A 217,001-nucleotide genomic window follows, 5' to 3' on the forward strand; every position below is an offset into this window, starting at 1 on the left:
CAGCTTTTCTAACCTTTCCCTGCATGCCAAGATTTAAGTCCCTTTATCTTCCAGCTTGTTTTTCTCTGATGCTCTTCAAGTTATTCTATTAGTTTTAGACATTTGATGCATTAAGACAATGTACTCATTTTTACAAACAAAGATCACATTAGCTTACAGGTGGCCATATCATACATGGTCCATTGATTAAGATCTCCCGATCATTTTTTTTTAGCAGAACTTGTTGTCAAGCTAGTTCCCTGCCTCTTTCCCTAATTATGTATCATTGTAGTTTGTTGACTTTTTCTTTGGACCCACATGCATGACCTTACAGTTAACTCCAATAAAAACTTGTCTTCTTAGATTCTGCTTATCCCTTCAGCTTGTCGGTATCTTCATCCATACTAGTAATTTTGTCCTCCAAATCAAAGTGGCTGCAGAATTTTTACACACGACAGTAGTGTAACTGTGGCCAGGAATCTACTTGGAGGTGAGTTCTTAAAGAAGCACTTGCTGAACATGTTTCACAGGACTAAGAACATTTCTGATGGAGGCCAATGACACGTGGAGGATCAGTCTTCCAATTCATCTGTTGGAGTCTCCATCTATCAAGTATTTGATAGTCATCTTATTGGCAAATTTGAAAATTACACCTTACTATTTTTAAGCAAACTACTAATAGAATGTTATACAGAATGTTTGAAGACAGAAATATTATAAACTTGTTATCAGATTAATATTGGTTCATTTATCAGAAATATTTGTATATAATCACTCAACTCATTATGACACTAATTTCATGTCCATGTAATCCTTCTGTCTCCTCAATTTAAATTTATTGGGACACAGCTGGGAAAAGTCAAAATAAAATAATACATTTCTACATCTTCCAGTAAAATAATTTTTAAAAAGACAAAATTAGATGAACATGTTTTCCTTTTTAGTAAATCCATCCAACCAATGTCTGTTCTAGAATTTTGCCTGTAATTGATATTAATTTCTAGCATTTACCTTTATGTGTAATATATTGAAATCTGCGTGAAAACAAGGACCCATAACTGCCTTGTGTCCTTTGAGCCATGTACAGTGCCTAGCAATCCAGTAGGTCCTCAATAAAAGTTGGTTGGTTGGCTGAATGAATGAGTCTGTGTTTTAAGTGAATTTACTTTTTCCTTTTTTGAAAGATCAAAATGGCAATTTTCTATTTCAACTAGTTGTCCAATTTGTCCAAGAAGTTCTCCATTCCAAATGTTCCAGAAATAGCCTGCAGTTACAGACAGGATCAGCCTTGAATAAACTCTGAGATGATAACAAAGTCCTATCCCTCCCAACCAGTGAATTGTGTCTGTAGCTCTCACACTCTGTGATCCTATAATAAATTTTGTGCCCTGAATATCTAAAGGAGTTCTGACCTCTGGCCCTTGGATTATGTGCTAGTATATGCCTGACTACTCTTATATCCAATTTTTAACTGGAACTGAGGCTTGTCATTAATCCCTATACTTGGGGTACTGGATTTTTCTCTTTATTGCCATCCAGAGACTAGATTCTGCTTCTGATATTCCTTTTACTGACTTTATTTTTTTTCTGACTTTATATAGCAATATGACTTACCAATTACACATTGTTGCCACACTCTATCTACCACCTCAAGAGGCCTCTCAGCATCATCAGAGTCCTGGCTAGAATTAGAATTTGCTAACCTTTCTTATATTTAGGATGACTGTTTGGCTTTATCATGGATAGGACTAACTCTTCTGAAACAACAAGTGTTAGCAAGGATGTGGAGAAAAAGAAATCCTTGTATCCTGTTGGTGGGAATGCAAACTGGTTCAGGTACTGTGGAAGACAGTATAGAGGTTCTTCAAAAAGTTAAAAATAGAACTGCCCTATGATTCAGTAATTGCACTACTGCATATTTACCAAAACAAAACAAAAACAAAAACACTAATTCAAGGGGAAACACGCAGCCCCATGTTCATTGCAGCATTCTTTAGAGTGCCAAATTATGGAAGCAGCCCAAGTGTCCGTCTACAGATGAATGGAAAAAAGATGTGGGGTGTGTGTGTGTGTACACATATATACAATGGGGTATTATTCAGCCACAAAAAAATAATGAAATCTTGCCATTTGCAACAACTTGGATGGAGATAGAGGCTATAGGGCTAAGTGAAATGTGCCAGTCAAAGAAAGACAAATGCCATATAATTTCACTCATATGTGGAATTAAATAAATGACCAAAGTAAAAAAAAAAAAAAATCCAGAGAGAGAGAAACCAGGAAACACAGGAAACAAACTCTTAATTATGAGAACAAGGCTGGGGGTAATGGAGGAGTAACAGGTAGAATTGTTTAATCACTATATTGTACACCTGAAACTAATACAACACTGTATGTTACCTACACTGGAATTAACATAAAAAACTTAATATAAAAGAGTAGCTCTTCTGGAAGTTCTTATGTATTCTGCTTAGTTTCCTTAACTCCCATTCATCAAATCTCTAGGTTCCTAACATGTTCCATTGTCATGGGAACGATGACATTTAGACTATGACCTCTGTGCTGGGAGACACAACATCATGTAGAATATCTTGGTTTTCTTAAAATTTCTTTGTCTTCTTGGCTCTGTTTTCAGTATAATTTTAGTTCTTCACATTTAGTTTCAAGATTAGTTTCCTTCACAAATAATAAGCAAATACAATCAAGGAGGTGGTTCTGGAGTATTTTTTTTAAAGATTTTATTTATTTATTTGAGAGAGAGAGCACAAGCAGGAAGGAGGGACAGAGGAGAGAGGGAAGCAGACTCCCCACGGAGCAGGGAGCTGGACACAGAACTGGATCTCAGGACCCTGAGATCATGACCTGAGCTGAAGGCAGAGGCTGAGCTGACTGAGACATCCATGCACCCTCTTTTTTTTTTCAATATTATGCCACCAGGCCTTAACAAACAAATTTTGTGTTTTAATCTGGTTAGTATTATTAGTATAGGTTGAGTCCACTTTCTTCTAATTGTGATTAAATATCCTTCTTTCAATAATTTATCCATATCCCTTTGATCCACTTATTCTAAAAAAATATTTCTGGGAGCTTTCAATTAGCCAGATCCTCTTCTAAGCTGATGATACATTTATGAACAAAACAAGAACAAAGTTCTGTTCTCTGGAGCCTACATTCCTGTCTGAGGAGAGAGAAATCAGCAAACAAGTATAAATATAACATCAGGTGGTGAAAGTGCTATAATGAAAAATAAGGCCATGTGAGAGAGAAAACAAATAAAAGTGATGAGGGAAGGCCTCTCAAGGTCACATTTGAGCAGAATGGAAGTGAGGGAATGAGTTGTAAGGATTTCTGGTGGTCGAACTTAAGAGGCAGATAAAATAAAAGTAAAGCCTTGAGGTGGTACTGTTGAATTTGCTCACTGCAGTACATAAACTAGAGTGAGCAAAGTGGGGGTGGTAAGTAAAATAAAACGGAATACTGAAAAATAGAAAAGGAATACAGGGAAAAATTAAAATAAAAGTAAACAGATGGAACAAATAGAAAACAAATAGCAAGATGGAAGATGTAATCCAACCATATCAATAATTACATTAAATACATATGGTCTAAACCAATTAAAAATCAGAATTGTCAGACTGGTTTAAAAGCAAGACTCAACTATATGCTATCTGTAAGAAACAGCTGTGTATAAAAATCTTTAAATAGAATGATTCAATAAGATTGAAAGTAACAGCATGACAAAAAATATATAATCACTAACCATAAGATACCTATTATGGCTGTATTAATGTCAGAAAAGAGACTTTAAGGCAAGAAGCAGTATCAGTGTAAAGAAGGACATTTTATAATATTAAAAGGGTAGATTAATCAGAAAGACATTTTTCATTGTGATAAAATGTACATAACATAAAATTTACTATTTAACCACTTTAAGGAATACAGTTCAGTGGCATTAAGCACATTCACATTATTATACAACCAGGACCATCATTCATCTCCAGAAATTTTTCATTTTCCCAAACTAAAAACTTTACACATTAAACAATAACTTCTAATTTCTCCCCTACCACCACCTTACCCCCCAAGTAACCACCATTCTATTCTCTGTCCCCATGATGATTACTCTACATACCCCATATAAGTGGAATCATACAATATTTTTTTTGTCTGTCTCACTTACTTTACTTAAGGAAATGTCTTCAAATTTCATTCATTTTGTAGCATGTGTCAAGATTTCATTCCTTTTTAAAGCTGAATCCTACTCCATTGTATGTATACACATTATGTTTATTAATCTTTCAATAGGCATTTGGGTTGCTTCCACTTTTTGGCTATTATAAATAACATTGCTATGAACATAGGTGTACACGTATCTTCAATTACCTCCTGACAATTCTTCTGGGTATATATCCAGAAGTGGAAATACTAGACCATGTAGTAATTCTAGGTTTAATTTTTTGAGAAATAGCCATACTGTTTTCCACAGTGGCTACACCACTTTACATTTCTATCAGCTAAGCACAAGGGTTTCAATTTCTCCTCCTCTTCATCAACACTTATTTTCTCTGTCTTCTTTCTTTTTCTTTCTTTCTTCTTTCTTTCTTTCTTTCTTTCTTTCTTTCTTTCTTTCTTTCTTCTTTCTTTCTTTCTTTCTTTCTTTCTTTCTTTCTTTCTTTCTTTCTTTCCCTTTCTTCTTTCATAACAACTGTCCTTAATGATATGTAGTAGTATCTCATTGTTTTGATTTACATTTCTCTAAAGGTTAGGGGTGTTGAGCATCTTTTCATGTGCTTATTGACTATATGTGTCTTCTTTGAAGAAATGTTTTTATTCAATTCCTTTGCCCATTTTTCAGTTAGGTTACTCATCTTTTGTTATTGAGCTGTAGGTGCTCTTATATATTCTGGATGTTAATCCCTTATCAGATATATGGATTGCAAATACTTTCTCCCATTCCATTGGTGGCTTCTTCACTCTATTGATCTTGTCCTTCGACATACATAAAACAATCTTGATAAACTTAAATATGTGAAACAAAAATGAACCAGACTGAAAGGATAAATAGACAAATCCATGATCACAATAGTTTTTTTTTATCATCTCTCTCTTAGAAATTAATGGAACAACTAAACAAAAATACCTGTCAGGATAATGAGTATTTGAATAACAAAGCTGACCTAATTGACATTTACCAAAAAAAAAAAAAAATCTAATAACTGCAGACTAAAATTTTATAGAGTATGTCATCTGAGCATAATAGAAGTAAATCAGCCATCAATAACAGAAACAGAAAGAGAGCTACAAAATGCCAAAATATCCTTAAATAACTCATGAACCAAAAATAAATAAATCACTGTTTTAGTTTGATTAAAATAGATTCTAGTTAAATATTTCGTTGAATGGCAACAAAAACACAACATATCAAAATTTGTATGTATGCAACTAAAGCAGTGCCTATAGGGAAATTTATAGATTCAAATACTATATTAGGAAAAAACAGGTGTTAAAATAGTAATCTAAGCTTATACCTTAAAAGGCTAGAAAAGAAAGTGCAAATGAAAACCAAGGCAAGTAAAGGGAAGGAAATAATAAATATTAGAGCACTAATCAATAAAATTGAAAACAAACAACAAAGAAAGTTAACAAAATCAAAAGATGGATTGTTTGATAAACTAAAATAATTGATAACGTTTTAGTGGACTGAACAAGAAATCAAGACAGAAAAACAAATGAGTAAGAGGAGCTATCACTCCAGATCCTATAGACCTGAAAACTATATTAGGGCCATTCTACTCCTAGGTTACATTAGAATGTTGCAAGAGACCATCACTCACTCTACCAACCAAAACAAGGTGAATCAGATGAACTATAAAATCATAGTATTATAAAACCAATTAAAATACTGAAAATAGAACTACAAATGAGTTTAATACCAGAAATTGAGGAGCCATATTATGTAGGAAAGGAAACACTCTCAAGAGCTCTCATTCCAGGCAGAAATGTGAAGGATGAAGAGTCTACCCTATGAAATTAGGATACAAGATAATAAATGCAATTATATATCTATATTATGGTAATAAAACAATGGAAAGTAAGAGTTTTAGCAAAAATATTGGAAAGTAAATTTTCCATTTTAAAAGCACCAAAACTTATAATGCTTAGCAGTACATTTAACAAAAAACAAGTGAGACATGTTTATTGAAAATTAAAATTATTCTGAGAAATATTTAAGAAACCCTCAATAAATAGATGAATACACCAAGTTTATACAGTAGAAGACTCAATACTGTTAGGATGTTGACTTTACCCAAATTAATGTATAGATTCAATGTAATCCCAATTAAAACCCCAGAAGAATTTTATTAAAATTGACACACATATTCTTAAATTTATATTTTAATATAAAAGACTTAAAATAGCCAAACAACATCAAAAAAGAAAAAAAAGCAAAATAAAGCTGGATTTTAAGACTTCACTATAAAGTTACAGTGATTAAGTGATATGCATGTGATATTAGTGTAAAGATAGACCAAAAAATCTATGAAAAAGATATGTGAAGATATATGTGATCAAAAGACTTTTGACCAAAGTACAAAGATGATTTAATGGGGGGGAGAAAAAAATCTTTTCAACAAATGGCACTAAAACAATAGGACATCCTTACAGAAAAATCAATAAACTTCAGCTTCTATTTCACTCAGTACACAAATTTCTGATAGATAATAGACCTAATTGAAAAACTAAATCTATAAAACGTGGAGAAGAAAACATAAAAGAACATTGTCATTACCTTGCAGTATGCAAAGGCTTCTTAAATTGGACACAAAAAGAAATGCTGGCAATAAAGAAAATGTTGATAAAGTAGGCAGCATCAATATTAAAGACTTGTTCTTAAAAACATATATCATTTAAGCAAATACAAAGGCAGGCAATGGACTGCAAGAAATTACCACAATACATACACCTAACAAAAGATTTGTAAACAGAATATAAAAGGAACTAGTGCAATCAATAATTTTAAAAAAAGCCCCATTTTTTAAAATGGGCAAAAGATTTGAACAATTTACAAAAAGAGATATGCAAATGGACAATAAGCATATGAAAGGTGCTCATCAGGGAAGTGCAAAATTAAACCAAAATGTCCTACCACTTCACACACATTAGACTGGCTAAAGTTAAAATACTGACAACATCAATATGTTCATGAGAATGTGCAGCAACTGGACATCTCATACACTTCTGGCAGGAGTATAAAAATATGACAACCACTCTCAAAATTAGTAGTTTCTTCTACAGTTAAACATCTACCCAATTATCTAGCAGTTCCTCTCCTATATATTTACCCAAGGGAAATAAAAACACATGCCAACAAAAATATTTGTACAAGAATGTTCATAGTTGCCTTATTCATAATAGCCCAAAATGGAAAAAACGCAAATATCCATCAACAAAAGGATAGAGTACAAACAAACAAATTAATACAACCATGGCGTAGCCATACAATGGGGGACTGTTGAGCATGACAAAAAGAATGGGTTATTGATACAAGCAACAATTGGATGACTCTCAAAAACATTATGTTGGGCAAAAAACCTAAATACATTCTTTATTATTCCATTTATACAAAATCCCAAAACAGGCAGAACAAATCTAGGCATGAAAAATCAGAACACTGACTGACTGCCTGTGGGGTTGGGGAACGCTCAGATCCATCTCAATGAGAGAGACCTAGGAAGGGAGAGAGCAGCAGAGAGAGCAAACGAGAGAGAGAGAAAATAGGAAAGAAGACAGTGCCAATGACAAGTAGGGAGAACTCTTTAGGGAAGCTCTGCTCTAAACGGATTCAGAAAAATGATGCATGAAAGAAATTCATGCATGAAGAAATTCAGGATAAGGTTATTCTTTTGGGGCGCTTGGGTGGTTCAGTAGGTGAAGTGTCTGACTTCGGTGCCGGTCATGATCTGGGTCCTGGGATTGAACCTTGCTTGCATTGGGCTCCCCTCTCAGCCTGGAGGCCGCTTGTCCCTCTCCCTTTGCCCCTCCCCCCACTTGTGAGTGCGCATGTGCCCCCACCATCCCCCTTCAAATAAATAAATAATTTTTTTTAAGATAAAGTTGTTTTATAAAGTTGGGTGATATTCTAGAATTTTTGTGCCATGATTTGGAAAAGAGGGAGTATATGAAGATGCAGGGGAAGAGGACACAAATGTAGAAGTGATGTTTCTGAGAAGGCGAAACGGGGAGGATCCAGTATGTGAGCGGAGGGGCTTTTCAGAAAGGGCTTTGAACATCCATCCTGGTTTCTTTAAACATCCCAAATGAAAAGAGATAGCACACTTGAAATGTTTATTGCAGTCATAGCCAGTTGTCGTCAAACAAACCACTATTGCCGTTCCTTTTTCTCTTCTGTGATTACACCGATGACACACCATGGGTGAGATTTCACAACAGCGTATCTTGCTTCTAGCACGCAAAGAAAGCAAACTCTGTTCACTAATGAAGGATGATGAATTTGGGTTAACGCACTGTGACAAAGGTTTCTAGAAACTGATAACTTTAATAGCTATTCTCAAAAGACAAGCGCAACAAAAAAAGGGGAAATGTAGAAAACTTCTTGGTCCAATTCAGGTTCAAGAGCTGAATTAAGGTTACAGGAGAACAACTGCTAATCATCCTTTTCTCATTTTGAACAGATTAAAAGCTCCCACTCTTGCATAAATGCTGCACATATCCTTAACTGCCTGTGGTTTCTGCAAGCCTCGCTGGTTCAGAATTAATATCAACACTGCATTCTCACCACATACAGGTCTCTCTCTCTCTCTCTCTTTCTCTCTGTCTCTGTCTCTCTCTGTCTCTCTGTCTCTCTCTGTCTCTCTCTGCCCCTCTCTCTGTCTCACACACACATACACACACACACACACACACACACACACACACACACAAAGCCTGTGCTCAACATCGACAAATACCCACAGCTTGAGATTAATAGTCAGGAATTAGGAGGGCAGGAACCTTCGATAAAAGCCACATGCAAAGGCCAAAGTGGATTTTTAATATTGGGGCCAACAAGCATTAACTAATTTTTCCTACTGGAGTGCACTGTCCTTTAGTCTCTATTTTTGCTCCTAATTGTTCCTGTAGGTAGTAGGTTAACACGTAACGGTACTTAGAGAAGGAAGCAATTGAATATGGCATAGATACTGAAAGAAAGGGCTCAATAAAAGAGCAGCATGTGCTCTAATCTGGCCTTTTACAACATCCACTATCAAAGAGCTTTGGGGGTTTAAGGGGATTAGATACCATAACCCATCTGTCAGGTCATTATGTAAGGAAACACTCCTGCTGTTTTCAAGGGAAGATGCCCTACTGTATATTATTATCATTAAGCATTTACAGAGTACTGTAGACTCGCAAAGCTCTTTCAAGGCATTTTTATTTGTTGTTCCTTACAAGATGCTGTCGACTCTAAGTCTTATTTACAAATGAAGAAACTGAGGTACAGGAAGATGATGGCAAACACTTCAGTCCCCCAGGGAGTAGCAGGAGCTATGAAGGGAACTTGGAGCCCTGAGAAAAGAGCTTCCTATATCCTTCTACCGAAAAATATGCCAAAGGTTTTTGGAATTTCGTTTGTTTGCTTACTCTTTTGAAAGGCAAGATCACTTCTCTTGTGTTTTCCTGCAATCTTATACATTATTCCATAACAAATACTTAGGGGTTATTTTCCGTAGACACAAGATGTATCTTAACAACAGTTGTACATCATGATTGACACTGTTCCATATGGGAGGAGAAGCAGGACGCGTTCAAGCATGAGCACGTGTAAGGATGGAGTGATATATCGTAGCTATCATTTACAAAACTGGAGATCCCAAATCTAAAGCATAATGAGGCAAAAATGAAATACTACATGTCCATTCAGCCATGCTGCTTATAATTTGCTGGAGATAATTTAGCATTCTAGTAAACCCTAAGCAAGCACCTTGGTGTACAGGGGGAAAAACACAGAGACCTGCTGGAAAACAGCAAAGCTATCTACTGTGGGCTCCCTGGAGAGCTCTAACACGTCACAATGACATGGATGCGGTTACCTGATAACATTTATTTTTCTGGGGTTTTCCCCTACCATTTAGAACAGAATTATGGGACTCAATTTTGTGAATTGTAACACGGAAGGATTATAGTTTTTCTCTGAAAGAGAATAAATCCCCACTTCAAATAAAGGAATTAATAGCACAATATATTTAGACCTTAATGTCAGAAAATATATCCCTCAATCGTGCAAAATTGTACAAACATACTGATCAAACCTGAAGACTTAATTAAAAGACCATGTCTTGTATCTTTTAAAGTTGCTGCCTCTTCCCCCAGTAAGAAGGAAAAAAACTCATACCATTCTTTAATCGTGAGTTGATGGAGATTACTGACATTCGCTTATTTATTATCTACTGAGGACCTACTATATTCCAGAGATAATTCCTTTCCTGAGGAGTCCACAGCCTGATAGAAGAGATCCATACATCTTTATACGTTACTTTAAACAAGTTCTTTATCCAAGAAGGAGATGGCGCTATAAGTACATAATATAGGTAAGTTATTCTGGAATTTGGGGAAAGTCCAGTGCTGGGTAGGATTACCATTTCTTTCACTGGAGAAGGCAGGGCAGGGTCACATGAGTAAGGAGGAACAATGTGGGAAAACTTTACATGACAGATTTCAACGGAGGTGGTCCCCCAAGGATGTGTAGGAATTGAGCCAGCAGGAAAGGAAGAAATAGATCATTCCAGGAGAAGGTAGTGGCACATGGAAAGAGGCCAAGAAGGTACCTGTAGGGGAGCACTAATGGTGGTGGGAGTAGTTCATAGTTAGCCCTTCAGCCTAAATGGTTAGGCGGGATCCCAGCTACCTGTGAAGGAAAACAGAAGAGAAGGCAAAGCCAGACCAGTTAGTGCTATGGTTCACGAGACTGGTTAACCACCAAGGCGAGTCCCACTGAGGTGGTCTGGGGTACGGTGTTTGAATCTATGCAGCTCTAATTATCCACAGGCAATTGGAAACTCAGCCAGTGGCTAGCGGAGCCTTGGCTACTTCAGTTGTCTCTCCAACTGTCTCCTCAGTGCATAGCCACTCCCCCCGCCCTACTTCAGGCCTTGGTTATGGGTCACCTGGAGGAGGGCGAGTGCCTGCCGCCTCTCTTCTCATTATTGCTAGAATCATGCTTCTAAACTGTATGTATGGTCCTCATCAACCCACTTCAAAACCACGTATGGCTCCACATTGCCTATTACAAAGGACACGGCATCCTAGGTTAGTCGAAAGCTGGCCCAACCTACCTTTTTTGCTGTATCTCCTTCCAGCACAAATGTGCACACAGGCACACACACTCCCAATGTTCCAGGAGGCCTATTCAGCCTCTGTTGGAATGCTCGGTGCTCCCCTCCCTTCCCAGTAAAACTCCTAATGACATTTAGCCTTTTACTCCTGGAGTTTATTCCAAAGAAATCATCTAAAATGTCTATGTTAAAATCAGGTTACACTGTCTCTCTTTAGCCCCATCTCCTATCATTTCGCACCCTACTCCCTATTTCCATGTATAAGGAACTACTCGCAGTTTTCATTGTCTTCCTGCCTTTGCACATGGTCTCCCCTCTGCTTGGTGGCTTCTTGCTGTCTGTTATTTCCCCCCTTGCTTTTCACTTCTCCATATTTTATCCTTAAAGGACAAGTTCAAGGTCCCTCTTGACAACCTGTGTCTGTTCTGCTAAGCAGTTAGCTATTCCCTTCACCAAACTTCATAGCACCTTGACCATATCTCCACTAGCACACTCATCACACTGCATTAGAATGGTGTCCAGCCCATTGCTCTCTAAACCAGCCCATTGCCCAGAAAACAAGACACATGACTCGTCCAGCTGTGAGCGTCATCACTTCCACCAAGCCCTCCAACATTTGTGAATAAATTAACTTTTCAATGAGAATCGTTTTGCAGAGGGATATTTTGGGGGCTGTTGCTGAGATAGATTTATAGTAGTCCTCCCTCATCCACGGGGGATACATTCCAAGACCCCCAGTGAATGCCTGAAACTATAGATAGTACCAATATATATATATATACTGTGTTCTCTCCACATGTGCATATCTATGATAAGGTTAAATTTATAAATTATGCACAGTAAGAGATTAGCAGCAATAACAAATAATAAAATAGAATAATGAAAAAATAGAATAATGGTAACAATATACTATAACAAAAGTTATGTGAATGTGGTCCTTCTCAGAATGTTGTATTGTATGGTTCTCATCCTTCTTGTGATGATGTGAGATAATAAAATGCCCACGTTGTGAAACGAGAAGCGAGGTTTATGACCTAGGTGTTGTGATGTAGCTTCAGGCTACTATTGACCTTCAGAGGATTCTTCAGGAAGAGGATCATCTGCTTCAGGACCACGGGTAACTGAAACCAGGAAAAGCAAAACCATAGATAAGGGAGGGCTACTAGGTAGGTTCATTGCCTGTTAAATGTGAGCGGTAAAGCCAAGTTGATGTGTCAAAGGCAAAGTCAAACTTAAGTGATGATGATGATGATGATGCTCTCATCAAAGGAAATCAGAAAACATAGGTTGAGAAAGAGGCTACAAGGAGAATGTTGACAAATTCAGCCTCCGCTTGAGAAGGCACAGAGGGAGAGTTCTGGGCTCCAGGCACAGAATCAGCTCATTCATCCCTCTCCCTAGGCTGGCAGATCCGGAACCTTCCCGTGCTCTGCTTACAATTCTCCAATCCTCTGTCTTCTAGCTCTCGTGCTATTGAGATGCGGTGTGGGTTGTTATTAGTCACTGCAGGAATGACTACATAAGAATCGATAGATGTGAAGCCAGTTTATTGAAAAGGGCTGAACGTAATGAGTACAAACAGGAAGCAGCTGTATTTTCCTCGTACCTCTGCCTTTCAACATGTCAGGTTCCCCTTCCCCATATCTTAATGACATTTCGGGCAGCTCCACAGCTTTCCGGAACTTTTCAGCAACAGAAAAAAAAAAAAAAATCAGTCTCATGTCAGTAATTATGACTCACTTCGAGGTAGGAGAAGGCTGTTAAATTTAAGACTTCAATCTCACATCTCATTCGAAGCTTCTCCCCTCTCCCAGCACAAGCTCAGGCCCAATCTGCCACTAGGATCCTGCTACGGAGAGAAGCTGGGCACCGTCTCTTTCCTCCCTTTGGTCTCCTCCACCACTGACTTCTGGCTTTGCTAGAGTCTGAGCAAAGCAAGGAGTGTGTAGAGAAAAGAACAAAACATTTTCACTTAGGTGGTGCTGATTATTGTTCTGTGTTGACTCTTCTTACTTATAGGCCCTCTGTATGTCCGTGTTATCTTTTTTGCAGGGTCTCTGTGGGTATTACAAGCCCCTAATGTGCTGATGTGGGCCCTCTCCACCTAACTTCTTATCACACACACATACACACGCACACACACACACACACACGCCCCTCAAAGCAGCTGGAGCCTGGTTACTCTGAGCATTTGCTTTACAGAAAATACATATTTGCATGACACCAGATGACGGGAACAGAGGCTTGTCGTAATGCTGTCCCCTCTCCCTGCACAGGTGGCTCCATAAGCCCCACAAAATCCTGATGAACCCATCACTCAATAATGAATAGCCTTCTTTGTCTCTGGGAGATCAGCCTTGTTATAACAGGAGCGAAAAGAGAAAGAAACAGTCAATGCTTGGTTTTTAAATTTTAAAATAGATTTGTGAAACCGATAACAGAGACAAAAGTGTGAAGGTTCTTGCAAGCTTTTCCTTGCAAGAACCGGGCTATTTTGAAAAAAAAAAAAAAAAAGATAGCTGTTTTGTTTTTGTTTTTTATTTTTAACTCAAAAGCATGGTTTGGGGAATTGGGCAAAGAATAAGAAGGAAAAGCACTGAAGAAGCTCAGGACATAAAGTTGATGTCATAAATACTCATTAGAAAGACCAAAAAAGAGCTCAGTGACGGCACTCCGGAGGAGATGCGGATTCAGAGGCTGGAAGAGGAGAGTGTGGCTGGCGGGAGGGGGCCGGTGAAGTCCAGGATAAGAGCCTGAGCCTGGGGGGGGAAACGCAGTGCACCCAGAAGCTGCCCAGCCTTTACCAGATCAAAAGCCATCTTTTACCAGCACCAAAAAGACATAGAGAAGCTTCTCATTGGCCTACGTCTATTCTAAGAGCATCCAACGGACCAGCACATGTCACGTAGGCTGAGAAATTCCATCAGCTGCTCCTTCATCACCATCTGGGAACTTACCATGCACAGCAGTGTATTTACCACCTGGTGATCGAGCCCGTGTGCACAGTCCCATACCGAATCACCCTTTGTAGATAATCCACACCCTCCCACTGGCCTTTCAGTAACTCGGGACTCTTGAAAGTTCCAACGTGGTGCCCCAGAGTCGTCAAGTGATAGTATCCCCATAGAAGGAAGCCCCAGCTTCTACACATGGGTTGTACTGTGATTATTTTCCCCGAACACCCCTAGCAGCAACCCCCGCCCCCAGGCCCAAACACCACAGTTATATGTTGTTGCTCTTAGGATAAGGTATAGACACACCTTAAACCAATAAACCATGGCTCACCTAGCAGAAGAGCATAGCAACAACAAAAATAACAACTGCCAATTTTGGGATCCCTGGGTAGCTCAGTGGTTTAGCACCTGCCTTTGGCCCAGGGCGTGATCCTGGAATCCCAGGATCAAGTCCCACATCAGGCTTCCTGCATGGAGCCTGTTTCTCCCTCTGCCTGTGTCTCTGCCTCTCTCTCTTTCTGTGTGTGTCTCTCATGAATAAATAAATAAAATCTTAAAAAAGAAAATCTTAATTTTTTTTTTTAAAAAACCTGCCAATTTGGAAAAAGTAGAATGAGGCAAGATAAGTCTCCATCCTACATACTACAAGTTCTTCACAACAGCTATCATAACCCACTTCCCCACCTGAACATGCAGGAAAATGGGCTTTCCTGGGGAGCTGGGCTTCAAACCGATTTCTCTCTTGTCGCATATATTAAGAACAGGATAAGAAGAATGCTTCATTCCTTTCTAGAAGCTCTAAGTTATGTCAAGTAGGTGTCTTGCTTTATCAAAAGAAAACCAAGAAGGAGGAGAACATGTAGAAGTGGTATGGCTAAGGTGATTTCCAAACTCAAATCAACACAGGTATACTGAATTTGGTAATATTCCATTTTCCAAAGTAAATACCTAAAATTTACCAGGTCCTAGAAAATACTGATATATGCATCACTCAGCATTTCTCTAGATATTCGTGAGTACATATGCCATTCAGCCTTAAAGACATTTTCCAGAAAGTTGTTTTTTTTTTTTTTTTTTTTTTTTTTTTAATTCATAGACACACAGAGAGAAGGCAGAGACACCGGCAGAGGGAGAAGCAGGCTCCATGCAGGGAGCCCAGAAGCGGGACTCGATCTCCGAACTCTGGGATCACACCCTGAGCTGAAGGCAGATGCTCAACTGCTGAGCCACCCAGGCGTCCCCAGAAGGTCTTTTACAAATCACTTTGTATCGATGACCTCAGAACCTAACAGTGCTGACCCCAACAATTCCAAGTCACAACTCCTACCTCCCAATCGCTTTCCACATCAATAGGGTGAAGTGCAGGTGGAAAATTTTCAACATTCAGTTAATTTCCAGGCCTTGGAGTCATGACTACACTTTTCATAGTCTACTCATGCCTACAGTTGTGAGGTACTTTGTAAGCTCTAAGATGAGATGGTCCTCATAAAATTGTTTTCTGTTTTTTCCACATTTTAACAAGCACTTACCAAGAACCTACTTTGGTGTGCTAAAAGCTAAGGACACAAAGATAAATGAGAAATAAGCCTTGCCTTTAGGAAGCTCATAATCTCTCTTATTTGGTGTATTTATATGGCATTCTCTTCTTTTTTCTATTCAATTTATCTAGATAAATGAAGTGTGCATGTGAAACTTTGCATTTGTACTTGCATCGCTGTGTTTAAGGAGAAATCTGATTCTCCCTCCCTCTCTTCGTGACTCTCCATATAAATGTCTGAGGTCTATTTCTTTTTCTGGTTCTCTGCCTCCGTCCACCTCAAACGTCCTCGTACTGATTCTGTCTTCATGGATGAGTTTAGTGAAAGTGCATTTTATTTGTTAGATTTCTTAGATTTTTGTGTTCCCTGATCTTAAATTTTAATTTTTACACTTTTTTTTCTTTTACTTATGTAGCCCTTGCATGATTTTCTCCCTCTACTGAGCTGACAGGTTGGAGGTTTTTATATGTATATGTGTGTGTGTATCTCTATGTTTACATTTTATCCCAAAATAGGTCCCCATAAAATACAGTGATAATAATAAAAACCCATAAATAGTAGAGGAATGATTACATTCTTTTCTCATTTCTACTTATTGCCTGATAGCAAAAGTCCTAGTCTATGAGTTTCATTAGGCTTGACCCGATTTCTTTTATCTTCAGAGTAGGTGAGCCAGGATAAAGCGATTTAATTTGAGAGCAATAAGAGATACCCTTAAAAAGAAATCAGGAAATGGATGGATTAAGAACAAAAGGAAAAATTCTGTAATACCTAGAAAATAGCATACGAACAAACCGGGCTCAATCACCGTTTTACTTTACTTCATGTCCCTATATAATTAACTCCCTGGTACAAAATGAAATCAAGTTTCACAAGTATATTAATTGCACCCTAGTTTCTGAAACTCTAACATTCTAAAATCAAATTAATTCACTTCATTCATTCTTGTCTTGGGACTCTTTATTTTTAAGCCTTAGCCTTAGCTCACAATACTGAGTGAATATATCATAATTGGTTTCTTCCAGGGTCAGCTGGGTGGCTCAGTGGTTGAGCATCCGCCTTCGGCTCATGTTGTGATCCTGGGGTCCTGGGTTCGAGTCCTGTACCAGGCTTCCCGCAGGGAGCCTGCTTCTCCCTCTGCCTATGTCTCTGCCTGTGTCTCTCATGAATAAATAAAGTAAAATTTAATTTAATTTAATTTTATTTTATTTTATTTTTATTATTTAAAAATATATAACTGGTTTCTCCCAGAAACTTCACCTCTAATCTGTTCGTGAACAGCTACCTGCCGATTGCTGCGGCTCCCCGGCTCTCTGAGGCTGCACACAGGTGAGTTCTCTCTGTGGGGGCCTTGCATCTTTTGTTCTGACAGCTGCCTTCTCCCCGGGTCGTGTCACCTGTCTGCATTTGGAGTTTAAAACAGAAGTGGATGCACCGCTTGCCCGGCTACCCCGAGCCTCCTTGAGCCCCAGCATTCCCAGAGCTTTGCTTCTCCCCACCCTGGTCGGTGCTGGCTTACAAAAGGCAGGAACCTTGCTGCAATCAATTAGCACGCAATTTAATAGGAGGAAAAGGATGTGAATCATCACGCAAAAGCTTTAATGCAACTTTAGAAAGACCTACCAGCCTTGACATAAGGGACTGGGGCAGTTACCAGTGAGGATGTTAGGGGCAGGGAGAGATTTCACCAGATTTCAGGTAAAGGGAATGGCATTTTATGTAAGGAAAAGTAAGGAGAAGGAGATAAACACCAGCTTCTTCCAAGAGTTGCAGGAAACAGATGTTACAGATAAAAAACAGGTTCAGAGGTTACATAAAAGGCTTAAGACTGTGGAATACTTGCCTTAGGATGAGAATTACTGCTCAGGTCTGACTCGAGTCCGTGCTCGCCCTACCATTGCCTCAGAACAGAACGTGAGTCACTGTCCATGTCACGCGTAGACAGCAACACGAGCCGTCTTCCCAATGCTGTGGCCTGGCTTGTGTCACCCATCGTATGCTCCATCTATTTTCAACAGCTCCCTTCCCCATTGCTGCATGAAACTGTTCTTGTGATGGTCACAAACAGCCCCAGGTTATCCCACCCACCTCTTTCCTCAACTCACCCCACATCTGTGGAGCTTTCATTTCGTTGAACTAATCTCTTCTCTTGGCTCGTATGACCCATTACACCCCCGGCTTTCCTTGGACCCCAGTGGCTCCTCATTTTCAGTCTCCTTTCTCTCCTTCGCCAGATCTAATGGAAGAGTACACAGGCATGGCTGTGTGTCTTGCTACCCTCCATCTAACTTCTCTTCCAAACTGAGCTCATTCCAGTACCACTGTTTTAAGTATCTCCAACCCTATGTACCCAAATGACAGAGGAGTGGCCAAAAGTGTAGACCCTGGAGCCAGATTTCCTGGATTCAGATCCCAGCTCCACTGACTAAACTAAGATGGTGGCCTTGGGCTAGCTGCTTAACTGCCCTATGCCTCACTTCTTTCATCTGAAAATGGAGATAATAGTAGCTGTTTTTATATATAACCATCTTCTCGACACTTCCACTTGACCATCACACTGAACATGTCCTGAATAAATTCCATATTCCCTAGCCCTCACAGACATGTTCCTCCCCATGTCAATAAATGGCACCATCATACACTCAGATTTTCAAGTCAAAAATATATAGAATCATCCTGATTCTTTTCCTTCACAGACTCCCAACACGAGCAGGTTTCATCTGTTCATGTCCCAAATATATTCCAAATTGATCATTTTCTTCACCTTCTCTCTCCCGCCCTAATTAAAATTACCATCACCTCTTACCTCAACGATGTTAGTAACCTTCCAACTGACCTTCTTATACTTACTTTTGCCATCCTACAACCTGTTTTCCACATAGAAGTGAGAATTACCTTTCTTAAAAGGCATAACAGCACTTCACTCCCCTGCTTTAAATTTCCAATAGCTCTCCACTGAACTTAAAATCTGAGTCCACACCATGGCCTAGAAACCCCTGTGTGTAGTCCCTTCTTATCTGTCTCACCCATCCTGACACATAGTATGTGCTCAGTATGTAACTGTCTTTTGTTTTTTGGGTTTTTTTTTTAAGATTTTATTTATTCATAAGAGACTCACAGAGAGAAGCAGAGATATAGGCAAAGGGAGAAGCAGGCTCCCATGGGGAGCCCGATGCGGGACTCGATCCCAGGACGCCCTGGGCTGAAGGTAGACACTCAACTGCTGAGCCACCCAGGCGTCCCTAGGTTTGGTTTTTTTTTTTTAAGATTTTATTTATTTACTTATTCATGAAAGATACAGATAGAGAGGCAGAGACATAGGCAGAAGGAAAAGGAGGCTCCCATGGGGAGCCCGATGCAGGATTCAATCCCTGGGCCCCAGGATCATGACCTGAGTCAAAGGCAGATGTTCAACTGTTGAGGCACCCAGGCGCCCCAGTATATAATTGTTTGATTGATTGCTTGATTGATTGAGGGTTTTTTAAAGTCTATAAATCAAGATTTCATTCCTCTAATTTATAGTTTAAATTCTTTAGGGGAGCTTTCTGTGTAAAGGAACTCTGAAGTAAAATATTTTTAAATGTGGAAAATAATTTCTAAATTATAATTACAAAACGGTGACTTTTTAAGTTAAATAGTCATTTTGCAGTTATCATAGGGTATCTATCTATCTAGGGATGCTTTAGAAAAAAGTAGGCAGCTAGCTCATTGAATACATAAAATTCATTATATTCTAAGGTAACCATGTCAAGTATGGAATTAGACCCAAGGTCTTAGATATAATTACTGTTTTTTCAAAACGAAGTATGAAAGGACAAGAGCAGTACCAGACCTCAAGGGTACAAAGACACAGGGCAACGCCTCCTTGTGGCATTAAAATTCCTAACTTATGCCTGTCAATATTTCTGAAGCAAGCTACAGAAACCATGCAAATATTTACACAGAATTTTTTAAATCCACAAGCTTCTTCCTATAAAGCCTTCTAAAAATAAACCTTTTAAAAATAAATGCCTTAGATGTATTTTAATTTTTAAAATTTTTCCTGAATTTAAAATAACATGAAAACAATTTTCCTGAAAGCACAGAATTAATACATTTATTTATAGCCATGACCTTGTTTTTTTTTCCCTTTTCTGCCCCCACCTGGTAAATGACCCCCTAGGGGTTGACAAATATCTAAAGATCCATAAAACATGAATTTAATAAGTATAACAAATCATTTGTCACTGGCATTTTTAAGATTTGGCCTTATCGAGTTTTAACTGATATGTTTTGCAGGTACTCCTGCTGTTATATGGAAGCAATATAAGTTTAATATTTAGTTACTACAACCTAAAGACACCATGTTTTACTGAAATATGAAAACCTTGAGAGGAAGTAGTGTCCCTAAAATACTTAAGGTAAGACTAAGCCACAAATCCAGCAAAAATTTTAAAGTTAATTATAATTAATCCTTTGAATGTACAGATTTTATTGGTGAAATCTTCATACTTCTGTTTTATGGTCAAATATCAGTTGTTTATATTCAGAGTTGTGAGTACATTTAATAGTACTAAAATCTTCCGAAAGAAAATTTCCAGACATGCCAGTTTTCTTAGTTAGATATTATGCATCTTGGTTATGTTAAAACAATATAAAGATTAAAAATCCACCACTTATACACTTAAAACTTGCAGTTTTACTTAACTTCATTATACTGGTTGGAGAAAATAGCTCCTGTTGAAAACCACTCCTGAGACAGGAAAAACGCCAATATTCAGAATTCACATGGATGATAAGTGAAATCATAAAGAAGAAACACATTGCGCATTAAAAAAACCTGAAAATAAAAATATGATCCTTACAGAATGCATCGTCAACTGCCATTTTCCAAACTAATCACTGTGCCTTGTCCATCAAGTTCAGAGGCAGGTAAAGTAATAGGTTCCTAAAGAAGGCATGGACACGATGCCACCACTCACGCTGTAAAATGACCATGGAAATGTATTTTTGTAAAGTGTGCTTATGTTGCTCTCTCTTGGTGAAAAAGTAGTACTGTTCAAATTGATTGCCACTGATTTTTTTAAACTTTTTTTTTAAGGTTTCCTTGTTGAGAGAAACAGTCTATTTTGATACAGCATTTTCAGTGCCATTTGCACAAATTAAAGTGCTAATTGCTAACCTTAGAACAGCTAGAACTACTTTAAATAATTCCAAGTTTCTAAATTGACATGAATTAAAAGCCAGTTAGAGCACACACTCAAACGTTTTCATTTATGGACTCACAGGAAATTCTGCTTTGAAATAAACAAAGTAGCAAAGAGAATGAATAGGAGGGTACTAACTACGTGAGAAATGTTTTGTGAGCATTGAAACCTAATTCACTGGAAGAAGGTAAAAATAATTGCAGTCTTGTAAGTGCTCTACTGATTTAACATGTTTGCAGCAACAAACCACAATCCATTTGAAAAGAACGTTTAGCGGATAGACACAAGTAGTGGCAGAAGATTCAAATGTTTAAAAAAACAACACTTGGGTGATGACCAGTTTTAGAATCAGAACCAGTGGCTTACTGGAACCAAGTGGTACCACCTTGCGAGAGCTGACTGTACTCATACCTTCCCAAATGCGTTTAGTGACATAGTTTTGACAGTTGAAATCTGTCATGGGGAGGAAGTGTTTACACTACAGAAATCAGCAAATACTATAAATTAGTTTTGTTTGTGTGTGTGTGTGCGAGTGTGTGTGTGTGTGTGTGTGTGTTTGGGGATTTAAACATTTACCAGCACACCACTAGAAATACCAAAATGTGAAAGACCATGCCAAAAAAACCTTTGCCTTTGTGTAATAACTGATATCAAATTAGCAAATTTTCCTAATTGCAATGAGTGTGAATACTGAATAAAAGACCTCTCAGAAGTCATTACATGTTCACATTGTATAAGTGAAGATACTACCAAATTTAGCATAGTCTCTTGAAATGAAAGGGCATCTTCTCCCCCTCTTTAATCCATCTATAAGTCCAATGATATGTAGCATGTGTTGTCAGAATGGAAACTATTTAAAATGACTATTTCTTCATGTCCTTTCCTCCAAATCAGGAGTCTTTCAGAGAAGCACTCCAATTGTAGTTTTAAACAGATCTCTGCAACAAACAGAGCTGGGTAACCTTTGGGAAATTTTTAATTTATCAAAATGCCACGCTCAACCAAAGTGAGGTGTTTTGTATGCTTTTGTATTTTTAATATGAGACCAAATAAAGTAGATGTTCAATGGCATAAATGAAGGCATAAAAGATGCAAGCCAAAGTCTATTTGACAGAGACTTGAAAATGATGTTTCATAAGCCAAGGCCTTTGTGTGCTCCCTGGGTTACACTAGTCTTTGGGAAGCAGGAGTCAAACCCTTCAGTCTTCCTTTCCTTTGGAAGGCTTACTCGTACATTTAGAGAAATAAACTCAGGAAGCCACTGTTAGGCTATTTAAACCTCAGAGCAGGGTTCCTCTATACAAGACATGAAAATGGAACTTCTAAAGCATCAGAGTCTTTTGCAGCTCACATATGTCAAGGCACTGAAATGAGCTCATCACACATGGCCTAGCGGCCTACGTCTGTATGACGTCCAGCCCACTGTGTGGGGAGGGTGATCAAGGAAAGGTTTGATTCATTATGATGCCAGTTCTGCTGACCCCCTGGACCCACTTGAAGATGTTATACCTCAAGGTCACTATTTTATTGAAAATAGTCTAATATTAATTAATTAATGATTACATATATATAATGAAAAGAGACTAATTGATACTTCGGCTAAATGGCTCCAACAATGTCACTAACAGTGACAGCACAGCTGAACAATTGATAAACAGCAGACATCGAGGGCAAAAATAGTGCCTTTTAAATTAATCTTTCCGTGCACTTCTTCATGAAGAAAACCAACAGCAAAAGCGTATTTTAGATGAAAAGATGTTAAAGAAGATATAATCAAAGCAGCAAGAGTTGTCTCTTTATCCAAACCTTGGAATGGAAATATATCTAGTGATGTAAGATTGTTTCTAATATTATTGACAGAAGGACAGGAAGATCATCGTCTCAGTAACATAGAAAGACAGAGCTATCGTGCTGCAAAGAACAATCAATGGGAGAGCAATTTTCAATGTTACAAGTCTTTAAAAGTTGAAGATGTATGAGAATCAGTTTTAAATACAACATATCATCAGGATCTATTGTGGAACCATTTAATATAAAGATAACTTTTTAAAAACTGCACCAAATCAGTAAGGTATTTATTTCATAAAATAAAATCCTGACTTCTGGTACTGTTATTTTGAAGGTGGTTTATCATAAAAAATGAAAAGAAGACTTCATCTCATAATGTCTTCAGAAGGGCACAAATCAATCTTCATAACCACCCTATGGCTACTATCACTATTATCCCCATTTTTCAGATAAGGAAAATGAGAAACCGGGTATTGTGGAACTTACTCAAAAGTAGGCCAGTAGGAAGCAATGGGACTAAGATTCAAATCCTGCAGTTCAGCTCCTGAATCCTGCCTCTTAGCTACTATAGTACATACCTCTCGCCATTTGGATTAAAGATCAAACTATAGGAAGTCCAGGAGTCCATTCTGAAGAGAAAGTGTACCTTGAGCTGGTTTGTACCTCTCAACAGTCTACAATATTGAATGTCAATCATGCTTTCTGTATTACTCATAATACCTGATGCCTATAAGGGCCACTCCATCTGGGAACCAGAGCTAGGGTGTCACACTACATAGAGGTGTTCTGTGTAACAGCAATGGCATGTTTGATACAAGTCCTTACATATACCTCTGTTATTTATCCTTATTAACATTTCATTATAACGATTTGTTTGGATGACTTTTTCCGGTACTAGAATTTGAGCTCATGGAAAGTGAGGATGTTCTCTTATTACTAATTTGTTTCTCTGGTATTTAGCATAGTCCCTGACACAGAGCTGATATTCAATACATGTTTGTCAAAATGAAATTACATGCCATAGCCAAGGTAAGCAGCCTTGAAAGGAACAACTTTAGCCTGCATATTAAATACACATCATTTTTTTACACTAAATTTTTTTTCACAACAATGAAAACACATTTAGATAATTCCTTGATTGCTCTTCTTCATTCCTCATACGAAGTAGATAAAAAAATCTAAAGGATTATTCCTCAGAAATGTCCCTTAAATCTGGATTATGGCCATCCCACCAAAGTTCTGGTCCTTGTCCTAACCTGAATGTACTGGAGTACATTCAGGAAGTAGTGTCCTCCTTCCCTGCCCCCAAGGTCCATTCTCTTCCCTCTCCACAAGGCCAATACAGGCAACATTGTAACATTCAGATCCCATCTCTTCTTACTGGATATAAAAAATGCCCCTTGATTCCACTGTATAAAGGGTAAAATCCAGAATCATAAAAGTGGTATCTAAGGATTTTGTAACTTGGCCCCAACTTCTCTTCTTCCATCAATACTCCAACCCATGTTTATGTGTGCTTAGTTTCTCTGTTCCTTGAGTAAGTCAGGCAGGCCCTCTCACCTCTGACATGCCCTGTGTTTGAATGCAACCCTCACCCTCTTTTTATCCCATATGTTGAAACCCTACTCACATACCAAGACCCAACTCAAATGCTCTCTTGCAACACTGGCCCCAGGACTCCCATACAGCGTATTCATAATTTCTGCTATACTCCTACAGATCTCCATTGCATTAGTATTACCTAGCCGTGAGTGATTATGTATCTTCCCACCCAAAATGTTAGCTCTTTATATCGTAGAGGTCAGTTCAGCAGTGCTTGAAAGATTAAAAATCTTTCATTTATTTTGATTGTTCTGTACACTTCTCGTTTCAGAAGAGGCATGTCTGTGGTAATTCTATAACGTTTATACCTACCATTTTCTAAGAACAAATATGACAGTTCTTCACAGATTGTTCGATTCACCCTTCAATTCGCCCTTCAGAGATCTCAATGGTTAGAGGAATTTTTTGGGAATTGAACAACTACATTGTCCCCTTGTCCAAAACTGACTTGTCATAAGAGGCAGAACAAGGTGGAGAGCAAGGCTAGAAAATGTGTGATGGAAGAACCGAGAGCATGGTCCAGAATACCAGAGTAGCTTTAAGAGTCCTTAATCCTGAAATATATCAACAGAATTGTGTTTCTCTGGAGACAGTAGAGAAAGTCATGGGAAAATAAAAACAACAACAAATATTTATTGAGAAGCCTGTGCCAGCCTCAGAACTCTACATGGAACATTCCAATTATTTCCCTTCAACACTATGGAGAAACTCCTACTTTACCATGAACAAACTGAGGCCCAGAGTCATTGAAATCCAGGTCATCTGGCATCTGAGGTCACTCTTCATTAGCATCTTACTTTATTGGGAATAACAAAATCTAGGGGTTTGGGTTTTGTTTTGTCTAAAATTCTTGGCTGTGTAAATAACTTACTTTGTGACTTCAAGAGTGAATTTAGTGGGTTCACAAAAAGTTTTTATTGAATGAATGAAGATGATTACCACCTGGTAACAAGTTTCCTAGTCCCATTCTTGAAGAACCTGAAGCCCAATGATATCCCACCAGATTTAGAACTATAAAGTAGTCTTCGGATCATCGGTGAGACATTTTTTATATACAATGAGGAAATTACAAGATTTTGCTACAGAGACTAATGCTTCCTATTTTCCTTATGACAAATGACAAAACTCTCATATGTAGACAAAGTTGCTATTATTTTTTGGAAATGAAGACTTTCCCACCCAGCTAGTTCACAGCAGAATCAGGGTTGGAACTCAAATCATCTGCTTCCTATTCCAGGGTATTTTCTATTACATAAGAGAAGTAAATAATAAAGTAGATAAAAAATAATAAACTAAGAAAAATAGTAGAGACTCCAGTCTTTGTGAGGAGCTTCATTTCATTTCCCCAAAGCCTTCGGATTACTTGGCAAGGTGTTATGGAGTCTTAGAAATCTGTAATCTCCATTTAATAATTAGTTACCTAAGTCAGATCTGGAAACTGCTGTGGAAATTTCTAGCATGTGCAGGGAGAAGAGAGATCAGTATTAGAATATTTCAGGTCTAAAGGTGGGCTTCTCGTGGTTTTCCAGGACATACGTTCTCAGAGATTCTGAGCAGCCAAAGAACTTCAGAGAAGTTCTAACCATTTACCTGTTGCCCAGAGAAATGGGGCACTAGGACTGTGAACCAAATTGGTAAAAAAAAAATATTAATCCAAAAGTGCAAATAATAATCCAGAAGTGGATCTACCTTCATTCTTTCCATACACTTATGATAATAAATCAATGTTTTAGTTAAAATAATCAAAATGGGCAGCAATTATTATTCTTAAAGTGAGAGCACTGTGGCAATGCTTCACATGGGAAAAGTGGAACTGAATGATTTGAAATGGAGAAACTTAAAAATGGTCAGAAGAAATTAATTCAAAAGCAAATTATAAGTAATCTTTGGCTGAGAAACCTGAGGCTAAAAATATAAAATTAAGCTAGTTTCTGAGGAGTCTACTTATTTGTTATTTGTACTGTTTTATGACAAGTCTATTGCTTCAGTTTGGGAAGAATCAAAAACATAATGGAATTAGCTAACATTGCTTATTTTAAAAATCTGTTCAATTTCTTCCCCAAATTTGAGTTTTCTTTTGTACTTTTCACATTATGATGTAGAACATTTACTGGATAAATACCAATTTGAGCTAAAATGATATTAGGTTTTGATGATCTACCTATTTTTAGCCTAAGGACTAAGTGATTTTCTGAACTCACATTTTCATCATTTTAATGAAAATGAAGTAATATGCTGAAATGGTATTTTCTTAGATTGTCTTAAGGTTTACATACTTTAGATTTTTCACATACACTGTGTCATATATTTTCCCCAAAGTCAGATATATTACAAACATGCAGATACATTCTTACTGCTAACAGAATAATACAGGCTTAAAAATGAATTCTATTATGTTCCTTGACCTTTTTAAAGTTATTCATTCTAACTCTAGCAACAGCCTATGTATAATAGGATAGAGCTTGGCTAAATTTATATAGTTTTGAATTATCCTTGCAAGTTTTTGTCACAACAGTGTCAGTTTAGTACTTAATGGGTTTATGTCTGCTTGCACCTGTTTTTGGACAAAATTTGTAATTTGCTCTTTCTTATTGTATGTTTTTATTACTATATCAAATATTGAAGGCTGGCCTGCTATAAAGATATAAAAATGTGTCATTTCTGTACAACAGTCAAGGCATTACTTAGTAAGTCAAAATTTCAACTACTTTGATAACTATGTAAAATGGTTCAGCTTAGGCCATTATAGTACCATTCAGTATATAACTGTAGATACACTGAATAGTCATATAGATACTACATTTTCAAAAGGGAGATTATTTGGGCACTATTTCACATGGGACAAAACAGGACTAAGTGTGATGAAACTTCTTAAGGCTTCCAAAGTGTCTAACATACTGTAGACATGGGAAAAAATTTTGTCTCAATAAGTTTTGTCTCTCATAAGTAATACAACAAACTTTTAATAAATTCCAGCTTTGAAGGAAATTTATTATAAACTAACAGACCTTTTTGTTTGTATAAGAAGATACTTTCAAATAGCAAGTGCTTCTAGATATACACAAAACTTTTATCTGCTGATGGACAACAGATTCTCATTAAAGACAAACTTTTATCTTGTTAGATCCAATAAGTCATTAACATATTTTCATAAGCACTTGGGCCTCATTCTGGCCACATCCTAAAGCATTTTACATCACTTTGCATATCACAATTATGTTGCAAATGTCTAATATAGCTCATTTTTACTAGTAAGGCAATTTATCTAGGACTATCATTCCTGGGTCAAACCAGCCCTCTTGAACCCTGGTCCAAATATTCCTCTGGAAATGACCAAATTCTCAAATGACATGTGTAAGTAAATTCCTACCCTATATTTGTCAGTATTCATAATTATATCACCAGTGCATATTTGATGAATGATTAAATACCTTATTTTATTAATAAATGAATTGGTTTAGTTTATTGTTTTTCAGAGTTTGGTCAATAGAAGACTAGTCCTGGGAGATGCATTTCAATTAAAGCTATCATAGAGAAATTGGTTTAGAAACTGATATACTTTGTAGTCTCCTGCTAAAGGCTCTCACCAGATCTTAAGATACTAAAGACTCAAGAGTGAATGGGTGACGGGCACTGGGGGTTATTCTGTATGTTGGTAAATTGAACACCAATAAAAAATAAATTAAAAAAAAAAGACTCAAGAGATCCTGAAAGAAGAAAAACACAACCAATTTTTCCACCTAATGTTTTATAAATCTACTTGATCTTTGGGATAGGCTTTGTTGTCACCATATGCTGTACATACATGAATAATCATTGAGATAACTCTCTGCAAATTAATTTAAAGATTTGTTATTTTCCTCTGCAAAAGAGCTAAGTGTTAATTTTGTTTTAAGGCACTGTATGAAGTTTTCTATACTTGAAATTATTTCATGATGATTTATTTTATAATGTAAAGATTTCCAGTCATTTAATTGAATGAAATATATATGTATATATATCTTACAAATTATGTAATAAAATAGGGAGATATCAAACTACTCACATTGGCTTCATTCTTATCTGTCACTGGAAAAAAAAGTCAAAAATTAACTTTTAAAGCATTCATAGACTATTTTAACCTTATAGAAATAATGACATATTTAAAGATATATATATTTAAAAGTCAATATTAATACCATGTGGTTATCAATTCTAAAAACTAAGGCATGCATGGCATTAATGTTACTATCACATGATAGGATTTTTAACCAATGTAATTGCTTTCCTTAAAGGAAAAACAATCTAACTTCTTTCTATATAATCATCCTAAAGAAAAATGATATGAATGGCAATGAGTAGGATATGCTTCTTACTGAGGCTTAGTATGGTGTTTTAACGGTGATAAAATTATAAATTCCTATAAAAAATGAACAACTAAGATGCTGACATAATTCTATTCAGATTAGTAGTGCTATTGTTATAATCAATGATACTAGAGAGATATAAAAGTGTCATTTCTAAATTTTAGGAGGGTCTGCCTTTCAGCTAACTAGGAGAAAAATTGACACCAATTTTGTTTACTCGACCTGACTTTAATAGCAGTAAAAGTTATCCCCATAGTGCTATTACTGTCTGTACAGCAGAAGAAAATTACTGTGAAAACATATTTCATCACCTGAAAGCTTAATTAGAACCAGTCTCCTCTATTACTGAAAAGTTTGTGTGTGTGTGTGTGTGTGTGCGCGTGTGTGTAAAACAGAAATAACCATTTGATGACATGTTGTGGCTTTCTTATGTTAAACATTTTTTATTATAGTAATTGAAATAACTTCACCATACAGATATCACATGCTGAAGCATGACAATGCAATATTAATTGCACATTGTGTTGACATTTCAAGCATATTTTTTGTAACAACATTTGCATTCATACACAGGTAGTAAACACATGGGGATAATTTGAGTCATGATTCATGGTAGCAAATGTATTGCCTTCAAGCTAATCTTGAAACCCAGAATCTTCAACAAACCTATTAATAGTTTATATTGTAACATGTACAGTAGTAATTTTATGAACCAACCAGCTCAGGACCAAGAAGTGCCATTGTTAACCTTTGAAAGAGAAATATCAGTATTATCTGATTACTTTTACAAGGTAAGTCTTCTTACTAATTTAAAAAATATTAGTCTATTGTGTAATGACTTTACCAATAGTTTTCAAGTTAGTAGTGGGGATAAAATAAAAGTTTTATGTAGCCCTTCTTAGATAATACAGCCCTGTTAATACAAAATGTATTACCTGAATGGTTTTCTTTCAATATACCTAGGCCCACTTATGACAAAGCAAAAAAAATCACCAAAAAAGGGCAGCAATCTCAGAGTGCAATAAGTTTTAATACACCATTTTGGGGTTGCAAGATTGTTACTCGTGGCCATGTATCTTGGTTCAATTGGTCTAGACAATTAATGCTTTTGGTTCTTAAAAATCTCAGCAGACAAACTGAACTTGGTCTAATAACATACTTTATCTAAATTTTATTGTTGCTGAGGTAAAAATACACCACCATAAAATACAAGGAAAACCAATATTTAAAAGGCAGGATTTATCTTTTTTGGACTTTGTCCATCAAAGGTCAAAACTTCAAGGGACCTTAAAGTGAAGCAGAAGAGGAAGAGGTGAAGGAAGGAAAAAAGGAAGAAAGAAAAAGCAGTGTAAGGAATAAAATTTTGATCATAAATGTATTTCCAAATTTTTTATTTATTTGTAAATAATATTAACCCCAAATATTTAGATAACTAATCCAGAACTTGAAAACATAAACTTCTCAATCTAAAAAGAAAAGCCAAATTTTATTTTATTTTATTTTATTTATTTTTTTTTTTGGCATTTTTTTTTTAATTTTTTATTGGTGTTCAATTTACTAACATACAGAATCATTAGGTCATAGCAACACAACTAACTGAAGTTACACTTTTTATTGCTTAACCCCTAGACCAGGCAAAGTAAGACTCTGAATGTAAATTACCACTACAGAACAGAAAAGGAAGGTATTTTCTGTCACTCTTCTCGAGGTATTTGCAATTTTTTTTAAAGGAAACACATTTAAGAATGAATCAGTGCTTTGCAGAAACCTAGAATAGAGTCTATGCAACTATTAATTTTTTGGTACATTTGAAAAGGTCAGACATATGTATGTTTAGATTTAAAAACAATGTTTACATAGAATGGCTTTGACATGCTAAAGATGAAAGCATTTAGATTAATCTATATTAAAATGTGAAATTTCAAGTTAGATAACAAAATTCTATAATCATATGCTTTCCAAATTAAAAAGAGAATTAGAATGGAGTCCTGAGTCTAGATACCACTATCATCTAGTTGCTTGCAAATATTACACGAAAAGAAAGTTGGGTTATTATGTTTATCTGAGTTTGGTTCAATTTGGTTTTAGGGAGGAGAAATTAGTAGGCAGTTTTTGTGTATTTAGACCTAATTCAGATACATGAAAAAAATCTGTACAAATCTTTGCATCTGACAGAGGTTATTTGCATATTTGATCCTATTACAACTTCATTTTTATACATAAAAGCTAAATGAAATGCTAGTAAAATAAAATTTGTTGCTAGTAAAAAACATAATATGAATCATAATAGTTCCTTCAACAAATTACATAAAGCAAATGGTAACTAATTACAATGCTGGATAATCAAAGTGAAAACAAATCTGCCATCTCATACCATGTTCATAGATGACAATTTAAAATAAAGGTTGCTTTTTATATAATTCTGGAAATCACTGCAATCATATACAGTTCTGGAGAGCATTCCGATCTTAGATTTACAGAATGAGTAGGGATATGTTTTTTTTACAACAGAAAGAAAATACACTTTCATCTTAAGTAAACCAAATCCCCTATTAAAAACTCCTGGTAATATTAAATAACTTCTGGAGTTTTTCAAATAAAGTTACTTTCTCTCCTGGAAGAGAGAGAGAATCAGACCCGTACTATCATTTATATTGATATGTTTTCACCCTATGAATAAAAAATTTATAATAAAAACTAAGGAATATTTTATACCTCTAAAACATTTCTATGGCCTCTAGAGACTTTCATGGTTTACTACTGTATCTTCTCTTCTTAGTTTCTCATTAGGGAATAAGCACTATAGCAACCATAGTCCACAGCATACCAGGTAGTATATATAAATAATGAGCACATGGCTTTTATTCACAACTTTATCACATCAAACTAGATCGATATAAATATGCAAATGTGAGCAAGAAAATTCTAGTGCTCAAAAAAGCCAGGTCTAAATAGCTAGAGGAATGAAATTTGTTCATTAGTTGAGTAGTTTCACACATTTTAACTTTTTTTTAAAAGGTTCTTAAGTGTGTGTGTGTGTGTGTGTGTGTGTGTGTGTGTGTGTGTTTTCTAGAGGGAGAGGGTTCATCCCCATGTTCTTTTTTGTCTTAAATAAAAACTTCACTCTTTTATTACTAAAGACAGAAGTCCCAAAGCACCCACTCTGGCATACTAACCATTTTGATTTAAATTAATGCAAGTTAGTGACCAAAAAACTGGGTTGATATCATATACCAGACACTTGAAATTATATCTCATTCATGGACAAATCATGAATTTAAAAGAAAAATTATTAAAAATACTTCATGAAAAGACCTACTTGCTGATCACTCTTACAATGATTTTGAATATCCCAATTTTTGCATTATTTATTCTAAGAAATCTATAAGATATTTAAGAATTCACAAAATGTAGTCACACTCAGAGTTATACTGTAATTTCCTTTATCCTGACATCCTTATCCTCTTTTTCCCCAAAGACAGTAACAAATTCTTCTTCGGGATGCATTTAGCAAGGAAAAGTATCTATTGGAACATGGATGTAGGTAGTCATAAAGAATCAACTAGGGATAATTTAAGGAAAAACCCATGTTAGCCTATCACAGCCTTAGAATATGGCTTTAAAAGCAAAATATATCTAACTTACAACTTTAGACTGCCAGTTATCCATTTGCGAATTAAACTAGGATAGTTTGCTTCTCAGTTTTCCCACTTTGGGGCCATTTCTTGACTTACTGGAAATAGTTTCTAGGATAATAAAAGGTAAGACATTCCTAAATTTTGCCAATAATTAGCATCTGTGAGAAAATAAGACTGTTGGGAGAAGTGTAAACAAACTTCTAAAAGATGAATATTGCAACTTATAAGGATTTCCATGTCAATGACAGTGCTGTTTATATTTTTATGGGAAACTGAAAGCTCACTCATTGCTTTTGAAACTGTTAAGGAAGTAAACTGCTATGAAATGTATGCATAACTTTAGATACAAAGAAAACTTCATACTCTATTTTGATTTTAGAAAATTCTCAAGGGTACACCCACGACTAATAATATCTAGTAATCAGAATCTTCTGTTTGCAATTATTTATTTTCTATGCTGCAATGTGACACTTTATATTAGACTTTGCAATATGTTTGTCTCAACATTAAGAGACTTATAAGTGTGAGACATTATCCCCTAACACCAAAATTAGTTTGAAATGTCAACTCTTCTACTTCTGAAGAACAGAAGAAATTGTATCTGACCATATGTACCCACTGGAGATATGTTTTCCAAATAAAAGTGAGTAGTATGAGATACAAAAATCAGATGGAAAGATTTTGTTATTACCATCATTTTCTGTTCCTCTATGTGACTCCCAATGAAAAGTAGGAAAAAAAAGCTAGTTTATGCTTTGTTTACTTTTAACCCACTGGATTGTCTTCCATTTTAGATCATTACATGATCTTACCAAAGCCTTACTGAAAATGTACATTATCACAAGCAGCTACATTTCCACATAGAGGAATAAAAATATCGGGAAAATCAGGTTGAGATTTTTATAGTACTCTGCAGTGTGCTACAGTAATGACAAACCCGTTTTATATTTAATCCTATCATCAAGCAACACCAGGTTTCTAGCTTTGTTTTTCATTTTAAATGGCTACTATATATATAAGAGAATTAATAAGGTATTATACTAATAATGTTTTTTCAAGTCAAAAGATGTATTATCTAGAAAATAATTTAACACTGAAATGGGATCTTCAAGATCAATTCTGTTTTATATACTCTGCAGCAAAAATAACATTTCTAGTAGGAAGGTTTTAATTATAAACCTAGCAAATTCTCGACATTCACATATTTGTGTAAACAGTTTAACATGGTTTATTACATTTCCAGAAATGTTAAGTCTTATATCCAGTTTTCTGTAACTCTTCTTTCATATATTATAATAAATATATATGTGTTATTTGAGTGCACGTGTATATATTTTCAAACATATATGTCATATATACATAAAACAGCACTTAATGGTCACGTTCTTTGCATGTTTAAATTGGAGGGGAAAAATGAATTGGTATTATGCATAATCCATGGCAATCTTCCTTTCTGTTTCACAAATGGCCATATCGGGATGTAAACAAAACATTGGAGCGAGTCATTCCAGGTGAACTGTATTTCAAGGTGTAAGTTGGTGTTCTCATGAAGAATTGTGTACTTCCTGGTAATAACCTACAAATGACAGTTAAAAAATTATACTTTACAGACAAGTTAGTATTAACATCTCTCACTAAAGCACTGTGATTAATAATTTACATATGCTATGTGAAAAACAATACTATGACAACAATGCATTCTACATTTAAAAAAAGTTCTCTCCCAGACTGAGGTGGGGAGGTGGGAGATGGTCATAAAAGCCTCACCTAAAATGCTTAAAAAACAGATGCAACATATGATCTTAGTATCCTAAGACATTCCATAAAGAGCCATTATACTTATGTGCTAGGAAATTATTTCCACAGTTCATGTTAATTTGAAATTCATCATTAATCTCTATAAATAATATGTAAAATCAGTCAAATATTTCTGAAAAACATGTGATATGAGAAGTTGGTTAGCCACATTACCAATAACTGCTTGTTTCAAGGATGTTGGAACCATTAATTATATTAATATTTCGTCAATGTATTATGACTATAGGTAATCTAAGAGAAAAAGTTAAAGACTAAAATTCATAATTGCAAAATTCATATTCCAAGACTACATGGTTCTTATGATAACAGTACATCAGAAATAATTGTGATTATAGGTAACCTGCAATACTTGCAGCCAAATGTATTTTAGAATACATGAATTTTCCTGATTTTAGAACGATATAGTGTATATACTATATATAGTATAATATTTCCATTGGGGCCTTGGGGCAGCATTCATACCACTAAGATAGCTATAGAGAAATGTATGAATACTCACAATAAGCAGATGAAAACAATAAATAACTTCATGTCAATTCAGGTCAAGTCAGATTTATCAATAAAAAGGTTACTCTTTCTTCCTTTTTAGTTTTCAGAGATTGAGAGCAAGGAATTCTAAATAAGAATGTGCACCTGTATAATTGTCTCTCTCTGGAAAAACTTTGATTAGCATTAGGCTACTCCAATCTATATATCTAGAGAAAAATGAAAATCCACAAAGGAAATTCATATGAGCAAATAAACATTACTATTAAAAGTATAAATCTTGGTAAAGACTAGAAGGACATGCTATAGAGTCAGGACAAAGACATGTATAAGGAATTTCCAAAATCAGAAGTAGCAATTGAAGGAGATTTGAAATTTTTGAAAAAATAAACAATGGTAGAGCACTAACTCATTTATTTTTTTCACTTGACATTAGAATTTTCCAGTAGCAGTATCATATTCCATAGAAACTGAGAGCCAAGAGTACTATTAGCTACCTATTTTACATTAAGTAATGTTAACTGCTATGCTTCCATGCCAATGGAAAGTTACATTTATAGTTGTGTTATATGAATTTTGTAGAAAAATAGGAATTCATTATGATCGAGCTGCATACAGTATTCAGATTAAAATGGAAGAATTCTGTATAATATCCATAAACATCATTTTATCATGAATTATCTAATAATATCTTCTAAATCTACTACCTAGTATCACAAACTATAAATAATTGCTCAAATCATTAAGTTAATAGAGCAGTAAAATAATACACAACAAACCAAATTAGATCAAAATTGCACAATGGGTGATGAATAATGAAACAATTGATTTCTCACATCACGGATTATATAAATTATTTTCTTAATATCACTTGGGTAATTTATATGGATTAATTATTATGTCAAGAGCTAGTGGAGTCATGATGAGTAATATGATATCTTCTGTCATGAAAAGGCTCCCTTCCTATCTAAAGCAAAGGTGCAAAGGAAAATAAAGTGTTTGATCAAAATTCACTACTTTGTATTAGTTGAGAGTTACTCTATCTTCTATTGAAAATGCATTCTGATTATATCAATAACTCTTAAAATAGACAATAACATCACCAACTTTTTTTTAAGATTTTATTTATTCATTCATGGGAGACACACAGAGAGAGGCAGAGACACAGGCAGAGGGAGAAGCAGGCTCCATGCAGGGAGCCTGATGTGGGACTCGATCCCGAGACTCCAGGATCACGCCCTGGGTGGAAGGCAGATGCTCAACCGCTGAGCCACCCAGGCGTTCCTATCAACTTCTTTTTGAAGAATATCCAAGCAATAGTTACTACTGACATTACAATAACATTCACATATCCTTTTGAGTTAAAGAGCTCCAGTTCACAGAGGAAAAATAAAAGCACAAAGTCCAGGCTTACAGCTAAGCTATACTATTTTATTTAACACTATGTAATACTTGAATAGTGTTTTCAATGTACTCAGCACTATTCTAATAGCTTTACAAATATTAACTCATTTACTTCTCATAACAATTCTATACAGTAGATATTATTGTTTGCTTCATTTTATAGATGAACACGCTGAAGCATACAGGGGTCAAACGTGTTGCCCACAGTTACATAGCAAGTAAATGGCAGAACTCGGACTCAAACCCATGTGCGCCAACTCCAGAATCAGTGCTCCTAGCAACTATACTATCCTGTTATTCTCTGTATGAATCTCAATTTTAAAACTAATGGATACAATGATTATACTCATTTTATCAAAACTACAAAGTATAAAATAACCTAGAAAGTAGAAAAGGATTATATATCCACAATAGAAGCAGAAAAAGCTCAAATGAAACTTTTATAAGAAAAAAAGTTCAGTATGAACTAAAAAAAGCAGATGAAATCACATTGGAAGAAACACTTTCTTTCCCTAAAGCAAGTGCTGTGGGATGTTTTAAAGCCTTACAGGGAAACACAATGGATTATTTGCCTTAATATATCCATTAATATCTCTTGGGAGATCCCACACTAGCTGAACATCAAAGATTATTTTTGAAATGTTCTTTGCAATGAAATTAAATAATACAATTTGATTGTTTTTAGCAAGAAGAATATCTCTGGGAAGTACATTTATAGACTGTACATATATCTAAAGGGTTTGTGTTAAAGCACCAAAAAATGTGAAAGTTTACAGCTTTCACTTTATTCTAGCTTACTCTTGATGTACAAAACTAGCTAACTTGTAGATGCCAAGGAGAAATACCTCAGACTACCCTATGTGCTTCATAAATGTATCCTCACTCCCTCATCATTGAGGCTTAGGTGTGCACAACTTCACATATCCATCACATAAACATAAAACTTGCATTTGTCTAATTCCTACTTAATGTAGAATTGGTCTGTCATGTAGCAACTTATTGGTGACCACGGAGGATCTCTAGAACATGAGCACTTCAAGACTGGTAGGAAATTAACCTTGAAAACTTAAGCTACGCCCACCTTCTGAGATTTTCCTGGAGTAAGATCAGGACCCCTGTTCCCCCCAAAATAAACTCAGCTTCCTGGTTTGGAGAACAAAGGTAAATAAAATTCATCACAATATTTATCCTGTGTTTTACATTTTTTTCTACCGTGGTATAATATATATAACATGAAACTTACTAGTTTTATCATTTTAAAGTGTATAATTCAGTGCATTAAGCACATTTACAATGCTGTGTAGCCATCACCACAATCTCATTCAGAACTTTTTCACCCCAAACAGAACTCCTTGCCCACTGAACACTAAATCCCAATTTCCTCCCCATCATTCCCTGGTAATCTCTATTCTACTTTCTGTCTCTATGAATTTGTCTACTCTAGGTCCCTCGTATATAGTAGAATCACCATAGTTGTCCTTTTGTGTCTGGCTTATTTAATTAACATGCTTTCAAGGTTCATCCATGTTGTAGCATGTGTCAGAATTTTATTCTTTTATATAGACTGAATAATATTCCATTGTATGTCTATATCACGTTGCATTTATCCATTCATCTGTTGGTAGACACCTGAGTTGTTTCCACCTTTTTGCTATTGTGAATAATGTTGCTATAAACATCGTTGTACAAGCATCTGTTCGAATCCTGTTTTCAATTCTTTTGGGAATGCACCCAGGAGTGAAACTGCTGGGTCATATGGCAATTCTATATTTAACCTTTTGAAGAGCTACCCAACCTGATTTCCATAGAAGCCACATCATTACACATTCTGAGACAGCAATGCATGAGATTCCAACTTCCCAATATCTTCCCTGACACTTATTTTGTATTTTGGGGATAATGGCCATCCTACTGAGTGTGGATTGTCCCATTGTTTTAACTTTGATTTGGGCCACAGATTAGAGGGAAGCTCTAATTTCAAGTTCCACCTCTGCCATAGCTAGTAATGTGGATTTGGAGAAGCCATTTAATTAATCTCTTCAGGCTTCAGTTTCCAGTTTTCTCGTCTGTGAGGAGAGTCCAGTAGTTCCTGCCATGCCTGGCTTACAGAGCATAGAGCTGATGAAACAGTGCACATGGGTGAGTATTATTTATGTGTTAGGAACATCAGCCTCATGAAGCAAGACCATCTCTGTTCTGAGACAGATGTTTCAAGCTAACTTAGCCTAGGGCCATAATAGTACCATGCATTTAACTCAATTGTAAAGTATAGTACACATTTAAAGTGCATAAAGCACAAAATATCCAGCTTAATGAATATTATAAAGTGATTACCTATATAACTGCTACCCAGGTTAAGTAACTGAATATTCCTAGCGTCTGTATTCCTGCATTACAGCATCCTCCCTTCTTCCCAGTATCTTCTCCATTTCTTTATAAAGTGTTTGGTTTTTTTCTTAGAAGTTTTTGGAGTTTTAATGATCCAAGAATCTTATATAGGTTATATGGATTGCAAATATCTTCTTTCCTTTACTGGCTTGCTTTTTCACCCTCCTAGCAGGGTCTTCTAACGAATATATATTCTTAATTTTAATGTAGTAAAAAAATCACCTTTCACTTAATGATCTGTACTTTTTGGTCCTACTTTTTGTAATCTTTGCATACCTCAAAGTCATGAAAATATTCCTCTGTATTATCTTCAGTAATCTTTGGTTTTGCCTTTCACATCTGTGTAGTCAATTCATTGGAGATGATTTTTGCATATGGTGTGGGCAAAGTCAAGTTTCTTGTTTTTATTATTATTTAGAAACCCAATTGTCTCAGCATCTTTTAAAACAAATTTCTTTTTCCCATTTGTCATAAATCAAATGTACTTCCTTTTCTAATAAATCAGATCTTTATGTATGCCTGGGTCTACTTATGACTTTTCTGGTTTCATTAGTCTATTTGTCCTTTTGCATGGTCTTAAATTGCTTTAACTTATTAGTCTTAGTACACTATAGTTAATAAATCCTACCATTTTATTTTTCTATTTCGAGAGTATCTTATCTATTCTTGGCCCTTTGCTTTTCTGTATAAATGTTAGAACAGGGGCAGCCTGGGTGGCTCAGCGGTTAGCCCAGGGCAGTGATCCTGGAGTCCTGGGATCAAGTCCCACATCGGGCTCCCTGCATGAAGCCTGCTTCTCCCTCTGCCTGTCTGTCTCTCTCTCTCTTTCTCTTTCTCTCTGTCTCTCATGAATAAATAAATAAAATTAAATTTTAAAAAATGTTAGAACATTTTGGTCAAATACTGTGCCGCCCCCCCCAAAAATTTTGTTGGGATTTATGTTATGATTATACTGACTTTAGAGATGTTCAGAACTATTTAAGAACTGACCTTTGATGATATTGATCCAATGGCAAATATGGTATATCTTCCCATTTTTTACATTTTCCTACATAAAAGTCTTGCACATTTCTATTACATTTATTATTAGGTATTAACTATTCTTTGGTGCTACTAAAAATATCATACCTAGAATTTCATATTCTAGCTGTTTGCTGTTGATATAGGAAAAATATAAGTTAGGTTCTTATCTTGACCTTGATTTCATTAAACTTGTTAAATTTAATAATTTATCAATAAATTTATTTAAATTTCTATGAACACAATCATATCCATTAGTAAAGAGTTTCAGTTTAGTGCCTTTTATTTCTTTTGCTTGCCTCATTGAACCAGCTAGGACCTCTAGTATAATGTTAAATAGAAATGGTAATGAATCAATCTTGTCTTGTTCCTCATCTCAGAAGGAAAGCCTTCAGCATTTCATCATTGGGTATGTTTGTTATAGGTTTTGTGTAGTTATTCTTTATTAGATTAAGGCATTTCTCTCTTGTTTGTAGCTTGCTAAACATTTTTAAAAACATAAATATATGTTGAATTCTATCAAGTGATTTATCTGTATCTTATAAAATGATCTTTTATCCTATTAAAATCACATTGATCACTGTTTAATGTTATTGCACCCTTAGATTGATGCAATAAACAGAAATGGATACATTATCCAATTTAAAGTTGCTGGGTTCATTTTGCTGATATTTTATATTATTTTATTTTTTAAAGATTTTATTTTTTTTATATTTTAAAGATTTTATTTATTTATTCACAAGAGACAGAGAGAGGCAGAGACATAAGCAGAGGGAGGCTCATAAAGGGAGCCCAATGTGGGACTCTATGCCAGGACACCAGGATCACACCCTGAGCCAAAGGTAGATGCTCAACCAATGAGCCACCCAGGTGCCCCAATTTTGCTGATATTTTATTTAAGACTTTTGCATATATGTTCAGGAGTAACACTGAACTCTCTCTAACCTTTGACATAATGTCCTGGTTAGGTTTTAGTATCAAAGGTATGGTAGCTTCATAAAACAAATTAGAGAATGTCCCCTCCTTTTCTGTTCTCTGGATGAGTTTAATTGAATTGGATAGTGAAGACCTATGAATCTAAAATTATCTTTGTGAGAGGGTTTTTAATTACTGATTCAATTTTTTCAATAGTTAAGACTATTTAGTATTTCCTATATAGGACTTTCTAACAGAAAGTTGTGCCATTTTTGGTAATATGTGTTTTTCCAAGAATCTGTTAATCTAAATTATCAAATTTATCAGCATGAAATTGTTCATATTTTCTTATAAAATTTTCATTGTTCATAGGATCTGTAGTAATGTCCCTATTTTTGTTCTTGATGTTAACTATTTCCTTCTTTCATATTCTTGATCAGTCCCACCCATGGTTTATCAATTTTATTTGTTTTTTCAAAAAAAATATTATTTCACTATATCATTAATTTCTGCTTTCATTTTTATTTCCTTTCTCTGTATTCTATTTTAATGTCATTTTATCACTTTTTGAAATGATTGTTGATATCATTTAATTTTTGCCTTTCCTCTTGCCTAATATGTTCATGTAAGTCTATAAATATGCCTATAATAATGATTTGTCTATATACTACAGTTTTTTGTTTGTAAAATTTGTGTTATCCAGTTCAAAATATTTTCTTAAGTCCATTATGATTTCTTTGATTCATGGGTTAAAAGTATTTTTTTATCTTTCCAAAGTATGAATATTCTGATTCTAGCCTTTGCTTTTGTTGCTAGCTAAATGGAATGGGATTGAAAAACAACAACAACAACAACAACAACAACAAAAACCTTGTATGATTTAAGTCTTCTGAAATTTGTGGAAATGTGTTTTATTATTCTACTATATGACTGGCTTATAAAAGTTCCTGGTGTGCTTGGTGTTTTATATTCTGAGATTATTGGATTCATTTCTTTATTTGACAGGTCTATTATGTTGTTAAAATGTTCTGTATCTTTAATTTTTTAAAAAATGCATATATATCAAAATCTGCATCTATGGTTATAGATTTATCTGTTTTTCCTTGTTTTTTTTTTTTTTGTTTTTTGTTTTTTGTTTTTTGTTTTTCCTTGTAATTCTGTTAACTTTTGCCTTACAAAACATTGGGAACACAGTTACTCCTTGGAATCTAAGGTGTTCACCAACATCCCCATCTTTGTCAGGCCTTGAACTTCTACTTTTTCCCTCAGGCCCATGAGTCTATCAAAAGTACAACAAGCACTCAGTAAATACTTGATTAACTCATCAATGTCTTCAAGCAAAGGTTTCAGTATTTCGTCCAGCTTTTCTAGTTGTCACTAAAGGGAGGATTTGTCCAAAAACCTAGTGCTGGGATCCCTGGGTGGCGCAGCGGTTTGGCGCCTGCCTTTGGCCCAGGGCGCGATCCTGGAGACCCGGGATCGAATCCCACATTGGGCTCCCGGTGCATGGAGCCTGCTTCTCCCTCTGCCTGTGTCTCTGCGCCTCTCTCTCTCTATGACTATCATAAATAAATAAAAATTAAAAAACAAAACAAAACAAAAAAACCTAGTGCTCTATTACCAAAGGCAGAAGTTTGAATTCAGTGGTTTTTAAAAATGTTTTTAGCCATGAAGCCCCTTGAGAAATGAGCTTTTGTGGAAGTTCAGTACATGAAATACAGAAACACAGAGATGTTGAAGATGAAGAATGTTTGGAGGGACACCTGGGTGGCTCAGTGGTTGAGCATCTGCCTTCGGCTCAGGGTGTGATCCCGGGGTCCTGGGATCAAGTCCTGCATCAGGCTCCCCATAGGGAGCCTGCTTCTCCCTCTCCTTATGTCTCTGCCTCTCTCTCTGTGTCTCTCATGAATAAATAAATAAAATCTTTAAAAAAAAAAGTGTGTTTTTTTTTTTTTTTTTTTTTTAAAAAAGTGTTTTGAGTTCCCAAAGCTTTCCAAGTACCCAAAGCTTTCCAAGTAAAGTATCAAGCTGGTCCCAAGAACTCTAGTATCCTGGAGATAGATATAGATAGATATAGATATAGATATAGATATAGATATAGATATAGATATAGATATATATCCATCAGGGTTTATATATCAGTTCTATTTGCTTAGTTATGAGTCTGCCTCTGAAGAATGGCTTTCCACTTGGTGTGCCTATTAAGTTATTATTATTTTTCTAAGACTGTAAGATTCAAGGCTACTCTCTTTCATGGAATGGGTGGCATGTACACTTTAAAGCCTCTGAAGAAAGATCATGCAGATCTTTGGTCAAGATAAACGTGGTCCATAAACTTGATTGGTGTTATCTCTATTTTCTTCTCTTAATTTTATAGATAAATTACCTAAATATATATCTCCTCATAAAATACTTAGGTATACCTCATACATCATTTATATTAGGCATACATATTAATTTTATAAATAGTAATTTATACTTTACTAGGTATACTTCATAAGTGAAATTTATCTATTAATAAATATCAAATTAAGTGACTTCTACATTTAAGTAAAAAGCTATAGGTTCCTAATTGATGAGGTTAAAGAAGATATGGCCAGTTTTCACATGTTTTTAAATTAATGTGACATTGACTCAGATTTTAATTGCTAAGTATTAGGAGGACATATTTATTTCTCTCTCTTCCTTGTGTTCCCAAGTAGAAGAATTTCCACCAAATTTCTGGCCTTTTATCAGAAGTGAGTTATCTGATTTTCAGCTTTAAAATAAGGAACCAGGTATGCTTGGCTAAGTCCCTTTCTCCATGGATCATCCTATCTGCAGAAAGGATGCATTCTTACTTGTTCACTAGCCAACACTAACAGAATTTAGACTTTATGGGGTAGTGTTAGTGGAAAGTTTGGGTTGATCTAGCTCTGCGCATGACTGGATCAGTACATTTAATTCTAGAATTCAATTTTAGAGAACTCACTTGGCTCAAATCTACACCATGTCCCTCAATATAGCTTTATGCAGAAATGAAGCTACACTCTCATGATCATCTGATTCTTACATTTCTCTCTCAAATGGATCTGAACTTGGGCAGGAATAAAGGGTGTGTTTTACTAAACTCTCTTCCCTCAAAATGCTTATAATCACCATACTGGGGTTATACTGAGCATTTATCAGAAGTCCAGAACTCAAGATTCCAGAGAAGGAATATCTCTTCTGACCACTAGAAGGGAAAGAAAATAAAAAAGCCTAACATAATTGTAAGGTGTGACTTCCTTCTCCAGAGTAACTTCATTCTATTTTGCCTGCCTACCAAAATTATAAGAGCCCTCGATAGAAAATGTGTTATAAAATCTATAATTATAAGAGTGATATTAAAGAGTTTGAAACCAGGATGCCTGGGTGGCTCGGTGGTTAAGCACCTGCCTTTGGCTCAGGATGTGATCCTGGAGTCCTGGGATCGAGTCCCACATCAGGCGTCCTGTGTGGAGCCTGCTTCTCCCTCTCCTTATGTCTCTGCCTCTCTCTGTGTCTCATGAGTAGATAAATAAGATTAAAAAAAAAAAATTTAAAGAGTTTGAAACCACCCTTCCTAGACTGAAACTTAAGATTTTCCTGATCATGTTCCCAGAGTATCACTCCTTAAAATGAAGCCTCTTCATTTATATTTGTAATGTCTTAATGATGACCATCATTCTTTTAAATATGAAAATATTAATGAAAGTAATATAGTAGTTTGATTTCAATAATTTGCCTCAGCCAAATCATTAAACTGTAGAATATTGCTTTGATATTTACATATTTCAAATATTAATGGCTAGCTTTACCACTACCATTGTTGTAATCACTCAGCTTCTATTTGCAGGGGAAGAGTTAAAATAGGTTAAAGGTACGACAACAGTATAATGTCAGAATCAAGATTAAAAATTAAAAGATTTAAATTAAGATTTAAATTAAAGATTAAAAAGACAAAGATTAAAAATGCATCTTTCAAATAATTTTTGTGAAATATATTCCAAGCCATTCTGCTGTTGCTGGTCAGTTTTGCAGAAAGTTAGCTTTATTAATATACTCCCTGGGAAAAAAAAATATATACTCCCTGGGATCTTTTAATAAATACATAAATTTCTAGGTGTTTCAAAACCCAATCCCAGTTATGGTGGTTCTTTTTCCTCATTTCCTATTCAACTGTTAGTTGAATGCTATCGTTATTTGACTATCACTTAGTTTTTCATGGTTTATTCTCTTCTAAATAGTACTGCAGCTTATACACACTAAAAATAAAGTCACATGTTCATCTTTAATTCTAATGGGCACTATGTACAGAGAAATGCTAAAATGTACTACTTTTTCACTCTGTGTATTTTTGCAGCTTAAAAACAATACTAGGGATCCCTGGGTGGCGCAGCGGTTTAGCGCCTGCCTTTGGCCCAGGGCGCGATCCTGGAGACCCGGGATCGAATCCCACGTCGGGCTCCCGGTGCATGGAGCCTGCTTCTCCCTCTGCCTGTGTCTCTGCCTCTCTCTCTCTCTCTCTGTGACTATCATAAATAAATAAAAATTAAAAAAAAAATTGAAAACAATACTATTGGGCAGCCCGGGTGGCTCAGCAGTTTAGCTCCACCTTCAGCCCAGGGCATGATCCTGGAGACATGGGACCAAGTCCCACGGCAGGCTCCCTGCTTGGAGCCTGCTTTTCCCTCTGTCTGTGTCTCTGCCTCTCTATCTCTCTGTGTCTCTCATGAATAAATAAGTAAATAAAAACAATACTATTTTTCATGATTTGGAAAACTATCTACTTTAACTGGACAGTATTTATTAAAATTCAATTTTTAAATGAAGCTTAACAAAATTCACCTCCCATAGATGTGGGTCATGATGAAAGGAGTAAAAATTAAACTAAAGGCATCCTCTCAACTTATCAGGCTGAAGGATAAATTTGAAATCTCTATATTAGGGGAAAAAAAGTCAAGTTTATGACCATTTTTGGATGCTTTTACTTGGCTTTTGAATGCAAAAGTATATAAACCAAATAATCCCATTTCCAAATAGGTTATTTCTGTCACCTTCATGTTTGTGGTTCTTGTCCTTGTTTGTTGCTTTAAAGGTAAAGATTGTGCAAATTAAGTCTTTTGTAGAGAACAGCACATATGAATTTTCAGTCTTTAGCTTTTTCTCTAGCTATATAAAAAAACAGAGAGAGACTTTCGATTTCAATCCTCACTGTGGCATTACTTTATATAAAATTCACAGGGTGTAGAAATGTAAACAAGTACCTGGAATTACCCCAATCAGTACCAATGCCTGAGAGTGATCCTCTTGAGTCAGTTGCATATTTGTAAACCACTAGCAGGCACTGTTTACAAAGTTCAACCAGGCGCTGGCAACATTGGAGCTGCAAAGGAGTCACCACCTCCGGGCTTTTACTGAAAATACTCTCCCAAGAGGATCTGTTGGCATGGAAACAGACATGACCTCATGTGGCTGTTAAAATGACAACCAGTTTTATCACTTACCTAGCAACAAACCAATAAGGAAAAGTAGAAATGGCCTCAGACATTTGAAGTGACTGCAGATGGTTGAAAGGTATAAAACAAATATATATTTGAAAATTAATCTTTATATTAAAAACCACAACACAGAACTCATATGCTGTTTGTCTTTAAAGACTTTACTGATGCCAACTGGCGTTGCTATCAGGATGGCTTCCCAACACCTCCTAAAAAAATTGAATTACTCTATATTAAAGTATATGTAAAATACTGAGCTTATTTCTCAAAAGTTAGGCATCTTAAATCTTCAGGTTTTCTAGAAAGCTATCTTTACCTTTACATTGATAATGATCCCACAAAAGAATTTAAAATTTGCTGCAATTTCATTTGCGGCCTCTCTGTACTAGGAGAATTTAAGTTCATCCTTTGATTATGATCACTCCTCTCAAAACACTTTGAGATGTAATGACATCCACGATATAGAGCATAGGTTCTGTATTCTAGAAGTAATGTTGTCTCAGTGAGTACCACCTGACTATAATCGCAAAGAGAGCGTCCCTCCTTAAATGCATTCAGCTTATACCAAAGCAGGTAGTGGTACACACTTTCTTGGTAAACTTCAAGTGTATGTGTGTGTGTGCTTGTGTGTGCATGCATGTGTACAGGTACACAAATACATATAAATGTTCTTACAATTCCTAAATTTACCATAATGATCCAAATCAGGAAACACCTCACCATCCCCCACCACTAGAAAGAGAGAGAGAGAGACAGAGACAGAGAGAGAGAAAGAGAGAGAGAGAAACTTACTTATTTCCTTAGTGTAAATGAAACTTTTCAAGTCTCAAGGGGAAAGTTTCATTTGAGATTTGGTAATGATTCAAGTCTCATTTTACATAAACCAGTTCACTTAACCCTCAGAGAAAGAAAAGAGTAGATTTTCAGAAAGAAAAAAATATTAAGCAAAATATTTTTCTGAAGAAATGTACTTCCCAATGGGAAATTCAAAGACTCCATTTTCAATCTTCTGTGGATATTTGATATCTTTGGAATTTTTTTAAATGCTTTAGAAACTCAGAAAGGTATTTTTTAGTAGAAAGGCTACTGTTTATTTTTTCAGGAGAAACGTGGTCCTAAAAAGATAGCATGTCATCTGTGAATGACAGGTTTTCTTAAAAGTTATAAGACTCAAATGAGTAGACTGAAAGAAATAAATTTTCTTTCATATTCTGAGATGTTCAGGACTAAATACAATACTATTTTAATTTTTTAAAAAATTTATTTTCATTAAAGAAAATGGTAGTTAAATTAACTCTAAAAATAAATTTTAATTTATTACTAAATATAAGAAAAACTGGATATAATACATATATGTTTGCATATGTCCATATATACCTATACATGTGTAGGTAACCTAATTTCATCATGAAAGATGTTGGAGAATACCAATTAATTAGAGAATGTGTTTATAATTAATATGTCCTAATTTCAAAGCCCTACATGTTTAGGCCCAGAGAAATGAAATTTCATATAAATACAAATACATACAGAAAAACATCCTATGTTCTGACTGTCTGCTTAGCACTTTCCTCTCCACTGAAATTTTGAGCATTGCTACATCCTCTCCTCTCAATTTGGATATATTTTTATTTTGATCCTTTGGAGCCACTTGATTAGATCCACTATCAAGTTACACACATCATGGTAATTTTTCTTTTCCTGATTTGGAGTATAGGGTTAGGAAAAGAACAAATAAAATGGAAGAAAGATAAAAGAGCTTCTTCAATTACACTCTAATTTGATGTAACATTTTGAATTCTATGTAAGTTATAATACGACCAGCTTGGCTTCTCATTCTCTCATTCTTCCTTAAATATTTAAAATAAACATAGGGGGGCACGTGGGTGGCTCAGTCAGTTAAGCGTCTGCCTTTGGTTAAGGTCATAACCTTGGGGTCCTGGGATCAAGCCCCACATCAGAGTCTCTGCTCAGCAGAGAATCCTTTTCTCCCTCTCCTCTCCCCACTTATGCTGTCTCTCGCTCGCTCTCATATAAAATTTTTTTAAAAATTAAAAAAAATTAAAATAAACATACGGACCAAAGTCTTTTACTAGTTTTTGGTGTTTATGTTCACCACCACTGGCTAAAGACCACATTCTACTCTATTAAGTCATATTTAAGTATCAACATACCAGAACTACTCATAAAGAAAAGAAAATGAATGGACTTTCTTCATTTGGTACTAGGTTAACTTTTTCTGCACAAAGAAAACCTATCTCTCAAACTGAGTATATTAGAACTATGTCCCCCACCTCCTATCCACCACCTCTGCCATAGCTGAGTAAATGTGCAATGCCTCTATAACACCATAGTATCTCAATTTCCAATACTAACACAACCATTTTTAAGGTGAAAGGATGTAGAAATAATTTATAATACCAATGCCTTTATCAAAGAACTTAACATCTTATCTGCCTTCTTTCAGAAGGCCTAAAACCATGAATTCAAAAGGAAAAACTAAGTGGTTAAAAAGTTCCACTTTGTATTCCCTAATCCTCAGAGATTTATAACAGGACACAACTTTAAATGGTACTTTTTAGTAATATAACAATATGATAGAGAATACTAAATACTTCTGGTAACAAAGGGGAGTTATTAATGAAATCTAGAGACTTGAAAGGCCCCCTATTATCCAGCAATCCAATATTTTCACCAACTTTCTCATCAAAACATTTAATAAGCAATTATCTAAAAAGTAAAACTGATTCATTTCTTTCTCCTTCTCTGGTAGAAGTCCGAATGGCTGACTGAGTGGACCAAAGTTAAATAGCAGAAAGGAGAAAGGAAAGTAAACACAAAGCAAAGCAAAACAAAAGAGAGAAAAACTGGACTGCATCAACTGGATAAACAACAACAATGAGCCGAAAAGTACTAACAATAACATATCCATTGAAAGTGATATGAGAACAGTTAGATTCAGGTCATATTCACTCTGTATGTCATGCATACATTTTTAAGTGGGATAGTAAGTCTAGAAGCAGACTACTTAGAATAATTCCTTATCATTTCTTCCTGCCCACAGATTCTAAAAGAAAAGCTTTTCCATGACAAACTTCCACTGGAAAATGCCTTTGGATAAAGGATCCAAACAGATTCTCTTTTTTGGAGCTTACATATCATAGTTTTGAGTGGACAGAGGACCTTTCCAAACAATACATTTCTTCTCCTGTACTATCCCTTGCCTCCTCCTTTTTGTTTTACCTGAAAAACTTCTTCCTCTTCCTACAAGTCTCAGCTGAAATGTTACAACCTTTGGACAGACACATTTCCTGGGCTCTCATCCTGAGTTTGGCTCCCATAGCATCTAGACTTCCTGTATCCCAGTAAAACATGCTGGATAATTTTATTCATGAAAATTCCAAGAGCTAGTCTCCTGCAAAGAACATATTCAGAATGTGGAGCCTCATGTGATAACAAGAAAAGGTTCCATATGATAACAAGGGTCACTGAGCATGAGCTTCAGCAGCCTGGAAGAATAAGAAAGAAGAATAAGAGTTTGTTCTTTGTGATATATCAGTAAAACTCCTGGGCCAACTCTAGGGAAACTCAGCACAAAAATCTTATATTCTTTGATGTTTCTGGATGTAGATAGGGAGTGTTTTTTTTTAATGATTTTATTTATTTATTCATGAGAGACACAGAAGGAGAGGCAGAGACACAGGCAGAGGGAGAAGCAGATCGAGTCTGATGTGGGACTCGATCCCAGAACTCCAGGATCATGACCTGAGCCAAAGTCAGATGCTCAATCACAGAGCCTCCCAGACTCCCCAGGGAGTGGTTTATTTATTTTGTTTTGTTATTGGGGTGTTGACAGGCAGAGGCAAGAATCAAGGTAGCCCAGAGTTATTTGGGTTATATTTTTCAAAGATTTTACACCTAACCGTGAAAGACAATTGTTCTTTTTATTAAAATCATTCCTTTAGAACCGTGTTAAGAGTAGATTTTTACCTTGACTACTAGGCTGTTGGGCCAAAAGTTAAAGTTAAAGAAGGATGTATTAACTGGACACGATTCAAAGGATTAATAGAACTACTTTCAGTCCAAACTGGATTCAAACCACACAACACTACGTGTTTTCATTAAATTGAGGAAACCTAAGAAACCCATTTGGAAGGCCACAAAATACAAATGTGTTAAACTCATCTCTATAAACCACCAACGTTTTAAAGAAGTGGATGTAGAATGGAGGTCAAATTGGACTGTAAGCTACTCCTGCTCTACTTACTCAGGTGCAATGGAGCTGGGGATTTGGCTAAGACTACGGGAATTGCAATCAAGCAAGCTTGTCTACCACTGGGAATGCTGCTTTGAGGGGAGTCAATAAAAACACAGTTAAGAACTTGGGCAAATTGTATGCTCTCTTTATTCTTTAATTTCCTCATCTGCATAATAATAATAATTTACTTAAAATATCAAAGTGGCAGTTATAAGAATATTTAATATATAAAATAGTATCAGGCATTTGGTAAGTCAAATGCTATTAACTTTCATTATCAATACTAGTGGTAATAGATACCACCAGAGAAATTTAAGGGGAGTATTATCCAAGGAACAAGAGGAAAATATTCTGAATCAATTAGAATATATTACCAAAAAAGTTCAGGGAAGAGGAGTCCCAGAGGCATAGAAGAACCACTTTATGGGCATCCTTAGGGTCTGGAGTTGGAGATTATCTCATGGACTTAAAACTACCAGCACCAATTTCAGTAGCAGACTATCTGACTGCTTTTCCTGCTGAAGAATAGCTAGGATTCATATACAGCATTCCTACTGGTATGTGGGGAACAAATGAAATATAGGTAAAATTAAATTTCCTTAAAACCTCCAAGACACTGACAAATACTTGAGGCAAGCAGAGTTTGACATTCCTCCAGGAACTCCCAACTGCCTTAATGTTAATGTTTTGCTAGAGGGAAAAACAACCTTAGCTTGACAATAGCTGAGCCTCCAGGAGTCTGTGAGTCTTCTTTAGCATATGCAAATCTTTCTGGAAACTTTCCTGATCTGTACCTCCCCCAACTCCACAGTATAAAATTAACTACTTCTCACCATACCAAACATGGCAGCCCTTTCTGCCCATGGATCCTGTCCCCTCCACCCCAGTTTAATAAAACCATCTTTTTGCACCAAAGACATCTCAAGTAGTTTTCTTGGCTGTCGGCTCTGAACCCCAACATTTCCACATCACAATCAATGGATCAACAAACAGAAACAAAATTCCAATTATGAGTCTAGATTGACAGAACTTCTACAGAGAATCATCAGCTAATGGGCCATAGAATATAGTTCAAATGTTCCACTTAAGTCTCTATAGAAAATAATTTATAGCCAAGATTACTCTCAGATTTTACCACAATACAGAGTAGCTTATAAATTCTTCCTGTTAGTGAATGGCTACCAAGGAAAATGGTAGTGGTGAGAACAAGTCTACAAATGGTATGAATGAATCAGTATTAGATAACTAGAGTATATAAATGGAGGACATTTGGAGATCATTTCAGACTGTGATAGTCTAAGATATTACCAAAAGGGGGCTATAGTCTGTGTCTTTACATTGGATTTAAATAATGCAGAAAGGATTGGAAGGATGGGGTTGTAGAAGGCAACCCAGTCAGATACTCAATGACATCAAAAGCTGGGAGGAAAAAAAGAATACACTGCAAAGATATTTGAAAAATAATGAGTTGGGATCCCTGGGTGGCGCAGCGGTTTAGCGCCTGCCTTTGGCCCAGGGCGCGATCCTGGAGACCCTGGATCGAATCCCACATCGGGCTCCCGGTGCATGGAGCCTGCTTCTCCCTCTGCCTATGTCTCTGCCTCTCTCTGTGTGTGATTATCATAAATAAATAAAAATGAAAAGAAAAAAGAAAAGATTTGTGATCAATAACATTTAAAAAAAAATAAAAGAAAAATAATGAGTTTGTTTTTCTGGAACAAACTTTAAGTAAAAGTGTAATGAGATAGAAGATTAGAGAAATAAGAAAGAACCAGCATGTTAAAAAGTGTTGTGTCTCTAGATAAGAAGTGTAGACTTTAATAATAAATGAGAGAAATTACTACAGATCTTAGGAAATGATTCTGACAGAAGCATGGATATGGGAAACAAATAACTGGAGACAAAAATGTTTAGAAATCTATTAATTTTACCTAGCCCTTCTACCAAAAGGTTCCTCCTATCAGAAATCCTATAATACTTTATCTAAGTCTCTTTTATTTTTTTTAATTTTTTTAAATTTTATTTATTTATTTATGAGAGACACACTGAGAGAAAGAGAGGCAGAGACATAGGCAGAGGGAGAAGCAGGCTCCCTACAAGGAGCCCGACGAGGGACTCGATCTTGGACCCTAAGATCATGCCCTGAGCCAAAGACAGACACTCAACTGCTGAGCCACCCAGGCATCCCTCTAAGTCTCTTTTATAGTCATTACTTCTATATATACCTTATTTTATCTACTAGTGGCATGTTCAGACCATAAACTCTGGAGCCAGTCTCCCTGAGTCCAAATCCCAGTTGCACTAGGTCCTTAGTGCCTACCTGTGCCTCAGTTTCCTTGTTTGTAAAATGGAGATAAATCACAGAACCTGCTTCAAAATGTTGTTAGGAGGATAAATCACGCAATATACATAAAGCATGTAGAACAATGCCTAGCACATAGTAAGTAGTATAGCTTTAGCTATGATCATTTTTAAAAGTCTTGAGGGCAGGATCTGTGTCAAAATCAACTTTGTATCTCCAAAAGTATTTAACACAGTAGTAACTACTGGATAATTGTTAAGAACAATGAAAAAGAATCTAAAGGAGCCACAGTGGGAATGTGACAGAAAAACTACAGGATTTAGCAAACTGAATAAAGACTGGAAAGGAGAAGGAAAATGCAGATACCCCTGAGATCAAACCTGCATGACTAACAATGAGATTAAGGGAAGTTCAGAAAGGAAGCTTTTTCTGAATGAAAGGGAGGTGCAGAATGTTTGGATTAGACATCCTAAGGCTAAAGTGACAATGAGTCACAACAGCTTTGGGAGGTCTGAAATATTGGAGAGGAACAGAAGTATAGCCATATTTTGGAAGCCTGTTACATGAAAGCAAGAGCAGAAGAACTTTAAAGATAGATTTGTAATTGAGATTTTTCATTAACTAAGACTACCCTGGCAGCGAAGGGGGGGAAGAGTTCCAAGATGGTGGAGTAGTAGGGGAATCCTGAACTTGCCTTGTCTTTTGAATACAACTAGATCAACCTTCAACTACTTTGAACAATTAGGACGAGGACTGGAGGAATATGGAAACAATCTGCAGAGTTGCAGGGAGAGAATTTGGCAGAGGCAAGTTTCAGAGCCCTATATTGGGAGATTGGGAATCCATGTGGCCGAGAAGAGGAGGAAGCCTCTAATCCACTAATCATAGTGGAGCAAAGTCAGGAAGATGGAGAAGGTAGGAAAGATTGCAGTGGTTTGTAACTGATGAGGGACTAGTTGAGGGCAAAGAACAAACTCACGTTCTGCAACTATATAATCAGCCACCTTTCACAATCCCAGTATAGTAGCTCTTTCTGCCCATGAGTCCTGTCCCCAGGCTTTAATAAAACCACCATTTTTCACCAAAGACACCTCAAGAATTCTTCCTGGGTCGTTAGCTCTGGACTGCATCCCACAAAACCTCACCTACATTCCTAAACTACATTATAACCACACAATAAGCCATGGTGAGTGGATCCCTGGGTTGCTCAGGGAGAGACTGCTCCCCATCCTGGAAGGCATTTGGAGGAGCATATTTGTCCTCTCTAGAGACAAAGAAAGCCATTGAGTAGAGCTCAGCACAGGGTCAAGGGGAGAGCAGAGGGAGAAAACCTCTTAACTTTTCAGTGTGAGCCACAATAGGCTTAAACCTCTGTGCATGAACCAACTGGCCACTTTTCTGGGACTGACGGAGCAGAGTGCAGAGACCGGAGCAGATTGTGGATAACCTGGCTGTTGCTTTTTGCTATATGCCACAATCAATTCAAGCCTCTGTGATGGCTTTTCTGGAACAGAGGGGAGTAGAGGACTGAGTCGAATGCAGATGGCTGATAACCTGGCTCCAGCTTTTCGCTGAGTATTACAATAAACTCTAGCCTCTGTATGTGCACTGTGTGATGGCTTTTTGGGGACAGGATGATGCTGGGCATGCCCTGGGCCTCCCGGTCAGGGACAGGAGTGGGCGTGTACATTCTAGTCCCTTTAAAACTTGGAGTTTTGAATCCCAGCCACTGGCCAGAGATAAAATACAAGAAATCTATGGTTCTGAGTGTGCCAACAAGCTGGGTACAGACAGGTTAGGACAGGGAACTGACAAGGGCCCAAGTCACAGGAGATGGCTCACTTTTGTGAGAGGGCTTCCTGAGTAGCAGCTGCTGGGAGATCCACTACCCAGAGACAAGAGGGAGAGGGAAGGCCATATTTAGCCTCCTCTACCACCCCTCTGCACTTCCATCCACCAGCACAGTCTGACTCCAGAGAGAAACATAGTGCCTCTAGTGGAGGCTGGAGCTCCCTACACTAAACCCCCTGACCTGGCAGGAGCATCTTTAGGAGGGCAAGTCAGCTTGTGAGCCAATATGGAAGGCCTCTCCCTGGGACGCCTGGGTGACTCAGCAGTTGAGCATCTGCCTTCTGCTCAGGGTGTGATTCCAGGATCGAGTCCCACATCAGGCTCCCTGTGGAGATGCTGCTTCTCCCTCTGCCTGTGTCTCTGCCTCTCTCTCTGTGTCTCTCATGAATAAATCAATAAAATCTTAAAAAAAAAAGAAGGATTCTCCCTCAGAAGACCAACACAAACCCCCGCATCTACCAAGTCTACTGATTAAAGAAAGCTCCAAAACATCAGCTTCCAGCTTAACTTCACAAACAAATCAAAGCATACCTACTTAGAGGAACAAACATTTGCCACTACAAGTAAGGAGGAATTATGTAGAGAAAGGACCAGTGGGAAAAGAGCAGTCAAAACACAACAGCAGAGTGTACACAATATAAACCAGAATCAGTCCCTGAAGATATTATTGTTATTGATATTATTATAGTTGATTTTGCTGGGTTCTTTTCTTTTCTTTTCTTTTCTTTTCTTTTCTTTTCTTTCTCTTTCTCTTTCTCTTTCTCTTTCCTCCTTTCTTTTCTGGACAAATTGACTAGATGGAGAAATTCACAGTGAAAGAAATTTCACAGAAAAGAAATATTGTTAAAATGTCAATTCTACCCAGTGGTAGTAGTCTACCATAGATTTGATCAATATGGATACAAGTAAGATGTCAGAACTAGAATTCAAAGCAATGATTATAAAGATATTGGCTGACCTTGGAATAAAGCATAAAAGCCACTACAGAATCCCTTACTGCAGAAATAAAAGAACCAAAAACCAATAAGGCTGAAAAAAAAATGCTATTACTGAGATTGCAGTAAAAAACAGAGGCTCTAACTGCTAGGGTAAAATGAGGTAGAAGAGAGGGTCAGTGATTTAAAAGACAAAATGATGGAAAGTAACAAAGCTGAGAAAAAGAGAAAAACAACTACTTGATCATGAGGAGAGACTTTCAGAGATCAATGATGCCATAAAACATAATAATATTTGAATTATAGGGATGCCAGAAGATGAAGAAAGGGGGAGCAGGTTTATTTGAGCAGATTTGAACAAATTCTAACTGAGAACTTCCCTAATTTGAGGAAGGAAATAAGCAAGCATTCAAGTCCAGGAGGCACGGAGAATCCCCATCAAAATCAATAAAAATAGGTCAACACCCCAACATCTAATAGTGAAGCTTGCAAATTTTAGAAATAAAGAGAAAATCCTGAAAGCAACTCCAGACAAGAAGTCCTTAATCTAGAAGGCTAGAAACATAAGGCCAGCAGCAGACCTGTCCACAGAGACTAGGCAGGCCAGAAAGGACTAATATGATATATTCAAGGTGCTATATAAGAAAAATATGCAGACAAGAATACTTTATCTGTCAAGGCTGTCATTCAGAATGTTAGGAGAGATAAAGAGCTTCCAGGACAAACAGAAACTAAAAGAATTTGTGATCATTAAACCAGCCCTGCAAGAAATACTAAAGGGAATCCTTTGAGCAAAAAGAGAGCCCAAGAGTAACAAAGACCAGAAACGAACAGAGACAACATACAGAAACAGTGACTTCATAGGTAATACAATGGCACTAAATTCATGTCTTTCAGTAATTACTCTGAATGGAAATGAACTAAATGCTCCAATCAAAAGATACAGAATATCAGACTGGATTTTAAAAAAGAAGAAAAACAAGACCCATCGATATGCTGTCTATAAGAGACTAATTTTAGACACAAAGACACCTCAGATTGAAAGTGAGGGGGTGGAGAACCATTTATCATGTTAATGGACATTGAAAGAAAGCTGGGGTGGCAATTTTTATATTAGAAAAATTAAATTTTAAACCAAAGACTGTAATAAGAGATGAAGAAGGACACTATAACATAATTTAAAATTATATCATAATCTTATTGTATATCCAACAAGAAAATCTAACAATTGTAAATATTCATGCCCCTAGCTTGGAAGCAGTCAATTATATAAACCAACTAATAACAAGTTAAAGAAACACATTGATGATAATAATACAATAATAGTAGGGGACTTTAACACCCATTCACAACAGTGGACAGGTCATCTAAGCAGAAAGTCAATAAAGAAAAAGTGCTTTGAATGACACACTGGATCAAACGGACTTCACAGATACATCAAAGCATTTCATCCTAAAGCAATAGGATACATTCTTCTCAAGTGCACATGGAACATACATTCTCCAGAATAGGTCACATACTGGGTCACAAATCAGGTTTCAATCAGTGCCAAAAGACTGGGATTATTCCCTGCATATTCTCAGACCACATGCTTTAAAACTTGAACTCAATCACAAGAGAAAATTTGAAAGGAACACAAATACATGGAGGTTAAAAAGCATCCTACTAAAGAATGAATGGGTCAACCAGGAAATTAAAGAAGAATTTAAAAAATTCATGGAAGCAAATGAAAATGAAAACAAAACAGTTCAGAAACTTTGGGATGTAGCAAAGGCTGTCCTAAGAGGGAAGTACATAGCAATACAGGCCTGTCTCAAATATACAAACTAACCTTACACCTAAAGGAACTGGAAAAAGAACAGCAAATAAAGCCTAAACCCAATAGGAGAAGAGAAATAATAAAGATTAGAGCAGAAATCAATGAAATAGAACAGATGAACAAAACCAGGAACCAGTTCTTTGAAAGAATTAATAAGACCAATAAATCCCTAGCCAGACTTATCAAAAAGAGAAGAGAAAGGACCCAAATTAATAAAATCACAAATGAAAGAGGAGAGATAACAACCATCACTGAAGAAATACAATTTTAAGAACATATTATGAGCAACTATACGCCAACAAATTAGGCAATCTGGAAGAAAGGATGCATTGCTAGAACCATATAAACTACCAAAATTGAATCAGGAAGAAATAGAAAACCTGAACAGACTCATAATCACCAAGGAAATTGAAGCAGCAATCAAAAATCTCTCAACAAACAAGAGTCCAGGGCCAGATGGCTTTCCAGGAGAATTATACCAAACATTTAAAGAAGAATTAATACCTATTCTTCTGAAGCTGTTTCAAAAAAACAGAAGTGGGAGGAAAACTTCCAAACTCATTCTATAAGGCCAGCAATACCTTGATCCCCAAACCAGACAAAGACTCCACCAAAAAGGAGAATTATAGACCAACATCCCTGATGAACATGGATGCCAAAATTCTCAATACTAGTCAATAGGATCCAACAGTATTTTAAAAGGATTATTCACCACAACCAAGTGGGATTTACTCCTGGGCTGCAAGGATGGTTTAACATCCACATATCAATAAATGTGATACACCACATTAATAAAAGAAAGGATAAGAACCATATGACCCTCTCAATAGATATAGGAAAAGCGTGTGACACAATACAGCATCCTACTTGATTAAAATCCTCCGCAGGGTAGGAGTAGAGGGAACATACCTCAATATCATAAAAGCCATCTGTGAATGGCTTTTTCCCCATTGCAAATAGGGGAAACATAGTGAGCTTTTTCCCTAAGGTCAGGAACATGACAGGGATGTCCATTCTCACTACTGTTGTTAAACATAGTACTAGGATTCCTAGACTCAGCAATCAGACAACAAAAAAGAAATAAAGGCAACCAAATCGGCAAGGAAGAAGTCAAAGTCTCACTTTTTGCAGATGACACAATACTCTATGGGGAAAATCCGAAAGACTCCAACCCCCAAATTTCTAGAACTCATACAGGAATTCGGCAAAGTGGCAGGATATAAAATCAAAGTACAGAAATAAGTTGCATTTCTATATACTAACAATGAGACAGAAGAGAAATTAAGGAATCGATCCCATTTACAACTGCATCAAAATCCATAAGATACCTAGGAATAAACCTAACCAAAGAGATAAAGGATCTGTACTCTGAAAATTTAAAATACTCATGAAAGAAATTGAGGAGGACCCAAAGAAATGGAAAAATGTTCCATGATCATGAAATGGAAGAACAAATATTGTTAAAATATCTATGCTACCCAGAGCAATCTATACATTCAATGCAATCCCTATCAAAATACCATCAATATTTTTCACAGAGCTGAAACAAATAATCCTAAAATTTGTATGGAACAGAAAAGACCCCCACAGCTAAAGGAATGTTGAAAAAGAAACCCAAAACTGGTGTCATCACAATTCCAGATTTCTTTTTTTTTTTTTTTTTTATTTATGATAGTCACAGAGAGAGAGAGAGAGTCAGAGACATAGGCAGAGGGAGAAGCAGGCTCCATGCACTGGGAGCCCGACGTGGGATTCGATCCCGGGTCTCCAGGATCGCGCCCTGGGCCAAAGGCAGGCGCCAAACCGCTGCGCCACCCAGGGATCCCACAATTCCAGATTTCAAGCTATATTACAAAGCTGTGATCATCAAGACAGTATGGTATTGGCACAAAAAAAACAGACAAAATAGATCAATGGAACAGAACAGAGAACCCAGAAATGGACCCTCAACTCTATGGTCAACTATAGACTATAGAGTTTGTTCTTCAACAAAGCAGGGAAGAATATCCATTGGAAAAAAGGCAGATTCTTTAACAAATGATGCTGGGAAAATTGGACAGCCACATGCAAAAGAGTGAAGCTGGGTGATGTTATTACACCACACACAAAAATAAACTAAAAATGGATGAAAAACCTAATCGTGAGACAAGACTAAAGGAGAACACAGCAGCAATCTCTTTGAGTGGCAGCAACTTCTTTGCGAGACACATCTCCAAAGGCAAGGGGAACAAAGGCAAAAATGAACTATTGGGACTTCATCAAGATAAAAAAGCTTTTGCAGAGCAAAGGAAACAGTTGACAAAACCAAAAGACAACCCAAAGAATGGGAGAGGATATTTGCAAATGTCTTACCAGATAAAGGGCTAGTATCTAAAATCTATAACAAACTTATCAAACTCAACACCCACAGAATAATCCATTCAAGAAAGTGGCAGAAGACCCGAACAGACATTTCTCCAAAGAAGACATATAGATTGGTCAACAGACAGCTGAAAAAATGTTCCATATCACTCAGCATCAGTAGATAACAAATCAAAATCACAATGAGATACCACCTCACACAAGTCAGAATGGCTACAATTAACAGGTCAGGAAACAAAAGATGTTGGTGAAGATACGGAGAAACAGGAACCCTTTTATACTGCTGGTGAGAAGCTGGTACAGCCACTCTGAAAAACAGTATGGAGGTTCCTCAGAAAGTTAAAATTAGAGCTATCCCATGACCCAAATACTACTAGGTATTTACCCAAAAGATAGAATAGAAATGCAGTGATCCGAAGGGGCACTTGCACCATATTATATAAATATAACAGCAATGTCCACAATAGCCAAACTATGGAAAGAGCCCAGGTGTTCATCAACAGATGAATGAATAAAGATGTGGTATATGTGTGTGTATATACACATAATATATATATAATGAAATACTATTCAGCCATCAGAGAAAATGAAATCTTGCCATTTGCAAGACATGGATGGAACTATAGAGTATTATGCTAAATGAAGTAAGTCAATCAGAGAGAGAAAAATATCATATGATTTCACTCATATGTGGAATTTAACACACAAAACAGAGTATCATAGGGGAAGGGAGGGAAAAATAAAATAAGACACTGAAGGTTGCTGGAGGAGAGGGGATAGTGGGATGGAGTATCTGGGTAATGGGCATCAAGGAGAGCACTTGATGCAAAGAGCACTGTGTATTACAGGCAACTGATAAATCACTGAACTCCACCTCTGAAACTAATAATACAGTATAGGTTAATTAACTGAATTTTTAAAAATTAAATTCAATCAAAGACTACCTTCTCTCCACTGAATACAAATTAGTCAGATATTGTGTTCATATTCATTATAGTCAGATATTATGTTCATATTCATTATCTCATCTAAATCAGTTTAACTGCTATAAATTATAGCCAAATTAAAAAAAAAACTATATGCAGTAAAGAAATCCTTATTTTAACAGATCATTACAGAAACTGAACCATTTTATTGGGCTTCTATATAACCAGACAATAAAATGTTAAAAGTAACAATGATAAGAAGTAACGTAGAACTTACCCTGAATCACAGAAACAGTTCCACAGTCCTTGGCCATGACTCCAGAGTAAGCGATTAAAAACCCGGTTGAAAATTCGATATAAACTTACTTCCTCAGCATCAGGTACCTTCCAGATGCGTGGAAGAATTGTTCGAATACTTGTTTTTACTATGTCCAAAACCTAGTGGAAAAACCAAAGTTATTTCAAGATCTAGGTGTGTGTGTCTCTGAAATTCAAAGATGAATATATGTAAATCAAAGATACATACACACACTCATTCACTGAATAATAGCACAGAGTAAAAATCCCCAGATATAGGTCCAAGCATTTATGAAACTCTGATTACGACATAGGTAGCAAGTTAGACCATTGGAGTAAGAAGAGATTAAGTTTAAAATTTAAATTTAAGTTAAATTAGTAAATGGAGACCAAAAAAATAGTGAGTTTTATTAAGAAAATAAAGTTGAATTCTCCTTCACTCAATTAACAAAAATCAACTGCAGAGGGATTAGGGCCTTAAGTTTAAAAAATAAAACATTAAATATCTTAGTGAAAAGTACTAGTGAGTATCTTTTAGTCCTTAGGTTAGAAAAAGATTATTTTAAGTCACAAAAAGGTATGAACCATAAAATATTATTAATAGATTGATTATACTTAAATTAAGAACTTCTAGACACCAAAAGATACCTTAATAAGGAAAATAAAAGATCAAATTAAAAAATGGGAAAAAACTCAGTGGTTAAGCATCTGCCTTCGGCTCAGGGTCTGATCCTGGAATCTCCAGATCAAGTCCCACATCAGGCTCTCTGCATGGAGCCTGCTTCTCCCTCTGCCTATGTGTCTGCCTCTCTCTCTCTCTCTCTGTGTCTCTCATGAATAAATAAATTTAGAAAAAAATAAAAATAAAAAAACCATGTATCTCCAACAAAAGATTAATATCAGAAATACATAATGAACATCTGACAAATTGTTGACACAAACACCAACAACTTAGAAAAAAAACAGACAAAAATATACAAAACTGGAATTTCACAAAAGTGAAAATGTTTGCCCAATACACATAAGAAATAAGTATTAAAACTATAATAAGATATCATTTTATGCCATTTAACTGACAAAAATTCAAAGTCTGACAATACCAAGTGCTAGAGAGCTAGGGATATGCAAGGTCTCTTAGACATTATTAGTGGGAGTCCCAAATGGTAAAGTCACTCAAAAATAGCTTGGCATTACCTCCTAAAGTTAAAAATTCATATACCTTATAACCTAGCAATATTATTGCTAAGAGAAACTCTCTCAGGGGTTAAAAACAAGAGGCATGTATAAGAATGTTCCAACAGCTGTTCACAATTACACCTGAAAACAACCTAGTTGTCCTTCAGTGGGAAAGTGAAAAAATCAACTGGTACACTCATTCCCTTGAACTATTACATAGTAACCAAAATGAATGAAATACAGCAACACACAAAACACAGAGCACCTTAGTAATATAATAGTACATTTCTAAAAATGCAAACTTGAAATTATATACAGTATGAAACTCTTTTAAGAGAAGTAAAAACAACTAAATATTAAAAATACATGTGGGGAATAAACACAGACATTATAATTTATAAAGAAAGAAAGGAACTGGTGAACCCTGAATTCAAGAAAATGGCTACTTGAGACATGGAAAGGATGACCAGGGGGATGGAGGAGAGTCATTTGATTAGATAATAATAGATCATTGCCAAGAATATAGCTTCTGTTTTGGGTGTTGGGGGTCACATATGGTAAAATTAACCTTAAAAACGCTAAATAAGAGCAGGCCAAAGACATACCAATAATGAGAGAGTACCATGAAATAAGGACTATGATTAATTCAAAACAACTGAAATCCTAAAGGTTTTTTAAAAAAATTATAAACCCAAAAAGTGATTTTGTTCAATTCACATGTATTTAACACTTATGTAGGTATTTCCAATGAAATCTTTTTTAAAGTTTATATCTATCTATCTGTCTATCTATCTATCTATCTATCTATTTATTTATTTGAGAGACACACAGAGAGAGAGGCAGAGACGCTGGCAGAAAGAGAAGCAGGGAGCCCGATGTGGGACTTGATCCCGAACTCCAGGATCACGCCCTGGGCCGAAGGCAGACGCTCAACCACTGAGCCACCCAGGTGTCCCCAGTGAAAACTCTTTAAAAAAAAAGTAAGCACCAACAAATATAGTTATTCAAATTTCAATACACCAAAGTAGATTTTTACTTTTTAAAAATTTTTTTTCAGTTTTTGTTTTTTTTTAAAGCAATCTTTACATCCAACGTGGGGCCCAACTCACAACCCTAAGAGTTGCATGCTCTACCAACTGAGCCAGTGAGGTGCCCCAGGTTTTTACTTTTTATTTTATGTATCTCACTGAAGGAACTGCCTGTAAATATGTGAGTGAGTGGTGAGAAGGGAAAGAAGCTTGCAAATATAAAGGCTGAAGGAAGATAGAATTTCTCTCAATTGGCACATATATAGAGAGACTTGGAAGCAGATAAAAGGAAGAATTTAATTTGTCTGTCTTTAAAACAGCCATCTTTTAAAAAGTGATACTAGTTATCTCTGATGAGGTAAATGTAGAATAAACATCTGTTTAAAACCAATTCAGTAAAAAATTTTCAGAATAACATTTTATTTAGAGAAGAATGTCAGCTCCAGCTTCTCATGATGAATGGTGTGAGTAGCCTCAGGCCTTCCCCTCCTGTTCCTGCTTCCTTCACCCTGAAGTGGGAACAGTACAGCAACTCCCACTGCAGGTCAGGGGCCTGTCAGATGAGGAGGCAGAGAATAAGGAGAGAAACTGCAATCTGTAATAAAGCCACTTGGGAAAAAAAATTATCCTGGAAAGGCTTGTTACTACAGATAACAAATGCTTAAGCATTAACAGGACATTTTTTTTAACTCTAATATGAATTATTCATAATAATGCTGTTAGGTCTATTAGGCATGAATTCGTACCTTTTATTTTTTACGATTTTCATTTAATCTATTAGTTTAACTCTATATTTTTTCAAGTAGAAAGCAGTACTCATGACTAATGTGATAGAGGAATCCACACTAGCAGTAAATGATAAATTTAAGTCATTTCTCAATTTTCATTTCTACCTTCTATGTATAATGAATAATAATAGGCCAAAAGTTATAATGTAGAGAAAAGGTAAAAAGTAGCCATGGTAACATTATTTTCATATTCTACTTTTTTTTTTTTTTTTAAGATTTCTTAATTTGGAGAAGGGAGTAGGACAGGGGAGGTGAAAAGCACTCCCCACTGGGTACAAAGCCCCACACATGACCCTGCGATCGTGACCTGAGCCAAAATCATAGGCAGATGTGTTATCCATTGTGCCACTGGCCCCCTTCCTGAGCCAAAATCAAAGAGTCTTCCACTCAGTCGACTGAGCCACCCAGGTGCCTCTTTCATATTCTATTATTAAATAATTATTCAACTTTACAGCGTTCAAGATAATAGGTTATTTATTTTTTTGAATACAGTTTATGGAAAAATGCTTATGATGTGCAAGAACAAAAGAGAAGGGCAACTAACGGGCATCGCCTGCCTGCTCTATACCAAGCACCGTACTAGGTACATTCCTTAGTAGGGACTCTCTTGGCCACTATTGTGCACATGTTTTATTCTTAGTTTAGAGGGAATTTTCAAAACATGACGGTCTAATATTCTAGCCCACACATGACTAAAAGCAACTTCTGAAAGTGGCCAGGGTGTTAGAGGTGGAGAATGCTTCTGCTCTACTCCTAAGGTTTCCTCCAACATGAAGAGATGAACAAAATATCCTAGGCCTCTTGTAACGCAACAGCATCTCTGCCTTAGTGATTTCCCAGAATCGTGAGACTAGCATGGTCTAGGCCACCCAGAAACTTGCCCCTTCTTTCCTGAGCAGCTCACAGGGAGCACACATTGTCCTTTGCTGCTCTTTGCCTTCAATTTTAAAGGAGGCAAGCCCCCTGACCTTGAGGAAAGGAATGAGTTAGAGAGAACTATAATTTGGAAGGCATGAGGGCATGCAAACCAAGGGCCACAAGAACCTGAATCCCTCATCTCCACTCTGAGCATTCACATACACTCTTTCCTCTGCTTGGGACAGTCTTCTCCTACCTATTCACCTGGTGAACCTACTCAGGGTGACCTTTACCTGCCACTGACCTATGATCCCTTCATCCTTTGTTTTTCCCCTATTAATAATTAGCTTCCTTTATTTTAATTTCCTGTTTAATATAGACTGTTATCTACATAAAGGAAGGGATTACGTGCATCTTGGTAAAAAACTTATGTACCCAAGGCTCAAGACAGGTCTAGCACTCAGCAGGTGTTTTATCTTAGTGAAACTGTTCCTTACAGCAAGGTGAAACCTATGCAAACGAGGTAAAAATCAGAGCTAACACTTACTGAGGGCGTCCTATAGACCTCCCTGTGGACCAGGGACTATTCTAAACACTTTTATATATAGCAATCCATTTAACCCTCAGAACAAAAATGTAAGGTAGATACAAATTGGTCTACAGTTCCTTTTCAAAGAATCTTGAGGCTATATTCCACAATCACACACATTACTATTTCTGCAGGAAAATATGTGACTATTCAAACCAAGAGACAAGACAGAAATAACACATAAATTCCTGTCAGGTCACTGTCACCAAATGAATTCAGGTAGGTTAGGTTTTGCTGCCTAGTGGTTATGAAAATTTTTAGGTTTTGAGGACATTTCTGGATATCATTTTATGGATGGGAAAACTCAAGCATGGAGCAGATAAGTATCTTTGCCAAGATTACACAGCTAGTAGATTACACAGCTATGTAGACAGATCTATGCTCCTAAGCACTACCCAACACTGCCTCCAAATTAATTTGACCTGTCCAAGTGTCAATAGCAAACCCTAGAAAAGAATCAAATTGTCACTTCTTAGATTCAGATTTGCCTCTACTCAAGTAATACTTGGGAAAATGGATGGGATCTCTGTGTATAAGCAAGACTGCCGGGCAGTCCGGGTGGCTCAGTGGTTTAGCGCCACCTTCGGCCCAGGGCCTGATCCTGGAGACCCGGGATGGAGTCCCACATGGGGCTCCCTGCATGGAGCCTGCTTCTTCCTCTGCCTGTGTCTCTGTCTCTCTCTGTGTGTCTCTCATGAATAAATAAATAAAATCATAAAAAAAAAAAGACTGCCCAGGCACCTCCTCCATCAGGGCAATGGCAAAGGGTCTCATCTGCTTAAAAGGCTATACAGGGCAGCCCCGGTGGCTCAACGGTTTAGCGCCTGCCTTTGGCCCAGGGTGTGATCCTGGGGTCCCGGGATTGTGTCCCACATCAGGCTCCCTGCATGGAGCCTGCTTCTCCCTCTGCCTGTGTCTCTGCCTCTCTCTCTCTCTTTCTCTCTCTCTCTCTCTGTGTGTCTCATGAATAAATAAAGAAAATCTTAAAAAAAAATAAAGGCTATACAGATGGGGAGACAGGGACTGTATCTTTAGCAAAACATCCACTGAATAATTTTAGTAAGGCAGAGAACAGACAGGTAAAGAACCAGATTGGAAAGAGGTAAATTAATGCCAGTTCATTTGTAATGCTCTTTTGGATATCCAGGTGCTTTGGGGTTAGAACAAAATGGATGGAAGATGAATAATTTGTGAAACACAAAAACAAATGGTCAGCACAGTGCCCTTCATGTTTATCTGTGGACTCAAGTGAGGGTAAGTTATAGAATACAAGTATCCATTTCCTGACACTGTGACTTTTAAAAGCATCCTGAGCCAACATTAAGCTCTCCGAGGGAAAAATAAATGGGAGATTCGGTCAATGAAAACATTAATAAAATGAAAAGAGTTGTCTTTCCCATATGAAATATAGCATGTTTGAAAGCATAAAGTACACAAATTCATATTTTGCAAGAATATACAGATGTTGAATGACAAACTGCTCCATATGGCTGAACAGTTGGTTCTAAATTAAAATAATGGCATGAGGTGAGGGAGGTTTAGAAATAACATTAAAATCACTACATGCTGTACTAATGATGCATGCAGCAGCCATGGCTATAGGGTAAAGGCATTTTTGCTGATGCAAAACGAACAGCTCTGTATAGCATCTATGTCAGCCCAAATGAAAAAGAGACAGAAAATAACATCAAAATGTATGCAGAAGCAACTAGAGTAGGTATTAAAAAGAAATTGCTATTTAGAGAAGAAACACTTGATAAACAAAGATCTCTTAGAACCCCCAAATAAATGCAAATATAGCATAAGCTTAACATCACTATGAATTTCTCTTCATCCTCCAATCTTGGGTTATGCCTAGATATCACATCAGAGAATAAGCTTTTCAGAAAATTTGGCATTCTTCACAGCCCACCAACACTGCAGTATTTTCATACTTCACATATATTCCTTATAAATTATATAAAGCAGCTACATTCTTGGCAGAAAACTACATTATGCAAGTGTGGAGTTACCACAACATGATATTAAATAGGATTAGCTATTTCCATTTTCACCTGGTGAGGATTCTTTTCAGTATCTAATTCCCTCATCCTTGACCTTTGAAGTTTACATCCATTAAGGAAAATTTGAAATAAGGCATGTGAAAGAGTTTGTGTGTGTGGGTTCTAATCTTAGAGTTTTATAACATTTTAATGAGCAACCAGAAAATGCTTGGATCCTGGAACAGAAAAAGTGAGATATTTCAACAATGGTCTATAAATGGAATTAAGAGATTTTAATGAGAGTTTTACACATTCCACACCTAGCATAGCGCGTGGGACATGGTAGTCCCTCAATTAGTGTCACTGAATGCATGCATGTTAGAGTGAGCAAATAACTAAATGAACGAATGAACAACTCTCAAAATCCCCAATGTGCTTAGCTTAGTTCTTGTACCAAATAGCAACCGATAAATGCCTGTCAACTTAAATCGTATCACACACAGCCTTTGTGGCATGCCATTAGACTCAACCTGCTTCCAAGACTGCAGCTAACTGACAGCCTCCCCATTCAGGATCCACTGCAACCATCAACTTCATGCTCTCCTCTGCTCCCAACCAAGGGATTGAGCATGGATGGGATACCAGAGAGGGGTTATTCCCACCTAGCACGATCCCTCTAACAGCTATCTTTGTTCTGGCTCCCTATCAGCCCGATGAGGCTCTCTTAGAACTTCACAAGTCTGAGGTTCTTCCTCCCCAGCCCTCCTGCCCTCCCTTCACCACTGTCAGACCCAAATTGCAGTTTGAAGGCTCTTCTTATCTACTTGAACTCTCTCTCTTTTATCTGTCTTGGGTGTTTTCTCTTATAAATCTCTTTCACTTCTAATTCTGTCCTATGTCTGCTCCCCAGGCAACAGAACTGACACAGCCTTCCAGTGATTATTATCATCCCAGACAAAAGAAGGATAGATCTGATTAATCCACATCTAGATGTAAATTAGTTAAGTCTTTGGCCTTCTAAATAGGTAACTTTTTATAATATATAATTCTACATTCCACAGCTGACCCACATTCTAGGTTTCTCAAAAAACTGGATGCAGCTTTTGGCTTTATAAAGCAATAGGACAGGTTTCAAACAGTCAAATAAATGGTTAAAATATTACAACCCAACAATTTTTATATCCCATTTCTACATATCCTACCTAAAATAATTCTGCATATGAAGAATCCTTAGTACAGTAGCCTCCCCTTATCTGTGGATTCACTTCTCACAGTTTCAGTTACCTGCGGTCAACCACTGTTGGGAAGTAGATGATTCTCTTTCTGACGTATTGCCAGAAGGTCAACAGTTGTCTAACACTGCATCACTCACTTCACTTCATCTCATCATATGGGCATTTAATCATCTCACATCATCACAAGAAAAAGGGTGAGTACAGTACAATAGGATATTTTAAGAGAGAGAGGCCATATTTTCAAGACTTTTATTATCATATGTTATCATTGCTCTATTTCATTATTAGTTGTTAATCTCTTACTGTGCCTAATTTATAAATTCTACTTTACCAGAGATATGTACATATGAGAAAAAAGCCTGGCAGGAGGCTCCTTAGTAGGAAAGAAATCAGCCTGCATTTTACCCTTCCCATGCCTGAGCACCCTCCCATATATAATGTGTCACTTCTTCACAAACCGCACCCCCCCCCACTACTTAATGTTACAAATCTCAAAGAAGTCCTGAGAAGTTACTTGCCCCAAGTAAAAGGCTGAGATAGTAATGAAACCAAATCCATGTGACTACAAGTCCAGTACCTCTTTCCACTAACAGTGCTCCTTATCAACATATAAAGCTTAAAAATTTTTTTTCAATGCACTTTTCAACTCATTGTTATATTGGCACTCATATTTCAAGAAAAAAGTCTTTCTGTCAATCATTCTCTGATCCCACTTTACCTCTGATTTCATCTGAAATAAAAAGATTGGGAAGAGGTAGAGTAAAAAATGTTTATATATATATAGAGAAATCAGACAAAACATATTTAACTTTGTCTCAATGATTATTTTCACAATATACATCTTTAGGGACGCCTGGGTGGCTCAGCGGTTTGGCGCCTGTCTTCGGCACAGGGCATGATCCTGGAGTCTTGGGATTGAGTCCCACATGGGGCTTCCACATGGAGCCTGCTTCTCCCTCTGCCTGTGTGTCTCTCTGTGTCTCTCATGAATAAATAAAATATTTTTAAAAAATAGAAAAACAATATATATCTTTATACTTGTCTGAGCTAAATTTTAAGTATTTCACTTAATTAATTGTAATGCTACTGATTAAATGAACAGAATGTTAAATATATGTATATGTATATATATATCCCAATTAAAAATTCTTTGTTTATGTTAGAGCTCAAGACCTCTGCCCCTGGCTGGCCTGATGATGTGCATTCATGATGTGTGTATTTGTTATGCTTCTTTTTATGATCATGGGTGAAAGAACCTAGAAACTTGGCAGGGTTAATTTTACAAAAAGGAAAAGTTTTCCAAAAATTCATTTCCTTATTATTCAAATAATTACTCATGGGTAAGAGCTCTTCAATGACCCTTGCAGTAAGGGCCAGAATGCCATCACACTAAGAATGCTGCTGAAAGCTGCCTTCTGTTTCTTTTGCTGGGAGCATTCCACCTTCTACTATGCATCTGAGAATAAAGGTCTGCTTTGGAAAAAGGGTTTTAAAGAACAAAATGGCTGGGGGAAGAAAAGGAAACTCAGTGATCATAACCATAGTAAGAAAACTGCCACAAATAAGCTGCACATGTATAAATCCTGGGCTTTCCCATTCTCATCGTAGCCCAGGCCTACCATCTCTGAGCCAACTCTAAGGGCCTCTGTGACAATGGGCAACTGGGCAGGATACACGTGCTGTAATTAAGATCAGCTCTTATTGCTCCAAGAGTCAAAATTCAAGCTACAAATTCGTCTGCCAAAAATAGAACTAAATTACCTATGTAAAAGTATTACTATAATTGCTTGGGTATTGTAAACTGTGGGACTTTAACAAGCTTTGTATTGAAAATGGGAGGTCTTACTACTTTTTACAAGGACAGAAGACATATAGTAATTTCGGTTTATGCCAAAATGGAAGGAGTAATAAAAGGGCTCAAAGAAAGGGTAACTAGATACACAAGTTGTACTACAAACCATGCCTCCGCACATTGGTGCTTCCACTCCTGTAACACAGCAGTGTATGATAAACCTGGAGATGTGGAGGAGAGGATTACACAAACATAACCCACTCCAAATATTCTTAGAGTAAATCAGCAGAGGAGAAATAGATATACTGCCAAGAGTACTTGCAAGTAAATTTATAAGCAATCATTTAATCTTACTCAAAATTTATAAACCAAATTGAGCATAACAATCCTAAAGTATTAAATAGTTTCTTCTAATTCACAAATATTACTACTATTCACACACATCATTTGATTATCCCCTACAATGTTTATCAGACCTTCTCAAATCACAGGTAGGAAAACAGAATGACAGTGTCTTAATTTGTTGTTGCTGTTCAAGTACACACACATTACTAGTGAAGATAAAAGGAAGCAGAAAGAAGCTAGCCCGCCATTGACAGAGTTCATAAAAGAGTCTAGAATTGAGTCAACTTAATAAATGCTTATAGAAATCCTCCTACAGGTAACTACAAAGTAAGACAAACCCCTGGCTTTTAGAGAAGTGGAAAAAAATTAGTACCAAAACCTCTCAAGGCAGACCGTAAGTACAACTGGGTACAAAGTGCCACGAGGATCTACAATACAGAAAGATAACATCTGATTGGGGAGGAATCCAGACAGGCTTCACAGGAATGCCTGTGTCTCCCTATTATTCTGCCATTTTAAAAAAGACTGTTTTAACTTGAAAAAAAAATATAGAGAAACATACAAAAACAAAGAGAAAAACAATACCAAACGTCACCACTTTCATTCCCTTGGCTCAGTGAGCCTACCTACCCTCTAGAAAAACATCATCTTAACAACTTGGTACCTAGTTTGTAAAAATTTTTAATGAAAAAAATTTAAAATAGTACATATACATCTGTCATTTAAAGTGGGCTAATACATATTATTGCACAACATGACATGTTTGTTTAATTTACTATCTTGATAGCCTTTTTGGATGGCATATAGAAGGAAAAAAATTGAGAGAGGCATTATTTCTTTGAGATGCCCATGGCAATGATGCCCAAGGCAATGATGACCTTACTGGACATTCTTGCAAACCCTCTAATGTTATTTCTCAGCGGGAAGATAACTGAGAAAGTTATTATCTAAGAACATATTTAGAAGGCTGCCCTGGTCTGCCGAGCTCCACACTGTCAACTACAGTCCCTACTAGACACATGTGGCTATTTAAATTTAAATTAATTAAAAGTAAAAGTTCAGTTCCTCGGTCATAATAGCCACATTTCAAATGCTCAATCAGTGGCCACATGTGCCCAGTGATCACTGTGCTGGACATCACAAATACAGAATATTGCCATCTTTGCAGAGAGTTCTATCAGACAACATCCATGGTCTATCAGACAACCTTTTTATTTCAGCTGGCTACGGAATGCAAGTTAGTCACAAAGACTACATGGGTGAGTAATGGGGAAGGAAAATGAAGGCCACCCAAATCCAGAAGGCTCCCTCTGTATTAAGGTGATCCACACATAGTTGGCATTTATTACTTTGAACCCAGAATGTTTCTGGACATTTGAAAAGGAACACCTGAGAGCTGACGGGCTCATGGGCTCTGGATGACTGCTTACTGATCGTATCCTTCACTCACGATTAGTAAAGTTTGGCTCATTTTACTAATGTACGTTAGTTTCCTAAGTTGCAAGTCATAATCCTGTGCTATCTCTCAGGTTAAGAACTATGAATGCAGCATAGGATTCAATTTAATGCAACTGAATAGTGTGGATGTGCTATAATTTATTGAACCATAAATCTATTGATAAGACATTTAGGTTTCTTCACATGTTTTGCTCTCACAAATACCATTGAAGTGAATGCTCACGTATGTCTATCTTTCATTTACTCAGACAATTACTGGGTATGATAAAATGCTGTAAGTAATTTTGCTGAGTCATAAGGTTATGAACATTTGTAATTTTAATAGATACTGCAAATCACCTTTTTAAAGAGTTGTAGCAATGTATTCTCCCTCTAATAGTAGAGCAAAAGCTCTTTTATCCAGACTATTTCCATCACTGATATTATCTGTCTTATTAATTTTTGTCAATATGATGGTTTTTACTTGCTTTTCCTTCATCATTAGTGAAGCCAAGGATCTATTTACATGTTAATTGGGTATTTGAAGACACATAAATTATTTTTTCATGGCCTTTTTATGTACTTTGCCATTTTATTTATTAATATTTATAGGATAGCTTGTCTCTTGCTGGTTGATTTGTAGGAGGTTTTGGTTTGTTGGTGTCAACTTTGTGTTTTATGTACCACAAATTTCTGTCTTCCTCCATACTCCTGCCCCCTTCTCCTCACTGCTTCTGCTATTTGTTTTAAAGTTTTCACGTAATCAAATCTGTCAATATTTGCTTTAAGACTTCTGGGTTTGAGGTTTTTCTTAAGAAGTGGTTCTCCCATTCTGAGATTATAAACATATCTTTTTAAACTTTTAATATTTTCTTTTTTTACATATTAAGCTATAATCTATCTCATATTTATAATCTATCTCGTATTTATTTTTGCAAATGGTGAAAGATAAGGCTCCAACCCAATTTTCTTACAGATAGGTAGCCAATTGCTTTAGTAATTTTGGTGGGGGGAATTACCTTTTCTCCACTGCTTTAAAACATCCTATTTATCATGTATTATGTCTTATAAATACTTTAATCTTCTTCTGGACTATTTCAATTAGCAACTTACCTACAGTCTTCCATTACAAAAAATACATGGACCTGAGGAAATTTAGAGTTCTGATTCTAATAAAAAGTCCTTATTTTGATTAATCGAGGCTACGGTCAGTAACTTAGCAAACATTTATTTGGGGCTTATAATATGTTTTCAGTTTACCTCTGGATCAGCTTTGCTATACAGTCCTCAATGGCAGCCCAGTATTTGGCATGCGATAGAAACCAAGTAATTAGTTGTTGAATGTGTTAATGCAAAATTGTGAGTTCAGTTCACCCAGATGAAAGTACATAAAAAAGTCATCATCTGAACAGTGTCAACTTTCAGCTTATTAGCAAAAAAAAAAAAAAGTATTAAAAGAGGAAATGATAGTTTGTATTCCTGAAGGAATACAACTTCATTAAAACTACTAAAATAGTATAACTCCCCCAAAATTATGTTGCAATGCATTTGATGGGCTGCTCAGGCTGCTGGCCATTCCTGTCTCCTACTGTCCAAGATAACAATCACATACCTTTTACTGTCTCCTTAAACTTCTAAAAGCCCCTCCCCATCAGAAGAAAACCTTTACATCTTCCCTGCAGGATGCTAGACTCTGCCTTCCGTCCTGTTAGAATAAATGCTCCTGGTTAGGAGAAACTGCCCCCAGCTTACTTACACAAGGATTTTCTATCACCTCTCTTGCCTGTGCCATTCCTGTCTTCTAGATCATTTTCATCAGCACACAAACAACTGCAAATATCTTCATCTTTAAAAAAACAAACAAACAAACCAACCTTGTCATTAACCCCCATGGCTCTCCAGCTACCATATTTCCCTTTCCTCTCTACAGCACAACTCCTTGGAAAAGGCTATGCTAGCTGTATTTTTTTTCTCTGTGCCTTTTATCCCTTGAAACTAACTCCACTCAAGTTTTATTCCCTACTATCCCCCTGACTTGTTATGATCAGGTCACTATTAACTTTCGCATTGCCAATAACTGCAGTCAGGTCTTCCTGCCCCTATCAGCCACAGCCGACTCTGCTCTTCACTCTGTCCTTAAAATAATTCCTTTACTTGGTTTCAGGGACACCCAGTTCTCATGGTTTTTCACACCTCACTGACTACTCCTTCTCGGTCCCCTTACGTTAATCTTCTTCCTTCAACACACACACACACACACACACACACACACACTCTTCTCTGGTTTCTACATGTGGAAGTGGCCCAGGGCTCAGTTCTTGAAACTCTTTTCTTTTCTAACCACACTCGCTCTCTAGGTAATCACATCTGGTCCTGCCAGTTTAAATATCCTGGTTGATTCTTAAGTTTTGTATCTCCATACACAACCTTAGCTCTGAAATTTTTAAAAAAACTATATATACAAATACATACTCAATACTTTCAGTTGGATTTCTAATCAATATATCAGCCTCAGCATGTCCAAAACCAAAATTAAAGTAAAAAGAAACAATGGTAATAATAGGAGGAAACTCCTGCTCTTCCCTGGCATCTGCCCATTCAGTTACCACCTTAACTAAGCAACCAGTAGCTCTTGCTCTATCATTCCAAAAACCTTCTAGTTGGTCTCTACTTCTATTTTGCTACATTCCCTCTACCCCAGTTCTATTCTCTACACAGCAGCTCTCATAATCCTTTTAAATTATAAACCAGACTCTGTAATTCTTCTGCTCAAAATTTTCCAGTGACTTTCCATCACTTGGAATAAAAGCCACAGTCTTTCTAGAACCTATGAGGTGTGATCTGACCCCTGCTCATGCATCTAACTTCAGTGTTCCCCACCACTTCACTCACTCTTGACCAGCACAAGCCAACTATCCTATAAACAAGGAAATTAAATGATGCTTTCTGCGCCTTCATGGACACATCAATCTAGCTTCTACCTCAGGGTAGAAGCTCTTCCCCTCCACCTGACACAATCTAGCTGTGGTTATCTGCATAGTACTATTTTATTTAGGTCTCTGCTCTAAGGTAACCTTCTCTCTATTTTTCAGCCACATTTATTTTTTTTCATGATACTTAAAACTAGCCCACATTCTATTACATATTGTTTTATTATCAAACACCTCAACTAAACTATAAGCTCTATGAGACCACAGGGCTTTTCTTAAATTCATTTTTTAATCCTCAGAACCTAGGACAGTACCTGAAACACAGTAGCTGTGTAATAAATATTTGGTGAAGAAACGAGTAAACAAATGAACATGTACATAGTTTAATTATGAATACAGTTTAATGGTCTTAATACATAACACCAAAAGGCAAACCTATTTTTGGCATTACTCACTTTTCGTTGTTTTACAGAGTCCAATTTTATGAGCCAATATGAAGCCACTTTTGTTTTGTGATACTTCCAGTTATCAATGATCTGTTTTGGGGAAGAAACATTAAGAAATTAATCTAAAATTTTCCACAGAAGTAACAAAAAGTAAATGAATGGGTTGAAGTCAATTTTACTAATTAATTTGTGAAACAGAGGTACTATAATATTACTTGCAACAAAGAATGTGTACTTTCATGGGGATCCCTGGGTGGCTGAGAGGTTTAGCACCTGCCTTTGGCTCCTGATGTGATCCTGGAGACCTGAAATTGAGTCCCACATTGTGCTCCCTGCATGGAGCCTGCTTCTCCCTCTGCCTATGTCTCTGCCTCTCTCTCTCTCTCTCTCTCTCTCTCCCTCTCCCTCTCCCTGTGTGTCTCTCATGAATAAATAAATAAAATCTTTTTTAAAAAAAGAATGTGTACTTTCATAAAGACATGTGCAAAGACTCCTAAGTTAAAGAAGCTATCAGAATCCAAAGTTTTCTCTTCTTTTTTTTTTTTTTTAATATTTATTTATTTATTTATGATAGTCACAGAGAGAGAGAGAGAGAGAGGCAGAGACACAGGCAGAGGGAGAAGCAGGCTCCATGCACCGGGAGCCCGATGTGGGATTCGATCCCGGATCTCCAGGATCGCGCCCTGGGCCAAAGGCAGGCGCCAAACCGCTGCGCCACCCAGGGATCCCCAAGTTTTCTCTTCTTGCTGTAAAAAGCATACAGTCTCTAATATATGAAAGTCAAATGTCTTCAGGTACATAGAATTTGGGAAGAAATCCAAAACACAGATTTTTCATGTTAATTCCAAGAGCTATCTTTACCACATCACCCATAATAACAGAATATTGAACGTAGGCATTAGAAGATAGCCTACATATAATTAGGATTCTGTTATTCTTTTGTTTTGTTTTTTTGGGGGGAGTTTTATTGGTACAAATCTGCAGTTTCTGAATATATATTCTAGTAATATGCACTGTAGAAAACAGATTAAAATATTTCCTGCATATAGTATACATATAGTCAACAATCTAATGTCTTAAATAATTATTCATTATTTTTTATAAATTATATAAGCTTATATATATTCTTTATAAAATAATCACATCAGCCACGAATATTAGTTCTACTCTCTGATTATCTAATTTTTCTTCTGCTTGATTCAAAAGGGTGGTATATAACTAATATCTCTAAGAAATAAAAGTAAAATGCTACAAAATTTTGCCTTTATCTAGAAAAAAGAACTTGATTGAATAATATGTAAATAAAAACACATCTACTTAATGCTTGAAAACAAATGTACATTTTTCCTTTTCCCATGATGTAACAAATATCAGCTTGTTTATAAGTAATATATATCATTTTCACTTTTAAAAATAAACATCTAATAACATAATGTATAATATTGGGGGGATTTGGTTATAACTATGTCATGATTACAAAATAGAAATTGCTACTATTAATTTTTTAAACTAAGAAAGTTAAATCTTTATTATTATTTGTTTTCTGTTTGTTTCTAGACAATTGCTTCAGACGTGAAAAAAGCGAAGTACATTTCTTCTGGTTTCTATCCTACAATTGGCCACTAGATGGTGCCTTCTCCTCTGGAACAGCAAGAGCAACAACAAAAAAACAAAACAAAAAGCAAACAAAAAAACCCAAAAACCAAAGCTCCAAACAAAACAAAACAGGGAAGCCAGAAAACCACCTCTGTTACTGAGGGATTATCTAGGAATGTCAACTTGAAACAAATGTAAATATGAAATCAATCTTTGAAAAAAAATCAATCTTTGCGTGAAGGAATGCTCTTTCACAGAAATATCTGAATAACTTGGATCTTCCTTCTAAAATAGCAGTAAGTCATTGACTTTAATGTGAATTTTTAGGACTGTGTCATTTTAGAATGTTCCACTGGGTGGTGCAAATGTGTTTATGACAAGAAAAACATTCAAGCCATTTTGAAATTTGACAAAAACCACTCAAGGTCTCACATTGAAATATTCTTGACATTTTATACCCAAGGCCCTACTTTTTTTCACTACAACACATCCCATGTTATGTCCTTCTAAATCTTTATGAAGGAGGCTTAACTTTGATACTTCTTTCATCATTAAGAAAGGTAATTATTTAACAGTAATTATTCTCACTTGATGAGGCAATTGCATCATTAAAATAGGACTATACACTAAAAGGTATTTTGCATTACTGATTATGTGATCTCACTGCTCATGAATCATAATAAGTAAAATAACCCTTGTGTTTTCTAAAGCTTGTGGAGGTTGAAAAGAATATCAATTAAGTTTACCATGTCATTGAGAATAATGCCATCAGGAAATAAATTTTAATATTTTAAGAATAATAAAAAGTTGCGAATTCCTTGAAATTTCGTATATGTCAACTACTCACATCTTCTATCAGAAGTAATGATTCTGCATCTGATTTTCCTGGAAACCGGATCTTCATGTCCTTGAGGACAAATAAGGTCTGACTTGTTAGATCATCTTCTTGTTCCTTTGTTCTCAGTTGCCGCAAAGACTCACTCTTAAATTTGAAAGAATACAGATATTTGGAGGGGGTCTTATTTCATTGTGCCACTATAATCTGAAAGATATTTCTAGGTAAAAATGATGCACTTTTAATTGAAAAAAGAGACAATGAAAAAGAAAATAATTTCTTTTACATTTATTCTTAGGATTAAATGGATATGATTTCTCAAGAATATCTTTCATACTTCCACACAGTTATAGTTTACTTAGCTCAAAATACTAAAATAAAAACAAGTGTTTAAAAAAAAGACTCCCTGGTCAGATCATTTGTTACATATACCTTAGGCAATTCTCTATTAGAAAAAATAACTACTGATTGTTACCAAGTGAAATTTATTCATTTGTATTTTCTAAACTTTTCCCTTTGCAATCATTATCCACATTACATAAACAAATTAAATAAATCGCTGGCCTATGGTATATAGAGACATCTATCTGAGCATCTACAAGTAAGCTTGGTTGCAAAATAAATTCCCTGACTTCTTCAACAGTGAATCTCTGGAATTCATGCTAAGGAAAAAATACTATGTGTTAAGTTACTATACAGAACACATTATCAACAATGTTAATACTTCAGTGCTTTAAGGATAATTTATCAATGTTTTGTTTTTCTGGCCAATTAATCAATAGTCCCATTAAGGAAAATTTGCCATCCAACAAATTCCCCCAAATTTACTGCACAATATACAAAATGATATATTTATTCATATGATTTTCAACAAAATTATCCCACACCATCAGCAAATAGAAAAAAATGCTATTCTTAGTGTCCATCTCCAAGTTCCATGATATAATGGAGTCTGCTTTTTAAGTTATAGACTAGGATAGATGAATAATCCAAATTCCAGAAGACCATGAGCTGAATTATATCAAGGATCTTTAGTTCAATCTGTCCTCCGCCCAGCTGATCCGTCTGCCATCTAAATCCTGAGTATAGTGTTTCCTGTAATCTCAGAGGAGCAAAATAGATGACTTACCATCTGAGAGTTAGGAGAGCTGGCATCATTAGTGTGAGGCAGATGCCTCATGTAGGAGGAAGCACGATTTAAAGAATGTGACCGAGACCCTGAAGTTGGCCGGGATGCTGCTATCATTTGTTGAGCAGAAAAGGGGCGGTTGTCCACACTGGAAGGTGACTGAGAAGAGATGGACCGAGGGCAACTGACTGAACGCCTAATGGAGCCTATTATAATGAAGAGGAATAATACAGTAGTAAAGTTAGTACAAGTTTTCCACTGTACTGGGTTTATTTAAACTAACAATTAGACCACATGGGAGTAAAACAGCAATAAATGTAAAAGCATAGACATTTCCATGAGACTATGAGTTTGAAGTTAATTCTTCAATTTAAACAGTGAACTTGCAGGACCCCTGTCATGATTAAGAATGACTACCATGAGGGCACTTGAGTTGCTCAGTGGTTGAGTATCAGCCTTCAGCTCAGGTTATGTATGATTCCAAGGTCCTGGGATCGAGTTTCATATCGGGCTCCCCACAGGGAGCCTGATTCTCCCTCTGCCTATGTCTCTGCCTCACTCTGTGTGTTTGTCATGAATAGATTAAAAGATAAAATATTTTTTTATGAAAGAGAATGGCTACCATGAGAACGATTTTTTAAACAGTTCCATTCTTAAAACATGACATAAAAGAACCAGAATAAAGGAAAACTAACATTTATGGAACATCTTCTATAAGCCAAGCATCTTGCTAGATGCTACACTTTTATCTTAATCCTCATGAAACCCTCTGAAGTAGGAATCTGCATTGCTTGGAGGCTCATAAGAACTTTCTAAAGGTCCCATGGCCAGAAAGTGGCAAAGCTCAGGTTTAAGTCCTGGCCTTTATAACATCAGTGTCCTCCCTCTTTCTAAAGCATGATGCCATCTACTATCTTTGGATTAGACTGGTTATTTATTAGAATCTGTGTATTGGCTAAAAATATAATATTTTACAGCAAGATTCATAGGGAGGTATGGAAAGGAGTCTAGAGAGTGGCCAGAATAAAGGGATGTTATAGAACTTAGGGCCCATGAGAAAAAAAATAATAAAATAGAAGAAAAACATAAAGATTATCCTAATGGAGTTTAAAACATATAATTAGCTATTACAAGAGTAGTACTAGATGGATAGTCTTCTTATTCACAGGAGAGAAGAATTAAAAAAAAAAAAACAACTAGATTTAAGTTCCCATAGTAAAAGATTTAAGTCAAGAAAAAATGTCTGGATCTAGACAGTTATTATCAACACAAACTAGGGAAAACCACATAATATCTTCCCCAATGCATACTGAGACCATTTTTAAAAAAGAACTAACTATTTCAGGTAAATTTTGATTCCTGACACAGGGAAATAGAATATCACTCAACATTATCAACAATTATTTCCTTTTTAGTTTATATGTTGTGTATGTCCTCTGTTCTATATTCTCTCTCTGCTTGGGAAATATATCAATCTTCTTTAATTAAATAATTTAATAAAACTCACATGAAGGCGTGTTGAATACCCAAATATTTCTCTTCATTAGCTGTTGAAAAAAATTTAAACCTTTATAAAGGCAATGGACATAAACCTTATATTTAGGGATGTATTTCTATAGGATATTTTGAGTCGATGATGAACCTAATACCATTAGTTTCTGGAGAGTACAAAAAATATACTCTCGTAAACTATAAAAAAAAAATGCTTTAAAAAGAAACCTTCCATTTGTTCCAATTATTATTTTCTTCTGAACCTAAAAGGCCCATCTGATTTTTTTTGAAAGGACTATCCTTCTAGAAAAGGGCTATGTGAGGAACATATCACTAGTAGAAGATTGACTAGGAAAATACATAAAAGCATGTGCTACCACCTACATCCTTATCCTGCTCTCCTTAAGGACTTTAAGTGATAGCTTGGACATGTATAACCTGATCACAGGTACAGAAGGAAAATATCCTTTCTCTTGAATCATCACAGATTCTCATTTCCCCCCTGCATACACTGAAAATTCAGACAAAATAATTAAATCACTAGACATTCCAATAATACTTAGGTAAATTAACAAAAAATGGTTGTAACTTGCATAAACAAGTTACAAGAAAAAATATTTCATATAGTTTGTATACGAACACCTTCTATCAACTCAAAATATATTTTTGAAACTATAGCAAGTTTAAATTTCCTAAATTAGCTCTCTACACCAGAAAACGCGACACTTAATCTGAATTTTGTCCTCCATCCTTAGCATCACTTTGGAGAGAAAACTCAAGGAGGGTATGTGGCTATGGTATTCCTTAGTGTGATATTAAAGAGAGAATACAAAACAAATGGAATCCTTTGTGGTAATTCCCTAATGACTATAAAAATAAAATATAACTAATAAGGAAAAATATATATAACTGAATTAAGCTAGCTTTAAAATGTGAGTGTACACTTAAAAACATTTTTAGTACACTATTTTTCTGACCTCAATTTGTTTTAGGTCTGAAAACAAAGAACAATCTCAGTGCTATAGAAATCTTAACAACATTTTCTCAACCCTACCCTAATCCTCTGTTGTCTCACGCTCTTAGGGATGCCACCTTAAACAACAGAAGAGGGCTTAAAAAACTGATGAAATCTGGACACAACAATGTCAGCTTCCAAAAGAGAAAGAGAGCCATACTTACAGAGTCACACTAAAAGTACTTAAGGCATCTTTAAGGAAAAAATGAGGTCATTGATAAAATAGCTTGCAAACTCTAGAGTAGGTGCCTGATAGACATCTTAAATAAGTAAAAAATAAATAAATAAATAAATGAAATGGAACATAATACATTATTTCCCCTCCAAACACATAAGCTCTGAAAACAGGAGCATTAGTACATATCTTTATAAAATATTCACTAAAAGAAAGTAAAGGAAAAGGAAAAGAAAGACCATTAAAAATCTTCATGATAGTTTGGTACAAGAAAGATAATAAAAAATATTCATCTGTTCATGCTGCATTCCTCATGGCATTTTGCCATAAGTATGGAAGGTCAGGTTCAAAACATACTCATTACCAGGAAACTAACATATTAAATAAACCACTGCTGGAGACCAACAAAGGCTCACAGTTGTGTTTACTGCAATGACTGAACTGATCCCTTTAGTGGAGCCCTGGGACAATGGAGCACACGGCAAAGACAGGAGAAAAGGGAGTTAAGAAAATCTCTGTCTTGGAGGCAGCATGGGTAAGCAGTATCCAAATGAGCCTGAGAAAAGAGCAATACCATATTGGACATTTGGGGATGAGTAAAGAATCGTAAATACATTTGAAATAAAAAAAGGAATGAATGACAGAATGGAAGAGAGAGAAAAAGTGAAAAGAAATAAAGGCAGAAAGAGAAAAGAGGAAGGCAGAAAGGAAGCCAACAGAGCAGCTGATTGGTTACTGTCCTGAATACATGCTGTATCCTGAAAGGCCCTCACTTGGGTGTGTAGCCCTATGAAAACAGGAAGGAACAAAACTTCAACTATTTCACAGTTGTGTGGTTCATAGATACGTTCAAGTCAAATACCTAGAGAGATACACATTTTTAAAAATAGGTGACCATATAAAATAAAATTGGTGACCAAAAGGGAAGGAAAGTGGGGGGAAACGGAACAAGTAGCCAGCAGATCAGCAGCCAAGAGGCCCATTTCATAAAATTTATGCAAAAATCCAGGACTTAACAAAAACTATGAAATATAGAAGAATGGACTCTAAGAGATCCTTCATTCGACCTTTTTGTTTCCCATTTTCAGACCCTGAAAGGGATTGTGGGGTGTACCCAGGTCACATCGGGGAAGGAAGTGGGATAGAATCCACGTTCCCTCACACAAAACAAGGGTTCATTTGGCCCAAGGTCTTTTATTGAGCTCAGTAATTTCAGTTCCATAATTCTTCATATAACAATGAAATTAGAAGAAATCAACTTACTGGATTGTTGAATTAATTTGTAGTTGTTGGACTGTTTAAGGTTATACATAACTTGCTTTTCTCTTTTCTTATTTTGGTACTCTTCTTTCTCATTTTCATCAGATTCTGAAGAGCTGCTGCTACTGTCATAACTGCTGTCACTGCTGTAGTATTTCTGTCTTCTCATTACCTCAGAGCTCTCAGGCATGGAAGACAGAGGCTAAAAGAGAGAGAAATATGTTCTGTTAGAATCTGAAACAGTATTAGCAAATTATTAGCATGACTAGTTACCATTTTTAATTTCCTGCTTATGCTGGCTGCTTTTCACCAAAGCCTGAGACTCTCGCAAAGCATGACAGCTACCATGCTGCTGTTAGCCCATCATGCTAGTCGCTGATTGTTCTGTTTCTGCAAAATGTTCCTTTTTAAATGATATAGTTCACTCATGATGAGGAAAATGCTGTTTCTCCATGACTTGAATAAATGACCAGAGCATCCACAAAGAACAGCAAGATAAAATATTTGAGATGAAAATGAAAATATAAAAATCAGAAACATAATCAGCTTTTCTTCATTCCATACAGAGATTACTCATTACCATCAAAACTCAGAGATTACTTTTGTTGTGTCATTGATGTTCAGAGTCACTCAATAAATGTGTGTGTGTATGTCTGTGTGTGGGTGTGCGTGTTGCTTGTGAGAGACAGACAGAAAAGAGAAGGGCGGGGGAAAGAAAGGCAGAAAGAATAAGAAAGCAGCAGCCAGTTAAACCAGGATAAGTAAAATGAGATAAAACACTGTCACCACATCGTAAAACAGAGCTTATGAGCCTATCCACTCATATAATGTGCAACACAAAGCAAGGTATTCCTCACGTGTCTAATTTCCTGTGCATATTTTTACAAAGAAAAATTTTTAGTTAATTGTCTACTTTCCAATTGATTATGAACAACTTGTGTCTCTTCTTATAGAATTTCTAAATCTGACATAGACATCTGGCCACAATGGAGCGACACTGCTTTTCATTGCCCATGCTACATAAAAACAGTGATATTATGTAAAAATCAGTATGGCATGAATTTTTTGAGGATAGGTGCCATGTAGAAGGGTAAATCTGTAGTGATTTAAAATGCCCTGTTACTATGTTCCAGTATTTCCATTAGATTTACTTGTCTCCAAGCCACTCAATCAATGTGTTTCCAAGGATGCCACCAAAGGAATGAGAGATAAGGGAAGTAAGACAGCTTCACTTCAGAAAAAATGTGTACAACCTAGAACAAGACATTTTTATGATTTAGTCATTTTAAGAGACTATTTATTATACAAACCATATGCCTCTTACTCCTGCTGGGAAAGGTTCCTGTAGCTGTACACTAGATTCTTGTTCTCTGTTAAACAAAAATGCTTTGATGCTAACATACACCATGATGAAACCCTTGGTTACCATGGGATTTCACTGAAATAAGGTGTATCTTCTCATGTATCAGTGTAGAATGAAAGATAAAGAGAGAAACAGCATTTCACGAAGTGCCCGGAAGACACAGGAAGCCAAAGCATGATCCTCTTAGAGTTACCGCCTTTGTAAAGGGTAAAAAATAACCAAAGCAGGGAAGTAATTTAATACACTAAGGCACCAACTCGTATTTGAAAGTATGTTTTTCTTTTGATAGACTAGTATTTACTGAGCACTAACGATGTTCAAAGACATATGCATTAAAAACACTGACTGGTGCACACAGCCATGGAACATTCTGATAGTCTTGGGGAATATGAATTCTAGAGGAAGCATGTTTCTTCAGAAGTCCTGCAGACCCCAAAGAAACAGTGGCACAACCAGGCTTGCCTTCTTTCATGTAGCCAGACAGCTTTAAGGTTTCTTAAAGAGCTTCACTACATGAATTATTTGATCTTATAAAGAATCACGAGGGGAAATGGATAGCTGAACCTTTGTGTCATTTATAAATTTGGGACTTTCTGACCAACACACTGTTCAAGCAGTAATTATCAAGAAGTGAAGCAGTGTGAACTTCCAACAGTGCCTCAACTACAAAATGGAATTTGTGAATTGGCATTGAGTTAGGACACAAACCATACTACTTATTCTTATGTCCAATTTTATTCTGAACTAGGTCACACACACAAAATATACAAATAGCATAAAGATTAATAAAACAAATATTTATGCCCCTACCACTCAGATGAAAAAAAGAAACAATGCTGATACTTTATGCGGTATTTATTACTTATATAGCTAATTAATATTTCTTAGTTTCTCAAATAAGTGAAAATTTATTATTTCTCCTAGTACAAGTTTCATTTAACCTTCACTATCTTCAATTATTCTTCTACCATAAACACACTGGAAAGTAATGCTTATCATGTGATATCATCCCTCTAAAACGGAAGGCTAAATGAAAGCCTGCTTTGAAGTTTGGCTCACCCCAAGCCCTCAATGTGTATCACATTAAAAGTTATAAAAATGCTTTCACTTCTGACTAATTATGCAGCTTTCAACCACTTTTAAATATTACTGGCATAAATATCTACAGAAACTACCCAATTCATCGCATTTCAACAAATACAGTTAATTTCTACTACTTGCCTAGAATAAGAGGAGTTGAAAAAAATATACAATGTGAACTCTGCCTTCCAGGAGCTTATATTTTTATTTGGATGATAAGCCTTATTTGATGAAGCAAAGAAAAGTATGATAGACAACTGTCTCAGGGCCTTTTCATTTGCCATTCTGCCATAAATATTGTGCCCCCAAGTTGTCTCTCAACTCGTTTGCTGAATCGCAATAATTAATACATAAAGCTTAGAAACTATTCACTTTTACAGATACTCTAAAATATATTAGAGGCATTATCAACAGCATCATGAACAATTCTTCAGTATCAAGCCCATATTTCAGAAGAACAGTGCCTGACCTCCAAGGTCTCTGATCTCTACCAGATACATGTCTTTCACGAAGTTCATCTTGTGCTATTTCACTACCCAGGAATCTTACATTTGAGTGACACCAAATTCTTTCTTGTTTCTCCAATACTCTATGTAATATCACACCTCCATGTCCTTGCCTTAAATATTCGCTCTACCCTGATATCCTTCCCCTGCTTCTAAATGTTTAGAACACTACTCATTTTTCAAGACCCAATTCCAATGTCACTTCCTTTATGAAGCCATCTATAGTCTAGCATTCTCTTTCTTCTCTATGTTGTTGTAGCACTTTCCACTCCCTTTATTACAGCACTTGCCACTATGTACCCTGGACTTTGCCTCACCTATCTGTTCTTCCACTGGCCAATGAGATCCTTGTAGACACATTCAACAAATTTAACTAACAGGCTTTGATAACCTTCTAGGTGTCAAACACTGTGCCAGGTGCTAGAGATGACAATGGGCTCACCCTCAAAGTACTTACAAGTTCATACTAAAGCAAACATGCACACAATTGTCACGAAGCAAACATGCACACAATTGTCATGACTGCTCTAAAAGTGTTATTTGTAGCACAGCAGAAGAAGGAAGATCTAAGTCAAACTAGGGTGTGGGGCTACCCAGGTGGCTCAGTGGTTTAGCGCCGCCTTCAGCCCAGGGCCTGATCCTAGAGACCTGGGATCGAGTGCTGGGTCAGGCTCCCTGCATGGAGCCTGCTTCTCCCTCTGCCTGTGTCTCTGCCCCTCTCTCTCTCTCTCTCTCTTTTTCTCTGTCTCTCATTAATAAATAAATAAAATCTTAAAAAAAAAAAAACAACTGGGGTGTGAGGAAAGATTTCATGAAGGCAGCAATGATTCAGCCAGATTAGAAGGTCTATAATCAATAAAGAAACAAAGGGATTTTTTTTTAAATAGGAAAGAATTACAGACACATGGAAAAAGAAAGCATAACAGAGAAGGATGATGTATATAAGGATACAGAGATTGCTTTGGTTTTTGGTTTTTGGTTTTTTTTAAGATTTACTTATTTATTCATGAGAGACAGAAAGAGGCAGAGACACAGGCAGAGGGAGAAGCATGTTTCCCGCGGGGACCCTGATGTGGGACTCGATCCCAGGACCCTGGGATCATGACCTGAGCCAAAGGCAGATGCTCAACCACTGAGCCATCCAGGTGCCCCCAGGGATACCTTTGTATTGCTGACATGTAAACTAAAACAACAACGACAACTAAATAAAAAGTTTCCAAGATTTTACAAATTCAACACTTTCCTACTCTACTAGCAAAGACTTGGACATACTAAAAAGGAACATGTAGATCGTCACTAAAGAGAGAATGAAGGTAAGGCAAACACCTGTCCATTTTTGTTTGCATGATAGCTTTCTGTTTATTCCTAGAAACCATACCTATTTTAACTAACACAATTTTAATGCTGCTAGGTCAGCAATAAGTGGGACTTCCCATGAGGCTCTTCAGGGTCATGATTTGCCTTACCTATAATGCTACACACCTCTGATGATTTTTAAGTCTAGAGATTTGAGAAAAATCTAATACTGAGTATGGAATAAGGGTGCTAGTTTTATGTCCCTCTTGGCCCTACCTCATAGGGCTTTCACTAGCATTAGGGAAAGAATTTAAAACTGAGGGAAACTAACAAAACAAAACTTCTCCTGAGTATATCTCCCTAACGCTATCTGCACTGGACACATAGTCCGTATGGTTCCTTGAAAGTGGCATCAGTCATTCTTACAGTAAGAACTATAAAGGTAAAATCTACTGCACTTGGTAGCATCTACTGCGATACTTAAGAATGTAGAGGTACTGCACCTTTGGTCCTCGAAGCTTGGAAGTTTTGCCCATCAATTTTTCATCATCAATTTCACATTGTTCCAGAAGGTCCAAAATATCTTCCTCCTTAAAAAATATTAAAATTATGATCACTAATGGCTCTAGAATTTTTCCAGGTTCACTAATCTCCATAAAACAGTGTACAACAAGGAGTCCTAGAACTATTCAACTAAAATTGCTCAGATCAAATGAGAAATAGAGTCATGGAAAAATCTCTTGAAGAAACCTTCAATAAAATCTGGCAATATAAACAATATATAGCTGAAATCTACTATATATTAATATCATAAACAAATGTATCCTCTAGTACTATTAAAATCTTGAGTATAATACAATTCAATAAATTAGTCTATTGAACATTTTTAAATTTCTAAAAGTTCACTCTAGTTTTCCAGAGCACAATTTCACCAGTGATTTCTATATTATTAGTGTATATAATATTACAACTTCAGAAGAAAATTGATGATTGGCCTAATAGTTTCATTTAGAACGATCTAATATTAGTATTTGGTAAATGGGCACAATTTAATTAGACTTTCAAAATTTTAACTATTGTGCAAGAGTATCTTTAGAACTTTGTGAAAGATTTTCATTCTATGGGCATAATGCCTTCTTATGTTCTTCTAAAGTCATTGTGAAGTTAAGGGGAAAAGTTACAAAAACATATATACTCAAGTAAATGTTGACCCAACCAGAGCAATATGAGTATAATACCTATGCTGAAAGAGGTATAATCAATAACTTCCTTGAGCTATTTATTCAACCTTTAAAATATTACATCTTCATTTATATATTTAAGACATATTTCAATGTCTTTTTTTAAAAAAAGGTTTTTGAAGAAACTAGAAATCTCACTGTGCAATGGAAATTTGTAAAAGAAGTTACTCTTCATCCCAATTCAATAAAGCTTAGCTATTAGAATACCAAAATACTTTTTCTATGATTTTTTAAAATATTTTATTTATTTATTTGAGAGAGAGAGAGAAAAGGACCATGAGTGAGGGGAGGGGCAGAGGGAGAAGCTGACTCCCTGATGAGCAGGGAACCCCATGAGGGGCTGGATCCCAGGACTCTTGGATCTTGACCTGAACTGAAGGCAGCCACTTAACTAACTGAGCTACCCAGAAGCCCTTTGCTATAATGTTTTGATTAAATAATAATCCTACAATGAATTCCAGTGACAGCAAACCAAGATAGTTCAAAAGAAACTCAGAGTTCTGTTTCTGTTTAGGAGAAAGAAGGTCATAATAGATAACACTTTCATTATAGCAGCTAGAAAAAGATAAACTAAACAATCATATTTTTTTAACAATCATATTTTTTAAGACATCAGAAAGTTGTGGATAAAAAATAGTTTAAAAGAAACTGTATATCAAAGGGGGAAAAGTTCTAGGTAAGCAAAGATAAGAAGCCACTTTCTACTTTGGGATCATTTGTCCAGTCTGCACACAGATGGGTAGAGACCATGTCTATAATAAGCAAGGAGATGCTGCTGGAATAAAGAGAATACAATAGAGTTTTCAACGATCATGTGTCCCAGTGCAACATCTAAAGAAATCCACAGAGCTGGTTCTCTTCACCTGCTGGGTCTCTCTGACAGCAATTTTACTGCGTATGTAGTGGAGTAGGAGGATACAGGCATGTGAAACCCAGTAATATCTTACAGTTTTTAGATACCAATAGAAAATGAGCTCTGTAACAAACACTGATAAATTTCATCCTTAAGGCACTTGAAACAAGATGGTAAACTAAAAATACTACAACCCAGACTGAACCAAGTTCAATTTTTCTTTCTTTTTTTACTAATAGAAATAAATTTGACATATAACAGTGTGTAAAGACACATTTATATATTTAATATGATTGCCATTGTGGTAATAGCTTCTCCATCATATCATATAATAATCATTTCTTTTCTCTGATTGGACTACTTAATATTTCTTAGCAAGTTTGATTATTAGAATACAGTATTGTCTATATTCATTATACCGTGCATTAGGTCTCTAGGATTTATTTACTACTAGTTGCAAGATTGTATCCTTAAACAATCTCTCTAGCATTCCTCCAGTCTCCAACCCTTGTAGATACCATTTTACTGTTTTTATGAGTTTGGCTTTTTTGGATTCCACATATTGGTGATATCCTATAGTATTTGTCTTTTTCTGTCTGACTTATGTCAATTAGCATAATGTTCTCAATGTCCATCAATGTTGTCACAATTTAGGACTTCCTTCTTCCTCATGACTGAGAATATTCCACTGTACATATATACCACATCACCTTTATCCATTCATCCACTGACAGGCATTTACATTGTTTCCAAATTTTGACTACTGTGAATAACACTGCAATAAACACGGGAGTGAATTTATCAGTTGGATATCCTGTTTTCATTTCCTTTGGGTATATACCCATAAGTAGAATTGCTGGATCATATGGTAGATCTATTATTAGCTTTTTGAGGAACCTCTATACTGCTTTCTATACTGGCTAAACCAAATTATATTCCCACCAACACTGTACTAGTGTTCCCTTTTCTCCACATCCTCCCCAATACTTGTTATCTCTTGTGTTCTTGATGACAGCCACTCTAATAGGAATGAGATGATAACTCATTGTGGTTTTGATTTGTATTTCCCTGACGATTAGTGATATAGTGCATTTTCTGATGTATCTGTTGGATTTTTGGACGTCTTCTTTGAAAAAAAATGTCTGTTTTAGCTATTCTGTCCATTTTTTAGTTAGGTTGTTTTTGTTCTTGGTATGTGATTGCATGAGTTCTTTATATATTTTGGATAGTAACTGCTTATCATATATATGCTTTGCAAAATTTTTCTTCTATTCTGCAGGTTGCCTTTTCATGTTGATTATTTCTTTTGCTGTGCAGAAGCTTGTAAGTTTGATGTAGTTCCACTTGTTGATTTTTGCTTTTGTTCAACTTTCCTTTGGCTCAAAGTGATTAGCCCCTTACCTTAGCACTCTGAAAGATGAAAGATATACCTTTTGGGGGGAGAAAATAATATCAGCTCAGTTTTTATGATTTTTTTTATAAACACTGTCTAACAAATAAAAATTGTAGGACATTCAAACTAACAGGAAAATGTGACCCATGATAAAAAGGAAAAAGAAAATTTAAAAAGCAGGTCCTTAAATGATCCAGATGCTAAAATTAACAATCAAGGATTTTAAAATAACTACTATATATATGTTAAAGAAAATTGATGAAAAATGAACAAAATGAATGGAAGATGCAGAATTTCAACAGAAAAATAGATTTAAAAAACCAAATGGACATTCTTGAGTTGAAAAATATAATCAAAAATTAATAAGTGATTGAAGAGGCTTATGGCAGACTGGGCACAGCAAAGATACGTTAGTGGAAATTATCCAAACTGAAGCACACAGAAAGATTTAAAACAAGGAAAAACAGAACAGAGTATCAAAGATACATGGGATGCTGTCCCTGTCTCTAATATATGTGTAATTAGAGTACCATAAAGAGATAAATATAAAATAATGCAGCAGAAATATCTGAAGAAAAAATGGAGGAGGATTTTTCAAAAATAATGAAATACATTAACCCAGAGCTTCAAGAAATTAAGAAAATTAAAAGCAGGATTAATACAAAGAAAGCCACACACAGACACATCAAAGTCAAAATGCTGGAGGGGAAAAAAAAGCAGCCAAGGAAAAAGACTATTACATTTAGAAGGAAAGCAAGAATAACGATGGTTGAATTCTGAATAGAAACAATAGGATTTAGCAGACAAATAAGTGATATCCATAAAAGTCCTGAAAGAGAAAAAAAAAAAAAAAAAAGAAAGAAAGAAAGAAAAGGCTGCCAAGAAAGAATTCTATATCCAGTTAAACTACCACTTAAAAAAGAAGGCAAAATGAAAGATAATTTCTGACCCCCCCCAAAATAAAAGAGAGACACAGAGAGAAAATTAATCAACACCACACTTATGCTACAAGGAATATGAAGTAATAAAGAACGTTTCTTCAAGCTGAAGATAATCCTTGTTAGACTCTGCATGACAAAATGCAGAACACAAGAAAGAGTATATATGTTAATAAATAGGAAAGGTTAGTTAGAAAACTATTAGACTTAGACAACCAGTAAGGATGTGAAAGGATTAAGAAACAGATAGGGTGAGACTAAATTTCAAAGCAAATATGACCCAACTAAACGGTATTTACCAGAGATATTTTTAAATATAAGAACACAGATGAATTGATAAATAGATGGAAAAGATAGTCATTCAAACAGTAACCATAAGAAAGAAACTAGTGTGACCACATTAGTTACACAAAGTAAACATTAAGACATAGAGTACTACCCAAGGGAAAGAAAAACAATTCATAATGATAAAATAAAAAGGATGAATTCATTAGAAAGACACCTTCATAACTTCTAAGTATATGAAACAAAAATTGACAGAACTAAATCCACAATCACAGTTGAAGTTTTAACAGTCTTTCTCAGTAATTGCTAGAATGAATAGGCCAAAAACTTAGGATACAGAATACCTGAACAACACTAATAGCCAAATTCAACTCTATAACCAACACCTGTAGTAACACATTATTTTCATGTATATTTGGAGCATTCACTAAAATAAGTACTTAATAGAGCTAAAGCAAGTATCAGTTCATTTTACAGTAGGGAAATCAGAATGTTTTCTAACACCAATGAAATAAAGTTGAAATTTTCAACAAAAATAAAAAGAGAAGTTTTTAATGTATGGAAATTAAGCAATGAGTTTCTAAATAACCAAATAAAAACCAGAAATTAATTTAAGATGGCAGTTAGTAAAAATATAATATGTAAAAATTGCTAGATACAAGGGCAATATATAAAAATAATCAGATGTTTACATCCTAAGAACAAATTTAAAAGGGAAAAAATGTAAACTATATTATTGTCAATAGTAGCAAAAATATCAAATACTTAAGAATAAATTTAATTAAAGATGTGCAAAAACTATACATCAAAAGCTATAAAACAGTTGAGTAATTTAAAGACTCAAGTAGATGGAGAGATATGCCATATTAATGGATCAGAAAACTCAGTGCTGTTACTGCCCCAGAAATTATTTTATAGATTCTTCACGGTCCCAATTACAATCCCAGCAGCCTCTTTGTAATACAAAATTAATCAAAATATAAAATCAAGTCGATTCTAAGATGTATATGGAATCATAAAGGACCTAGAAAGGGCAAAAGCAACAATAATGAAGATAGTGTGATATTTGTATAAGAGACTCACAAACCAAAGGAATAGGACAGGCAAAGTGATGACATTTAAACCAGATTTTGAAGAATACAAGGAAGAGAATTAAGATTTGAAGCCTATTTTGTGACAAGTACTTTAAATCGACTATCTTAATTAACCTCCATTTTATCTTAGAAACCAACCTTTCAAGTATAGTTTTAATACTACTATATTAGTGATGTGCAAGCTATTGATCACATAGTTTATTCTAAAGTTATAAAATTAACACATAAGGGAGCTGGAATTTGAATGTAGATCTATTTAGCTCCCAAACCCCTAGGTTTTCTAGCAGAAAAAGAGGGGTTGGGGAGCATAGTAATGAGAAGATGAAATAGATGTGTATCCACAGAAATAACAAATAACAGTACAGAACAGGTGATGAAAAATAAACAAAGGTCTCCCACTCTTTTGATCAAGAAAACACAGGGCCACAGGATATAATTCTAATGGTGGAAACACTGGTGTATGTCAAAAGAAAGACTATTGGAAGAGAAGAGCATTGAAGTATACACATAATTCCTTCTGCTTCTGTCTTTTAGGTGTAGCCAACTGGAAAGTGGCTTTTCATCTTTTTGCAGAATTTGCATGAAAAGTAAAATCTATAATAAGCTTTATAACTTTAGAATCACTCAATATAACAAGGCATCCAAGAAAATGGAAGGTTATCACTATAGTGAAATGTCCAGTAATATAAAGTAAGTATAAGTAATATAAGTAATTTGATAAATAAGTCTACCTACGCTTATTAGTCCAATGGGACATTAGCAAACACAATGCAAGCAGGCAGAGGCTTGATTAGCACTTGTCCTCTTGAAATGCTTCCTTTTGAAATTCCAAGCTATCATGTTACAAGATCTGGCTACCTTGCTAAGAAGCATGTAAAGAGAAAGAGACACTGAGCCAGCTCCCCAGATGTTCCAGCTATCTTAACTGAGGCTACAGCCATGTGATGAAGCTCTCCTGGATTTCCAACCCCAGTTGAACTTCCACATAAAGGAAAAAAAAAAAAAAAAAGAACTTCCACATAAATGCAACTAATAAAATTCACTCCAAGGAAGCCAAGCTGAAAAACTATTCAGCTGAGCCCAGCCAAGATTACAGAATATGAGCAAATAAATGGTTTATTATGCATCAAAAGATATTGATAAACAGATTACTCTGTGTGTGTGTGTTTGTGTGTGTGTGTTTCAATTACTTCTCACATGCCAGGTATATGCAGTGTATCAGGGAAAAAATACTGTATAATGTCACTTACAATCCAAATAATGAGAGCATCATAAACAATTAGGTTAATTCAATGGATTTTTTATTCAGTTACATATACACATCTCTGTAAGAAAACATGTTTATTATGATAGATTGATATGACAACGTAATATCAACATCTACTGTATAATTTGTCCTGTTAGACATCTTATTTATGAAATCACTTGGTTGGTTATGAAATACTACCATCTGTTAAAATAAAAGGAAAGTGCATCTTAAAACAAATGTTTTTATATGTGGGACTAAGGTGGGTTGTTTTTATTTTTTATTTTTTATTTTTTTTTTGTGGGTTGTTTTTAAAAACATATTATTTGGCTTCATTCATTTTTCTCTTTATAAACATTCATTCTTTTACCTTCATTCTTTTCAAAGGATTATTCAGCTCTCGCTGGAATGAAGCTGCTCTTCCTGAAAGGAAGGTCTGAAAGGCAACAGCCAACAAATTTTCATACTTTTCAAGCAGAGTTTTATCTTCAGGAGGATAAATTCGTCTACAATAAATCAGACAAATCAACTTGTTTAAAAGAGGCTATTGTAGTGCAAGAGTTAAGTCCAATTACCTAGATACTCCTTGACAACCTACTCTCTGCCAGTTACTCTTCTAGGTTCTAGAAATAAAGAATTCAGTTATAAAAAATTCACAAATTTTCACCAGTTACCTACAAAAGTTAAAGTTTATCTAGAGAATGGTCATTAAACAATAAAGCTTCAGAGGGCATAGTATAAGGGTTTGGTTGTGGAGAGGTGGCTGGAGAATTGCAGTCGAAGAAATACAGATCTTCATGGGAGAGAGCAGGTGATGAGAAATAATCTGGAAGTTGTGCAATCACCATGTGTTTACTGACGTATACAAGAATGTGGGCATTAATCTTGATATTCTCTTTTAGGGTGGTGGAATGTGCCTCTCTAAAGGAGAGAAGAGGGTAGACATAGAATGAGAAGAATGTGTTCTCCTTGTTGCTGTTGATGGAAAGAATTGCTTGTTGTTGCAGTAAAGAATGTTTCACCAAGAGAGTAAGAAGCTCTGTGGCCCCCAAATCTCCCAATTCTGTTAAGCTAATGCCAAAGCTTGAGAAGATGGGCAGTCTTTCCAAAAATACAAGGAACTTGGGGGGAGGTGTCCTTTTTTAACCTGTCAAAGGATACCGTGGAGGGGTTCCAGTGCAACACAGTCCACACCCCTCTGTATTGTCTCATATCTGCCTCCTCAAAACATTTTCATTATTTGCCTGATTCCTGATATATCTGGGTTTAAACAAAGTAGAGCAACCACTCTGAATGGACAGAAAGAAAACTAGGAGACCTAAAACCTGACTTTCTCAAAATAATACATTACAAGTAAATAAGGTCACAGGATAGTATCAGATTTAAAAGATCTCATACATCCACCCATGAAGATGGCTAGCAGGAATGAAACAGTGCTCAAAGTAAATCTAAAAGGCTAAAAATGTAGAACAGTTGTTTTGACACTTCTTCAATCTGTATGAAAATGGAAGCACAGTTACCTATAATTTCCCATATGCCGATTTTCATGTTCTTCTTTTAAAATCTGCTTTCGTACTTGAGCGAGTCTCTCTTTCTAGAAATGAAGAAATTTTACAAATAAAATCTGAGCAATGAATTATGCAGTTCAAATTGTAGGTATATTGTGAAAATTTTCATACCAACTCTTCTTTCCGCCTCTCTAACTGATGTCTCTGCTGTTCCCAGTCTGAGGAACCTGGTAAGAGCCTTTTTATTGAATTTTGACCATAAAGCCTCCTTTGAGCCTCAGCTTTTTGTTTGGCCAAGTTTCTCCTTTTATCACTGGTCCTGAAAAATAAAACACAGGAATTCAAATAAGCCCTGATCTTCTCCCTATGAGGAAAATTAGCAGAAGAGGAGACATAGTGGAGATATGAATCAATGTTTTTACTAAATAAAATATATATATATATTTAGTATATATATGTTTACTAAATATATATTATATATTATATATATTTATATTATAAATATATATTTATAATATATTTTTATATAATATATATATTTATATATATTTAGTGAACATATATATAGTAAACATATATATATAGTAAACACATATATATATATATATATATATACCCATACATCATATTCATCTAATCATCCATCAAATGTGGGTCTCCATATAGTAAACTGGAGGTTCCATACTCCCAGGGGTTGTGATGGAATACTCTGAGCAGTGTACCTTCTTTTGGATTTTCTTCAGATTAAAAATGTATGCTTACAAATGAATTTTGGGATATACATGGAGCCATACTAAAAGTAAAACATTGTATTAAGAATTGTGCAGATTTAAAAGACAAATCTAACACATATATGCCCATGGCACACTCCAACTAGGTAGAGTGAAAAGGCACATCTGCAATGTAAACTTCATCAGCACATGCTCTAAATGTTAAGAATTGTACTACATTCTCTTAGTGGAACATTACAAAAAATAAGAAAAATGAATTCCAACTTTCCTTTACTTTTAAGTCTAGAAATTTCTCACTATCTCACTTTTAAGAAGCCAAAAACACCACAGATTTTGTCCTGAATTGGTTGGCAAAGACATCATTGGCAAAGTTACGCAAAAAAAAACAAAACAAAAAACATAAGGCCTACTTATATAATAATTGTAAACACAAAAATATGTATAGGTATACTTTTGAATAATCTAAAATATTTGATGCACTCATGTAAGCTAAATAAACAAAAATTCCACTTTTTATATATCTTCTATTCATTTCTTCTAGGATAATTGAAATGTCAGTTAAATTTAGGCAAAGCATTCTTTGATCAAGCAAAAGAAGGGGCCATATGAAAATTTCTTACCAAGTTTATCTATCAAACAAAAAGGAAAATTATTATTTTCTTTTAATAATGCTTCTCATATAAAGCTACTTCAAGCAAGCATCTGCTAAATGCTTGGGACTATTTACAGTAAATAAATTGCTTGGGAGCATCCCACAACTCTTTAAGAGTTCTTTAAATGACGATAAGAATCAATTGAAATCATAAAATCCCTGGGTTTAAATGACCTCAGAGGTCCTTTAATCCAACACCCCAAACACTGTTTGAACACTTAAAATGGCAGATGACTCATTATTTCATTAGGCAGTTCAATTAAACTTCTAACAAATTTCTTTCATAAGGAGCCAAAAGCTTTCCTACAAAATAGCACTTCAAATATTTGAGATCCATGATCATGTACACTACAACCAGCCTAATAATAATCCTGTTAGTGGAGCAATCCCCCTTCCAAGTATATATCCAAAGGAGTTGAAATCAGGATACGAAGAAAGTTCTGCACTCCCATGCTCACTGCAGCATTATTCACAATAACCAAGACATAGAAACAACCTAAATGTTCATCAATAGATGAATAAAGAAAATCTGGTATATACATACAATGGAATATTATCCAGCCTTAAAAAAAAAAAAAAAAAAAGGAAATCCTGTCTATGCTTTTCAACGGGAAGGTTAACCCTGCCTTAACAATTGTTTCTTTCTTCTCTTTACCCAGGCTGCGTGATACAGTGGGAAGATCTCTGAACAGAAAGGTAGGAAATCCAAATGTTTGAGGGTTGTTACGTTTTTAACTTCCTGAATGACCTCTGCTTCTTCTTGTAAGGTGAAGAAGATAATCTAGAGATTTTCCTCAGGTATTCTCCAATTCAACCTTATGCTCTGTATTGAATAATTATACCAACCCTGTTATTTAACCATATTTACTGTAGATTCAGAGCATGATACAGAGAGAAGGAAAAGCAGTCTGTAGAGAGGAAAGGATATTCAAAAAGAAAACATAAATGGGTTTGAAGAATGAAATCAAGAAATTCAAAATACAAAACATGAAAAAATTACAAAACAATCCCACATACAAGTGATTGTTCTATGCCAAAAGTGAGGAAAACCTTCCAAATGATGGAAGAAATACTTTACCTGATGTTTAGTAGCTTCAGTGCATTTAGCAGCACCCCTCTTTTTACATCATAGTCTATTTTCTGATCAGTTCCAAAGCTTGGAGCTCGATTAATCTGAAATTTACAAAGAAAACAATGAGATCAGCCACATTTTGGTAGGTTAATTAATATTCAATACATATTTGTTAAACCACTGCACGATCCCCAACCAATAGGAAAACTATAATAATCTCAAAGCTCTACATGGTAGATGGCCCAGTTACCACTGCCACACCTCCCTTCCTCACCACCCTAAATCAAGGAGTTGAAAGGAAATGAATGTTGTTACCACCCCTTTCCCCCTGCTGCCTTAGCTCAGGATCTTAGGTCAGCATTTGTGTCCTCTCCCTACTCGCCACTGTCTCCAGCCCAGTACTCCATGCATTCTTGGTTGTAAGTTAAGGGAAGTTACAGGTGACTATCTTGACAAAAAGGTTAGTGGACCAGTATTAACAATAACAATAATGATGTAACAAAAATAATATGCATGATACCAATAAAGTAATCATTTATGCATTTATTTAGCATGTAGAAACTAACAGTGCCCTCTTTTCACTGCTTCAGATCTCCTGGATGAATTCGTCTATTGCTGCCTAAAAAAATAAATTATTTTCTTCCTATCTGGATCAAACAATTAAATCATCAATTTTCATTTCCACTGATTATATAATTCAGAAGATACTATTTAAGGTAGCTTCAGACTAACCTTATGAGCCTCTCTAACTGTATAAGGACTCATGGGAATAAGAGAGCCATTTGTGAGTGTTCTTTCCAACATCATTTCCAGGATTTCATTAAGATGAAAAATAAAAAGTAAAGTAACTGAATATACCCTGAAATCCATTATACAATATAGTACCACTTCAAGAGGTGGAAGTTTTGTTTTTGTCTTTGTTGCTATGAAAATGTAACTGGAAAAAAAATGTAACTGGAATAGCAAGTGTTTATGAAGACTACCTAATTAACTCAGTTGGCTAGAACACTGCTGAGTTCAAAACTCCAGCTTAGCTTCATGACCACCACCTAATTTCACAGCCTATCTCAAAAAAACACGATGTCACTATAGTCATAGAAGAGAGTTGTCTTATATAATTCCATTCCACAAGAGACAAAATAACTGATGGTATGCAGTTTACAACTGGCAGCTATAGAAAATACAAGTAGTAGTATGCACATGGAAGCTAAACAAACAACAAAAAGATCCCCTGTAATCCCATCACCTCGTAGATTGTTATCCATTTGATAAATGGTATTGCTAACCATTTGATAAATGATAAATATTTGCTATGCATATATATTGGTATATTTATTTTACCTTCCAAATACATACCTATACTAACAATACTATTCTATAATCCAAGTTTTTTCCTTAACAATATATTATGAAAACCTTTCATGCCATCATCTTGATGCATGGTATTCCACTTATAGGGATAGGCCAAACTATATTATGCCTTTGCTGACTGCTGATTTAGGTGGTGATGGACATATTTCTGCCGATGCAATGTGGTCTCAAGGAGAAGGGAGCAACTAGGTAATGGCAAGAACATCCATTTATTCCAGGCAAAATTTAATGCAGGTAGTTTATGAATCTGCTTCGAAACTTCAAAACTCTTAAGGATTTCCTCTTACAAGTGTGAAGAAAGGGTACAGTAACACATTTTATATGAAAAAATTTCAACCGGTCCATACTGATTCAAATCTCTGGAATTTGTAATACAATTAGCAATAGTTCTGTTGCTACAAAGGATAAGGTTATAGAATGAACTAGGCATTTAGAAACCAATGATTAAGCGGTTCACTGAAATGTTATCTATCTTTATAGAATTCCTTAGATGCTCCATTCCAAAATTGCTATCTGGAATACTACCAGACATATCCCTCCTCCAGGATAGTAGTAACCTCAGACACTCTCTCTTATCTATCTCATAATATTCCTGCTATTACCATAAAAAAGAAATTGGTCTATGAAGAAATATACTCACACAAGATAAACTAATACATGAAAAAGTAGAGAAACTTTTTTCAATTCACATCTTGGATTTTTCAAAAGTTTTATGAGAAAGTAAAAACTAGAGACAGAAGAAACTCTGAAAATCAAGGTTCCATTCAGTCAAAATCCTACTTTGGGGTGCCTGGGTGACCCAGTTGGTTAAGTGTTCGACTCTTGTCTTTTGCTCCGGTTGTGATCTCAGGGTTGTGAGATCGATCCCAGCATTGGACACCTCTCTCTCACAAATAAATTAATCTTTAGGGCAGCCCTGGTGGCCCAAAGGTTTGGTGCCACCTTTGGCCCGGGTTGTGATCCTGGAGACCCAGGATCAAGTCCCACGTCAGCCTCCCTGCATGGAGCCTGCTTCTCCCTCTGCCAGTGTCTCTGCCCCTCTCTCTCTGTCTCCCATGAATAAATAAATAAAATCTTTTAAAAAATTAATCTTTAAAAAAAAATTCTACTCTGTGATGTGGATGGCTTCTTTGGTTCTCATTTCCTACCCCAATTCTAGAACGAACAAAGTTCAGTAGATGTTAGAGTCTTAAAGTTCAGTAGCTTGTAAATGCATGCAAAAATTGCAAACTATTAGAAAGCAAATTAAATTAATAAATACTATTTATTGACCAACCAAATCATAGTTTTACTATCAAAACAAGGGCAATCATTTCATGCACATATCAAAGTATCCATAATAGATTCTATGCTCCCTAATTAGTGCTGTTCTCTCTGCGTAATTTCTTCCCACCCCAACCCCATCTCTCCCAACCTCCAGTCCCCACCACACCTTCTATAGCCTTAAACACTCTGCTCAGGCGTTCCCTCCTCTGCAAAGATTTTAAATTGTGAAATACACACCTGTACACAGGGAGATTAATCACCCTATTTGTTCCCTACTTATCCTTGTAACTATTACCATGAGACATATCTGAGTCCCCAATCGGCCAGGATAAATATTCTGTCTTTTTGTATCTCCACCCCCGACACAATGACTTATTGAAATTAATCCAAGTGTAATTAAAGTATTAGCAGTATATTCATACCCTACCCAATTTCCATATTTTTCCCCAAAAAAATGTTTCTGTGCTTGAAAATTTCTGCAATTTTGCTACTATGAATCATTACCTGCAATTATTCCAGTTAACTAAAAGTTATCATATTCTCAGATGCACCTTCTATCTTATTCCACTTGATGGTGCCAAAAGGTTTTTAACAACATATGTTAGAACCACTACAATTGCAGCTGGGAGAAAACACAAAGAAGCAAGATCTAAATAAGATTCTTTTAATTGTTTTAATATAACAAATGTTCATTATCCATAGTTATTGCTTACTGTAAAGTTTTTGTAATGGTTCTGACTGATCTGGAAAAATGATGAAGTAATGAATCAAAAATGAAAATATGTTAATGCAAACAGTGCTGTCTAGCTTTTGATTATTGTCGGGTTTTTAAATGGTTACTGATCTGGACATGATGATGAAGAGGAGAGTAGAGTATGAAGAAATATTAATGCAAACAATGTTTTGAGCCTTTAAAAAAAATACAGAATCCAACCACTCAGTCAATTCCGATTTACCAAGCTCATACAAAGCTCCAGTTAGATAAATGCTTTAAACACTAGTTATCCATAGTCATTATTCCCTGCTATAGTTTCAATTCCACTTCATGCATGTGCCTTCACTTCTTCCCCACCCCATCAAAGATAAAAGGCAAGTAGCAGGAGCAGGAAAAAAAAAATAAAGTTAAAAAACAGGAAGGGGTAATTGCAGACAAAGAAGGAAACCTAAGGAAGAAAATGTCACGCCTTAGTAAGGTACAGAGTCAAATGCTTTCATATCTAAGTAATGAAGGAAGCAAAATTATAAGCAAAATTCCTTACATTTATCTTATTTCTAGGACCCACGCAAGAGCAAACTTTGAACATCTGATGTCTGTATTTGACTGGAAATAGAATATACTTTCCTGGCACATAGGAAATTGAACATATACACACATACACACACACACACACACACACACACACACACACAAAACCATGAGCCCTCAAATTGGGAAAGTGTTCTTTCCTAAAAATATATTTTGAGTGTCTTGATTATCTATCACTTATTCAATTTGCTTTTTCAAGTTACAGATGGAACTTCCAACTTCAAAATCATTAACAGAAAAATAATCAGCTTAAAATGAAAGGTACTTGTTGATTGGACCCTCTATAGTAATATGTTCCATAATGTAACTAATCTAGTAAACACGAGTGTTTGGGTATGTGATATTTTGCTGATAAAGTTTCCTAAACACAGTGTTCTGTGCCAATGCACTCCATGACTCCAGATCAGGGGTCGGAGAGGGAACTACTGAATGGGATAGTACTGGATCACAAGACTTCTAAGTTTTCTTCTGGATGTAACATAAATATGACTGGAAGGGAAGGTACAAAAATCTTGAACAGAGACTATTTTTATTTTTTCCTTATATCATTTCTTTATTTCCCTAATAGTAAATGATAATGAGAGAAAAATAATGATGACTCTGACCATACCAGAAGCTGGCAGCAAACCCAAAAGCACACAGTTAACAGTCTGGACATGAGAGGAGCCCCAGGCATATTATATGGCCTTAAGGAGAATCCATGCCAGCTGGGGTATGAGGTACTGAATACTGATTAATGAACCAATCGGAGCCTCTCTCTTCTTGGAGAGTTTGAATGGGGAACCCAATGAAGACAAGGAGGCTGTGGTCCTGAAGCCCAGGCACCCACACAGAGGAAAGACAACATCCAGAAGTCATGAAGTGGTAGAGGCCGTGAGGCTGGGAAAATAGTGGAGAAAGTAGATAACAAATCAGTAAAAGCAGATTCACACATATATTCAAAGTCCTGGCTTAGAAATTCAATCGATCTTAGTTTGGGAAAAGTAATATCAAACACATATCCGTCAATTCCTGGAAATGTTCTATTCTTTGAATTTTTGTTTTCTTCCTCCCACATGCTCCATTCAGGCCTCTTTCTGTTCAGTTCATGAGTCAACTATGCCAAGTACACATTGAAAAAACATTTGCGTTCATGCACAAGAACAGTAGTAACTTCTCTTTCTTAAAGAAATGCCTTACCTCCAGAAGCCATGGCTTTAGTTTTCTGTCCAACAAAATATCAAATCCCAGGACTTCGAAACAGACACTTTCACTTCCTGGAGGTTGGCCAGGTCTGCACATTCGATAGGCATGCAGGACATGAGGTTCTGCTACAATCAAAGTCTTTACAACCAATTCCTGCACGTATAGTGATTTAAAAAATAAAAAAAAAAAAAGGTAAAAATGCCTTACTTTTTTTGTGTCTTGTTTACATATATGGAAATAAGGCCTGGACTTACAAACCAGCACCCTGGCCAAGTTCACAAAGCTCTATGACATGTGGCCCCTGCCGCTGCTCTGATTCCGTTTCATGCAACTCTTACCCTGCTCATTACATTCCAGCCATGCTTGCCTGCTTAGGGCCCCTGGCATTAACTGTTCCCTCTTTCTGGAACACTGTTCCCTATACTCCCACACCTGGCCTTGACATTCAGAAAGGCCTTCTGTGACCCTAGAGTCAAAGGTAGCCACTGTCATCTCTTACTGCACCACTTCACGCAGAGTAGAATCAGCTGATCTTTCTCGTTTTGTTAGAGCCATGTCCTTGCCAACACTAGTGCCTGCCATTTAGTAGATGCTCAAAAATACTTGTGAACAAATAAGTAAAATAAAATGTGGCTTCTGTCTGTTAAATAAAGAAGGCTAGGATCATATGCTAGCCTTCTCAGAAACCATACAGAAAGGTTTAGGAGTGGCAGGGGAAAAAAATTCTAAGGAGAGTAAAGCACTCTCCTTACAACAAACAACATAGACAAAAGCTGTAAGGGCAGGAGGGACAGAACCTAGGAGAGGTGGGCTTCTGTGTGTGGTGATGATTTTGCAATTCACAAGGTTTATCTGAGATGAGAGTCCTGCTGACTACAGAAATAGCTGTCCACAACTGCTGGGAGGACACACAATACTACTAGAGTGAGTTACTAATGCTAACAAAACAAAGAGTTTATTGAAGTTTAAGAACAAGCTATGGATTGTGGAAAAACTGCTTGCTGGGGTTTTTTCTTAGAATATATTGTCTTTTTAAGACCCTCTCTACAGGTACAGGCGATATAGCATGGCAGGTAAGAACTCGCCTCCAACGTCAAGCTTTCCGGGTTCATCCCTGGTTTGCTACTTGCTATATGTACAACCTCAGTCACGTTGCTTAAACTTTGTGAGTCCTACTTTTCCCAAAGGTAAAGTGGAAATAGTAATAACATCTACTGCAAAAGACTGATGTAAGACAAAATGAGACTCCATGTAAAGCTCTTGGCACAGTGTCTAGAACAGAGTAAACCTTCAGCGTTAACTACTACCATTGTTATAGTTTTCAACCATTCCTCCAGAACACTACCTCATACGTCAAGTCAAAGACAAAACATTCCACTACATGATGGGAGCAATAGTCACTACATGGGAGAAAAAAATGGGACACAGAAATTAATTCTGCTGTCACCCAGAATCCCCACCCAGATCATATTTGGGGTATCAGAGATGCCATGAAAGGTTATCCTCAGAACATTTTAATAAAAATAAAAAACTGATGGTAATACTAAAGTATATAAAGATAAAAAGACCAAAAACCACTTCATGTAAGTCTTTCAATACATTAGTGAAGCCACGGGAGAATAAGAAAAAAAAGAAAGTTAAAACTTTGGCTAATAAGTGTCTGCATGAAACACCACAGGCAGGATGGGGAGAGTGAATATTAATAGACCCTGAATTATAAATCTGTGTTTATTCTACATAAAACACACATTTGTAAGGAATGCAAGGCAAGACTGCAGGTATATTTGAAAATCAGCGATGATAGAACCAAACACAAATCAAATTCCACTAATGCTTTTGAGAATGTCCAGCATAGTGTCATTGCTTTGAAATATGATTTGTAGATTTGTACCTAAAATATATAAAAAGCACTCAGTAAGGATGGTTTTATGAGTGATTATAATTGTAATCACCATGGCTTGATTTTCTATTGATTTCTTATTCGTTCTTGATCTGCACAAAATACATATCTCTGTGCTATATAGGGGGTACTATAAGTTAGTTTTCATAAATAGTTACTTTTTAGATAAATTACCCCTCCCAAGAAAGGTCATTAGAAAAAAAAATTTTTTTGGGGGGGGGTAGTCTTAAGTTAAATTCATGAACTTTGTAAACTGTGACATTAAGAGAAAAATTTACTGATTGCCTTCTCAAACTCTTCCCTTTTTATATATTATTTCATTAACTCATGCTAAGCATATACCTTTATATATAATTCTTAATAAAAGTAAATATAATTATAAAATATGTGCTTGGAAAGTTAATAAGTTTATTAAGTATTAAATAATTGCTTATTTGTAGATTGTTACTATACATTCTAACTAATGTAGGCAAGAATAATACAAAATTTACCCATTTATAGAAGAGATCATAAATGTTTCAGAGCTTAATAGATGCACATTGGCCATATTCCAGCTATATATGAAAATTATACTTTAGGCTCTAAAAGAAAGGTTCCTTTCCCTACCCTCTTATTTATATTAGTCTTACTTCTATACCTTCTATCTAATTTAATTATGTAGAGGAAGTACCACTTAAAACCAATTTTTCTCTCTGATTAATTTTCTCTACACATTCTTCACCAAGGCAGCTCAATAAATTCCACCTTTTCACAAGGACTTACTTCTCCAAAGAAGTGAAAACCCACATGGAAGTGAAAAATTGCGTAAAGAAAAAGGAATATCACATAGCATATAAAACTTTCTTGTTCTCACTGAGATCAAATGATCTGTTCATTAAATCATCAGGTATCATCATAAATGATCTCCCATCAACAAGCTACTGCCTCAAAATAACAAATTTCACCCTTTTGATGCATCTAACTTGCTATATAATAAATTATCATTATTAAATATTTTTATTATTAAATATTAACATTATTAAAATATTTTTTAAATTTCTGCAAAATAGGCATTGGTAGTAAATAAGTAGATAAACACAGCATTATCATAATCAAATTTCTTATTTGGATGTATTTAGACTATCAGGAAGATAGAATAGAAAGTTAACAGGTTGGTGGGTCTCTAACAAAATCCAGCTGACAAACATTTTTGCTGGAACCCCTGAATTTCTAAAAAGTTTTGAATATGCTGCCAACATTTATTTATAAATCAAGAGACTTAGAGCTTCCACTGACAAATTAGAAGAATGAATCACACTAGACCCAAAATACCATGTGGCACCAAAAGGCTGGTGCTGAATAGTATCCACCTCCTTCAGATGTCTTACACTCTTCAAATTACCACAGTTCCCAGCACACGCTATTTACTTCTATCCAGACCATTTCACTCCTTTTTACTTGTCTGACACCCAACAGTCTCTGGATTTACATTCTGTGATATATAGAAAATAAGGTGTAAAAAATGTCAACCAACAAAACAACAAAGAGATAAATATAATAATGCTAGCTTTTCTGATTTTCCCGAAAGAACCAAATTCAGCTATGAACTTTCATGTCCTTTTTCATGGTAGATTTATTTAAATTATATCGTATTTGCTCCCAAAGGAAAGCTAAATCATATTTCATAGTCTATCATATTAAGTCCTCTTCTAACTTTGAATACCATTGTGATACTTCTGTTAAGATTAATAAACAGTCAGTTTCACCTAGGTTACCTCCTCAGATCTGCTTCCTTTTCTCTCTTTACACATATCATTTGCAATGGATGCAATGTCATCCATCCATTAATTAATAATAATTAATAATTATTAATATAATTATTAATCCATAATTAAAGCCATGGCTTTAATTATCAGTTACATCCCAAATGTACACTTTTAACTGACTACTTAATCTTTTTTACCTGAGAAAACATTTCAAGTTCAATAAGTCTCTGTTAGAACTCATTGTCATAGCCTCATAATCTTTTAAAAATTTAGTCCAGGCATCAAAACCTCCAGGCAGCCCTCCTCTTATTCTCGCCCACAGAAAGCCACCATATGTGGTCTTCCTCTACAGTCCCACAGAATCCAATGCATGCCTCTGTTGTTGTACATGCTAAATTACATTTTATTAACAATTTTTGTGTGGGTCTTTCCTACCAAACTCTAAGTTTTTTGAGGAACTGTATCTTCTAAATCTTCAGATTATTAGCCAGAAACAAGCCTATACTACGGGTTCAGTAAGTGTTTACTGAATGACTGGATGAAATGAATGAACAGAACTCTTTCCCTTCACTTATAAAACTAAGCTCTACCTCTTTTCAAAATAAGTTCCTTTCTACTCTATTTCAAATAAAGCCACATCCTTCTCCCTATAATTCCTCCTTAAAACTGCAGAGGAACATTTGAATGCTTCTCCCTGATTTCTTGGACATTGAGTTAACCTCAAAGTTGACCTGTCATCTCTTCTACTGTGGTTCATTTTGGGCCATTCTTTTCACTTAAACTTCCTCTAGGTGCCTTCCTCTACCTACTCTTGGTCTATACTCGAACCCATCCTATACCCATTTTTCAGACTTATCCTTTAAATTCATAGGCTTTGGCCTTATTACTCTCCTTTCTGAAAATCTGGAAGGAATGAATCCTTACTGCTTACACCAAGTTAAGCTTTGATCTTTCGGACCTAAAATTTTGCCTTCATATATTGTCTCAGCCACAAATCCCCAGAGAATTCCCAAAAATACCATCCATGCCAACCCCAGCCACTTATCACTCTTCTTGTACATCTACGCCTTTACTTATGCTTTGTTTGCACCTAGAACTCCCTCTCCCCCATCCCTAGCAGTAAAAATACTGCTTATCAAGATCTGTTACAATTCCCACTTCCTTCATGAAAATGTTTTATCTGCCCAATCTAATGTAATCTCTTCTTCATTTAAAATGCTGATGATCCTTTAAATTAACCTGAGGAAAGAGTTATAATTGTGAAAATGGCATAATCTTACTGAAATATCACTCCAAAACTTAGCAACATCATGTTGATTTGCTTGTAGGAATTCTGTAAACCACTTGATGGAACGTTTGCTGCCTTTATTTTCAGTCTCATCCCTTTCAAAACGCTCATTGTGCTTGTTCACAGAGTAGTTTGTTAGATGCATGTATAACTGGGTCTGTAACAAGTAAGAACCAAAGTTGTTATCACCTATGAGACTCTAGAACTGTGAGGTTTCACAGAATAAGGGAACCAAGGATGAAAGACAATTTTAAGCATAAAATATATAGATCAACAATTTCAGGATGATTTAGGTAATTTTCAAATTAAATGGAATGGCACATTTCCAATAAAAGAATTATAAATGTAGTCATCTACAAGGTTACTTTACATATTATTCAAAAATATATCTACCATAAATAGTATTAAAATAATAATAATAAATAATTACATGAAAATGTGAAATTATACACTGCTAAGTAAGAAAAATGCTGTTTTTGTTAATTTGTTTTTAATGTTTTTAGTCACAGTTCTCACCCAAACTTGTTTTGGAAAGAGAATTTTCTGAGAGAACATTCTATGTTTTTTTCAAAGAAAAATAAAAAATGAAATCTCAAGTAAGTAGTATAAACTAAAAGGCAGGCCTACCAAACACAACCTCTGCCTTCCCATAGGGGCTGGGAAGCCACTTGAACTCATTCAAGAGACAGAGTGCACTTAGAATCAGCAGACAGAAGCACCACCCGATGCTGTGGAGTCATTAACAGTAATCATTAACAGTAAATTTACAGTATTCCTTTTAGGAGCTATTATGCCTTACTCTCTTTACATTCTTACATTTGTTGATACTGTTATCCTCAACTAAGCTTGAAAAAGAATCCAAAATTTAAAACCTCTCAGTATTGTCAACTAATACACATCTAATGGTTCCATATCAACCTAGCATAAACATTCATCAAATCTATCTATCCTACCCTCATGATTCTACTCCCAGAAATTACTTTGGATAGCAATGTTGCATCACAACGAATATATACTTCATGTACATTATCATTATCTTGGTTAAGATACAAATAGCCAAGTATATTTGTATCATATTTTATCTTCACCGCAATTAACTTAGATCTACAGTAACATTTGAAGCAAATGTGCAGAACTGATCATTTGAGCTACATGTTGTTTACTAACCCAAGTGCTCATAACTAATTAAGAATTTATTTTTTCATTCACTAAACAGTATTTAAGGCGTACCTATTTACTACCTGCAGGAACTGGTACTGGGCACTGTAAATACAAAATAAGCAAGACAGACATAGTCCCTAACCTAACAAAACTTAGAAAAAGCTTTAAATTAAGTGATATTTTAAAAGAAAGAGCATAAATCTTCCGCTTGTCTAATCATAACTGCTTGATTTGAAGAAAAAGGAAAGGAATCAAACCATAGCCCATAGCATTTCCTATATAATGCTAAAATATAAATCATTTTTCAATTTTAAAAAAGGTTGGAAAGTTTTTGAGGGGCTCTCCATTTGGCAATAATTTCTTAAAATAAAGAATAACAACAATGATAAAAACTATAGCTATCCTAGTGAAAAAATGAGTAAGAAATGGAACTGTGCATTTTTCTTAAAACAGTATCTTTGTAAGTAGGATTGGAAATTCCAGTTTCACATCTACTTCAACAAAAATCTTCTAAGCAATTCATTGCCAGTTGGACATTGGCCATAAGGAGTGAAGATAGCTATAAACCAAATAGCAACCTGCAGGGAATGAGAAGGATATAACTATTCTCTACTCTTTTTTTTTTTTTTTTTTAGCATGTAGGTTCAATACAATGAATTGGGATATACAAAACTTTTGAAGAACTGGCCGACTGCTAAACTGTTAGCAAAAAATAAATGGTTATTATATTTCAATGCCTGAAATTCTGTGTCTTATGATCTCCATACGTGTAGTTTACCAATATTTAATTCTTATAAACATACACAACTCTTCATAAAATACATGTTCACTATTTTAAAAATTGGAAACAGGAAGAAACAAATATGTAAGAGTATGCAATCCAAAAACAAACCAATGAGAACATTTTGATTTATTTTTTCCAGCCATTTTTTAAGCTTACTTTCTACATAATTGTGATCACACTTTAGATAAAATATTTTGTATTTCATTTTTTTTTTCGTATCTTAATCTAGGAATTTGATTGTGAAGTCAAAAAAGGTGAACGTTGAAATTTTAGAGATATATTGGGACACCTGGGTGGCTCAGCGGTTGAGCGTCTGCCTTTGGCTCAGGGCATGATCCCGGAGTTCTGGGACCAAGTCCCACATCGGGCTCCCTGCGTGGAGCCTGCTTCTCTCTCTGCCTGTGTCTCTGCCTCTCTCTGGGTCTTTTATGAATAAATAAATAAAATCTTTTTTAAAAAAAGAAAATTTAAAGATATATAAGGAACATTGACACTTACACAGGAGAAGATAATTCTTTGTACATGTGAGCCAAAGCCACAAGATTACATGATTCAAAAGCACTTGGCAAAGTGAGACACAGAGGCTACATTTCCTGACTTCCAAACTTTCCTTATGATTTCCTTATGAATGTGCTTAAGCAAATCACATACATATAATTTAAGATATTAAGATAAATCACTTTACCATCTAAATGAGCTTCCAAATCTTACTCTTTGCTATATCTTCCCTTACTCTTTTCTCTCAAAACATGACTATCTGCATTAGAATATATTATAACCCATTCTTACCCCACCAGTTATTTTAATTATAATTTAAGAGCTGACAAGTCTCAAATTAGGCCTATAGTTTGGTTCTCTCGTGAACTCCAGACCTACGCTATACACCCAAATACTTATAGCATAGCTCCATTTGGAGGCTGCTCAGGCATGTCAACCAAGCACACCAGCTTTCTGCAAGCCCTTGTATTTCCTGTCACGGTGAATAATTCCCCATCCACCCAACTGCCCATGCCAAAATTCTTGAGTTTTATCCTTCATTTCTCTCTCCCATTTCCTCTTCTACAGATCCAACCTGTCAGTATATTACAGCAATATTATCCATGTTATCATAGATATATCTTAAATCTAAGTTCTTATTCTTAGGCTAGCCCTACTGCTATTACTGCAGATAAGGCCATCTTTCTTCCCACATGTGGTTAGACTAGAAAATACCTTCTCCCTTACCCTCACCTCTCCATCCATCTACATCTACATCCATCTCTCACATTCCCCACACTACAGACCAGATGACCTTTTTAAGACAAAAATCACATTCCTCCTTTCCTTCTCTTTTTCCAGGCTCTTCCTCCTCATCTCTGAACACCCACCCTTCATAGTCTGTATTTAGCCATATTGAACATGACTGCTTTCTCCAAACACACCATACCATGAGCCATTTTTCTCTATGGACTACCCTACCCACCCTACCCTTCCCTCAAACTGGCTAATCCTTTATTATTCATATTTTGCTTCATAAACTCCTTCTTTAAACTTTATCTCCAGCTGGGTTAGATGTCCTTGCTATGCACTGCCATAGCACCCTCAGTGTCTTAGACCATTACACTTACCATCAGGTATTATAATTGCTTATTTTATTTTCTGCCTCCCCACTAGACTGTTGCTTTTGAGAGGTCAAGCACTGTATCTGTTGGTCACTGTTTTTCCAAAACCAGCAAAATGCCTAGAATGCAGTAGAGTTCAAATATTACTTGGTGGCTGGATATATTCACACTTTATGACCTTTAAAGAGATTATTCTTTTATCTTCCTTTCCAGTAAAAACTTTGACAGTTCCCTTATTCTTCCCTTGCCAGACTTACAACATTTTTCAATTAATTTAACATATAGCAATGCTTATGATCAGTCATTATGTAATTTTTAAAATATGAGCACTTTTTGTGCAGTTAGCTATGCACATAACATTGGAGGAGAAAAATAACCAGGCTTTTGACAAAATGGGAAACAATACTTAATTAACTATAATTTTTACTACAATTAGGAGGTCCAAAAATAGGGTCGAGGTTAACTAAACTTTTATTATATATAATAAATTGAAGTTTTTTACTTTCATGATAAATTATGATAATAAAGTGTTACAGTTTGACCTTCATAAACCATAAACTTCAGTTATGACTTTCATCCATGAATATATGGCTGCACAAATGAAATCTTAATGGAAAAATATCTATAGAGCAGCACCTGAGTGGCTCAGTGGTTGAGTGTCTGCCTATGGCTCAGGTTGTGATCCTGGGGTCCTGGGATCGAGTGCCGCATCAGGCGCCCCACTGGGAGCCTGCTTCTCCCTCTGTCTATATTTCTGCCTCTCTCTGTGTCTCTCATGAGTAAATAAATAAAATCTTTTTTTAAAAAGTTCAATTTAATAGATTTTAAAAAGCACACTGAAACTGCCAATTTATGTCTTTAAATTTGGTCAATGTAAATTTACCATCTTTTCTTTTGTGAAAACAAAAATTAATAACTCTACTTTCTGATGGCTCTTGCTTTCTCTGTTTCATATACTTTCTCCCACACCCTACATGTTAAACCATACCTTTATATAAAGCTTGCTCAAATACTCAAATGAGAAGCTGAACACAAACTATCCCTATATTCAACTCCATGATACTTTGTCCTTCTCAATGAGACACTTATTTATATTTCTAAGTAAGTCATTTCTATTCAGGATCACAGCATACTCATATGCACTCTGAAATCCATTTCTATAAGGGCCACTGTATACACGTGTACATGTCATTTCTATACAGGGCCACTACATACACGTGTGCTTTGATCCTTGTGCTCACAGCGCCCTGCTAGAGGAGACATTTTTTTTTCTAATTTTCACAAAGCTGTCTATAAACTAGAAGCAGTCTTGTTTATGTACACAATTCCTGAGTATAAAAACTTGAGAAGAGCTACTTTGATTCACATAATCTTTACACACAATGCATGCTTTAAAAAGTACAAGTTGAACAAATGAATAAAGCCATCAATTCTGTCTGGTATCACTTACCAAATTAGACTCATTAGGTGGAATGTATTTCTCTGTTCCCATTCGCACAAGCCCATCATGGTACAGAAATATTTTCAGTGGATCACACGATGTTACCAGAATATAAATTCGTAAGTCAAACTTGTAGCCTTCCATTAGGAAAGGCTTTTCAATGTATTCTTGAACAATCAAATGATCCTGAGATGGAAGTTTGTCACCATTTCTTATCAAAGAAATTCTAAGTTTAAAAAAAAAAGAGAATTAAAAGAATAATTTGATAGGGGGTCAAGATGTTAACAAAATTACAGACAATACTCAAGAGGAAAATGGTGCAGTAGGGAACTCCAAAGTCTGTCCCTCCACAAAAGCAATGAACAGCCAAAAAGTTATCAGAATCAACTTTTTTGGAAACCTCAAAACTGACCAAAAGCTTGTAACAACCAAGTAACAATCAAAAAAAAAAAAAAGAGAGAGAGAGAGAGAGGAAAAATAAAAAGCCAAATCTATGTAAAAGAGCTTTGTGGCATTTTAACTTATTTTGGTCCCATCCCCCAACCTCAACTCAGCAATGGCCTTGAACACAGCCCATGTTCCCAGTACAGGTACTGGTTCTGGAGGGAACAGAATAGACCTTATTCTTGTGGTAGTTTTGTTGTTATTATTGTTGTTTTACCTGCCTGGTGGCTTCCTGAAGAAACTCAAAGGACTTGCTTTTACCTTGCCTAAGTAGGAACTCTCCTAGTGTTGAGGCAGCTGCTTGAAGGGGTTGCAGGCATTATTGAAAACATTTAAAGACAAATGAATTAGTTCCTGCTGCCTATGGCAACCAATAAAGGTTGGGGAAAACAATATATTAACTAAAAATATTGAGAAGAAAGATTGAAGTATGAGAATCTTTGGAGGAATAAGAGTTTTGAAAACCTCTTATTTTTGGGAATCTAGAATGCCATGTGCATACCCAAGGCTAAGTGCATGCTCAGGAAAGACCTATAAGTCCCTAAGCTCTTATCTCTGGCCAACCAACAGGCTCTGCACAAGGAGGAAATGAAGACTAAAGCTGAGTTTTAAATTGCCTAGTTAAGTGTTGATGGCTTGTTCCAACACACTCATATACCCCATCTGCAAGGACTGGGAGTTTTGATTTGGGGAAAGTTTTTTTTCTTCATTTGTTTTGATTGCAAATATTTGAAGAAATCTCTGTCCACTTACTAGCTGAGCACTGACCCAACAGAACAGTAATTTCAGTGCCACACAACAAAAAATACAGACTCCACAAAATTATTTCAGAAAGATCACTAACCAAATAAGCAACCATAATAAGCAGCAAAAAAAAAAAAAAAAAAAAAAAAAAAACCTTGTAGAAGGGGGAAATCTGATTTTCAGAGTTGCTACATTATAACATTCAAAATGTCTAGTTTTCAACAAAAAAAATTATGTATCATACAAAGAGAAAAGATAGTATGGCCCATACACAAGAAAATTACCAATTAATAGAAAGACAGACACTGGGCTTACTAGAAAATCAACTATTTAGATCAACTGTTTTAAATTTGTTCAAAGGGATGCCTGGGTGGCGCAGTGGTAGAGCATCTGCCTTTGGCTCAGGGCATGATCCCAGAGTCCCAGGACCGAGTCCTGAATCGGGCTGTGTGTTTCTCATGAATAAATTAATAAAATCTTTTTAAAAAATTAAATAAATTTGTTCAAAGAATTAAAGGAAACCATATGCAGAGAACTGAAGGAAACCATAAGAATGGTATCTCACGAAATAGAGAATATCAATAGAGATATAGCTGGGGTTTTTTGTTTTGTTTTTTTGTTTGTTTGTTTGTTTGTTTGTTAAAAAGAGTGGAGGGACCCAAACTGAAATTCTGGAGTTAAAAAACACAGTAATTAAATAAAAATTCAATAGAGAGGCTAAACAGAAGATACAGGAAGTCAGGGGGAAAAATCAGTTAACTTGAAGGTAGGTCAATTGAAACGTCTCAGGAACAGAAAGAAAAAAGGATGAAGAAAAATGTACAGAGCTTAAGAGTGTTATGGAACACCATCAAGAATACCAACACACACACATTGGGAATCTCAAAAGGAGAAGAGAGAACGGAACAGAAAAAATATTTGAAGAATTAATGGCTGAAAACTTCCTAATTTGATGAAAACTATTAACTACATCTAAATACATCTAGGGCAGCCGGGGTGGCTCCGTGGGTTAGCACCACCTTCAGCCCAGGGCGTGATCCTGGAGATCAGGGATCAAGTCCCACATCAGGCTCCCTGCATGCAGCCTGCTTCTCCCTCTGCCTGTGTCTCTACCTCTTTCTCTCTCTCTCTCTCTCCCTCTCATAAATAAATAAAATCTTAAAAAAAATAAATACATCTAAAGAACTCAGTGAACTCCAAATAGGATAAACTGAAAGAGATCCACAGTAAGGCATATTATAATAAAACTGTCAAAAGCCAAGACAGAGAGAATCTTGAAACCAAGACTAAATCTTCTTATTACACTTAAGGATCCTCAATAAAATAAATATCTGATTTCTCATCAGAAACAATGGAGACCAAAGGCAGTGAGATGATATATACAAGGTGCTGACAGAAAGACAGAGAAAAACAAAAACAACAACAACAAAAAACGACTGTTAACCAACAATTCCATATCTAGCAAAAGTATTCAAAATCGAAAAAGGAATTAAGACATTCCCATATAGGGCAGCCCGGGTGGCTCAGCGGTTTAGCGCCGCCTTCGGCCCAGGGTGTGATCCTGGAGACCCGGGATCGAGTCCCACGTCGGGCTCCCTGCCTGGAGCCTGCTTCTCCCTCTGCTTGTGTCTCTGCCTCTCTTTCTCTCTGCGTCTCTCATAAATAAATAAATAAAAATCTTTAAAAAAAAAATCCTTAAAAAAAAAAAGACATTCCCATATAAAAACTGAGAGTTTGTTGCTAGTATTTGGCCTATAAGAAATGCTAAAAAGAATTCTTCTGACTAAAATGAAAGGACACTAGACAGTAACTCAAATCCACATAAAGAAATAAAAAACACTGGTAAAGGTGACTATATAAGTAAATATGAAAGTCACTATTAATGTAGTTTAGATTTATAACTATTCTTTTTTCCTATATTATTTAAAATGCAACTGCATTCAACAATAATAAATCTATGTTGATGGGCACACAGTTTATGAAAATGTAATTTGTGACAATCATAATATAAAAAAGGACAGAGCTATATAGAGGCAAAGTGAGGTCTTTTTTGGTTTTGTTTTCGTTTTACTATTGAAACTAAGTTGATATTAATCTAAATAAAACTGTTATAAATCAAAGTGTTAGTTATAATACCAGGGAAACCACTTAAAAAAAAACCCTCCCATAGAGATTCAAAGGGGGTACATGCAACCTGATGTTTATAGCAGCATTATCAACAATAGCCACTATGGAAAGAGCCCAAGTGTCCACTGACTGATGAATGGATAATGAAGATGTGGTCGACATACACAATGGAATATTACTCAGCCATCAAAAAGAATGAAATCTTGCCATTTGCAGCAACGTGGATGGAGCTAGAAATGTATTATGCTAAGCGAAATAAGTCAGTCAGAGAAAGATAAATACCATATGATTTCATTCATGCGTGGAATTTAGGAAACAAAACAGATGAATGTGTGGGAAGGGAAAAAAGAGAAGGAGAGGAGGGAAGCTAACAATAAGACTCTTAACAATAGAGAATAAACAGAGGATTGATGGAGGGACGTGGGTGGGGAATGAACTAACTGGCAATGGTATTATGGAGGGCACTTGTTATGATGAACAGTGGGTATTATAGGTCAGTGATAAGTCAATAAATTCTATTCCTAAAAAAATAATAAAAATAATAAAAAATTTTAAAAGCTCAAAAATATATAGTAAAATAAATGACAAAATTAAAATGGCACACAAGAAAATATCTATTTAATACACAAGAGAGCAAAAAAGGAGGAATTGAAGAATGTTAACTATACTAAGACATAGAAAACAAATAGCAAAATGGCTGAAATCTTTCCTTATCAATAATTACATTGAGTACATTAACTCTCCAACTAAGACAAGCCTTGCAGAATGTATAAAAAAAAAAACCATGATCCAATCACACACTGTCTACAAGAGATTCACTTTAGATTCAAAGATTCAAATAAGTTGAAAGTGATCAAATGGAAAAGATACTCCATACTAAAGGTAACCAAAAGAGAACTGGAGTGATTATACTAGTACTAGACAAAACAGCCTTTAAGACAAAAATTGTTATAAGAGACAAGGAAGAACAATATATAATGATAAAATGATAAATCAAAATGTTAAAATAATATGTTTTTATTAAAAGCAGCCTCAAAAAAGTACATTGTAGAAAACATTAGAAAGCAAAAGGACATATGAATATTAAGTTGTATAATCAGCTAACATGTCTAGTTTGTGGTACTTTAGCTTAAAACGTGTTTTAGTGATATTCAATTCAAATACTGTGGCTCCATAAGAAAAAAGCTTATTCGTAAAGCAAAGAGGATACTTATTTTGCTTTAAGTTTCTAGCTTCTCCAAGTCAATTTAGCTCTACTATATCAACTGAACTTTACCATCCAAGCTTACTCTAAAATTATTATAAATGCAAATTTTGGGTGCCTGGGTGACTCAGTCAATTGAAGTGTCTTCCTTTGGCTCAGGTCATAATTCCAGGGTCCTGGGATCATGTCTTGTATTAGGCCCCCTGGTAAGCAGGGAGTCTTCTCCCCCTCCCTCTGCCTCTCCTCACTGCTCATTCTCTCTTTCTCTGCCTCTCCCACTCTCTCTCTCTCAATTTCTCTCTTGAATTAATAAAATATTTAAAAAACAAAATAAATGGAAATTTTCTGCTTAAGGAAAAATTAGAAAACATCTTTTTTTCTCTTATTTTATTGTCTCCAATTATCAGTCTTTCAACTGATTTAATTTTTAAATTTAATTCATTAAGCCTGTGGAACAACGTAAAAGGGCTCAATAAATATTTAGTTCCAAAAAAGCAACAGAGACCCATTTTATTTTTTTTTCATAATAAACCATGAGTGAAGGCTCACATTTATTCTTTTCCCCCAGTTTTTTTTTTTTAAGCTTTTATACATTCTAGGTGAAAAATACCTACCCATGACCCATTGCACCATTAGCTGGTTTTACTATAAAAGTTTTCTGCTTTCTTTTTTTCTTCAATTCTTTCATATAGTTCTGGAACTGTGTATATTCAGCAGGGAATATCCATGTTCGAGGAACAAAGGTATAATCCAAAGGCCGGGACTTGATCATTCTGTAAATTAGAGATAATATGAAAAGTAATTTCTATTCAAACTTTTCTAAACTTTCTTTCTCTATGCTGCTGACATTTACTACAGAGATTTTAATTCCCACCATTTCTTCATTTATTGATTCATTCAACAAATGTCTATAAAGCACCTATTTTGTGCTAGACATTATTCTGGACATTGAGGATACATCAGTGAAAAAAACAGACAAGATTCTCTGTTCTCTATACTAATTCATATATTGATAGATCATTCATTTGAATACATACTTTATTACTAAGCACTGGGATATAAAGACAAATTAATATGGTTTCTACCATAAGGAATTTATATATAGGCTATTAAATACAATGTGGTTAGTGCAATGAAGACATACATGGCAAGTTAACATATGGAAATAGTCATTAACTCTGCCTATGGGATGAGAAGGTGGGTAGCAGAAAATGGTTCACTGCCAGGTGCCATTCATATTGCTCCTTTAAAAATGATTTTGAGTCCTCTGGGCCACCCATAAGGAACAGCTTTGATCATCTTTTACTCCACTGTTTTTGAAGTTCAACTACTTTTCTGAGAAAACCATGTGAAGCCTCTGAGTATACTAAGTCTTGTTTTGTTTGTTTGAAACACATGTTCAAAACTTTGCAGAAGTAATTCCCTTTCCTCTGAAGTCCATTCTTCCTATAATCCCTGTTACTAAATTGTCCCACCTACACAATCTCCTAAGCCAGAAACCTAGCAGTCATCTTGGACACTTCTTTGATTCTTATATCACAGCAGCTTTCCATTCCTGTCAATTCTGGTTTTTTCCTATTTTCCATATGTATTTTCTCTTCCCCATTCCCACTATCTCTCCTTTCATTTATCAGATGTTGACAATCACCTCCTTCAGGGCTTCCTCCCTCCTTTCTACCTTCTTTGAATCCATTATCTACAGGCCCACCAAGATTTTGTAAAACATATCTTTTCTTAAACCCATTAAAAAACATGTCATTTCTCTCAGGATAGACAGAAATATTTCCTGAGTAGTTAAAGAGGTTAAAGAATCAATAATTAAATGATTGAATAAAACACAGTAACATGGCATATGCAGCCTGACCTTCATATTTATCTGCAGCATCATCTGAGGCTGAGCCTCCTGACACCTTATAAAACCACAGAAACTGCTTAGAAGTTCCTGAAACATGTTGATTTAAGTCTCCATATAGTTTCTCCCATTGTTGTCTTTGCCTAGTCTCCTTGCCTCCTTCTCACAGGGTGAACTCCTACTATACACTTTTCAATATCAATTTTGCATTTGAATTCTTCAAAAAACCTCTCCTAGAAATGACGTCTGTTATTATCTTTGTCACTGCCATACATTGACTCTCCCCTAACATACTACCATCAAACTGTATTATATGTATCACTCTTTCTCCCTTAATAAAAATTGATTTGTAGGCAGAGACTAGGCCTTATTTATCTTGTTTACTTGCTAGCAGTCTCTACTCTATAGTAGACACACAAAAAATATTTGTTGAGTGAGTGGGTGTATAAGCTTTCACAGGATGCACACAAATATTTGATTACATGCCAGTTTGCTAACCTTTCTCTGTTTGAGTTGTCTTTTTTAAAAACTTTCTCAAATTATCACTCAACTTCCTTAAACTAAAAAAAAATTAATCAACAGAATATAAATCATGAAAAAATTCTGCAGTTCATTTGGTATAATACTTGAGAGCCTTCAAACAGTTTTTCCCATAAAAGCAGACTGTTACTCCAAATAGTCTCAGAAATAAATATATGTACATGTATATCCTTGGGTGGAGATATATACATGTGTCTATGTGTACGTGTGTACACATATGCACCTACTATTGTGCCTGGCACATATTAGATGCTCAATAACATACAGATGCTCAATAACCACTGTATGAATACACACACACACACGTATACAGTGTATTATGTTGCTAAACTGCAGTAAAAAGAAGCCTGAGATTCTGGAGACCAGGATTCTGCTCCAGCTCTGCTATTAACTATTTGTTTGACTTGTGCAAGATACTCACTTCTCTGATTCTCAGTTACCTCCTCTACAAAGTGAAGGAAGACCAGGGAACCTCTAAGACCTGCTATCGCGAAAATTCTATCTCTTCCATCAAAATATTATTTCAAATCAATGTAACCTGGTGAAAGATGCACTATAATATTCAAAACAAACTTTGAAAAGGTCTTCTCTATTATAAGAAAATGAAGATTACTTAGTCATATTTCTTGCTAAGAAATCCTTTCTACAGATCTCCCCCATTCCTGGAAAATGGTTGATCCTCTGGAAAATAAAAAGGTAAACATTAATATTCTCATGGACTTAATGAAAACATTCATTTATACTACAATAGAGTTACATCCATCCTGCGAGTTTAATGTTTTTTTTAAGAACTGATTGTTATTAATGTAAAATAGTTAAAATTAAATGACCTCTAATGACTTTATAGAATTAAAGAATCTACAATAAGCAAAGAATAAAATTGCAAATTTTTTAAGAAATCAGACAGTGTTTACACAGATATTAAAGTTACAATTTTCTGTATTGAATAACTGGTAATTCAAGTTCCAAATTATTTCTAGTATTTCAAAGTCACTATATTCATACAGATAAGAATTGTAGAAATATTGACGAAAATAGCCTTGTTTGTTCCCTATTGTATTGTCAATTCTGTATTACACTCTATGCTAACAAACTATACAAAATGTTGACTATCTACAATTCTGTGTATTTGGCTTTTCAGTTTGATGTCTATTTTTTTAATATGTTTGCTTGACATTCTAAAAATAAAAGAATGAAGTCAAATTACACATAGCAGACATTACAAAGTATTTCCACTTCCTGATACCTCTGTGCAATGTATTCCACATCACTTGTAATGCAAAGCACCCATGTGGGAAAAGTTTTCTCCTATTAATTCTTCCTTAAAGATGGAAAGAGGTTAAAAGATTGGAAGGAATTCAGGCTTTTATGCAAACAGTAAAACTGGACAGCAAAAAACAGGCTATGAGGCTATGTAGGTAGGTTAGAAATGAAATTTAATGTCAACACATTAAGAACCCTAAGTAAAATTATAATGGAATTCATATACTCTCCTGAAACCAATAATTGGTCATGATTAATCCCCACCTGGTAATTTTGCAGCTCTGCAATCTTCTCCTGCTGAACCGCAGAATCACACCATATAAGGTTACTTGTTTCATCCTCATCTGGAGTTTTCATAAATCCCATTTCATCTATTACTAAGCGAACTGCAAGTAAATGATGAAATTAAGTGAAAATTAAAATACTTCTGAAATATATTCGTTGTGGAAACATTTTTTGATATATGCAAATTTTATCTCACAGTATTTCATTTGCAAAATATCCATTAGTTATAGCATACCCTTATTTTTAGTAACGACAATTTTTCTAGGGCCAAATTATACTCACAGTAACTGAGAACTGTTTTTAGATTGCACTCAAAATCTTTGGTTTCAACCCTCTGAGATTTAGCGGGTACACAATACTGCTAAAGAGTTCAGTGACTATTCATGGCACAGTGAAAACATACACACAGCTGAGACAACACCTCTACTCAGGAAAATGTACTTCATGGCTTTTTTTGTGACCTTGGGCTAGGTACAAAAGGGAAAAGGTAAAAATAGTTCCTGATCATTAGACCCATCCTATACTTTCAACCTCCCCAGATCAAATTATTTTTAGCAGTTAAAATCAAGTCAGCTGGGTTAATTCAGGATATGGAATAATGAAGTAGAATTCACAGTAGAGATCTGGAAACTGGCCTCCTATCTGCTTCTAACCCTTTAATCCTATTGAAAAAAAATTTATGCACAGAGGAAAGTTTGTTTTTTAGTACAAACTATTCATATGCTCCTCTCTGATTTGGATATCACAATTAACATACTAACATTATTCTTCTAATGAATTTCAAGTTTAGAATAAGGATAAGCAAAATATTTAGGATAAATTTGAGTTCCAACAGAATTCTGAGTCTTAATAGAAAGGTGTAATTATATAGCAGCACTTCAATATTTTTATTTGTAAATGTTTTCCTTTTACTGTGTATCTTATGTATGAGGGGAAATGGTAAAAGGGGATCAATTGTCTAAATTTACTTGGCTCAAGTATAAAACTGATAAGCAGACAGACACCTGTTGGTCTCAAGTCCTAGAGATTCTTGATTGCTTTTTGGCCAACGAGAAAGAAAGGACTTTTTATGCAATGGTTCAGAGCACAAGCACAAAAGAAGAGAATAGTGATGATCTTGGGGCAGAGGAGGAATGCTGAGCTGAAGTTGCAGTTGTCCATGAGAGCCATGGGGCTGTTCTGAAGGTCCAGGTGACAAGGTACAAAGCAAGAGTTGGGATAAGGGATGTTCTCTTGTCTGCCCCAGACTACCATGAAGCTTTGATGACTTGAAGGCTCGGGACCTGCTGTGCACCCAGGCCTAACAGGAAGGGCAAGGGCAATAACCACAAAGCCTGGGAGACTCCTTTAACTCACTCCTAAGCAGAAAAAAAATAATAAAGCCAGAATAGCAGCTTAAGAGCAGACCTGTCCCTGATTGCAGGGGAGACATTGTTTGGGGCTGCTCAGAAATAACTGAGACGACCTTACAGAGAGAAATGGAACCGGTGGCAGTTACAGACGGAGGGAGTATAATGAGCTACTAAAAAGTGGTTATGACTATACACATGAACCAGTGAGGCTGGGACCATTCAGGTTACATAATAGTGGGAAAGATCCATTCTTTCCTTAGATTCACAAAACCAAATCTGTAAGGTTAGTCATATATAAATCCCTTTTATTATGAAATTCAGAGCTTGGAGAACTAAGTTGAACTTCAAAGGAAAATACAATACCGGGTATTAAAATGTCACTTTTCTCAGGTAAGCTATTTAGTCAAATTTTTATTTGAACTGAAATTTTAGAAATCAATTGGAATCTTTTAAGGATATCATCCTCCACTGCATGGAAAAGAAATCGCTTTAACGCATCAGTTCCAAACAGAAAGCTGATGACAGCTAAAGCCTAACTCTACGCCTTTAAATGCTAATATTTTAGGAGCTCTCTTTTAAAAGGGGGTGAAATAATAGCCTCTGTACTGAATTTCTACCAAACCAAATGCCCTATTGGTAAAATAGTGATAACCATATAAACTATTTTCTCACATTTCCCTTTACATACTTACATATCCCCTTCTCCAATCCTTCTTGTCTCCGTTTAATAAAAATTACCAAAAATACATTCCTCACAATTTGTCCTGTGATCTTTGGCCTTGACCCATAGAGCTTTCAGAGGCTGCTCAGGAATTTTAAAAATAGGAATCCATGAAACTCTCTGAATTTTAGATACAGAAGGTACATTTATGTTTCTCATTTCAAATTTCAATTCATATTTTATTTAAGCAGCATGACACAGTAAATAGAAAACTGAATTTGGAACCAAATGAATTTGGGTTCAAGTTCCACTTTTGCCATCTGTGTGAACTTGGGTAAGTTGCTCACTCTCACTGGGCTTGTTTCTTTAACTCTACTATAAAGGATGTATAGAGAACTGGGTGTTATAGGCAACTGATAAATCATTGAACACTACATCTGAAACTAAGCATGTTGGATAATTATATTTAAATTTTAAAAAACCCATGTGGAATTTCATAATGTATTAATTATAGAACTACTGAGAGAATGCACTTCATTATTCCACAACATGTCTTCATAAGAAATTTCTCCCAAGACTCAGGAATACAGAAGTCATATCTCCTTTGAATGATCAGTATGATTTTATCTTCTGCATTCTATAACTGATTATTTTTAAATATTTGCTTTGGTTGCCAGGAAGCTCTGAGTCAAATCTATGTCCATCTCCAACTATAGAGACTCTCACGGAATGTATTTTGTATCCTTATCAGCCACAAGATTCGTCTTATTTTGCTCTTTATTTTTCCATGTTTATTTTCTTATGACTATTAGCCACTTCCAATTCACTATTAGAATGAGGAAAGGCAGGAGAATGGAAGGAAGGGAGTAATGCAGCCTATTTTAGAGGGTTTCTGGAAGAATTAAATGAAGTAATGCATGTGGAAATGTTTGGTCAATGGTTATAAAAACATGACTATTAAAACTACAGCAAAGTATTCTACATGAGGGAAACAGGCAACACCTAGGGCAAAAACACAGGTGTCCTAACTATGGCTTGAGTGTATTTCCATTATATAATTCAAACTGTTAAGAAAGCAGTAAGAAGTAAGCTGTTGTATATCACTAGCTTAAATAAGGGAAAAGCAAGGAAGCACTTCCTCCCTGACACATGGCCAATTCTCCCTTTCCCTCCCCTCCTTTGTATTCTCCCAACAGTCCCTGATCCAAGGACTGAGTAAGAAATTCTCTTAAACCCTGAGCAGGCTCAGCAAGGAGGTAGGAGTCAGTATAAAGAATGCTAAGGCAACTTCAGCCCTGGGAAAGTGAGAGGGAATTGCACTTAGACCCTCTCCTGTAGATCAGGTTCCTGATGAACCCCACCGGAATCTTAAAAGTAAGTAAGAGGATAAATTAGCACCACTCATCAGTCACTTTAACAGTGGTCACCTTATTCTTGTTTCTAGAAAACATGCTGCAAATAAACCCTGAATCTTGCCATCTCACCCTCCCATGCTAACCTGTTTCAAGTCCCTGCCTCTAAGGACCATTTGTTGAAACACAGTATCAGGAACCTCAATTGCAGTGAAATATTCCACTGATTGCTCAAGAACTTTGGTGAATTACTGTAAATGGAAATGAGACTCTTAAAGACTAATAAGGGTAAGAATAATTAACATCCTTGAAGTTCATATGATTTTCCTTAACTCTTTTAATGCAAAATGGCTAAGAGGAAGATTGGTTGAGTACTTCTGGTATTTGTTAAAGAGTTCTGCAATGGTGGGCAAAAATATCTTTAAAAAAAAAAAGATTTTATTTATTATTCATGAGAGACACAGAGAGAGAGAGAGGCACAGAAACAGGCAAAAGGAGAATCAGACTCCATGAAGGGATCCTGATGTGGGACTCGATCCCAGGACTCCAGGATCACACCGTGGGCCGAAGGCAGGTGCTAAACTGCTGAGCCACCCAGGGAACCTCCTGGGCAAATGTATCTTAATTTAAAACAATTATTCTTCTTATCTATTCTGTATACAACAGAGAATACATAAAACTGAAATTTCATTAATAAAAAAGCAACAGCATCATCAAAACGATTTCTTAAAACAGAGACAAATGTTTTTTTAAATGTGTTTTTAATGTTTTTAAATCAGGTTCTCATTGTTTAATAAAAATCTCAAATTTTGTACTTTTTATTTTTATTTTTTTAATTCAGTACTTTTTAAATTTTACATCTAATACTTTAATCTATTTAATGTTTATTTCATACTTGATTTAAAAACTAAGTATTAATCAAAACCACATATATTTAATACCATCCCATTAATAGCTACAGCTTTTCATTTACATTGATGTTCTACTTGATTAATAACATGTTAAATATCTCATAAAAAGGAACATTTCATAGAAGGCATTTAAAAATCAATTACACAAAAGATAATTATCTCCCTGAATTTCTACATTGTTTTCAACATCAAATCAATTTTTCCAACAATTATGAAAACCTTATGAGATCCTTAGAAGACCTACCAATTTCAAACTTTGTTCCAGCAACATTTGCTGTGATGGTTCCCTTCTTTTTCTTCTTTCTGACTTTCCTTTTCATTGTGCTTTGATAAGGCAATTCTGTATTCAGATCCAGGGGAGAAGGTCCCTGAATAACTTTAAAAGAAATGTAAACCAACCAAACATCATTAAAATAACAAAAATTCCATAGCAGAGAACACAAATGCCCCCCCAAAAAAGGTAAAACTGTAAATTCTAGTTCTTTGAGTCCTCAATTAATTTTTAATTCTTAGAAAAAATTCTCAGTGATGATCTATAATATATTCATGTTTTGTAATGTGATCACATCAATCTGCTTACCTCTTTCTTGAGGCAAAGATGGCATTATTGCCTGTGCCTGTTACAATGTGTGCTGTTGTACCAAGCTTTCAGGAAATCTGGAAGGCCTGCATTAGTCTAAGTAGGATATGGCTCCAAATCACTGAAGGTTCCTATCATATTATCTTGATGGAATCCTCAGATTTCAGGGCACTGAAGTTCTGGGATGAGAAAGTACCTGTAGGGATTTTAAAACAAAGTCATTTAGAAAAGGACTTTTATGGAATTTTTCTGTTCTTTTTAAAAGTCAAGTGAGGGCAAAGTTAATCAACAAATGTTTGTCAATTTTATTAAACCTTATGAAAAATGCCAAGTGATAGTTCCCTGTCCTAAAAAGTGCACAGTCTGGAAGGTTTTATTTAAGTTATACCATATTTACACACAATAAATAACATGCCATACAAAAACAATAATAATAACCACATTCACTACCATCTATTGAACACTTACTATTGCTCCCTATTGTAGTCACTTAAGCCACTTAATCTTCCAACAAAACCATGAGGTAGAAGCTTTTATCCCTCTCTTCAGTTAAGTAAATTGATCTCAAAAAGGACAGATCTTTACACAAAGCATGACAAAGTGGAGATTAAAATTAACATCTCTCTGATGTCAATGGCAGTGCCCTTAACTATGAACCCACACAACTTTCAACCCAAGGTCTGAAACTTAGGGGCAGCATTACTTTTAATATGAAACAATGTGTCAGGACAGACATCACATACCAACAGAATACAGAGAAAAGGGATTCCTCATTAAGGAAGAGGGGCAGTGGTTGATGGGGAGGAAGGTGACAACTGCATAAAGCAGACCACATTTGAATTGTGACTTAAAAAATAAAAACAATTTTGAAAGGCAGAAAACAAGGAGTCTTTATTACCATGACCTTATTTGGGCACACACAGGAATGCAATAAACATTTTTTAATGAACTAATTTGATTTGGCTACACCTTAGCATGGCCTACATGACACCTATATTTTCACTCGGTATGTATGAACCTAGGTATTCATGCCCTGACTACACTACACTGCCCAATCTACACTATCAACTTTCTAATTTCTCCCTTCACATTGTAAGAATCTTTGAATTCTTGTAATATGTCTCTAAACACAATGAAAAATTATATAACCTATCATGATAAAGGTATGGGATTAATATCTTTATCAGGAGATTATCAGGTTTATCAGAAATTCAGCTACATAAAATGTGACTCATATACATCACATCCAATAGTCATTTTTAATAATAAGATTCATTATTAAAGGGACGCCTAGGTGGCTCAGTGATTGAGTGTCTGCCTTTGGCTCAGTGCATGATCAAGTCCCGCATCAGGCTCCCTGCATACATCTCTGCCTCTCTCTCTGTGTCCCTCATGAATAAATAAATAAAATCTTTAAAAAAAAAAAGATTAAAAAAAAAGATTCATTATTAAAGAAAATTTAGAACGTAGTTTGTTCTCAGGTACCAATTAAACTAAAATAATTATCTAGAACAATTCAATATAAAAACTAGGAACTCTTATTTATTATAGACCAACTGTGGGCAGGCACTGTTAAGAATCTAAAATATCTTATCTCGTTAGTTTAGATACCATTTCTGAAGTTTTCCAGATATGGAAATTAAGGCTTTCTAAGTTAAATAAATCAAGGTAACAGTTTATAAATAGAAAACCTAGGCTCTGAACCCTGTTCTGTCCGATTGTTCATACTATTCACAAAGCCCCACTATTTTCAGACACTGTGCTAATACACTATAAAGATGTAAAAAACAAAAAACAAAAAAATCTTGGCAACTCAATTGCAGTACAAACTGCAAGATATGGGTGTATTGTGGGAAATCACAATACTTCAGACCAAACAGTGAAATCACAGTGAATATCCCTAGACTGATCTCAGCTCCCAATTCCAAGCTGGAAATAGACTGGATTACCTTTCAGAATAAAAGAAAGGAATGGTCTAAAGTTCAGCGTGATTTCTTTCTGGAAGCTCTGTGATACCTCAGGGAGGTAACTATGTAGGTTTACAAGTCCTTGTCCAACACCTTGTTACCGGAGTAAACAAAGATCCCCTTATGGTAACAGAGTACGTGTTACATTGAAAGTAGGTGACAAAGTCAACAGGAGTGTGAGACAAGGTCTGCCTAACTATACTGACACTACGTTAGTAACCGTCACAGGCTCTAAAAAGAGATTTGTTAATTTCTGACTTAAATAAAGTGCCTAACTACTCTGATTAGTGTAGACCTCAAAACAAGCACTGTTACCTCTTCTCCCACCGCACAGTAATTTAAAGGCCTTAAATTTAGTCTTTTCATACATATGCCTTACTACTTAATTGCACTTATGTTCTGGTGAATAACAGTAAGAGTGCTTTAACAAACTCAAGAACTTCATTCTACCAGTGAATTCTAATCATTTCACTTTATTCTTAGTAAGAGATAGGAGACGACAGACTGATCACACCACTCAAATGAGCCGTAGTTACCTACTTTTCAGAAGTACACAGCATGTTTCAGTTACCTCCGAAATACTTGGAGCCAAAGGTTTCTTAACCTCAGCTGCAAAATAAATCACTTAAGGAACTTCTGAAAATCCTGGAAACCAGGTCACACCTTAGGCCCCGGTGGGGCCCAGGTATCGGCCATACTTTAAGTTCTCCACATGACTGTATCATGCAGCCTAGACTAACAAACTCTGTTCTAATGACCCTGAAGCAAATAATAGTTAGTTATACACTTATCAGAAACAAATAAAACAAAGGAAAAAACTTTGGAACCTATATAAAAAGAGGCCAAATATTTAGGTGAAAAGCACCCATTAAATCTTCATTTCTAGTTCAAGTAAACAAATTGGAGGGTCCGGGGAGGAATTAGAATATCAGCAGAAATTAAGACAATAAGCAATTTTATTTTGCAAATAAGCCATTTCCAAAAGGAATCAATTTCCCAAAATGCCAAGCAAATGCGAACCTTAAATGTAGAGGCTCCAGTGCTACCATGCAAAACAATAGATACATAGGACTAAAACAAAAAAAAAAAATTCTAATTCCGATACATTTGTGTTGGAGTGCTCTTTCTTCCCCATTCTTCCCTTTGGATTACAACCCATCATGTAAAATCCAAATAAATTTCCACTTTTCCCCTACAGCCTCCTCTGACTATGACTGAAGAAATTAATTTCTCCCTCTTCTAGTCTATCACAGAGACCATTATTTGTACCTATCATATCACCAACCACAAACTCTGAAGGTAAGTGTGTGAAGACATGTGGTTTCCTTCTCTCTTGTTCACTCCCCTGCTCCCAGAGCTTAGAATATTTCCTGACATAATGCTAAATAAGCACTTGTTCATGATGCCAGATGAGAGCAACCAGAGGTGGTCACGGAGCTCTGAGAAGCAAATACGTATCATTTACAGAACACTTTCACATTTTTAAGTGAAAAAAGCAAAGTACATAAAAGCTTACATTTGGGTAAAATAACAGAAGCATATGTGGAACACAGGCATAGAGTAGTGGCGGCCTATTGCAGCTGTGGACAGCACATAGAGACTTACTTTTATGTACAACCTTTAGTGCATGTATTGCCTATTTAAAAAGTAAAATACATGTGATAAAAGTTTGTTTCAATATTACTATGTTAATAACAAAACCCATCAAACTTTGTATTTCATTTGTTTTCCTTAAAGATGTATTTATTTATTTGATAGAGAGCATGTGTGCACATCAGCGGGTGTGGGAGGCACAAGGAGAGAAGCAGTCTCCCCACTGAGCAGGGAACCCCACATGGCGCTCGATCTCACCACATTGAAATCATGACTTGAGCCCAAATCAAGAGTCGGATGCTCAACTGACACCCAGGCACCCCAAACTTTGTATTTCATTTAGATGAAAGTATAATATGGTAAAAAGGGCACTGAACAAGAGGTTAATTTGAATTCTTATCCTTTATAAGACAGACTTACCAGATAGACAACTTAATTTCTCAATGTGCATAAGGAAGAAATTGGTTTTTCCCAGACTTAGTCTAAAATGCCAACCAATGAAGAAAGCATTGGTGGTATTTTTGAAACAGGAACACAAGACATCTTTTGTGTAAATCACCTGAGAGAAACTCATACCTTCCCAACAAATCCCAGAAATCCATGCCTTAGTGAATACTATATAGAATGGGTTCTTCGTACATATTGGTGAAATTTTAGCTTACCATTGATTACTAAAATGAGTACTGAGTGTTATGCTGTATGTTGGCAAATTGAATTTAAATAAAAGTTTTTTAAATAAAATAAAATAATCTTTATTAAAGGTCAGTGGAAACCAAAATTAGTGTTAAGGTGAAAATACGTAAAATAATTTAAGTAAAAATTTAATAAAAGCCATTTTTATGGTGAGGAGAGGGAAGGAGAAAGAAATAGAAACTAGTACCTACTATGTACTAGGCATTTTCACATAACTTTGTATTTAGTCCACTCAATAAATGCCCCAATATGTTTTATTCCAATTTTATATATAGGAAAATTTAGATTTCATGGCTAAGTAACTTGCCCAAAGTTACACCTAATAGGTGACAATGAAGTGGCTTATCTCTAAATTCCATGACATATCCTACTTTGTATGCTACCATCAAAATTCAGTCTTTAAATAGGACATATTGAAGATTTCACAAAGAAGCTTAATTTTGCTTGCTCTCATTCCCTTTAAAAGCTAAGGAATGAGAACAAGAGAATCAAGCTGTGGTTTAAAATGTGGTTGAGATCACAAAGTTGCATCAGATTTAATCTATCTTCTTAGAACATCAAGGCAGATATCCATGTCCAGACTCTGTCTTCCTGTCTTTTCCTTCCTGAAGATACTGTAATTCAAAAATACCGTTATGTATCAGCATCTGTTCTCAGTGACAAAACAGATAAAAATTTTTCTTTCTTTGTGGTGCTTGCATTCTAGTGTGGGGCAAACAATAACAGCAGACATATTAAGTAAACTACAGAAAATGCTAAGTACTCTGAAGGGAGGAAGCACAACTGGTTAGAAGATCAAGAATGTGGGGAGAAAGGAAGGAGAAGGGTTGCAGTTTTAAATATTGTATCCAGATAGGCCTCATTGGGAAGGTGATGTTTCAAGAAGGGTAATGACTTGTCGTCACAAGTGGAGTTGATTAAAATCTGATGCATGTGTACATATATGTGCATGGAAGTATGTGAGGACGTGAACACATGTGATGGGGAGGGAATGGGGAAACAGCATTTCTGTGGTACTCAACAATCTTAAAGCCCTCCAATATGGTTCTTTTTCCTAAATCCTGGTGTTCCTAGATATTTATCTTCTACATTGATTTTAATCTACATTTACTTTTTTTTTCACACTGATAAGGAGAACACTCAGGTTTCACAGTGTATATAACTAGTTTTATATACTTTTGATAGTATATCACTCTTCTGGTGGACAGGGAGAGAGGAGGGGCAGGGAGATCCCAACCTCTCCATATACTTTGTGTCCCCAGTACTGACATTAGATTTTCGCACATTGCTGATGATTCTCTTTGGTTCTTGTTTCTTAGCATCATAGTTTTTGACATCCCCCTTCCATATTTGATATCCTATTGTATGAGTTTTCAGTTCTCAAAACCCATCAAGAAGAATCTCTGTTAGTCAGGACAAGCTACATTTCAAGACAAGAATAAACATCCCCCAAATCTCAGGAGCTTAAATACCTAAGGTCTATTTCTTAATCATGCTGCATATCAACCAAAGACTGGCAGGGGTGTTCTGCATTTCATAGTCACACAGGAGGACCCAGGCTGTTAGAGCAGCCATTATCGTAAAACGAGTCACTGTGGCAGAGGGAAAGGGTTTTGGAGGATCTTGTATATGCAACTAATGACACAAAATTTCTACTCACAGGTCAATGGCCTGAATAAGTCACATGACCCCTGCCAACAAGAGTTAGGAAGTACAATCATTCTATATGACCAATAGGAATGAAAGCCAGAGGGCACCTGGGAGGCTCAGTCAGTCAAATGTCTGACTCATGATTTTGACTCAGGTCATGATCTCAAGGATGAGACTGAGCCCTGTGTAGGGCTCCACACTGGGTATAGAGCCTGCTTAAGATTCTCTCTCTCCCTCTGTCCCTCCCCCCCACCTCATGAAGGAATGAAAGCCAGTAACACTAACAACCATCACTCATAACAGACTCCAACCAATTAATTATTCCCTATTTGAACCTTGCCACCTACCCCTAGACACGATTTTCTAGTTTTCCATAGCTCCACTTTATAGTAGTATTCTCTGATTGAAAAAAAAAAAAAAAAAAGTTTGCTGAGACTTGCACTGGGCCCAGTCTGTCCCTTGATTTTATACAACAGATAATTAAACTTCTCTCTCCTTAGCTGTTAAGAATTATAATTACGCTGATGAGGAAAAGGAAGAAGACAAGGAAGAAAAGGAGAAGGATGAGGTTGATGCAGTCACTTAACATAAAACATGCTATGTGCCCAGGCATTCATCTAGGGGTTTTTTTTGTTTTGTTTTGTTTTGTTTTTCATCTAGGTTTTTTACATATAAAACTCTGATCTTCACAACCATAGAAGATGCTCTGTTATTATTAACCCCATAGTTACCTAAATATAATGAACAGGTATAATGAACAATGATATTGAAACACAAGATATTAGAAATTTTTTAAATGATAGTTCTGCAAGTCACCTCAAAATAATGCTCTCTGCATTTCTATACTGAAACTATTTGATGAAAGATGTTTCTACTACTTCAAAATAATTGGAAGATAATAAATGTAGCTAAAATTATACCAAATTAAGCTTTTACTATGGGGAAAAAACACTCTCCACACACATAGTGTGTTACTGGAGAGAGGTTATTCCAAGTAGCAGTCAGAAATCCATTACTTCATGAAAATATCAAAATGAAGCAGTTGTTTTTTTGTGTGTGAAATAGTTATATTACCAGACATCAGGTCATGATTACAATTGTGTCTATTTTTGTGCTATAACACATCATTAAATTTTAGCACTTGGTCCCCAAACCAAATTTGATATTTTTATTTTCAAAAATTTAGTGCTTTTTCTTATGTACAAGTAAGAAAATGAAAGTAAGTGAAACATGTGCCAAGGTTTAAACATTAAAATCTAAAATGTTTCTTATTGATGTTATCAGGAATGGATTTAATGTGAGCTTTAGACCAGGGGCTTCTCAAACTTAATGTGCATGCTAATCATCTAGGAATGTCATTGAAACTCAGATTGATTCATTAGTTCTGGTGAGGGGGCCTGTGAGTCTGCATTTCTAACAGGTTCCCAGGTATGCTAGTCCACAGCTCATACTTCAAGTAGTGAGGCTCTAAATGACCACAGTGTTTAATACTATACTGACACAATTTTTTTAACTTACTGTCCATCTGTGTAACATGTGAAAATTACAAAATTATAAAATGATTTTAAAATTCATATAAGTGATGTGAAATTGCATATTAATGTTAAAGGGCCCCATGAGTCAAATAATAAAATAAAATAAAGATTAGGAAATGTTGGCCTAGAGTAGTGATTCTCAAAATATGGTCTCAGCAACAGCTGTATCAGCAACACCTGCAAACTTATTAGAAATGCACATTCTTGCGCTCACCCCCGAAATTTTTTAATCAAATTCGGGGGTGAGGCCCAACAACTGACAAGCCCTCCAGGTGATTCTGATGGAGGCTAAAGTTTGAGAACCACTGGACTAGAGAGCCAACAGCTGGTAGCATGGGCAAACTCCAGGAAAGTGGAGGACAACACTGCTACAGTCTACTGGAGTCTATTCCCTCCCCACTAGTCTTCTAAAGTAGAATCACCTGACCAGGAAAAAGTGCAGGAGAAAGTATTTGCCAAGCAGGACTCTGAGCAGCTAGAAAGGAAGACATTTGCTACAAAGTATCTCATTTACTGGAAACAGCCCTGCTATGTAAGATGTGGTTTCATTAATCTAGAAAAACAGTTTATACCCTTTGTTTGAGCCCAAACCAGCTACCAATGTTGATCAAATAAGACATCCATTTTAAAGATAATCTATCAAAAATCATTAAACATATAAGGATTAACAGCAACCACAAAGATTAACAATATACCCTCTCCTCCAAAGCATTGGGCCAGGAGCATAATAAGTTGATCTGAAAAGGTCATAGCTGAAAAATGGGGGGGGGGGGGGGGGGGGGACTCCAGAGGGAAGAAGAGTTGCAGATGAACATCAACACTGTACATTGTGTACATTGTTGGTACACACACGCAGTGAAAGTACTATACACAAGTAAAAATAAATGAACTAGAACTACATGATGAATCACACAAATAATGCAGATAAAAAAGTTGAGGAATACAAACAGAAGTGTATTATTCATATAAAGTTTAAAATTACATAAAATAATAACATATGGTATACATTGAGAGAGAGAGAGGATCACTTAGGAATTAACACATATAAAATAAAAGTGTAAAGAACTACATGGGGATGATAAACACTAACTCTGACACCTCTTGAGAGAAAGGAGGAGGATGCAACAGCCAGGCCTATTCTACAGAGAAAGAGCACCAAAGATGTCATTCTTAACATAAAGAATGAATATATACTCTTATCATGGTTTAGCCTTCTAAAACAGTAAAATAAAACAGTCAAGATTCTTTTGTTTGAATCAGTGTACTTTTTTTTGGAAGTATTGTGTTCTAAGTTACACTGTTGGAAACTTAGGTCTGATCCTGACTCACAAGTAATGTGGAGTCACTTTAGAGCTTAAAGAGGAGTAACACAATCCAACTTTCTTATTAATAGATTATGCTGACAGTAATCATGAGCTGGATGGAAGAGAGAGAAGAATGGTGATAGGGTCCTAAGAGGGTGTTACAAAAGTCCAGAAGAGAGATGGTATGTGCTTGATCACAGATAGAAGCAGACACAGGGCAAAAGAATACTGCTACTACAGAATAAGAAGTTGGTAATCAATAAAGGAAAATAATCTCAGACGACTTGTAGGAACTGGGTGGTTCATTCATCAAGAGAATGCCTGCAGAAAGAAGAGTCATTTTGAGGGGTAAGATGATTTCAGTTTTATATTTGCAGAAAAGGATAGAGAGAAAAAAAATAGAAAATAACACAACAGAATTAGAGATTGTAAATAAGGAAAACCTCCACTTTTATAAATAAAATTGTTTTAATTAAACACAGAAAGGTCTGCTCCAAAGCTAACTACTCCTATTTTTGTGTTCTCTGCCAAGAAATTACAATAGATTTTCAAAATGCCCAGCTGCCTGACTGGTGAACAAATGACATCACCCAAACAACTGCCCTAACAATAATACATTGGCACCACTCATTGTGTGTACAAATTAAAAAGGTTTTCAGAGAATCTACTTACTCCCTGAACACAGAAACTTTTGTATCCCTTTCTCAGACTGGGTATATTCCCAAAAGCTAGATCTGCAGTGTTTTCCACCTGAAAATAACCATTTGATCAACCACTTCTAAAAACCTGAAAGAAGGCCAAGTGTGACATTATATAAGAATAAACAGAAGAACTATTTATTCATTCTAGTTACAATTAATATTGACTTTGAGCAATAGTTGTTCCCACTAATGTACTGCTTGTTTTTCAAATTGCCTTACCCTGCTTAGTATTTCTTCAATGTTTTTTGGTTAAGTTACAACAGCCATAATAAAATGCCCACTAAACTATGTGGAATGTCTTATCTTTGAAATTTAGCCTACTATGACACGAAAAAATAGAAACTGATAAATAGGAAATGTAACAGAGCATATCTTGAAGGCATTATTAATAGTTGTTTTATTTTCAATACTTAGCATAATGAAAAGCGCAAAAAGCTTATTCAGTAAATGTTGAACTAAATAAAGTTCGGAAAGGTAACATCTATAATTCAGCTAATAAAGTGACAAAAGACAAGGTGATTTCATAATGTAGCCATCAAATAGTTAAGTAGAATCAAAAGGTACGTTTCCTCAGAATGTAATACTGAGGTTCTATCTAATTCTCCAGTAGCCTAATGAAAGTCTCACTTTTTATTGACAGTTGAACATCACATCCTCAAAACACCCAACTTATGTTTCACTACATCAACATTTCTCTTGTTCTAAGCTATGGAGTTAGAACTGTGGTCCTGTGGACCCAGCTCTCCTTAACTTGCAGTAACATAGATCACAAGGTGAAAGAAGGGACTAAGGGAAGCGGAAAATTTCTAAAATATCCAGTTCTCTGTTCTCTGCCAGAAAATGCACAATAGATATCAAAATGTGCAGCTGCTTAGCTGGTGAACAAATGACATCATCCAAATGTCATCTGATAGCAACATTTATAGTTTTAAATGTCCGAAACTTAACTCTTTAACTTCCACTGAAAACCTGGTACCTCCTCTTTTGTTCCTTATCTTGGCAGAGGACATCACTATAGCCAAACATCCAAGAGACAGATAAATCAGAATCATCTTTTTTTTTTAATTTTTAAATTTATTTATTCATGAGAAACACAAAGAGGGAGAGAGAGAGAGAGAGGCAGAGACACAGGCAGAGGGAGAAGCAGGCTCCAAGCAGGGAGCCCAACACGGGACTCCATCCTGGGTCTCCAGGATCAGGCCCTGGACTGAAGGCGGCACTACACTGCTGAGCCACCCAGGCTGCCCCAGAATCATCTTTTTTTTTTTTTTTTTTTTAAGATTATTTATTTATTTATTTATTTATTTATTTATTTATTTATTTGAGAGAGAAAGAGAACCTACTGGGGGAGGGGCAGAAGGAGAGGGAGAAGCACCCACAGCCCTGAGATCATGACCTGAGCCCAAGCAGATGCTTAACTGGCTTAACCACCCAGGCACCCCAATCAGAACCATCTTTAACTCTTCCTTTAACCTTCTTATTTGATACCAATTCAATGCATACTTTGTTACCAATTTTAGAGTATAAGTAGTTTTATTATTTTTATTTCTACCTACTTCTAAAATGAGTTTTAAATCTAAAATATATAAAATTCATTGGGTTGTTGAATAAGCCCCCATTGTCATCCATATCAGTTAATAAGTTAACACATGTCAAAAGAACACTAGCCATTCACTAATTCTTCCTTACTAACAAAATACTTACTGGGTTGTTATGGGTGGCATTGTGTCAATCTGAATAACCACATTTCCTAGACTTCTTTACAAGTATATCTGGCTATGTGACCAAATCCTAGTTAATGAGATATAAGTGGAAGTTGTTGAGCAGCAAGATAGACAACTGACAGATACTCATTTACTTGCTTTCCCCCCACCTCCTTCCAGCCTGGAATGTAAATGTGATTGCAGGAGCTACAGCAATTCAAAAAGACACTGGTTTTATTATGGAAATGATACGTCAGTCTTGGACTGCCTACATCCACAGATAAACCTCCATCTTGTTAAGGCATTATTATTTTAATTTTCTGTTACCACCATCTAAATGTGCATTATAATGGACATCTTATTCCAATAGAAATTATTGTTTTGGTTTCTGAAAAAGATATACCAGCCTAAATGCAAAGTCATGAGCACAATGCCTTTGGACATTTATCATTTTTGCCACAGCCTACACTTACCCATTTTCTGTGAACAGTAATCTGGATATTTGCTGGTAAAGCACCATCCCCCATCAATCTATGTGCTTTAGATGGGGTTGATGCTGATCCTGGGTCCAAGGCTGGACAAATGACTTAGATCTAAAATAACTGTGAAATCCCATCTCGTTGGGCATGGAATTGGTTCAGAGATGAACACAGGATCCAACCAAGACCAGCAAGAATCAAGCCCCGAACTCATTTTCAGATTCTTAAAGAATATAGCTCTCTTTTGAGCTGGATTCGAATATGAGAGAATACACACTTGCTCACACCTACACAAAACCTAAGGATGCAGTCACATAAAGAAGAGAGAAAGATAACACATCCCCCAAATTTTCAGCAACAGAAACTAAAAAATTTCTTTTCTGCTTAAACTTGGTTTATAACCTTATATAAAGTTGGTTATAAACTTTGTTTATAAACAAATAACAATGTATTTAGGTTCCGCTTTTATTTTGTTTAAAGAAAGAGAATTACCTCAAAATGTCCTTGCATAAAATGCCACAACTCAAATGGAATAAAAGGAGGCTTCATTGTACGTTTCCTCCAGGAGACAAATGGCTCCCAGGCAGCAGCTTTAAAAATGTCTTTTAATTTACATGTTCTTCAATCTCAAAGAGCCTGAAACATAGGAGCTAAATTGCTGAGCTACCATATCAGAGGGATATTATTTGTTAGGAGGTTTTGAACTTCAAATAAGAAATTTTCAGTTGTGGGCAGCCCAGGTGGCTCAGCAGTTTGGCGCTTCCTTTAGCCCAGGGTGTGATCCTGGAGACCCGGGATCGAGTCCCACGTCGGGCTCCCTGCAAGGAGCCTGCTTCTCCCTCTGCCTGTGTCTCTGCGCCGCCTCCCCCTCTCTCTCTGACTCTCATGAATAAATGGATAAAATCTTAAAAAAAAAAAATTTCAATTGTATTAAGTTCTAGAATCAAGTAAATCTGTCACAGTTTTCAAATCTCTGTAAATTAAATTAAATCCCATTAAAATTACGCCATGGTCTGAGAGTCGTGCAAAGTTTAGAAAATCCATACAGAAAAAAGAAAATATACAGGTCGAGCTCATGTAATGTTCTGCATGCTTCCATCAGCTAAACTAAGAGGTGTATAACTATCAGATCTTAAGGAAGGAAAGAACAATAGGGCTATTTTGTTGCAAAGTGCAAATAAAATAGGTGCAAAGTGAATTTATAAGATCACTCTTTGTTAAGAAAAAAAACATACCAACAGCCTTCATCTAACAGACCCAGTATTAAGAAAACTAGTTAAACAACTATATTTCAATAAGTTTAGCCTTTTTTTAAAATAAAAATATTTCCCAAAAGTCGTTCCAGGCACTTAAAAACACTGTATCTATCTGGCACCATGATCTTTGAGGTGAAACTAGTCCTTTTATGGAAATGCAAAGGAGGGCAGCCTGGGTGGCTCAGAGGTTTAGCGCCCCCTTTGGCCCAGGGCGTGATCCTGGAGACCTGGGGTCGAGTCCCACGTCCGGCTCCCTGCATGGAGCCTGCTTCTCTCTCTGTCCCTCTCTGTGTCTCTCATGAATAAATAAAATCTTTGAGAAAAAAAAAAGGAAACGCAAAGGAAAGATCTTTGTCCTTTATTTTAATGAACAATAATGAAACGCAGAATAGAAGCGGTGCCTGAAGTTAACCAGAGCACAGTAATATGATATCCACAGATGCTATACTCTCAAATAGTACTATTCTCTAACTGATCTTTCCTTCTTGGCCTCTACCTTTCCTTCTTATATGAAGTAAGTAAATACTATAAAGGTGTATCACAAAGCTGTCTAAAAGTTTGCTTATCCCTTCATTATTTCATTACATTTCTAATTAAGGCAATAAATACTTTCTAATGCTAATCATTTTATTAGGTGCTCTTGTGAGGGGAAAAAATGCACCTAGCCTTCACCATATACATTTTCTTTTAGAGAAGGTATCTAATAAATACCCAAATACCCAAGAATTCATCCAAAATATATATGATATACAACTATATCAACATAAATACACTCAAGAATGAAAGTTGAGGGCAGCCCCGGTGGCGCAGCGGTTTAGCGCCGCCTGCAGCCCGGGGTGTGATCCTGGAGACCCAGGATCGAGTCCCACATCGGGCTTCCTGCATGGAGCCTGCTTCTCCCTCTGCCTATGTCTCTGCCTCTCTCTTCACTCTCTCTGAATGAATAAATAAATAAATCTTAAAAAAAAAAAAAGAATGAAAGTTGACCCTAAATATCTATAACATTATGCATGTAACCATATATCCATAACATGTATTTTGGTGTTAGAAGTTAAATATTATACTAAATCGACAAAGCTGATTTTCAGTTGTGCCTCAACTTTACTATTTTTTAATCTTATCTATTTTCAAAATTATCCATATATATTAGCCTGGCTAGAAAAAAATGTGTATTCTTTGGAACAACTTTAATCAACATATTGCATAATGATTGTCTACTTTTTTAAGAAAGATTTTATTTATTTATTTATTTATTTATTTATTTATTTATTTATTTATGAGAGAGAGTGAGAGCACAAAGATGGTGGAGCAGAGGAAGAGGGAGAAGCAGACTCGCCACTGAGTGGGGAGCCTGTAGCAGAGCTTGATTCCAGGCCCTCTGAGATCATGACCAGGAACAAAGGCAGATGCTTAACTGACTGAACCACCCAGGTGCCCCTTATCATCTGCTTCTGTCTTAAACTGGCTTTGGTGACTATTGCATTGCTGGACCTTATACTAACAGATTATTTTTTAAAAGCTTCATTTATTTTTCCCAATCAATCTATTGAAGAGACAGGTTGGCTTTCATTAAGAATATGAAAAAGATAAATCTTACAATAATATATACTTGGTATGCAATTTTAAATATTGTCTCTACCTACATTATTGTTGTCTTCTGTTATCTGTTATTTGATTAAACATTCACTTGAATGTCTTCTTTAAACAGCTATAATATAAGCTGCTGTGTAGTATACGTATGCTGCATTCTCCACAGCACTTCACATCTTTAATATATGGGTGGGCCTCATCCAATCAGTTGAAGGCCTTAAGAGAAAGCACATTGAGGTCCCCAAGAAAGAGGAAATTCAACCTCAGGTTGTCTTTGGACCTGAGCTGTAACATTAACTCTTCCTTTGGTCTCCAGCTTGCCAACCTACCCTGCAAATTTTGGGCTTCTCAATCACAGTGACATAACCCAATTCATATACATTCATTTCATTCATTCTCTCTCTCTTTTCCCACTTCCATCTCTTCCTATCTCCCTATATACACACACACATACACATACTATTGGTTCTATTTCTCTAGGGAACCCTGACTAATACATTCATTATTCCATAGGGTCAGCTGTATTTCATGAGACTGAAAATCTATTTTAAATACTCCTGAAGGCTTCCTGAAGAAGTTTCTGAAGGAAAATATATACCAGCCTAAATACAACCTAGGCCTAAACTAAAGATGGTATATTATTATAAAAAGAATGAATGGGACAATTGTATAAAGAAGAATCTATGGGATTAATCTCTAGAATGGAAGGGAGGAAATGAGTAGATAATATAGACTACTCCATAATTACCACCATATTTCTTTGATTCTAAGCCATACTGTGTTGTTTTTCAACATTTAAAAACCTCTAAAATCGTGATGCACCTTATAGTCACTGTCAGCTAGGTGGCAGTCCTGAAAAGCTACCATATGCCTGTGCATAGACATCAAAATTTGCAGAATCCATGCCAGAGGCTGAGAGAAAAATTCAGATATATAACAATAATGGAATATTCTTTTTAAAAATGTTGCAACAATTACTCTTCATGACACAGAGGATGATGTTGCCTGGAAAAGCATGCGCTGTGAATGAAGAAGAGATTCAAGTGTTTGTCTTTGAATTGGAAGAACTTTAAAGAATGCTTTGATCCATTTATTTTACGTACAGTTTCCTTTTTTGTATGCATAAAGTAATGACACTTTTATTTTTTTTAAGATTTTATTTATTTATTCATGAGAGACAGAGAGAGAGAGAGCCAGGCAGAGACATAGGCAGAGGGAGAAGCAGGCTCCATGCAGGAAGCCTGCTGTGGGACTCAATCCGGGGACCATGGGATCACACCCTGAGCCGAAGGCAGATGCTCAACTGCTGAGCCACCCAGGCGTCCCAGTAATGACACTTTTAAAACTACCTTTCAAAGTCTCTTCCAATGTGTATACAATTATACTATGAAAGAACTGTTCCATAATTGGAATTGCAGAGGGGTTTTTTTCCAAGTAAATAAAAGATCAATGTGTCTTACAATGAACATGATCTTAACTATGATGAAAAATAGTAGTGTATTGGCTATCAGAATGTCAAGTATGTAGAATTAATGACAACTTCAATGACATGTAGGCCTTTACTCTATGCCAGCAGTTCTTAAAATTAAATGTACATCAGAATCTCCTTGAGAGCTTAACTAGGGTTCCCAGGCCCCAAACCCAAGCTTGCGGTTCGAGGCAGCACAACTCATACAAGACCTCACTCAACAGCAAGGTTGAGAATCTTCATGTACTCTGATTTGGGCAACATCAGCTCAGAGGCAGAGTTGAGCCTGTAGAGAAAGGATTTCAGTATCTGCCCATGCAGAGGGAAAGGGGAAGCAATGACTGCCTTGTGAGTGATCCACTTTCAAACCCAATTCTGACACCAACAAGTCTGTGTCATAACTGCACAAGGCGCTAACGTTTCCAATTATTAATCTGATGACAGAAAAAATAGAACTATGACCCCCTCTAGATCTAATATTCTAAAATCATTGGCCACATACACACACACAGAAAGTTTAATTTATAATTTAGGGCATTCATGATCTGGAAAGGTTTTCTACTCAGGCCTCACTCAAAATATAACTTCCAAGACTGCAATTAAAATTGGACCCAGAATGCAGAACTTGCAAAATAGTGGAGTGAGGAGTTCAGCAACTCTTCTCTCCCAAAACAATAATAAAACTGCACAAAGTTGTCAAAACTCTTTCCAGGACCCTGGAAAATGCTCAAAGCCATAAATGAAAGCTTTATTCAACAACAGCTACTGAACTCAGGGTAGTAACAATGAAAGAGCCATCTGAGTGTGGAGCCATCCAAGGGTGACACACCATCACCCTCCACTTCCATCAGTGCAGTTGTGCTACCAGCGCTGGGAAAAGCAAGAAAGGCAGCAGTTTTGCTGCTTGAGGGAACTGACCTGATTTGGAGCAAAATGTCACAAAGCACCACGTCCACAGGCATTGTCACAAAGAATAGCAAGCTCCATGGCAAATATTAGAGAAGGCCAATATCATAGCTGCATGTGGTTGTGACCTTAGCAAACATTATTGGACCAGAAAAATACTGGAATCATGGGTACCTACCCAGCATCATACCTAATTCCCAAGAAAGTTGCCTGCCAGTTTCTCTGCTCTCCTTACTCACCACCTTCACTCCTCACCCACCTCTAAGGAGATAAGAATTTTAGTGTGAGATCCAAAGGCAAATAGGTTAAACCTAAATTCATGTTTCTGATGAAGACAGTACTCCACTTCGGCTAGGCAGGAGACAGTTCTATCTACTTCTTAACTCTCAATTGAGCTCTAGTAAAGCAGCTGAGTTCCAAGCAGAACAGTTTTATTATTAAACACTAATAAACGTCAGCTAGGTCACTGGCCTGGAAAATTATCATTTCTTTTGGCCTTTAGTGACACTGATGCTAGGTAACAGAAATATTTTTCTCAACCTAGGACTTCCTCATGATTATCCCTCCCACAGAAGTCCCATCTTCTGCCATCAAAGAAAAATGAGAATGCTGTGGAAGGGGAGGAGGGCGGGGGGTGGGGGTGAATGGGTGACGGGCACTGAGGGGGGCACTTGACGGGATGAGCACTGGGTGTCATTCTCTATGTCGGTAAATTGAACACCAATAAAAATAAATTTATTATTAAAAAAAAGAAAAATGATAATGCCGACTTCATAATCTCAATCTACAACACTGTGAAGTGGAATTTCCCTTCGCCCAGAGAGGTAGTAAGCTGCAGTGAGGAATATTCATAACAAACATTAAAGACATAAAGTTAATAATAAACAATAAAGAAGTTCACCCTGCCAATGCTTTAATTTTGTAATTTATTTTATATAATTTATTCTTCTTACGAATGAGTTAAAGATTAGCAGATGTTTATTACAATATAAAATCTATGTTCTCAGAATGAGAACATTCTCATTCATCACAATAGAAAATAAGAAAAATTTGCACAAGAGTAATTTCCCCTCGAATACGCAAACACTTTGAGAATCACTGGTACTCCATTAATGTCTTGAACTAAATTAATAATTTTAAACAATTGTTGCAAAAAATTTCTATTCAATTTCATTGTTTACAATTATTATCTGAAAGTAAACATGAATATTCTTAGAAATTTATCAAAGACAACCATTTGATAATATTCAATGTTAGTGCTTTCCTGGTTACATTACTTTACTCAGGTTTACTGTTAGTAAAATGGCCATGAAGTAATCAAGTAATTTGGTAAATAAAATGTTTAGGTCTAGAGAGAATGCAAATACACTAGAACAAGTTAGTCATGACAGATACTGGTTAAATTTCACGGTTTACTCTCTAGATAATACTGATTCCAAGCAATGTTACATCAGTAAATTTGAAATGTTATTTATAAGTAATATCTCATATAACATAAAATTAAACATATTGCTTTCGTGTACATAAATTATCTATCACTTTAATCCATTGAATGTAGTACTATTAACATTAGAAAACTGAACACAACAAATTAAAAGCCCAACAACTGAAATCAAACTCAAAACAATTTATATTATTAGCTTACCCAGGTTAGCTTATAATTTTCACTCACTAAAATATTCCAGAAAACAATTTAAAAATACAGCAAAAACCTAAACTATATAATGTGTTTATGCTCTTGACTGGATAATTCCAGGGTAGGAACCTATCCTAATAAAAATCACCCAAATGTTGAGGCATGTTAGTGAACAAGGATGTACATCAAGGCACTATTTACAGCTGTAACGGAAAATAACCTAAATGTATCCAATTGAGAAATTTAGTAAGTTATGATATAGCCAAACAACAGGTTATCATGGTCATTGAAACTGGCTATGAAAAACTTTTACTCATGTGAGAGGCATATAATTATTTGAGAAAGAATATGAATGATTCACAATAATTTAAGTAATACATTTTCTTTTACCATGAATGGATGAGTGATAAAACTATAGAACATCCATTTTAACTTATTAAACCTAAACAAATATACCACCACTGTGATATTATATTCACCATCTATCTGCCTTACACATCACATTCCATTTGTTTTGTGAAAGTTCAGAATATTTTAAAGCCAAGAAATGGACATCATCAATTAGGAATCATATGTCAGGATGAATTTTTCTAATAACCTCTAAAAATAAATCTATAAAATTGGCTAATTCCAAAAGAGACTGATTCCTAAGTAGTACACAAGCATTACGAGTGTGAATTATATTTTGCATTTATTTTGGTACTTGGAATATTTACTAAACTAACTCTAAGGTTAACACTTCTAGAGTAAATAAAAATGTAAACTAAGTGATCTCAGATTCCAGGAATTCAAGCCAAGACTCAGATCATCAAGTAAAAATAGTCAGCGGTGAAGTTACAGTACCAGTTATATTTGCTTGAAGTGCTATTCACACCCCAAGTCAGAGAAAATTAGGAACACACAGCACATACTGAATTCATTTAAAAATTGTTCCTTTTAGAAAACAATGGAAAGAAAGTAAACTCCTAGAAATCCTCTTTTCCTAATCAAAGTGGAAGCATTCTGTTTTTAAGGTATTGATTTCAGTTTGGTCATATCAGGTTTGGGATTGCAAACAGCATGTCCACATAGAAACCCCAGGCAGAAGTCAGAAATTAAAATAACAGCTCTTCTTCCCTTGCTTGCCTTTTCCTTATGGGTATTATTCAAAAGATCTTAGTCTGAGTTCCCCAGAAAAAAGCCCTAAAATGAGGATTCAAGTACAAGTAGTTTATCTGGGGGAGTGCAGGAAACAGGGGAGTGGGGAAGTGAGACAGGGAAGAGGAGGCAGCCCATAAAGGGTGAGTGACAAAGCCAGCTACACTGGGTGGCTAGAGTTTAATCCCTGAGAGAACTCGGATGACCAGCATAAAATACATCTGCTTCAGAGTGAACCCAAACAGGGGTCAATCATTGCTTGAGGGCTGCTATAGGGGTGCAGTGGATATTAATTTTATGGCACTTCCAGCCCTCCTGGGGAGTGAGAATGAGAGTTGGGGGAAGGAGGCCTGCACAGGCAAGGAGTTCCTAGTCCCATGGCTTCTGGAAAAGTCCTCTTAAGCCCCAGGGAAAGAGATGTAGACACTGGCAGGCAACTGTAAGTAAATAAGAAGAGTATAATGAGATGGGAAGGTGCCAGGATTATGGGCAAGGCACTGAGGATATCAACTAAAACAACTATCCCTAAATTACATTATTTGTGCCCAAGACTTCAATTTCATTACCTAATGATCCATCCCAAACATGGCCTTTACATTCAACCAACAGACCATCTACCGCAGCCCAGCTACCATGTAAAAACAAGTTAAAACATTAGCACTGGTTCTTAGCAAGGTCTGGGGTTCAGTTTCCATACAGACAACTTAAGAACAACAATCTGATTTAGGTGGGTGGTGCCAGAAGATTTGATATTGTATAGCAAATATACTATAGTTTATATTGTTTCTTTGTTGTATTCCCATAGCAGGTTTCTGTATTAACTTAAAGTGTGTGTGTGTGTGACTTTGATGGAGTTGATGGAGAATGGTCACATGTGGACCCCACTCAGTGGCACACTGCTAGAACCTTAACTGGCTGTCAACTCTTCTGCATGCCAGGATCTGCAGGACTCGGCTCTGCACCCCAGCCCTGAATGCATCTTCTGGACCCTGCAGCAGTACAGCTCACTCAGTGTTATCTTCTAGCTCTTGCCACATAATCCTTGGTTCTCCCTGCTGTTAAGGTTTCAAGGCCTCTGCCATCTCCAGTAACGAACTCCCCATTCTAGTCCCTGTACCCTGTAAAATCCCATCAACAGTCCTAGACATCCTAAAAATAGAAGGTAAGAGAAGGACAAAGGAAGAGATGGAAAGAAGGGATTTAGACCAGTTGAACCTCTAGTTCCTAACTCTCCTTAGAACACCAGATTCTATTGCCAAGGCTTTTCCCTCACATTTCATACTTGGTGTCATTTTCTATTGTATGCATTCCCAAAGCAAGCATCTTTGTGTCATTTTCTATCTCAAAACATTAACCCCAATAAGCGCATGTCTACCAAAAAACCGAGGCAAGAATGTTAATACCAGCTTTAGTAATAGCACAAACCAGAAATTGTGGTATATACATGGAATTACTTAGAATACAATACTTAACTTACAATACAAAAGAATGAACTACAGCATACTATAGTTTGCAACATCAATTGCTAACAGCATACTAATGATGAAGAAAGCTAGGTACAAAAGTCTGTGTCCATATATTCTGCATGATTTCATTTAGATGAGGTTCAAGAATAGGAAAAACTAAAACTGGACCACTTTCTTACACTGTATACAAAAATAAATTCAAAATGGATTAAAGACCTACATATGAGACCTGAAACAATAAAAATTCTAGGAGAGAACACAGGCAGTAATTTCTCTGACATCAGCCACACAGTAGTTTTCTAGATAGGTCTCCTGAGGCAAGGAAAATAAAAGAGAGAGAGAGAAAAAAAAGAAAAACTACTGGGACTACATCAAAATAAAAAGCTTCTACATAGCGAAGGAAACAACAAAACTAAAAGGCAACCTACTGAATGGGAGAAGATAATGGAAATGACATATTCAATGACAAGACAAGAAACAGAATCTTAATTATAGAGAACAAACTAATGGTTACCAGAGGGGAGGGAGGTGGGGGGAATGGGTGAAATAGGTGATGAGGTTTAAGGAGTGCACTTGTCATGTTGAGCACTGGTGATGTATAGAATTGTTGAATCACTCTATTGTATATCTGAAACTAATATGACACTGTATGTTAACTATAATAGAAGTAAAAGAGGAAAAAGGAATGGGAAAAATTAAATCTAAAACATTAGAATAAAGGCCAACTCTGGGCAGGATCAGGGATCATTGATTGAGAATAGTCAAGAGGGAACATTCTGGGATGCTGTAAATGTTCTGTATCTTGACCTAGGTGATGTTTACATAAATTTATACATACTTAAAATCCATCAAACTGTACCCTTAGGATTTGTGCAGTTTACTCTATATGTTACATATATTTGTGTATGCCATTTCAAATTTTTACAGGGTAGTAATATATAACCATCAGAAATAGGAGGAGAATGAAGAGACTCTAGAGTCACAGAATTCAAAGGAGAACAAGATTTCCAAAAAGGTACAGTTTAGGCAACCATATGAGTATACAGAAGGGAAGATCCAAAAAGAAAAAGACCAAGAAGTAGTCATTTTATTAGAAAAGTAGAGGTTGTGATAATTTTGCAGGCAGCAACAGAAGATTACTCCCAGTTTACTAAATAGGAGGAAGAGATTGCCTTCAAAAAGTAACAGGGGAAAAAAAAGATACCATGCAGTTTAATGGAAAGAAGGTCTAAAGGAAAGATTTGGATTTTCTAGGGATTTTTTGGTTTTTTTTGGTGGAGAAGGATATGATAGGGAAAAAAACCTAAATATGTTTGAGAGACAGTGTATTAAAAATAATTAAAAATACAAGAGAAATGAAATGCCTAATAGGCTAGGCACACACCAAATCCACCACTACTTGTTTTATAAATAAAGACTTAGTGGTACACAGACACTCTCATTTGTTAATGTATTGTCTAAGGCTGCTTTTGCCCTAAAAAGGCAGGATTGAACAGTTGTAATAGAAACCATCGGACCACCTTCATTTATTGATCCCTTAATGAAGATCCTCTAGGAGTCAAGAAGAGATAGAATTAATGGAAGTAGAGAGGTTACCCTGGGAAAAGAGTAAAAAATGTGTGATTATGACAACATGTAGTGAAGAAGCAAAGGAGGGGTATAAGGAATTAGTCCTGGGGCACCCAAGTGGTGTGTTGGTTAAACACTGCTCTTGGTTTGGCTCAGGTCACCATCAGGGTCTTGAGATAAAGCCCTGCCTCAGGCTCTGTGCTCCACACAATCTGCTTAATACTCTCTCTCTCCCCCTTGTCTCTCTCTCTCTCTCTGTGTCTCTAAAATAAATATTTTTTTTAATTAGTCCTACTCTATTCTAGGAAATGAGCAGACCACTGAGTACCCATAAACAGTCAGAAATGGTTTCAGCTTCCCAGAAACTAAGCCAATTATAATAATATTAACAACTACTACTGATGCATCTACAACTACAGTAATGACTAATGTTAATATCATACAGCTTACTGAACAATTCCACCTGGATATTCTCAATGCCACCACAAATTCAAAATATCCAAAACAAACTCACAATCTTGGCACCTTCCTCTCCCTCAATCCCTAGTAATTCTATCCCTAAGTCCTATTTTATTTATCCTCTGAATATCTCTGGAACCCATCTACTTGTTACTATCCCCTCAACCTCCACATTTAGTCCTAGCTACCATCCATCTCTCATTTAGACCACTGCACTAGGTTCCTAAAAGATCTACTAATATCTGCCATTAGTCCCCTGCAATCTACTTTCTATAATAGATTCCGAAAAATATACACATACAATGGAACATTACTCAGCCATAAAAAAAAGAATGAGATCTTGCCATTTGCAACAATATGGATGAACCAAGAGAGTATTATGCTAAGTGATATAAGTCAGGCAGAAAAAGACAAATACCATATGATTTCACTTATATGTGGAATGTAGAAAAACAAATGAACAAAGTAGAAACAGACCCATAAATACAGAGAACAATCTGGTGGTTGCCAGAGGAAAGGGGGTGGGGAGAGGTGGAGTGGGAGATACAGACTTCGTTATGGAATGAATAAATCATGGGGATGAAAGATATAGCATAAGGGATATAATCAATAGTAATTTAATAGCACTGGTGATGTATAGAATTGTTGAATCACTCTATTGTATACCTGAAACTAATATAACACTGTATGTTAACTATAATAGAAGTAAAAGAGGAAAAAGGAATGGGAAAAACTAAATCTAAAACATTAGAATAAAGGCCAACTCTGGGCAGGATCAGGGATCATTGATTGAGAATAGTCAAGAGGGAACATTCTGGGATGCTGTAAATGTTCTGTATCTTGACCTAGGTGATGTTTACATAAATTTATACATACTTAAAATCCATCAAACTGTACCCTTAAGACTTGTGCAGTTTACTCTATATCTATAGTGACATGGTGGCTACACTTGTGAGCATAGCATAAATATATAAAGTTGTCAAATCACTATGTTGTATACCTGAAAGTGATGTAAAACTGTGTAAACTACACTTCAATTTTTAAAAATACAAATCTAATCATATATCATGTCATGTTACTCTCCCATTTTCCTTCACCACACCACCCTAGCAGACTTAAACTCTCCTTTGATAGCTTTTCAATACTCATCCGATAAAATCCAAAAGCCCATTCATGGCCAAAAAAGACCTTTCCAAAAAAAGTCCTTCATACTAGTCAATCAAACTAGGCTAACAATATTTCCTAGAAATTAGTTCCAGGTTAGTTAGCCAAAAAGAAATCTGCATGCAATTTTGAAGACACAAGTAAAGCAAAAGGCATTGTGCTCTGAAGGTCAGTATGAGGCATCATGCACTGTTTACTTGTACATGTTGACATTGATCTGTTTGCTCCTCTTGTTGACATAGGAGGCATCTGAGCCTGCAGTTACTCCAGCTCCTTGCCAGATCTTCAGCTTTCTGAATCCCAGCACATCTAGCTTCCCTGGCCCAGGCACATATGAAGTTTGTTGAGACTGGAGGGCGCAAGAGTTAGGTATAGGCTCTAGTTTGTTCTTATGGGTTCCAATTTATTCTAGTGGGATCTGGTTGCTACTTCTGATTGCTAACCCTGCTGACCCACCACCAGATACAAGATATAAGCCCTCTATGAACTTCTTCTTATCCCTATCATAAATGTCTTATTCTTTATCACTCTTAGTGATTCTGCTTCCCCGATGGAACCCCAAGCTGACATAAGTATCTAGTAGCCTGCCCATCTTTCCAGCCTGATTCTCAGCCACCTTCTCTGTCACTCTGTCTCATAACCATGCACTGCATAGTCCCACTGCATAGACTGTAAATGCTATTCTTTCTGACTGGAATCCATCCTCATTTGTCCTTGGCCTTCACCTAGTTAGGAGCCCACCTTCCCTGATGTTATTCTACAGCATCAGGTACCTTTCCTTCGCAGCATTTATTGTAGCAATTATACATTTATTTTTAATTAATTCTATCCCATTGGCCTATAAAATTGCAAAGAACAGGAATTTTGATTCTGCTCACAGGTGTATTCCAAGAACCTAGAAGAGCACCTGGGACATGGTAAACTGTCAGTAAATATTTGTTGAATAAGTGAAAGAATGGGTGAATACTGGCTCCATGCTGGGCACTATGTTAAATGCTCTATGTAGATTAGCTCATATAATACTTATAAAAACTGCTTTGAGACCAGTACTATTATCCTTATTTTGCATATGAATAGATGAAATTATGTTGCTACAAGTGGTAAGACTCATATCCTTCCATTTATGTCCAAAGAAGAGTTTTACTTGGGCATTCACTCTCTTAATCCCTTTGCCCTTCACAACACTATAAGACCAGCTAAATAGGATTGTTTATTTTTTCCTGTGACAAATGAAGAAGCTCATATTTAAAAAGTTATTTAACTTGCCTAAGGCCAAGCAATGAACCAGCTACAGCTAGAACACAGATCCAACACCAACTTCATCAAGTTTTTTAAAAATTTGACCCCTCTACCTCCTTGCACCCAGGCCCCAAATTTATTTCTATACTGCCATCCACATTCAGATTCACCAAATCTCAGGATGCCTGGGTGGCTCAGCGGTTGAGCATCTGCCTTCGGCCCAGGGCATGACCCTGGAGTACCAAGATCGAGTCCCACATCCGGCTCCCTCCATGGAGCCTGCTTCTCTCTCTGCCTATGTTTCTGTCTATCTCTCTCTTCTCTCATGAACAAATAAAAAAAATCTTTTAAAAAATAAAATAATAAAATAAAAAGATTCACCATATCTCTCCTATCATGACAGACATCCATAGTAAACTCTCTATGAGCATTATCTTCATTTTAGAAATCAATAAAGGTGACGGGAAAACATAGCATAGCACCTTAAACAACACATAGTTGTATGCTAATGTCCAACAATGCCATGGCTTATTTTTAATCAGGATCATTTTCACATATCCTAAACTCTTAAAAAAGGGAATGGAGAAAAATATGTATCATACCATATTTATGTGAAAAAAGTTTTTCAAAAGATGCAGTTAATTTTCCATAAGAAAAAGGAAGAAGAAAGAAAAGAGAGTAAGGAAGGAAAGTGAAAGGAAGGTTTGAAAGTTAAATTTTCCTTCCAAGCAAAATCAAGCCAGCTTTTTCAGTCACACAGGGAAGTATGATTTCATTAGCCTCTACACAATATGCTTAGTCATTAATCCTAAGTAAAGCACATGGCCCCTGACAATGCTGTCCTAAAAACCTGTGTGACACATTCTATATTTCAATTTTCAATCACAAGAGATTCTTATATAGTTCCACAATGTCAAAGGAGATAATTTGAGAATGATGACAGCAGAATAAGACGACAGGGCAGATAATCACATTGACAACACATGTCAGTCTTCGTAAAACTCAACTCAACAGTTTAGATACTTCTCACAAATTCTAGAATCCAATCCGAGTCAATTATTCCTAGCTTGGGTTCTATCATATTGGAATGCCCTAGAAACAATCCTTCATTCAAAATCTACATTCAAAAAATGTTCTTCCTTCTGTACTAATGTTTTACACCTCCAAACTGTTCTATGGCGTTAAGTGAATTTAATCTTGCGTCTACAAAGACTAAAAATGTAAAAGGATTAAGCACTTCTTCAGGCTTACAATTCTTCAACTTTCTTCATCTCCTTAATAGTAAAGCTTTTTAAACTAAAGTATCTATAAAACCGGGATCCCTGGGTGGCGCAGCGGTTTGGCGCCTGCCTTTGGCCCAGGGCGCGATCCTGGAGACCCGGGATCGAATCCCACATCAGGCTCCCGGTGCATGGAGCCTGCTTCTCCCTCTGCCTGTGTCTCTGCCTCTCTCGCTCTCTCTCTCTCTCTCTCTCTGTGACTATCATAAATAAATTAAAAAAAAATTAAAAAAAAAAAAGTATCTATAAAACCTCAAAAAGGTAATTTCCCAGACACGTCGACTTTAAATATTTAATTTCAACTTTGAATATATGATGCCTGTTGGTTTATTAAGCATTTAATTTTTAGGTGCACTGACAAGCAGGAATGGCAACTTTTATTCTCAGTCACAAAACTTAGTTCTTTAATTTCCTTTGCAAATATCTGACTCTCCCATAGTACAATTGTGCATTATGCATTTTTGTAAGTCACCGGCACTGCCAATGAATAACATGTACTAAATGCTTACTAAGCACCAGGCACTATTCTAGGAACTTTATATCCATTAACTCATTTACACTGAAGACTATATGTACCCTATGAATGAGTTAATACTTAATAGGTAGAAAGAAAACACACAAAGGAAAGAGTAAGATAAGTATGCATATCATCTAAGCAAAGTTGATGTAGCAATTTAAAAATCTATTTACTGGACAGAGGAAATGGTTTGTTGTTATTTGAAGATGTGCTAAATGTAAAGAACACATACGTCCATGAAAAAAAGTATGCTTCCTTTTTCTTTTTTTTGGTTTTATACAGTTTTTAAAAGAATGCTTTCTCAATCATCATTATAGAAGCTGTTATTGAAAACCAAGAAGCAAACTAAAGAGAGAGGCAGAGGCACAGACAGAGGGAGAAGCAGATTCCTCACAGGGAGCCTGATGCAGGACTCAATCCCAGGACCCTGGGATCATGCTCTGAGCCGAAGGCAGACACTCAAATGCTGAGCCACTCAGGAGTCCCAAAAGCACAGTGTTTTCTACATGATATGAAGAGTATTTAGCACATTGCCTAAAACATAATAAGCATCACCAAAAAAGTAAGCTATTCATAATTGCTGATATTATTAACCAAGGGAACCAAACATGATACAAACATGTACCATGTTCCACACATTGCACTACAGCCTTTATAATTAAGCATTTCAACACAGACTGCACCAGAGGAGCTTTAAATAATATCAGTGCCTGTAAAATACTTAGGAATAAATTTAACTGAGGATGTGACAGCTGGAAAACTACAAAATATTGATGAAAGAAATTAAAGAAGACACAAATAACGACATCCCATGTTCATAGAATGGAAGGATAAATACTGTTAAAATGTCCATACTACCCAAAATGATTTACAGATTCAGTGTAATCCCTATCAGTCCAACTCTTGATTTTGGTTCAGGTCATGATCTCTGGGTAGCAAGTCCTGTATGGACTCCGTGCTCAGGGCAGCATCTGCCTAAGATTTTCTCATTCCCTCTCCTTCTGCCCCTCCTCCCCCACTTGCAATCTCTCTCTAAAATAAATAAAATATTTTTTAAATAAAATAAAAATGAACAAAAGAAAAATCAACAACACAAGAAATAACAGGTGTTGGTGAGGGAGGATGCACAGAAGGGGGAACCCTCTTGCACTGTTTGTGGGAATGCAAACCAGTGTAGTCACTCTGAAGAACAGTATGGAGGTTTCTCAAAAAGTAAAAAATAGAGCCACCCTATGATCCAGCAGTCCTACTTCTGGGCATTTAGTCACCAGTCACCATAGAGCCACCCTATGATCCAGCAATTGCACTATAGGTATTTACCCAGAGGGCACAAAAATACAGATTTGAAGGAGTACATGCACTCTAGCCTTGGAGAAATGTCTAATCAAGTCTTTTGCTCATTTTTATTTATTTATTTATATTTCCTCAAAAAGTTAAAAAGAGAACTACCCCATGATCCAGCAGTCCTACTTCTCAGTATTTATCTAAAATAGTTTAAATCAAAGTCATATAATATTACATTGTGTGTTAAAAAAAATACATTGTGTGTTAACTAACTAGAATTAAAAAAAAAGAAACATTAAAAAATAAAATAAATCAAGGTTACAACATGAGGTATGTGCATATTCACCCCAGCATGATTCACAAAAGCCAAGATGTAGAAACAACTTAAAGGTCCATTAGTGGATGAGCAGATAAAAACAATGTGGTGAGGGTGTCTGGGTAGCTCAGTCAATTAAGCACCTGCCTTCAGATCAGGTCATGATCTTGGGGTCCTGGGATCGAGCCCCATCGGGCTCCCTACTCAGCGGAGAGTCTGCTTCTCTCCCTCTCCCCCAGCTTGGGCTCTCTGGCTCTCTCTCTATATATATATCAAATAAATAAAATCTAAAAAAAAAAAAAAAAAAAAGAGGGACACCTGAATGCCTCAGCGGTTGAGCATCTGCCTTCGGCTCAGGGTGTGATCCTGGGATCCAGGATTGAGTCCTGCATTGGGCTCCCTGCAATGGAGCCTGCTTCTCCCTCTGCCTGTGTCTCTGCCTCTGCCTCTGCCTCTCTCTGTGTGTGTCTCTCATGAGTAAATATGTAAACCCTTAAAAAAAAAAAAGGAATGTGGGGTATACATACAAATGGAATGTTTTCAGCTTTAAAAAGAAAGAAATCTTGCCATATATGACAATACAAATGAACTTTGAGGATACTATGTTAGGTGAAATAAACCAGTCACTGAAGGACAAATATTGCATAGTGCCATCTTCATGAGGTATCTAAAAATGCCAAATAAGTAGAAACACAAAGTGGAATGGTAGCTGCCAAGACATAGAGGGAGGGGTATATGGAGAGTTGCTATTCAGGAAGCATTAAGTTTCAAAAGAGAAAAATAAATAGTGATGGATGGGTCCCAGCCCCAAACATTCCAATTTAATTGGTTTGGGATGTAGCCTGGGCACAGAAATTTGTTAAATTGTGATTTAAATATACAGCCAAGTTTGAGAACTAATGTTTCAATAGATATGTTATTTCATTTAGTCCTCATAGATCATATTATTAATTCCATTTTACAGAACAGAAAACTGAGATTCAGAGATACAGTAACTTGACAAAGACTTAGACCTTTTCAACTCTCAAAACCTACCATGTTGCCTTCTGAACTGTAAATATCCCAAAGCCATCAGTCTGTTTCTTGCAACCTTCAAATTCTGCCAGGAAAAAAGTCAAATAGTTGCTTTGCAAATCTGCACAGTAGGTTAAAAGGCCTCCTTATGAATTTTGAGCTCTGGTACAGGTTTTTGTTTTTGTTTTGCTTCCAAAAACAAACCTTAACCCACAGACGGTCATGAAATCAATTTACTGAGATTCAAAAAGCATTTTTAAATGAAATAAAAGAATTGATAAAAATATAACAGTGCCAGACTGCACTGCATGTAACAGAAAAAGTATTAACTATAAGTACTGAGTCTTGAAATTTTTATTCCTATGTGTGTGCACCTGCACGTGTGCCTGTATATGTGTATGCGTGCACATTATGGCAAGTAGTAAATCCTATCTCCTACCATGAGTTGCACCATGAGTTTCAAACATATTTGATGTTAATAGTTCTTCTAGGTAGAAATAAAATCATAGGATAAAAAGATAATCCTGAAAATGTTATTCATTTTCTCTTTTTTTTTTTTTTAAGATTTTATTTTTAAAATAAACACACCCAATGTGGGGCTCAAACTCATATCCCAAGATCAAGAGCCACACACTCTACGACTGAGCCAGGCAGGCAGCTGTTAGTCATCTTCTGATTTGTGTACACTCATGTTTTTCTTTAATCTTAGAATGTCTTCCTTCGCTCTCCAGCATTCAACCACCGCTTAGTTGTCCTCTCCCTTCCATCTCCTAGGCAGAATTAGCTGTTCTTTGGTGCATCACCATTGTTAACAACATCTACCATATTTTTTAAGTATTTTATTTAAAGAGGGCAGTGTCTCATTCCCAAAAATATGAACAAAACAGAGCCTGATACATGGTGGAGCTTAATTTTTTTTAACAATTAGGGACAGCAGCTTACTATTATTTTACTCATGAAATTTTGATGATACAAAATATAAATTAAGAATGAATTGCATCTTCTATCTTCCTGAATAATCACAAATTAGCACTAAAGTTACTTTAATATCGGGCTTATCCATATCTAGTCTAGATGATACTCTTGTCTGCCAAAGCCTGTATCAAAGAAAAAAGAAGACAAACTTTGAAGTTAGCTCTACTGGATTAGCTTACATTGTCTATACCAGTCTACTCTCTTATCTATTTTTTTAAAGGTTTTATTTATTTATTCATGAGAGAGGCAGAGACACAGGCAGAAGAAGCAGGCTCCTCACAGAGACCTGGATGTGGGACTCGATTCCGGATCCCAGGATCACACCCTGAGCCGAATGCAGCCACTCAACCGCTGAGCCACCCAAGCGCCCCACTCTCTTATCTCTTTTAACATTAAAACACCTTCTCCAATTCCTATATCTATACTTGCTATGAAATTAAATTAAAATAGATTCATTAAACACTTACCAAATAAAATACATTAAATAAATACACTTACCAAATAAAAGTACATTCCATTTTATGAATGATAACAGGGAAAAAAACAATTTTACTAAAAAAAAAAAAAAAAAAATTTTACTAAAATGCAAATCCAAAGGAAACAAAAAAGCATTTATTCTCTCTCAATCTTAACTTCTTAACACCATCAAAGTCTTTTATTCATCTGTAATCATCTAAATAAAGGCAATTTAAGTCTTTCCTATTTCTTGACTGTATTGAAATATTGGGACTATTTAATTATTCAAAAAGGTATTTTAAAAATATATATTATAGGGACTCTTGGGTGGCTCAGTGGTTGAGCATCTGCTTTTGGCTCGGGGCCTGATCCCGGAGTCTTAGGATCAGGTTCCACGTCAGGCTCTTTGCATAGGGCCTGCTTCTCCTCCCTCTGCTTGTGTCTCTGCCTCTCTTTCTGTGCCTCTCATGAATAAATAAATAAAATCTTAAAAAGAAAATAAGCCTCTCAATGTTTTAAAAAAACAAAAACCAAAATATATATATTATATATTCAAGTATATAAGCATATGTATACAAATATACATACGTATGATTTTAATATCTTATATTCCTGACCAGCCTAAAGTCAAATATTGTCACAGTAATCTGAGTAACTAAGACATTTAATCGAGTAAGTACCAGGGAGCATGGAAACAACATACAAATTTAAATAAACTAGAATTAAAATTTACTTAACATTAGAAGTAATTTAAATTTGTAATAAGATAGAAATGAAAATTAAAATTGGAAGAATGCCAGAGAGCATGCTCCATAAAAATCTATTTCAGGAATCCATGGGAAAAATTCTGCCAGTTTTTCTGCAAAGTGAACCTTCGAATTTTTAGTTATAAATTTATGCAATCTTAACATGTGAAAAAGAAAATCACATACCATTTCTTTGTTTCAAATTTTTGACCCAAATTAAATGGCTCTACGATCTTCTACATTATGCAGCTTCACCTAACATTATGGGCCCAACTATTAAGAGTCAAAAGCCAGCCATGGATGTAGCTAACCGGCAGACAGCAACGCTGATTCATCTCGGGGAGAAACAGGCAGCAGCATCCACAGATCTGATGATGCCCAAAGAAGGTAAAAATTGGTCATAAGCCAAGTATTTCCTTTTGGAGCACAGACAGGAGTACTGTAAGTAAACATAACTCAGAGCTTGCTACATTTGAATCTTAACTCAAATGTGGTCCTTTGGGGCTAGGCAAAGAGGTAGGGGAAGGTACATGTAATAATTTCCAAAGCCATACTGTTGTCTCAAGATTGGAAAACTCAGGTGTACAACTGTGTTTTCCTTATTCATTTAATTCCATTAACAAGAGTTATGTGACTATTTCACACCAAATATTTAAGTTTGTACATTAAATATAACTCCCTCCAGGTACCCTATAACAAAGCAGTGAATTTCTTACTTTCTTCATTTCAGTGCATTAGATTTTGTATAACATTTATCTCACCTACTAAATATATAACTAAACATCACAGAGTTAAAATAGTAAGCTTTCGTCTACTATGGAGTCTGAGGCAACTGCTTAAGCAGGCCATCAGGATAAAAAATGATGCAGACACCAACCAGAGAGGGAGATTGAGTTACGAATGTGCCCAGGGGGACTATATGAACCAGCTCTTCTTTCTCAGCTTCCCAGTCCATTTAGCTGGCTCCTCAGACAAAAACCCACCAATTAAAGGATGCAACCTAACCAAGGGACCCTAAGCCAGAACCATATCCAAAACTCAAATAAAGATAGATAAATTACAGTCATTTAGGAAGAAAGAAACAAACAAAGGAAAGAAAAAAAGGAGAAAGATTGCCCCCCTTAATCACTCTTTAAAATGGCATACTGGAGATTTTACACATAATAGAGAAGAAATGCTCTTTGCCAAAAATCAAACATTCATCTAGCTTTCCTGTAAGAAACTATCAAATCCAACCATGAAAGCAAGATTAATAATAAATAGGTGGCATAAATCTAATCTTTCAATCCTCCAATATTTTTATAAATGACTTTTATAATTCACCTTATAATGCATTTTTTAAGAATCACATTAAATCAAAAGCATACCAAAAGGTATCCCAATAAAGCAAGATGTGTTTTAATATTTGCAGAAGTAAATGAAAACTAAAATTTATTTTACTATACATATAATACTGCATATTAGTAATTACTAATAACTAATAATTATATAATTAATAAGATTGTATTTATTATAAATAAATGAACCTTTATTTCATTTTTTTTAAGATTTTATTTATTCATCCATGAGAGACACAGAGAGAGAGAGGGGCAGAGACACAGGCAGAGGGAGAAGCAGGCTCCATGCAGGGAGCCCGATGCAGGACTCGATCCCGGGTCTCCAGGATCAGGCCCTGGGCTGAAGGTGGCACTAAACCGTTGAGCCACCCGGGCTGCCCAAAATGAGCATTTAAACCTGGACATTCTAATCTGGCAGTGATGAAAATGGAAATTTCTCATATGAAAGACATTTGGCTATGTTATTATCAGATTCGTTGCTTATAATTTCAGAAACAGTTATGGGGGTTAGGATATAAACTTGATTCTAACTCATTCATTAGTTCAACACATATTAAAAGTACCTAACTGACTCCAAACCTAAGACCATGACTTTCCTACTAAATTAGTTTGGACAAGAAAGATCTGGGCCTTTCATGGTCTTGCAAGCCCTAGGAAAAAGAAAGGAAAATTTGCTCTAGCCTCAGAAGCCTACAGACAACCACAGTGAATCTGAGTTAGTGCTAGTGGGTAGCTCTAGAATGCTTTTAATGATGTAGAAAATGGATACAAACTGTAGGACTTGCTTAAGGCATTCTCAAGGGATTACAACTGAAAGAAAATTCTACTCTAACAAAGACTCAAAAGATTTTAAAAATCAAACACCAATTACATTGTTTTGATAATTAGCTTTAAAAGACTACTTAAGGAAGAAAACTAACCTTCTGGAATGCTTGCAAAATTACTACAAACTAATTTTACTGCTCTGTTCAAAAAATCCAGGGCCTAATTCAACTTTTACAAAGTGAGAATTTACCAAACCCCAACAATTTGCTCTCAGGCTCCCTCTACAGAGATTGATTGATGGTTTAAAAAACATTCTAGAAAAAAATATTTTGGCCTGAAGAAAAAAAAAATTACACTTCTCTGCAAAAGAGGTAAAAGTGGTAGCTCCACCTCTTTTATTTGTATATAAGGCTGTGCTACCTCAAATAAGCATTTAGAGCCATATTCCACATCATAAATTTGGGAATTGCATCACCCACTCTCCTGTGCTGCAAAACTGACTTCAAGGGAAGTTTTAAAACTAGTCTAGGGACATTCCTTTAGTCTACTTTAGTGCTGCAATAGACTTCTATTTAGGTAACATATACTTGGTAGACTCCTATCAGCCCAGCAGATTCTCAAACCATGAGATTCTTTACTTGACTGAAACAAATAATTTGAGGAAACAAAGCCTCAGATGCATTGCCCCTCAAAATAATATGCATGAAGGAATTCCTAAAAGATATGCAGAACTTTCATTCTTTGAGATACTATAATGTCCATTCCTGGATTAAGCCAGGTTATCAGAGAGCTACGTACCTGGGCCGTACCTCATTGCTGGTCACGGCCACCCTAACAGAACTGCTTTAAGAAAAAGAATAGTGGGATCCCTGGGTGGCGCAGCGGTTTGGCGCCTGCCTTTGGCCCAGGGCGCGATCCTGGAGACCCGGGATCGAATCCCACGTCGGGCTCCCGGTGCATGGAGCCTGCTTCTCCCTCTGCCTGTGTCTCTGCCTCTCTCTCTCTCTCTCTCTCTCTCTCTGTGACTATCATGAATAAATAAAAAAATTTAAAAAAAAAAAAAAAAAGAAAAAGAATAGTTATTTATTGAGCACATACGCTCTTTACTCACATCACAATGCTCTTGAGATGGATGTTATTTTCATGTTAGAAAAGAAAATAATCAGATCTTGAGAGGTTATTTCCCCCAGAGACACAGAGCCTAGATGAAGGACATTATAAAAAACAGCCCAATGAATCCTGCTGACTTTCAATGTCAGGGCATTGAGGAAATTGTATGACACTATACTGAATCCACTCTTAAAGAAACTATAGCAGATATTTCATTCTGGATTCTAGACAGAAACAACTGTGTTCCTCTTAGGCAGTTAGTTTGTTTTTCTCATGGATGAGTTTTCCAACCACTAAATTTTTTGCGTTTTCCTCTTTGCCTGGAAGTTAGAAAACTCAAATTAAATGTGTGCCCAGCTCTAATAAACATACAGGATTTCAGAACATGGATTTTGTGAGCTAATGGTTCCCCTAGCTCATTTCATTTTGTTGTTTTCTTTACTCATATTCTCAGATTCTTTTTCATCTCACCTTGAAGTTTATCCTATTACAAACTATTTATTTTCAAATGCTATTTATCAAAATCTTGTAAAAACTCACCAAGTTCTACATTATACAATATATAAGTTATACTCAATAAAGTGCTGGGGAAAGGTACAAAAGAAAAGCCATTACAATAATCAAAATCAAAGAACAGTAATTCAAATATGTCCTAGGCTATCTTTGAGTCAATTCTTTACAAAATAGTCTAAATTACTTCATTCTTACATAAGCAATCACTGAATTAATATTTTTATTCTATTTATTATAACATAACTTAAAATACAGTTATATATAGATACATGGATTTATTAAATTTAGAATGGGGATAATTTTGAGGAATTTCATTTCATAAAGATTGCACTAGAAAGTTCTATTCGTCTTTTTATCATACTTATCCTAGGGAAGAGAAGTACATATTGGTGAGTAAGTGTGGAGGAAAAAGCATCTTTTGTGAAATAAAAGTATTAGTGGAGAAAAAGAAAAACAAGCACATGGAACAACTTGATAAAACCAATGCCTGTGTGAGATGCACATGTCCATGCCTTTGGTTTCACTTTTCTCTGCCTTGGTTCTTAGTAGTGGTTCTCTTTTTTTTTTTTTTTTTTTTTTTTTTTTTTGATGTTGGAATTCTTTACCCTCTTTAAATTTTGTTGACTTTTAGTTTTTGCAGGTTATACCCATCAATACTTACCCTATTAGAAAGTAAACCTGATACATGTTTAAAACCATTAAAAACCATTATGCATTTACAAAAATATTTTATTTTTAAAAAATTTTTTTCAAAACAAAAAGTGGTGCTTTGTACTTTTAAAAAATATCTTTAACATCTTGATTCATAGAGCACAGATTCTCATATCTGCTTATGCATTAATTCTGAGAAGTTGTTTTAGGTGGAAGCATATGAAAAAATTTGGCTTCACAGAGATATGTAGTTGGAAAAAGAAGTATTTTAATAACCTGCTCAGGTAATTATAGATATTTGAATTTGACACAACACCCAAATTCAACAAATTGTAATTTCTTAGAAACACATGAGGCTGGTAGTATTTTAATAACCAGAACCAAATAAAGAAAGCACAACTGAAAGCACAACCAATATCTCTCATAAAGTTAAATGCAAAAATCTTTAACAAAATTTTAGCAAATTGAATGCAACAATATGTGTGTATATATGTGATCAAACAGGATTTATTCCATGTGTGCAAGGTTCATTCAATATTCAATAATTAATCAATGTGGGCAGCCCTGGTGGCACAGTGGTTTAGCACCGCCTGCAGCCCAGGGTTTGATCCTGGGGACCCTGGGCATGATCCCTGCATGGAGCCTACTTCTCCCTCTGCCTGTGTCTTTGCCTGTGTGTGTGTGTGTGTGTGTGTGTGTGTGTGTGATGAATAAATAAATAAAATCTTAAAAAAAAATAAAGTCCACGTGATTATTTTTGAGACCATGTAATTATTATGACTAATGTAATTAACAAGTGAAACTGAATTTTGATAGAATGTTTATTTTGGAGGAGTCACTTTTTAAAATGTCCAGTGTAAAAATTAGTTGCTATAATTTAACCATATGTTAATAGGAATTGTGTTAAACCCATACATCCATTTAGGGAGAATTGACGTCTTTACTGTGTTGATTCTTCCAATCTATAAACATGGAATGTCCTAGGATTTAGGTCTTCCTTAATTTCTTTTATTAGCAATTTATAATTTTCATTATACAGATATTACCCGTGTTTTGTTAGAATTATACTTAATTATTTCATTTTGTTTGGAGCAACTGTAAATGACATTCATTTTAAATTTGTTTCCATTTGTTGTTGTCAGCAATATATAGAAATGTGATTGTTTTTTTGTGTGTTGATCTTGTATCCTGAAACCCTACTGAAGTCACATTTTGGATCTAGGTTTGTAGATCCTTTGAGAGTTTTTCTTCTTCTTTTTTTTCATCTGCAAACCAGGATGCTTTCTTTCCAATATATTAAAATTAAAATGAATCTTTAATTGTTTTTCTTGCCTTATTGCAAGTGCTAGAACTCCTGGTATTATGCTAAATAAGAGTGGTGAGAGTAGACATCCTTACCTTGTTCCCAATTTTATTTTTATTTTTTTATTTTTTAAAAATTTATCTATTTATTCATAGACACAGGGGGGGGGCAGAGACACAGGCAGAGGGAGAATGTAACATTATTAAGCTTTAAAAGGGAGGGAGATCCTCATATATACTACAAAATGGATGAACCTTTAGGGCATTACATTAAATGAAATAAATCAACCAAACAAAGACAAATACTATATGATTTCACTTATACGAAGTATCTAAAGTAGTAAAATTCATAGAAACAGAATATAAAATGGTGGTTACTAAGGGCTTGGGAAGGGAGAAAGGAACTCATTGCTGTTTAATGAGTATAGAATTTCAGATTTGTGATATGAGAAAGTTCTGAAGATCTGTTTCACAACAATATAAATATATTTAACACTACCAACTGTACTTAAAAATGGTTAAGGGCAGCCCGGGTGGCTCAGTGGTTTAGTGCCGCCCCTGTCCAGGGCGTGATCCTGGAGACCCAGGATCAAGTACCATGTGGGGCTCCCTGCATGGAGCCTGCTTCTCCCTCTGCCTGTGCCTCTCTTTCTCTCTCTCATGAATAAATAAACAAAATCCTTAAAAAAAAATGGTTAACATGATAAATGTTATGTAATGTGCTTTTTAACACAATAAAAAATTATATAAAAATAATAACAGTATTAAGTGGAAGAAAAAGCTGCATTTGTAGAATGCCTATGTCAGAAATCACACAAATACATAAATCACAATATTCTCATATTACTCTGAAAGAAAAAGTTATTACCTTTTTCTTCTAGAAAGCCTGATAATCCTTTTCATAATACCATAATATGTACAGTTATATCAAAGAGAGGAAAGCTCCAGACCATTAGGTAATTTTATTTGGAAATCTAAATATACATATTTATAGATATTGCTAAGTATATTTGCTAATTTTATTCCCAGTAGAAGCTACACTTTAGGAACCTTAGTTCATATTTATATTTTTTCTGATTCCTTATGGATTCTAAAAACAAAATTCACAGGTATACTCTCAGGCATGTTATTGAAGTAAACATGCTATACTATAACCAAAGAGGAACACATTTAACTTTTAATTCCTTAAAGATGAAAATAGCTATCACATATTCCATGCCCAAGATAAATTTTTAAAAAAGAAAATGCCTCTTATTCTGAAATGACAGCCCCCTCACATATGGAGCAGTAAACTTTTCTTTCTTCCTAAAATACTCATTTGGCACTGATTTTTGACAAGTGAAAATGCTTTTCCACATACATACAGTCCACTTGATTTTAAGAAGCACTGATAACCCCTTTCAAACTTTCCTCAGTATTTAACATGTCTACTTTCCTTTAATTTCTGTAGCAAGTTACAGAAAAAACTTGTTTCGATTTTCCAATAATAATGGGGTGAAATGTGTGTGTTGGCCAAGGGAGACACTGATGTGAACTAAACGTAGGTGTCAGAGATTATAAAAAAGTATTCAATGGGGGCACCTGAGTGGCTCAGTCAGTTAAGCATCTGACTCTTGATCTCAGCTCAGGTCTTGATTTCAGCATCATGAGTTCAAGTGCCACATTGGGCTCCACACTGGGAGTGGAGCCTACTTAAAAAATAAAAAATAAAATCTGAAAATAAATAAATAAACAAACAAATAAATAAATAGGTGAATAATCACTGAGTTTGACAAGTTATTCTTTCCTCAAATACCCTTAAAGAAGTAAACCATTAAAACTATCTATTAAATGAATAAAAGTCATCCTTTTATTTACATATAATAGTAAATACTAGCATCTATTGTCAAAATTGGTATCTAAAGGAGCAGTTAGCTATAGATCAATTTTTAATCCTACTATGATTGTGCTTGCAAATTACACCTGTATTTTTCCTCTCACTTGATTTTTTATATTGTTGAAATGAAGAAACAGTATCTAATATTCTAGATTGAGACATGCTAAGCAACTAAGTATTATCATCTTGCATGTGATCAAACCTAAAGCTAAATCAAAATGCCCCCATCTGATTTCATGTAAATTAAGCTGATTATAGAAAGTGTCCAATTTCTATCATTTCTCTCCATAAAGTAGCAAGCACATATTTGTTGAGTAACTGCAGACTGACTGATTCTAAATATAAACTGAGACGTGTGCTAAAATTATTGTCCTGATTTTTTAGCAATCACTATGAATATCACACATGGTTACAGATTCTATTTATTAAGTACCTTGAAAAAAAATAGTTTAAATATTAACAAAATTACAAGTGAAAATTTTCCTATCAAATGCAATGATTCTAATTAAATTCACAGTTGCTAACTGTTCCTACCAATACTCCACACATATGGCCATTCATTTCACAAAAGCTGTCAAACCTAGTATTAGGACTACGTCAATTAAAGCAAATTTTACACAAGCAAGTTTTAAGTGGGGTCACTTCTCTTACAAAAGAAAGATGGTTTTACCTTAAAAGAGAGGTACATCTAAGCAGCTCTAAAATTCTAATCCAACAAAAAGCCTCAAAATAATCTTGAAGCTGTTTCCTGGATTACTACTGTTCCATCTTCCAAATCTACAAATGCTCAATTTACTTTAAAAAGTCAATTTCATGAAAATATGCTAATGGAGAAAGGAGAGTTTATGTAAAAATAAGCTAATGCCATCTTGTTGAATTAGATGTGACGCAGGCCAGACTTTGCAAAGTAGTGAGTAAAAGAGATAAAAATGTTCAAAATAATCCTTTGTCAAACATAATGTTCCATTTCACATGGCTAAGCGGAAGAACAAAATCACATAGAAGTTAGGAAGCTCCGGAGCCACAGCACAATCTTTAAAAATCAAATAATGTGGGGACACACCTGGATGGCTCAGTGATTGAGCGCCTGTCTGCCTTCAGCTTAGGTCATGATCCTGGGGTCCTGGGATCCAGTTCCATATGGGGCTCCCCACAGGGAGCCTGATTCTCCCTCTGCCTATGTCTCTGCCTCTCTCTGTGTCTCATGAATAAATTTTTAAAATCTTTTAAAATAAATAAATACATAAATACATAAATATCAAATAATGTGGATGGTTCAGCATACCCAGCGAACCAAGAATATTATCAATTTCAAAAGGAAGGAGTCCTCAGAGACGTTCCAGTCAGCCTCAGGGAAGACCCAATGATCACTTGACTACCTAACTCTAAACCTTCAAAGGAGTCAAAGGAACTCTCTAGGCCAATCAGTTACTTGCAAGTAAAAAGTGAAGGAAAAAAGAGTAAATTTATCACTCACCTTCCCAGAGCCCAAAGAATCCCAACACTTTGGCTTTGTCAAAAAGCCAAACATACTCCTAATGTATTATGGGCAGGAGTATGTTAACCAATAAATGTTCAAATGGGAATTAACAGAAATAGGGTAATGGAGAATAAACAGGCAAGCCTATTTCAATTTAAGTTTTTAAACTCTAAACTAATCCTAGGAAAACTGTTGGCTAAGCCCAGTTCAACTCTGACAGATAATGCCTAAAAGGAATGTAAATAAATAAACCACTTTCTAAGAGCTTAAGGAAACTGCTTTAAGTAATAGGTCTCAACTAAGCTCAGGACAAATTCTTTTCAAAATACTGTGTACCTCAATGTCCAGCTTCCACGAGGAATCATCTGTCAGGTCTTAAAAGGGGGGGCGGGGTGCCTATTTTGGATTTGTAAAGCTGATGCTTCAATTTTCATTTCCTTTCAGGTCTCCCAAGACTAATGGCACGTTATAAGAACCTGCCTCTGCTCTCTACCTGTGCCCTCAAGATAAGTTCATATCCCAGTGACTCCCCTTCCACTAGTCCTCAGAAACTCCGAGACAATTAATGGCCTCCCTGCCTCAATGGCTTCTGATATTCCAAGTAGGATAGGGGTGGGACCCCAAGGAAACATGGGTGAGAGACTGGGGTAATAAGAGACCTGGCCAAAGCAAAGGAGATAGTGTCACTCATCCCTACAACTGGTGTGGTAAAGGAGGCATAGTCTCTCTCCTCCTTGAGGGGAATCTCCTTTGGTGGAGGGTTACTGGGAACAAAGGGAAGGAAGCATATGAATGCCCAGGGGACTGGGAATGTTGTGTCCCTCAATGGCCACCTGTTCTCAGAGGCTGTCTCTAGCAATATCCAAGGGGGCAGAAGTCATCAATGTCCACTATACTCTGTTGTACCTTGTAACCAGGCTTCTGCTGAGAACCAGAAGAAGGTCAGAAATTCCCACCCTCATCTATGTGGATTCTCTAAATTACAGTGCAGGAGTGAGTTCATATGCCTTGCATTGCCAGGATATTGAAGCTGTGGAGACCTGGGAATCTGATAAAGGAAGACGGAAGAGGTTGAAATTTGAAAGAGATAAGGGTGGGAATAGATGCCTGAGGGGAGGAAGTTAAGGTCCACAAATACAAAGCTAAAACCAGAAAGTAGTCCATCATATAGTGCCTTCTCTGACTGGCACTTCTCTTGCAAGTGACTTCTCTTGCTGGCTCTCACCAAACAGGATCTCCAACTACTTACATCTTCTCTCCTCGGGCCCCAACTACTCACCTTTCTCCTACTACTCATGATTTTTTCAACTGGCGGACAATATTACATTAGTTTTGGGTGTAAAACAGTGATTCGACAATGCTATATATTATGCAACGCTCACCACTATACCAAGTGTAGTTACCTTGCAAAGTAATTACAGTATTATTGACTATATTCTTTAAGTTGTACTTTTCATCCACATTACTTATTTATTTTATAACTAAAAGTTTGTACCTCTTACTCCCCTTCATCTATTTTGCCCAGTAGCCATGATTTAAATAGTTTTGTTTTGTTTTTTTTCTAATCAAAAGAGGTTGCCTAAAAAAGTGTAATCTGAGGAACCACAGACAGGAGTGAGTACCACTAACAATAATATGTCAATATCTTAGAGTTAATTTGTAATGTTAGCCTACCTAATAGAAAATTATCTAAATATTTTTAAAGTTCACTGTCCAGTTTTAGTTAAGTGAAAATCAATGTTATAAAATTTAAGGTAAAAATATTTTAAAAGTAATATACATACCATGATTAAAATCATGAACAGAAAAAATAATGGAAGAAAATACCAAAATCACATCAAAATATTAATAGTGCACGTCTTTAGTTACAAGTATGATCATTTTTTCCGTTTTATATTCTTATAGTTTCCAATTTGTTCATAATTCTATAATGGAAAGGGAAAGCGGGAAAGCTTTTTAAAAAAAGCAAGCTTCCAGCAGCCCGGGTGGCCCAGCAGTTTAGCGCCGCCTTCTGCCCAAGGCCCAATCCTGGAGACCCAGGATGGAGTCCCACCTCGGGATCCCTGCATGTGGCCTGCTTGTGTCTCTGCCTCCCTCTCTCTCTCTCTCTCTCTCTCTCTCTCTGTGTGTTTCTCAAAAATGGGTAAATAAAATCTAAAAAAAAAAAAAAAAAACTTCTTTGAAAGAGGAAAAATGTTACTTGCATAGAAAACTCCTCCTGAAAAAAAAAGAAAAAGAAAACTCCTCCTGGGTTCACTTGACAATTAGTCCTTTTTTTTTCTTTTTTTTGACAATTAGTCCTTTTAATATCAGTACCCAAGAACTATGCATTTACTGGAAGGGCACCTGGAACAAAGAACATGGAGAATGTGAGCAAGACCAGCCAAAGAGAAACTTGGCCTGCTTAGTAACCTACACTACTAGCTCCCTATGACCACCAGACGAGGAGCAGATTTCAAAGCCTGATATGCAAGGTTCTTCACAATCTGTCACTGTATATTCAAACAGTATATAAGCACTTAGCTAAACCTCCTTGTCTGACTTTTTCTTTTCCTATCAAAATCTTCCCATCTGGCAGAATGATTTAATTCACTTCCATCCATGAAGAGTTTCCTGATTCTCTTACGAAACTAGCCTCTACAATTTCTCCTTCTTAAGGTGTTGATACAGCATTTATAGCACCACTTTCTCCCAGTACTAGGCCAATTCTAATTATTTTGTTGATTACTCATGTGTAAGTAAATACCTCCCCAGCTAGATGTTAAGTTCCTTGAAGTCAAGAATTTGAATGGTCTGCAGACCGTAGTCATTCAACAAATGCATATACAGAAAGAGAGAAGAGTGAGAAAAGATGCAGTGCTAAAACCAGGTTGGTGTTATATTCATACTTGGTGATGTTACCTAAATAAAATGTGTTGCCTCTGTTTTAAAATGTTCCCACTGACCCTTCATCACTAGGACATGTACTTTCTTTTTTTTTTCAAATAGCAGTGGGATCATTTTTGTTTTTGTTTTGTTTTCATAGCTTATTTATTCATACCAATTCTGCCATTCTCCTTGTAATTAAACAGCCTGGACTGCAAGATGCCTCCCCAAGGTTCAGGATATAGTCTACAGCCATACAAAGAACAAAAAGAAATTACCTCCTAGAAATAAAATTTAAGAGTCATCACAAGATCCTATTTCTCTTATAGTCCTGTGTGAACAACATATTTGTGCCTCCATTTTATGGCCTTATTCAGGCAATGGGCTTTAGTCTATCAATATCCTCATCAAGAATTCTCCAATGTAAATAGTTCAATACTTTAGAAATGACGGACAAAGATAATTATGTTTCTATCTGCCATCAAATACTATTCCAGTACTTAGAGATAATGAGCATTTGTACTATAGCAACCTGCCTCTGGAGACATCAACAAGAGTTTCACATCTTAAGGGAGAATACATAAATCATAAATGAAAGCAAATCAAATGGCCAAGCAACAGACAAAGAAAAACCCAGCATCCATTATTTTTTCAGGAAGAGCACGCGGGTCAATATGATTGTTGACTCTGAAGGGCAGAGCAAAAACAAATCAATGCAGTTTCCCACTATACAGAACTTCGTTTTGCTACAGCACATATATTTTTTTGTAAGTCAATACTTGTCCAGATTCCACCACTTACTAGCCATATGATCTTGAACCTTCTCTGTATTTCAGTTCCTTGGTCTGTAAAATGGAGTTATCACTTCCTAGCCAAACCACAGTCAAAATGAATCAAATAACATTAATAGTCTGGGTTTATCTATCACCCTATCATGGGATGACACATCTCACAAAAACGGTTCAGTCACACACCCACGAACTAGGTAACTGTTCCTGCAAATGTTTCTGCTAAGTTTTAAACAAGAAAAAGATTTCCAGGTGTTCTGGTCTTTTTTATTTTTATTCTTTTTTACTTTTCTAATTGATTTTTCCGACATTTGAGCACCCACCATATATCACTGCCAAAAATGTGTTAAACATCTCCTGCTATGACCTAGCTCTCCTTTGCAATGTAGTCCAGATATTATTTTTTGGCATGTGCTTTCTAAGAAAATAGATTTTTCTCCCCACCTAATTCAAAGCTCTTTCTTACTAAAAGAACAATAATTCCACATACCATAAGTTTACAGGTTGTTGCTATTGTTTGAGATCACACTTAAGAAAATTAAGTTTATGTTTAATACCGAATGGACGGACCATCTCTATGTTCGCTTACACTTGGACACACAACTCCTTAAAACAGTGGAAGATCCGTGGGCTTTGGAGTCAGCCAGGCTTGGATTCAAGTTCCTGTTCTGTGACCTTGAGCATGTAATTTAACTTCCAGGCTTCCTCACTCTCCACCTTCAGTTCTGGGCTGTTGTGATGACTTAAAGAAACAATATACCGAAAAGGAAGTGTCTAGACTCTGAAATTATTATTTCCCACTCCCCTTAAATCTTTCCCTCCTACGCCAAGACCAAGCAAACCTACTCTGAACACAAGACAACTTGGACACAGCATCTATTTCACACTCGGGGAGGAGGGGGGGATGCTATCCAACGAAAAATTGAGTGGACGATGCTTCCAATGGAGCAAGAAGTAAAGAAACTGACAGGGGTAGACCAGGGCCCCCTACTTCTCTGACACGTACGAAAAAGACACTAATGTGACACACTTTATAAAGGTTGCACCGCACACTCACGTTGGTTTGTACCACGCTCTGGGAAAAGGACGGAATCAGGGAACAAGCAGCAGGGAGCCTCGGGGTTCAGCGACCCGACCCCGCCCGCCCGGGCGGTACCTCTGAAGCCTAGAAACTGGGGGGAGCGCGCCGCAAACTGACCTCGCCCCCCACCCCCTCCCCCATGTGCCCGAATCTCTCTGGGGCACGGATGGTGCTGAATCACTAGCTCCAGCAGTGGCAGCTGTCGGCTCCGCTGCTCCCGCGGGAGCCCGGTCCCCAGGGCGGCGACCGTCCCGGGGTGGGGGTGGGGGTGGGGGTGGGGGAGGGGGAGGGGGTGCGGGGCCGACACCCCGCGGTGGGGGGCCGTGGGAGGGGGTCGCGGAGGACCGGGGCAGCAGGTACTCACCGGGGCGAGGACAGCCCAGCGCGGTGGGCGGCTCCCCGCTGCAGGCGGCCCCTCTGCGGCTGCCCCGCTTCCCCGTCGCCCCCGGCCCGGGGCTCCCCTCCGCCCGCCTGCCGCCCTAAGCAGCGTCGGCTCGGGGCTCGGGGCTCGGGCGCTGCCCCCGGAGCAGCTGGAGCAGCTGCGGCTGCCGAAGGGGGTGGCGGCTACCGATCGGCCAGACCATCCGCGGGCTGCGGCCGGGGGAGCGCGAGGCGCGGAGCGGGGCGAGCGGGGCGGGCGGGGCGGGCGGGAGGAACCAAGGCCGGGGCGCGGGGGGCGCATCCTCCGCCTCCCGGGGCGCCGCGAGGGCTCGGGGGCGCCAGGCGCCGCGGGCTGCGGCCCCAGCGCGGGGCCTGGCTTTTCCGGGCGCCCCCCTCCGGGTTTGCCTTGGTTCGGCTCGGGGCTCCTTCCGAACGCGGCGAACAGAGGACCTAGCGACGGGCGCGCCCCGCCTGGGCGGCGTCCGCTCCCGCTCCGCAGCGGGGCCCCGCGGCGCCGCGTCCTGGGCGCACCGACCCTGGGCGCCGTCCGAGTCCTCCAAGGGCATCTCTTTCACCCAAGCTGCTTTGTGGAGCGAAGAACTCAGCGGCATCCGAGCCCAGCCGGAAAGTTAGCAAATAAAATCCAGTAGCCACCCCCCGCCCCCACCCCACCTCCGCGTCCCGCAGGTGCTCTTTGGAGGTTCGGGGGGAAATAAGGATCCCAGAGTTGGAGCTCCACGAATGTCCCGTCCTGCCTTGGAAAACGCACATCTAGGAGACCCTTCTCACGGCTCTATACGAGATTATTAAAGAAATGCAGAAACGTGTCAGGTTCATTGTTGAGCATTTTAAGGAGAAGTGTCTTGGGAGTGGGGAGGAAATCATACCTTTATGTGAAATGCACTTTCATAGAGCTGGAGAGCGAAGCTCCTGCCATGACATCCCGTAGACTTCTGTTGAGAGCGCTTTTGTGGCCTCTGACCCGTTCACAACCAGGCTCGAGCAAGCAGGTTCATTTTCAGAGCATGGTGAGGATGGAGACAAGTGTACAGTTTTCCTTATGGGAAGAAAAAAAAAAAACACAGTTGACAACTACCTTTAAAATATAATTCAAGGGAAAAAATATATATATAATTCAAGGGGGCAAAGAAAAACTCTCCAAATAACTCCCCCCCCCCCAAATAAATTCCACAGTTCAGAGCCATTCACTCTGAATGAAAGCTTTGTCCTTTTTTTTTTTTAGTTAACATGATTTTTTAACATGAATTGAGCACATACGATGGACCAAACACTACACTGAGAGTGTTTCCAGTTTTATTCCTTCGTTTACTCTAAAAACTCCTGTAAAATCGGTGATATCATCGCTATTTTTAAAATAGACTGAGCTCAGAAAGTTTGTTGTGCTGAGTTCACCATCTCATGGATGATGAGTAGCAGAACAAGCACTGCAATCTGGAGTTTTTGACTAGTGCCTTTCCACTTAGAATGCTCCAGGAAACATACACTAAGCCTTACCATATCCATGATTGGCCCTTGAATGTAAGTTTATTAATCCTTCCTTTGTGAAAACTAGGTTTCATGGTGGAGAAAGGGACATTTAAATTTCTAAGGTGGACTCCTGAGGTTAGGAATAGGGATCAGAAAGAGGAGGCTGTATTTCACTCAGAATTAACCTGGAAACATCATTTAAAAAAAAAAAAATGCATGGTTAGGGTCACGTGAAGGTGAGGAGGAACTTTTTGTTATCTTTTTGTTAATCCAGTACCTTTTTAAAGTCATTTTTAGATCATCATAGACTCTACATTGTGCTTTATACTACACTTAAACTATGATTCTATATTACACTGTGCACTATTCTTCCCAGAAAGGAGTAAGAATTTTTAAATGGGCTTAATGCCATAAGTCCTCATATACTTTACCAGAATTTAAAGTAACAAGGCATTAATAACTCTCATACCATGTTAAGGAAGCTTTTTGAAAAGAATAAGTGTAAAACTAAATTGTTACCCTACGCCGTGCCATTGTTATTGTGTTAACTGTTATTGTAAATGTTCACACATCAGTACCAGCAAAACAGAAATCCCCAGAGCTCCTTGTTGCTGAAGAACTAGGTGCTTGGATCCCTAGTGAGGCCAGGCATGTGTGACTCAGGGCCAGGATGGCCTCAGCCTCAGAAATGTGTGATTCTTCTCTCCACATACAGCTGTTTCACTTTCAAAGGAGACAAGAAAAGAACAGAATTGGAATAGACAAGATGCCTTTTGAATTAGTATTTTCTCTCTGATTGACAGGGACATAAGAAGGAAGGATATGGTCTCAGGTGGCTTACCGGAGACCAAACTGGGATTTAGAACCTGGTTACCAGTGACATCGCTGGCCATCTGTTGATATAACTTGAACTTCTTGGAGGGTATGTTTCTGAATGAAGAAGGAAGGGGATATTTTGTGCCAGTGGCCTTGAGGAACTGTCAAAAAGAATGAAGGGATAGTGTGATGCCTGCATTCCCTCCTCTCCCAGAGACATCAAATGCTTTTGAACCCATTAGGGAAAGAAGCTAGGGCCAGAAACTGAGGAATTATTTTCATAAATGACTTTGCAGGATTCCAAGTATAAAAAATACTACTTTGGACTGTAGTGACACAGAGCTAGGGGAGGGGGTCTTCTCTCACCCATTCTGCCATAGACCTTCATGCAACCTTGCCACTAATAAGGAAGGGTACTGGAGATATATTCTCATAAAGGGCATTGACATCCAATACATGGTCAAGATAACTTGACTAGGAGCCAGAGCAGCAGAGCATAAATGGAATTGTTCCTGAGCACCTGGGAAAGGCAGCTGAGGATTTCTTGTCATAAATAAGAGAGCTTGGGTCGGTTAAACTTAGATGATTATTAAACCTTATTTAGGTAGCAGTATTAAGGTGAATTTATTTGTATTTACAAAACCAGTGTGACCTAGGGACATTCAAATACTACTACTTTTTAAATGACACTGATAAGAGAGCTAGAGAGAAAGAAAATAGTTAACATTTTTGATAGAACTACAGTGCAAGCCATACCATGCTGAACTTCGATTCAAGATTATGAAGTACCTGGGGTTTCTGGGTGGCTCAGTTAAGTATCTGACTCTTGATTTCGGCTCAGGTCATGGGTTCAAGCCCCCAGTTTAGTACACATAGGTACTGAAATCAATAAAATGTATATCTAACTGTGGATTACTGTTTAAAAAAAAAAGAATATTAAGTACCTACTATGTGTTGGCCACATACTAAGGCATGTGGTGACATTAACACCCTAAATTACTCTTGGGAATATTTAATAGTGTTATTTCTGTTTGCTTTTAGCTATCACTTTTCAACCTTAGTATTTCTGAGGTACTATTATTATGTGAAGTACTATTTTCATCCTCATTTTATAGATAAAGAAACTGAGAATCACAACAATTAATTTCAAAGGTAACAAAGGCAACACAGCTAGAAAGTGGCAAAGCTGGGTTTCAAACCCAAACCAGTACATGACATCACTCTCCACATACTTTTACTGCCTCCTGCTACAAGCAAAGCAAGTTGTACATTGCATTTTTTCCTTACAATAGAAAATCTATTTTGTTTCTGTTTTTTAAAATCTATTTTCAACTTTCACTCTTAAAAGGATAAAAGGAAATGCATCGTTTCTCAAAGACGATTTAAATGACAGTCCTCCCAGTGGAAACATTGGATATCCTTTTCCAGGTTTCTGTGCTCAGAAAAGAGACTCTGCCACAAGAAGTGATCATTGGAGCATAGAATTGGCCAGTGATTTCTAAATACTTGCTGCAGACTCTGATTCCAGGAACTCTTGGGTAAGACCTTGGAATCGATATTCTTATTAAGCACGGTAAGTGATTCTTAATGCACAACCATTTGACCAGTTTGACCACACCATACAGGACAAGAGCAACGTGGGTCTCACAACTATCCAGTCTCCTAGACTTAACCCTTTAACTCCATCACTTGTTGAAAAGGAAATGGGAGGCTAGTATTCACATTTATTTTACAGAAATGTATTTATTAAATTGTTACTGCCTTTTTCAGTATTAGTTTGGTCATTCTGAAAAGTTTTCAAATAATCCTCAAGTTAAAGATTATCCTCATTCACAATTACTTTTCTATGTGGATATTTGGAGCTTTACATAAGAGAAAAAAGAGCCTAATTAGAACAGCAATAAATTTAAGTATTAACTTTTAGAGAATTAGCAGGTTTATAACAGTAAGTCATTCCATCCAACATAATAGATTTCATTTGTTTTTATTTTATCTTGCATTTCCCAAGAATATTTTTATAGTTTTTTTCATATGTGTTCTACAGCTTTCATACCAAATTATTTTTTTGGCATTTGTCTCCCAAATGAAATATTCTTCCCATTTCCTTTTCTATAAGATTTTTGCCTGAATAGAGATTGGTTGCTTCCGTAATTTATTTTTTACTAATCCAACACACTAAATTCTATTATTACTTGTTTTTTCATGAGAATCTCTTGGGTTTTTTAAGAAAACAGGCATATCAACAGCCTCTGGAGCTTTATCTCTTTTCCTGTTATTTATACCTGCTATTTTGTTTACATTTGCTAGAATCACCAATCCAAGTGTTCATAGTGATTGATGCCTGTCTCACTCCTGATTTTAAGTGAAAGATTTAATTTTTGCCATTTAAGATTTGTTATTGGGCTTACTTTATTACATAAGTAATTTCTTTCTGTTCCTGTTTTGCTCCAAGTTTCCCTTGGCATCGCTTGCTTGACCTTTATCTGATGTCTTTTAACCATCTATTGATGATGGTTGGGTTTTTCCCCTTTAATTTTTAATGTAATCAATATGTAGATAGACTTCCTGGAATTGAACTGCCTTTCCCTCCTCAAATAAAGCCTGTTTTGTCATAGTGGATTAGTCTTTTGACTCATTCCTCTATTATACTCTCTAATATATTATTTAAACATGTGGCTTTTATAGTTAGAGATGAAATTGGCCCACACTTTGTTATTGTTGTTGTCGTATTCCTTCTTTGGCTTTGCTATTTGAGATCTTCTGAGTTCATAAAATGAACTGGAGAACTTTCCGTCTTTTTCTAAGTACCACACAGCTTAAATAATATTTGATTAGATTAAAAATTCAGATTAAAAATTCAGCTGTGAATCCATTTGCCTGCTGCCTCTTTCAATGGGAGACCATTTATCACTTTTTCCATCTCTTCTATAATAATTGGTCTAGGGTTTTTTAAAAAAAAAATAATTGGCCTACTTAAATTTTCACTTTTTCTGTATTGTTTGTGATAATGTATTTTTCCTAAGAAACTATTCTTTTCTTCTAGGTTTTTATTTTTTTAATGTACTGCTTCAGAGTCACCTTTAGTATTTAACTTTTAATAACTTAAAATTTTACTTCTTTTAATGTCTTTCCTACTTTCACATTGTTAGTCTTGCTTAATTTTTATTTCACTCTCTTCTCCCTATCAGGATCACATAGTAGTGATCTATTTTATTGGTATTTTAAAAGAATCAGTCTTTGAATTTATTATTTTCTGCTATTTTATTTATTTTAATAATTTTAATAATTTCAGCTTTTATCAATATTTATTCTCTCTTCAAAAGTTTTGTTTTTGTTGTTATTTTTACTTGGATTCATTAAGTACTTAATTTCTTTATTTACACCTTTCTGCTTCCACAATTAAGGGCAACACATTTTCCTCTGAATTCAATTTTGCTGTTCCCCATTGTTTTAGTGTATATTGTTTAGTTTTCCAAAGCTTCTTTTTTTTAAAGATTTTTATTTATTTATTCATGAGAGACACAGAGAGAGAGAGGCAGAGACACAGGCAGCAGGAGAAGCAGGCTCCATGCAGGGAGCCCGACGCGGGACTGGATCCTAGAACCCCAGGATCACGCCCTGGGCCCAAGGCACATGCCAAAGTACTGAGCCACCAGGGATCCCCTAGTTTTCCAAAGCTTCTAAGCATTTCCGTATTTCTCCTTGCTATGATCTGAATGTTTTTGTCTCTATCAAATTGGTATGTTGGAATCCTAACGCTCTAGCCCCTCTTGGTGTATTTCTATGCATTTCCATTGTTATGTTTTGTTTAGGTTAGTTGTTGTTGGGTTGGGTTGGGTTTTTTTGTTTTGTTTTGTTTTGTTTTGTTTTGTTTTGTTTTTTCCATTCTTTTTTAAGGTTGAAAGAAAAGGAAACTGTGTTCATGTCAACCTATGCCCGGAATCTCCCTTCAGCCTAACTATATGTTTATCTATAATCCAAATTAACTTTTATTTAAATTTCTTAGTCCATCAGGCAGTAAAGATTTAATCTCAGTCAATGCAAAATCTTCCCTCCTTTTCTCTGGAACTGGATCATGGTTCTAGAGTTTGTATGTGGTGCTGAGATGTCAACATAGAAGTGAACATGTGATCTGAGTCATCTCTCTTATTTTGCAGGCTCTACCTGCATAAAAAAAAGACTATCTCTGTTAGTTATTATTACATGTTCTAACACCTCTTTTCATATTGTAAAAAAGGTTACATAAAGGGCAATGAAGCTAGGGTTCCTACCTAAGCCCAAGTAGTCCATGCTCAGTTAGGGCTTCTCTGGAAATCTAATATCTGCCAAGAATATATCTGAATGACAGACTGAGGAATTTCCTGGGGAAAAAAAAAAAAGATTCATCCTGAGGCAAAAATAAATACATAAAAATAAAAGAAACAAACAAAAAACCTCAAGCACACAAGCTTGATTCAGTAACCATTCTTCTGTGCCAGAATTGGAATATAGCTTGATATCTTTTGCTCACATTGTTGTCCTCTGGTCCAACTCTCAGGTTCACATCCTGGAAAGGTGAGGGCTGAAGAAAAACTAAAACCTGATTTATTGGGGGACACTTGGGTGGCTCTGAGCATCTGCCTTTGGCTCAGGTTGTGATCCTGGGGTCCTGGGATTAAGTCCCACTTCAGGCTCCCCAGAGGGAGCCTGCTTCTCCCTCTGCCTATGTCTCTGCCTCTCTCTGTGTGTCTCTCATGAATAAATAAATAATAAAAAATAAATAAACCTGTTTTATTGGAAACTCAATTAGGCATTAAAGGCACAAAATATTAATATTTGGGACCTCCCTGAACAAAGATGGGTGGGAATATTTTTGTTTAATTTGGGGTTTATTGCTACTTGTTTGTTTTCCTAATTTCAGCTGGGCCCATTTTAAGGATAGTAACTTATTGCAGGGATCAGCAATACTGGCAAACTAGAGAGAAACACTACCCAAAGTGGCAACAGAATCTGATTTCCTGTAAGCTCAAGCAGAGGGGAAGGGAAATGGCAAATGCTCTAGAATAACTGGATGTCCTAAATTCTGAGACAACTCCAGCCAAAATCATTTCTCTCCCTGAAGTGACTGAGGAACACACTGAGTGCAATTAAAGGTACTTCATGAGAAGATGAAGAAAAAAAACTAGAAAAGATGGAACAAGAAGGCAAGAATACCAACTGTTGTACTTACTGTGCCTCCATTTTTGCCCACAGCTGCTGAAATTTAAGGAAACAATCTTGTAATCAAAGTTAGATAGAAAAGAAAACTGAGGACTATTTTCCAGAGTCAAATAAGAAGTCAAAGTTTGGTCCAAGTATTAAAGTTTAGTTTATCTAGTTTATAACCCATAATGTTATCCCTCTTTCCTTCAGGAAGGAATGATTCAAAATCAATTGCCATCAAGGCAGATAAGAAATAAAAACTCTCAAATATTTGTCCTACTGACTTTGACTCTATGATTTTATGATTGGATTTGAAAGACTACAAACTTATCTGATTCAAGCAAAGAAAGTGATCCTCAGACTTGTGCAAAGTTCCCATACAAAAATGGTATGATTTGAAGAAGGAACATGGTCCTTCCTATCCAGGGCAACGCCACTTCTTCACTTCATCAAGGATGTTGTTTAAGGCTTTCTGTGTGCTACTCCCAATGACAGACACCTTTTTTCTTATAATTTGCCTGTCTAGTTATTTTAAGGATGAGACTATAACATCAATTTGTTAATAACTTTAACAACAGGACTTTAGTCAAGTTCATCTCCAGAAAAAAATTGTAAATAATTTAACCTAAATCATCCAGAGAAATATGATCCTGGTAGAGATTATTATAATAAGGGAGCTAATATTAATAGTTATTTTTTATAATAACAGTTCTTTTTTATTCACTTTTCAATAAGCAAGATACACTATACTAAGTACTTCATTTACTTCATTTAATCCTCACTTAAATCCCATGAAGAGACCACATTACTACCATCTTATGGATTTAAAAACTGAAATTTTAAGTATATTAAGTAACTTTCCTGATATTACAAAGCTAGAAATTGCCAAAGTGGGACTTAAGTCCAAGTTTTTCTAAATCTAGCTCTCTCTGATTCCTAAGCTCCCATCCTCATTGTTCCACCCTACTGCCTTACTAAGAGAAACTGGTATATTCTATCCTACTTGTGGATGCAAGTATCCCAGACATATGACATTTTATCACCAGGCCAATTCCTTAGGAAAACCCATTCCATTTGGCAAGCAAATAATACAAAATTAAGCTTGCAAAACTTTTGGCTCATTCTCACATTCCAAGAAGAGTAATTTCCTTAGAAGTACAAGGAATGAAAATATGACTCATAAAAAATAATTCTATCAAATATATTTCTGTACTGCCTCTGACCTTGCTTTTTGGCTTAAATCACTGCCAAGACTAACAGATTCCATAACACTTTCAGGATATAGAGAATAATTAGTGAAATTCATCTAATGATACAAATTTTAAAAGTGTTTTTAATATGAGGTAACATTTATCTTCCAAAGGCTATTATTCTCTTTTCCTTAAGGTATCAAATAATAATCCACATGATCACTTTGCATTTTTAGTGAGTAAAAATAGATTCGCTAACATTATTGCCTATTCTTTCCTTATAACTCACTGCCAAAACAAAATAGATTAGCATTTTACATGCTCATTATCATCTAAATATTAAAAATAAAACCAAGAACATGGAAACGAGCAAAACCAGACTATATCACAAAAATGAATCATTTAATTCATAAAAGATTATTTTGTGGTCATTTGTCCATAATTCTCAAAAGAACATTGTCTTCCATATAACAAATACCCAATAAATATTTGTTGGACAAATAAATGAAATCTTGATTATAATAGATTGGAATCAGTAAATCAGCAACATTCATAGGCAGAGTAGAAAATTGTTTTTCTTGCCTGCTGCAAATATATTCATCCTATACCAGTAACATAACACCTATTTTGGTGCATTTCTGTCTCCCATTGGTATAAACATGGTATCTTCTTAAAACCAAAAGATAAACATGAAGGCTAAACTGATCAAGTAAAAATTCTCCAAGACTTTGAATGTAGAGAATAGTTGGAATCTAGGAGGGTTGGAATTCATTCCTTCCAGTTAACGTAATTTGACTAGATAACTAACTAGTCCTTATTATCTGGACACTAGGAATTACTCTAGTTCTTGTCTAATGTGTGCTTGCTTCTTTACCTTATCTGCAGATTTTACTGGTTCCCCAGTATCAATATGCCAATATGCCAAGATTTTCTGCTTAAATTATCTGGAATGAATTTCTATAACTTAAAAATGAAGAACACAATAATTTAGCTTCTACTTAGGATGTACAAAATTGTAAAGATTATCACACTAAAACTAAAATCTGAAAAGAAAAAGAGTAGTTTATCTCAAAGGCATAACTTTCCTTGAGGTTCAGAGAGTTGAGATCACAAGGCAACTGAGTAATCTTCCAATGAGGCCACAAACTCTTTCAAAGAAAGATGGAACACATGAATCTTTTTATCTATAGCAGGATAGGGGAAAAACTGGCTGCCACCATGCAAATGGATAAGAAAAAGAATAGCCAAAATTTTTAAAAAATGTTACAGACACTTGTGGGCTGATGCATCAGTCTGAGATAACATCAGTTTGGGATAACCCAAAAACAAAGGGAGATGGCATTCATCTTCAAGTTTTCCCACAAGCCTCTCCAAGGTATTCACAAAAAGAGTGGTGGCAGAGGAGATTTGAGAGAGCCACATCACTAATGCAGGTATGAAGAAATAATACGTGATTGTTAGGAAATGAGCACAAGGCCTTACTTGCCTCCCTGTTTTCTTCTCTCCTATCAAGCAAAATATTTAAATCGCTGGGAGAAGGGGCAGCAAATCCTCATGCCTACAGGTTATAGGCAAAAACTCAATGCATCTAAGGAAGGAACAGGAGCAAAATTCACCTACTTTTGGAGGAGAGGCAAAAAAATTTTGGATCTTGAATCTTACCAAAGTTCTGCTGCCATTGGAGGAGAGACAAGAAACTCCTGCACAAGACCAGCCCCAGATATAAGGCAGAGTTTGGTTGCCATGGCCAGAATGTGTAGACATACTGAGAAAGGTCAACTTCCAACACTCAGCTGTATAAGGCCTGCCAGAGAATGAGGTTGGAACTGGACAACAGAGAATCTCTCTTGCAACAACATTCTACTATTGGGGGAGGGGCAAGAGTATGAGTAGAGATTGAAAGCTGAAAGTGGAGCAAAACCAATGAGAGAAACCCTTTAGCACTTCATCTCCCATCCAAGGCACAAAGGAGTAGTAGCTCAACTGTTAGAAAACTTGAGGCCTTTGGTACACTGAAGGCAACAAAAGCAAAAAATACACCCAAACCCAGTTCAACTTTTGGCTATATTGATTCAAGCCCCCACTAAAGGTCTAACAGAAGAAGAGGTATTCCTCTATCCAGGAATGAATACTATTTACCTTAGTCTCTACTGTCCTGCACATAATGTCTAGCAGTCAATAAAAATAATTACAAGACTTTTAAAAAGCAAGAAAAAACAACCTACTGAAAGGAGATAAAACAATAAACAGGAATAGACTAAGATGACACAGATGTTGCAACAATCAGAATCTTTAAAATAATTATGATTACTATATTAAAGGATCAAATGTAAAAGGGAATACAAAAATCAATGAGGAATTTCAGCAGAGAAATAGATCAAGAGCATCCTAAATTTCTGAGGAAATTATATTATCAAAGAGACTATGAATGCAGACTATGACAACATTTAACTCTGTAAGATTTAAAATAAACTTCAGGCTCCCAAACTTGCACCAGAAAAAAAATGAGCTGTGAAAGCAGAACAGGATTGTCCAGAAGAATTTGCTTATGGAGTGGACGTGGGATACAAGAGAAAGAGAGGAGTCAAGAAGGTCCTATTCATTCTGACTAGTGGAAGTATGGACATACACTGATTAAAGAAGCATATTGGAGAAGATTTGGTGGTGATGTAGGACAGGGATTGGGGGAGGCAATAAGGAGTTCCATTTTAGACATGTTAAGCTTGAGATATTTATCAGACATTCAAAAATGAAGTAGTCAAGAAGAAAGTTGAATGTATGAGTTTGGAGTTGGGAAAGATGTCTGGGCTTGAGAAATAAAATTGGGAGTTAAAAGCATATAGATGGGATTTAAAGTCATGAGTCTAGCCAAAAGTATTAAAAGAATGGATATTCATAGAAACAGTAAAGGCCCCCAAACTGAGTCCTAAGGCATTCTGAAGTAAAAGGTCTAGAAGGAGGAGGACCCAACAAAGGTTACTGATCCATTATGCCTAGATATACCTGATTTGTATGGGGGATTGTATAAATTCTGAGAGACTAACAGTTATCGCTAAGCCATATTTGATTGGTCACTTTAAAGATCTGGAAATATGCTTTATTTAAATAAAAAGTCATAATATATTTTTACCTGTACTAGGTTTTTGAGCTATTTATTTTTTTAGCCAAAGTTAAATAATATAATATGAAAAAATGTCATTTGCTGTTCATACAATATTTTTTTAAAAAGGTAGATGGTTAATTTTAAAACAATCTGCATTTAGCTATATGTCATACAACTTACACAAATCTGTCAATGTAACAAATGAGATAATAAAAGCAGAAATAAAAAGTTTTGCAAAATTTATTTATTTATTTTTAAAGATTTAGGGACACCTGGATGGCTCAGTGATTGAGCATCTGCCTTCAACTCGGGGCATGATCCTGGAGTTCCAGGATCGAGTCCCATATCAGGCTTCTTGCATGGAGACTGCTTCTCCTGTCTCTGCCTCTCTCTGCGTCTCTCATGAATAAATAAATAAAATCTTAAGAAAAAAAAGATTTTCTTTATTTATTTGAGAGAGAGAGAGAGTACAAGTGGAGCAGGGTGCAGAGGAAAAGAGAGAAGCAGGCTCCTGGCTGAATAGAGAAGCCCTATGGAGAGGGCTTGATCCCAGGACCATGAGATCATGACTTGAGCCAAAGGCAAATGCTTAGCCAACTGAGCCACCCAGGCACCTCAAGTTTTGCAAAATTTACACATAAACATGAAATATTCCAAATGGTAGTAGACAAAGTACATTTGCATGAAAATTAAATGATGGCTTTTATATATTGATGAGAAAGAACATTAAAGTTTTTCAGTTTTCTATATTTTGAATATGAATTGTGGCTGGATATTTTTCAGACTCAGTTATGAAGTATGACATATTTCTGTGCAATAATCATGCAGTCTAGCTTCTTTATTTTATTTTTTATTTTTATTTTTATTTTTATTTTTATTTTTATTTTTTTTAGCTTCTTTATTTTGATGCTTTGCCATCTAGAGCCTTGCCTAACCCTGAAGGACTACCTCTCCCAGGGACAGCTAATTCCTAGAGATTCCTAGCAAGCTGCTACCATGTATTTCGAATGGAAACTATCAATTTAGAGCCCACACATCCAACCACTTCTTCTAATGGACTCTCAAATTCAAGGTGACTTTTACTTTGCCCTAACAACCCCAGGGCCAGATATCAGACAACTAGCCCATTATCTCCCACAGACTGCTGAAATTATTCAAACTAACAAATCCTATACCTGCTGAACCCTCCTCCCTTGTTCCTTCCCTCAGAAACAATAGTAAGGTTCTTACCCACATTTTCCCCTTTCCCTTTGCCTCCCCACAGACCATGATATTCCCTATGTGGACTTGCAGAGTGTGCTGGGCCTTCTCTCTCCAGGGATCTGTGGGTATACACTTCCTTCATAACAACCATTTCTGTTTGCATTTTACAATGTGTAATTAAAACAAATCTTAGGTAACAGATTAAAGCATTCTGCATTTCACCTCACAGTAGGAGCTTTGCTATAACAATATCAAAACACAAAAAACTAGCTCAGAAAAGGCAAAAGTCTTCCCAATTCTAGTTTTTCTTTTTTTCTTTTTTTTAATGATTTTTTATTTATTATGAGAGACAGAGAGAGAGAGAGAGAGAGAGGCAGAGACACGGATAGAGGGAGAAGCAGGCTCCATGCAGGGAGCCCGATATGGGACTCAATCCAGGGTCTCTAGGATCATGCCCTGGGCCGAAGGTGACACCAAACCACTGAACCACCCAGGCTGCCCCAATTCTAGTTTTTCTTAATGTCTGGCTGGCTTCTTACTTTGAGAAACAAATGGCATGTTGTCACCTCTGGTTTGCTGCAGGGAGTATTTGTTAAATTAGGAAAATAAAGCTTTCCACTTTCATCATGTAGCATAATTGAAGACGTCAAGGTATAAGGTTTTCAGTCGGTAGAAGCCTTTGTCATTTTTCCTTTTTCTTTGAGTTACTTTTTTGATTCATCTTTGAAATGATTCAAATCTTACTCCCGTTCTACCATATTTTCCAGTTTTCTTTTCTGCTAATTCTGTGCAGCCATTTTATTTTTACCTCTGTTATGTATATCTCAAATTAACACAAGTTGAGTCTTACTGAATTGCTCCTTTGACATCCTTTTATTGAAGTCCTTAATAGAGGAAATTAATGATATTTTAATATGGGAAAAGGGATGTGAAGAACTTTTGCCCTTAAGACATCTAAAGTGAGATCAAATGTTTATCTTTTGTGAAAGGAGATGCCCTAAGTCCCAAAAAGATTTGACTGCTGTGTCTAAGGAGCACTCTGGTGTATCCTTCCAGGGCCTCTCTCTGTCCTCCACTTGAGAGTCACTGAAGCCGTGTGGTGCCCGTAGATGGAGGTTCCCCTGAGTGTTGTTGCCATGCCACACCATACTCTGACTTACATTCAAAGAAGTGCCAGGAGTCAGAATCATCTCATGGTGCTGGTCTTTGGGGTGGTTTTAGCTGAAAGCTTTATAAAATGATAGATCACAAATAATAATGTTAATAATGATATCAATGTCAATATCATTTAGAAGTTCACAAAGAAATTAGCTGAAAGTAGCCAGGTAGAGGATCTTATTGTTCATATTAGGCTGAATACAAAATAAAATTCATCACCATATTAGTTTTTACTTTATCATTTATTTTTATAATAAATTCAAATTTATTATTATTTTAATTCAAAGAGTTCTCTGTCAAGTGGTTGGGATCTTCTGTGGGGAGGATGCTACCAAAGGAAGCCTTAAAACATTGAGAAAATTTAGATTATATTTACCTAATTGTTTTTCCAGTGAAGAGACTGGTGTATGTAAATAATAACTATTGTCAATTACTAATCAGTTTAGATTCTGGATTAGGTATTGAGGTGGGTGTCAACCACCTTGTCATTTTAAATGTTAATACACTAATTCTGGAGTGGATCACAGCTCTTCCAAATGAATTCTATTCTTCTGTATATTATTATCATATCATATTCTATCATATTATATTGTATCATATTAGGCTGTATGAACCAAGTCTGATAGAAAGATAGAAGTTTCAAGCAACTGAACCCAATTTAGAGTGATGAAGATGGAGCTGACAAGGAAGCTAGAAAGGTCAAGTAGAAGGGATGAAAGTATAACTGCAGACACTCCCATTGTCTTGCAAACTGGAAAGTCTGCCTGCAGAAGTATGAGAGCAGCTGGGAAAGTAGGAGATGCTGCTGGTTGACTTGGATGGAATATAGCCTTCTCATACAGCTACAATTGAGCTAAAAAAAAATCTTTCCCTTACCCCTCATGGGGTTGTTTTTGTTATTCTTTTTTATGCTTGTTCTGTTTTACTAACTCATATTCTTTTGATCACTATCTAAAATTAAACAGGTCATGACTTAACACAGGTTTGTACCTTGCATACAAAGTTGAGTCCACATCTCACTGGGACAGCAATTGGGTCTGCTGTACTGGGCTCTGGGACTTAATGCTGGAGCTTCCTGAGAGGTCTTGCTCCTTGCTCCTTCTCCATCCCTTTCCTGCTTCACCTCTCCACCCACCCCACCTTGGGGTATGGGTAGGGGCAAGAGCCCAGAAAAGTCTTATGAAGCCCTGTCTCAGATACACTGCAGCTTGCTTGTCAATTTGCAAATTGAAAAAAATTCTTAGAACATTTGTAGTGCACCTCAGGACTATGTTACCAATTGTAAGATTCCTAGAGATAGCTGAAAGACTGATATCAATGCTAGACTAGGTCCAAAGACACAATACTATTCATTAACAATAATTATAATGAGGGACTCCTGCCTGAGTGGCTCAGTGGTTGGGCATCTGGCTTTGGCTCAGGGCGTGATCCTGGTCCCAGGATCGAGTCCCATATCGGGCTTATTGTGAGGAGCCTGTTTCTCCCTCTGCCTGTGTCTCTGCCTCTGTGTGTCTCTCATGAATAAGTAAAATCTTTAAAAAAAAAACAATAATTACAATGATAGCTGGTATAATTATTGTGTTAGACACGACATTATTTCCTCCAAGCATGCTAAGAATTTTATGAGCTAAGTACTATTATCATCCCCATTTTATAGTTAAGAAAACTGGTTTAGAGAGGTAACCCAAGATGACACAGTGTGTAGCAGAGCTGAAATTCAAACCCAGGGCTACACAACCTCTATCTCTACTTCTGCACAAAAGATATGGTCATTTATTCCCTAAAAGTCATTCTCAAAATTTAACTCTCTCTCTTTATGCCAACATTGTCTCTTACACAGACTATCCTAAGTCTCCTAATTGTACATAGCCAAAGTTTATTCCACTTCTTATCATGCACGTTATTACCTTTTTTTTTAAAGGTTTATTTATTTATTCATGATGGACAGAGAGAGAGAGAGAGGCAGAGACACAGGCACAGGGAGAAGCAGGCTCCATGCCGAGAGCCCTACGCGGAACTTGATCCCGGGGCTCCAGGATCGGCCCCAGGTGAGCCACCCAGGAATCCCGTTACCTTTTTTGATATTTGCCTTCCCTGAGCTCTCTAGAGAACAGAACCAAGTCTGCCTTACTCCTCACTCTATCTCCCAGGCCAACCACTAAGCAATCACTCAATAAAAGCTTTTTGAATATTTTTAAAGTCTCATAATATTGGAGTCTCCACTTTAAAAGACATGAAAACATACAATGCATGCATCCTTTGCTATATGTATTCCTCATGAGATGAATATGTTAAAAACAAAGAATATGGTTCCCTATGAATAAAACTCTTCTTATAGCACTCATATCTATAGAATCACAAAATATGGCTGAAATGATCAATTCTGTCATTTAAAAATTAGGACCCAGATCAATTACATGACTAGACCAACATCACATAATTATGCATAGCAGAGCTAGAACCAGCATCCTGACTTCTACGTTAATAATCTTTTGAAGTCCACCTATCACTTAATTCAGTTGGCAGCTTCCCACTTATGGAAATAAAAATTCAGGGGATTTTTAATTGTAGGGGGAAGCAATCTGATCAGTGAAGTTTCAGAGAACCTAGTACCATGTGTACATTTAAAGAACCTGGGAGATGAAAAAGGTACCAGAATAATACTGGCTGAATTCTTAAATGTATTCGATACATTCAGTGTCAAAGCACAGTATAGAGACCAGGTGCTTGGGTGGGAGTGTTGGTAGTAAGGCAACAAAAGAAACATGGACTTCTTTGTGAACATAAAAATGCTTTTTCCCTTTTTAGTTTTACATTTATCTTCTCTGCTTCTTTAGCATTGTGACTATTGTTGCATTATGTTACACAGCTTGGAGCCTTTCATACACATCCAATATGCATAATGTGGGAGCAGACTCCTTCCCGTCTGGCAAATAAATAGAGTCCTGTTAGTGCTGGTACCAAGACAAATACTCCGTGATGTGATTTCTGAGAGAGCCGTAACACTCATGAAGCCTGAGCATCTTTTAAAAACTTACTTAACAAAACCCCTACTTTGACTCACAATGTATTCATTCTGCCAAAAGTCAAATGTGTGAAATTCAAACAATAGACATGCACGTTACAAAAGTGTGATGATTTCTGTACCAAAGGAATGAAAGCTTAATTACAATCATATTTTTAGACACCATCTTTGAATGATACATTTTTATCATTTGTATGTCTTTTAAAAATGTGGGAGTTTTTTTATAGTTGATTGGCATTGTACCCGGAATTTTATGTCATGTATTAGGCTTACTTGCTATATTCTCCTTAGAGAAATATACTTCACTCAACTCTAACTAAAAAGTCATCTAGTTTGTATAAGATTCCTCAAATTCCCTACACATTGCTTTCTCCCTTTTTTGTTTTCCTATAGCACTTTTAGATACTTCTATTAAGCCACTTATCACACTGCATCATAGTTATCTATTGATATGTCTATAAAAATTCCCATGGGAGATGCTGTCAAATTTAAATTTTTATTCCCTGAACTTTTTAGCTATGCGTTTATGGTTGCATGCAGGCACACTTATTACATACCAGATGCTGTGCTAACAATTCTACATATATTATCTAATTTAATGCTTATCACAACCCTATAAACTAGGTATTATTATTATCTTCGTGTTACATATAAGCAAGTAGAAGCTGGAAAGGGTTAAATAACTTGCCCAAAGTGGCACAGCTAATAAGGAGGAAGAATTGGCATTTAAACTCAGATCTGGGTGACCCCTGGGTGGCTCAGCGGTTTAGCGCCTGCCTTCGGCCCAAGGTGTGATCCTGGAGTCCCAGGATCAAGTCCCATGTCGGGCTCCCCGTATGGAGCCTGCTTATCCCTCTGCTTGTGTCTCTGCCTATCTCTCTCTCTCTCTCTCTCTATCATGAATAAATAAATAAGATCTCTTTAAAATAAATAAATAAAAAATTAAAATAAAAAAATAAAATAAATAAATAAATAATAAATAAAATAAACTCAGATCTGTCTTCCTCCAGAGTTTATTTATAGCAAATTCAGTAAAAATTTATAGTTTGGGTTATATGTTAACTTTTCAAAACTCTGATGTCATGAATATAACAAAAAGTACTGTTTCAAATAAAATATTATAAAGTAAATAACCAAGGAATTGGCTTAGCAATCATTGCTCTAGAGCAAGTTAAGTCCCTGCCCCAAATCCTTCCCATTCCTTAGCAGTCCTGGTGGTTCTTGCTCATTTGGCTTTCCTCTGGGCTACTGCCAATCTCTGCTCCACTTCTTGGTTAGATGCCTCTAACATCCTCAAGGCCTGTTTTCAATCTTGTTGGTCCTGCTTCTTAAAGCTTAAATGTGTTGCCTTTTAAAACGTATTAATTTTACTGGAATGACTGGGTATCCACATGCAAAAAAAAAAAAAAAAAAAAAGGAATCTAGGCAGATCTTACACCCTTCACAAAAGTTAACTGAAAATGGATCATAGACCTAAATGTCTTTTGCTGGCAGTCACCCCTGCATCACCCAATGGGCTCATGAACAAAGTAGCCATGATGACAAAGATGAAGGTTGTACAACATGGACTTCCACTCACTAAGACTTACCTGGCTATGACCACTGCTGAGTACCCAATCTATCAGCAGCAAGAACTAACACTGAGCCCTCTATATGATACCATTCCCCAGGGTTATCAGTCAGCTACCTGGTGGCAGGTTGATTATCTTGGACTGCTTCTATCACTTTCTTCTTACTGGCATAGACACTTAGTCTGGATACAGATTTACATTCAACACTTCTACTAAAACTACCATCTGTAGACCTATAGGATGCTTTATCCACCATGAAGGTATTCCACACAGCATAACTTTTGGTCAAGGAAATCCACAACAAAAGAAGTGTGACAAGGGCACCATGCTCATGGAATTCATTGGTTTTACACAATCCCCACCATCTGAAAGTTGCCACTTTAACAGAATACTGGAATGGCTTTTTGAAAATTTGGTTATGACACTGGCTAGGTGGCAATACCTTATAGGGCTGGAGCAAGGTTCTCCAGAGACTGTATATGCTCTGAATTACTGTGAGATATATGGTGTTATTTCTCCATAATCAAGGATTTATGGGTCCAAGAATCAAAGGATAGAAATGGAAAAATACCACTGATAAGACCCCTAGTGCCCCACTAGCCAAAATTTTTGGTTCCTTTCCCCAGGACATTATGCTTTGCTAGCTTAGAGGTCTTAATTCCAAAGGGAAGAATTTTTCCACCAGGAAACACACCATGATTTTATGAAACTGGAAATTAAGACTGCTTTGCAACCACTTTGGACTCTTTCATGCCTCTAAATCAAAAAGAAGGGAGTTACTGTGTTAGTTGAGTGATTAATCCTGACTACCAAGGGGAAATTGGACTGCTACTCCATAGTGGAGGTAAGGAGCAGTATGTCTGAAATACAAGAGATCTCTTAGGACATCTTTTAGTATTACCATGTTCTGTGATTTATGGTCAATAGAGAACTACAACAATCCAATCCAGGTAGGACTACCAATGGCCCAGACCCATCAGGAATGAAGATTTGAGTCACTCCACCAAGTAAAGAACCAAGACTAGCTGAGGTGCTTTCTAAAGACAAAGGGAGGAGATCCCTGGATAGCTCAGCGGTTTAGTGCCTGCCTTTGGCCCAGGGCCTAATCCTGGAGACTTGGGATCGAGTCCCACATTGGGCTTCCTGCATGGAGCCTGTTTCTCCCTCTGCCTGTGTCTCTGCCTCTCTCTCTCTCTCTCTCTGTCTCTCATGAATAAATAAAATCTTTTTTTAAAAAAAATAAAGACAAAGGGACTACAGAATGGGTAGTGGAACAAGGTAGTTATAAATACCTGCTATGACCATGTGACCAGTTTTTAAAAATATGGACTTAATTGTTATGAGTATTCCCCCTTATTTTGTCATAATATGCTTGTGTATGTGTGTATATATATTATCAAATGTCTCTAATTTCTTTTTTCTCTCATTCTCTGTTCATGACGTATTTTAGACTTATAAAATATTATTAATCTTACACCATAGTATTTATGTTATGGGATATGAAGGAAAAGAGTAACCATTATTTAAGGACATTATCTCCTTTATTGAGGAAGAGGTTAGTGCTTTTCAGTTGCAAGCAGAGTAGTTGTATCATGTTAGGTGAAATTATGGCCTTATGTTGTCTTTATTTGGAGATTAAGTATGATTTAAGGTAATGTATATGGCTGACAAGTTGACAAGGGGTGGACTTGTGATGGCTAATTTTATGGGTAAACATTTTTTGATTATTTTACTTTTTCATGAAAAACACACAGAGAGAGGCAGAGACATAGGCAGAGGGGAAAAGCAGGCTCCTTGCAGGGACCCCGATGAGGGACTCAATCCCAGGACCCCAGATCAGGCCATGAGCCAAAGGCAGACTCTCAACCGCTGAGCCACCCAGGCATCCCTATGGGTAAACTTCTGATAGTTAATTTCATGTGTCAACCTGACTGGACCAAGGGATGCTCAAATGGTTGTTAAAACATTATTTCTGGGTACGCATGTAAGGGTGTTTCTAGATGAGATTAAATTTAAATTGGTAGACTGAGTAAAGCAGATTACCCTCCTCAATGTGGGCAAGGCTCATATAACGTGTTGGTGGCCTGAACAGAACAAAAGCAAGGTATAGGAGATTTTTCTCTCTATAGTTGACTGTGTGAGCCAAGTCATTGGTATTCTCCTTTCAAACTGGGATTTGCATCATGGCTTTCCTGGTTTTCAGGCCTTTGGAACTACACCACCAGTTTTCCTGTGTTTCCAGTTACAAACAAAGATCATGGGACTTTTCCATAATTGTGTGAGCCAATTCCTTAATATTTTAATTAATTAGTGTAACATGTACATGCATACACTCTGTTTCTCTGGAAAAACTCAACTATTGGGGTGGGTAATTTTCTTCAGGATGTAAATTATTTTCAAATTCAAACATCCATCTGGCTTTTAATCCTTTTCAAGGACTATCTTCTCACTTTTTTTCCTTCAGCACTGTCTGGATATAAAGGAAGTATCTGGATACAAAGGAAATAAAATCTTGAATCTATCAAATTCTAGCAACCTTAAATTTTCTGTATTTCATTGCTTCATCTTTATTAGTTTTTTAAGAAGTTAAAAAGGACCACAAACTTTACTAAAAGTAAGTAAGGTAACATATAATATATACAGATGGCACATGGTGCCAATTTTATTTGCAGATATTACAGTACTGCAATTCATGTTTACAAATTACACCTTTGCCTCAGCCTTGGCTAAATCTTGAACTATTGCAGAATTTAGCTGTGCCAGAGTGCTGATCTTAGCATGCTTAGATGTGGCCTACTTGCTCTTGATAGTTATATGCTTTGTAAGCCTATGATTCACCATGACTATATTCTTAGCCAGGTGTTGCATAACATTTAGAAAAGATTCTTCAGTGTATGACAGATAATATTGTAGAGTTGGTGTCCATTCACCATTATCGAGAATTTTCAGCACTAAGCAAAAAGATCCTGCCGCAATCGGAGAAGGAGGAAAGGGCACCATATCATAATCCAACATAGATAGTTCCATCAGGTATTTGGCCAAAGTATGTTGCTCAACATCAACCTCTGCAATCTTAGATGCTCTCCAAAGGAAATGCAGGCTTAGACGGCAGCACAGACCAAAATTTAAAGATCTTAAATCTTCATTTCCATCTGCCTGATCTGGTGTTTAAGTATTTTCAGTCACAAAGGCAAAGTCACCAATTTCTGGAGGGTACATATCTTCATTTTTGCTTGCAATAAACATGGCAGTGACACCAACCAGCTACAGCATCTTCTTGGGCACACAGTTATTCTGCATGAACTGATCTATAATGGAAAGAGTCATGTAATGGTCTCCTACAGTAACCTGAATTTCATTTGAACCTGTACTAGCCAATTAGGATGGCTCTCATGTTTCCAGTGACTTTACGACCCAGTAGGTATTTTGGTTTGACTGCTTGTTCTTCCTCAACTTGTCTCAGATAAGCATAAATATCTTTCACATATTCATTACAAAGGTTTGGATCAGCTCCATCTTCTGCATTCACACGATTCACTGCAAGAATTACATCAGAGAAAGCCTGACAGAGGTATTCTTCTGCAGGGGCACATCCAGATGTTTCCATTGGGCTTGGAGAGGGAGTATCAACCAAAACAGGCTCAGAGAAAGTTTTTCTTCTTTAATGGGCTCAGGTTCCAGCTCTGGTTCCGGCACAGGTACAGGCACAGTCTCAGGTGCCTTCTCCAGAGGCTTTGGTATTTTTTTAGCAATGACTTTTCCAGGAACCGAAGTTTTTGCTTCCTTTTTCAGAGGCAATTTGGCCTGTGGTTGTTCTCTGACTTTGTTACCAATGTCTCCAAAAGCAATTCTTGGCCTCAGTCGGGGCTTGGAGGCTACAGCAGTGGCCAGAGGCATGCGCTTTGCGCATGCCATACTGATCTTCGCCATATTTTCAACAATAACTTTTGTGTTGCTGGTGACCCAGAGCGCCATTGGCTTCCTCTTCACCAGGTGGCAGCTCAGTGGGGGAGAAGCAGACCACGGAGCCACCTGAGAGGGGACCTGAACCCTCCACAGATCAACAGCCCTTCCTCCAAGGCACACCCTCATTGCCTCATCTTTAAAACAGAGGCAATAACACTACTAAACCCATAGATTGTTATCAGAGTTAAATAGATAAAGCATGTAAATGCTTAGAACAGGTTCTAAAACATAGTAGATGCTCAGTAAATGTTAGCCATTATCATTGTAGTGGAAGAGGGGGCCTCTGGTTCTCCTTACTTACTTCTGCTGATGGTGTAGCTTGTCACCTGATATATGGAAGTGAGTAGGACTGGATTATTATCCCAGGCATCACTGGCTCTCATAGGCTTGATGGTTCTTCGAGACTCAGCTGAATCCCCATCTGGTCTCCCTATTTTGGGTGGTCTATCTGTGGCTCTTGCTTACAAGGTTTCCTGGCATCCTGCTGCAGAGGCTCCCTTGTTGATATATTGACTTTTTGATTGACAATTATTTTCTGTGCTTCTGAGGAGCTGATGTCATATTCTGCATTTTGCTCTGTTTACCATTTATCTTTTATAATGTCTGTGCTCTTGTCATATAGGCTTTGGCTTTGATGATCCAAACTAAATCTTTTTAGAAATCAAAACAAAAACTTTCCTCTGAAGTCTTAGCCCTTAAGAATCAAAAGTGCTTTGGTTTCAGAATGTGGTGCCTGCTGAGTGTTTTAAAAATTCCACTTAGCATTTCTACACACTTCTTTGGTGTAGAACTTTATCTACTTTGCCCTGAAGCAATGAATATTAAAGCCAGTAAATGGAGAATTTAGAAGCAAAAAATATATATGTAATTTCAAGGAAAGAAACAATTCCCAAGTAATAAAAATGTGGTAGATATGATGGACTGACCTGACATAGAAGATATACCATGTACCTGCTTTAAATGCATAGAAACACTGAATAAAACGCAAGATATTTTTTCAACTTATTGGTGAACTCAAAATTAAGAAAAGGAAAACCTGAAGTGCCAGGAATCAGCAGAAATTCAAAGTTAGAATGGTAAGTAATAGCTTGTAAGGTTATCAGGACTCAATATAGTCCTTAAAAGCAGAGAGCTAGAATTTTAATGTTTGTATAAGGAGGAAAATCCATGACATAGGAATCATGCAGGGGTAACAATAGAGTTGAGGTAGCTACATAAAACTGGGTAAGGGGGTGCCTGGCTGGCTTAGTTGGTAAAGGATGTGACTCTTGATCTTGGGATTGTAAATTTGGTCCCTACATTGGGTGTAGAAATTACTTTAAAATAAAATCCTTTAAAAAAGAATAAAGCTGAGGAAGACTTTATGCTTTCCTTCACCATGGACTTCCCAATGGTTCAGGAAACCACCCAAAATAGGGACACCAGATACCTACATACATACATATAGAACAGACATGTGGAACTAAATGAAAAACTCAGAAACAAATGCATGACTATGTGGAATCTTGGTATGTGACATGTGTAGAATTACAATTATTGGTGAAGGGATGAACTATTCAATAGATGTTGCTAAAAAATTGCTACTCACATGAAAAAAATTACCCCAAGTGCAAAAATATACTCAAAATGACTAAATTCACTAAATAAAGAAAAAAAAAACCCTTACAATTCTTAAAAGATAAAAAGAAAAATAACACAAGGTGTTTCTCGTATGTAAGGCCAGGGATGTTAGATTCTGTCCTATAGGTTGAGGGAAACATTGGAGTGTTTCAAGCACAGACATGACCCATGCAGAAGATAAATGTTCCTTGAAGAATGACAATGGAATACTGTAAAATTAATCAGATGTTAATGTCAATTGCAGTGCCTGCTCCATATGAAGTTCAACATATCCCTGAGCCTTGTATGCAAGCTGTTGATCCAGCATATGCTTTTATTCTCTAAACCTATTAGGAATACTACCAAAAACAGTTTATTTTTGGCTATTAGGGCCAGCAATGTACCTTCATGCTCCTACCTCATTATAGCAACTCTTTATCCCATGCCAACATCTAGTCTTAGGAACTTCAGTGGCTTTTACATTGAATAGGACATTACTATGTTATATTTCATTGATGATATCATGATGATTGACCTGGTATGCAGAGGGTAGAAACTCTTCTGGACATTTTGGTAAGAGGCAGGAATGTCACATAGTAGTAAATTCACAAAAATTCAGAGGCCTCATACCTCAGTGAATTTCTAGGATTTTGATTTCTAATTTCTACAAACATGTTAAATTACATCATCCAAAGTAAAGGATGAGTTGTTGTATCTGGTTTCTTTAGTACTAAGAAAACAGTATAACAACTAGTGGGATTCTTTGGATTTTTGGAGGCAATACATATACTCATTTGGGTATGCTATTCTGACCTATTTACTGCATAATTAGAAAAGTTGCCAATTTTGAGTGGGATGCAGAAGAAATGCAAGCTATTCTTCCACTTGGGTCATGTAACCCAGCAAACATGTTAGTGCTAAAAGTATATGTAGTAAACAGGATGCTGCATGGAGCCTTTGACAGATATCTATAATTGTATTACAGTGCAGACATTAAAGATTTTGGAACAAAGCTATGCCACTCTCAAAATATAACTATACGTCTAAGAAACATCATCTGATTTGTTAGTGGGCCTTAGTAGAAAGGGAATACTGACTTTCATGGGCTGTAATGTAACATGCAATCAGAGCTATCCGTCATGCACTGAGCATTGTCTAATCCAAAGTCATAAATGTTGGGTGTGTACAATGGCACTCTGTCATAAAATAAGTTATATAAATGAGACTCGTCTTGAGAAGGCCCTGAAGATACAAGTAAGTTGTAGGAACAAATAGCCCAGATACCTATGGCTTTTATTTCTGTTATAATTTCTCCTTCCTTTTATGGGATGTTCCCTATGGCCGGTTGACTTAGGGGAAAAAAGTGTTTAATTTTACATATGGTTCTACATGATATGCTGACACTACACAAAAACGGACTGGGCCACTACAGCAATATAGCCCCATTCTGGAAAGGCCTTGAAGGGAAATCCTGCCAGTAGGCAGAACTTTTTTTTTTTTTGAAGATTTTATTTATTTATTCATGAGAGACACAGAGAGAGAGAGAGAGAGAGGAAGAGACACAGGTAGAGGGAGAAGCAGGCTCCATGCAGGGAGCCCGATGTGGGACTCGATCCCAGGTCTCCAGGATCATGCCCTAGGCCGAACGCAGCACTAAACCGCTGAGCCACTCAGGCTGCCCCAGTGGGCAGAACTTTAAGCAGTAAATCTGGCTGTTCATTTTTCTGGAATACTAGAGGCGGAAATCTACTCTACATCATGGACAGTGGCTAATGATTTAACTAGATAGTCAGAAAATTGGTAGGAACACAATTGGAAAGCTGGTGACAGGAAAGGAGATATGTGGATAGATGCCTCTGGAAATGAAGATATTTATGTCTCAGGTAAAAATGCTCATGAAAGAACAAGCTCAATAGAATAAGCTTCCAATAAGCAGGAGGGCATTATGACCAATTCTGTGGCCATCAGTCAACCTCTTTCCCTAGCGACCTCATCCTCATCTAGAACAATCATGTCAAATTGTCCAAGGCAGCAGAAATAAAGGTTATATATTTGCTTAGCAATACAGACTTCTAATCACCAAGGCTGAGCTGGCTCAATAACCTAAAAACCAACCATAGGGGATCTTCCCCAGGGGACTCAGAGAACCTCCTGACTGATTGTATTGCCTATTTATATCATGAAAGACAGAGCACTTTGTTCTCACTGTAACAGACACTTACTCAAGATGTAGATTTGTCTTCCCTGCCTACAACACTTCTGCCAAAGCCACCATATATGAACTTAGAGGATGCCTTATTTACCATCCGTATATTCCACACATTGCTTCTCACCAAGAAGTTCATTTTATAGCAAATGAAGTATGGCAACAAAACACACAGAATTCACTCCATCACCCTGAAGTAGCTGCTGGCCAATTAGGATGGTATAATAGCCTTTTGAAGACTCAGTTAAAAGCATCAGCTAGATGACAGCACTTTACAAAGCAGGGGTAATGTTCTCTAGACTACAGTGTTAATTCTAAATCAGTGACCAATATATGAGGCTCTCCCATTTCCAAAAGTTTATAGGTCTGAGAAGCAGTTGCCTGAAATGGGAATGTTTCTTCTCAATATTACCTCTAATCAGGGCTAGAGTTAGGATGAAATGAGTGAAGCATTCATATAGGGCACAACATTTGAGTGTCAAATACTTAGTAATCAAGATTAATAATATTTCATGCAATATTTTCAAAATCAAAATTAATGCAAAAAAACATGATAAATAATACATGAAAATTTTAAAGGATGTCTTTGTTTATTTGCCTATGACTCTATGTTACTGTGTAAAGGGAACAGTCATTTCCCATCAGCTCAAAGTTCCTGGGCCCATAAGGACATCACACCCTCACTAAGAGAATTACAATGGCATGCAAATAGATTAAGCAACTGTGGGCTATCTATATAGTCATATTTTTTAGTTTTTTTATTGCATATTTTCCCTTTATACAGAGGTACTTCCCTTTGTGATCCTCTATGAAAACTTTTGCTTCCTGTATTACTTTGGGCTGCTGATATAGAGTTTGGGCTCTGCTGGTCTAGATCTCTTAGTTCCCAAGGGTGACATATTTCCATCAGGAGACACAGCAGTAGTTCCATTAACTTGGGAGTTGAGATTGTTGCTTGTCCATTTAGGGTTTGTTACATCTGTGAATCAACAAGAAAGAGAGTTAAATGTATTACTGGGGTGATTGATTCTGTCAAGGGAATATCATGTTGCTACTACACAACGAGGTAAGGAAGAGTATGTCTGGAATATAAGAGGTCTCTGGGAACAACTCATAATACTTTCATGTTCTATGAGATAACTAAAAAGAAAAAACTACCAATATATGTCACAACATAGATGACCCTTGGAAACATTATGCTAATTTGAAGAAACCAAATGTAAAAATCACATATTGTATGATTTCATTTATATGAAATGCCCAGAGAGGGCAAATCTACAGACTCAGAAAGTAGGGTTTTTGTTTTCTGGCTGAGAGTAGGAATGGAGGGTGTTTCCAAAGGGACATGAGGGATCTTGTTGGGATGATGGAAATGTTCTAAAACTGAATTGTGATGATGGTTAAACAACTCAGTACATTTACTAAAAATCATCGAGTTGCACACACAAAAAATAGTGAAATTTATGGCATTTAAAATATCTCAACAAAGCTGTTTCAAATAAGTTGGTGGAAAACTACAATTCAATATATAGGCAGGACTTTTAAGGACCCAGACCCTTCAGAAATGAAAGTTTGAGTCACCTACCAAAGAAAGAACCATGACCTATCAAGGTATGTGCTGAGGGCAAACAGGTAGCAAAAGGAGGTGACTATAGACACCAGGTACAACCATGTGACCAGTTGCAAAAACAAATGATCTAATGTAAGATGTGTTAATAATAGCCTAGCATTTCAGAATCTAAGTTATAGGCTCTCAAAAATGTATGTGATCCACCTAGAAAAAAAAAAAGTTCATGATCCAAAATGTATAAGGAAATTTGTACCCTTTTTGGAAAAAGAATGTGCATGATTTTGATTTGTATAAGAAATATTTGCAACATGTTAGATGGAAGCTTGATTTTATTATGATCTTTATTTGACAATATAGTTTAAAGAAGTACGTACAAATGTTAAGTTGACAGGAAGTAAACTGTAGCTGTTTTTCACTGTTTTAGCTTAGCCAAGTTGGATCTCTTTCCTATAATGCCCTCTCCTGTGTAGTCTCAGGTTAGGGTTGGCCACAAGAGAAATTTCCTCAAAATCTGTATGGTGGAAAAAATTTAAAGCTACCATTTTTGTGTTCCAAAGTTTGGTGCAGGGTGCCATCACTCTGGCAGCTCACGGTTGCTATTGTTGACCTTGCAGTTAACCTTGACGCTGTGGGATACCATTGGGGTATACAGCTTTTCCAGCTTTCCTCAGATGTCTTGTAGTGTCCTGAGCCAGGTATATGTGAAACTTCATGGTAAAGAACACCAGCTTCGACAGCAGGTCTCTCACACCATTGAGGTTCATGTTGTCCTCATGGAATCCAGTTTGTTCTCATGGGTTCCATTCACCATTGCAAGATCTAGTTTGTCCTTTCTCTCCCCCAGTTCTCATCTGTCTCTCTTGAACTGCCAGCCCAGCTTACCTCTAGTGATATGAGGCTCCCCACTAGGTGCAAAGGCCATACATGTCTGACATAGACTTCCTGACTAGCTTCTTCTACATTTGCATAAAGTCTATCCCATAAAATAAATGTCTTATTCTATATAGTTTGTAGTTGTGTTTCTTCTCGGAATGAATTCTGCTGATACAGAAGAAGCTGTGGCACTAAGGCTGGCAAGAAGAAACCAAACCAAGAAGGAACCAACATTTTTATTTAGCATTTGCTTTGCATCATATGCTATACTAAGTACTTTGTATGATCTAACCCATTTTAATCTTCACAGGGATACCATAAAGTAGACACTAGTTTCTCTCATTTTGCAATGAGCTAAATTAGGGTTAGAAAGTTGATGGAATGGTAATATAGAACATCTGATCAAGGACTAGCCTTGAAAGCAGTACCTGTATCTTTGTTTTCAGATTTCCAGCTCTGTACTTATGCGCTACTCTTTTAGAGTTTTCTCTTCATGTTCTCCTCCTAGTAGGCTGGGATTACTTCTGAAATTTCCAGAACTAGACATAGCCCATGATTGCATTTTTTTAAAGACTTACTTTTATGAAATATTTAATCTAGCCTTCCAGATACTATTAAGTTTCTTTAGGTCATGGCCCATGTGCTACCCCATTATCTGTCTATAACCCCAGAAATGCAGTTGTAGGAAAATGCCATCTTAAGAGGATACTTCCATTAAAAATGCATGAATCAGACTTCAATGTCTTTATTTCATAAACTGTTTATATGCAGTCACTGATTTGTATTGAGAAAATTATACATAATGCCCTTTTTAAAGTTTCTCTTTCTAAAGACAGAATGCTTTCCTTTAATTAAATTTGAATATTCCAGATATGTTGGTATAGTCATGCTTTTCCTTGCTTTGATATTTCAAGAGAAAAATCATGAATTTTACATTTATTCATATCCTCTTATTTAAAGCTTAGAAATTATTTTCCTTTTTTTCCAAATTATTTGGGTCACTTATTTTCTAAAGATATAAATTGAATATTTTGATTTTTTAGAACAAGATAAATGATATAAGTTACTTACTGGCGCCATCAATTTATTTTTCTGAAACTAGAAAAAAATTAGTTGAGAATTCATAAATTAGACCTAGAATCCCAAGGGAATCACAAAACTCCTCCTCTGGATCTTCTTTCTTGTAAATATTGCATGTCTTTAAGTGAAGAGAGCTCTTGACCTTGTTAAGCCCAAGTAATATAAAAATTTTATTTCCATTCAGAAACCATTTTTCATCATTATATTATATCCTTTGAGCGTATGCAAGTTGTGATAAATTAGCCAATACTGCTATGAAAGTTTAAAATGCATTTTGTCTTAGTTACCGTTCCCTAGTATCTAGCCTAACTGAAGCCAAAACAACTCACACTTTGACCTTGTAATTGTCCTCAAAATCCAGTAACACACACACACACACACACACACACGCACACGCACACACACACACACACACATAAACTCTAAGGGTAAAAAATTGATCTTTATTCTTATATTAAAGCTTCAAAGAAAAATTTTTAAAAGGATACCAGGGCATGGATCCAGGAAAGACATTATACTGATTGTTCACTATCATATTCTGTGTGTTCCCTCAGACTATGAGGCTTCTTATTTTCATCAGAACTGCAATATTAATCAAAAGAAATAGGTAAATGCAATTAAATCAACTACAAATGTTTCTTTCTGATTTGCTTCACTAAATTGGAAGCCTCAAAAAGACCAATCTGACTTGCAAATTATAGTATGAATCATATTCCTAAAGGAAAAATTTTACTATCAGATTCCACTTTTCATAAATATAAAATAGTCTCCAAATACCAGTCCAATCCAATTAAATTTTCTAATAAAAGCCTTAAATGCTCTCCAGAATTTAAACCCACACAACTTAATTCCTTCTGTATCCTAGCCATGTTTTATATTCTATTCCCAGATAGATCTGCATGTGAATGTTCCTTCATGAAAGTACTCCTAAATCCCCTTATCTAATCATGTCCCCAGCCATTCAAAACATCATTCTTGAATCTTCCTCTTTGTGGAACACCAAATACTATTAACATTCTTGTGCAGCTGAAATGAGGCTATGGAGTTTGGAGTTTATTTTATCAATAGTGAGAGAAGACTAGAAATAATTAAGAAAGGGAGTGATATAATAGGTTTATAAATTTCTTATCTTTACTGTAGTGGCCAGGCTTAAGGAGATATTTTTGAGAATAGTGATTTAAATTCCAAGATGTCCATTGAAAGATGAATGGATAAAGAAGATGTTATATATATATATATATTATATTATGTTATATTATATATTATGACATATATATGCTATATATGCTATATATTATGGAATATTACTCAGCCAACAAAAGGATGAATTCTTACTATGTACATCGACGTGGATGGAACTGGAAGGTATTATGCTGAGCAAAATAAGTCAATCAGAGAAAGACAATCATCATTTGGTTTCATCATATGTGGAATATAAGAAATAGTGTAGAGGATCATAGGGGAAGGGAGGGAAAACTGAATGGGAAGTCATCAGAGAGGGAGAAAAATCATGAGAGACTCTTAACTATAGGAAACAAACTGAGAGTTGCTGGAGGGGAGGTAGACTTGGGATGGGGTAATTGGGTGATGGGCATTAAGGAGGGCACATGATGTGATGAGCACTGAGTGTTATCTGTAACTATGAGATACTGAATACTACATCTGAAACTAATGATGTACTATATATTGGCTAATTGAATTAAAAAAAATAAAAAGTAAACTCTGAGCTAAAGTGATAAATAAGAATCTGATTTAGCCAATGATTCAAACCATAAGGAAACACTGCTTAGCAATCTTACTGGAAATGTAAATTTGTAGTTAACCGTATGATCAATTTTCTTATGACAGGTTATTTCTTAATTTAATATCTATTAACATTCTAACTATTACTTATCAAAATGAAATTTTAACTGAATCACAATGAAAGTATTAAAAGATAAAATCAGTGGAATACTATTGGCATGAGAATTTATTCCTAGTAGTTTCACTGGACAAATAATATCTTTTTTTTTAAAAGATTTTATTTATTTACTCATGAGAAACACACAGAGAGAGAGGGGCAGAGACACAGGCAGAGGGAGAAGCAGGCTCCATGCAGGGAGCCCCAAGTGGGACTCCATCCCAGGTCTCCAGGATCCGCGGCAGGCAGCACTAAACTGCTGCGCCACTAGGGCTGCCCATGGACAAATAATATCTATATCAGAGGTTAGGTGTAGGTCTTTGCTGGGTTTATATTGCTCTAAAAAAAAATGTACTGTTTGCCTTTTCTTATCCCTATTTTACTTGGTAGTGTCATGATAGTCCTGATCCAGCCCCCCTTTGAGGAAGTATTGCTCAATGGGAAAGATATGACTCCAGTCGTTAGGGCCAGTGGTTGCCTCTTCTTGAGCAATCAGGAAGTAGGACCCAAACCTTTTTTTAGTCTCCTAAGCAGTATAGCAGATGATGAAGAAAGAAAGTAAGAGAGAACAAAGAATAGAAAAGAGAGGAGAAAGGAGAGGAGGATACAGGAGAGGGGAGGACAGGAGAGAGGAGAGGAGAGGAGAGGAGAGGAGAGGAGAGGAGAGGAGAGGAGAGGAGAGGAGAGGAGAGGAGGAGATGGGAGAGGAGGAAAAAGGAAGAGAGAGAAGAAGAGAGAGACAGAGGGAGAAGGAGTTGACTTTGGTCTTGTGACAGAGTTTGAGAATAAGACACTAATTTTGGATGCACCATGCCCTGAGATATCACTTTAAATGTCTTCTAGATAAGTATTTCAGGGAACTTATACCAGGTTCTTAGGTATAATGATAAAGTCTCCTAAGAAACGTGTACACAAAGGACAATTATATCTCTAACCTCTCACCTGAGCTCAAGATTCATATATCTGATTGTCTTTTTGACATTGATACTTGAATGTTTAATGGTCATCTTGAAATTTGAATGGGTTCAAAACCAGACTCTTGATTTCTACTCTCAATGCCCACCAAACCTGCTTCCTCTCACTTCTCCTATCTTAATTAATGTCAAATTTCATCTTTTGAATTGCTCTGGCTAAAAAAAATGATGTCTTCCTTGATTCCATTCCTCCTCCAACATCACACAACCAATTCATCAACAAATCCTATTGCTGACTTCTAATTTCATACCATTATAATCAGTAAAGGTACTTGGTATGAATCACTCTTCTTAAATTTGCTGAGAATTCTTTTGTGATCAATCATCTATTCTGGGTAATGTTCCATGTGTGCTTGAGTAGAATGTATATTCTGCTGCTGTTAGATAGAATGTTCTATAAATGTCCTTTAGGTCCATTTGGTCTAATGTGTGGTTCAATTCCAACATTTCCTTGATGATTTTCTGTCTAAATTATCTACTCATTGTTAAAAGTGGGTATCAAGGGCAGCCCGGGTGGCTCAGCGGCTTAGCGCCGCCTTCAGCCGAGGGCGAGACCCCAGAGACCCGGGTTTGAGTCCCACGTCGGGCTCCCTGCATGGAGCCTGCCTGTTTCTGCCTGTTTCTCTGTGTCTCTCATGAATAAATAAATAAAGTCTTTAAAAAATAAAAAAAATAAAAGTGGGTATCAAAATGCCCTACTATTACTGTATTGTTTAATTTTCCCTTCAAGTCTTATTAGTGTTTGCTTCATATATTTAGGTGTTCTGATGTTGGGTGTATATATATATTTAGGATTGTTGTATCTTCTTGATAAATTGACCCCTTTATCATTATATAATGACCTTTGTTTCTAGTTACCATATTTAGCTTAGTCTTTTTTTTCTAATAAAAGTATAGTTTCCCAAAAAAAAAAAAAAAAAGTATAGTTTCCCCTGTGTTCTTTTATTTTTATTGGTATTGTCTTTCTTTTATAATTCCTTTGCTTTGAGCCTATGTGTGTCCTTAAAGCTGGAGTGAGTTTTTTGTAAGCAGCATATAGTTGGATCTTGTTTTGTTATGTTTTGTTTTTCTGTTCAACTACTGCATGCCTTTTTATTGGACAATTCAATCCATTTACATATGAAGTAATTATTGATATGCAAGGACTTATTAATGCTATCTTATTGTTTTTTGGCTGTTGTGTAGTTCCTTTATTGCTTCCTTCCTCTCTTGCTGCTTTCCTTTGTGAATTGATGATTTTTCCATTGTAGTATGTTCTGATTTTCTTCTCTTTATCTTTTGTGAATCTATTATAGGCTTTTGCTTTGCACTTAGCATGAAACTTACAGAAAATATCTTATAGATATAAGTCTATTTTACACTGATAGCAACTTAATCTTGATCACATATAAAAGCTCTACTCTTTTACTCCCTCCTTCCTGATTCTGATGTCATGGTTTACCTATTTTTATATTGCATATTTATTAACAAATTATTTATCCCTAATTATATTTTTAGTACTTTTGCCCTTTAGCCCTCTACTGGGGGAGTTAACATACCACCATATTGCAGTGTTAGAGTATTCTGAATTTGACCATATATACATTCTTACCTTTATCACTGTGTTGTATATTTTCATGTTTTCATGTTACTAATTAGCATCCTTTCTTTTCAGCTTGAAGAACTCCTTTCAGCATTTCTTGTAAGATAGGTTTAGTGGTAATGAATTCCTACAGGTTTTGTTTGTCTGGGAAAGTCTATCTCTCCTTCATTTCTAAAGGATAGTTTTGCCAAGTAAAGTATTCTTGGTTGAGAGTTGTTTTTATTTTTATTTTTATTTTTATTTTAACACTCAGAATATATTATTCCATTCTCTCCTGGCCTGAACGTTTTCTGCTGAGAAATTCACTGATAGCTTGTGGGGATCCTTTTTAAGTTATAAGCTCCCCACCCCCAGGTGCTTTTAATATTCTCTTTTTGTTCTTGATTTTTTACATTTTTTTAAAGATTTTATTTATTTATTCACGAGAGACACAGCAAAAGAGGCAGAAACATAGGCAGAGAGAGAAGCAAGCTCCATGCAGGGAGCCTGATGTGGGACTAGATCCCTGGATTCCAGGATCATGCACTGGGCTGAAGGCAGATGCTCAACTGCTGAGTCACCCAAGGGTCCCGACAGTTTTTTTTTTTTTTTTTTTTTTAAAGATTTTATTTATTCATGATAGAGTGAGAGAGGCAGAGAGGCAGAGACACAGGCAGAGGGACACAGCAGGCTCCACATGCTGGGAGCCCGACATGGGACTCGATCCCAGGACTCCAGGATCGCGCCCTGGGCCAAAGGCAGGCATTAAACCGCTGAGCCACCCAGGGATCCCCCGACAGTTTTTTAATAATGTGTCTTGGAGAGAATTTCTTCAACTGAAATTGTTTAGTGACCTATAAGCTTCATGAACTTGGATATCCAAATTTCTCTCCATATTTGGGAAGTTCTCAGCCATTATTTCTTTAAATAAGCTTTCTTTCCCCTTCTCTTTTCCTTTTGGAATGCCAATGATTTGCAAATTGGTCCTTTTGATGGTACCTTGTAGGTCAGGTAGTCTTTGTTCATTCTTTCTCATTCTTTTTTCTTAGCCTTCCTCTGTTGGAAAATTTCAAAGTTCTTGTCTTCAATTTCACGGATTCTTTTGCTTGATCAAGTCTGTTACTGGTGCTCTCTACTGTGCTTTTCATTTCATTCATTGAATTCTTCAGCTCCAGAATTTGTTTTATCCTTTTTTTTATGATTTAGGTCTATTTGTTAAATTTCTAATTTTGTTCATGTATTGTTTTCCTGATTTCACTGAAGTATTTTTCTGTGTTTTTTTGTAGCTCACTGAGTTTCCTTTAAAAAGCTAATTTGGATTCTTTATTGGGTAAATCATGGATCTGCATATCTTTGGGTTAGTTACTAGAAGATTATTATGATCCTTCAGTGGTGTCAAGGTTTCTTGATTCTGTTTTGTTGTTGTTGTTGTTGTTGTTTTAATGTTCCTTGTTTTTTGTGTTGCTGTCTTCTTATTTGAAGTAGTATCAGCTCCTCCAGTCTTTACTAAATGTCTTCTGGTGAGAGGTACCTTCCATCAGCCTTGCCAGAGATTCTGAAGTTTTCTCAGACTTATGAAATACATCTGCTCCATCCATCTTGCCCCCTCTTGTGGTAGACTTCTTAAGTTTTTATGCCTTCTTTCAATCCTGCAACACATTAGGTAGGCCCAGTGCTGACAGCCTCTTTTGTTTTCCCAAACAGTGGTGCTACAACTCAAGTTTGTGATCTCTTGCTCCTGCAGATTTGGGCCTGCTTTCTGTGCATGCTCATTAGCCATCTTTTAAAGCTTGCTTTTGCCCACCATCTTCAGAACCATGCACAGGTTGTTGGCCAGAGTGTAGAGGCTGTGTGGGTAAGGCACATAAGGTGCTGGGGTTGCCATTGAGCCAATTGAGGGTATCCACAGATGGGGTTTTCTCAGCACTTTGTGGGTTGGCTTCTTGATAAAGTTTATAACACCAATAATAGTATCCACTGTCTTTTTAATGCCCTCTGAGTCATATTATCACTTTCTCTAGACTTTTCCCACCCTCTAGTCATGGAGCTCTCCATTTAGTTCTCTAAATGGAGTGTGAGAGAAATGAGCTTCTTTGGCAGCATCCACACAGCTGGGAAAGCTGGGTGCTCACCCACACTCTCTCCCTTTCTCCCACAGGAGAAATCATGGGCCCAGGAAAAGCTCTCTTAGCCTTAAACTATACCACTTTGGCAAGGGTGGAGTTATTTGGGTAAAATCAAACTGATTCTCTTTTTCATTCCAATGCATCTAAACTCAAAACTCACACTCCTCTTCTCTAACAGAGTGCTAGATACTCTCTGGAAACCTAGACTTCAACAAAGACTCTCTCATCCATAGGTGAGTATCTATGTCAGTGTTCTCCAGGGGCTCCTGGTTTGTGGTCAAGAAGGGCTGGAGCTACTTAATGCATCAATTCACTATCTTTAGCCAGGATCAAGGTTCATTTGCTTCTATGACCCAATGCATGGGTAGGTGAGACTCCTTCTGGTGCCTTTGGACCAGAGCTATGGTGTTGGATCACACAGCTCCCACAAAGTCATTTTTATTCATGGATGTGTGCTGAATATTTGTTGTTAGGGAGGGGGGAATAACACATAAAACTCAAAACCAATAGCACTATTACCCATGCCTGAATGAAACTTATCTAACACATGTATTTTTTTATGTAAGGTACATCATAGCTTCCTTGCACTTAGGAACACATTCCTCCTCCCAATCCCTCCCCATATTCCACTGAGAGGTGAAGAGACTCCCCACCACCCACTTCTTAACAGCATTACTGGGGGAGGGCTACCAGTTTCTCAGATTTCACTGTCCTCATTGTAGTCCCCCACCTCATGACCCTCAAGCATGACCCAAGCAGAGCCTCAGAAGCTGTCACCAGCTCTGCACTCTGAAATAATAATTTAAAATCTTCCACCAATTCCATTCTCTAATCCAACACACTTCCCAAATGCAAGGAAAGGAGGATGGGATATCAAGAAACTTCATTAAGAGATAAAGGACAAAATGATTTTAAGTGATATCAATATTTTTAAAGTTCAAATTATGCTGCTGCTGTCAAACTGACAAATTAAACAACTCAACAAATGACCATGATGCAGGTCAAAGGGAACTGATGCTGTTCCCTTCATTGTGAGGAAGAGGATACAAACAACCATGTAGTCTTATGTCACCATAATGCTGATATCACTTCACCTTGGCTTTAAAATATATTTTAACATCTGATAAAGCTAGCTCTCTTTCCTTTTTTCCCACATTTTTGTGTTTCGTGTTGGTGACTTTTCTGTTTAAAATGGCCCCCAAGTATAGTTTTGAAATGCTATCCAGTGTTCTCAAGTACAAGAAAGCTGTGATGTCTTATAGAGTAAATATAGGTTAGATTAGCTTCATTTAGCTATGATTTATACTGTCTACTGGCTGTGAGTTCAATGTTAATGAATTTATATTACATATTAAATAAGGTGTTTTAAAATAGAAACATACATAAAGCAAGGTGTGTATTGATAAGTTGAGGAAAGTGTTGTGACTCCAGACTAACAGAAATCTAACCATATATTTATCCTACAAGTAATGGCTCTGTGACTATAGAAAATAAGTACCTCACATAACAAGAGTTGACTGCACCTTATATGAGAAAGGAATTTCAAGTTCCAGCTAAGTAGTACTTGCAGGAACTAGAGGAATACCTGTAGGAGTAGACTGGTGGTTGAAGGTAAGGAAATATAAGACTAGATAGGGAAAATTTTTTTGATATAAGGAACATCTTCTCATGGCTTATGATTCGACATTCTGGCAAGGATCCCTGGAGCTAGTCCTTTTTTTTTTTTTTTTTTTTTTCCTGGAGCTAGTCCTAATATGGTTTTAGACAACATTTTGAAGCTTGAACATAATGATGCCTACATAAATGAGGTGGGGATACTAGAAATGCTTTGGAATGTATTAAAGATTCAGAAAGCTCCAGATGTTAAAATTTTGAATAGATACTTAAAGTGAGATTGGAGAACCCACCATCTAACTTTCTTTCATGAAGAATCCAGAGGACACATCCTTCACTAAGGCAATGAGGAATCCACAAATGAGGTAGCTCAACAATAAAACATACTGTCATGGAACAGATTGTCCTACTTATTACTGGAAGAGTTTGTTTCATGACAAAAACAAAGACTTTATTTCAAGACTTGTAGCATACACAAAATTTGATCATATCACTGGCCATTAAGCATAAAAAATTCAGGGTGAAATAATGCAAAGAATGTACTTTGCAACAGTATTAGAAATTAATAGCAAAATCTAGGAAAACCTCTTAGTTTTAGGGTTACATTTATGTATATGATATATTTTGAGTTAGTTTTTCTATATTTTGTGATATATGTATCAAAGCTCTTTTAGTATGGACATCTAATTGTTGTGGAACCATTTGCTTAAAGACTATCTTTCTGCACTGAATACGTAACTTAACCTTATTACACCTTTATCAAGGATCCATTGAAAACATATGTATAGGTCTATTTCTAGATTCTCTATTCTGTTCCAATGATCTCTTGTCTATCTTTATGCCAATAGCACATTCTGTTGATTTACTGTACATAACATTTAATTTTATGTTTTGACTTTACTGGGCTAAGGGATGCCCATTTAGCTGGTGAAACAATTTCTGGATGTGTCTGTGAGAGTGTTGCTGGAACAGATTAGCATTTGAATCAGTAGACTGAGTAAAGAATATCCACCCTCATCAATGTAGGTGGGCATGATCAAATCTGTTAAGGGCCCAGATAGAACAAAAGGGCAGAGGAAAGTTGAATTCTCTTTTCTTGAGCTAGGGCATCCACCCTCTACTGCTCACAGATGACAGAGTTTCTGGTTCTGGGGCCTTTGCACTCCAAAACTTACAACAGCTGTGCCACCCTCTTGCATACTATCAGCTCCCTTGATTCTCAGGCCATCACTCAGACTAAATTATGCCACCATCTTTCCTTGTTCTCCAGCTTGCAGACAGTTATTGTGGGATTTCTCAGCCTTCAGCACCATGTGAACCAATTCCTATATTAAATTTCCTCTTATATGTATCTCTATATATCCTATTTATTTTGTTTCTCTTGGGAAACCTAATACTCTGTAATTTTACAATAAATCTTTAAGCCAGGTAGTATAAGTTTCCCAACTTGGTTCTTTTTCAAAGTTGTTTTAGCTATTCTAAGTCTTTTGCAGTCCATTTGAATTTCAGAATCAGCTTGCCAATTTTTTTTTTTAAACCTGCTACAATTTTGCTTGGGATTATACTGAATCTACAGATGAATGTTAGGGGAATTGACATCTCTTTTTTTTTTTTCTTTTGGGAATTGACATCTTAAACAGAGTCTTTTGATCCATGAACATGGTGCATCTCATTTATTTAGTCTTTCCTTAACCTCTTACAGAAATGTTTTATAAGTTTCAGTTTATAGGTTTTGCACATCTTTTGTCAGATTTGTTCCTAAGCATTCCATCTTATTTGATGCTATGGTAAACTGTATTTTTAAATTTCATTTTCTAGGGATGCCTGGGTGGCTCAGCGGTTTAGTGCCTGCCTTCCGTCCAGGGCGTGAACCTGGGTTCCGGGGGTTGAGTCCCACATCGGGCTCCCTGTATGGAGCCTGTTTCTCCTTCTGCCTCTGTCTCTGTATCTCTCATGAATAAATAAATAAAATCTTTAAAAATAAAATTAAAAAATTCTAATTGTTTATTACTAAAATATAAAAATATAATTGATTTTAAAATAATGACCTGGTATCAGGCAACCTTGCTAAACTCATTTATCAATTCTAAAAGCTATTTTTAAAATAAGTTCCACTGTATTTTCTACATAGATAATCTTCTATAAATAAAATATTACTTCTTCCTTTCCAATCTGGATGGATTTTATTATTTTTCTTGCCTAATTGCATTGGATAGAACCTCTAGTAAAATGTTGAATAGAAGTGCTGAGAGTAGCCATTCACATCATGTTTCTAACCTCAAGAAAAATATATTTAATCTTTCACCACTGAGAATTACAATAGCTGTAGGATTTTTGTAGAGGTCATTTATCTGGTTGAAGAAATTCCCTTATCCTAGTTTGTTGAGAGGTTTTTTTTTTTCTTTCCTAATTAGGAAGGGAAGTTGGATTTTGTCACATAATATTCTGCATTTACTGAGATGATTTTATGCTTTTTATTTTTTGATGTTAATGTGAATTACATTGATTTTCAAATGTTAAGAGAACTTTACATTTTTAGGATAAGTCCCACTTGGCCATGATATATTATCCCTTCTATATACTGTTAGTTTGACTTGTTAAAATTTCACTTAGAATTTTTACATATATATTCATTTTTGATACTTTTCTATAGTTTTCTTTTCTTGTAATATCTTTGTATGATTTTGATATCCGAGTAATGCTTGCCCCATAAATTGAGTTGAGAAGTATTCCCTCCTCTTCAAATTTCTGTAGAATTGGCATTTTTTTCTTTTCCTTCTTTTCTTTTCTTTTCTTTCTTTCTTTTCTTTTCTTTTCTTTGTTTTCTTTTCTTTTCTTTTCTTTCTTTTCTTTCTTTTTTCTTTCTTTCTTTCTTTCTTTCTTTCTTTCTTTCTTTCTTTCTTTCTTAATGTTGTGTAGAATTTAGCAGAGCTTGGAATTTGTGACTAAGGGTTAGGGCAAAAATTTGTTAGGTATGACACAAAAGCATGATCCCCCCAAAAAAAGATTGATAAATTGGACTTAATTAAAATTAATAATTTTTCTTCAAAAGACACTGTTAATAGAATGAAAAGACAAACTACAAACTGAAGGAATATATTTGTAAGAACACATCTGTTTAAAGACTTGTATCCAAGATATATAGAGAGCTCTCAAAAATGCAATAATAAAAAAAAGAGAGAGAGAGAAACCCAGTAACAATTAGGTAAAAAATTTGAACAGATATTTTGCCAAAAAAAGATACATGGATGGCAAATAGGCACATGAAGAGGTACTCAGTATTAACAATCATTAGGTAAATGTAAATTACAACCACAGTAAGATAAAGTACTTTGTTACAATGTCTGAAATGAAAAAGAATTGATTATACTAAAGTGCTAATGTGAAGCAAGTGAAACTCTCATACAATGCTGTTGGGAATGTAAAATAGAAAATTTTAGGAAAACAATTAGGCAGTTTCTTTAAAAGTTAAACAGGGATGCCTGGGTGGCTCAGCAGTTGAGCATCTGCCTTTGGCTCAGGGCATGATCTTGGAGTCCTGGGATCGAGTCCCACATCCGGCTCCCTGCACGGATACTGCTTCTTCCTCTGCCTATGTCTCTACCTCTCTCTCTCTGTGTCTCTCATGAATGAATAAATAAATCTTTTAAAAAATTAAAAATAAGAAATAAATAAAAGTTAAACATGTGTGTGTCCCATTTAATCCAGCCATTCTCTTATGTATTTACCAAGATAAATGAAAGTATATGTCCATATGAATACTTGTAAGCAAATATACATAGTAGCTTTATTAGCCAAAAATTGGAAACAGCCTGGAGATTGATCAATAGGTATAAACACAGCCAAAAATAGAATACTACTCAGCAATAATAATCAACTGCTGATACATGAAACAACATGCATTAATCTAAAAAATTTTTACACTAAGTGAAAGAAATCAGGCCAAAAAATATACATATTGCATGGGAACATTAGATAAAATTTTATAAACTTCAAATTAATTTATAATGACAGAAAGCAGATAAGCTACTGCCTGGAAACAGATTGGCAAGGAGAGGTAGGAAGGAAAGATTATAAAGGGGTGTGGTGAAACTTTTGAAGATGATGGATTTGTTCAATCTCATGATTGTGGTGATGGCCTCATGGGTGTGTGTTTATGTGTATATTTTACTTTTATTATTTATTTTTAAAGATTTTATTTATTCGTGAGAGACACAGAGAGAGAGAGAGGCAGAGACATAGGCAGAGGGAGAAGTAGGCTCCCTGCAGTGAGCCTGATGTGGAACTCCATCTCAGGACTCCAGGATCACACCCTGAGCCAAAGGCAGACACTCAACTGCTGAGCCATCCAAGCTTTTCTTGTATATTTTATTTTTTAAAAAACATTGTGCATTTAAGTGTGTGCAGTTTATTATATGTCAATTTTTCTTCAGTAAAGCTGATAAAAATTTAAATACATTAAAAATATCATAAAGAAAGCAAATACTCAAATTATGAATGGAGAGAAGATAATTTGCCACAGTATAGTTTACAGAGGATTGAGATTCAGTAAACCTCCTAAAAAATCATTAAGAAAATAGCTAACAGTTCAATAAAAAAGTGGGTTAAAGTAATGAATAGAAATTTCACAGGTAAGGATGCATACGTGGTCCTCAAACATAGGAAATTTTATTCAATTTCTTCAGTATGGAAATTAAAAGCACTTTCCAGATTGGTTAAAATGGAAAAGTTAAAACAAAAGCATGTGTACGTGAGGATGTGGAGCAATAGGAAATGGATATAAATGGGTATAACCACTTTTGAAAACAGTTTCCTATATTCAGGAAAACTGAACACACTTAAATTCTACCACTCCACAATTCCATTAGCTAGGTGCCTAAGTAGATTGTTAAATGTGTTTATAAGCAAGAATACTTACTGCAACATTGTTTAAAAACTATATAATTTTTCTCAATATCCATTAATAGTATAAAGGTTATGTAATTTATGGTCTATTCATACAACAGTATGTTATAAACATGTACAATGAATGATCTATAGAATATGCATCCACATGATTATAACTTAAAAACAATGTTGAGTGAAAGAAGCAAGTTCCAGAAGAATTCTTACTTATAATTTCAAAAGCAGACAAAACTGAAGTGTATTATAAGAGCTATATGCTTAGGTAGCAAAATAAAAACAAAATCAAAAGTCTCACATTAAATTAAAGCAAGAGAATGATAAATTCAAGGTTCTGTTTATCTTTGGATAGGGACGATAAATGAGAAGGTCTCATACGATGTATCTAAGATACGGTAACATTCTGTTTCTGCCCTCGATATGGGTACATGGATTTTGGTTTATTATTACCACTGAATTTGTACATTTGTATTTTGCATACTTTTTTGTTAAGTGTGCTCTATTTCACCATTTTGGAATGTTTAATAGGAAGTATGGCAGAGAGATGACAGGTAGGAGACTGGTTGTAAGGCTAAGGCAGTTATCTATGCAAAAGATAAAGACTTGGAGCTCTGTATTATCTATATATCAGGTAGTTATCTTGAATAATTATTTGAAATTAAATGAGTTAATGTCAGTGCTTTGCATAGTATATTCCCAAAACAAGACTCAACCATTATTAGTTTTCTACTTTTCTGATTCCTATACTGTATACGTATATAAGTAGATAGAAAAGAATTGCTATACTACATAAGTTTTCAGTACTGATTCTGGAAGACCAGTGCAATCCTAAATATTCTCAAGGGTTGCCTGACCAACTTCGTGTTGGGACTGTTAATTTGGCTTTGAATACAATACAATAGGGTAGTGGTTCTCAAACTTCAGTGTATTTAAGGATCACACTTAAACATAAGGCTTACATATACACATAAGGGTCATACTTTGTTAAGAGGCAGATTAATTAGAACTTACACAAAAGATTCTGATGTAATAGACTTGAATGGGATCCAGGAGCCTGCATTTTAAAAACAAGCACTCCCCAATCATATTCACACAGATGATCTAGACTAGACTTTTGGAAAAGCTGGTTTTACTGATTAAAGTTCTGGAATGAGACTGATCTGGGTTCAAATGAAGTATATCTAGTTCTTTATTTCCTATGTGTAAAATCTTGGGCCACTTATTTTACCTATGACTCATGACCATCTTGTGAAATGGGACTGTAACAGTT

The 217,001-nt window shown here is 36.2% G+C and overlaps 1 protein-coding gene and 1 pseudogene across 7 annotated transcripts; both read right to left on the reverse strand.

Moving 5' to 3' along the window:
* Positions 1 to 29,142: 29,142 nt before the first annotated feature.
* TTLL7 (tubulin tyrosine ligase like 7) lies at positions 29,143 to 183,093 on the reverse strand. 7 transcript variants are annotated; one of them, XM_077905203.1, is made up of 22 exons: positions 182,963 to 183,093; positions 173,513 to 173,682; positions 126,374 to 126,569; positions 126,038 to 126,169; positions 121,497 to 121,618; positions 120,583 to 120,650; positions 118,192 to 118,350; positions 113,068 to 113,284; positions 108,064 to 108,228; positions 103,133 to 103,291; positions 98,017 to 98,111; positions 95,727 to 95,874; positions 95,568 to 95,641; positions 94,418 to 94,553; positions 87,501 to 87,587; positions 82,756 to 82,954; positions 78,812 to 79,017; positions 77,695 to 77,829; positions 75,261 to 75,341; positions 60,626 to 60,786; positions 45,663 to 45,836; positions 29,143 to 33,940 (listed from the first exon to the last, which is right to left on the reverse strand). In XM_077905203.1, exons 3-22 carry the CDS (start codon positions 126,396 to 126,398, stop codon positions 33,823 to 33,825), a joined length of 2,661 nt encoding a protein of 886 aa, XP_077761329.1. In that variant the 5' UTR covers positions 126,399 to 126,569; positions 173,513 to 173,682; positions 182,963 to 183,093; the 3' UTR covers positions 29,143 to 33,822. The 7 variants fall into 7 exon arrangements, 6 of the variants coding, with proteins under 6 accessions (XP_077761329.1, XP_077761328.1, XP_077761330.1 ...); XR_013384209.1 differs by lacking the exons at positions 173,513 to 173,682; positions 182,963 to 183,093 and adding exons at positions 45,453 to 45,567; positions 172,609 to 172,764 and having other exon boundaries at positions 33,803 to 33,940; XM_077905202.1 differs by lacking the exons at positions 173,513 to 173,682; positions 182,963 to 183,093 and adding an exon at positions 172,609 to 172,764.
* A 10,970-nt stretch (positions 183,094 to 194,063) lies between these two features.
* Positions 194,064 to 195,675, reverse strand: LOC144318025 (G2/mitotic-specific cyclin-B1 pseudogene; annotated as a pseudogene).
* Between the last annotated feature and the right edge of the window lie 21,326 nt (positions 195,676 to 217,001).

The sequence above is a fragment of the Canis aureus genome, chromosome 8, assembly GCF_053574225.1.
Source record: "Canis aureus isolate CA01 chromosome 8, VMU_Caureus_v.1.0, whole genome shotgun sequence".
In the NCBI taxonomy this organism is placed as follows: Eukaryota; Metazoa; Chordata; class Mammalia; order Carnivora; family Canidae; genus Canis; species Canis aureus.

Excerpts from the sequence above, each read along its gene's own strand:
- TTLL7 (XM_077905203.1), bottom strand. The coding sequence starts at position 126,398 with ATGCCATCTTTGCCTCAAGAAAGAG. Across the intron at positions 120,651-121,496 it reads CAGAGCTGCAAAATTACCAG|AGGATCAACCATTTTCCAGG; the intron begins GTGGGGATTAAT and ends TTTATTTTCCAG. Across the intron at positions 95,642-95,726 it reads AGAGGCGGAAAGAAGAGTTG|AAAGAGAGACTCGCTCAAGT; the intron begins GTATGAAAATTT and ends CTTCATTTCTAG.